Source organism: Cygnus olor, chromosome 11 (assembly GCF_009769625.2).
Source record: "Cygnus olor isolate bCygOlo1 chromosome 11, bCygOlo1.pri.v2, whole genome shotgun sequence".
NCBI classification, from domain to species: Eukaryota; Metazoa; Chordata; class Aves; order Anseriformes; family Anatidae; genus Cygnus; species Cygnus olor.
In genome coordinates this window covers 15,576,296-15,849,080 of record NC_049179.1, presented here as the reverse complement: position 1 = coordinate 15,849,080, position 272,785 = coordinate 15,576,296, and the positions used below count along the sequence as shown (strand labels likewise).

The window sequence follows — 272,785 nt, the reverse complement described above, 5'->3', positions numbered from 1 at the left end:
CCATTAAAGAGAACAAGGACAGAAGAATTGCCCTTTTAGCCTCCTTTGTAACCTTTCTTTGTCTTGCCTCTATCTTCTATTCTTTCCATCCCCTTCATCCCCAAGGGGCAGGAGGAACTGACTCTTCAATTTCCAGCTCCTTCCTGAGCATATCTGCCATTTGTCAAGCACAGGCATTGAAGCATAGCACTCTCGTCTGACTCTAGTGAGCACAGTTTAGAGGCCTTATGTGAAAGGTAAGTACATGTGTGCACAATAATTATTTTTCATAGCCAGACACATCATAATTGATTAACATAAATTGGATGATAATTATACAGACAGATTTCCCCAAACTACTGGCTGAAAGATAGATGAAGGGGAGAAAATAGTTATACCCATAACAGAAATGAGTTAATGTGCATTTCCTTCTTGTAACATTTCAAATCTGAAATTTGTACAGTTACAGGTCAAAGTCAATTCTGAACTGTCCTCAACTTGGTTTTCTGTCCCTAGGAAGTTAAGGGTTCCTCACTGCATCTTCCTTGTATCATGAGAAAGCTAAGAAGCCCTGCTCACCCCAGGACTTCACACATAACAGTACATACACAGAACAAACTGACTATTCCTGCTGCACAGCATGTGATCCAAGAAAATCAAAGTAAAAGAAAGCAATTGTCATTACAATATCTTGCATAAAATGCAGTCTGGAGATGTAATGAGGAGCATAAATTTAAGAGGATCCACTCTCACTAGTGCCATTTTGGTGAATTAACTATTTTAACTATTGAATCATGGCATAAAGTATGCCACACAAGGGAAAATCACCAGCTAAGTGGATAAAGAAAAATAGACTTATATACAGCTCCAAATACTGTGATAAATATTTAGATGAGTAACTACAGTGTTATAGCGTAGTAAGAGCACATATTTCAGGCTGGTGTAAATGCATACATCTCCTCACTGCAGTGCTATTATTTTCAGATCCTTTAGCAGCTAGACTCCATAGGTACATCATGAAAAATGCCTAGGTGGGGGTTTTGGCAAACAGTCAGTGCAGGCAGATTTCTTTGAGTTTTAAAATTCCCCCAACCTGTATTATTTCTACATGTGATTTTTAGTTTTTAGTTTCTCAGCCAGAATAAGACCAGCCAAACATTTGAATGTAAACTCCTCAAGATGCCTTGTCTGTTATTTTCCAGTGAGGTGTAGAAAATAATAAACTGCTGTTTCTACTGGAGCCATACAGAGAGAGAAAGCTTTCATATCCCAGGCCTCAGGCAAAGCCACCAGACTAAACTGGAATTATTAACAAAATCCCTGGGCTAGAAGACAAGATGGAGCAAGAAGATCAGAGCCCTTAATGTTCACTTCGATTTACCCAGTCTAAAGTCAGAATTTATTTCCCCTGCCATGTCGGAATCTTAGGAACCACTTTGGCACTGCTGGGACAAACAGCTTTTTGAGGTCTCTGGGGCTGCAGGAGGCATTCACATAAGTGAATTTATCTCCCAGAGCAACTTTATTGATCTTAATAGGCTTTAGTGCCAAGGACAGATAGGAAGGGATTCTTGACCAGCACACACGGTGTTAGGGAACTTCTGTTAAAAAGATTCATTTAGGAGCAGAACAGGGGATGGTAAATGGCATACATATGATTTCCATACATGATACATGGGTTGAGGATGGAAAATAAGTCTTGTGTTTGTACTTGGCATTTTCCAATGGAGTGATTCTGTTTATTCCCAGGTGATGAATACACACTCTGGGGTGTCTCCATCTTGACTGTCCCAAACCGAGACACTTAGAGGTGGCCAAAGTCTCGCAACAGCATCTGAGGCTGTTTCCTTTAGCTGGGAAAGGAATCACGTGCATGTCCCTGGCCTTCTCATCCCTACACCTCCTATTCTTCCAGTCTCTTCCAGCTCTTAATGAGGACATGGAAAATCCTGTGATGATAGACCCTAGAAGGACATATTTTCTGATTCTCACCCACCCAAAGAGTGAAGCACTGAACAGGAAATTCACATTTCTTCATTTACCAGCAGATGAAACAGGCCAAGTAGAGAAATGATACCCAAGCCATTCATTTGAACAGGAGGGAACGCTGATATTTGCAAAGATCCTTCAGCCCACTCCTATCACAATCCTCCTAAACCATCTGCCATGTTCCCTCCTGCTAAAAGGGCAGTTGCTAATCTATTTATGCAGGGCTGACAATGAAGGCAACCAGACCATGCTCAGAGAGAAAACAGCAACCAGCTCCTGAGCTCGAAGACCCAATATGGCATGTTGGATGCTGTTGGGAGGCATCTGCAGCATTGGTGGTATTTACAGAGCTGCTGAGTGTTGATGGCTGGCTTCCTCCTGAAAACAAGCCAACCATCATGGGTATCTGCTATTAATGAGCAAGCCGAATGTTCTAGCAGGGCTCTTGTCAGGCTCAACAGCGCACAGTTTATTCTCACTGCAGCCTCAGAGTGGTTACTGGATGCTGAAAGACCCTACAGAGCTGAGGGTGCCCACAGAAAAGGGGAAAGGAAGAGAATGAGGCTCTGTTCCCTGTGCTCTGCCTCTTCAGACAGGTTCCTACATCTGTCTGTGCTCAATCAGTATTTATAGTCAGGATGACACTGTGTGTTTCAGAGAGGTGCAAGGAAGCCACCAAGACCTGCAAGCTTAATGAACTCTGACAGCAGGTGCTAAGTGATATAAAGCACCTTATTCTGCAACTGTCTTGAAGCTCTTGCATATACAGTACATTTAATCCTGCTCCATGACATGTTAGTATAAAGGAATGTAGCACTACACAACAGGAAAGTACACTAATGGGTACCCTTGGCTGCCCACCAAGCAAAGTGAACAGCAGCAGGCACCTGGGAAGACCAGAGGGACTTCCATAGTTGGGAACATGAACAGTAACTTCTGCACAAGGCAAGTTGGCCCCTCTGGTCACACCCAGTCAACACCATATGCATATTCATACGTCCAGAGCTATTTCCAAAGAGAAATTACTATATGATGTGCTGCAGCAAAATGAGAAGAACAAATATAGACTCTCTCAAGCTTCCTTTGAGGACAACAGAACAGTTGTTAGCCAGTTGTACAAACACTTGATTCTGAGGGTGTTTTCTTTTTTCCCTTAAAAGCCTGCATTTCACAAGAGTTGGACTTGTAACTCAGTAGTCCAAGCACACAGTTGCACACTGGGCTCACACAGTCATTGCAACAAAGCAAGGAAGCTGCACGCCAGCCAGCAGTTCTGCAGCTAGCCTCCACACTGCAAACCCACATTTGCACACCTCATGCTTTTGGCATGAAGCTGGATTTTTAAGAAAGCAGACTAACATTTCAAACTCCTCCCAAGAAACTGAGAAAATAAGCAAGTTAAAGAAAACAGTGGTGAATGATTATTTTTGCAGGTGTGAAGAAAACATAACACAGAAGAAACCCTTCGTGGTGAATAAACCCCAGGCTGATACAGAGGGAAGCAAAAGGAGGCTCACTACAGTGATGAAAACTTCCCTGCAGCTCCAGGAAAGGGATTCGAGTCTCTTAAGAGGAAGTTCTCCCCAAATTTCTCAGACTACTCAGGTAGTTCTGTTCAACACTTTTAATGCTTCCAAGTCCAACCTCAGGAGGAATTTAACAAAACAGGCATTATTTGAGGAATTAAAAAACTAAAAGGGGAAAAAGCACTGACAGATTTCCAGAGACTGGAAAAACAATGCTGGAAGTGAACTGAACACCCCAATTCCTACTTACTGAAAGTAAGTTTTAAAAGATCTATATGGGGATCATCACTAGTAAAGAATTAAAGACTAAAAAAGACTAAAAAACACCTAGAGTATTTTAAAAATGCTTACTCCATTCAGTGATGTAGAGTATTCTGAGATTCCTGGGTAAGGAAACACATTAAGTAGGTTCATTTTTATCCTAAGGCCAGCAGAGGCACCCTGGTTCTTAGCTAAATGTCATTGAAAGTCACTAGAATTTCTACAGCCACGTATCTAAGTTGCTTTCAGCCCAGTTTTCAGGACTTCTGCTTCAGCACCTCCCCAAAATTCACTTTGGGTTGAAGTCTTTGAATGTTTCGTCAAACATGTGGGAAACAAGTGACTGCAGTTAAAACGAGAGCCCAGCACTGCTTACACTAGCACTGCAGCTAGGAGTGATGAATGGGAAGAGACTGTTGTCTTTGTCTGAAGCCATTCAGCCTTTCCAATTGACAAAGAGGGTCCGGGGAGGGGGAAAAAAACTCAGCCTTTATGAAACATGTTTGAGTGTCCAGATTACATCTAAAGCCAGTCTCACTTGCACTTCCCATCGTGCATTACTGAAACATCCCCAGCTTTATGAGGTATCGACATTTCAGCTCGTTAGTATTATTTACCACTGCAAAGTCAGCAAAGGCTTTAACACTGGCTCAAACCACAGAATATAAATAAGCAACCAGCTGGTCGTCTTAAGGGCTGGGTGGAGTCCTTTCCTTTTCATCCCCAGCACCTCTCCCTATCCACTGCTTCTGTGAACAGGGAAAAGGAGTGCTTGGGATGGGTTGAAGAGCAGGGATTTATGCAACAGGCACCCACAACAGGGAACAATTCTACTAATCTCTCCCTTTGTCCTGCTGATCCTCAAACAAAAGCACCAGGAACCAGAGGCTCCTAGTACGTAAAGGGAAAAATCCCCCTTTTTTAAATCAAGTCAATCCTGACTTGTCATGGCCCTTTTTTTCCTCCCCCCATTGCAGCTTTTTTTTTTTTTTTTTTTTTACAAACTCAACCTTGTGGCTAACCAGAACCAGTCAAGCAATTACACTTCAAATGTCTCTTGAAATCCACGTCCCTGGTAACCCAATAGCTCCCACTACTGACCTTCTCAAAAGGAAATTGATGTACTCATGCTTACCGAAGAAAGTATATTACACAGAAGAGGCAATGGGTCATTTTATCCCACTTCTGTTCTGTTTTTTTCCTCTTTCTGAAGCCAGTTTTCTACTATGCAATTAATACCAGTGGATACTAGGACTTCATTACCACCTTTCTGCACCCAGAGTGTTCTAGTAGGCAATATGTATAAAGTATACAATTTTAATATCACCAGCAACACTGTTAGCCTACAGCATACTTCACCATGTGGTTCCAAGCTCTAGTTATAGTGCTGCTGTTGTCTCAAAAGCTATCTGCTATCATGACTCCTGGACACAGGCATTTGTCTAAACACTGATTTTTATCCAGTTTTCTGAATTTGGACTTAATCCCTTCACTCTTCACAGGGCTCTATGGAGGAATTTAATAAGTAGCAAGCTGTTTGTGGAACAATATACCAGATGAAAGGTTTGACAGATCTGTGCTTAGAGATGTAAACTACTTTCCAGTGATCAGAGCTACCCTACATTTGCATTGTAAACATAAGAAAGAAAGTGTCCATGAAAACCAAAATACAAACAAATAATATCTATAATTCACTAGCTGTATCAAGGACACTTGCAAGAGAAAATCTTAGAAAGTTGTTCATCTCATGTCAGGTTCGTTCTTATCAGAGGACCAAAAAGTAATTAGAATTTTTCCAGCAGCCAAGGGAAACATTAGATTTTTCTCTTTTAGCTTCTAAAAATCAATATTCTTCCACTGATGCTGGAGCTGTTCCACCATGACATGTACCATAGTCAGCCAACATGTCAACAAATGCAACACAGCAGCTGCTAACATAATTTTATCTGTTATCTTTTCCTTCAAAAAAATCTGTCTTTGTTCGCCCATCTGCTTTAAAGCCTTAATTAACACCTGCCACAAGAACATCCCAAATGTTGTTCATTTGCTGCGTTCCTAAATGAAGACCTGCCTGGAATCTGAAGGAAAAGTTTCATCTTTATTCTGCTGCTCCACATTTAACCCTACCACCATCTCTGGCCCACACACAGTGGATGTGAAATACCATGGAAAGTACCTATGAGTGTGGTTCAACATAAAACACTGAACATGTCTTCCACCCTACACAGATTTCATCTCCAACAAGGTTACTTCCACAACAGCAAATAAAACAGGGTTACTATTCCACCTGGTGTGGGAGACAACATGGGTCCTGACACAAATTTGTGTCTGAGAGGATGAATAGGGAATGATCCCAGAACAGCTCTATCAGCTGGTTGCAGCTGTGAGAAGGAAGATTTCATCTAGTCCAGTCTGCACTGTACCCCTCTCAGCTGTGCTTGTTTATATGGGCTCCATTCAGGAATAAGGAGTGAAGTTTAAATGCACATTCACCGTATATAACTAGTGCAAGGGGGCAAGATATTTCCCTATGGCTCAGTCCAGCAGCCAGTTCCTAGCATATATTCCCACCCGTATCCTCCATACATTCTATTGGCTGGTCTATTCCATACTAAAGGAAACGGAAGGGATTGAGAAATATTGTTAAGGAAAGGTGCATGGCCCTGGGTGTATTGGCACCAATTGGAAGCACCCTAAGAAAAGCCCAGGTTCTCTGATGGGACTGAGCTTATAGTGTGGTGTAGTACTGTATAATTCAGAATTGCAAAGGGGCACCTATGGAGCACCATGAAGAAGAGACAGTGGTTGCTTGCTCTGCAAGATATTCAGTTTCATCAGTTTTTTATTAAGGAGGAAATGGAAGTCTTGAGGACAAATCCCTTATGCAAAAAGGCACATTTCTGTCCAAGAGGAGAATATCACCACAGATGCACCTGGCTTCTCAAGGGGAGCCAAACATTATTTCACTTCTTTATGCCTCAACTTAACTCTACAATTGGAGTAGTGGATATACAGGTGCACGTGAGACAGGAAACTATTGCTGTAGATTAATGTTCAAACCCATGTTTCAAGTCCCACAGGAAGGGTGCTCCTGATTTGAAAGACTGTTTGTACCTGAAGACCCAACCACACACAAAAAAACCAGGAACAATATATGAAGAACCACCACCTCAAAATACACCACTTACCATCCACTCCTAAACAGACCCAGAAGAAAAGTGAAAGGTGCTCCAACCAAGCACAAGTTAGAAACTCAGCTTCAGCATAGTTAAGCCATTCTGCCCAGTTTTCACATTTATTGAACAAAAACTTCTTGGATTCAGTTCCAAAAAATATCAAGCCATAATTTCAATGAGCTGCAGTGACCATTTTAAAAGCTTGGTTTTCTATGACAGTGAGGAAATGGATTCAGAAGTGGTCAGATTCCATTGGCCTCCATAGCTTTGATACAATCAGACATCAAGAATCTGATTGTCCCTTTGTTTCCCTTTCTTTTCTCTTTGTAGACTCAGAGAAGCATAATCCTGAATTGATAGCTTCTCCAAATGCTCAGGCTATGATTTATCAGTCCAGGAGGCTGCAGTGGAGAAGTAATTGCATTAGCACCACCACTGATAAATAGTGCTTTCTCCAGACTTATGAGCCGCTGAGGGCTAATTACTCCTCAGATTCCAGATTCCGTTTGGCTTTAATCACAGGGTGAATCATCTCCTTCCAAACATGGCAGATATTAATGGCAGCACATTTGTCCTAATTAATCTTCCATTGGGAAGGCCTTTTCTTTTAATTAAAGACATGAAAATGTGCAAAAATTACAAAATAGCATGTGGTCGAGTAAGGACAAGAGTCAAAGCACCTTAGAGGATGGCAAGGATTGTTTTCATGAGGAGATAATGCGCCATATTCTTCCTTGGCATCTGGATTTTGGCCACATTAGGCTGACCCATCAAGACAAATTCATCTTCAACACTTCATTTAAGGGAAAGTGGTGTTGATGAAAGAAGTGAGGACACTTTTAGTGCCTTTGGCTTTGTGGCTCAGTCTTTAAAATTCAGTCCCCTCTCAACACAGAGCTACAGCTCAGTTGCAATAATATGCAAAAACCAGCAAACCAACAGGTTATTTGGCTGCAGAAGCCTCCTGCTGCCATCTGTCCAAAGACAGAGACAAAGAAACACTAGAGTTCAAAAGACATGGCAGAATCAAAATGCACATCAAATTTAAGTAAAAGTAATGTTTCACCAAGTGCTCACTAGTTCCTGAAAGACATTCTTCAGCCTATCAAACAAACCAATGGCATATATCAGCTCTTACAATGCCTGCTACTGGCAACACTGGCCAAAAATACAGATTCAGATGTCAGTCACTGCTGTGAACTAGAATCTGATAAGTTCCTTTCACAGACGTGTTAGGTGGGTAACATGCAAAATATTTGTGTTTCTCTGAACCACGTAATAAAGAATCTTATCTAGGTTGTTTTGTGCAGTCAAGTTCCTCTAAGTTAGAGGTGAATCTGAGTGAATATAACCTCATGGCACAAAAGTGCTCTTCGGACTGACGTAACTTCTGATTCCCTGTCTCAGAGACAGACTGCGGAGGGGAGAAAAAGTGAAGTCAGGAACAGCAAGAGCAAGTCATCAGTCAGTCTCATTATCTTATTTGGAGTCAGTTGTCAGATAGCTTACCACCCCTGCTTGGTCAGTTGATAAATACACAGCTAGTCTGAACAGTGGGGTTACGAAGAGGCAATTATTCTCATGATGTACACAGATAAGATGGTGGGATAACATTTTGACATTTCTTGTAGCATATTGAACTCAGGAGCCGTTTTGTCCTCAGCATCTCCACCAGTAACCAAGAGACATTTTTACAGTGCTTTTCTTGGGGACTTTACCTACATTTGCAACTTACGGCTTTCTTAACAAAAGGCCATTTGGATTGCAAGTGTATGTACTGCTCTGTTAGTTTAGAAACAGAAGAAATCCCTGTCCAAAGGCCCTTTGAAAAGAGACCAATACGTGAAAGAGTTGTTGCCCTTACTTAGCATATTTTAAATATCCCAGCTTTAGCCTAACCTGATGGTTGCACAGTGTTCCCAGACCCTGAGGAAATGTACCTGGTACATTAAGTGAGGCTGCAGTCGATACTTCTAAAGTGCCTGTTTATGCTGCAGCAGAGAGCTGATAAACAGCCTTGCCTCTAGTTTCTCTTAATTTAGAATTCATTACATCTCTCTTTCCATGAAAGATAAACCAATAGCTGCCCTTGACAGCTGTTTTCTTTGGGGTCATTCTCTCTATCCACCCATCTAGTCTTTCTTCAGGGGGTTTTGCTCACTGTAATGCTAGCTCTATCAATTCCATTCAATTCTTGCAACACAATCTACAGGGACTGAAGAGGACAAAGCCAAATGCATTTAACCATTTGGGTACCAGCCATCAGTGCAAATTATGATACTTAGATCTGTGGGCAACAGCAAGAGCTCTATCACAATAAGGAAGACAAGTAAATGAGAAGATTATGCCAAAAGGTGATACGCTCAGCAAGATGCCAGCTGGATTGACTTGAGATGCTTTCTTTTGGTTCTGCCAGTATTGCATCTGGCTGGAAACCCTGCCAGGGTCTCAGCTGGAGGTTCAGTCATGTTAGCGTGCCAGATACACACACAGGGCACTTCCAACCTTTTACAGCAAAAATTACTTTCCAGAACTTTGATTTACACTCAGAAGTACAGATGACTGCTTGAAGAACATAGGAATCAGTGATTAGAGCAGCGGTTCATTTATCCCAATATCCTTTCTCCAACATCTGTAGGAGACGCTATTTACAGAAAGTATGTGAGCCTGTGTGATCACTTCCTCAACATATTCCCCCAGCACCCATGTGCATGTACAAGGGATGTTGGACAGAACACCCCTCCCTACTCTCTTTAGAATCTATTCAAAGACTACTTATGTGTGAAGTTATCTTTTCCTTTTCAAGCCCGATAATGTTATCCAAGAAGTTCCTCCAGATGTTCCCTGCCCGAGGAAAGCTTATGAAGGAAGGTAAAGATGAGCTGTACAGAGGGCTCCCAGGGGCCTTCATTCCTGTGGAGGCACCACACAGCTAAAACGTTTAGACTAAAAACATCTCAGAGAGGAAGCAGAGGCAGTAAATTTCATATTATCCTGCTAAAAAAAAGTGTTGTCATTAGAAGAACTTTTTAATGGCACTGCAGGAACACTGTCTCCCTTTGAGGAGTACACACCATTCATACACACAGGTTTATCACATTATCCATTCCTCAGCCACCTCTTCAACATCACAAGAGGTGGGATGCAGAGAAAACCAAATTATTTTTTCTGTTCACAGCTGAGCTTGTTTCCTCTCACATGCAGCAATCAGCATTTGCTTACTGAAGCTATACCACCCTATATCTGAAAAGCTTGTGGTTAAAAAGACCTAATCTGCACTAAATTAGTGCAGAATGGCAAGAATAATATTGACAGACCCTTGATGGTCAAATTCCCAAAATGCTGATAGCAACAGTAGACTTTAATTAGGTTTTTAAAGTAATCAGAAAATAGAGTGAACTTAGAAAGGGTTTTAACTTAAAGGGAAGGTGTGGTGGGTCCTGCAGTCAGATTAAAATGAGTTATTTTTCAGGCTGAAGAGACTTCGTACTGTTTTGTCAGGGACATCCCAGAAGCCTCTCCTGTCATTCGCAGGAATGGCTTATCCAAATGTTTGTTCTCCCTGTGGAGGATTTAAACTGATACTGGCTCTGTTCCCAGAGCAGGTGATTTGAAACTTTGTATGGACATGGACTCCAAAAAGCCAGCCCATGCATGGCTTCATACCAACAATCCCACATGCAATCTTCAATCTCAAGGGCTGATAGTTAAAGAAAACTGGGAAAACAAGGTCTGAATTAATGTTGGGAAACTGGCAGCACTCAGATCTACCCTCTGGCACCTCCATGTCCTACCACTCCACACTGGTGCTGTTTTACAGAGGGACAAAGGGCAGAACATCCATGTGCCTGACTTGGGACTGATGACAAATTGTTTGCCCAAGATCAGATGTCAGTGGTACAGGAAACAAGCCTTTGTCCTATCACTGTGTACACCAGTAGATCCACATCTGGCATGACCAAGTTGTAAGTGCTAGTCACAAGAGACCTGTGTCCAATTCCCTCTTCAAATAGAGGCAGTGGGAATGACACCAAATACCAGAACCTGGAACAGTACAACAAACCCACTTCTGCAAAGCAATACACTGTTGCCAAAAAAGCAACATATCAGGGGAAAAAAAATGAACAATTAACTGATCCAAAGTGCCCAGTCTCTCAGTGAAATGGAAAATACTTTTTCTATGGCGTCGTCTGCCTTTGGACAGCACTGGCAGTGAGGCCACATTCCCTGGCAGTGAAACCTTTCCCTCTCCTCAATTGCAATAAAAAGCCACCTCTCCTCACCAACCCTCTCATTAAAAGTTCAACTGATCCCCAAGCAGAGAAACGTAATTAGGCTCTAGCTCCTGGGAATTGCTATCACTTTGCTCACACTGGCTAGTAAATGGCTGAATATCTCCATCCGCCTGCCAGGCCACGATAGGGTTTCCAGCACATTTCACCGCTGCACAGAGCAGTGGCTCCCAGAGCTTGGGAGAAATTCTGTCTGCATGCCCTCAGCACAGCCCAGGCTTCTAGTGTTCTCCTGATAATACAAACTGCCAGCCAGCATTTTTAATTAGAAAAGCAGCTCTGATGCAGGAAAGTAGAGATTAACCCATCAAGTCACCCTGTCCCATTTCCCCACCAAGGAGTAATCTTGTTCAGAAGCTCTTTTCACTGACAAACTCCATCAAGTATCACTCATATGTAGAAAGGGAAAATAAAACTGTTCACACCACTGAAAAGCATTAGACCTCAAAAAACACTGCACTGTGTGATAAACCACCACACTATAAACCACACCTCTTTTAAAGATAAGTAGTACAGAACAGCAAAGGATCTAGGAGACTTCCTCAGTTCTCCTCAATCCCACAATTGGACTCAGCCTGGAAAGTATAATTTTTTTCCTTTACAGCCAGGCTCCGTGTGACCTTGGTCTTCTTGCCCTCTAGACCTCTGTCCCCACCCAAATATTCAGAAATGGCTTTAACAACTCAGATGTTCAGCCAAACGGCCCAGCACAGTACAGAAATACCATAGCAAACATCCAAATCCTTCCAAAAAGTCTATTCATTCACAAAAAGCTCCTGGGTTGTCAGGGACCTAACCACCCTGCAATGTGGTTCTCTTCTGGCCCATTCATCTTTTTCTTCCCATAAAAAAAATGTATCCACCCATGTCTCTAATACAACTCCATTGTTGGTAACTGTGAGCCCTGATATCCTCCAGCTGTGATGTTTTGCTGTCATGGCATGGATTTCATCCTCATTGTTCCCTTCATCTTCAAGTCCTCCTGCCAGCTTTCTTTCTCATGTTGCTCCACTAGTTTGTTATTTATGTTGTGTGATCAACTGCTTTACTACAAGCACTGTAGCATGATGGATAATGGCACTGTATGTATTTTTAAGTGTGCACTGGCTCTTTCCCCAAATGCACATAGTGGGGAATCATCAGAAATAACTATCACCTTTCCCCAAGTTCAGAATACTTTAAAAAAATATTCAATATTTTTAAGCATCAGCATTCAGAACATTTCACACCTTAATCTGAAGTAAAAGCAGGCTGCACCACTCTGCCATGGATCCATTTCTAAGGTAGGGTAGAAAACAGATCTATAGAGGCTGAAGATCTTGTATTTAAGATTCATTTTCTCCCTTAAAAATCTAGAACATCCCCCAGCACTAGTGCGTGAAGAAGTGAGACAAGGATGAAATGAAGGCAGGGAGAAGCTGGGCTGAGGACCTGGACAGAGGTCAGGGTGGGGAGGTCTGTTTGTCTGTGGAGCATGAGAGTCTCCATTGCTATGAACAAACTCAAACAGCATGAGGTACTACAGAAAGCTAGATTAGAAAAAAAATCAGAGGGCAGAGAACTGACCCAATTCATATTTCCCCCTTTGAAAGGCTTGCAATTATGTCCTCCCTTTGCACCCTTATCCTCCATTTCTTTTTATTTTAAACCATCATAGCTACATTCCCCTCAGAGTACAGTTACACTCCACTAAAAGCTCCAGTTTATTTAACAAAAAGCCATTATCTGCACATGTTCCCCTCACTTGTTCCCTGTGCTCCAGCAGGCAGAAAACACCATGTTCAAACTGGCAGCCAAGCTGCTCTCAGCTCTTTTGTGCTGTTTCTTTAATTTCAGCTGCATCTGGGTTCAAAGACACATCAGATTCCAGTCTGCATCTTATATCTCAGGCTCAAACAAGGACCCAGGGTTAAAACAAGTGGATCCTTGCTCTGTCTTTCGCAGGTATTCTTCAGGGCATCAAAGTTTCATTTGAACTGTTACCTTAGAGTCAAGAAATATATTGCTCATGGATCTCCAGGGAACATGACACAAGTGAAAGTTATTAAGTGCACAGCCTCAATATTTGTCCATCCCTGCCCAAAGAGGCACAAGACAAGGCTACTCACTTCCTGGACAATAACCGGTCAATCATTTCAAAGCCTGGGGGGAGTAAAAGCACTAACTGTGGTATTAAAGCAGAGCATCATTAACAGCACTGTGCATTCACTGCAGCAACATAATGAAAAGGGAATATTTATAGCCAACATCCATTTATGCAGTGGACACATCTACCCCTACAAAAACTAATTCTGAGGTTTACGACACCTTGAAGATTATCAGACCTGGTCTCACAAAACCTGAGGCTCTTCATCAGCCAGTGGCTGCAGATGGCATTTCAGCATCACATCCCAGAACAGCCAGACACAACTGGTTTACTGCTTGTACAAGATGGGCAGAAATCCTACCTCACAACATTTTGTTCAGGCAATAAACATGACTTTTTTAAGGTATTATTAAGAGAGATTTGCTGGGTTTCATCAGAGATGGAGGCAGAGACACGCTGATGGCAGAACTGAGACTAAAAGCACAATGCTGGACAGAGCTTGGTTGGGAATTTTATATATTTGGATATTTACCACACCCATGGGTGGTAGCTCGCAAATGGTCAGTAAAATACAGAAGCACACAGAGGATTGTTTTCAAAAAGCTTATTTTTGCAGCCAGGAGAAGACAAGCTCGATAATTAACAGCAGTCATGTTCAGAACAGATACCAGGAAATTAACTCTGCTTATTTTTTTCTCCTCCACATGCAGAGCATCCTAAGGTCTGTGGATACCACCAGAGGATAAAGTGGATGCTGAAGGGAAAAATGCAAGGTGGTCTCATTTACAAAGCAGTCAGGAGAACTGTGGGAAAGGGAGGATAAAATATTACTGCAAGCTAACAACAGTAGGGAAATGGCATGAACTATAGCAATGCTGCTGATAACAAAAGCATTTACCTACAAGTTACAAGAACTGGGAAGTCTGCTTTTTTTCCTTAATGAATTTTTGGGTTCTCAGGCTTTCATTCTGGGTTTAATTTCTTTTTCCCCCCTCTCCTTTCCAGTGTTATTTCACAGGCAGGCCAAGCCAGAGCTATTCTAGCTGATGTGTAGCTATGTTACAGAAGAAAGCCTTCCTTTGGTTTGGGGGTGGGATGAAGGGAGGTGGCGCAGGGGAACAGGACATAGCAGGAACTGAAATCTGTTCTTTACCACTGGGGCTCATGGAAGAGCTTCACAAGCTTTACAGCCAGACAAACCACAGCTGTGCAACATGACAGTACAAGTTTATTTCACTGAGCAACTGTAGCTCAAGTCTTATCAGCTCATGCTAATTAGCTCACCAGCACAGCTTCCTAGCTTCCAACACTTACCTGTCCCAAATACCCCACCACCAAAGCCCTGAAAGTGCAAAGCCTTCAGATGGACAGAGCTAGAAACAACCAGCATTAACACTGCACACACCTAACACCCTCAGGAGGGAGGCAAGTCTTAAAAGCAAGTCAATGGGACACATTTACAGTCTAGAGAAGACTTTTCAATGTAAGTTATCAAATAAGGTATTGCATTTTAACTTGAACTGCAGCTGACAGACCTCCAGGTCTCTGGTCATTTCCCCAGAAAGGACTTCGGACCATCGCAGATAGAATTTCTTTACTTAAGTTTTCAGTCTGCTACTGTAAAGTGCTATTCCTTATTGCCACCAACACCCATTCTTTGCACATAGCACTTCTCCCTACTGTCTTTGGGGAAAAAAAAAGCAAAAAAGGAAAAAAAATTGGGGAAAATGATGAATCTTCTTGTGACCTTTAGTGTAAACTTCCCACAGCAAGAAGAATGCCTGAGCTGCCTTGGCCAGCGTGCACGCTCACAGCCAGCACTGCACCGGCTGAGACACTGCCCTTTGGGCTCACGTCATTTATCAAGATAGGAGGCTGTCAGGCTCCTGCCTGACACGCACTGGCCCAGGAAAGGAAAGCGGTGACAGTTCACCTGAAAAGTAATAGAACACAGCTGGGTGTTTTGGTAGGAGAAAAATTCTACATGGCAAATATATCCCACTGAAAAATTGGAAGCAGACTAATTGAAGACCAGAGAGATCTGGGCAGTGGGGGGAAGCTGATCCTTGTGAGCAGTTTGGTGGGTGGCTGCAAAAGCAAAGAGAACACCTAAGACTTGTGCTTAATGTATTAAGAGAACTCAACCCACCAGCACCTCCTGTCCCCACTTCACGCTCTCTCCCCAAAAACATGATTTATATCAGGAACAGTCAGGAAGGAGGGCAAACATCATTGAAGGACACACTTAAGCAAAAAGCTCTCCTCCATGATTTTTTTTTAATATCCATATGGAAAAACAAGGACTACTTCTCTGTTTTGCTCAGAGTGAAGGCAGCAATCCCTCCCACAGCAAGTAGTATCACCTGGAGCATCTCACACTCTTCAGAAAGGCTGCACCATACACTTAATTGACATTTGCAAAACTTTACAATATGAGACCAGAACTACTTGGCTTAAACTTTTGAGTATAAAGGTTAAATAATTTCCTTTATGAAGGTGTTTGGGATGGAAAGAAAAATGAATTCAATAACAAGTCAGCTCACTCCACTGGTTAGTGCATGTAACCTTGCCTATTGCCTCAAACTCACTCCATCCTTACAAAAGCTTTGGAGAACAGAAGCAAACAAAAAATGACAGTGCAGAGAGCAGAATGGGAGAGCAAAGGAAGGAAAGAACAGTTCTCATCTCAAAACAGATGGAGAGTGGCTGGAGCACAGATTCGGAGTTATTTCTGCAAGAACAATGAACAGATTATTAAAAGCAGCCCATCTTATACTGTCACACTGATCCACAGGAGTCTTTCCTAGAAAATCTAGCAGCTTTCTTCCCCATTCCCAACTCACAGCTTTCTGAAATCAATTCCACAAGTAACCACATCCTTTCCCTTGAGATCTTCTTTCCTTCTGTTCCAGCCTTGCTGTGGACATGGCTGTGATGGTGCACTCAACCTGCCTCACACCACCTTATTACTCTCTAACAGCACAAGCAGTGGTCATCCCAGGACTTCTCCACTCTATTTCAGTGCATTGACTGACAACCTAATGGCAGAAGCACATAGCAAAGCGTTTCCCAGTGCTCAGATGAAGTGTTGGAATAAAGACCATAAACATCAATTGCAAAGTTTCTGCATAACTGAGCACAATAGATTTGACATTTCAATCACATTAACACAAGACAGATCTGCTTGACTGACAGTCTCTGATTTGACTGCTGGATCTCACCTTAACTGCTTCAAGTTCAAGGCAAGTATACATTTTATGTACATGTATTGTCTGTCCTTCCTAAAAGTCGAGTCCAGTTTCTCCTGAATTGAAAGCCAGGGCTTTAATGGACTGCAGAAAAAAATCAGACCCCCTTGATTAGATATGATGGGACTCCGCAGATAAGACCTGCAAGTCACCAGCAAGTCCAAGTAGTCACTTAAGAGAAAGACATTCACCTTGCTTCATAAATCCCTAAGGTGCAGGCTTTGCTCAGACTCCCGATCAACTGCTCCATCAACTGGATTCTATCAAAAAAGGAGGAAATTATGATCCAGGCAAGGAATTTGCTTTTATGCTTGCTATCATCCTGAGGGGAACCCAAGCTGTGCTTACAAGTTGCTAAACTTCTCACCCCCCTGTGCTATATGCTAAATCTACACTTAGCAGAACAAGGCCTTGTATAAGCAGCACAATTTATTAATGAGGGATTTTAAAATGACTTTCACTTCCCATAGTTGGAGGGCTACCTTTCTTAAAAGATTTAAAGCTTTTCAGATAAGATTTTCTTTTTACACAGAGGAGCAGAGCAAAGGACACATTCCCCTTTTTGCTCCCCCAACCACACTGATTATGATATATGGCAGGTGGTGAACAGCAATTTCTAAGAGTAACAAATGTGCTTTTGCTCTGGTCTTCACCTGAGGAAAACTTCATTGCCTGCCTACCACCAATTGATTTTCCAGGTTCCAGTTGAAGCAGTAAATTGCCACAGTTATCCAGGCATTTCTCATGGCTTGCACCCTCATGTATGTCAAAAACACAGCATCTTTTTTGGGGTATTCCAGAATACACCAAAGAGGTAACTGCAGCTTCAGGGCATCTTTGCTTGCCACATCTGAACTTTGCCTTAGGTATTTTCTTAATATCACTTCATAACAATTTCAGGAATGCTCTAAGGGTCTGAATCTTCAAGCTCCCTGAAGAATTTTATCTTTTCAATTGAATAGCAAGGTCTACCAAATATTAGGACTCGAGGTTTGGTGTCATAGATGTCACCCTACCACAATCCTGGCACACAGCTGTGTACTAATTCCAAGAGAAACAAAGGTATAATATGTGCAAGACCAACCTTGGACTTTGCTCCCTAAAATAAAGAGCTTAAATACTACCAAGGTACCTTCATCTGTCAAGAGTGGCCTATGGATCACAAAAGAATTGCCTCAGAGGCATAAATACCATCCGTATTTCTGGCCTCTGTCCAAGCCATTGACCTCTTTACTGCACATGCAGCAGAAGGGATAAATGTAGCCACTGACATGTCCAGGCAAACCCCTCGGGTATCCAAACCCAGGCTGGGACCCTGTAGGGACTATAGACACCTTAGCAGACATACCTCTGGAGACAACACATCAAGAAAAACTTCAAGAGACAGTCTCTGATAACTCAATTTTTTTCTAGAGCTGCCTTACTACAGACCAGGTCCTATCAAGCTGCAAAGCCACGCCATCACCAGCCCTCTTTGTGACGGACAGCATCACACATTGTGCCAGAAGAAAGATCTGATGGTCAACTGACCTGCTGTGATGGCCTCTCTTGCTTGGAAATACAACCTAGCAGTGGTTCTTTGCACTACCTAGCTGCAGCTACGCTCCTGCATCTTGTGACCATCCCTGCCTCATGCCATCCACAGCCTTCATAGCTGTGTATTTTCATACGGAAATGCTTTTGTAGCAACTCCGCAGCTTAGTGCCCATTCTGGGAGGAAGCCACAAAAAAAAAGTTAACAGCTCACAGCCACCTCCCTGCCCTGTGACACACAGGGCCCATCCTAGCAAAGCTCCAATAGCAAAGCTATAACAGCATTTCGTTATCATCCAAGGGGCCCTCTGAGACATCAACATTAGGCTTTTCATCAAGACTCTTTAACATGCAACAAAGGAAAATGTTTCCATTCACAATGGCAAATGTTTACCATACTTGGATGCAGAAAGATACCCCAGCTGTTACCCATAGGCCCAGAGGAAAAAAATATCAATAACCAGCTATTAAATCTTCCACTGATACCTCAGCAATCTCTGGTTATGTTCTCATTCTGCAGGGTAAGTATATGCACAAACAGAAGAATAAAATCCATTGCTCTCCATGGGACTATTCAGACCCTGACTTGGTGCTCTGGAGGAACTGAGGCAATATTTGTGAACCACAGCTGATGAGAGAGGCAGAAGGATGAGATGAAAGAAGGGAAGAACTGGAAGTCCTCTGAAGGGAGCAGTGCTCAACTCCTCAGTCATCAGCTCCCCAGATTTCACTCAAGTAAAAATGAAGAGTGAATATATCCACAAAAAGATTTGTTTCATGCTATTTTTCTTGGCAATTCCTTGGTAAAAGGTGATAGGGCTCGTATGAATGATCCATCCACTCAAAAACTCTTTGAGCCAATATGTTTTCACAAACAGCAGCTTGATCAATTTGCCTGAGGATTTGGGGATTTTCAGGTTAAATGCAATCCTTAAGATATAGCACACCCTGAGAAATTAGCTCTTCTGGAAATTATTGAATCCTTCACTACTTTTCTAAAATCATTCTGTGCTCTAAGTGCCAGCAATGGATTATACAACATCTTGAGAACAGACATGAAAATAAATGGAAAATTCACCTTAAAATTGTTTCTGCCTGCCAGAAAACCTGCTATCTTGCACCGCTCTGCTCAGGTCTTCTTTTGCTTCAAGAGTTGTTCTTTTCGTAGTCACATACATAAAGAGTATTTGCATACGGATAACAAAGCAATACTTTCTCTAGCTTTTTTTTTAATCTTGTTTTATTATTGACCCTGATAAGCCTGAAAAACAAAAGTCACACATTGCTCCAGATACAGCAAGCTATGTAGACATCACTAAAAAAATCTTATAAAGCACTACTAAGTACCTTGGGGTTTTGTCTTTTTTTTTTTTTTAAAAAAAAACACACTACCCATCTCCCCCCTTTGGCAAGGTTCCCTTTCCCTAAGTATTCTGGTTTTCTGCATCTTTGCCTGCCACCAGACTCAGTCCCAACAACTTTTGGAGCCATTTTTACCATGTCATTATGTGACCTTTCCGCAAAGTTTGTACAAATCTGAATCCTTCAGTGTGGGTGCAATTTCCTCTTTTCCCTCTCCAGCATAGGATTTCCAATGCCTCCATCAGTTCTTGAAATGCATAAACAAGGGCATTTTAGCCTCCACTATTTTTTTTTTTTAAATCTTAGTCTCAGAGAACAACCATTTGTCTCCCAACAAAAGAAACTGAAGAATTCCTGTACACTATGGTGGCCAAACAAGAAAGCCACCAGGATGAAAAAAATCACTAAAGCAATCTTTAGCTTTGCTGTGGGCACAGCCTTTCATAGAGCTCGCTGTAGACATGACTATTCCAAGAATCTTGTTTTATGTCGCTAACCACTCCAAACACATGCATGGACAACACATGTTGAATAAAATGGTCCATATGGCATCCCTTATACTCAAGTGGAGATGGCTCTTCAGACACGTGCTGCAACGAGATGAGGAGCTGCTGGGCAGGTCCATTGCTGACCTCTGATGGTCGGACACAGACTTACATGGCCAGGGCCTGCCTCCTGGCCAAGGTGGGAGGATCCCCCAGCTGAGGGGCAGGTCCTGAGCTGCTTGACTAGACATCAAGCAAGGAGTTCAGAGGGAATAAACCACCTTGGAAAGCACTCTTTAACCCGGCTCTCTCTTCTTTGCAGAGACCAGTTTGAACACAATCTTGGATCACAGGATGAGTAGGAAGCTGCAAGTCAGTGGGGTAGGATCATCCTTGAAAATGGAGTTGAGGGTCCCACATTGCATTCAGACCTCACCCAACCACAGCAAATACATTCGCAACCCACTGGTGCCCATTTATAAGGTATGGGGAGACCTTAGCCTCCAGACCTCCGCTCTACTACATCAAGTTCAACAGCAGCACTGAAGGTACTGAAACCTCCTGTCTCAGCACCCACAGTCAGCTCAGCAGCTCCAGACATGAACACAAACCAGGGCCAACACAACTGATAATTAGACCTGGTCATCATCAGTGTTTATTCACTGCAGAACAATGCACCAGAAACAGGAAATATGTGGTGGAGGGAGGCACTGGAGAAAGGGCGAGATGTTTCAGACCAACTGCCTCTGCCCCACCCTACTTTTTTCCCCTCCCCAAAAGTCATGGGAGCTAAAATAACATTTCTTTCAGCAAATGTCAGATGGAGGAACTTTCATGACTCATCAGCTGTTGTTTTAGCCTGCAAGGGACTATAAATTACACTAATTAGAACATGGTATTTTTCTTGCAGTTATACAAAACACTGTCTCTTCCTGTGACATCTAAGAGCAGAGCCATCAAGCAGAAGCGTGCTCAGTACATGTTTTAACTAGAATCCACAATTCACTTGCATGAAAAATCCTCCTAGCAGCAAATTGGTGAGAGCTGGCAGAGTGCATCAAGAAAGCTGTGCTGAATTACGAGAGTAGGGAGAGTAAATTAGCAGCCAATCAAACCCGCCCAACAAGAAATGGAGCCATTCCTTACTGTCAAGGACTACAGCACCAGTATCACTTTCATTCTGAGCAGAAAAAAAAAAAGGTAATTTACAGGGTCTTCAGTCACACACACCACCAGCCCGCACAGGTAAGTTTAGCAGTTGGGATTGCGTGTGTTTTGTGGGAGCAGCTTATTTGCATTTAGCCACATACACATACGCACAATCTTAGACAAGCCAAACAGAAAAGCCTGGATATAAGCTGTCACTTCAGCTTTCAAGCCTGAATTATCCCAGCAAAGTAAGAGCAGGGATTTATTCAGACCCCAACATCCCAAATCTGGCAATTACAACAGCCTCCTGCAGAGCCACTGCCCTGGCTCACCTTCCAGCAAGATTCCTTCAGAGCCAGACACAAAAAGGGATTTTTCTGCAGCACTCCTCAAGTATGGCAGTGCAGTATGGAGCGCCAGCCCATACACCCCCACCTTGGGGTCTGTATGTGAACAATGCACCCACGGGGATGTAGCAGATGAGCCCAGGGCCATGGGGCAGACAGGAGGTGGATGGCAAACAAGGAGGGACCTCTAGCCTTGGCCAACCAGTTGTCAACTAGATCTAGTCACACATTTTTCCACAAAAAAATTGCCTTCTTCCTGCAGAGAGAGAGACTTTTCTCAAAGCAGGACTGTTGTGTTTCATAATGTTTTAAAGAGTTTATCAAGTTCAGCACTAGCTACTTTGATTTTCATAGAAGTCTCATGTGCCACTGTCTAGGCTGGCAAAGACTAGGATATCCCCATTAGGTATTGCCACCAGGCTTTCCAACAATGTGAGGAAAAAAAATGAAGATAAAGCTTTAAAAAAAGAATACTGTCTAAGTAGCAAAACCACTGCACAAGCCATAGCAGAACTGCCTCCAGAAACTCCCAAGGCAAGCAACGAGAGTAGAAGGTGTCTGCCTGTGCTCTGCATGGAGATTGCAGCCCAGGAGTTGGAGGGGAGCAGCAAGGGCCAAAGCCCTGAAGATTATCTCCATGCTGAGAAACACAAGCCTTTGGCACCAGCAAAACCCAAAGGAGCATTTCCCCAGCTGTTGGGAGCGGGGGCCTGCAGAGATCCCTCGCACTGCTCCATGTGAGGCACCGCCACAGCCAAAAGCAGCTGGAGCCCAAGTGCTTGAGGGCAGCTGCTCCAACAGCCCCCCTCCATCCCGAGCTGGGGGGCACAGGGAGATGGGCCCAGCTGCCTGCAGATGTCTCCCCTGGGGCCAGCCCCACAAGCGCTGGCTCCATGCCCTGGCACCCGCAGGGATGCTCACCTGCCCACCACCTTGGGGGGGAAGAAGCGGCCCCCTTCCCCTCGCCCTTCCTGCTGGAGTTAGCAGCTCGAGTGCAGCGGTATCTGGCGGACATCTGGCCACTTGGATTTCCAGACAGTGACTCATGCACACATCCTGGGACAGCAGAACCTGTGGTATATGACCAAAGGTCCCACGCTTTCCCTTGATTGTGCAAGCTTTAATTTGCACCTGAGCCTCTTTCAGGCCAAACGAGCAAGGGGCTGGTTGGGGTATTGCATTCACCCCCCCAAAAAAAACAGCCCTTCTGGCAGGGCAGCAGTGCACCAAGGGGATCACACAAAGGGCCACGGGGGGATTTGAACACACAGCTCTGCAGGCCAGGGCACCACCAAGGGAGCCACATCATATATTAGGAAATGAATTCCTTAAGCAGAATACATGCAGCAGGGGAATGAGTCAGAAAGTTTGTTTCTGCTGTTTGCCATAAACCACCCAGGTGCAACACAGGCAAGTCTCCTGAGTAAACGAGGTCGCCAGCACCTCGGCTGGGGTTAGCAGAGAGCAGATCTTTGCCCCTCACATCCTTCTGACACAGTACAGTTGTCCACCAGCTATCAGAGTCTGAAGTGCCCTAATCTAGGGTAACGCTTCTCAGCTAGGGGATTCTGAAAGGCTGAATAGGACACTGCTAGGTGCTGGAAATATTGTTCCTGTAAGTACAGATGTTGCTACTCCACTGCTAGCCAAGATCTACATCATCCTTTTGAAGCATGTGCAAATGTAAATGGGTCCAGCATTCTCTCACCAGGGCTTTTTAACTCTTAATTTTACAGTAAACAGATTAAAAATAAATAAATAAATAAAAGGAAATCTTCAGACCCTGTTAAGGAATTACCACCCCAAGGAGGCAGAGATACACTGTGCTGGAAGGTCTCTGCATGCTATACACACCACAGCAGGACAGCTAAAGGCACAGCCAGGTAAAACCACCCAAAACCCATGGTATGTTTGTCCTCTCACAAGGCTCCCTCGAAGAGGACAAGAGCCTATAGACCCCCTTGCCACCCCCCAGTCCCACCCCGCTCTTGCAAAAGACCCTAGGTCTCCTCTGCGCAAGGCTCGCTTGGTGAAACAGACAGCATATGGCATCCCACAATCAGCCGTATGATCTCATCTTGTCTGACTGCTATTTTTACAGCTTGTTATTAATAAGCATAAACCAGGAATGTGAGGTGCTGTCACGTTGGGTATTCACACGCTTGCAGCCCAGATGTTGCTTTATCAGGATTACACATTGCGGAGGGGCCACGCGGGGCTGCGTGCAGGTTATACGGCTTGTTCCCAGCTACGAGCAGGACGTTGGTGAGACAGAAACAGAGCAACAGACCCATCCTCAAATTAAAGAAAATGAGCTTTTAACAAAACTAAAGCATTAGGCCTACCTTGGTGAGCTGGGGAAGGACAAACCATGATTTCCAGCACCCACCACAGCCAGCAAGAGACACAAAACTCTGCTAGTGGGACTGGAGGGGTATATCTATCCTGGGTGGGGGCGTCAGCAGAACAGCTGAGCTCCATAACCTTCATGATGTCCCCCACTCCTGCTGGCTATCGCCTCCTTAGTGCACTGGCAGAGGGGAGATAAACTGGGGGCACCTGGGGAGAGGGAGGGGCAGGTCACAGCTGTGGAGCACTCAGCTCTGCTCTCACTTTTGCCAGACCCATCCAAAGTCCTCACTGGCTTCAGGTCCTCACCATCAGTAAACCCCAGAGCTGGGGTCGGATGGTAATTAGTGTGAGCTTCCAGCCTCACAGCATGGATAAGGAGAAGTCTGCTCCTGAGACCACGAGTAGGTCTGACCTACTGTTTCCTGGGCTGCACAGACGCAGTAGAATGAGTGCAGAAACATTCAGATGCCCAACAGGGGCTGCATCCATGCCACTAGCCAGGGTGGTGTCTAGAAGCATTTGCTCAAAGACAGCATCAAGGTCCCATCACTACATGAGTTTGACGTCCGTGTGTCATCCATCAAGTTCTTTTAGCCTGGATGGACACGCAAGTTGCTGGGGGCACTGCAGCCCTACCTTGGCTGGTTTTCCCCAAAAAAAAGAGACATCTTCCTGCAGAGACTGCCCCAAGAGAGGCTGCAACAAGCCCCCTTTGACCAAAGACACACCAGTCGCCTCTCTGACCTCACGACCTGCCGTCATCACAGGGGTCAGCCCTGCCCCATCATGCGCTCAAGTGTTTTGACCTGGAGATATGGAGAACAAAATCTCTTTGAAGTCAGCAATATCCAGAGGAAGAACAAAAGGGGAAAGTGCCCTCCAACACATACAAGGCAGCACGCCAGTGAAGGAGAAGAAGCATCTGGCAGCCTGGCAGGTGTGGAGGGCACACGTATATGACTGAGACATTGAGGTGGTTTCCACCCAAAGCCTTGCAGTCACTCAAGCTGCAGATTAACTCCTGGGTGCAGAAATGTCTGCTCACGTGCTATGTACAACCTTCCAGAGACATATTGCTGGAGACAGGCTCACGAGGAAGGAAGTGAAACACTTCTCACAGATGACGACCAGAAATAAGCATCCAAGGCAGGGGCCTCTGACCCTGCTGCAAAAGGATAGGGAACGAAAAAATGAAAAATGGGTTAGGGAAGGAAAAGTGCTGTGCCTCCTCTTTCTGGTCGATCAGATATCCCTGCATCTTCTCCTGCAAGTCCCTAGGCCTGAGAGCTGAATCCACGTGAAGCTCTCGTTTCAGCCCCTTCTGAGCTGGGGTGAGGTTTGGGACTGATTTCATGGGGCAACCATGCATGGTGTCTCCTGCTCCTGGGATAAGGTAACAGAGGGGAAGACAGAGACATGGCAAAAGCACATCATGCTCCTGGCACCTGGGGAAACTGAGGAAGGAGGAGGATGCAAGGACCTCTTGTCGAGAAGCTCCTGGATGAGTTCCAGCCATGGAGACCAGCTGGGGCAGTCGGTGGGTGTGGAGAGCCAGAATGAAGAGGAACAGGAAAGACGAAAGGCTTGCCAAAACTGGATCCAAAGGATGACTTTCTTCCAGTCACAAGGCCTTGAAGGGAAGAGGGAAACCTCAGAGGTCCCACAGTGCTTCCCTCCTTCCCTCTCCAGCACCTGCCTGTCCCTGCTCCTGCCTGGGAGCTGACCCCAGGAGCCCATCTCCTCCGCTCGCCCAGCTGGAAAACACACTGAAGAGGGATCCTGGTTTTGAGAACAGAATGGGGCTTCTTAATGCACCATTGTTCAGTGCATAATTGCTTCCTTTCTTTCCCTCAATTCTGGTAAAACCAGGGGCAATTCCTTCTAGCTGGAGGCAGCCTCCTCCAGGTTCTTACTTAAGTCCTTAAAGAGAGACTTTGCAAAGAAATAATTGCTGCCTTTATACTTCAGAGTCTTAACAAATATCTTTCGACCTCATTTCAACACTTAGTGGGTTTTATTTAGGTGTTGAAGGGATTGTCTTCTATTTTAACTCCTGCAGTTTTTTCTTTCTATTTTTTCCCCTTTCCTTTCTGTTTCTTTTTCCTGTTTCAATCCTGGAAAGAACATATGCATTTATAAAGTCAATTCAGAACTATTTTTAGGTTCAACATTGTGCAAATTTAAAATTACTTCCAACAGTAATGTTTAACTCTGAAAAATAAGGTGCTTTGGATCAAATTAAATAAGGCTTTTAAGTAAGAAATATTAGTTTATCCCCAATATATTCCTGCTTAATGCAGGCTAAAATTTATATCCTGGCTCCGAAGGACTAAATTGTCCATCAAATTCTTTACTAAACCTATAAATATCTCAGGGGGTGAGGAGGTCTCATCAGCTCAACATAGCCAGCATATGATGGGGAAACTTCAGAGAAAAATGGCCTTAATAAAGCAAATATGTTTTCAGCAGTGGATGGTGAATGGTCTCACAACAGCAGCATTTACACAACCCTCCCTCTCATGCATGAAAAAGAAATAAAAAATGCACATCTGTATTCAGTGCCAAAGGGAAGATGAAGGAAGATGCAGCCCTTACTGACCCAGGAGGAGAAGCCACCATCTGTGTCCTGTGAGACAGGGCTGGAGCCCATCCACCAGGGTCTGGGGTGGACTAAAAGAAGAAAAAAAATATAATCCAGACATATAGTATCACTTTGCTGCACAAGGACGCATGCTTTTACCTTGTATCGAAGTGCATACTTTGGATTGTTCCTTCACCCGAGGAAAGAGACTGGAAATGGCAGTAACGTCATCACAAGGATGCTGAAAAGAGTGACTGGGCTGGCAGTCTCCAGCATGGCTTGGTTTTAGGGCTCTCCTGGACAAACGAGGACAGGCATAGCAACACCCAACATTACAAGATAAAGTATTTGGGAGACCCCATATGACAAAAAATTGAGAAATGCTGAACACACATATTCCATACCATGTAAGCAACCTAAAATCACAGAACAGCACATGTGCTGAAGACTGAGGGGGAGAAAGACCTGTATGAGAGCTGACTCTTGACAACCATAAGCTATCTAGCAGACTAGAAATCTATCCTTTTTTTTTTTTTCTTTTTTTCCACCAAAGAAATCCCAAAGCCTATGGGCTACATGTTGTCATCAGCAAGAGCTGGGGAAGATCACCTGAAGTTTAGGAGCCCATGGGTTTGCTAAAGCCCATGTGAAAAGCAGGAGAATAGTCTGCCATAGAAAAGGGAGATGTGAAAAATCGAGAGGAAACCACACAAAGTTGGAGAAAACAGACTGTCTTTTTCCAGAGCTCCCTTTCCAGCCAATACACAAGTTCAGAGTCAAGCAAATATTTCCCAGCACCTCCGTCTGTCACTTCAGTTTTGCATCCTTATCAGCTGTGGATTGGCCCCGTTGCATTCCTCCTGCTCTCCAAAGGGCCAGGAATAAATCACACAGGAATGGTTTGAATGCCTGAGACTTAAGCTCGTGCTTAAAGTTAAGCTTGTGGTTAAGTGATTTGCTGGTGAATTTAGGCTCTGGAGTATTTGACCGAATTGGGCCTAATGGGTTTGTCCCGGTGGAGTATTCAGATTTGTAGGAAAGCTTAAGAAAATAGTTCTTAAATAAATCACATAATTTCAGAAGTTTGGAAAACTATGGGGATTTTTTTCTGCTTTGGGTATAATTTTGCAGGGAGGGTGGTCTTATTTTATCAGGTGAACATATCTTCATTACTTACATGGAAAATTTATACCTGCGAAGTGCACCAGCTCTTTCTCTCCTCCCTCCCCAGCACACAAGCCCAGATAAGTGTTCCTCACAAATGTATTGGCAGAACAAAAGGTTCTTCATGAACAATATATTTATTGTTCCGGTTTAGAAAAAGAAATACATTTTTTAAACATTCAAATTGAACCAAGGGATTGGGGGGGAGGGGGTGTAAAGAAGGGATTAGTTTTCCTACCATAACACCTTCTTAAATTAACATTATTACTAAACAAAGACACATCAGAAGACACTTTTAATTAAATTGATTTATGGAAGAATTCAATGGATTTCTGCCAGTTTACACCAGGAGAGATTTTGACCCTAGGTGATTCTGTGTGTGGGAGAGATGTGTACCTCTCACGTAGGGGCTTCAGGGGGATCTTTCTGTTTGAATATTAGATAGTCAATCTCTATTTGTGCTTATCATACAGCAAAATCTTGAGGTCCTTGATCATAGATTGTCCTTGCTTGAGATGATTCTTTCTATAAATAACAAAAACCTGAAAAATCCCAAACTTGTATATCTTTGCTTGTTATGTGCATTTTCTAGGGGTTGAGGGTGGGGAAGTGTGTCACCAGATTGAAAACTTTTCCTATGGTGACCAACGTTGAGGAGAAAGCAGTCTGGAGGAGCACATGAATGCATTGCACAGGAATACATCTGCACAGCTTCTCTTAGAAAGTCTAATTCACTCTATGGCCTTTTTTCCTCTGGCTAAACAGCTCTTCCCATCTGGCAGCTTCTGTCACTCAGCCTTCTCCCCAAGACCCCCCTGCTTTTTCCAAATAGGTCCATATAATCCTCAGCAACCCCTTCATCCTCTCCATTTCAAGCTGCTTTAGAAATGTCTGCCCAGAGGCTGTCCCTGGTACCGCAGCCAGCTAAAAACAGACCGTGTGGGTGAGACCAGATGTCCGCTCATCTCTACCTGCAGGCCTCAGATCCTGGAAGCTCCTCTTCTTTGTGCCATTGCGAGGCAGATATTCATCTTGACGCAGGCCTGTGGGTTGAGAAAAAATAAATGAAAATACAACCTGCCAGCACCGACTGGACTGACGGGTTAAGCCAACATAGAAATGTGAAGAATGACTGCAGCAGGTCACGCTGGGTAGGCCAAAAGCCAGCTGATGTCTGGAGTGGGTGTTTTCCTGCAGCTGCCTTTGTTCCTGCTAGTAGACCTGTCCAGCTTCTCCAGGAGAGCACAGAATAATTCCCTGCTGCTCTCCATCCCTTGGCAGCCATCTGAGAGCACAGCAGAGGGTTTAAGCAGGTACCTCGGTCCCTGCTACTTCTCAGGTCTTCTCACGCACGGGATGCAGCTCAGGCTTTATGCCAGGGCCTATGGCAGTTGCTGTAGAGGACATTTTTTTAACGGCCAGTTAAAAGCCTTAGACTAAGGACATGTCTCTCTTCCAATAACCATACAGAAAGTTTGGTCACATAGTGTCTCAGCATGAGGAACACTCTTCATAGTCATCTTCCCTCTAGAGATCTTATTTTGACATGCAATAGCATGGCCCTTAGAAAAAAAAAATATATATATATATATATTTTTACATTATCTGCATCTTCCTAAGGCGGCTAAAAAGTACCCTAATGTTTGCTGGAGATTTGCCTACCTATTTATTACTGCCAGTTATACTAACCGTTCTTCCATTATCAGGAGCCCGCGTGTCTTTTCACCATATTAAAATTGACAAGCCAACACCAATAGCTAGGACAACAGTGGGCCACTTATATACACATCAAGTAAAAAAGATGCGGACTTTCTCCTCCTTACCAGCAGTCTCCTTTCTTCCTTCTCCTTCTTAAATTCCTCTTCCTCTCTTGCTGGAAAAAATGCTGTGTCCGTGCATCACAAACCTCGTCCAGCAGAACATCCAAACAATCCATGAGAAGACGCCTTGGACCCTGTTCTCTCTGCTGCAGCCAAGGTCTCGTTGACTGGTGGAAAAGAGGACTGAAAAGCCTTGCTCTGTTGCTACATGTGATTTGTGTATCACAAAGCAGAGAGCTGCAGGCTTCAGGGCCATTACAAAGTCCCAAGACCTCTTCTGCACCTGTTTATTGGCACCAGCCAAAACGGGCATGCACTACTCCAGGAGGAAGAAGACAACGCTGGATAAGGTCTCTCTCTGCAAATTAAGGTCTTTCTTTTTTTTTGAAGGTGTTTCTTCACTCCATTATCCTGTTAATGTCTCATCCACACAGCGAAGCAGCTTTGCTATTTTCTTGGAGTCCATCCCAGCACACTGGCTGTAACTCTCTGCTCTGTTTTTGTTCCCTCGTTTTGAACTGATGACGTGCCCCACCGTCTTCATCAGATATAACTTTTGTCACCCTGTTTGATGGCGGTCTGAACAACATGATCCCTTCCCTCACTGGAGTTAAAAGACTTTATGACTTGGATCAGTTCCACCCACTGTCCAAGACTGATACAAACAAGGGAGTGCATTGACTTTTGTTAAAATTTTACATTTGTTAAGCTTCTACTGCATGTCCAGCCCATTCACCTTCCTGACATACAATTGAGTTTCCTCTCTGCATACCACAGGAGCAGGTGACACGGTGACAGAAGACATACATCCAAAAATGCAGAAATAATCTATTGATCCTGAGCTTTCAGAAACATGTATGTGCAGAAGCAAGAAAAGATTTCTTCTTTCCAACCTTCTCCTGAGCAAACAGGTTGGGTGCGAAGAAAGTACACACAGAGATTCTCATAACACCATTGCTGTCATCCTGGAGGGGCAGGCGGGAGCAGTAGATTAAAAGTCTTCTTGTTTGTTTTTTCTGAATGCTTTGTTCCCTCCCTAGGCTCTCACCTGCAGCTGGCAACAAGCTGAAAGCAGACCTGCAGGGGCAACCACGGCAAGATTTGCCTTGCGAGCCCAGCCAAGCCTCCAGACAAATTCCCAATACCTTCACTCAGCTGTTCCTCTCTCCACATGACTGGATGTTGCCTCTCAAAAGTGACTCATTACAGAGGCATTTTGCATTTTTGGGGGGTAGATACAGCTACTCGTTATGCGTGTGTAAAACACTTAGCACAATGGACTGTGATCCCTGTGGGTTGGCTGCAGGCTCCGCTCCAAAGCAAACACATAACCCCACCACACAGCCCTGCAACTCACATAAGAACCTGTGAATTTTTTTGGCACCAGAAGGGACCACGTTGAAGTGCAAAGCTCCTGCATTTTAAAATGCCCCTGGATTTGGCCATGCGTCTTTTCAAGACCTCCACATGCACACACGTCAAGTTACACAGCTTGATCAGAGGGCCATACAGTGTGGGGGAAAAGGAGATATCTCAGGGAGAAAAGTGTAACTATTTCCAGAAAATATATATATGTATATGGCATATATATTTATGTAGTGTATATATCTATATATATATAATATGTATGGGGTGTGCAGAAGCTGAAAGACTGTTCTGGGCTTGTGCTAACCCTTCCCAGAGGTCAGGAGCAGGTCCCCAGAGCTCAGCTGCCTCCAGTGAATGCCCTCCTGTCCTGCCCAGAGGGGTCAGGGAGCACTGGGGAACGCTTCCCTCTAGACAAGGCACTGTATGAAACTCTGGGGAGAGCCCTCTGGACTGTCCTCCAGTGCTGCAACTTGCATGGTTCTTCCTAAACCACCTGCTGAGCACAGTTTGCTACCTCGCATACCCCTAGGAGCTCTGGGGAAAAATCATGTTTTTCTTTGGTTCCAACCCAATAAAGTTTGGTACTGAGCAGTGTGAGTGTTGCCTTGAATGCTGTTCATCCTCCACCCCTGACACAGTTGCATTCCCATATTTGCTGCTAAAGGATGATGTATAAGAAGGATTTAGAGGAGATTTGTACTGAAGACACTCAGAAAGAGCGAGACATTGCTTTTGCTGAACCGAGTCAGTTTCAGGTTATCCAGAGGAAACCTATCAACACCACTCTTATCAAGTGCCGAAGGATCACTCCTCTCCTGAAAACAAGATTCTGCTTTACTTAGAGCCTTACAAATTATTTTTTTTCCTTTTTTTTAAGAGCACCATAAGTAACTAAGTATTTTGCAACTACACATTTATTCAAGATAAAGAATTATTTTTATTTATACCGCAATCTGCATGCGGACAAAAATAGCTTTTTCTGAACAACTTTAAGAATGGCACTTCCCTTTCTGCTAGGTTGATGAGACCTAAATACCAGTTCCATCTTCTTGGCTCTTTGGAACAGTACAGAGCAGGGCACTCTAAAAGTTTTGGTTTTATTTTAAAGAGTTTCTTGAAATGAAACATCAGGACATGGAACTCCAAACCCACTGAAGTATTGAGTTATGCAGTAATGCTGTAATGTCTCTCCTCTGCTTCTTCTGAAAAAGCATTGGATGAAATGGGCACTGTCCTGGAGTGCTCTGAGCCCGCGACAAAGCCGCGCTCTCCACCTTTAGCTCCCTGGGCACCATGGACGAAGGGCAACGTGAAGGTGAGGCCACGGAGGGCACAGGCAGAGGAAGGCTGCGGCGCTCAGCACCGAGGCACTGAAACCTCAGGGAAAGCAGAACCATCCTGCACAAAGCAGAATTAGCCAAGACCTTGCCTTAAAAAGCGGGCTGCCTGCTAAAAAAGAGTTAAAGAGTACGAATTTTCATTCGGAGCAAATGATGTTCTTGGAATATATGAAACATCTATTACCAGACATCGATTTCTACCATATGGCAGATGCATTACTTTCTCTTCTAAATACGCTTGCAGCTACAGACTCACACCTTGCCGTCAGCTATTACATTGTGACAGAGAAGTCCACTTTGATGAAACGCATCAGTCTGGCAAGCTGACGGTGTTCAGACGGCGGTACGAACACGGGGACTCGCTGTTCTCATCCAGTCCCTGTCTCCGAATTACACCACGCAGCCTGCAGTGCATCTGTGACGAGGGAACGTCTTCAGCCAAAGTGTCGCTGTGATTAAGCAAGCTAATTCAACTCAGATAAGTTCTTCAAATCATTTCTAAAGTTCCAAGCAGGCTTTCAACGAGGATTTGTTTTGGCAGGTCTCAGTCTTTTCTATCTCATCATCACATGCTGCAATGGAAAAGAAAGATTTCAGGGCTCTCTTTCCTGGCTGTTAAAACAGCAGGGAGGCCTCTCAAATTCATTTGCAGTTCACAGGTTGGAAACATCTGATCTGAGTGGCTCATTTGGTTTACATTTCTTATTCTCAGCAAGAAATGTATCAGGAAAACTGCCCTGCAATATTTTCAGTGTAGCTGGAAGCACAGTCCACTGGATTTCACTTCTTAAGGTACTTCCAGCTTAACCCCTCTGAATGGATAACATTCAGAAGAACAGAAGAGAAGCAGAGGACAAGTCACAGAAATTCTGGACAGCACAGATCCAGCTCCAAACAGGTGTTTTTTTCCTAAGCAAAAATATGACATCCAAATGTGTCTCCTAGTGACTCAATTTGGCCCAACTACACAGAAAAATCTTGTCTGTTTTTCTCTGGCTCGTGCCGCTAAACCTGCTAAATACCTATACCTCGTTATTGCCATCAGCCCTGCCTAGAACTCCACTTACACTGCGATCAGATTCAGAGTTTTGATGTGACCTTCTGAAGTTTAATCGCCTTCCTCCCTGACAGCACAATCATAATTATTGATATTAGCTGACATGCACTTGCTGATTAAATCTAAAATAAATACTAATTGCTGATCCATCATTAAAAAGCAAAGACAGTATCTGACTCCAGGTCTAGTGTGGGCAAAGATCCAGTTGCAATTAAAGACAAACCCTGCCTTGGTGATGAATTTGGTGGGGCTAGCACCTTGCAGGTTGTCTGGGGAGATTTCAGGAATCTCTGTGATGGCAGAAGTCTAAAAGGGTCTATCCCTTTGGGGCAACACACCAAATACGTACACTTTTAGTGCAGCACAGCTGGGTGAACAGCCAAAGGCCAGGATGACATGAAACAAGTCCTCTGCTGCTCAGTTCGACCCTGTGCCCCATCTCTGGTACTGATACCTGGTCTATAAAGACAATATTCACACTAAGGGCTCTGCCTCTGCACCAGGGTGGGCACAGGATGAGAGCTACATGCATAATTTCATGATGCTTTTTGGACCTGTTTGTTCACCACGAGTCGTGCTGCATCCCTATGACATTTTCCATGTAAACATCGAAAGGGCTCAATCAGGAACGAAAAAAATCCTAGCGGCCCTAACAGCTTGCATCTGGATTTGGCTCTTTTTTATTTTCTGAAGCTTTTTCTTGTCTTTTAGTAAGGAGTTCAGGCCCGTATCTCCCTCACCCCAAAGCTGATCCAGCCACTTACGGGATTCTCAGTGAGATCATTCAGGAAATATTTCCAGTTGGAGGTCTTTGCTTGGGGATTTTTTATTTATTTTGTCCTGTGCTTGGCATCAGTTACAGGTGCTTTTCCTATTTTGGATGGAAATGATATTAAGCAGTATTCCTAAAGGTCCTTTTGGACTTTTTTTTTTTTTTTAATTTGCCAAAAAAGCTTTTGAAGGAACATCCTCCCCTGGCCCCCAGTCTGACAGGATTCCCTGACCTGCATAACGCTGTCCAGATTGAAGCATGAGAAACATTTCGAAAATGAACTACGCTGAAGTCTGGGAGTTATTAGCTGCCAAGAAATCCCAAAAGCTTTTAAACCTTGTTTGCAGCTGCAGAGTAGGAAATCTAGGTGCTATTCTTAGAGGAATTGAACAGGAACTGTAAATTCAAGGCAACTCGCTGCTAAAATACAATGGTAAAGAATTAAAACAGACTTCAGAAAAGAGCAACCCAAGCCATAATGATGCCAAAGTGACTGATTGAAAAGGAAGTTAAAAAAAAAATCAGTATACCTAGCTGGGATATAAAATTCAGAGTGAGGTAAAGCAGCACTTTCACTGAAGTCCTGTGTCCTTCGCAGAGGGTTGCAGATCTGGAAGAGGAGGCTGGAGAGCCTGCAAGGGTGGGAGATTTGTGCTGCGCTCCTGGCACAAAGTGGCGAAGACCAGGCTCATACAACCAGCCCATAAACATCTATGTGAGGAAACCAAACATTTCTCCACCTCAGAAAATCAGGTCCTGTCCAGTTGCCTTATGTTCAAGCCCTTCAAGAGAAGCATCCCGAAGGAACTTGTCGCTTGCCACCATCTCTTGCAAGGACTCCAGAAAGGCAAGCTAGACTCTCAAGGCAGGAGAATACTTTTGCACACCTGGCTTGTACTACTTTAAGGAAAATTACTCTCAGGAGCTAATTAAAATGCATGATTTTCCCCCTCTAGCTGTATAGATTAATCTATTTCATTTTCAAAAATCTCTCTTTTTTTTTCCCATCACTTCAAGTATTCAGAAGAGATTACATTATTACAATCACAACTTGGCCTCAGTCCCAGAGTACAGAGATGAAGAGAGAAAAGGCTTTTGTTGAGCGCACACACACACACACTCACTCACACGCACGCACACACCAAGCACTCAGCATAAGGGGTCGCTGCTATAGGGTATGTGAGAGCACGTTAATCAGCTAATAGCTGGGGGGGGGGCTCAATACTTATGGCAGAAGCCATGGAAGTGAAAGATTTCTAGCAGAACATAAAGTCAATACAATAGGAAAAAGAAAAAAAACAGGGAACATGACGGAAAACTATGAGGCAATTTTACATATATATATATTTATGTAATATATTAATATATATATATATAATATATTTTATATATTTATATTTAAGCATGAAAAAGCATATGTCTTGGTCTCTCGGAAGCAATGGAATAGAAGGAACAATTTTTACCAAGTTTTAGTGGTTGCTGCTGGGCACTGCCGGGATGAACTTGATGGCAAGGTTGCATCCAGGTGAAAGCAGGGCCTCTCAGCCAGCCAGATCTTTCTGGCTCGATCCACAGCTAAAAGAGGTTAAAGAGCTACTAATAAATCAGTACAGAGCAGTCCTAATGCAATGAGAGAGTTGCAAGGGGAAAAAAAAAATGAGAAAAACGACATCTTATGTTAAGATGCTTTATTAGAGTGCAGCTATTCAAACTTCCCCTGGAAGGAACTAATCCCTTGAGGTAAAGGGACCAGATTTTCTGTCAGTTATGCCAAAGTGCTTTCTTCAAAATTAATGCAAGGGCTGGGAAGCTCACACAGTTAAACGAGAGCAGAACCGCTGTCCCTGCAGGATTCCTCCTCCCAGCGCCGGCCTCCCCCTCCGCTGCAGATGTTTGGGGAGGGGAGGAGGCCGAGGCCGTGCTTCCACATCTATTAATATCACATCTGTACTCCCAGATTTCATGGCAGGACGAATTTGATCTGGATCAAGCACAAAGGCATTTTTGTTGAATTACCCCGAGCACATGATGTGATGTGCTCCAGTTGTAAGCTGGTTGCCCATCTTATATCGGACTGAAGATGATGGACAGGACTGGCCTCGGCATAGAGGCTGCCAGGATGAGGTTACGTCTCCAAAATACTTGAGTGCATTTGAAGCAGCCTGGGGGTTTGTAAAGGATCAGGACTTTTTATGGCAGGGACCATGCCCTTTCTTTGGACACCTGAAATCCAGATGCAGAAGCTCACGGAATGGAGGCCACAAACGCAGACTCTAAATCCACGCGTGCAAAACAGTCACCATTCTCAAAAAGACCATACCCACAAGAAAAGCAAACAAGCTGAGGTTAGATCCAAGTCTCTTCCTCTTTCTTGCTGAATCAGGGGTCGGTCCCCTGTCGGCACCGCTGCTGGTGCCCGAGATCTCCGCGTGCCCTGGCAGCGCAGCTCCCCGCGAGCCTGTGGCTGAGGGGTCTTCCAAGGGGGGGCAGCAGCTCCGAGCACCAGCACTAACGACCAAAAAAATTCATTTCTATACTTCGTCGGAAGGATTTGGGTTTTTAAATTATATATTTAGTGAAAACACAAATAATTCATGAGTGTTTTCAAATACATGAATAATTCAAGCTGGAACAGAAATAGCTAAATCATCAGGGCCATCATCCTCGTAGAGGCGTATAGCATAGGTTATTTCAAGTACATTTCACTGCAGGCTGGCACGTGCACATATTCTCTAATAAGCAGCTGCACCCATGCCTTTTAGCCTCCACAAAACCCAGCTAGTCACAATATCCCAGACTCGGGATGTCTGCGATGCATCTGAGCCCTAACTGAGCTCTGGGTTTAAGAGCAGGGACAGAACCAGTTTGAAATCCCATTTTATGGCTCCCCAAACCACATCTGAACCATGTGGTACGTGTGTGGCATTTAAGAACAAATTATCTGAACACCACACAACTGTTCGCTAATAGCTGACTCCGAACTCTAGCAACCAGCATTCCTGCATGCATATTTGTGGCCGGCATTGTGTAGACTTTGAGGCATGTATATTTGTTAATTTGAAGTCTGTGTATTTTGTGGGCAGCGAGGGTGTAACACTGAAACCATAACTTCATTGTGAAAAAGTTTGCACTTCATACCTATATATTATGGAAATTTGGAATGAGCTGGATGGTCAGACACATTAGGAGGAATTCTCAGAACAAAAGCTCACATTTTTAAGTCACTTTTAATGACAGTTTCCATTATCTTCATATCAACAGTTTTCTTTTTTCTTTTTTTTTAGTATTATTTCTCTTATTTTGTTTTCAAAGTTTACTTTTAATTTCCAGTTACACTTATGTTAAAGACTGCATTTTACATTTCACTTATCCTATTCCATCCAACAGCATCGCTTAAGGTCACTCTACATCTACTAATATAAACTGAAAACCTATGGATATTTTGTCAGGTAATCAGGGACACGTTCAGCCTCCTGAAAGAGCAGTGGATTATCATTTAGGTTTGAAGCATAAAATGTTTGGAGGAAAAAAAAAAAAAAAACAAAAAAAAAACAAGCCCTCCTTTGACATCTCATTTCTTGCTATTTTAGTGCACAATGCCAAAACTGTATTCCAGTACATGCATCACCCTGCCTCCCCCTTGTTCTGGCCTTCACACCACGCCTGGTCAGCCTCATGCCAGGATGAAATTTAAAACTCAAACCCAGAGAACTGCAAATTCAGCATCACCAAAAAAAGCCTGTAGCTGTTGTCACCTTAAGCTCTGCAAACACTAACGGAGAGGAAACCCAGCCAAGTCTCACAATGAGCTTTATGCAGGAACATGGCTTTTGTTCACCCGGAGAGCTCAGCCAGGCCCAGGATGCTGCTAGCCTCAACACAGAGCAAAAAGACAAAGGAGAATGTCTCAGCCCAGAAAAATGGAGTTAAGCATTCCTGTTTGTGAGCGTTTCCATTAAGGACACTATGCTGCTTACTGAAGTCTCAGCATGTCATCTTCAGGATACCCTTGTCCCACCAGGGACACAGTCCCTCCATGCTCCTGGTAGGAGGTGACGTTGGTGCTTGCAACATCCTCCCACCACCCTCTTGGCTATAGCCAGAGCCCTGAATGACCAGCATAGGGAATATTTAACTTTAAGGAAAAAAAAAATAAATTAGGTAAATCGCTGTCCCATGTACCACACTACAGAAGAAAGCATTCTGGGGTGGATTAAAAGGCTATTTTCTGGCCAGAGATGACACAGGGAAAGGAAAAATATCAGAAGGACAATATGAGTGTAATGTTTCATTAAGAGGAAATTAAGGAGTTATAGTATTGACTTATACAGTTATATCTGATGACATTTTACATTCCCTGCTTATTAGCCCAGCTGTGTCTCTGGTTTGGAAAAACGTGGGTTCAGAACAACTAACAAAAAAATGCTACATGGCAAATGGCTAACACTGAGTGTGCTGGAGCCATGTTCCCTGACGCTCTGATCTTGGGAAATATAATGGCTCATTCATTCTCTTTTTTTTTTTCTTCCCTTCAGTTTTGTAGGAATTCTCCCATTGTAACAAGCCTTTGACCTAACCTCCATTTCTTCTAATACAGCCTGACATCTTCCCATCATATGTTAACAGTGTGTGTCTTCAGTGAAAGGCAAACCAGCGATGGTGCTCGGAGGCCTAAAGAAAAGCAACGTGGAGGAAGAAAGAAAGAGGAACCTCGACCTCGCTGGTCCTTCCCAGCAATCTGTTGCTCCAGCAACTGAAAATCAAACAATGATGTCAAGACGACGCAGCCGGCCACTTTAAACCCCGCATCCAGTTGCTAGAGCAACTAGTTTTTAAAGTAAGTGATGCAGAGAGTTTGTTTCTCGGTAGTTAAAAAAAATAATAAATTTAAAAAAATAAATAAATGAGGGAGTAAATCAAGGCAGAGGATGTGTAGCTGGGGCTGGGGGGTTGGTGGGGGGGGCCTGTGCCGCAGCGTCTGCCGAAGGGTCGGGGCAGAGCAGCCTCCCGGGAGCAAATTGCTCTGCTTTTCCTTTCACCAGAGGAAATGCCAGAGAAGCGAGCGCTGCTGCCAGATGCCACATGGCCACCAAATGTTCCCCACCATCTCGGCAGCGCGGGGAGGGCTGCCCGTCTCGCTTTCATCCCTGCTGCCCTCTGCCCCCCCAGCTGTCGCTGCCCAGCAGCCCCATCTGTCCCGCGGCCGTGGCTGCGCCGGGCAGCTTCCAGGCTTCAAACGAGGAGGACAGGTGCTGGGGCCACCCCTGTGCAGAAAGCCTCTCGCAGCCCCCACTGCCCTCCGGGCTTCTCCCCAGCCTCCTGGAGAGAGCTCTTTTGTCTGGGACCTCGCTTCCTGGCTCCCAGAGAGCTGGAACCCGTGGCAAGAAGGCACAGCTTTGGGATTTCACCCCTAAAACTTCCCCAGCACTCTGCTTCTGCTCCGACAGAAGATGGGAGGTGAGGGACAACCTTCATCCACGTTCCCTGCTTGGAGCGACATCGCTGAGCTCAGCCACGCCGCTGACCTCCTAAGGAGATGCTTCTCCCCACGCGCCTACAGGGAGCGACGTGATTAACTCTTCCACTGATTCATCCTTATCCATTTATCTAATAGAAACCATTTCGTACTCCATTAGGCCCTTGCCCTCACTGAGTAATCCCCGGTTGTATCATGCCTTGGAATTAGTCTGTAAGGTCCTCAGGGCAGGGATCATGCCTTGGAAGGTGCCTCGCAGACTTTAGGCCATTGCTAAATTAATAAGAACGTAATAAAAGTATTAGAGAGCGCTACCGAGGGAGGCATTGTTATGCCCCAGAGGCAGCATATCTGGTTAACAACCCTGAAAAGAAATGCCAACAACATTAGCCTCTGCCCCTACATCCCTCTGCCTAATGTAAAATTAAATAGCTACAAATTACCTATCTATTTTTCTATCTGCCTAGGCAATTAGCCCATGCTCATTACTGGACATATGGGGATACATCCAAGCACTCATCAAGACGGGAGGCACAGCACACAACGTGGCACAAGTGGGTTCTCCCAGGCCTTCAAGCTCCATTATAAAATGTAGCATTAAACCCACAATACATCAGACCATCAGAGGAGGTCAGGAAAGTCCTGCCTCATACTAGGCAAGGGGGAAAACCTGCAAAATCTGGCAAGAAAAGTGTCCAAACAACAAACCAAGAGCCAGCAGTGGCAAACAGGCTGTGAGAGCCCTCTCAAAGTGCACGGAGGATGAGGACAAGCAGCCAGGGATGTTTATTCATATGGGAAAGGCAAATGCCGAACTACAGGCAAATAGGGCTCGGTGCATTTATTTGCAATTAAAGCACGTGCATACATCTCCATGAAGATGAGATGCACCCTACTGATTAGCGAGCCCGCTGCCAATGGTGCCTCGTCAAGGATAAATCCATGGAATTGTAGCAAAAGGATAGTGGAGCATCAAGAGAAATATTCCCTGGGAACACCCAGCCAGAGGCTGCCTGGTCAGCAGCAGGGAACGGGACCCCCCGGATGCTCCGGCGGGGATGACGGCTGCTTCGGGCACTGCAGCAGCAGCCCCACACGCCATGGCTCCATTAAGCAAAGGCTGCTGTCGCGAATGCACTTTAATCCAGTTAAGTTCAAGCTCTCCGTTTTTACAGTTTGACAGTAATGCTATATTTTTATTCAGCGCAGGATCAGAGGTCTGACGAAACCTCGTGTTGCCAACATAAAAGTGGAAGGAGCTTTAGCTAATCCCAATGAAAATGAAGTCCACTTCTTTCTCCCCACACCCCTCCTGTAAAGAAATAAAATGCAAACCCCACGTTTGACTCTTGGAAAGGAAAATTCCCTGCTGTCCTCAGATGGTTAAAACATGCAGCTTTAGCAGGCTGCATAAGGAATAGTAATTACATACCCTTCACCTCTTGCCAGCTTGGTTTTTTTTTTTTTGGTGTTGTTTTCCCCCCCCCCCCCCCCTTTTTTTTTGGTGAGGTTTTGTTCTAAGTCTTTCAACTGTTCAACTGTTCTTCTTTTTTTTTTTTTTTCCAGTTATGTTTCTGAGGGAGCGGATCTCACCCTCCATGGGAAAGGGTGGGTTGGGGAGCAAAAAAACGAGAGAAGGGAGTTCACAGCCTGCATCCATGTCATTAAAAAGAGAGAGAGAGAGAGAGAGAGAGAGAAGGAAAGCCCAGGTCTGCAGTGGAGTCAGCCTGGTCATATTAAAGGAGCAGGTGTTGTACTGAGTTAATTTGTCTGGGAGGAGACCTGAGCAAATCCCAGCAGCCCCACTGAGCAGAAAAGCTTTGCTTGCTAACACAAAGCCCTCCCTGCTGCAGCATCGCTCTTGCTGTCTTCCCTTCCCTCCTCCTCGGCTTCTCCTAATTGCAGGGCTAACGTCCCCTGACAGGGCTGCTGGGGGGCACTTGTCTCCCACCCTCCCTGCTCCAGCCCTGAGTATTATAACCTTCAGAGCACCCTTGTTGCACCAAGAGCGATGTTGCTGGCCATTATGGCATTGCTGTGACGTCTGGTGCAGGGAACAGTGCAAACGGGGCTCCAGAAATTCCCCCTTTCGAGGCTGCAAACCCAGGAGCCACATCAAAGCCAGCTGCGTGTCTGATGTTTGCTGTGAGTGATGGTGTCAGGGAGGGTCCTATCTGCCTGCCACAACGTGAATACCTGCACTGCTGGCACAGCCCCCGGCCACGCCACAGGCTGAGCGTCAATTACAAGGCGGGTCTGGGGAGCAGCAAGCCAAGGCAAGGGAAGGTGGGAAGTGAGCTTATTTATAAAGTTATTAACACAGGGAGATGGTCCTCACGGGGCAGAAGAGAAACTATCTGATAAAGTCTTCTGTTGGCAATGAGAAGGGGTCCAGGCTCAACAAGCATAGTCCCAGCAATTCTCACTCCCAAATAAATGCCCACAGACCAGCACTTCCCCAGGACCCAGGGCTTTTACACACAGATCATCGTTTCCACCTGGACAGCAGCACCTCCTCTTGCTGCTGGTGATTTACAGAAAGCACAAAACATGGAGCAAATGTCCTCAGCAATTCTACTGCTACTAGGACTTTGCTCCAGGAACAGCCCAATGTGGCAACAGGATTGAAGCCAGCACTGCTCATACCATAGCAAGGCAGATTCATTGGGAAGAGAGGGAGCAGACCCTTGTCCTTGCCACCAACAGCTACAGAAGCAGCACACTGGGTTGCTCGAATCCCAACTGTACCCACCAAGGTGCCAGCCAAAGCACAGCGAGCTGCAGCAACCAACAGACTTGTGGAGGGTGTATAGGAGGGGACAAGGCGGAGGTAAGAAGGCTGATCCTGGTCCATCCTCAGCTGCACCAAGCCCTTCACACCACAGGGACAGGAGGTTTGTAAAGGCAGTTTGGGGAGGGAGAGAAGGTGCCCCATAGACAAGAGTTACAAGAATTATTCAGGCCCAAATCGGTTTCTGTAGGAGTGACGACTTCTGTGCACTTAGGAGGCAAAGGAAGATTACAGGGCACCATCAAGCAGCGAGGGGAACCCCATTCAAAAAGTGCCCAGAGATTTCACTGCACAGCAGAGCTGAAACAAAAGGCACCCTTTTAAGACACAGTGAAAGGAAAAGAGCATTGCAAAGGAGAGGGAGGAGCTGTGGGGATGGATGAGAGCAGCTGGAGAGGAATTCCAGGGGGACGTATAGACGGGCAGTCGCAAAGTCTGTTAATTATTTAAAAAATAAACGAACACAGAAGAGGATGTCCTGGTGAGGAGGGGGAGGCAGGACATTGGAGGGCCCATCAATTATACACAAACCAGCACAGGGACACTGCAAATAAAGGCTCGGTGGGCACCCTTGGGGCTCAGGCGATGTCACCAGAAGCGGGCCCTGTCCCATCCCCATGTCACAGCACAGTGCCTTTGTGTCCCCTCCTTACCCCTGCTTTGTGTTGTGCAGCTGGTGCCTGAATCCACGAGGGGAAGCAAAGTGCCAAGCACGGCTCTGTGGTTGTGTGCTAATTGCATTGCAAGCCCTTTTTCACCTGGCACCGCTGCTGCATGCAGAGAACCGGTCAGCTTGGGAGCCTCTATGCTCGTTTTTGGGATGGGGACCACAATAAACTGTTGAGTGTCAGGCAGAAGTCAACTGCATTCAGGTTACTGCTTCTAGACCAAGGGAAGCGAAAAACACACAAGGCAGAAGAATTTTAATGATCCATTTTCCTGACCTGAACTTGAACTGATGTGGAGCAGTATCTCCAGAACTGCAGATCCCCAGAGATTTCAATAGGATCAGGCTGCACACAACACTCCTGAAGACTACGCAACGTGATTCGTCTTGGCTGAGCAGCCACCTACACTGACCCACAGAAATAATAGTCCAGGACCGTACCCTCCTTCTCACTTTGTGGTGTGCTAGCACCTGTCAAATGCACTTTCCACACATGTGGGGTGGTATCAAGACACTTAACACGCAATGAGCACAAGAATACATGGGATTCAATCAAAAGGCAAAATTTCAGCCTGCTGAGCTCTCTAAAACTGACAATAAAATACATCCCTCCCAGGAAAAACAGCTGAATACCCTGCAAATCTCGCCTTTCCCTGGCACAAGAGTCAGATGTTTCTTTCTAAGAGCTCCATTAACAGACAACAATAAAAATACAAAATATAAATAGCAAAAGTATTTCTTCCCATTTTTAATATTTTCTAATAACTTCAGAGTTGAACTGATATCCCAGCATCTTCTTTACAGCACTATCCAGAAAATTTGCAGCTTAAGAGGGGAAGAACCATGTCGGGGCCAGCAGCAGTGCTCCTGCATCCCACACACACTTCTGTTGCTTTTTGTTATGACGAGAATATATAAAATATTCACTAGAAACCAAAAGCACTGACTTTCTTTACGTATACCACCAACTAACCATCCAGCAAAAACCATTTTGGCTTACAAATGGGCGAGGCTGGAATTAAAACTGTCATCCTGAAAGTATGGAGACCCATGGCCCGTTACAAAACCTACACCCACCCAGGGTTTCTTCTCAAGGATGGTCATCCTAATTCCTCCTACTCCTCTGCTCTTATATTTGACATGAACTAACGTCTTTTCTTTGAGCTGAGCTCCTCCTTAAAACACAGAAACATGCAGCTTGCAAGCAAGACGGGTCATGTGTGTTTGATAGAAACCACCCATATAACTGAAACCACAATTTTTATGATAAATCGGCAAATGGGCAAACATGCAAAACTGTATCTGCCATAATGATTTATTTAAAATAAACAAATCCAGCTGTGGTGAAATAACGAGTTCTCTGCAAACACACACACATATTCTGGCTATTTCATTACAAACATATTAAATCTAGTCCCTCAACTCCAGCTCTTGATGATAATTAAATACACATAAATGTACTGCAGTGAATTTGCTCCTGGTAATTTGCATAGCAGAAAATAATTATTCTGGCAATTAGATATGGTGCAACATGCTTTGTCTTTACGTGCACCGCAAATTTCTTCTGATGGTTTTGCATCACCCTTTAAGAGTTTAATTAATTGAGGCCCCCTTCCTATTAACAGCGTGATACAGTGGGTTCATGGTGGCTTGGCCTCCTGTCGTTAGAGCTTTGTTTCATTTACATGTTTGGGACAACTTTCAACACTGCTGCTAGGACTGGTGCTGCAAACCTCTTACTGCCTGTAAAGAGCCAGCTCCTTGCTGAAGTAGTTTTCCGTTTGTTATTTATTATTTTGGTCATTTGTCCAATTGTGCTGGCCTTGTCCAGTCATTACCCAAAGAGTGCCAGGGCATCCTTCACATCAAAGAAACAAATCTGCTCGTTCCCCTCCTGTGCAGTCTGTTTGTCCTGTCGTGCACAGGGACGATGTATGTCTGACCAAGGAGAAGAGACTCAGACCTGCATCATTTAGGTGAGATGCCTCATCCCAGCCTCAGCTTTTTAGTCCCCAGGTTTAGAAAGCAGTCCCCAGACATCAGTAGGAATGAAGGGGAGGATCAAACAGAAGAGGAGCATCAAGGAAAGTAAAGCTGCTGAACAGATTTGCAGGGCTGGGGTTTGTACAGCCAGCATGCCCAGCCTTTTCTTCTCTAAAGGCATTTCTCTTTGAATGTTGGTTGTAAAAGCCTGAGAGAAAGCCTTCTCTCCCTCTTGAGGCTGCTTCCTGAGCTACAGCTGCAGCCTCCCCTGCACTTCAGCCCCCAGCCTGTGCTAAAGGGCACGAGGTGCCCTAGGTTGCTTCCAGCACCCCCGATCTCACGAGGGTCTCATTGCTCCAGCCTTTAAAGATGGGAGGGAGGCATATGTGAGAAATAAGGATTAATTAAATCAAGAATTTTAGTAAAATTTTGAGTGCTGATTTGTTGCAGAACCACACATGGTAATAAAGGAACTGGTGAGGCAGAGCCTAACAGGGCAACAGCTCCTCAGAGAGCCCAGAGAAACAAAGACAAAATGGACAGCAAGAAATGTTTGAGAGGTGAGACCATCACTAAGAGGAGCTTCTTCCCCTTGGGCAAGCTACTTCATCTCTGTCCACCACTGCCTTCTTCAAAATATTGCCCAGAGAAATTTTTTGGGACAAATTGGACAGTCCACCCTCCAGACCCACTGCAGCCCCCCTACAAGTAGTCCCGAGCCCACCTGAAGGTCAGACAGGGCGGGGGGGGGGGACATGGCCACCCAATGCTCCCCCAGCGCTGAGACCCGCTGCTGGGGTGTGAAAAGGAAGGGGAAAAATATGACAAAAGGCAAGAACAAAAAAACTTCCAGCCCAGAGCATGGTTGGGAAGAGTGTACCCCTTTTTCTCAGGGTTACTCTTTTCTCTTTCTCTCTTTTTGGCCTGGCTCGCAGCTGCCTGCAGCTCCCTCCGCTCGTTGCCTAGCACGGGCAGCATTCATGGCAAGCTGAGGTACACCATGGATGCTCCTTGGAAGCAGCCTGCTATTTCCTACTCAGATGTCCTTTATTTCGGTCAGTGTCACTGCTTGGAGAAGGACAATAGCACTTTATTTCCATGGCACTCATCTTCAGCTAGTCTAGCGACAGCCTTGCCTTACCTTCAGCTATGCTGTGCTTCAGACGAATATGGTGTAGAGAATAATTCAAAACAAATCAAGAAGGCTAAACTTGTTAATCCTTCCATTCTGCAGGGCCGAGGGGTTATTTTACAAAGCACAAATGCTCGGGCTGCACAGTTCTGCTCAAGTGCCCTGTAACAGTCAAGAACAGCTGAAGCAATTAGCAATGCCCCATCTCCTCCAAAAGGCATAAACTCCAGGGAAGAAATCAATAGGAAAACTTTACAATACAGAGCCCTTAGCTCAAGACACGTTTTAGGGATAAAGCTTTTAAAAGACAGGGGATAAGATGCTAGACTAAGACTTAGGAAAGGGCCGAACCCTATCCTTGTGTATTTGGCCCTGCTAGAGAGCCTCAGGTTCCCATCTGAGATGTAAGATAGCGATATTTGCTTCCTTCATGAAGTCATTTGGAACCCACTGACAGAGCAGGCTACATAAGCTCTGTACCTCCGAGTTACTTACACCATCCTATTATTTAACAGAGTAACAGATCAGACATGCCAGAACAGACAGAGAAAAATGTTTCTACAAACTTCTAACCCCAAGCACAGCAGGATTTCTGGCTGGGGGTGAACCATCTCCTCCTGGTTAGATTTTACAGGAGATCTGTGACATGTTCACTTGTCCAGGCAGGAGGTTCAATTCTAGACTCCTCCAGTCCCGCATCTCCAAAAACTGCACTTTTTACAAAAAGCAAAGGTGAAATGCTCTCAAATGCTTGCTGGATACATGATGGATGGAGAGTCAGGTCAACCTCTCAAACACACCGAGTGTATTTTTTGTTGGCAGAACTTGAGTCCAGGTTTCCAAAATATTGTCTGAATAGTGAGGCTTCCCAACAGCTTTCAGATTTATAAATTTTCCTTTTATGAATCCGTATTTCACCTGAGATGTTTGTGGTTTGTTTATGCCCTTCTTTGTCACATGAGCACCAAACACCTCAGTCAGATAAAGTACAAAGACCAAGACTTAGAAAGATATCCTGATCGTAAAAATGATTAATTTTTTACTCTCACAGGCCTTACTTGTTACTTCCACTGAAGTAAATGGGAGTTTTGCCATTGCCTTCAATAGGGTGGAGCAGAGCCAGGGACTTTTGTCTGTTAATTCCTTGTGGATCATTTACAGCCTTCCAAGCACCACTGTAAAAATAAACTTCAGATTTTTAAAAAACCACACATCACAACAAAAAAACAACTGGAGTTAAAATGTGTATAAATACCCAGAGAGAAGCACTGGCATAACATCAGTATTTTCAGAATAGCTCATTATTTACTCATTAAATCAGTAAACGACAACCCCATTCTTCAGGACCAGCAGCATGTGCATTTGTCTCCTCGGGGCAGGAAGAGACCAAATGATCCATGATCCCAGGTATGGAGTTTGCTCCTGAATATCCACCAAGCCTGAGTAGAAAGAGCTGGGCTCTGAGCAAATAAACACAGCCAAACATGGGCCAAAAACCTCTGCACAGGGGAGCCGAGCATCTCTTCTCCATAACCTCTCTGCTGCAGTGCAGTTGACCAACCCTAGATGCTTAAACTCATGATGAAGGGAGAAAAAGCAGGCTACAGAGGACAATGAGCAACATTAAGTATTTAGGAAGCTAAAATAGGGACAAAGTGTGAAAGCTCACCCACCCTCTATTTCTTCCACTTTCAATGTGCTCCTCCTATCTCAAATATTTGAGTGACACAAAAACCAACATTGGGATAGAGTTTGAGCATTTTTGCACCACACTGTTACATATTTTCAGGCAGAACCCTTCTAAAAGTAAATATTTTTTCCCCGCAGAAAGCATGTGAAATGTCACACGCTTGCAAACTTCCACAAATCAGCTACTGAGAGAGTCAAAAACTGCAGCCCTGGACGAAACGAGGGGCAATGCTCCTGGGTGAACCTCCACCATCTTGCTGCAGCCATTCTCATGTCAACTGCTTGGGAAAAGAGGGGCTAAGACAAAAGGGGAGCTGAAAGCCCGGCGGCTTGAATCGGAGCTATAAAAGGAACAAAAGTAGCAGCAACAAAACTCTAAGGGCTCCTTTGGCACCCAAGGAGGAAGCTTAAAATACAGCCAGTTTCTCTCTCTCCGCCTTTTTTCTCCCTATCTTCTTTAAAAAAAAAAAAAAAAAAAAAAAAAAAAAAAAAAAAAAAGGAAAGGAAAGAAAGAAAGAAAGAAAAAAGAAAAAAAAAAAAGACTGCTCTTAGAAACAATCTCTTTCTGTTGCCAGAGTCTGAGAGAATAAGTTTCTGTGCCAGCCCATTCACATGGCCAGGTGAAAAGAAATTCATTCCTTTACAGCCACACAACATCTGCTGAGAAAGTGGGATGGGAAACACCAAAAAGGGAGAAGAGAAGAGCCGAGGCCTCCAGGTTAGAAGGGCAGCCCGTTCCCACCAGGGAGCCCCCTCTTTCACTTGCAGACAACTGCTGCATTTGACATTTCAATGGGAACTGAGGCAGAGCAGGAGGGAGGGAGGTGGAGGGGGCTGGGAGGGCGCACATAAAGGGAGCCGGGGGAGAAAAGCGAGGGGACAACAATTCTGCACCTCTTTCATTTCTGCTTTCATGTTTTCCCCCATAATATGACAGTCAGGAGAAAGCGGAGAGTTTCTTTTTAAAATCAGACGGACAGGCAGAGGGTTGGCACTGTTAAAAACTCCGTCAGGATGAATCGATTTTATGGGGCTTACAGAGAAAAATTCTTTTTTTTTTTTTTGTCCTCCCCTTTTTTGTTTGTGTTTTCAATGAGAAGGAAAAAGGATTTACATAAAATAAACAAAAAGAATGAATAGCAGCAAGCCCTGCCATGGGCACCAACAGTGGATGCTTTTAGAAAAGTTACACGAATATTGCTGCAGTGTTCAGCATTGTCTGAGTGCTCGACACAGACACATTCATCCCAGAGAGGAATTCAACAGTCCCCATCACTTCATACAAGCCCCTGAATGAGAGCTGCATGCTTTTTTAATCTGCTTTATAGAAACGTTCATCCAAACACATCAGATTAGTTTGTAAGGGCATCAAAGCAGCCCTGGGCTGTAAACGGGTATTATCTCCATTTTACAGAACAGGAAACTGAGGCCCACGGGGAATCTCTCAGGCAGCGTCCAGAAATGAATCACTGGCAAAGCCTGGAATAAAACTGGCTCCCAGGAGCACCATGCTCATCTGCAATGAATGCAGAAACGGCCTTGACTAAATGAGAGCCTCTCCGCTGGGTTTTATGCCAAGCCCAAACGTACAAACCAAAAATAATGCAAACAAGGCCAAAAAAGTGAAATAGCGCCTTCATATCTAGCACCACTACGGATATGTCGTCATTGAAGCCCACGTACTGGGAAGCATGAAGGAATCTTCCAGCCTTCGGTGAGGAGATAAGCAAATAGCCAAGGTGAGAAGATTGCAGAAGAGCAGAGCAGGAAGGTTACGGGGTCTCCTTGGAAGGGTGAGGTGCAAATTGGGTTCAGCTTCACCAAATCAAAGTGGGAAATGAGATTTTACATCCACAATCACTTTGGGTTTGCTTCTTTACCAGTGAGAATTCCCCTCATGGTCAGCAAGGGAGGCAAGCAACCAAAGAGCCAGCAAGATGAACGTTGTGCTCAACATTCAACACACACTGTGCAGTAGTCAGAGGTGCCTCGCTATATGCTTGAGACCAGGGGAGAACCTCCAAAAAAGCCACAAAGCCCTGAATGTCTAAGCTATAATTCAGAAGCTAGGATTAAAAAGGTTTAAATGTTTTATGTTCAGCTGGAATCAGTCTAGAAAGACTTCAGCATCGCTCACCCTTTTGTGCAATGAAAACTGCTGATCTTTGATCCTTCTTGACTGCTGTGCAGGAACACTACTCCCTTTCTGTCCCTGCTCCCCTCTACATGTGCACACACAAACCAGTGGATTCCCGCTAGGAGGACACTTTGCACCGGGACAGATTTAAGGGTGATCAAAGGAAGTAGCAGCCACTTCCCAGTAACAGCAGTCAATGTGTCCAGCATCATAACGAGCAAGTGCAACCTCCTGAACCCCCTCCTACCAAGCCAACCTCATGGCTCTACCCACAGCTCTTCAAGTTTTCTTACTTCCACAGCACCTTTGCAGGTTAAAGCAGGAATTCTGCTGCAAGTTGATCCAAGAGCTTCTATGCAATGTGTTCTCTGCATTTGTCACACCATCAACAAGCCCAGTACCAGGTATCAAAGTCCTGGGCAACCTTAAGTCCTCTTTGTCACTTCCCACCCCATCTTTTATTTTCCTCACCACCCCAGTGACAACAAAAGGAAGCTTACCTTTGCTGTCCTGTGCGTCCTCCAGAACCACAGTGAAAGCTTCAGCCCATCTTCTGCAAACTCTTGCTTTTACCCTGGAAGAACAGTCAAGAGCAAGATCTCAGGCTTAATCCAGCACCAAAACAGCAAGCTATCCCAAGAAGAGAAAGAATTGCTGCTTGCCCATGCTCACAACTGAAGTCTATCACATGTGAACACATGGAGGGGTGAATCCAGATTAGTGCAGGGTGGGCTAGGCTGCGCCCCACACTGCGTCACTGCTCAGGGAGGATGGATTTTCAGGAGAAAGCTGTAGGCACCTCTGAACTATATGGCTCTCTTTTCCATCTGCAAAATGGGAATGAACTCCACACACAGGCACTGAAACCCTATGTGGAAGAGAAAGCTGCAAAGTGCCAGTAGGAGGTTAAATCCCTTCCCCGTACCTGGCTGTCAGGGGGAAGGAAGCAACAGATTTTTTTTATTTTTATTTTATTTACGTTTCCTAACTATAGTAAAGTTCCCCTTATTATTTTTGGGCAAGTTAGGGGAGTTATCTGCAGCACAGCTTATCCTCTCCCCACCCTTTAATCCCCAGGAGAAGTGGCTAATTGAGTGCCAACGGGGCAGAGCCGCCAAGGCGCGCTCAGCCTCCAGGACAGGTGACAAGGACAAGTCCATCCCCAGCCAGCCAGCCAGAGGTGGCTCCAGCCAGCGCTGAGAGGCTTCACGGCTTCGGCTGCCCCTTTTTATAACACATACTCAGAAAAAGAGATATCCGTGGGGTAACGGTGAGTAATGCGCTGGCTGCTATCTGCCTTGCTGAAAGGGCGATAAGAGCGAGTCTGTGATAGTCCCACTTCCCAAATTAGGCAGCCAAATGATCAGGCCTTTGGAAAAACACCACAAAACCCCTCCCTGCCACCACCTCACCACTCACAGATAAGCACCAAGCATTGCTAACAGCCTCAGCATCAGTCCCCAGCCTTTAAAAAGCCGTGACTCACACGAGATTGGTTTAGATCTAACGTGATTTATTTTTTTTTCCATCAACAAGTGTGAATCAGCTTCGGATTTTCTCCTCGTTGATGGACTACAAATGGGTTTTAAACCCAAAAATGTGATCAAGAGACAACTTGCTGTTCCTACAGCAGGATTTCAGTGATTTTTTTTCCATTTGCAAGAAAGGTACAACTTTTTTTCCAGCCAAGCCATGTGGCAACAACGTGTCTGTCAAAAGCATTCCTCAGGCTAAGTGAGGCATCTTCCACCTCTGCCCTCGGCTCAAGCCAAGTTTTTGAGCTCTAGTTCATACATATTCCACCACAAATAGCTGCCTCCCAGTCACAGTAGTGTCTTAGATGAAACCACTGCTGGAAGATGGGTTTGTTTTCACATTGCCAGCAGCTATGTGCCAATAACTGCTGGCACAGCAGGCACCTAGGTGGGCGATGGAAGCGACCACGCCTGGTCCCATCACCACTGGTTGTCTCAGGGCACCAGAGCCACGTTCCAGGGATGTTTGGCTCCTGCTTTGAAATTGTCTCCAGTGCCTGTGGTAGGAGTTTGGGTGGCACAGGCAAGGTTACAATTTTGGTTGTGCCTGAGCAAGGATCACCCTGCAAATGTCCCTAGCAGAAAATGGAACACCGTTAAGAACTTGACGCTGAAACAACTCTTTGGAGGGGGCATTTTGCTGCTCTGGCTCTCTTTTCATCAGCTTTATCTGCCCTGGGTGTGAAACCCTGTAATCCACACCTCCCAAAACCAGAGATGAAAGATCTGGGGCTCAGCACTAGCTGAAGACCAGGGTGACCACAAGGCTGGGATCAGACTTCAGCCAAATCTTCCTGCATGTGCAGGAGTGCTTTGCACTGCAGTTCTGGTGTTTGCAAGCTCCTGGAGCAAGGACCATTTGCGTCCTTTTTTTTTTTTTTGTACGGCTTAGCACCATTTAATTTATGTCCCAAAAGTTCCCATTTGCCAGGTTAACTCTGGACAAAACTACACCGTTCTTTGTACTGTGCTGTATCTCAGTGCTGACCTAAATTAACCTGAGACCCACGAGCTGCACGCATTGAATTTGGAACCTCCTCCACCTACCACTCCCCAGTCACATTCTAAGAAATCAGGAAAATAAAATAAAATAAAAAAATTCAGAACTTTAAATACAAATACAATGAAATCATCCGTAAGACATATGTGGTAACTTACCTGCTCGCTGTCACAATTAGCTTTTTTTTTTTTTTTAAACTGAATTTAAAGCAGATGAAAGCCCTGAAGGCTAAAGTCTGCTAACTTCACCCCCCACCAGCTCCACAAATAAATCTTGTGGGTTTGGAAATAGCTGCTTCCCCACCTCTAACCACAGGCTTGACAGTCCCCGCCAAGCCTCTCCGTTTCATTACTTTCTGGATCTTTCACACACATACAAATATGCTTACATACGCGCGCACACACACACACAAAAAGCTGCCCACTTATAAACCTGACAGGTAAAATTATTCCCTCCTCCTGCAGCCCTCCTAATTGCCTCCCATGGGCTCTCGTGAAGCACAGACGTCACTGGCTAAACACGAAGTTCACGCGGTGTCACTGCTATGCCTTTCATTAAGGCAATATCTGTCTCGTAGCCCAGCGTGTGTGTTACTTCTGATTTCACTGTTTGGACCCACAAGTGGTGTGCGACTTTCCAGGCTGACTTTAAATCATTACGCCAATTTCCCACAGTCATTTAAAGACAATTTCTAAAGAACCGCTTGAAAGATGTTGTGTTTTTTTAAAGCCCAAAACTATATTTTTTTCTAATGTGTTTGTCCCAGCATACAAGGGTGCTCTTCCTCCTAACAATTTCCTCAGAAACTGATGGTAATTCAAGGCCTCATTCAGGCAGTATCATTAAAACTGAGTTATGATATAAGAGTTATTACAAGGTTTTACAATATTTACCATCTTAAATCTCCACTGCTCGAGGCCTGTGAGTCTCTGCTTTTTTTCTTTTTTTTTTTTTTTTCAAACAGAAGTGAATTTCCAAGTTGAATTTTCCGAAGAGAATTTCCCCATCGCAAAAGCAGGATCTCCCACACAAGTTGCTGGTGGTGTTTACACCTCCCGAAATCCAAAGGAGGAAGCATGCCACCTACAAGTAACGGCAGTGATTTTAATTGGATTACGGCAGTCATCAAGACATAAATAAGCAACCAAAATAATTAGCGTCGTGGTTCCTTGTTTGCAAATTGGGGCCTGTAACACTTGCTCCCAAGTTCAGGATGCAAACCTGCTCTTCCCAAAGCCCTTTTGAACCCTGTGCCCAGAAGCGACAGGACCTTAAAAATTCAAGAGCCAGACAGAAGAAACTGTGCAAGAATTGGACTTAACCAAAAAAAACTTTAAAATGGAAAAATAAACAAATCTGACTGCTGCTAGCTGTGGGGCATTCAGAAAATAGCAGTGCCAAAGAAAGTTTTGCTCTGTTAACGTACAGAAAAATCGCACAGCTTTATAATTTATAACAAAGTGAAATAAATAGAATTAACTTAATGACTGATTTATAACAAAACAAACTGCCTCCAAAGAGCTTGGATTAATGAATAGCAGTGATCAACATAGTAGTTTTCCACTTTCTGAGGCTGTAGGTAGTAAAAACAAAGTATGCAAACCCAGATGCTTAAATCTGGGCTCCTGCTATAGGTTTGCACATTTAAAATCCTTGTTCTAATTTTTCAAAAGATTCGTAACGGCTCTGCCGCTTTGAACACCAGACTGTGTTGTTAGTACCCAACCAAGGATTTTTTGAAGCTTGAGATTTGAAAGGCTGTGACTAGAAATACTGGAAACGAACCACTAAAATATCAGAAAGTACCCACCAACTTCCCAACTGATTTCTTTCAGCAGGTGAATCTGCTGATTACAGATTGAACAGGGAGTCAATAATTCCCATTTCTATTTCCACCTCTGTCAATAAAACTATTCGGGAGCATTTCTTCCAGGAAAGATCGCCTTCATATCCTTCCATACAGGATATCAATTTGTCAATGTTGGCTTAGGACAGAGATCTGTGCATTAATCAGAGATAGGCAGGCGCCCCAGCTGCTCGGTGCACGAGCTGGGTGTCAGGGAAGTTATCTCAGCACCCGCCACCACCGTGGGCAATCCACACAGCTCCTGTGCTCCACAGGCCAGACTCTTTCAGACTATAAAGCCACATTTTGATTGCAACAGCTCGTTCAGGATACAAGCAAGTCTAATAAGACCAGCTGCTACATCTGTAATAGATAGCTATGAAACTATGTTCCTCCTTTGCATAAAACGTGAGACCCTTATCCAAGCCCACAGAAACATTTTTGCCCCCCCCGACAAATACCTAACCCCATTCAAAGGTGCAGGTATGCATACATTTATTCCATCTGTGCACTCGAGCTGCAGATTAAATACCATTTTTCTGGGCTTGACAGAAAAGAGACCTGGAGAAAAATGTGAAGAAAAAACCGCCAGGGAATGGCTAGGATCTAAAAGCTGCTCCCACCACAGGTGTCCTGTTTCCCCTGAGGGCCACTTTTGGCTGTTTGTACCCCCTCGCCCCCACCCCAGAAGTTACAACCCAAAAAGCAGAGGGATGGGTTAATGCACTGAGTGGAACAAGTCACGCTCTCCATCCCATATTGCCTTCCACCTGCTAACAGAGGCAGGCCAGGCACCCCAGCGTGGTGCCCACATCTACCACAAGGTTCACAAAGCCAGTTCTACCCAGCACACCTTCCTCCTTTCTGCCACTCCAGCAAGGAGAGCAAGCGTGGAAAAAACTGATGAGGGCAGGGTGGGTGCACAGACCCCGTCCCCAGCCATACAACGTGCACAGCAATGTTTGGAATACCCCAGAGGATGGTTTTCATCGGACAAAATTATGGACGCCGGAGGTAGTAGCTTCTCACCCCAAGGATGATGACTGAAGGAGACACCCAGAAGTCCTACCTGGGTTTATGGGGACTGGCACGTTCCCTACAGAAGAGCCCGACCCCGGCCAGCAGGTCGGTCCCTGACCAGGGCAGTGCGTGGGCAGGACCCAGTGTGGTCCCTTCAAAGGAACCTCGCCACCACATCTAGACGCCAGCTGCTCCCAGGAATCCCGAGATGCCTGCAAGCACAGCGCTACAGGAACAAGAAGGGGAGGCTGAGGTGAGAACAGGATTTTCAGCCTCAGGTGTTCAGGCACTTCAGGGGAAAAAAAATTTAAAAAATATCCTTGCTGTAAGCATCGGGAGGGTTGGAGAAGGTAAGATTTGCACAGAGACAAAAGGGAGAGACGGAGCTAGATCCCACGTGTCCATACTTGCTCCTGTCTTGTAAACACTGGGGGAGCAGAAGCCTTTTGGAGCTGGTCCCCATCCCCCAGCAGGGCTTTTCCAGCTCCTTACCACTATGGTCACACAAGGTCCATGCTGTCCCTCAGTGCCCAGCCCACCAGGACAAACATCTGCCTCGTATCCCCGAGGGGCTCCTTGTGCCAAGGGCTCTGCAGCACGTCCTTCCTTCCCCCAGCTCCTCACCCTGCTAAAGGAAGAGAGAGAGCGGTGCACTCTGCTTCAGAAAAACGGAGCCCCCCCCCCCCAAAAAAAAAGCAGCTAACTGCTTTTGGTTAGCAATGTGGAAACGGGAGCCCGGCCAGCTATTACAAAATACACTTTTGACACTGATCTCCCCAACAGGAACAGACTTGCTGGGACCGTATGGACACGTACGCACACCCACACGAGGGGAAAGCTCCAAGCTGGGCTCCAGCCACCAGCAGCAACCCCAGCCTCCATCACCGAGAGAGGAGACCAGCTGGTGGTGCCACCAGCCTCGAAGGGGACCCCGTGGGTTGCCAATGCTGCAAACACCTAGAAAAGTAAGAAGGAAAAGATCAGTCTTCATCCATCAAACGAGGCAGCTAAATGAATTGCCCTTTACGAGAGCTGCGAGCGCTCCGATGGCAAATCTTTCAGAGTTTGTGACAATAAATCCCACCCCCCACCCTATTAATAAAATATAATAGCGATTCTGAGAAGAATGGCCTATTATCCAAAGTCTTAAAATGACAGAGCAATCAAAAGGAAGGTGATATATAGGGCTGGGAGAAGCAGTTCTGGGGAGTTTGCAACCTCCCCTCATGGTGCACGAGCAGATTGCAAAAGATTTAGTGGTTTCTAAGATAGAAAACCACCACAAAACAAGTTTCATATCCTAAAAAAAAAAAAAAACTAAAAATAATCCATCGAATGCACATTTTTAAGCCCTTCTCGGCGCACATATGTCAATTGTTTGCAGAGCTCAGAGGCACTGCCGGGATCTGCCACCAGAGCCTGCAGAAGATGCAAGCCCCTGCCCTCCCACGCTGCAGCTGTCACGGGGTGACAAGCAAACAGGTGGCAGCGGGGACAGCCAGGGTGACGTTAGCACGTGTCCGGTGCTGCCACTATGAGTGTGGGCCTGGAGCACCATTTTGAATATTTTGTCCCATGGGAAATGTACAGAAAAAAGGAATTTAAAGTCTACAAAATAATTTGAGATCAAAAGTTGTGTCTGATGTCTTCTTTATTTTTGTTTCCTGGAAAAGCATGGCCAAGACTACAGTTTGTTTTCAACTCCTTGCTACTTTTGTAGGGATATGAAATCTAAGAAAATTGTCAAAAACATTAATATTTTTTCCCATTTCTTATTATTACGCCATTATTCTTTCTTCCTCCCTTATTTTTTTTCTCTCCTCCTCATCATCCAAGGGCCAAATTCTCCAGAACACTGCCTTACTCAAAAAAAAAAAAAAAAAAACACTGATCCCCCTCCTTGCATCCAGCCACTAATGCAAAAACTGCTTATGACTTAATGATGTTCCTCCACGCTTCGTTAGCTTTTATCAGGACCAAAATCAAGATTCGTTGCGAGTCCTGCAGACCTGTCATTCAAGATGGACGTGGGGGAATGGGATAACTTTCTGGCTTTCTCAGCACCGTTGGGCTTGTTGCCATCAATTTCAGTGGTGTCAGAAATGTCACCCATGGAGATTATCAGCAATAGGCTGCTGATTCTGATCCAGCCCCAATTAGCAGCTGCCTGATAATTGTTGACATTGGAGAGCTATGAAGTAAATGGGGGCCTTGATCCAATGAACCATAAAAATAAATAACCATAAAACTACGTCTGCACTATAAAATCTCACGCAACGATTGCCAGTAATGATTCCTGCTATTTATACGCGCTACCTGGCTGGGGAGGGCTCAGTGCTTAGACTCATAACAGAATCTGCCCTAGCCATCTTTATGAGAAGGTGAAGGGTTGAGCAGGCAGTGAACCTGCCCCATTATCCTGCCTTGCCCCTAGTAAAACCCAAATCAGGGCTGCAATGTCGCGGGGAGATCAATCATTGTATCTCTGCCCATGGGGTCTTTCAAAAAGGCAGGTTTCGAGCACTTCTACAAAGTTCTGGGTCTCAGAGTCAGCCCCTTCTCAAGCCCTAAATGACCCATTAAATGTGGTGGCAAGTACAGGGAACAGCCTCAAATTTGCTTTGAGCACATCTGAAACAAAACATGACCCCGCTCAAACAGACACCGCCTTGAGTTCACCTTTCCGGTCACCTTACCTTCGGTATTGCTTTAGCATGTGTGAGCATATTAAAAAGAACATGTCTGCCAAAAGCATTTTCATATCAAAACCTACCGAGTTATAATTGACTTTCCCCAGAGAACATTATGTGACAACTCACTTGTGAATCAACTTGGGCTTGTAAAATGATCTTGATCTTTGCCAAAGCCCAGCTGTGGCTGGCTCTTAATGAGCCACCAGCAGGGACACAACTTCGTACTCATTTAAAAACTCCAGCACTAAAAACCATGGAAACCTGGTCTGCTCTTAGCAGGTCTTCTGACAGTCCTGTACAACCCAGTTAGTAGCACAGAGGCAACAGAAAGGCTTTAATGGCTTGTTTAGGGTCCAGTCCGACACAACTCTGTGTATCAAACTCCCATTGCCTTTGAACTGCAGAGGAAAAGCCTTAAAGCTTTCTTAGTGCTATTCTAGCCCTTACAAAAGGGAGATTTTAATACTTTGGTGCCTCTACCAAGCTTAATACATCATCGTTGGCCAAGAGCTCAGAGATCCCTTCGTGGAAGATGAGAGTATAAAGTTATCATTCACAAACAGCCTATTGATGTTTTCTCCAAAGCAGCCAAATTAATACGATACCAATTCCTTGCCCACGTTCCACGTAATTAATTCAACACTCAGATGACATTTCATTTAATCAAGACGTATCATATCTTCTCTTTCAGATGAAAGAAACACTGAAGTTATAATGAAAACAGGTCAATATATCAACTACCAACTATTTTTCTCTGTATTTCTGCTGTACTCTGAAAGCCAAAAAAGAGCTGACTCCTTCCCTTCTTGATCTGTTCCTTGTTTGATGTGCCAGTGATATGAGAGTCACTCTCAGGCAGTGAACTTCTCAGAATAAAGACTACATTTTCATTATGTTTGTTCGCAGCAGAGTTGGGAACAATTCTTTTTTCCCCCCAAACAAAAGTGTATTTTCATTTAAATAATAAACATATATATATATATGTAATTATCAAACCAGACCTGACCACCTGGCCCTGCATCCTGACTCCGATGGGGATCGGCTCCAGCTGTTCCAAGGGAGTTTCTTCCCCAAATCCTCTGTAACAAGCCAGCTTGCATCCTGAAACAAGAGGGCTTCGATCTGATCCAAGCTCTTAAGAGAGAATTTGCAGCTTCCCAATTTCCACCCCCACCCCTGAATTTTTTACATTGTGCTTTCAGACGGGTAGTGCAGTTAAGAGTCAGCTAGTGAAAGAACTTGATTTTTGCACCCCTAAAGTATTTGCAACCTTCTTTGACATGTTTAACAGAGAAAGCCTTTTGCCATACCAGGTATTTCCATATTCTCCATATTTTGGCCAAGATTTCATGAGATAGGTTCAGCTGCCTTCGTATTGTACTCAGAGTGTTGCAGCCCCTTTCCCGAGGGACTGTTGGAATTGCCTTTCTGGGTTCCTAATGAGGGAAGGAACTGGAATGCTGTAAACTCACAACTTTGTCCGCTTCATGTAAATCAAAGCACAGCTGCAAAATTTGGGAACAGAAAAAAGTGAGGGAAAAAAAAAATCTCCAACCACACACATCCAAAATATAAATACTCCTGGCTAGTAAATGTCACTTGACACTCTCACATCAAACCTGTCATCAGCTCCAGCATTTCAAGGGAAAACACTGTTGGGGTTGAGTTCACAAATCTGTCCCTAGTTCTAATTTACAAGTTACCCTTTTATATTAATTATTCCTAAGTATGCCATAATGACACATTAAATTTGCATGCAAAATCCTAGTTAAAGCCTGAACGAGCCAAGACCTCTGAGAAGGCGCTGCACATAAGAGAAATGTATTGTTTTAAATAACTACCTACTGCTGAGCTGGGGCACAGAACATATTTGGTAGCAGTAAAACTGCTGGAGAGAGGCAAGAATATTTTGAAAACAATACATTTGGGTCCTGCTAACGTAGGAACAAATGAATAAACATATATCAGGGTAGGTACAGGGGGTTCAGGTCTGTGTTTTTTTTCAAGCAAATAAATGCAAGCACATATTTGCATAGGATGCTTATCCTTGGAAGTGGGAGTTAGCCTGTCACGGTCACAGCTGTAGCAAATGCATGGAAAATGCAGGTAGCAGAAACCATGCTAATTCCCAGAGGCCAAGCAGTTGCAGGGACTACCTGTAGTTCAGTGAAGCTTTAAATCAAGTTAGCGAGCACTGGCCCTGTTGTGATTTGCATGGACCTTCCCACAGTGCACCAGGATCTTTTTACCTCATAGCTGATACCATCAATGCTAAGCAAATTGCTTGCATAATTATGCATATTTGCACGGTGCCGTCAGCTGCAGCTGATGTCACTTGCTGATTATCTTTCTCCTAAATTTTTAGTCAATGGAAGCCTGTGGGTGGTTTGCTTTTTATTTATTTATTTTCTTGCTTTTTTTTTTTTCGGTGTGTGTTTGAGATTCACTGTGCCATGCCAGGCATACTTTAACACTGTTGCTCTATTGCCACAGATGTGTTGTTTCAGATGGGGACAGGGTGGGAAAGGCATCTGGCTGAATTCCCCCTTCCCACCCCATGGAATGTCATTATTAATTATAATTTACCTTTCATATTAATCACATGATCTTCATAAAGCAATCAGTCATCCCACATACCACAGTCATAAAAGGATCACATCTTATCTTGCCCTGATGAATCAGTGCTCAGTACATTTTAGGTTTCCCATAATCATCTGGCGAAAGCATTCTTTCAAGCCCTTTATTTTAGATTAATAATGGACATCAGGACCCCATAAGAGAAATAAAGGGAGAGCCAATTCTCCAGCAAATGGAATGATCCCAGAAAAAGAAGTCTGCCCTTAGCGGGGACGGTTACAGAAAAAGCAGTGCAGAGACAACACCTCACTGCTCATTACACATCATGCCACCCATCCAAAAAAAAAGGTATAACATACAAGTTTGGCCCCATTAGAGCATCCTGCTGTGCCCATGTTATCACAGATACTTCCCCAGAACATAAATTCACAGGCTGACATATAGAGCTGATCAATGGGTTGGCAGGGGGTTGGGAAGGCTGGTGGCACACATTTAGTGAGATGATGTCCAAGAGAGGCTCCAGGAGATGGTGGGCTGATCAGATCCACCACCAAGTAGAGCTTTACCCAAGCCTTGACAATTTGGAAAGAAGGTAAAGGATGAAGGAGCTGGAGCATCGTGAGGTGCGTGGCTTTCTGGTTCCACTTTGTTAGCTTTAGAAAATGAAAATCTAGTATAAAAGCCAAAGTGTGACAATGAGGTGACACTCAGGAGCTGCTTGCTCGGCTCCAAAAGCAAACAGCCACTGAAAGCCAGGCCTCAGCAAGGCTGTACCTGTGGTTTGCAGACAACAGTAGGCTTTATTCTCTGGGGACCAAGCAGGGCACGGAGCCTTTGACCTGGAGGTCACTGGTTCAAAACGCAGACAGATTTTGTGAGCGATCAGAAGTGGGCAGCGCCCGATGGCTGCTTGCTTCTTCAAGTGAAAGACAGGGGAAAGGCCCGCTCCAGCTGCCCGCAGCCCGACAGCTGCCTCTCAGCACTCAGCAGCAAGATTGCCAGGGCTGCCCCGTGGCCTTGGAGAGAACAAATCCTACAGGGAGAACAAATCCTACAGTCCAAGGAGAGGCACGCATGGGTCACCAGCGCAACCGCAGCCACAAAATGCTTCACCCAAACCAGCTTAATATCTACAGTAAGAGACCAAAGGGCAATGTTATAATCCTAAATGAAGTATAATCCAGGGAAAGGCCCCATCCAGGCAACGTGGAGCAGCACTGGGAACATGGTCCCAGCCTTGACAGCTCCTAAGCCTTCATCCTTCATCATCAGATTGGTTCCTCCAGCATTGGCTGAAATGGGAGATGTAAGGTGCTGGCTATGTCCTGGGAGCCTGGCTACCCCTTCATCACCACAAATCTGGAGCTTCTCGCAATAACCGTAAATATCTACAGCTCATTTATTCAGAAACCCAAAGAAGAAAGGAAAACCCTTGCTGCTCTCCCACCTCCTTCAGAAAAAGGCATGGACAATCAGGAGTATCTGTCAGTAAGGCCAGCAACAAATGGCTCTTGTGGCTCTGAACACACATACTTTGGCAACTCTGGAGTGTTTGGGGAATATATTACTCCACAGCAGGCTCGCCCCTATTTGTTTACCCAGCAAGCACACTTAATAAGGAGCCTGCTCAGGTGGCCATGGTTATAGCGCAGTGCTGCTCTGTCGAGCAACCAGGCTGGGTTATGTTGTTGATCATCAATTATTGGGGGGGGGGGGGGGGAGAAAAAGCAGGCTTAAATTAAAAGCAAACCCAGAGTTTATTAGGCACGTAGTAAACCAGGCATAAAGACGAAGACACTCAGCTCCTCCTACCCTAGAGCAAGGCTCTCCTGCTCGTTCCTGGTGCTGCTCTCCATCGGCAGGCAGCTGCGCCTTTCTGCTCCGTGCCCACAGCATCCGGGCAGCCCATGGCACCCCAAAACTGCAGCCACTCAGGGAGGATGAGGCACTGATGTTCCCGTGTAGTTAAATGAGGGCAGCAGTTGTGGGGACTGGAGTGGCAGGACACATGAGGGGTACTGACACAAAGAGGAAGGCATGGGGAGATGAAAAAAAGGAGACAGAAGAGGAGAATGGAGTACAAAAGGAGAAATGTGAAGAGGTGTAGTTGGGTAAGAGAGGAGGAATGGGGAAATATGGGAAGAGGACAAAGCTGGGGACACAGCTGGAGATACAGGCTTGGAAGAGCATCTCCATGCCCAGGGGAAGAGCTTGCCATGGGTCAGCACACCAGAGCAGGAAACCCCGTAAGGGACCGAGCCCATCAAGGACCTCATGTCAAAACAGAGGGGCAGCAAGAAGCTAAGGAGCAGAGGAGAAGGAACAAGCAGCACGGAGGAACATCAGAAAGACAATGTTATGTGCTGACCTTCACCTCGCTGAAGGAGCAGCATCACAACAGTGGCACCGAGTTTGCAGACACTGCACAGATGTTACAGCATCCCAAACACAGGGCATGTGGGGTTTGACCAGTCAAAAACACGAGTACTTGGCTGTACATTGTGCAGCATAAAGTGTGCTAGCGAAGCTCTGACCTCTCCCTGGGTAACAACTCAGATTCATTTGCTTGAAAAATTTATCAAGCACTTTTTGCCATCCTTGATGCTGCCTTCAAGATTCCTTGACTTCAGAGACTTAGTTTGGGTTAGCCAAACTCTGGGGAGAATCCTGCAAGCATACAGACCCAGTCTCTACAGCCTCAGTCAAGTGGACCTCATCCCATTTCCATGCCCATTCCAGTGGCCTACCAGCCAAACAAATTTGCCACCACCACATATGTTTTCAGCATACGCAGGTGCAGCACAGGAAAGAGACTGGTAATCAAAAATAAAACTTAAAAATCAAACTATTTTTGTCCAAAACCTTCCAAGAGGAGGCTCTGCAGAGCTCTTTGGGCACACCCAGGTCTTTCACAAGCAGCCAGTCCAGCAAGGACATCTGGCTGATGAACAACTCAGGTCACCTCTGGCCAACCCTCACAGCGAGGGAAGCCACTGACTCAAATCCGGGTTTCCTGACTGCTCTCCCCACCCATCCAAGGAACCCAGCCACTTTGTCATCCCTCTGGAGCTCTCTTGTACTCAGATCAAGCCTCCCACCCTGTTTTCCAGACCAAACTGGTCTCTTCCTGGCTTCTTCCAACGATAAGAAAAAAAAAAAAAATATATATATATATATATATATATATATATATATACATATATATATTCTTCAGCAGAAGTCCCAATATCCTAAAATTTGAAATCAAATTTGCCTGCCTCAGAAGAGGACCCTCAGTCTCTGTAGACCTCATGCAAGATCTTTGCTGTCAAACCCCAAGAGAAGCTGCAGAAATCCTCATTTCAATAGAATGCCATTCTCAGGCATCACCTTTTCCTAGGACTAAGGGGGGAAATACGGAGCAAAACCACAGGCAGATTTTTGCCTCTCAGCTGCCAGGTGTGAAGGGTTTAAAGGGAAGGATTTACACAACTGCCTTGCCAGACCAAGCTCAGATAAGACATATGCAAGATCCCTGTACCTCAGTTTCCCTGCTTGCTTTAATTGACGGATGGAAAAGCTGTTGACTAATTAATCTCGCCTGTAAATGAGCTGCACTCCCAGCATAAGGAGGCTCCGGAACTGAAGGTGGGGTATTAACCCAGAACAAAGGCAAACTGACAGTAAGTCAGATAAGACAGAGCTGACTCCATTGTTTCTCATGGAGTCTCTTACTTGCAAAATAACCGTAATTCACTGCACGTGTTAAGCTTGGAGGGGCCACTTTCCTCCTAGATACAGTCATGCAACTGCCTCATGCCCTGCCCATAAACGAGTGGCAGTAGAGACAAATTTGAACTGGAATTTAATGAATCTGGCTAATTCATTATTTGAAAGACTCTTATAATGTTTTTCAGTTTTATTTCATCTCTTTTTTTTTTTTTTCCTCTGAGCCAGGAGCACCAGATGGCCAATACCAGTCTCATTGCTAGGTACTAATCAGCCACTTCCATATGATATTTGCCATGAAGAATTAATACAATTAGGTCAGGATGTAAAGACATCGTATTATTCATGGCAATAAGCCCAGATTACTTTTTATTCCTCCTGCAACTGCCTGCAGCCTGAGTGAGGTCAGCATCCAGGTCCCTCTTCATTGCAGTAAGCTGAGCTGCTCCACATCTCGTTGCACAGCATTTCTCTTTGCAGCCCTGATCCCTGTTCCCTTTCCAGAAATTCAGTCAATCTCAGCTTCAGAAAGAAACCTTCCTGAGAGCTCTCCAAGTGCACGCTTAACAAAAGGATGATGCCCTTATAATATCTCTCAGCTTTATATATATATTATTTTTTAAAGTTTCATTTTCCTTTCTTTTTCAGTCACTAAAAAGGATGCAAGCAATGTGAATTGAGAGCTGGTGACAAAGCTGGGCAGCCAGCACAGGAGGGAGGAGGACTACCGCCATTTTCTTATACACCCCATCACGGTGCTGCTTCCTGACTGCTCACCCAGAAGGAATTAAACAGTGACTTCATTATTAAATCATTGTGGGGTCTTGCCTTCCTTTTATTTTTATTTAAGTCACTGAAATATAAGCAATTCATCCCATGGCAGAGGCTAGCCTGATAGGATGTAGGTTTGCCTGGGAAGGACATTTCCTATCTGCTCCCTTCTCAGCACTTGCTCCCAGTTCTCACCCACACTGGATTTCATTTACTTTAGTCCTTTTTCCTCAAAGTCTAAGGCTGTGAGCATAGATGGGACTGTCCAGTAGCATATGGCAGATCAAGGCTTAATTCTTCTGTCCAATAAATACATGAGACTTGCTTTTGGCCAAGTTGATTTTTTTCCCCCGTGCCATAGTCTCCCTGTCTATCAAAAGCTCCAGCCAAAATCACAAGCATTCACTGTGGCAGCGAATGGGGAGGCAACTGTGGAGCAGAAAGCTCCCAGGCTGCAGAACAAAGCCAGCCTGGACAGCTGAGGTGCCACAACAAGCAGCCAGTCCCACGCAGGGATGCCTGGCCGTCCCCAGAGCTCCTTCCCATGCCAGGCTCCACTGCCCCTCACTGCAACCAGCATCCCGGCGGGGCTACCCGCAAGGCAAACCCTCTCCTGCATCCTACATGACAGCTCAGCTCTGCTTCCTCTGGCTACTTACAATTCAAGACATCTGTGTTTGCTCCGTGACCCCTAACGAAGGGTTGTTTTCCCTGGAAAGGCTCCATCACTGCCTCTTTCCTGGTGCCTACCATGTGTCCATTGATTTCCCCCCCCCCCCGGAAGATCTGCATGCTGCTATTTCCAGCACCCTCCCCATGTGCTAGAGGCAATTCATACTTTGGGACACATGGCAAGGGCTGCAGAAGTATTTCCTGTTGTTGCAAGGAGCAGCTTTTCTCACTAACAAAAATACATTACCATGCTTCAAAGACCCGCACTGCGACATGGCTGGATGTCCCCTTGCATGGAAGGGTTATTCTTTCCTCTAAAATCTTACCAACTGATATCACCTCTCCCAGCCTGAACCCCACTCTCACCCTTCTGGAATCACATTTGGGTAGAGAAGTAGGATGCCAGGGACACCTGAAATCCAGCAGGAGAATATTGTGGGAATGGCAGGAGATTCCCCATGCACAGCATGGTGCCCTAGGCAGAGAACAATCAAAAACAATTTTTTTATTCCTTCATTGACAACACACAAAGTGAACAAAGTACTAAGAGACAAAAAGCTTAGCACGTGGGTTACCCCATTTATCTCAATACAATTTCTAAGGCAAAATATATTCTTTATTACTGCACTTTTCTTACATGAGGGAACATGACCCATCTCTGGGTGGAAGACTACCCAAATTTCTCTGGACATGGACCTAACCCCCCAAACAGCTCAGCCAGCCTTCATAGCCAGTCCCACCTCCTACTGTCATACAAGGTAGGGAAGGCACAGCCCCTCTTAGGACGGCCAGCCCTCACTCCTGCAGCTGAACACCCCTTCATTTTTCTCCTGTATGACAGCAGGATGACTGAATTGTCATCTCGTCACCTCCTGGTGGCAGGACACCAAGGGACACTAACTCACTGACCGGGCCCAACCTCCTGAACTAACGTCCTTCACGTTCACATAAATCCTTTCTCACTCTTCCATTCCACTTTGTGACCCCAAGGGGGGATTAAAAAACACAAGGCCAAAGCGTTCCTTGTTATTGATACTATTATGGTATGGTAGGGGAGATGAAAAGGCACAGGTAGGAATGGGGGCTCAGTGGAGCAGGCAGGTTTGGTGGGTAGGAGTAGAGCTTGCAGGGCCGAGCAGCTCAGGGAGGACAGGGACCGATGAACCAGGGGTGGGACTGAAGCCTGCCAACCCTCACTGCCTGGCAGGGGAGGTTTGTTCCCTTCCTATCCCTTTGGCCCTGCGCTGACATTCCTCACCGCTGACAGCGGGGAGGTGCTGGGCTGGGGCTCCGCACAGGGCCAGATCCCCAAAGCGGCACGTGTGCGTGGGGAGGGAGGGCTTTGTAGGCCGACAGCCTCAGGTGTGAGCGCTGACTGCAGACATTCCTGCGGAGCAGGGGCAAGAGATTTGTTACCTGGAGAGGGCTGACGCCTGATGAGTGATGTCTTCATTGAGCTGTCCAAGTGGGGGTTGCTCTGCCTGCAGGCAGCTTCTGCTTCACCAGGGCCGGGAGCCCACACGCTCCTAAGAGGCTCTGTAAGGTCCTTAGGATGTCTGTGAAAGAGGTGGGGGAAGAATTTGATTGGGAAAGGGTGCCTTCCCTGTTCCCATATCAGCTGGGTGCTGCTGGGGGTTCACAGCAGGCGCTCGGCCTCCCGCCTGCTTGCACACTCCCAGCACGGGGCCTGCAGGAACGTGTTCCCCCTAACGAGCTCATGTCACTAATTTGGCAGCCTGCCCGCCTCAGGGGAGCGCCACAGCTCTGGAGAGCAGTGGGACACATGGAGTTTTCAGTGCTCACCTGATTTCCAGACCTTTTTTTTCCCCATGGAGCTGTGTTCCTTCACACAGAGAATGCTTGGCTAATGACGATAAGCCTTGTTTTCTGTGGAACTCCTCAAAGACAACTTACAAAAAGCAGAAGGAGGTTTATTGGGAGAGAATATTTGGGTACGTTGTGGAAAGGAGCAGGAGACTGAAGCTCATCCCACCACCCAGGACAGCCAGGCTCCTACATTTCATACCACTTGTACTGTCAGATGGTCCTGTGACTTCTGAAAGTGAGCATGTTACTCCGTGCTTCACTCCTGTTATCTTTAAATTCAGAATTCAGGCTGGCTCATTACTACTGCATTGCAGAGTGAGCGCACACGGTTTAATTTATTAGAGTCCATAAAATACTTCACACTGCAGTGTGGGAGTCTTCTGCAGCCCAGACCTCACTGCTCACTGCCTCCTTCTGCTGCCAGAGCACACGCATCACTTCTTAGTCTTCACCAGACCACAGCAATTGCCACCATGGGCCAAAGCAGGGCACTATGAGGGCAGGCTGAAGACTGGATGAGAATCAGATAAATAATATACATTACCTGACACTGGGAGGAACCAGAGAGGGCCTCATGCTCCTCAAATGGATTCCAGCTACAGGCTTGATCAAGTCCCATGTCTATTCCAGCAAATACATCTCCACCTGATGCGATCCCCTCAGCAACCAGAGGACCCCTGGGACTCACACAACTCACCCCAGGCCATCTCGAGGGGTTAAAAGGCTCCACAGACAGCCCATTGCTCTTCCTTTTATCCCCATCATGCCCAGCAGACAAAAGGAGATCTGGAGGAGGTGGGGAGAGGGTTAAACTTGAGGGAGGCAGGGAAAGAGGCTGGCGGTGGCTTTTAGCACAGCCAGCAAAGAGGCTGGCTGCCTGCCTCCAGGGACTATTAAGGGACTATGGTGACTTTCATCTCCAGGTCACCAGTTCAAATCTGGTCTAAGGCAGGGACAACAAAGGTATTATGTGAAATTAATTGCCAGTCTCAAGTCCAATTCCTAGTACATGTGTGTCCACCTCAGTAAAACTTGAAGCAGCCAAAGGCCACTCGAGCACAGGAGCAGAGCAGCAAAGAGCGACGAAGCTCCTGCCTCATCCCCAGACGGAAACCTGCCTTTGGCAAAGCTCAGCATGAGCAAGCAGCACTTGTTGTCCTGCTCTCTCCCTTTCCAGAGGTATTCATCTCACACCACATACGCTTTTGTAGAGAAATAATTTCAAGATGTGTCTCAGATTCACATACCCTAGATCAATAATTCAGAGTAAGAAGTAATCCCTAATGGGATGCTGGAATTCTGCTTTCCAGAAGAAAAATAGCTGAGATAACAGGATGGAGTTAGACGGGGAGATGTAGAGGACAAGGGCAGTCTTTTGGTTCTGATTTTGCACAGCCAGCAGCATAGCAGCCCCTGACCCATATGTGCAGACTGAAGACCCCACTCACTGCTTTGAGCCATAACAGGGCAACACTGCTTCAGGCTCTCATGGGGGAACATCAGTGCTCTCACTTCAGTTTTCTCTCATTTCAATTTCCGATTGAATAAAAACACTTGAGAGAAATCCAGGTGTTTAAAAAATAAAGTTAAACATCAAAATATTTTTAAACTAATTTTCATGGAAAACTGCCTGAGCTGCTTTAACAGAGCAGGAAACTACTGGACACAAACAAGAGGGTCCACAGCAAACTGGAGAAAAAAAAAAAAGCCCAAATAGCAGACCTCACCCTTTGGGCACCAGATGGTACCTCCATACCACCACATGGGTCAAGGGAAAAAAACATGAGCCTGCCTTAGTTGTTCCTGAGGCATCTTTAGGGCTGCCAGAAAGCAGTGGTTCTGATACAAAAGGACTTTTTGTAGTCTTCCTGGACAGAATGCTCCCAGACAAGGGCCAAGCAACAACTTCAAGAGCTCACAGCTTTTATTTTCCACCTTTAAACTGGGCCACCCAGGGCTCTGGCCAGGATCCTTGCTGGTGCAGGCGGTGGAAGGACTGCTCTCCAGCCTGGAGGATGGACTCATCCCCCACCACGCTCACCCACAACGAGCACCAGCTCCCTCACACTAACCAGAAGCATTACCTTGTTTAATTTCTCAGTCCAAAATGACAGCAGATGGTCTCAGCTGGGAAATGCTGCTTGCCCCTGGAGTTACAGCTGCATCTCTCCTCTCCCAATTAGAAGCAAATCTGCCTCCTGTCAGGCAGGGGTTCATTTTGCACATACAGCCCACCCCATATTGGCTTCCATTTAAAAATAAAAGATTGCCTTTTCTGAGCTGCTTATTGCTGCTTGCACTGACAATAATTCTGTGGAAATTGGTCGTTGCCACTGCTGATGACCATTAGCATGCTGACCTGCTTTGACTTTGCCATCAGCTTTGAATATCAAATCAGTGATTAATGACCCCCAGAAATGACCCTGCCAGGAGGATCCCTGTGTTTCTCCAGGAAGGTACTCTCTGAACTGGATCATTACAGGAGCTTGTCATTTGTCAGCAATTTAAAAGCTGATAAGTCAGCAGCACACGCTCAGGGATGAGACTCTGCTGGTTTCCTTGATGTGCCTGCTGTACTTTGCTTTTTTCACCAGCAGAGGCACATACAATTAGCATGGTTATGGCCCATCTTGTTTGGTTAACAGCATCTGAGAGAATACTGTGAGAAGAATAACTCCTTGCTTGCCCCCTTCTTATCCTTTTTTTTTCCCAGAGCATCTATTATTTACAGCCTAAGGCTGTGACTCAAAACATTTCTTGCCACAGTTATAGCTCAAAGACATGACAAAAAGCAGCGTGGAGTCTAATAAAAACTCATTTTTCCAGTTCCAAAAATGGTGACTAATTCTAATAATAAAGCATCTGTGTTGCCTCTGACTTCCTAGGCACTGAAGCGTAAAACCAGGTTCTATACACACCAACAGATGATCCAGATCAGACTTGTCACTGACCGGTCCAACACACAAAGCCAGCACAAACGATTGTGACATTACATCCTCAGAGGCATGCTGCTGGGCAAGGCAGGCCTTTGGTCTGCCCAGCTACCTTAGCTGCTCTTAGAAAAATAAAGCCTTAACAGTGCAACAAAGGCCAGACCAGAAAAGAGCATCAGAGGCAATATATCCACCTAACAAAAATATCCAGTCAGCCCTTTGATACTTTTACAAGGGTTTCCTAAAAAGCTCCCTGGAGTTGCATCAAGACCAAGTGCTACAGAGAGCAGGTGAGCCATGCTTGGAGGCTGCCTTCACATCTGCAAGTGCTTTATGGTCCTGGTGAGAAAAAGAGAAAGGAAGAGGGGGATCCTCTGTAACAAGATTGTTACCCACACCTGGCACCGCAGCAAGGCTGTATAATGCCTGCTGCATGCCTTCCTCCCACAGGAAAGGAAAACTTTGGGTGGGGACGACTGAAAGGGCTCTGGCTGGGACACTGAAGATACAAGCTCTCAACAGAGTTGGGAGCCATGGATCAATTTGGCAAACAAAGGAAAACGACCAGGATTTTTAGCAAAATGAACAGCAAAGCCTCACCAGTAGATGCACTTGCATGGCTGGAGACTTGATTTATCTGGCAGAGAAGAGGCTAAATTTACATTTGTTGGACTGTGTTTGGTGCATGACTTCTCTGTGACTCAGTTTCCTTTTTACTTGCAAAGGGTTGACTCTGACGGACTCAAGGACAAGCAGAAGACCAACCCTATTTCCTTTGGTCCCATCTATCGCTACCATGAGCACGAGCTGTAACAACCAGGCTCCAGGAGGAGGGAAGCCACCTCATTTTGAGCCAGACCCACCACCCACACCAGCATCACCAGCGTGCTCAGAGCCCACAGAAGGAAGCTGCTCTCCCGCTGACCCCATTTCTCCATGCAATGCTGACCCAGAGCCCCATGCTTCACACAGCAGCAGTCCCAGAGCCATCCCAAGCTCAGACAGACATCCTCACCCTAACGTACTGATGAACTGCATCTACGACAGCACCTTCCCTACCTCCTGCAGTTTCCCCAGCCAGCACCACTCACTGTGGGAGCAGCACAGCAGAAGCAGAGGTGGATCTCCAGCTGCTCCTTGCCAGCAGCTGAACCAGGTGGCACCTGCCAGCAAACCCTGTCAAGACCCCTTTTCCTACCTGCACCGGACAGCTTCCCTCCATGCTGAGGATATTTCTTCTAAGCAGTTTTGTGTGCTCCACTGCAGGCCCATTCCCCACCCCTCACAGGGCTATCTTTTGTTTTTCAATCCTTCCACTTGCTTTGCAGCACATTTCTAAATCATAACAGGGAAAAAAATAATCAATAACTAAAACCTTCCCCCCTTTTAAACAACATCTATTTCCTTTTCCAGCCTCCTCCATGAGGAACAAGCACCCTCCAAGGGCCCAACCAGAGCTTCTTCTCAATTAGGGTAATTGTCACCCAGCTGAGCCTGTCTCCCAATTGGGACCCATTAACACTCAATTAGGACAACCCCAGGCACTGCCATCCTCCCTGGTAGAGCTCTTCTGTCTATGTGCATGGGCCTGAACACAAAACCCTCTCAAGGCGGTGCAGAATTGCCCTGTAGTTGGCCATCCATGGGATGTCTGGAAAGGCATGGACGATGATAATGAGTGTAACGAGCAGGCTGTGTTCTCAGCACATAGCTGCTCTCCTAGAGCCTGAGTGATGCAGTCAGCCTTGTCCCCATGTCCCCTCCCATTTTCTGAGGAAAAGGCAGAGATCTGGAAAGTGTCACCATGCAGAGCTAGCTTGTTCTTGGTGACATCAGGCTGGGGAGCAGTCCCTGGTGCCTTCTGCTATCTGCTAAGTCCGATATCTCACTGACTGAGATAACAGCACCTTGATTTCTCATGGCCCAAAGTGGACTGAAATCACCTTTTCAAGGGCTTTTTTTGTTGTATGTAATCGTAAAGGTCAGAAAGCAAACGATAGCAACCCAGCGCACAGGAAACAAAAGTTCTTGATAATATTCCTTAACCTTGTGCTTTCTTTAAAGTCTTGATACACTCCGGCTGGCTGTTTGAAGCTGATGTGTTGAAACACCTTCACACGGCCCATCGAGGCAGGGAGCTGAACTGGTTGTCCTCTGTGTCCTCTCCTCCACTGCTTCCAGAGCAGCCTCCTCCATCCACGGGCACCTTCGAGGATGCAGCCCCTGTTCAGCCACATAACCCCAGGGAGAGGAGAAATCAGCCCTCTCCCCACTTGAAGCTGTCAGCATTTTGCTGCTCCCCCTCAAGCTACTCCCTAAATACACCTTAAAAACGCTGTCAAACCCCCAGAAAAATTATGGATGGTCATTTTGCCCATTGGGTTTGACCCACATCCACCTGCCTGCCTGTTCAGGCTGTGGGGCAGGAGCTGTGCCTCGCTCTGTTGTGCAGCCCCAAGCAAACCAAGGCTGCCAGGGAACGGCACTTGTGCCTTCCTTTCTCCCCGCTGTGATTTATTTCTGTGCCACACATCTCCAAACAGCACGTGAACTTTCGGTCTACTTTTAATATATACATTAAAATACCCATGTCTGCATTTCCATGTGTATATAAAAGCAGGGGGACAGGGAAAGGGAAATTTGTCAGATGACCTAGCAACTCCAAGCCAGCCAGAAGGCATTACTTCTCCCATGTTTCTGAAAATAGCTGGTGCACATTTGACTTCAAAGTAATAAACAGTACAGACATTTTCCAGCCATATTTATATCACCGTAGGAGGACTTAGCAGGAGACTGGGTTAGTGAACAAGTTTTTCTCTTTGCTGCTTGTGCTCTGGATGAAGCTGAAAGAGTAGGTCCAGAGAAATCGTCCGTTCTCAGGCACAAATTACTTTCTCTTCCCCCTCTCTCTTCTGTTGCTTGGGGAGGTTCAGGGAATACACATCAGCACCAAGCCCACCATGTCACTGCTGGGATCCAGCTCACAGGAGAGGGAGGGTCTGGCGATGCTCTGACAGCTGGGTTTTCTGGCTCTGCCTGGTGTGCGGATGCCATCTGTCCCAAGTGTCTGAAGTAATTTACTTCTAATTTTCGAGATGTTTGAACTGATGATACTAATTTATGCCCAGGGTATTCGACACCTAGTGATTCTTGTTGGGACTGACCTTCTCATCACTCTGCTATTTAAGCCTGAAAATATTCTGCTCGTGTATTGAGATCAACCACGGTATGCCTGAAGCCTACCACTGCCTTTATGAGCAGTCTCCCAACTGGTACTTTGTCCTGTGGCTCCAGATGCCAGACGTCCCACCAGCATGGGCATCACACTGCCACTGATCAGTCACACACGACCCACTTGTGTCCTGCCTGGGGATGCTGCGACGGTGATGTGGAAGTGTCCTGGGGATCCCCAGGCCTCCTAAACACAAGCGATGGTGAACAAGAGAGCTTGTTCACAGGGAACATACACTCTCAGATAAAACCCCTCTTGGGAATTTTGCACCAAACTGTGGCTCTGAGAGCACTAACTCGGGCATACAGCGCCTTGTAAACAGACCTGTGATCATCACTCATCTTCGTGTGCTCTGCTTTGTTCATCCTGTACAAAGAACAAGAAAAGATGACTCAGGATATGTTCATGCTGGCCTGGAAATCAGAATCTCCTGAGATCTATAGCCACCCTCAACACTTACTCTTTCAGCAATCTCAGGAAAGCCATTTAACCATCCTGCCCCCGGTTCCTCTCCTGTAACAGAGCCCATCTATCACACCAACGGCAGCAATTCAGGCCGTTCTGCAGCTGACTGAAGGATGCACCCCACTTTGCCCTCTGCTGAGGCTGCCTATATCGGCTGCAGGGTGATCAGCATGGGAGGCTGAACCCCCCGGGTAGCACGGCTGAACTTTAGCTTCTTTTTTATTATGAAGAAGCAGCAGCTTCTAAAAGGCATGTCGTAAAAGCCAGCCAAATTGTCAGCCAACCCAGCCACCAGAAAACAGAATTTTTGCCTAAGCTTTCCTTCCATATGTATAGGTGGGAGGAGGAATAGTTCTGCCCTTCCTGGATGGGAGGTAGAAAATCATTTATATTATTTAATTAAAGACTTTACAGCTGTTGCTGAATGGCAGCTATTTCTAGGGAGAACTTGGCCAAAGAGCCGGATGAGGACGCATCGCGCTGTTCCTCTGCAGGGCAGAAACAGGTGGAGGGGCCATCGGTCACCACATCAAAGCGGGGCTGGCCCCTTTGTAGTGCCCGTGAATGAGACTTATTTTATCGTCCTAACAAGTGGGCTCTGGGCAGAAGGTGGTCGCATCGGTTCCCCAGCCTCTACTTTTAACGGAGGCGGCAAAACCAATCAACTTGGTGTCATCGACGGCTTTTGAGAGGTTGGCCAAGAATCTCCGGAGGGCACAGGGGACAATACAACCTGGAAAGTCCTCCTTCCTTTCAGCCTGCCCTGCACTTCCCCTTGCCTTGTTCTCCCTCTCCTCTTTATTAAGCTGCTTTTGTGGGCTTTCACCCATTCTCTCCAATAGTGAAAAAGTCCTAGCGAGCGAATCGCCTCCTCCTCCTTTTTTTTTTTTTTTTTTCCTTTTTCTGGCATCCTTTTTCAAAGAGGTGCTTTCAGGGGATCGCAGGGCTTTCAGCGTGCCGGGTCCCCGCCACGCCGCTTTGTTGGCTGCCCCAGCATTGTGCTTCCCAGGGCAGTGCAGGTGCAGCGGGGTTTTGTCTGGGTGTTAAACGCGGGCTAATTAGCCAGAGGGAGGGGAAGGGAGATTGCAGCATTCCTTGCACAGAGGCATTCAGGTTGCGCAGGCCCTGGGATTTGCCCGGTTAGCATGATTTCTGTCCCCACTGTAAGAAGGGAGAGCTTTCGGGAGGCAGGATCACACCCTGCGTGGGCTCGCTCGCCTCCTCCATGCTCCGCTATCAGGGATGGGGAGAATAAATTGCAATCGGCTCTCCGCAGCACTTCCACGCCCCAGGAATTGCAAAACAACACATCAGCTCAGGCAGCTGGGGAAAGGCAAACGCAGAGCCAAAGCAACCTAAATAATCCCCGCGTAAAAACACCGTGTGCAGCCCTGGTAGTGGGGGCTCGGAAGTGAGGGTCTGCCCGGACTGCAACAGGTTTTCTTCACAAGATGTCACAGAAATAAATCTGTAATGTACACCATGCGCATTCACTCCGGGTATTTGTTTTAAAAGACACGAGCCCTACCTTGGTTTCATTCGTCACTATAAAAGGAAAAAAATAAAGGGATTGAAGTAAGCAAAAATAGAAGCAGTTCAACCCAGACCAAGAACACCAGTGGCAGCAATTTCACCAAATAACAAGCAGGATTTTCATCCCAGGTGCCAGCCTGTGCTAGCTCGGAGGCTCAGGGCAGCACGTGAGCTTGCACCGAGCAAACCACATCGACAGCCCGGGAGCCAGGGTACAAACCTCCGAGGGCTGGTAGAAAAAAAATGAGGAGCTGGGAGAGGAGGATCAGCCATCCCCTTGGGTCCTCTGACCTTGCATTTCCAGTGTGAGGGTTTCTCCATATTCACGTCTCCAGGTTGTGAGCCCAGCCAGGTCAGAGCAGATTCCATGTTGACTTAGCAGCATTTTACATTTATTTTGGACTCACTTGGTGCTGGTGCGAGTAACTGCGTCAGTATCAGAGAATCAGGGGAGCAAAGATGTGCAAGTGAAGCAAAATAAGCCATACCAAATCTGTAAGGGAGCAGCTCCAAAAAGTCGGTCAAGTATTTTTGATCTATAGAAATCATGCATCTGCATCAAGTCTTGGTCTAGGTAAAAGTTGCTAGATAACTCTGCCACAGGTCAGGTCAAAAATTAAAAATCTCCTATTAGGTTTCCCCCGTCAAACGAAGGACAAGTTTGCAGAGATCATGTTTGTGGGAGTTTTCCACAAAGGGTTTCAGGCAACATAAAATGTTCCTGGCAGCACTTTCAGCTGTGTGTCCCAGAGACACTTAACTCTGTACTTAATTCAGGTTTAATAGGCTGCGATTATATTAAATAAATACCAGCTGAACTGATTATTTAATACCCAGTTATAGCTCTTTAACAGCCGTGTGATTGACTGTTACATCTCAATAAATGTACATTTTTCATCGATTGCCTGGCATTTTATTTAACATCCCATAATTGGCCTCCGCAAGCCTCGGACCTTCGAAGCCCTGCTGGGGGTCACCGCAGCCTGCTGCACGCTCCCCATGGTGGCAGCAGGAACGGACCCAGTAACTTCCGAGCGACTCCTGGCAGGCAAATGTGCTTCCCCCTTCCTCTCCTGTGTGTTTTTTTTGGGATGCAGGAGGTTTCTTCGCATCTCTCCCGAACTCATAGAGCTGCTCGGTGCCGGCGAGGCAGCTGCGTTCTTCCACCCCAGCACTGGCCTCCCCTCAGGAAGTCGGAGATCATCCTGCTCTCAACAGGCTGTAAAGAGTTTAAAGCTTTGAGAGGCTCTAGAAATGGATAATCCGCATTTTTATACTTTAAAATTCATAGTCCCGTGCCCATTGGTGCTTTCAGTTCCCCAGCAGATATTTTTGTTTTCCCCTTCCCTATCCTGCAGCTCCTTTGAAGACGCTTACCCAGCTAGGAAGCATCTTTATTGCAGCGCTGTCAGGCATCTGAGATGATCAGAAGATGTCTAAATAAGAAGTTGCTTCTAAAACCTGCCTCCATTCGCTACCCAGCGAAGTGAATAACAAGCTGTTATTAAAAGCACATTTGCTGAGATCTGACAACTGCACAACAGATACACGCCGCTTCTGCTGCGGAGCTGTTTAACCCAACTAATCACTTCACATCTCAAAAGGCAGTGTCAAAATACAAATGATACGTACCAGTATCTAATTACTTTCTGGTGTTGCTACAAAAAAAATGGGGTTTTAAGGGATGCATTTTGCAGAGGCTTTTATCTGAGCATCCCCAGGAACTGCAAGCAGCGCCATTTCCAAATAGTAGAACCACCAAATTTCCGTGCTTTGTCAGAAATTCCAGGGTGCACAGTAAATAATGGGTTATTTGTTTGATTTGTGTGTGTCAGTGTAAGGTCAGGGAGCCTGAAAATATAGATGTCATTTGAAAAATGGAAAAAAAAAATAGTGTTTTGTTTTTTTTTCCCCACTATTTAGTGCTGCCTACCCTTCCAGAATAACAAAGACAAACCCCTCCACATTGCTGGCTGGTGGGAGCTGCACTTCCCTATTCAGACGGCAGTGCTGAAGCTGGTAGTTATAAATGCTCAGGAGCTAATAAACACTTCTCGGGATTTAGCACTGGAGAACCGCATGGTAAGGAATAGACAATTCGTTATTATCATCGTATGCAACCCCTTCCTTAAAATGCTCTGACGTGACTTCTCAGGCAATAAATCAGCTTTCTTTTGCCAACGTGCTAAAGCCCATCTCTGTACCATAAAAGCATTTTTTTTCCATATTCTATCTCCATGTAAAGGCTCCATGTGCAAGCAGGCACACGTACATGCAAAAAGAAAACACAGATCTTGCATCTCTGATAAATAGCTCATTTTGTGAGCTAATACTCCTCAGAGCAAGTGGAGAAGTCTTGTCCTCACCCAGCCAGCATGGTCTTCATTTGCTCTATATTTTCCTGACCCTGTCACAGCTCTGCACCATTCCATCGTATGGTCGAGGTATTAATTCACTATTTCCTGCATTATACAATCCCCACTTCCTTTCCAGTTTTCTCACTCTAATGATGCTATAATAAAAAACAGAGGTAATAATGAAATTGGAAAATAGTGTAATTTCTAGCTGGCAAAGGGAGTTGCTGGAATAGAGTGCGGCTCTGGAAGCTGCTTTACTACTAGCTTATTAGATGAGGGGATTGAACAGTGTTTGAATGAGTACTTGTGAGCTGCCTCAATGATCTGCCAGAGCAGCATGCTGGATCCCAAAACCAGCAGGCACAGAGCTGATGGCCAGGTAGAGCAAAGAATCAACACGGCAGATGGAGTTATATTCAATTTTAACAGAGAAAATCCCTCAAATTGTTTTGTTTTTTTAATGAGGTTAAGCTAAAAGTGTTGTGTGCTCCCAAATAAAGGGCTTCAAGATGCAGGGCACTGCTGTATCAGGCACGGGTTTTCTTCAGGGGAGCCACTCTTGATTGCACTTGAATAAACAGGATCTGAATCAGGACATTAAAATGAAGTTTTAATGAGCAATTTGGAGATAACATTTCAGCACACCCAGAGACACACCTTCCCCTTACGCTCTACCCCTCAGCTGGTTTTTAACACTTCGTTCATGCGCCTACGACAATCCCTCGTATGGATGCCTTTTCCCAAACGGAGTCCTCATGATGCAGTTAGAGATACCTGTCAGCTGGCTGGCTTCAACTTCCAGAACTCCTAATACCAGGCAAAATGACATTTCAAAAGCTGCGTGCTCTTAGGAAATGCAGTAATATGCTTCAAACCGTATTTGTGGGCTGTGTTTGTCATTGGAGAAGTCCAGGCAATGTGAAATGCAAGGGGATTGTTTGAGCTCTGGACAGAGGATGTCTGAAAGCTGCACAGATTGTTGCTGCACTGTTATGAGGATGTTAGAGGGCAAAGAATTTGCTGCTTTAAAGAAAAACCAGGCATTTCCCACACCCGTGAGCTCTCCTGCAAGCCCTGAGAGCTCACATTGAGCATCCAGACTCATGTCGTGTCTCAGACAAGAAATCCTTGTTGGAAAGACAGAGGGAGAGAGCAAATGTCATCTGTCCCAGTGAAACAGGAGTCTGCAGCCAAGCCCTCGGTCAGCACTGGCCAGCCAAAGCCCTGCAATCAGGGCACATTTGGGGGCAATAAACAGCACCCAGCCGGCTGCAGCACAGCCCCCAGCACTTGGGTGTTGGGATCTGGAGGCTTTTAAAGTCCAGCAAGAGCCTACTTAATGGGAGCAGCATTTACACAGGTGACAGTAGGGTGCAGCTGGGCATGGAGGAGGGGACAGCTGGGCAGGTGATGGAGCAGAGGTGGGGACACCAGACCCCACTGTCCATCTCTCCATGCTCACAGCACTCTCCAGCAGCAGCAGGAGAGGACGTCCCCTGCAAGCGGAAGCAGATCCCAGGCTGCAGCAGGTACTGGGCAGAGCGAACAGAAACATGCATTGCTTGTTTTTCCTCTGAAAGGAATTTCGTGCTGTCGCTTCTGCATTTTGATCCAATAGCTGTCACCTGAGACTGACAGTTTCCAAGCCTGTTACAGCCCCGTTCAAGACCTGCCAAAATGCCTGATGGATACAGGATCTGAGTGACCCGACCTTCCGACTCACCTCAGCTTTTCCATAGTCTGCGTTCAGATGTGGTGGTGGTTTCATTTGTTCAGGGTATGTGGGCAGAGATAGATGGCTGTCAGCTGATGATATCAGGTCACATAATTTGCGTTTAATTTATCTCTATCCTCACAAAGAATGTCTGGTGGGGGAATGCAAAGAGATCTGAGAACAAAACAATGGCTGCAGGTGAGAGGGATGTACAGAATATGCAGTCCTCTCCCTGCAGTACAAATCAGCCTCTGCTAAATCCCTCGGCAGACATCAGCAGCTCCTGTGGGCTTCAGACCATCAGATAAGCTAGAAGAGGATGTAGGTAGCCTGAGTGGTTAGAGCCAAACTAGAACCGGTTTGGGAGCAGGTATCTGGAGACAGAGAAAGCCAGGGTTGTGATAAAGCACAAGGCTGGGCTGCAGGGATGCTCAGGGGACAAGGACAAAGTGACTGGGGGCAAGACCCAGGGAAGAGCTACAGCAAATGGCACATCACAAAGGCAAGAGCAACTGGTGGAGGTGCCCAATTACCTCTGCCAGTGCTGGGGAACGGCTAGTCCCAGTCCTGCCAGACTGATCCAAAACTGGTTTGCCCAATGGTCTTCCCCAGACACAGATTAATAAACAGTCTCTCCTCAGGATGCTTGTTAACTGCAGCTTGCTGTGTTTCATCTACAGCTCCTTCTACTCTGCAAATGCAAGAGCAGCCTGTGTTAATTAATCCTGAGATGCTACGAGTTTCCTCTGCCTCTGCACAGCCACACTTGACCTCTGCATCCACAGAAAGGCTACCACCTTGTAATGTATTTATCTCTAGATTTCATCCCAGCCGTGTTCAGCCAGCCTGTCTGTGCAGGACGGGCCCTCTGGAAGCAGCACAAGCTGTTTCCTTCCTCTGAACTTATCCCTGCACCCACACCAGCAGCTCCCCTTCCTCCGCATGGGGGAAAGGGTTCAGTCCTGCGCCTTTGCCTGTGCGGCCACCAGTTTGCACGGGCATACGAGTAATATCAAATTCAGTCACAACAGTCAATGATCCTGTGCCGCTGTCCTTCCAGCATCCCTGCCTACTCACCAGAGCACTGGCTGCAAACAAATATCTGCATCTTCTCCGTTCTGACATCCAGTTATTCCAGTATAGGAAGGGTCAGCTGGCTGTGTGCTTCCTCTATAGCTGCTTTTTAACAACAGTGATTCAATCTCAGCTACAAACTTTGTGTTCAGTTGTCACTGTGCACAAAACCCACTTGCATCTCCTGCTTTGCCATGCAAGGCTTCCCTGGGCTTGAGATTCAGTTTACAACTGGCAAGAGCATTGTACTGTTTTGGGTGGCAGGAATGTACCAGATTCTCATTCACACATTGAATTAACTGGTCTGAATCCCAGTACAGACAGGGAGCCAGCATGGGAAAAGCACCAAGTAAAGCAAATGCTCATCCAGATTGATCTCATTGCAATGCCTCCATTCATATCAAGGCTTAGCTGGGATCTGCATGCTTATTTCCACTGCAATAACAACTAGAGTAAACCTCACTATCTCAAAGAGTCAGGGTGAAATATTTAAAGCCATCTGATAGCACCAGTGCTCACTCCCAGCTCCATCCCCTGCAGCAGGAGGAGGACAGAGCCCTTTGCCTCGCTTGTCCCCACACGGTCTGGGGGCACAGCCAGGTCCTGCCAGCAAACCCTGGCCAGCAAGGAGAAAACCCATCACCAAACCATGCCATTCCTTCAATAAGAGATTTAACTCACCACCTTATTGCCAAGGGCACTAAGGACATAGAGCTGAAGGTGAGACCAGCAGAGAATTTGTGCTCCAGAAAGCGAAAGCTGCTTTGAAATGCTGTAGATGTGCAAAGCACAGAAGACCTTTCAGTCCTGAGCACCAAGGTCTTGCCCTTAAGTACCAAGATCTCAACCTGATAAAGAAACAGCGAGATCCAGAGCAAGACTGGTACCTGATGACCACCCATCGGGCTCTGCGTCCCTGTTCAGCAGGTGGAGATGGGCTCTGCAAGAGGACAGGACACTTGGACATAAAGAGCAAAACTGGGATGTAAGCAAGGATAGCTAGGCGATTGGACTGGATCATATAACCACGGTCCCTCCTGGTCTTGTGGGTGGTGAATATTGGATCCCAAGAATGCATCTCCCAAAGTGAAGGACCCCCACACCTTCAGGTTTGTTTCCAATATGAACAAGCCTCAGGAGAGGTGGTGTGGGGGAAGCTGCTCCCTGTGTAAGGTGAGGCCAATACTCAGCATTGCCATTCAGTTATTCAAATCTGCTAACAGTGGGAAACCTTTACAAACCTCTCCCTGGGGTATCTCCACTAGTTACCTAGAAACCCAGAGTGAGTTTTATGAGCAGAAAATATGTTGGGAGGCATGTTTGCCTCATCTGCTTTAAAAAGGAGCTATTTTCCCCTTTTCCCCACCCAGCAATTTCATTAGCTGAGAACTATTTATGGGCTTTAACCCTCCCTCTCTTCTTTGCAGCCCACATTTCCAAGCCTCAAGAGCATCCTGGCCCCTTTCACTTCCAGGTTTATAGCTTCGCTCAGAAGCAATCTCTACAAGCTCCTGTGGTATCTACAGGGCTTTCTGCGAATAAGGAGCCATTTAGAAGCTTAATACCTCTGCAGCTACCCGGAGCCCTCCAAGAAACCAACCTGAGGGATGGACTTTGCCTGGGGCTGAATGGCTTTTAGGGTAGGGGAGCCCTACCAAGCCCACAGGAATTAAATTTCAGACCATAATTGAGTCCAGCGAGTTTTTCAGCCGATTGTCTCCTCCTTTTGTCCGCAACCTTGCTGAGTTTCTTTGCAGCGTGTTTGCTGAATATCGCAGAGCAAACAGTCCAGGAGCCGGCACATTGTCCCCGCACAACAAGCCGGGCTTTCATGTTTCATTCATCATTTATGGCTTGCAGGAGCCATTCCCCAAAGTTTGCACATCGCCCTAACAAAGCAGAGGGGGCTTGGTGGCACGCACGAAGACGAGGGCATTAGCCTTTCACCTTCCCAGGCCTTGGCTCAAATCCTGGCTCAGGTTACCAAAGAAAGTGAGTCTGATGGGCTCCGACCACCATCTGCAGGGCTGAGCAAGGGCTGCCTCCCCGAAAGAGGCAGGCAGCAAATGGGAGCATCACATCACTCCCAGCCCCAGCACAGGGATGGAGACAGGGCTCATACCTTCACAAACCGCCCCCATCTCTTGGGAGCATCGCACAGGCAAGCAGTGGTGGGAAGATGAAGGCAGGATGGGGAAGGATTGACTCAGTCAAATTAGGCTGGAAAAAACCAGTCAGCCCATCTTAAAATTGGTCCTTTCTCTCTTTGCCATTTTGCCTCTCTCTGTGACACATGATGCAGCTAGAAGTAGAGGGAAAAAAAATAAAATGATAATTTAACTACACTACAAAATAGCTAGGATCATCACTTTGCTTCGGGGGGGGGCTCTGCTCTGTGTGGAGCTGTGTTGCTGAGGGATTTATTTCTTTAATTACACGAGGAGGAAGCAAAAAGAATTGATTCTGGAGAGAACCCAGGACCCAAAAAAATCATCTCAAGCACTTCATACTGTTCCTGGAGATAAGGCTGAGCTTGGCACTCAGAGGCATATTTTTAGAGAAGTTTTGACTATTCCTCCTTATATTTAACCGTAACCACCAGCTGAGAGTTTCTGCAGCAGCCTTCCAGGAAGAGTACTGGGGACAAAAAACACAGCTTTAACGATGAAGGCATAGCAGTTTATGAAAGTTTAGGGTGTGCCTGCCAACAGGAGAGCAGAGTTTTTAAATTCATCTAAGATGTGGCCTATTTAGGGATCTGAAGTACACTTAAATTGCTCATGTTTACAAACCAGTAACATTCTGCTTCAGCTCAGACAGAAATGAAGCCGAGATCCCCAGGAGCTCTCAAAGAGGACATCATTGAGGGCAAGCAGACCTTCTAGCACTTCTGCAAGAAAAGTGGGGTGCCCAGGCATGGTGCACAACGAGGGCAAGCGTTCAGAGGCAAGCAGCCTTACCAGTGAGGGACAGGGTTGGGCCACCAGCTGGGTGAGAAGACAAACCCATTCTCAAGGCCAGACTCAACCACCAGGCACAAAATCAGCTCCCACAGTTGTGTGTTAGAAGGAGACAGCCTCAGGTGGATCAAGAACCTGTACGCCGGAGGCTTGGTCCCCCTCCAGCACGTAGCTCCAGGCCCTCAGCAGCTCCCCTTGCTCAGCCCTTACTCAACCCGCTGTGGGCACCACCCAACAAACATTGGATACAGACAACCCAGAGCCAAATAGCATGAACAGGACACCTCTGGTTTGGGGGATCCAGATTTTTAAGCCCACTTACCTTGGCCATGAAGGCACCCCACTGGGGCTGAGCACAGGCCCATGCTTTCCCCACCCATCTCACCTCACTGCTGCTTTTTTCCAGGAGGCAGAGACCACCACAGCTGCCGGGCAGCCCCGGTCCGCTGGTGCTATTTTCCCTTTAGGTATTTCTTTTCCCTTTGTGGGGTTAAAAAACAAATAGAAGGCCCTTTGCACCTGGTGAGGAACGGCTGTTTGTTTAGACAGCCAAATGAAGTCATCGCTGAGAAACGATGCCCTCACACCCCCTTTAATGCTCGCTTGCCAGAGACCATAATGGAGTGAAGTGACCCATTGCCACCCACAGCTGTCCGATACACCCCGCAACGCCACTGCTGCTTCCATCCCCTCCAGCCAGACAAAAGCCACATTGTCCTTATCGCTGTCGTTTCATAAAAAAATAATAATCTCCCTAGGATGAAAGGGAGGTGGAAATTGCTGCCCAATTTCCCTTGCAGTTTGCCCTGAGAGCCTTCTGGTGCAGCACCAGGACCACAGCCCCAGCACCACGCCGACCCTCAGCCCGAGCAAAGTTGCCCTAAAGGAGCTCCGTGCTGTAACACTGCTCTGCTCCTCGAGACGAATGGAAAACAAAGCATTTTTAATTTGCATTTTAAAACAAAGGCTTCTAATATCCAGACCGTTAACTTGGCTACGAGGCTCTCACAGCAAAACTTGTTACACACTATGTTTTCTGGTGTCATTAAGGTATATTAAATGCTATTAATTGCGATGCCTTGCTATTATGCTATTTGGAGACTCGCCACAAGCCCACTTCCACCTAAACCTGTATTATGCTGTGAACCTCGGAGGCATTTTAAACATCTCGTACAAAATTCATGAAGGTGAAAAGGAGCCTGCCTTTATTTCCACCAACTTGAGTGGCCAGGGAGCCTGCCCAAAATCCAGCTCAGTCCAGGGTTGATCCTCAGCACCAACAACATCTCAATCCAACCAGCCAAGCCCCCCCTCGAGCCCAGACAATTACCATGCTTTATATGCACCTTCCTTCTAATGAATATAGGCTTACGGACACCTCATGCATTATTTACCAAGGTGTGCTTATTATGATTGCAATGATTTAAGGCAGTTTGTTACAGGCACAGCTCTGAGTGATTGCGATCGATGGAAGAAACAAGAAGAAGCCAATCTGCATGGAACAACAGTCCTGGTCCTCAGGGGCTGTGCTTCCCTGCTTAACCCTTCCCAAGCAGGCAGCAAGAGAGGAGAGCACTCCTCTGACTGATGCACATGGCTGGTGATCCTCCCTCTTGTCCTCCCTGCTGCAGTCTAGAGTGAAGATGCTTTTGAATGGGTGATGCAGCTCCTCCAGCTGCTTTTTGGGGGGCAGGATCCCTCCTGCTGGCACAACATTCCTACCAGTATTTAACATGTACATTGAATGTGGCTATAATCTGCTCACTAGCGTGTGCCATGCCACCTCCAGACATTCAAAAGCCTCCATCTCTTCTTCAGGATGGAGTTCAGAAACAGAGCAGCTTCTGCTGCTTGCTGTGGGGATCCAGGTTCAGTCTGTGGGGATGAGCATGGCAGCAGAGACGAAGCAGTTCATGCAGACAAGTAGCTGGACACTGATCCCTGCTGCTGAAAGACAGAGAGCTTACTCCATAAAAACAAGAAGGAGGAAGGGGGAGGGATGTGGAGCAGCCTTGCTGCCTCCCAGGTTTAAGGATGGAGCAACCCCAACTCTTTGCACCTGCTACCTCTTCACATACCTAATTCATAAAATGAATTGCAGTTCAGCATTTACTCTGTGTACCCCAGGAGCTGCACCAGATCTCTGAACCAGCCAGGATGACATGCTGATGTTGCTGTAATGTCCTCCCAAAACAGTGTGAAGTCCCAAATGCCAGAAACTCTCCCCGTACCCTGAGGAGCTAACAGCTGTGCCCCCTTCCCCTCCTTGGGATGGCACAGCCCAAGGAGGGTGCCTTAAGGGCAGCTGGCAAACACTGCTCTGGATTTATCCCACAACTCCTCACACGAGGCATGTCCACAGATGTCTTTCCCCACCAAGGACACAACCGACCGCAGCCTGGTGCTTAGCTTTTGCACGGGAGCTTCGGACGGGACCCGGCGCACAGGAAACATATTCATTACTTCAAAGGGGAAGCAAACAGGATGTCTGGACAAAGCACCAAATAAAAGGCTAATGACACAAATGGATATTTAATACAATGACTTCCTCCGATTATCCTATAAGGAAACACTTCAAATGCTGCCCATTTTGTACATCCTGCATCACTGCAATACGCTCCAGAGTCTTGGGGGGAATTTTCCACACCATGCCCTGGCGAGGTGGGGCTGTGCTCTTACCTGCCTGATGCAGACAGGAGGGCAAGGAACACAGAGCCTGTGCAAACTGCTTCCAGACCTGGGATGCTCGGCCACAAAGCAGGGCCCTTCCTCCTCCTCCTCATCATCATCATTTTTCCCCCCCTTACTCTGTCCCCATCACAGCCAGTGGAGCAGCAGGAGCTGGGGATGCCACCACTAGGGTGAAACCCCAACACTCAACCTCTCCAGGACCATCCTGCTGAGCCATCCCCAGGGTGGTTCTGTGCTGTGGACACTGCCCAGAGGTTAGCTGAAATCTCAGCTTAGCTTAAGCCAAGACAGGACTTCATTAGCACAGCGCTTGTTCCGCATGCTGCTGTTGATCTCTCTGGAGAAAAAGCCAACTGAAGCCTTTTGCTTTATGACAAGAGGGGAGGGGAAAAAAGAGACGAGAAAAAAATAGTTCGGTTTAAAAAAAATTGTTTCCAGAGTCACCGTGACCTGATGATTGCTTTGGGTTAAATTAATCCAACCCAGCATAATTGGCCAAGAGGCCAGTGAGAGCAATACGTAGGAGAACTGAGATTAGGTTCTTTGTTGCTGGAGAGAGAAGCCTGAAAACTCTTAGAAAATGACTTCTCATTTCTCTTTGATTTTTTGATGCTAAAAAAATATATAATCAAGTGACAATTGAGATCTATACAGTTACTGAATAGCAAAATTACAATCCCATTAGGAACACAAAGCTGAATGATTGAGAAAAGTTCCTTTCTAGTTTAAACTCATAGGTTTTGCTAACAGATATTTCACTCCAGTGCCTAGCCAGCACTTTGTTTAAAGGAGGTCTTTGTTAATATTTTGATTAAGTTCATAAACATTATTAGGCAAACCTACCTCTTCCCAGCCAAGGAAGACCTCCTAGGAAAAATCAGAGAGAAAGTTTGACAGTCCTAGAAATTCTCAGATAAAGAAATAAGCAGAAGAAAAACAATGGAAATTCCCTCAACCTAAACAGTCTTTAACTATTTCAATGAAATTAAATACATAAATAAAATAAAGACTGATTAAACAACAAATTCCATTACAGGCTGTTTTCAAGACACTGTCCTTCCATTAAAGGAAAGCTATAGTCTGGGGAGGAAGAGAAATATTTCCTAATGCCTTTTGAAATCCGACTTTCTTCCAGCAATTTATATACTGCTTGTCAGGATGATTCCACCAGGAAAAAAAAAAAAAGCTCCTATTCTTCATTTCTTAGCAGCATCCCTGGAATGAGGCTTCTTTTCCTGATGCAAAAAAGATAGCTTTGACCAGTCCAGCCATCCCTGCTAGTCATTAAACTCTGGTATCTTTGAACACGGTGTGAATTATTGTTATTTCTGTATTGGTGATGCAATAGCAGCTTTCTACCCATCTCGAGTTGTGCCTAAGCTCGAGGGAAAGGGGCTCATTCAATCCCATCTTTGCTGTACAGCTGCTTTAGGAAAGAAGCCAGTTAATGTTCATTTCCAGGCCAAGAAAAATAATTTTTAGGGATGAGATAAGACAGAATCTGATCCTGTGTTTACAGCTCCCATCGCAACCGAAGCCAAGCTCACAGACCTGTGGGAAAGCCTCGCTGTCTCCCAGAGCATAGGTGTCACCACGAAGACAGCTTGCCCCAAAGGGCTAACGCTGCTCCCCTCCAACCGCCTTCCCTGGGGCAACGCAGGGGATTAGCTGGTCTCATTATTCCATAGCTCAGAGCTCCCCATTGATTTCCCCGTACTGCTGATGCTCAAAAATTACAATTAGTTGCAACCTGTGTTCACAGTGGGATGAGACCCCTGGCAGCATCCTTAGCAGGCAGAGGGGCAGCCTGGGGACCCATTACCTGCTCAGGAGCACCAATGCAGAAACCACGATGCAAAATCAAAGACCACCTTCACTGATATTCAAGGTCACCTCCTCTCATGAGAGCCCTAGCCTCTACTACCTCCTCCAGCCGAATAAATAAGCTCTGCTCCCTTCGCTAACAATTCGGCAGGCTGATGCTCATCAGCCTCGTCAGCATCCACCTCCAGCTGCAAGCAGATCACCCAGCAGAGGAGGTTAAGTGTCACTGGAGCTCGGCAGCAAGATTGGACCTGCCCTTCTCCAGCTGCATCCGTTGTGCTCTTGGGGCCAGGCCAGGCTCAAGACAGAGGATCTGATGGGGTGGAAAAGGAAATTCTGTGCATTCCTCGTCCATAGCCTACATGCCAAGTGAAATGCAGCGATGAGCAGCCAGACCAGAGTGCTTGTCTGAGCCTTCGTTCAAGCTGTATGAATTGCAACGGGTGTGAAGCAAAGCTGTCAAGTTGGGTCCAGAGAAGCCAGGCCGCCCAGGGCTGTGAAATCCTTGCCCTCCAGTGATAGTGCAACAGGTGAAACATTAGGGAGATTGTAAATCCTGGGGTACAACCTCCCAGGACTGAGTTCTGGCTTAGGAAAAGCACCTGCCCTGAAATGTTCTGAACATGTGAATTTAATTTTCTTTGACCTTTTCATCTCTCCTTAGCCAGGCACAAAAATATCCTCCTCAGAGAAAAATTCCTGCCTGGAAATGATGGCCCTTTTTTTCCCAAGGCATTTAAAAAAAAAAAAAAAAAAAGTTGCTTGTCTTCCAGAAGTCTGCTGCAAGCAAGCAATGCACCAGCTGCCTATTCAAAAAAGAAAAAGTTCTTTTTTTGTCTATCAGTCCTCCTCCATGCTCATACTAGCTATATGTCTAAAAACATGACTGTAATGATATTTAAACACAACAAGAAAATCCAGTATGATTTGATGATCAACAATGGAAAAAATCAGCTTTATGTCCCCTGCTCCCTCCTGGTGGTGCATTATTAACTGTGCAAATGGCAGTGTCCCACAAGCAGAGTTGAGGCTGCAAATCACAGTGTCCTAACAAATATTGGTGTGCATGGCTTCCCTGCATAAACACATCTACTTTCAGGGTTTTGGTTTGGTCTTTATTTTTATTTTGTGAGGGATGGGGATGCTCATCCCTCACAAAACATTACCTGTGCCTTCCCACCCGAACCCAGCAGTTGAGGCACCGAGGCCCTGGGGCACCTCATCCATCGTCACCCTCCTTCCACCCAGGGTCAGCGACTTGCACAGGGCATCAGCTCTGCTCCAGGACAGGCCGGAAAGAGCTCACAGTCAGGGTTGTGCTCAGAGACTTCTGGTAATTTCACCTCTGATTCAGCGACAGCACTGGGATCGGAGGCCTGGCATTTGAAAACTTACCAGCTGACCTAAAATCCCTCGGGAACATAATATGGCTGGGAGATGGTGCCAGCAGCAAATGTGAAACAAGTTGCTCAAAGGAGTCTTTCAGGAATTTGGTTGAGTTTTATTGGCATCACCCACACCATGTTTTCTTCACCACAAAAACAATGTTTCTGCCACCGCTACCACTAATTTCACTCCATGGCTTGTAAGACAGCTCCTGTCTTTGGAAATCTGTTTCCTGAAAGGGTTCAAAACCCTCCTGTTTGCACCCTTCAATGTGGGACCTGCCTCAAGCCACGGGGCAGGTGAGGGACCCGGGTGACTTTGTGGTCACCTCTGGGTGATGCTGAAGTGTCCTATCCGTGCAGAGGAAGGGGCGACCCTACTAGCCCTGCTGCAAGCCAGGAGGAAAGGAAGATGAATGTGAGGGTGGAAAACGCAAAGTCAGCAATATGTGAGGCACTATTATAGGACTTCTTCAGAGGTTGGTGAACTCTAAGTACCAAAGTACTGGAGCATAAATTATCCCCGAGCAGTGGACCTAAGAATACTTCTGTGCTCTCAAGAGGAACAGTTTCAGGCCGAGATGTCTCTGAGCTCCAGCCAGTCGGGCTGGGGGCATCATTCCTCTTAGAGAAATGGGTCACAGGGTGCTGATAAATCCCAAGGAGCAGGAGGTAGTTGGTAGAGATGTCATACAGGGACATCTGTCTACTGAAGGGCTTAGTTAACAACTGCATCTGGTGACAGTGACCATGTGCTTCATATATTTGTGCAGCATAAATGGCTTTTGGTGTTTAAACTTGCCTGCCCGAACACTTTTTTTCAGCTGGATACAATTCTCTCAGCATCCTTCCCAAACCATCCCTCAGTTCAGGCTGATACACACTGAAGTTGGTGTCCATTAGTGCTGTTTTCTGCTGAAACTCAAGGTCACATTCTCCGGGCCTAAACAGACAATGTAATACCCTGGGATAAACATCACCAACAGTTTTTGTTTCTTGGGTAGAGCGGAAAATTCCCCGGAGAAGTTTCCAGCCCATGGGAACAGGAGGCATTGCTCTCGCCGGGTTGGTGCAGGGGCTGGTCTTCTGTTAGGGGACAAGTGGTCCCCAGACCCACAGCTTCTCTTCCACATTTCTTCCCAGAAAACATCTGTGGTCAGGAAGAGACTTGCAGCACATGTGCTGAGGGTAAACAACTGCACTTCTTTTAAAGCAGTTTGAAAATGGGACTACAACAGCATGGACTGAACTTAGTGTCCTAAAGGAGTTATTCCAGCCCCGTGTCCCCTGCTCCTGTTCCTTTGACCTTGCCTTTCTAACGTTAACACATACCACACATTTTTCAAAAAGCAACCAGCAGAATGGGACGTTTCACTGCATTTGATCCTCCCTGGGAGAGAGGAGAACAGAAACTCCTAATGCACGCTAATCCCATCACCAGAGCGCTGCTGAAAGATGGTTGATACTTGGGATCAGAGCACCTGCAAGGGGAAGGGAAACCTATGGACCCGTCCAGGCTCCCACATCCCACCCCAGCAGTGACTGCCTGTCAGCAGGTAGTGAAGACACTCTGGAATATAATTTATCCACCATAAATAAGCCCATAGCAAGGCTTATTCGTGGCCACAAAGGAAGCAGCATCCAAGGGAACTTCATCAGCCTCTTGTTAAGGGAGAAGAAACCCTCTAAAAAAAGGAACGGATCATTTCTTTAGCCCAAATAGGTGACGTCTAGATGTGGGGTGACACCTTTAATGGGAGGAAGGGAGAGTCAGGCAGCGATTTCCATCCTGGGGCTGGGGCAGGTGGCAGCAGCCGCCGTGGGGCTGTGTGCAGACTTGTCCTCATTTTTGTCCTTTGACCTGCTCCCCCCAGCTGCCCGGCCTCATTTACCGGCATTTGTCAGCCCATCTCCTGTTTCCATTAACCCTCGGAGGAGGTGAGGGGGAGATCAGGATGGGTTTGTTGCGTGGGGCAGTGAGATCCTCTGCCAGGACGTATTGGTGGGGGCGGCATGATGAAAGCTTCCTGGCATGGCCTTGATGCTCTGCCTTGTGCTTAGTCTCTGTAGCTCTTACTAGCCGGGGTGGCACTGAAAAATAAATGCCCTGGAGCTCTGCAGAGGACCCAAAGCAAAGCAAAACAGAGGGAGAAGTGTTTGTCTGGGTGGAGAGATGACAGCCCCGGGGCTGCATTGCTGAGCAAAGCCCGTTGGCATGGGAAGCGAGGTCACTACGAGCTCAGGGTAGCTCCCTGCAGGTGGGGGCAAGCAGTCACGGTGCCCATAGGGTGCTCCCCAAAACCCTTTGTCCCCTCCTTCCCTCTCCAGCCGCTGTCCATGGGCACTAGTCCCGCTCTGCCCCCGGGCTGTGTTTGTTCAGCGCAGACAGACATTTTCAGAATTCCTCCACCCAAGTCGAACTTTCAGAAAAAAAAATAAAATAAAACCCAAGGGAGCTGCCCCCGCTGGAGACCTCGCTGCCCATGGACAACCACACCCCAGAGCTTAAATCCAAGAGTTCAGCACGAAACCAAAAGGAAAATGTCCTCCTGTTGTCAGTCACTCCAACTAATCTGTGCCACTGCTGGCCAAAGAGAGCAGATGAATGATACCTGCTGCACGCAGGGGCACTTGCACTCTGCCCCTTCTGGCTCCCCCTGACAACCCTACAGTCACTGCAGCTGTGGCTGGGACCTGGGCTGTAGTGTGCGGCTGTCTGTGCTGGGACAGTCCCAAAGAAGCCCAGCTAGGTCCAGGCCAGTAAAGCATCGTGAATGTCCAAATAAATCCTGCTCTGGGGGGCAGAAGTCTAAGGAAAGCCCCCCCAAGTCTTCTTGTTTTCAATCCCTAATGGGAAATGATCTCTATTTACCTGCGAGATGATCAGGTTTTAGATACGGGGCGTATATATTATTGAGTTTGAGTTTTATCTTCTCTCATTTCTCCTTATGGAATTTACCACTGGCAACAAAGCAGAAACTTGCTCTTTGCAATACAGCTAACTGCTAGGCATCAGCCCTTGGCTTGGAGAAATCCCATATTTATAAGATAAATGCTGACATTGAACCTATTGTCGAGTTGCTGCACGGCTGTTCAGGATGGATAGATGGACAGACTGTACCTCCCTGCACGTTTCAGTGCAGCTGCAGTCAGCCAGCCAGGTGTATGTGTCATTAAAGGCACCTGAATGATAGCGAAGGGCACAGATTTATCATTACTCCTGCAAGCACGGGTTCATTCCCCACCCTGCGCCTGGGAATTACTGAATGCCACAAAGGACAAATTGAGGATTAAAAGGACCCCACGGCTCTGCTTTGCTGCTAGCCCTGGGGACAGAGCTGTCCCCTTCTTTTTGTCTCTGATCTGGACTTGGGCAGGTGGCAAGCCCCTTGCTGGACCGGAGCACAGCCACCCCTGCCTCCCCACCAGGATCGAGCTGCTGATGAATATACATCTAATTGGAACCACGGCTTCTCCGGGTTAGCCCTCCAACTGGAGAAATTAGCTGATTTATTCCAATAAAGATGCTAATACGGGAGGCTTTGTGAAGGGCGAGAAACTCCCATTGTCATTCAGAAGCAATTTGTAGCGGATTTGAAGCCTTTGAAAAGGTGACGTGCCGGTGGCTGGGTTTGTATAATTCCCATCCCGAAACTCACAGCTGAGCGTTCTCCCGCTCCATCTGGCTCAGTGCTGCCCCGTCTATATTTCCCCAGCGAGGAGGTGCCAATTTGCTGGAGCTCCTCCATGCACCTCCTTTGGTTTTGGGAGCTCTCATCTCTCTTTGGTTGGTCTTCTGAACCAAAGGCTCCGCGTGCTGATGTCGTGCACGATGCACGCAGCGGGACTGAGTTATTCGGGGAGGGTTCAGCTCTCCAACCCGCCTGGCAGCTGATGCTTTTTGGACCTTTTGGCCAGGCTTGCCTCTAATGCACCAGCCTCTGAAGGAAACCTAATCAACGTGATTGCAACGAAACCCTTCTGCAAACCGCAGCCTAAATTCACATAAAACCCAAATGCCTCCCCAGGCTGCTCTTTGCAGATTGCTGGAGGAAACACAACGCTATCACAAAGTTTCTCTAATCTAGCAGCTGCTTGGAGATGGAGGCAGAGCTCCGCACCACGCTGAGGGACCACTTCTCTGAAGGGGGCATCCCCTGGCCCCCGACCTTATATCCTCTGCTCTTCCATCGTGAGATGTGACGTCGAGGAATGACAGCAGAAGGAATGACAGCCCGGGCTGCTCCCCAGAAGCCCAGAAGCACTCAACTCCTGTCCGTCTCCCTGCATCTACAGCTTTACGCACAGCCTGGCACTGAATTTAACAGATCCTGCAGTTCACATCGCTTCAGTGGGTCCATGTAACTGCCTGGGGGTGGCTCAACCTTAAATGCCGCTCTGAGGCCCCCACTCAGCCAGATACTTCTACACATCCCTAAATCTGAACACGGGTTGAACCCGAGGAACAACGCCCCTGCCTACTGCAAATACCCGGAGGCCAGATGGCGAAGATGGCCATCGTAAGAGCTCATGGAGGAGGATTCCTTGTTGCGGATGTAGCTGGGCTCGTTCCTATCGATGCGAAGACCACCAGCCCTTTGCGCAGCATCACCTCTAGCAGCAGACAGTCACTGTGTGATGGCCGGACCCTTGCCTCCCGTTGGCACCAGCACTTTCCTCACCAGGGATGCTGGCGGAGGAGCCTCGTGCCCACGGCAGTGAGCTCCTGACATGGCAGAATTATAAATTCAGCGTTGGACCACGGCCTAAATATTTTCTCTGGGAATACCTGGCAACAGAAATGACTTCTGGCGTTTCTCAGTTGCCGTGCTGTGCATTTACTGCTGGGGCTGCAGTTGCACCGCTATCGTTTTCTTCAGGCTTAAAGCAAACATCAGATTAAAATAAGAGAAGAGTCTTAATAAATGCCTTCATAGGAAAAAAAAAAAAAAAAAAGGAGTTTTGGTCCCCAGCCAGGGCAGCTGATGCATCTGTGAGGTTTTGCTTGGCCGTGCAGCCTGTCCTGCCGCGGGTCTCCCGTGTGAGCGGCGCAGACGAGCGGCGTCCGGAGTGGGAGCGCGGTGCTGAAACGAGCCCGGCTGAACCCTAAGCCCCCGAGCAGGGATTACAGAACCTGTGAGTGATCACAGAGCGCTGCAGAACTGTAACTGTACGCTTCTTTTCTTATCTCACTTGTAATGTTGATCTGAATTTTAATGAAAATGGGGAGGGGGGAATGTTCCTCAGACATTTTGGCCAGCTCCAAAGCAATGCTTTGCATTATCTACCCAGAAAGAGTAGCTCTGTTAGCACAATAGGTTTTTTTGTTTGTTTGTTTGTTTTTTAACCTCTTGAAAAACTGGAGTGAAGATGCTGTTGTATTTTCTTTTTTGCAGTTGCCTTCTTTTCCTTCTTGGGGCTCAGAACTGGGGAGTTTTCCCTTTTCCCTGGCCCTTGGCTGGGACGGAGCCATGGTGCCTTCCTCCCAAGTGCAGCAGGTGAAGGAGCTGGGAGAAACCAACATCACCACAACGTGACCACCAAACCTGTACCACTTCGCTGCTGGGCTCCAGCCTGGACATGTCCGTGGCCTCCCTGCAGTGAAGAAACCCCACAGAGAGCTCGAAGCACCCCACAAAACGCAGGCTCCACCACCTGCCAGGCGTCAGGTCTCACCTCCTTGCATGGGGAATACAGCGTAGATGCTGGCAGCTTCGAGGCGCTTGGGGAATAAAAGCATTTCTTTGTTCCCCAGCCCTTTCCTTGGTGGTGAGACTCTCTCCTCCATGCTCTTGGGGATCCCATTTTGGTGTCCATGATGCACCAAAGGGGCTGGAAGGAAGGATGTCCTCCCCCCGACAGACAGACGTTCCCCACGGAGAGGTTCTCAGTGCCACCATCAGCCCTACAGCACCACTCGGTCACCTTCTTCCTGGCCTTTGTCCCAAATGGTGCCATTGTTCCAAAACAAAATGGGCACGGGGATGTTTCCACCCCAAGGAAACCCATCAGCATCGGTCACTTCTCTCCCCTTCCCCTCCCTCCCTTCCAGGGCCCCTGAAGCTTTCCTCTGTGCCTCTTCTAGGATGAAAAGAAGCGGCCATTGATTGTATTAATAATTCAGAGCTCCATCTCGTGGACGGGTGTTCACGGCCCGTGAGGTGTCAATCTTTCACCTCCAGATTGGGATCAGCCAGGTCCTGCTAAGGTCAGGGAAGAGAGCTGCAGCACGGAAAACGCCTTCAAAATAACAGCTTGAGGTGACTCCTGCAGAAATGGGAAGGAAAAGGAGCAATCTGTGTGTCCCACAGTCTCCAGTGTCCCCGCAGCTTGCATCCTGTGATGCCCACGAACCCTTGAAGATGATTTCCACTGACTTCACTGTGCTGTGAGTGGTGTCACACACCCCAACCCACCACCGTGCCCCAGGTGGCCTGCGCCCTCCTGCTCCTGGGGCCAGCCACCTGCCTGCTGATGGTGGCTCTTGCCCCAGCATCCTGCTTCTCCCCCCGGCCAAGCTCCTCCTTTAACGGCCGCCCCAGCCGTGCCGGTGCAATTGGCTCTGGAAGGACAAAGTTTACTGGCGCTGCTCGTTTGGTTTGGTTCCTGGCCAAGCAGGTCCTCGTGCAGGGAGAAGGGCAAATTCGCGTTCGGTACGACTGGGTGAAACTGGTCACCGGCACTAAATCGGGGACAAGCAAAGAAAAAGGAGGCCTGAATATCCCGGCTTTAATTTCCACCTGGCTTTTTTCTTCACTCACCAGGAGCAAATTTACACCAGCGTTGTCGCGGCCTATCAATACCGACAGTCCCTTCCCACCGAGTCCTTCTCTTCTCCCACGATGTGCAGCACCCGGGGTCCCACGATCCTGTGACCTGCCCGGGGCGAAGCTCTCACGGCCGGAGCCTTTCCCCCTGCACCTCGCTCAGCACCGCGCCGGCCGCTCGTGGCGCAGAAGGCAAGGTCGAAGGCACGCACCTTGCACTTGGAACTGAAGGTGCCAGCTCCTGCTGCGATGCCAAAGATTAACGGCACGCTGATAAGGGCTGGGGGAAGTGCCCGGCGGGGACTTCTGAGAGCCCTCGCGAGTGAGGCTGTGCCTGGCTGGGAGCCTCTCGTGCTTCCCAGCCCGAACCCAGCTCAGCACCAGTTCCCTGCTGCTGGGATGCTCTGCCCCTGTCACCAAGGCTCTTCTAACGTCCTGGGCATTAGCATTTCTTGGTCTTGGCCTTTGTCTTCTCAGCAAAGCACTGCTGCAGGACAGCCAAGACACGGATTGGTGGCAGCAAACCCTGCGCCGTGGTAGTACCATGCCCGGGGACTGCACCAGCAGCCTTTCGTGGTGCAGGGCTCCAGCCCGACCCGCTGCGTGCACCCACAGGAGGGCATGGGCTCACGGTCACTTGTCCCCCATCCTCTTGGTGGCCACGCTCACTTGGGGTCCCCTGAAGAAGCTGTTTGCCTTCCCCAAGGTGGGGTCTGTGCCTGATTCCCTTCCTGTGCCATGCCCCAGGCCTGGCAGGAGCAGCTCTGCTGTGCTGCAGCACCCACACACCACGGCATCCGGAACAGCAAACGGCTCCGCACGTCAGTGTTGTGGAAGGAAACGGCTCTTTCTGTGGCTGATAACTCAGGTGGTATGCATCGGACTTCCCCCCAGCCTTTTCTCTGTTCTCGCTTTAACCATTCATCCTCGCAGGCGCTGTTCCTTTGTCAGGACTACGCACCCATCGTACCCACGTGGAGGAAAAAGACCTCTTGGACGGCGGGGTTACCACGGCAGGGCTGGTTAGGTTCGTTGTGATTAAATCCCATCCATTTTCTAATTTGTACCTAACACACACCCGGCTCCCTCCTCAAGCCTGAGCTGTACGGGCACATTTTGCCTTCGCTGCTGACTTAATCAAGCAGCGGAGAGCTGCTGTGTGCTCTGCAATTGTTGTCTCTTGCGCTGGGAAAAAAAATAGAGAGAAAAGGGAGAAAGAAACACTTTGCAAAGGGCTGCTATTATCCACGCATGACGGCGACAGCACATTTAGCACGTTTGTGGCTCTGGGGCTGCAGTAATTAACTGCACGTCTGACACTCTGGCTGGCACAGCCTTGCACCCGGAGCTTTCCCAGAAATGAAGGCACCCTGGCACCCATGCGGGCCAAACCCAGCCCCCCCAGACTTCTGTCAGAGCAGGGTGCCCACCCCAGGCTCACCCTGATGGGTTGTGGGGGGCTGCAGGGGCTGGCTGGGTGCTGGGGCTGGCTGGGATGGGGGCTACATGGGGCGCTGTCAGGGCAGCTGACAGAGTCTCCAGCCCTTCCCCAGTGCCTGAAAGATCCCTGCAGAGCATCCTCTTCCCTGCCCAGACCCCAGCCCTCCCCTCAACCCCCCATTAACAGAAAGATGCCCTCAGTCACCATCGAGGGGTATCCCCCCCCCAGCCCCCCCACATCCCCCCTTCCCCTCCACAGCCCCCGCTGCAGGTGGAGCATCCCCCCCTCTCCAAGGCGGGGGAACCATACAACCCCCCCTGTTCCTCCCCCAGCCCCTCTGCCTGCCCAGGGGGTGCCAGAGGGGGTGGATTCAGCGGGGACCCCCTCATCTCCCCCTCCTCTCCACCCTGGGGGGGGGGGGGGGGGGGCAGCTCCTGCCCTCCCTCCCCGGCTGCCTGCTGCCGAGATGCTGCTCCTAGTGCAGAGGGAAGGAGGGAGGAGGGAAGAAGGGAGGGAGGGAAAGAAGGAGGGAGGGAGGAGACCTCCCTATCTGGTTCTATCTCCTCCGCTGCCTCTCACATTCTCCGGGAGGGCGATGCGGCTCCCCGCGTCCCGCTGAGCGAGGCCCCGCTGCACCCCACCGGGGCTGCGCTGCCCAGGGCAGGGGGGGCCGCCCCCCCCCCCCCCCCCGGCTTCCCCTTCCACCTCTGCTCTTTGGGCTTTTTTTTTTTATTATTTTATTTTTATTTATTTATTTTTATTGTATTTTATCCCCACCCCCCCCCCGTCTTCCTGGAGAAATATTAGTAATAATAATTAATAACAAGAATAAGCCACCACTCCCTGCGCCAACCCCGCGGCGGGCTGGAGAGGCTGATGCGGCCGCTAAGGTAAGGGGGGGGGGTCTTTGGGGGGCTGTGTGGGGCCCCCCCCGGCCGCATGATGTCCCCGGCTCCCTGCATGGCCCTGGCTCCCACGGTGGGACCCGGCGAGGCCGCCGGCCTCCAGCTGCCTCCTCCTGCTGCCTCCGGTTTTATCCCAAAACCTGGCTCTTCTTCTTGCTCCGAGCGTGCGGCTCTGCATTTACCCGCCCCGCTGATGGTTACCACCCAAACTGCTCCCTCCTGGGCTAAGCCCGGCGAATAACCCCTTGCCGACCACCGCTGCTAATTGGAAATATTTCCCCTTCCCGCAAAACTCCCCCCAGATATTTTCCCCTTCCCGTTATAACGGGGCTGATCGCCGGCAGCAGGACGGGAGCGCTTCGTTTGCTGAGGTCTCCCCAAAGCCGTGGGGTCTCAAAGCTTCAGGGTGTGGGTTGGAAGGGGGTGACAGCTGGCCAGATGTGGCCACGTCCGTGCGCAGGGGCAGTTGGAGCCCGGTTGGCCTTGCCCCTGCTGAACCGGCCCCGTAAAAAGCCCCAAATCCCAGCTGGGAGCGGCGTAAAGCGGCAGCATGTAGCCCCGAGGCAGGACACTCCGGAGGCACCAGCCCGAGCGGCCCCTGTCGAGGCTTGCTTCCACCCCGGGACCTGCACGCTGCTCTTCCTAACCATTATGTACGTTTCAGGCGAGCGGGCTGCGTTTGCAAGACAGGTGCTTTTTGTTGTGGTGGTGGTTGTGAGGCAGGAGATGAAAGTTTGGTGTTGTTTTGATGTGATCCTTGATTGCTGCCTGTTGGAGTAATTGCATCGCAATTGCTCAGAGGTAGAATCAATTTCCCCAAATTGAGATTTTAATGGGAGCTCGCGAGCTGCTGTTATGTCATGTGGTTTAAGGCGGCGTTGGGTTGCATTTATTTTATAAACTGGATACTTTTGCAGGCGGCGCAGGGCTAACAGCACCACCCAGTGGGGCCCCAGCCCCAGCCGCCCCCAGCTGCTCCCCCGCCACAAAAGCTACCGCCCGGCCCAGCTTCATTTCTTCAAATACCTACAGAAGAGATGGATTCATTTTTTTTTGCCGTTTCCCCACAAGGAGCGTGCCTTTAACAGCTATTCAGGGAAATATTAAAAATCAGGCGGTGCCACTGTCACTTAGCATCTCATAGCCAAGAGGCATCCCATGGGGGGCTGGATTGCTGGCCAGGAATCAGCAGAGGGGGACCTGGGCAAGGTGCTTGGGTTTCACATGGGACCCTTCGAGCGCCCCTTTCTCAGCAGGCTGAAGGTGCAGATTTGCAGACGCTCGATGCTGTGCCCCACCTTTAATGGGGAGCCCCGGGAGATGTCCTCAGCTGACCTGTCAGGTAGCGGGGAGGAATTAGGGAGCTGTGTTTGCGCTTTCTCAAGACTCCAGTAGCTATTAAAAGCAGCAGAGAAAGACAAGGTTGCCTCGCTGTCCTGTTACACAGCCTGTTTCTGTCTCCGCTGCTGAACTCCCAGATCTGGGTGCGAATCCTTCCCTGCTGTTTATTTTGGGGCGCCTGAGGTTTGCCCACCTTTCCTGCTGAGCTGACACATGGCCATCCGAACTTGCTCTCGGGCACCTCCCAGCCCATTTTTTTGTTAGAGAGGAGCCCAGACGTGCAGGAGATACACTAGAGAGATAGCGCTGGATATATTTACCCCAAAGTGGAGGCCAGGCCAGCAAGAGAACTACATCCGCAGGAGGTGAAGGCCAGGCAGCACCCCAAACACTGCCGAACACGGGAGGGCTGCTCCGTGGAGGAGTCCGACCCCACCAGGCTTTTGCAATGAGAAGAAACGAAGGAACGCCACCAGCCAAAAAAAAATGGACGTGATGACCTCGATCACACTGAAAATATCCCCGCACCTTCCACTTTCTGTCGGGGTGAGACGAGAAGCTTTCCTCCAGCCCATCTTCCCCTCGCCTTGTGCAGCCTGGTGACTTCGAGGTGACTTTGTGGCGCTTGGCGGAGCGAACCCAAAGCAGGATAAGCCCCGGCGACTTCAATTGGGGCCGCTGTTAATTAGTCACTCTCAGCAGATGCGAAGTTGCAAGTCAACAGCGCGCTGTTTCTCCTTTATTTATTGGTGCTACAAAGCCACATTTAATTCCACCTTCGACCCGCCGGCCTCTCTTTGCATAGGCAGATCGGCGAGTCTAATGTTCACAGAGGCAGCTGCGGGCCAGTGGATTATCTCAGCCGGGCAACTCTTTTCTGCACTTTGCCACGCAGGAGCCGGGCAACCTGCAAAGCCCAGCCCATGCCACCTCCTTCGCCTGCCCCGTGAAGTCCCTGGGTGCTGGGGCAGGGTTTTGGTGAGACCTCGGGGGGACACCGGGCTCCTGGCTCTGCAGGCGTCACAGAGCAGGGGCAGGTTGGGAGGGCACCGGGTTTTGACACTTGGTTGGCAGCTTCGAGGTGCCCAGCTCAGGGAGAGTGTCTGTTCTTGCCATCAGCCAGGAAAACTATAAAATAATAAAAGAAATTGGAAAAATTACTAAAGGGAAGGTCTTTAAAATGAGCTGCAGCATTGCCCAGCATCCCAAACACAAAAGACGTGGAAAGATGAAGGGTGGGTTTTTCATTATTCTTGTTCTGAGGTTTTTTTCTCTAATAAGGGAATCTTTCAGAACACAGGTGTTTGCTTTTACTTCCACGAGCATTTTGGAATCGGTTCTCAAACCTCCCCAGATAATCATTTGGGGGTTTCCACTACAAACTTCCCTTCCTCCTTTAGGGAGTGATTAGCTTTTTGCTGCTTAACCCAAGCACGTATCAACACCGAACATTTCAGGATAAGCCTCCTGCCCTGCTGATCACAGCTCACCCCAGCCAGGACACGAACAGCACCCGCTGGACACCTTGTCCCGGGGCAGACAAGGCAAAGGCACACATGCTGCAGCTGTGCAGGGATCACTGCATGAAGGGAAGTTCACCGGAGAGTCAGGAGCAGACCAGGAGTCCTCTAACTACTAGTTACACTCCTCAGAAATACCCATATTTACTATTTTAGCCATATAATTACAGGTGTTGAATAATTCCATTAGGAAGGCAGCAAGGGGAGGCATCGCCTATAAACCTTGGGGTTCAAATTAGGCACATTCCTTCAGCCCCGCTGAAGCCCACAAACACGCACGGTGTGGCACGGGGCAGAGTGCCCTGGGAAAGGGTCAGAAAAGCCAAGTTCAGACCAGCGGTGCCGGCTGGGCATCCCTTGGGATCTGTGATCTCCCTGCAAATAGCAGGCAGGATGCTACGGGCTCACACTGGCCATGATTCCTCCGTGCGTGGCACATGGATGCTCAGAAGCTCGCACCCCTCCGTAACGAGGTTAAACGTGGGAACCGAGGTGTGGATGCTCACGGATGTGCCTTTGCCCCCGAGCCGAGCCTCAGAGGTGTTTGCATTTTAGCGGCGGGTGGTTGCCCACATGCTGTTTGCAAGGAGCACGGAACCTCAACATCGAGCCCTGTCCAGGCTCCACGAAGGAAAGAAGCAAGGGAAAACGGGATCAGCGCTCCCCAATTCTCCAATTCCAAGCTGAGACAGCCCCGTCAGGCAAGGCGGAGATCCGAATTTCGCCCAGCCTGCATTTCAGTGGGCGATTTTCAGCCCGGGTCTTTGGTTCAGCTATCAGAAAGGTGAAGGTTGTTTGAAAAACGTGGAACAGGGAGCGGGAGCTGTAAAAGCGCACCTTATTTGGGGCCTTTTCCTGCTCTGCAGTTACGGCTTGGACGCATCTGTTGTTTTCTCCAGTGAAATCCGCTGCTTTGATCAGTGCCAAAAACAGCAAACCCATTTGCAATGCATGATGCAGCTGAGCAAAATCAGGGAGCAATTGCTTTACGAACTGGAGCCAGGGGCACCAGCGCACGGCTGTGCAGCAGCACACTTTTCCCTAAGCCAAAGGCAGAAGCTCCAACAAGGATCTTATTTTAAAAATAACACCTCAAACTGGATCCCAGTCCATCATTTCAATGCCTCGGCTTGCCACAAGACAGCAATACCAAAGGGGGGGCCGTAGGTCAAACAACCCAACCAGCCTCGCGGCAGCTATTTAGCAGCTGGATTTGAAAAGTTGGCCATTCAGCCGGCTTGCGCCTTAAAAACAAATAGATCACGCTGTATGTCATCGGCCTGGGTAAGAGCAGGAGGGGTATTTTCACAGATCGAACCAAAAGCAAGGCTTGCATTGCGGGAGGGCAGGGTGAGAGCAAGGGGAAGGGATTTGGGGTCTAAAGCCCCTTCCCCTTGCTTCCTCGCGGGCCCCCTCCAGCTCCAGCTGCCCACACATCCCCTCGGCAGGCATTTCTTCTTGGGTGGTAGCAGCAGCTGGCAGGGCTTGGACATATTTGCCCCTGTTTGACATCCCCCACAAAGAGGTGCTTGGGGTAGGCGTTCCTCCCACACTGCCTCTGCTACAGGTCTGGATGCGGCCTGCCAGCTTTCATCTCCTGCCCGGCTCTGGCAGCGGTCCCGCACACAGAGCTCCCCCTGACTCCGGTGGACATCACCCGAGCGCAGCTGTAGGAGGATCAGGACCAAGATGGCTCTCCCGTCAAGCAGGCAAGGCCCCAGGAGTTTTGGATCCCATCTGGGTCCCAGATGGAAAAGCTTCAGCAGTTTTAATTCTGGACAAAGCCCCAGCGAAGCACCTCCTTCATCTGCAGCACTGGGGCTAGACACATGGCGATGCTCCTTGGGCACCGACCTCCGTCTCCTCTTCCTCAGCTCCCTTTGCAGGGATACTTCTTGTGGCTGAATCACAGGGAGGAAAGAACAAACTCCTCTTGGAGCTGTGAAGCTGCTGTCACGCCACGAAGCGTCCTTGAGGCAGAGGAGAAGGGGATTTCCAAGGACAGCTGGAAGCAAGTCAAGGAGCACCCCTGGCCTCTTGACACCCGCGGGAGGAAGGCCCGTTGTCAGAGGGGTGGCGGAGAGCAGCCGGCATCCTTTCCTCTTTGTATAACACCCCCGAGAGAAAGGAGATAAAACATGGAGATGGCGAGGGGGCACTCCATCAAAGGAGGGCTAATGATCTAAAACAAGGAAGTTAAAGCGCATTAATTAAAGCGTATTACACCCGTGGGCACTCTCGTTCAGAAGTGAAGTTGTCTTAGCTCGCTGCGGCTAAAGCATCCTTCAAGGGGAATTTTAAGCAGACCCAAGTGGGCTGCTCGGGGGGTGCTTCCCTCCTGCCTTCGCCTTTTGCTGGGTGGATCAGAGCCCAGGGATGGCTGCAGGTCCGACCTGCTCGCCTCGTCCCGCTGCGGCATCGCAGGGGGTGGAAGAGGGCAGGATTTTGCAGCCCGGCAGGCAAACACCCCTGTGCTCCCAGCTGCCGCTCCATCCATGCGGCTGGGGAGCAAGGAGGGGGCTCCTGGCACTGCCACCTGCCCCCCACTGCCACGGCGAGACCCCCGGGACCACCGTACGTGTGCAGCCGGTGGGATTTGTCCCCCCCAGCAGCAAAAGGGCGGGCTGCACACCCAGGGCACAGCTCTGCGTGACCCTCTGCATCGGCCAGCGGCAGGCTGGCGGCTGGACGGGGGGATCCCACCAGCCGTCCTCCCGCAGGGCTCCCAGATTTGCTGTTTCTGACCCATTTGGGGTTTTAAGTCAGCTGGAAGGGTCGCGAAACGCTCGCACCCACCGTGCAGGGCGGCACGGAGGGGCTGCGTGTGCCAGGGGAGAGGACACGGCCTCACCTTCCCCACCCCAGCCTCGCACCAGCCCCCTGCCCTCTCCCTGCCTCAGTTTCCCTCCCCGCCCCACGCCGTAGAGCCAACGGTCACTTAAGGGGGAGTGGGGGGAAAAAAAAAAAAAAAAAAAAAAAAAAAAAGTACTCCCGCGGGCACTGGGGGGGTGGGGGGGTTCTCCCCCAAAACGGCTCTCCCCGGGGGGGGGGGGGGGGGCGGTCTCCCGGGCCTCCTCCCCTCCCGGCCTCCCTCCCCGCGCTGCCTCCCATGGCCGCGGCGCGGAGCCCGCCCCTTCCCCGCGGCCGGCGGCGCGCATTGGCAGGCGGCGGGGCTGCTGGATGCTCGGGGAGGGGACGGGAGGAGGAGGAGGAGGAGGAGGAGGAGGAGGAGGAGGAAAAGGCTGGGGAATCTCGCAGTGCAGAGGCCACCGGAGCTGGGGCCGCCCGTCCCTGCATCGCTCCGCGGAGCCATGTGGGGCTTTTGATTTTTTTTTTTTTTCTTCCCCGTTCCTTTCTTTCGACTGATTTATTCCCCCCCCCCCCCCCTTTTTTTTTTCTTTTCCTCTCTTCCCTTCTCCTTTTTTTTTTTTTTCCTTTTTCTTCTTTTTTTTTTTAAACTCTTCTTCCAGGGAGAGGATAGTGGTTAAAGCTCGAGCTGGATGGATGGGTATGGGGAGAGGGGCAGGATCCACAGCCCTGGGACTTTTCCAAATCCTCCCTGTCTTTCTCTGCATCTTCCCTTCAGGTAAGGAACAGCCTCGTTTTCAAGATTATTTCCCCGTATTTCTCGCAGCCCTCGGACCTCCGGCTCAGTTCCCCTGCCCGTGGGCCTCTTTTCTCCCTCCCTCTCTTTGCAGCAGTTTGCCACATGTTGAAAATAAGCCGGGAGAGAGGGGAGGGGGGGGGGGGGGGGGGGCACGGATTTTGGTGCTCCCCCTGCCTCCTCCCCAAGCCTTGGCGGAGGCTGCTGCTCCCTGCCCTCACCTTCTTTGTCTCCCCGCTGCCTCCTCTCACGGGAAAGGAGACGGTCGGAAAAAGAAAAAATAAAATTTAAAAAAAAAAAAAAAAAGGAAAGAAAAAAAGAGAAACAGGAAGAAAAAGGAAAAAAGAAAAAGGAAAAAAAAAAGGAAAAAGGGAAAAAAAAAAAAAAGGAAGAAAGAAAAAGGGGGAAAAAAAAGCCCCAGCCGAGGGGCTGGAGGTGACAGCGGCCGCCAGGCAGGTTCCGCCGTGCCCATCCCGGGGGGGCGACGAAATTTGGGGGTTGGGGGGGGCAGATGAACGCCCCCGGTGCCAGATCTGTGCCTGTGCGCGCACCGCCGGGGGCTCGGAGCGGAGCCCCCCCGCTTTGCGCTCTGAAAGGGGCAAAGCAGAGAGGGGTTGGGGAGGAAAAGGGGGGCGCTGCTTCGGGGGTCTGGGGCAGGATCGGGCCCGGAGGAGGGGGGGGCACAGCCCTGAGACCCCCCCCCGTGGGGCCGCGCTGCGCACCTGGGGCCGGGCGGCGAAGGATGCGCGGGGGGCGCGGAGCGCGGTGTGTCCCCCCCCCAGGCTCCTTCCCCGGCCTCTCTTGGGTTTTGCAGGCTTCGCACCGTGTTTTGGCTGGGAAAAAAATAAAATTAAAAATCCCCCCTCCCTTGCCCTGGCCGAGGGGGGTGCAAGCAAATGGCTGGGGGGCACCCAAGGGCACCCCCCCCCAGCCCGCGCCTTGCGCCTCTCGCTCGGCCCCCGGCCCGCATCCCCCGGTTGTTTGCATTGTGTCAGAAAAGGAGAGAATTTCAGAATTACAGCTGAAAACGCCATCTGTTTCCAATGAATCCCCCATAGTTTTTCACAATGTTTTTGGCAGATCTCTGCCTGCAAATTCCTTCAAGCCCTGAGTGCTTGTTTTTGTTGGGGGAGGGGAAGCCGAGTCCACAGAGGCGGATTTGTTCCTTCCCAAACTCTCCAGTTTCTTTACCTCCCTTTTTTTTTTTTTTTCCTTTTTTTTTTTTTTTTTCATCTGCAAAGAAGGGGGGAAAAAAGACCCGAGCGAAAGCAGGAGGGAGAAAGAAAAACCCTGGCGCTTCACCCTCCCGGTTTGTTTATCTTCTCGTTTTAGCCAAACTTTCCCTTTTTACATTTTTAACTCGCCCCTGCCTTTCTTTTGCATAACCGTAGGTGCAGCAGTCTTGCACACACATGCAGCAAATAAATAAAGAGCTGCTCTACGCCCTTCCTCCCCCTTCTCCCTCGTAGCCCAGATGCAGGAAAGCAAACCCGGCCCGTGCTGTGCTTAGCGCGGAGCTGCTCCCGGGCCCGACCCTGCTGAAACCCCAGTTTTTTGGGGAAAAAACCCTCTTAGTGCACCCATAATGCCCTTTCCCGAGCGGTTGGGGCTGGGAGATTTACGGTGCAAGAAAGAACTTGATAGGCGATCTGGCTGCCTGCTTTGTTTGATTCTCCCTTCAACAGTCAAATAAGGTGCAAAGAACTGGCAAAACGGGGCGATCCGGAGCCGGCGGGAGCGGGGCGCAGACGGAGCCGGGGCTGCCCGTGCGCGCTGCTGGGGGGCTCGCTGCCAGTTTTGGGGCTGGGAAGATAGGGAAAGGGGGATGCTTCCCTGAAGCTTCCTTCACCCCTTTTTTTTTTTTTTTTTTTTTTTTTTTGCCCCAGTGTGGGGGTTTGCAGGGTTTCAGCAGCACCCCAAAGAGGCGGCGTGGCCCCAGTGAAGCTTTGTGGCCCCCTCCAACCCCAAGCTGACGGGGGCTGCTTGAGGCAGCCCACGCGGGGCCCGGCGTGTCGGATCAGTGCCTCGCCGAGTCCTGCCCTATTTATTTATTTGCTTAACCCCCCCCCACGCGCACAGCCCGGGCCGTATTCCCGCTTGTGCTGCTTTCACACCAACAGCTTGGCCCCGGTCTTGGCGCCGAGCACCCTTGGGTGCTGCACCCCTGGGGTCGGGGCGAGCGGTGGGCACCTGGGGGTGTCCCAGGGTGGTTGGCTACCCACTGCCAGTGCCTCTCAGCTGGGGCTGCACCAAGTTTTCTTGCAAATCCTTTTGTACCCTTTTGAAATAGCCCTTCTGAAAACCAGGCTTCAGGCTTTGCTCTCCCCCTCGTCCTCTGGCTCGCTTCAGCTTTCCCGGGTTGTGGCTCTCCTCGGCTGATTTGCCTGCAATACGCCGCTGCCACCAAAAAAACCTGGGATTTTCTGCCCTTGGTCCATCCAGGCGAGGTGGCCGATTCCCAGTAAGGACCCGGCCGTACTGGAGGTGTGCAGGATGGGTTATAAACGCCTTTTGTCTTGGCGGCAGGGAGGGATGGGATCGCAGCGTTAAGCCGAAATCGAGGAGGGGGGCTCGGAGGCGGCTGAGAGCAGCTCCCCTCCAACGGGGCCAGGAGGATGGCGCCTGTGTGGGACGTTGTCAGGGCAGGGAAAGGAGGGAGGGATTCGAACGTAAACCTGGAAATATTTTGGCTTCCCTGTTTTGCTGCTCGCTGCTCTCGTACTTGGAACAGGGAGTCCTCTGCGACTGCCAGCCAGGCTCGGCGTGGGGCTGAGCGGAGGCGCCGGGCTTTTAACACGGATGGGGTGGACGCCTTGCTTTTTGTCCCCAGAAATCGCTTTCCTGAGATCCCAGGCCCTTGCTTGCTGGGAACGGGGAGATATCAGGCGTGACTTCGGGTTTACAGTGGCAGCAGCCAAGGTTTCTCCTTCTTTGCGGCCTAAGCAGCTGCGCCGAGATGGGTGTGCGCGTGAAAGCGCTTGCAGAGCTGTGCAGCCCTAAAAACTTCCTGACCCCGGGCTTCGCTGGGGCTCTGCACCAACCTGCTGTCCCCAGAGAGCTGGGCCACAGTGACAACGAGCTCTGTGGGCTCCCCTCGGGCTCAGCTCATGAACCACCCAAGGCTGTGGTAGGGCTGTGGGCCCCCCCCAGCTCCCTGGGGGTGAGCAAAAAATAAATAAATCCAAAATGAGGGTGTTTGGCTCGGTTGGATGGGTGTCGTGGGGTGCTGCTGGGTTTGGTTTGCTTTGCCCATCACAGCAGGTGCCAAATGTGGAATGAGGGGCAGCAACGGGGAGTGTGGGAACCCAGGACCCAAAGAGCAATTGGGGTCCCGGGTGGTTTGAAGGAGGCTCGGTGGCCTCAGGGTGGATGCAAACCCAGAGGGACATGGGGAAGGGTGGAGGATGCTCGGAGATGCAGCTGTGATGGGGCAGGTGAAGGGGAGCCCCATCCTTTTCCTGGCTGTCCTGGCAAATCCTGTCCCCATGCTGCGGGTCAGGAGGGAGCTGTTGGGGGCACGGCCCTGCGTGGCACCAGGAGCACGCTTCCAAGGGGAGAGCCCCTAAATGCCTTTAAAAAGCTTTGCAACCAGCACTTGGCAACTGCTCGGATTAAAAGAGCTCCCATCACCACCAAGACATTTATTCCCTTGTCCGTGAGCTCTCGAAATAACAGGGCGTTCGATTGCAGCCTGGAGATTGCTTTGCACTCAAGTGCAGCCGGGCTGAGTAAATCACTGCTTCACCAGCTGAAATTCCTGCAGCAAGGGGGAGAATTGAATTATGTCCAACTGCAAAACCAGATGCCATCCCCTTGATGAAGTCATAGGGCTCTCGCTGCGGAGAACAAGCTGGCTCCTACACACACGCACCCTCTCAGGCACAGACTGAGCAGCTCTGTGCAATGTCCCGGCCGTGGTGCGCGGGGCCCGGAGCCGCTGGAGGCGCGAGGACAGCGAGTCCTTCGGGGTGCTCTGCCAGCGGGGCGTTCAGGCCCCCTTTCCACTTCTTGAGCACCGAGGAGAGCTTGGATGTTGAGTTCCCAGCAAGCAGAGCTAGCCCTGAATATAAGGGGGATTTTGTGGGTCAGGCAGAGAGCAAGCTTTGCTCGAGCCCAAAGTATTTTCTGCTCCCTGGGTTTTGTCTCCTTCCCAGACACCTGTTGACTTTGGTCCCCAAAGCTCTAACAGCGGCCTGTGGCAGTTTGGTTTCCTGACAAGCTACCTTTTTTCTTGCTGTGTGATGCTCCAGCCAGCCCTTTCTGAGATGAAAAGGACGTGTGGCAGGGACAGATCCTGGTGCTGGGCTTTGCAGCCCACGGGGATGCGAGAGCACATCTCCGGCCTCCCAGGGATGGAGGGTGAGACTGGGCAGCGGGGAGCAGCAGGACGGGAAGGGATTAGGCCGAAAGTTATTCCAAGTTACTTTTTCTCATAAAAGATCCACATGGGCAGCTCGGTCCCTTTGCATCCCAAGCATAGCCACAGCGTTTGTTTGGGTGCCCACCTGGGTTTTGGGTAGACTTGCGGGGCCGTCACAGCTGCCGTGCCACCCCACGCCCTGCGCGCAAATCAATGCCTCCGACGGAGATGCCGCAATTTTTTTGGCAGGCGTTTAATTGTATAAATTTGCCTCATCCAGATTTATGTGCTCCGGGCTTTTCTCCATCTCCTCATTTTGTGTCTCATTTACCTCTGCGTTTGAAGGGTTGAAATTTCACAAGAGCACGGCGGGGATGATTATTCCTAGAGGGAATCCACACCTGTAAGCATAAAGCGCTTCCCTGCCAGCCCTGCCGTGGCCCGGGCGAGGAGGAGGAGGGCGAGGGACCCGCTGCCACACCTGGGGGGCCCGCGGGCGCTGGTGGGTGGCAGCTGTGCCTTCAAACGCTTCTCAAAGGCACCCTGGGAAAACGGCTTCAGCGCAAGGTGCTGGAAACCCAAACCAGCCCCGGCTCTGGGGCCGCCAGCCCCGTGGGAGCCATGCTGGAGGGCTGCCCCACCGCGGGGCTGGTGGCCGGTGGAGGTGGCCACTGCGCCTTGTGCAGTGTCTGGGTACCGATGTCCCTTTTCTGGAGGGATGGGGACAGGTGGCGGTGGAGGAGGAAGCTGAGGGTGATGCTTCGTGCAGGGGAGGAGAAAAACACCTCACTCCCCACTGGGCTCGTGTTGAGTGAATCCCTGCATGGCCTCAGTGTCCTCACCTGTAAAATGGAGCACTGCCGAGGAGGTTTACACGCTCCCAGGAATGGTTGGTGTTGGGAGAGCAGCTGGGTCCTCCCAGGGAAGGCCCAGGTGGGCAGTCCTGGCACAACTGAGCACCACTTCCCATCCCGTGGTGAGCCGTGGTGTTCATTGGCATCCTTCTGCAGACGAAGACTCAAAGAAGGTCGCTTCCCTCCCTCCTCTTCCTCCATCCGCCAGCTCTCAGTCTGCATCCGTGGAGCAAAACCTCCCAACCCGCCACCACGACACCAGGCTGCTTCTTCAACAGCTGTGCCAGGGGCACTGCTGAAGCCTGAATCCCACCGTGAAGCTGAAGAGTAAAATGAGCCAACACACAACTCTGTTGCTGCAAATGCTTGTTCTTCCTTCCAGTCCATCGTGCCTCCTGAACTCCTCAAGATTTGCCGATACCTCTCAGGACAGCGCCTTCAGGTGCCCACGGCCCCGGCTGTGAACTCCAAGACTCATGGTGGCTGCCCCCTCCAGTGGTGCCAGCGGTCCCATCTCCCTGCGAGGGGATGCTGGGGTGGGCCTGGAGGAGCAATGCTGGCCGGGCATCACCAGCATGGCCAGCAGGCTGGGGGGAGATGTATTTGTCCCTAAGCACGCCGTGTCTGCAGTAAGAAGACTCTGGGAGCCAAAAGAGCTGACTAAGTGACAGGAGCGTCACGGGCTCCTTCGTCAGCATCCACCACTTCGTGCCGTGGCCAGCGAAGGCACTGACTCTGCAGTTTTCCTGCCCGTGTTTGCCCTGTGTCTGCGATGCCAGGAGAGGAGAGATGGGGGGGCCATGAACTCGGCACCAAGGACACGAGGGAGATGCTGCAGTGACAGAGACCAGGAAACTCTTCCTGCGTCCTCCTTTTGACATTACCTGGCGAGGCCTTTCCCCAGCATCTTCTTGAGCAAGACAAGGACTGGACTGAAAAAGAGACACTTCAGATGCACCCAGAGGAGCTCCGAGCACGCCCTTCACCTGCCCCTAGCACATCCTCAGCCTCTGCCAGCGGGCAGCGGGCGCACAGAGCACAAGCCCTGGCGTGGAAGGTGCCCGCGCCGGGCCAACCTCCCCATGCCCAACGCCCTGCCAAATGGCAGCTCCAGCCCTTGGAGAGAGGCAGGTTTCTTTTTCTCCTGCAGCTCCCTCCTCCTGGTCCTCCTCCCCCGCTCCAGTGCAGCTGAAACCTGAGCTGATCCCTTTGCACATGGGTAATTTATTGGTCTATTGGGCTTTTCTTGATGGCAAATTGCATTGTCTTTCTTCCTGGATTGAGGCTTTGGAGCAGTTTGCTGCATTCCTGCAGCTCTTTTCTCAGGGCTGATCTTTCACACCCCCTCTGAGCACAGTCAAATCAGTTTTATTGGGCCTCTTTGTTATGCAAACGAGGCAATAATAACCAGGCTATTATTCGGCAAGATTGGGTCTGATTAGCAGTTCAAAGGAGGTCGCTGGAAGAGCCCGGCACGGCCAGCGAGGCTGGGGACGGGTCGTGGGGCTGGATGCGAGGGTGATGCCACTCATCCCCTTGGGTCTTACTTCAGGCTCCCGAAATCTTGCAGGAAGAGGTCCCCTCAGCAGCGTTTTGAGGAGCAATCTGGTTTTTTAACTCTTTTTCCCATCATTCTTTTGCGAGCGGTGGCCGGCCAGGAGCTGGAGCTGGTAGAAGTCGCTGGTATTTAACACCTCCGAGAATCATGCCTTTCCTATTGAGGTGTCAGCATAAATATGTTTATTTAGATTACTTAAATAAATATGTGTTTAGGAGCCTAAGTCTACGTGCTCAGATGTGAGGCCAAAGGTAATTACGTTTTACTGTGTTCTCCGAAAAAAACCTTTTACTGCATATGTGAGGCTTGCACATCTACACCTCAATCCACGGATTTGGAAAAACGCAGGATGATGTATTTGCATCACATGTGGGTGATGAAATACTTTCCAGCCCGTTAGTAACCAGGAGGATATTAAACAACATCTCTTAGCAGTGAACACTTTAAAATTAACAGGTCTGGTTAACATGCACCCAAGAGTCTTAAAAGGATTGGCTTTTGCTTACTGAAACTAATTTCCAGTAATTCTCATTGCTAGAGAAATTACAGGGGAAGAGACGAATTGTTGGTTTTGTGCTGGTTTTCTGAACGAGCATGATTTGGGTAAATGAAATCCCAGTAACCTGACACCAGCCAAAGGGAAAATAGGGGGCACTGATAATTAGAAGGCTGTTAAAGTTTGGCTGTTAAAGTTGGATGCGGGCGCGTAGTCGGTCTGAACGCTTAATTTAATAGCGTGCAATCTAGCGGAGATGTGCTGTAGGGGAGCACAGCGTGGCTCTGACCGGCACCTCCAGACGTGGCCGCGTGCTGGGGCTGCCTGAAGGCTGGTTTCTTGGAGCAGGGAAGCGAGCTTTATGCGATGCGGAGAGAGAAAACTGCGATTTTTGTGTGCCCGGGCAGGGGCGAGCGCACGTCCCACGTCCGCAGTGCCCGTCGGGGCGGTGAATTTTGCAGAGAAACCTCCTGCCGTGGGGAAGGGAGGCAGCAGGCTGATTGTAGGGCTGGGCAAACACCTTCCAGTGGGAACTTAAAAGTGCAAACCGTTTAGCTTATCTGGAGGATTGACAAGTGACTTGATTGCAGTGTGTAAATATCTTTGCGGGAAACACGCTGGGTACTAACGGACTTTTTACTGCTTTGGAGAAAATTGCTGGTTCTTTTTATGTCCTTACAATGAAGTCAGATAAAATCCACTTAGGACCAAGACCTGCGTTTTGTAGAGGTGATAAACTCCTGAAACAGGGGCAGCTTTTCAGCCCGCGGTCACCTCGGGCTGCAGAAGTCCTCGGGGAGGTGCACTTGAACAAACACAGGCACCAGGCTACGTGCAGGCCGACTGTCGTGGGCCGGGCGATTCAATGCTTTTTTTTTCTAACTCTAAACCTTCCCAAACTTCCAGCCTCCAGGTACTGAAGGAAATGTTGTCCCTTGTTTGAGTGGCACTGAGTCCCCGCCTGGGGAGGCGGCTGGGCTACCAGGGGTTGAAGCCACACGGCGGAGGCACTGCTCGGTCCCTGGGACAAAGGTCCCTTTGCCACAGACCGGGGTGGCAGTGTCACCCAGCCACGAGAGCGTCACGCAGGTCCTGCAGAGCCTCGCTGGGTTCCTGGTTGAGAGGGGTTCGTTTCCGTGCTAAGTCATCTGTGGTTGAAAAACAGATCCATTGTGAGTAGATGGAAAATAGATTACGTGAAATTGAATAAACATCGCTCCTTGGCCCGGGTACAAATGAGCCTGCGCGGCTGTGCCAAAGCTGCTGCCAGGGGACAAGGCACGGCGGGGAGCGGGGAGCAGGGCACGTTTGCTTTCCTCTGTGGTGGCTTTTTGCTGCGTCTCCAGCACGGTGGCGTTGGTGGCAGCCACGTGGCTTAACCCGGGGCTGAGTCACGCAGGTGCCTGCGGGCCCGAGGTGCCGCACAATCGCCACATCGAGCAGGCAGGCGCAGGAAGATCGAGGCCGTGCCAGCCGGTGACGGGAGCAAAGCCATGCTGAGCCCTGCCTGCAAACCCCCGGCCACCCGACCCCCAGTCCCCATTCCCACCCCACCCTGGTGAGACGAGGGAGCGGTGCCCCTTGTGCAGCCCCCCAAGGCTTTGCCAAACCACCGGGGCGATGGGAGAAGCATCCACGGGAAAGCACAGGCGTGCACGGCCCCGCTCGCACACCGCCCCTGCGCGCTGCCGCCAAGGCACCTGGCTTGGAAATCTGGCCTTATATGGGGCCATGAGTGAAACAGCAAAAAGGGGACCGGTGCCAAAACCGGAGCGATAACATCTTAAAGAAAAACGCTCCCCCTTCAGGCCCAGGGAGGAAAGAGAGAGGCTTCCCTGCCCTCATGTTTTTTTTTTTTTTTTTTTTTTAAATCAGGACCTTATAAAGTCAGGAGTGACCCTTGGTGGTGTGGCAGCGTTGGATGCTTGGCGTGGGGATGTGTTTGGCGCTGGGTATCAGAGGCAGTTTTGCAGCAGGGGCTGCCCAAGGGCTCACTGCCTGCTACAGCCCCAGCTTCCTCCGTGGTGGTTTTGCAAAGACACATAGCTTGATGTCCCACCGGGAAGGTCATCATCACTTGGAGACAGGAGGAAAACCTCCCTCCCCTGCAGCTCAGCCAGCCTGCTCTCTGCGTAGGCTGCCGCAGGTCATGGCTGCATCTCTCAATCCAAGTAAATGAAGCGTGCCCTTAAAGAGCAACAGGCTGTGGCTTTATTCCCGCTACAAATCCCATCAGAAGGGCTGGAGCATCCCACAGGCTGGGCTGGCTCCGGGCTGCCCTGCACAGCGTGTCCTGGTGCTTTGCTGAGAGTAGGGGCTGGTGGTCCTGCCCGTCCAGGGACACGTCCTCCTGCTCCTCTTGGGGCCATGCTGCTGCCACGTCTGTCTGCAGGGGAGGGGCGTTGGGTTTTGTGGAGCCTCAGGGCACCCCCAAGCATTGCATTAGGTGTAACTGCTGGGAGAGCAAGGCTCCTTGGCCACAGGTAGATGGGGCAGCCGGCAGTAGTGGCACGAGTCGTGCTTCTCCATGCTCCTTTAGCTTGTACCTTCCACCTGGAGGGTCCTGGAGGATCTGCAAAGCCGTGCTGCGAGTCTCTCAGCAGAGATGCAATTTCCTTATTTCACACCCCAGTAAACCCACATCCATCCTGCTTGCACTCCCCATGCCAGCAAACTGACTTGTTGCCATCGCTCCAATGGCTTCACCAAAACTGTGGCATGCGTGAGATCGCCTGCATTAACGCCGCCGTTCCTCAGAGAGCTGCCTTGAATACCCTCCTTTCCTTCTCCTGCTGCATTTAGGCACTGTGCTAGCTATAGCAGCCACGTGCGGATGTATATCCTTTGGAACCAAGGTGCTTAGCACTGAGGATCCAGGCTTTTGTGTCTGTGGGTAACAAGCCGTTCCCAACCATCTCTCATCCAGGAAAAACACCGAGCGATGCACTGCACTGCAAGTCAGCTGGCAGTGATGGCCCACTGATAAGCAAAGTGTCCTTGGTGGAAATCCAAACGCTCAGGGCTCAGAAGGGAGGGACATGAAATTATAAATTCTTCTAAATCCAGCCCATAAATGCAGAAGGCTTAGCAGAAATGCCGACCCCTGTCCGAGGTCAAAGGCTTGTTATCAGGTCACCTCCGGCTGATGGCAAGTGAAAGCAGGACGCAAAGGTTTAAATTCTTGCAGGTTTAAATTGGACTCTGCCAAGATGAAACTGCTCCTGGGTTCTCGGAGCTGTTGCTAGCATCTGCGTTTATTAAGCACGTATTTTGAAACTGTGAGGAACCTGTCACCGTTTCCTATTTGCACTTCACTCTTCATGGAAGGAAAGAGGAGACAGGCTTCCTTAAAGCTGGACTGCTGAGCATTTTACAGCCTTGGTCTGCCCTCCTGATTTTCCAGCACCAGCTATGTTTAGGTTTCCAGCACTGCAATGTTTGAAACTAAAACACCGTTTTCCCTGCAACAATGCTGGGTTCTGTAACTTTCTCTTTAAAGAAATCTGAAATTATTTTGGCACAGATACATTGCCAGCCTCCTTCTAAACAAATGCCGAGACAGGAATATACGTGTATGCCTGCACAAGGCACCGCAAAAGCATCTGGAAATGGTGGGGCTTTTTCTCTTGTTGCTCCGCTGCCTTTTGTGCCTGATCCCATCCAGTCTCCAAGCCTTCTGAAGGGGTTGATTAAGAGGAGAGGAAGGAAAACACCATGAATTTTAAGTGGTGTGAGCCCGGGTTCACCCAGCAGGGCTCCAAATTGGCACAGGCAGAGAGCAGTGTCTGTGCGACGTTCAATGGAGGCCATGTGCTTCTGCACAGCTGCTTTCAACTCTACTCCAGGGAAGCCACACAGCCCTGGGGAATAGGCACTGGGGAGGGAAAAAGGCAAAAAAATAAAAACTCAGGATCCAAATTTCCTTTGCTTTCCTCCGGCTTGCCAGCAAGTACTGAGCCCAGCAGAGCTCTGCTGCCTTTGGCTTCTCCATCTGGAGAAAGGCAGGCAGGCGAGCGGGGAGGCTGGCACCCTGCACCCTGCTGTGCCGGTTTTTCTCCTCTGCGTCAGCCTCTTGTTCTCTCCCCACGGGCCATGGCAGGGAACGAGCCTCCCGCCTCGTCCCTGGGCTCCCCAAGCACCCATGGGGTGCAGCGCGCGGTGTCGTGTGGGATACTCCAGGAGAGGGGCTCCCAGGGGTCTCCCCAAGCTCCCGGAGGAGAAATAGGAAGGCACACAGATATTTGCCACGGTGGAAATAAAGCTAAACACACAGTAATTCACAGTTTTCAGTGTCAAGCCCTAAAAAGGCATAAAAAAATGCCATTGCATCTCCCACCACATTAATAACCCCATTCCATATCCCACCACATTAATGACCCGGCCTTATCTCATTAATGAATACATCCCTTTCTTCCCCACCCTGGTTTTCCCCTGAGGAGCATTCATCTAAAGGCTGGTTGCTCTTTCCCTTCTTGCCTTAAATTGGGGCAGATCCTGTTGGTTTCCTTGGCTTTGAGAGCCTCACGTAAGAGCCGGGTCATGTGAGAGGGTCACATCTGGTGAGCGAGGTCGCATCATGCACTGCGGCCAACGTCAGGAGGTCGGGCTGCGGGAGGGGGACACCAGCTTTTTGGTGGGGATAGAGTTGGTAACTCAAGCATTGACCACTTCGTGTTTTCCTCCCGCCCCGCTTCCCCCTTCCCCGCAGTGACGTCTCCATGCAAGATCCTCAAGTGCAACTCTGAGTTCTGGGCGGCCACGTCGGGCTCCCACCACCTGGGCGCGGAGGAGGCCCCCGAGTTCTGCACGGCGCTGCGCGCCTACGCGCACTGCACCCGCCGCACCGCCCGCACCTGCAGGGGCGACCTGGCCTACCACTCGGCCGTGCATGGCATAGACGATCTCATGGTGCAGCACAACTGCTCCAAGGATGGCCCCACGTCCCAACCCCGCCTCCGGACATTGCCCCCCGGGGACAGCCAGGAGCGCTCCGACAGCCCCGAAATCTGCCACTATGAGAAGAGCTTTCACAAGCACTCGGCCGCCCCCAACTATACTCACTGCGGGCTCTTCGGGGACCCCCACCTCAGGACTTTCACGGACACCTTCCAGACCTGCAAGGTGCAAGGGGCCTGGCCGCTCATAGACAATAACTACCTGAACGTCCAGGTCACCAATACGCCGGTGCTGCCTGGCTCCTCGGCCACCGCCACCAGCAAGGTGAGCCTTGGGCACAGCCTTGTGAGCAGGGGTGGGGGTGCTTTTGCATGCCCCTTCTTTCCACCATCAGTCTCTTCCACCATCTGCACATCTCCCTGAGGAGGATGAGAGTGGATAGAAGCCCCTCTGAACATGAGCATTTAGCTATAAAATCTGTCCCCACTTGTATTTAAATGCCCACGGTTTCTTCCTGGGCATGCCCAGCCCCATCATGGTTATCAGGCTCAGATGCTGCAGTTCAGAAGGCAATCATGGCCAAAAGAGGGGGGTAGCAAATTAAGAGGGCTCCCACCTGGGCAACTCCAGGTGCACAGACAGACCAGGAATGATGGCAGCACTTACGGAGGACATCTGAGATCCAAGCAGGGAGCTGAGCTCCTCCAGCTGCCTTCCCGCTGCCTAGGCTTGTAATTGTCTCTCTGGTTTGCAGCCAGATTGTGGCATTTTGCGGGGTACAGTCTGCTCTGGCAGTGCTGTGACAGCCTGAGTAAACATCCCAGAGGAACAGAGTGAACACTGAGAAAACCCAAGGGCAAACACGCTGTTGTGACACAGCAGGACTTGTGTGACACAGCCTCGGGGTCAAGAGAGACCTGCAGCTGACATGCTGTCACGTTGCCCTGTGGTGCATGTGCTCTAAAGCTGAAGCCACTTCTTGTGCCAAACTATGGGAGGCTCAGGAGGAAGCGTCTAGCTCTTGGAAGGTGTCCTGTCCCACAGTGCCTGGGAGACCTGCCGGTCCCTGAGCTAGGAGAGAGCTGAGTAGCATGAGCATGACAGGCCATGCAGTTCCCAGGGCCACCGCTTCTCGGCTCTGGCCGTGACCATTTCAGCCTGAGCTGGAGCTGACATTTTGCTTTTGACATATCCCTAATAAACTTCCTTAGATAAACCTGATGCTCTAAACTCCTTACCTACCAAAGTGCATTCAAAACCTGCCAATGCCTTGCAAATAAGTCTGACTTGAGGGAGGCGGTCCCTTAAGGACACAGGGACCTACGATTCCTAGGCTGGAACCCAAGATCGCCACTTTAATTGAGCCCTTTTTCTGCCTCACAGGCTTGTGGTGAGGAGAGATTAGTCACGAGATCTGCAGCACGAGCTATGGGAAGCATTACTGGGTTGCTGCTAGAGGACCATGTGCTGCTGGAAAGGACAGGAGCCTCTTGGTCCAAGGGGCTCTTTGTGTTTCTGCTTGAGAGTCTCTGACCTTACCCTTATTCCTTCAGGCAGATACAGGGCCGAAACTGGAGAAGGTCTCTGGGAGGAGTAGTGCAACCTGAAGGCCAGGGCAAGGTGGTGCCTCAGGACATGGCTGAGGAGGCGACAGCAGGGCTGCCGTGGGGCTGGGAGTGTCTGTGTGCTCAGTGGAGGAGTGCTGGGAGAGAGGGACATTGCCAGGCCTCTGGGTTCCTGTTGGGAGCAGTTCTGGAGCCACCACCGTGCTCAGCCCAGGCCTTGGGGTGCCTCCATTTTCCCCTTTGTACCCTGTCCTCAGCCTGTCTGCCACGCGGCTGCGGGAGCTGCCTCTCCTCCGGCCCTGCCCCGTTCCCCACACAGCAGCTGGGTCTCAGTCTGCTCCTTCATGGGGGGTGTCCCCCTTCCCACTCCTCCCTCATGGAAAGAGGTGCAAACTCTGCTTTTCCTCCTCCGTGTCAGGCCTTCCCCCCAACACCAGGTTGGCAAGGGAGGAGGAAGGGCTGTGAGGTGGTTTCTTCAGCAAGGGACCCAGGTTTGAACCGGTTGATGGTGGGGAGGATGTTGGGCTCAGTCTGCACCTGCATCGCTTCCAGGAGAGCCTGCCCACTTGAACATCCTGAATGCACGTGGGTCTGCGTGGTTGAGATGGAGCACAACATGGCCCGGGGGGCAGAGGAGAAGACCCTGTTGGTTCACAAACAGCCAGGGAGGGGAGGAGGCTGGGCCTGTGGGATGTAAATACCATGGGAGCCAGAGAAGCTCCACCACCTACAGGAGTCAGGGCTCGTCCCCCTCCGCTGGCTGCCAGGCCCTGGAGGCAAGACGGCGCTGCGTGCACCAGCATGCCACCACAAGCCTGCGACTAGCGATAATCCAACCAGCCCCAGCTGCATGGGAGCTGCTGTGTTGGGCCTGCTGATAACAGCACAGATCCAAGTGGGACATCACGTCCAGCCTCTGGGTCTTGCCTCCACGCATGGTGTCCTCAGCTTTGAAGCAGGATGACCATGTCTAAGTGCCTAAGAGCTGGGGCAGCCAGCAGTATGGGTGTATAAAATTTGGAGCAGCTTCTTAGGAAGAAGTGTTTACCCATGAGCTAGGCCATGCTCCTAGCTGGGTTGAGCAGACAGCTCTTCCACCGCCCACATTGATCCTGCTGTTGTCTGTATGCTTTTGGGTGGTCAGCACTGGTTGTAACCCTCTGCCTTTTTTTCCTCCATTCCTCCCCCCGCCAGCTCACCATCATTTTCAAGAGCTTCCAGGAGTGCGTGGACCAGAAAGTGTACCAGGCGGAGATGGACGAGCTCCCCGCTGCCTTTGCTGATGGCTCCAAGAACGGTGGGGACAAGCACGGAGCCAACAGCCTCAAGATCACCGAGAAGGTGTCGGGGCAGCACATCGAGATCCAGGCAAAGTACATCGGCACCACCATCGTGGTGAGGCAGGTGGGCCGCTACCTCACCTTCGCCGTGCGCATGCCAGAGGAGGTGGTCAACGCCGTGGAGGACCGGGACAGTCAGGGCCTCTACCTGTGCCTCCGCGGTTGTCCGCTCAACCAACAGATTGACTTCCAGACCTTCCGCTCGGCTCAGGCTGCCGAGGGCCGCACTCGCAGGAAGGGGCCCAGCCTGCAGGCCCCCCCCGAGGCTTTCACGTACGAATCGGCCACAGCCAAGTGCAGGGAAAAGCTGCCCGTAGAGGACCTCTACTTCCAGTCCTGCGTCTTCGACCTCCTGACCACGGGGGACGTCAACTTCATGCTGGCTGCTTATTACGCCTTTGAGGACGTGAAGATGCTTCACTCCAACAAAGACAAATTGCACCTCTATGAAAGGACACGGGACCTAGCCCCGGGCAACGCGGCTCCCTCGGGGCTCCCCCGGGCCCCTCCTGCCCTCTGGGTTGCACTGCTGTGTTTGAGTCAGTGTTGGCTGGGTTTGTTATAGAGGTTTGCTCCCTCGCACTGTGGGGAAAGGGGAGCAGGAGGGGATGAGGGACAAGACAGCAGCGCCGGATGAGGAGAGGTTGGAAAGGGGATCCGGTGAGGAGCGAGAGGATCGTCCTCAGATCTCAGCCCCTCTCTCCAGCACCTGGTCCTCCCCAGCTCTTGTTCTTGGAGGAACGTGATGCTCCCAGGACCAGTTGGGAGATTTTGCTGGACTGCACCTCGAGTGGTCCTTCCTCACCTCCCATCATCCTCATCCTCCTCCTCCCCGTAGTGTGGGTGCTGGGGATCCCCCACCTTGCACAGCACCCCTATGGTCCCGAGAATGCTCGTGGTGACTGTGATGTTGGCATGTGTGAACGTGGCTTTGTGTTAGGGAGCCGTGAGCATGACGGGGCTGGGCTCCGTTTTTTGGGCTGTGCATAGTCACACAGCCCCATCGCTGCAGGAGGCGATGCAAAGCAGCAGGTAGGGGCTGAAACAGTGGGGCTGGCCACAGAGAGGAACGAGGCACCTTCTGGGTGGAAGGAGGACATGTTCCTCAAGCTTCGGCTTGTGTTCTCTGTGGTTCAAAGGGCATCTCCAATTTTAGCCACTTCTTTCAGCTGATTCACTCCATAGTTCTATTTCTGGCTCCCTTGTCTCTGCCCAGACCCACTGAGGACTCTTGATTGCGACAGGAGAAACCTGGCCAGTATTCAAGTGATTTCTTAACTTCTGCCTGGCGACGGACGAGCTCCTTGTGCCACTTACTCCCCTAAACTGGCAGTGGGGAGGCTGCTCAGTGGGAGACCCCCTCTGTACCCCCTCAAGCCCCACAACCCCTTGCCTGCCCACGGATCAGCCAGGTCCTGGAGCAGGACCGTCCCTCTCTGTTTGTTTGCTGCTAGGTCTCTGCTTTGCTCCTCATCCTGGGGCCGTGACTCGCAACCCCATTGCAGACCCGTTGCACCTTAAGCCCTTCTGGGCTTGACTCTGGAATGGGGCAATGTTAGAAATCCAGCCAGGAGACAGGATGCAGCAGAGGCCCCCCACCCCCCCCCACCCCACCCCCGACAACCCCCACATAGCTGTTCCCTGCCTCAAAATCATTGATAATCTCCCTTCCCTACCATGTTGTGCTGCCCAACCTCTTCCTCTCCGTGTTCCTCTGTGGTTCACCTCATTGCTCACTGAACAAACAGCGAGACCACCTTTGGTCTGCATCTTGGAGACCTCTTTATGGATTTCCCCTCCTTTCCTCAGGGGGACTTTCCCAGAACTCAACCCCAAAACATGTGTCACCCTTGGGGGAACCTCCTGCTCAAGGGAGGTCTCTGGGCATGACAAGACAAGCTAGCACCAAAAGAGGTGGGAATAGGCTACATTTGGCAGTCTGAACTGGTGCCAAGAGGCAGCCTGGTGTAAATACTCAATGTGACTATTCATTGTGTCCTAACAGCTCTAGAGCTCCATTTGTAAAGCAGCAGAGAAATGCAAAATTGTGTCAATGGATGTAATTTATATTGTCTCTTTAATATATAGAGCCCTGGCATTGATCTCGTGTGACTGTACAGATGAAGAGATGTAATTGGTTTTTAAGTGTTTAAGGAAAGAAAAGAAACAAACATACAAACAAAACAAACAAAAAAAATATGTGTTTACTACTTTGCTCCTTGCTTTGTTTGCTGGTGCCCCAGGTATTCTGTTTAGGCAGATTTTAAAATAAGGATATCACAGTTTGGCAGCACTGAGGAGACCAACCACTGGACCGCGGCATGGGACAGCTTGGCTTCCCAATGCACTAATTGCTCAGCCAGGCTGATTTGGACTTCTTGTTTCCCATATTAAAGAAAGATCCAAATATTTGTCTGTAGAAATTCAAAGCCCAAGTTTTGAAAGCCAAAATTTCTCACTGGCTATGGGGAAACATTTGTTTCTTGCCATATTACCCCATAGATAACAGCGACTGTGCAAAGCATCCCCTCTGAAGACATGCTGCTTCGCAAAAGTGGTCTCAGCTGGCCAAGCCACAGCATGCCAACAAGGCCATTCTTCCCATAAGACCTTCCTTTCCCATAAAGCAATCACACTCTTACACATTTGCTGTGGCTCAGGAGTAATTTAAAGCCAAGGAAATTATATTTGATTACCATGTGGCTCAGTCCCACTGCCAGGTGAGTGCTCCAGTGGTGGTCAGCTGTCCTAGGGTGGTTGGGGTATCCCTATTTTAGAAGCAAACAGTGAAGCACTTTATTTTGGTTGTGTTTGACCCAGTTCTGGTTAAAGGTGAAGTGTGGCCAAGAAAGACCCGATACTTGGAAACAAAAGAAATACATAGGTAAAGGGAGGACATTATGAGAATGTCCCCCACCTCCTCCCTGTGTTCAGACCCACGGGAGTGTCACCACATGTATATACTGTAAATTATTTATTGAGAGAAATGCAAGTAAAGTTTGAGTTTTTTTTGACAATAAATTAGTGGGTCTCGTTTTGTTCCCGGTGTGTTGTATGGTGCTGTTCACCACTCGCTGTTGCTATCCTATTTGTGCATTCCCTCTGAAGCAGCTTGCTTTAGTCCAAAGACACTTTGACAGCTCATCTCTGTCCAAAAATTCTCATAATTTTGCTCTGGGGTTTTATTTATTTACCGCCAAATGAGAAAAGGGGATGGTGTGGAACAACTATAGCTAATAAACCATCTGAGCTTGCCTCTCTGGGCAATGAAAGGAGCCAAGCCAAGCAGGGTGCCATGGCCCTGCCCCTCCCTCATGCATCACTCTTGGCGCCAGTCGGGTTTGTTAGTGCCCTCTGATGAGGGAAACCAAAACTGCACTTCTTTGGTTCATTTTCCTCCTTGAAAAACTGACCTGCTCCCTGCTCTAGCAGCAGGGGCCAGGAGGCTGCAAAAGCTGGGTGGGACATGGGCACGGGCTGAAGACACTCGCTATTTGGGTAAATTCACACAAAGACATCCAGCACCAGAGATCTGAGATAGAAACCCAACCTCGCCCTCTGTCAGAGCCCTGAACAGCTGGCGGGGGTTGGAAAGGGCATGGGAGGCAAAACCACCCACTCAGCCACCACTTGCACCAGCTCCCAAGAGCTCAGCAGGTGGGACAAGGGGCCGATGCCAGGAGCCAGTGCCCCCCGAGTGGCCGGGATGCTCCCATCCTTTCTACTCCCGTGTGGCACTGAAGCTTCCCCAGGAGGTGAGCAGCAGCAGGAGGCACAGGCCGTGCAGTGACACCACGCACAGGGGCAGCAGTGACCCTGCCAAGGGTTTATACTAGCTCTAGGTGAAGCTTGCAGGCTGATGCTCTGCAGCCAGGGAGGACACGGCCCTAACCCCTGTGTACAGCTCCTTCATGCTCCAAGCGAGGCTGGGGCCATTCCTAGAGGAGGGTCGTGCCAGCTCAGCTCCAGGCCCGTCCCATCCTACTCTTCTCCCGTCCAAAGCACATCGTCTCATGGGGAAAAGCTGCTCAATTCCCACAGCCTGCTGTCTCAGGCATGGTGTCAAGCCCCGTTTCAGCTGTGCCTGCCCATCCCCAGGCCTCAGGCAGGGGCCTGGGCTGCTCCGAGCTTCACGTCCCGCTGCTGGGGGTGAGCAGGACCACCACGGCCACCCACGGGCCTGGCAGCCCTTCGCACGCAGGTGGCTGCGATGAACCACAAGCACAAATATTGTTCGGCGAAATACGGCTTTTCTCTGGGAACCGGCTGCCCTCTAGAGGGTCGGCTCTGGCATGGCGTGAAGCGAACCCGGGGCCTTCTCGGCCTCCCCGCCGCCGTGAGGCAGGGCTGGGGGTCCTGCTCCCACAGCGGTGCGATGGCTTCGCTGGCCACCCTGGGCGATGGGCCCCCTTGACGAGAAAGCCAAGCGAGCTGGCAGGAGACTAAAGACCAAGTTTTAGCCTGCATAATGCAGACACAGCCCAGCCCCGGCCCTGTCCTGCCCAGCACCCTGGGATGGCCAAGGTCTGTGTCCTCGTGGAGGAGATGCTCCTGTGGGACTAACCACAGGACTTGGTGATCCTTGTGGGTGTCCCTTCCAGTTCAGGTTATCCTATTACCAGACCTGCCTGACTGGGAGACACAGGGGGTTGCATCATGTCAAGGGGTCATTTCTCCTTCAGCTTGCACAGGTGCTCAGGATTTAAGTGTTTGCAGCATGGTGCTGATGTCCCCAGCATACAAGTGCTACGCGCATGCCCCTCATGCCCATATCCTTACCTGCCCTGTTGCTCTGGCTTGCCAGGCCCGTGCTTCTCCACCTTTCCCATGGGCACCCCTGTGTAAGAGATGAGTCAACACTGAATTAAAAAGATCCCTGTCTTGGGTGCACTCACACTGCTGTGCTCCAGGCAGGGACACCAGGACCAGCTCCCCATAGCCCCCCACACCGAGCCCCCTCTCCCTGCCACAGCTGACAGCCCTCACTCTTTCCACTTGGAAACCCATTTTTCAGGGGCACATAACTCAGCTGTGAAATTTCACTCCCGGCTAAAACTTGGCTCGGTTCAGCAGCAGAGAGGCTGGAGAGGGCTGGATGTCGTGGCTACAGGTGTGAAAAGCAAAAGCCCTTTTTACAATGAGCTCTTATAACTTGGGAGAAATGGCTTCAATCCCTGCACTGTGCCTTGCCAGGGGCCAGGTTACGTGTGGGCTCAGAATGAATGGGTGAAGGGGGAAAAAAACAAACCGAAGCAGCCTGTGGGATGCCACTGCAACCCACCTGGGGAGAGGTGCATCCTGACCAGGAGGCGTGGGGAGGGAACGGAGAACTCCACCGATGCACTGGGAACAGGGAAGGGGGAATTCTCCCGAGAAAGGGTCAAAAAGAAGCTCACACACCCGCAGAGATCCAGAAGAGCTGGAGGTTGGATAAACACCGCTACCATCCGGGGTGGAAATCAGTGAGGAAATGCTCAATTTCTTCTGATCAGGTGGAAATTCCCATCCGAAGGTGGTTCCAAGTCTGGATCAGCCTTCTATCACCGCAGACTGCAAAATTATGTAAAACAGCTGAGAAGAACATGCTTATTCCTGCACGGTGAAAATACCCATCCTGGCATGCCCAGGGCTTGCAGGAAAGGGCCCCGCGATCCTGTGACAACCCCGGTTTTTGGCACCCACCCCATCATAGCCATGGGCCGTGGGACACCCCCAGACACACCACGCTGGCACAGTTCTGAAAATCTCAGGAACACTTTTTAATATACAAGAATCAAAAGTACAGCAGTTTTACAATGTAGGAAAATTTAATACATACTATATAAACAACATATTTACATCAGAAATCACTAGGACAGTGGCATTTTTTCACAAATATAAATTAATATTAATTACTGTTTTTTTAGTCAACAGGTTTAAAAGTCCACATTTTTACAGTAAGAGTCCTTCTCTCCCCGGAGGGGAGGTGGAGGTCGGGAGGAAATGAGTGAAAGCAGAATAGTATTTGTGTGTGGATCACTTAAACTGTTCACGTAGGGGCTTCAAAGAGCTGTTAAGTACCCACCCTGCTTGGGCACCGCATCGCCTGTCTGCAGCAGGTTTTGGACTGCAGGATTTCCATCATCTGAATTCAAAACTTTACACCATTTCCAAAGGGGTCAGGCTGAAAAATTCTTTTAAACAAAGAAACAAACAAAAAACCTACAGCATTTTGCTACTTTCTCCTGCAAAGAGGCTAGAGGGAACCCCGCAGCTGGCTCAGAAGGAAGAGCTGTACCAGATGCTGACACAGACACTGCAGTAACATTTTTGGCTGTGGACCTGTCCCCTGCGATCCCATTCACACCCAAGTGACTATGTCTGGTTGTGGTCCCTATTCTGATGGGACATAAAATGCGTGTGCACGCGTGCGTGTGCTTGGGGAGGAACTTTCCCCCAAATCAAGTTCTCCAGCTTTATTAAAGTCCAACCCAGCGAAGACCCACCCCCGTGAGCAAACCAAACTAGGTGACTGTTCAGTATCAGGCCAATGTGACAGTGGGGACCACTCTTTGCTGGATATAGACAAAGTTTTTGCTGTTGCACTGGTTTCAAGAAGGAAACCCCAAACCACCTCACCCCTGCAACACAGGACAAGCAGAACTCCTCGTGTATGGACACAGAAAATGCCTCCCACTGGGGTTCAGTTTTCCTGCACCAACCATAACACTGGTCTGGCCAGTACTGCCTCTTGCTACGACTTGTATGGCACAAACTTTCCATCACGATAGCACCACGTTGTGAACGAAAAGAGCAATTTCTCTTCGCCCCTCTGAGGTTTCTTCCATTTTCACATTAAAAGCTAATACCTCTGAAAAGAAAGGACCTCTGTTGAATACCACAGCAAGCGCGCCTGCAATCACAGCTTAGTGAAATACACGGCGTTAACATGCTATCTCAACACCTCCTCCCCCCAGCCAGCCCCAGGGGCCCTGTGGAAGACTTGCCCTCGCCTCCTGCGCAGATGAGCACAAGCATAACACTTACTCGGGGCAGCGCAGCGCTGCCCATGCTGGTTCCCCCTCTACAGAAGCAAAACTGCTTCTGGTGAGTTTGGTGAAGTCTTGCAAAAGAAGAATAAAATACAAACTCTGGCATCCCAGAGCCATGACTTGATGTCTATATCCACGCTGAGCTTGGCCCCAAGAGGCCTGGTGCTTGCCCAGCACGCAGCAGCACGGGGTTGTGGCCTCCTGCTAAAGCATCACGGTGGTGCTGGGCGCTCTTCTGAAGGCGCAGTGGGACACAGCAGCGGGCTCTGAGCAGGGTGTGCACGCTGTGACTTCAAGGGACCCAACTCCTTCAGCTCCGGGCAGAGGGGAGAGGCAGGGGATTAGTGTCAATTTGTGTGCGCCTTCCAAAGTACTGGTTGGAGTGGGGAAGCCAGCCCTCGACACCCCTCAGTCTTTCAGGGAAAGGACATCACAGCTTATTAGGGTCATATACTGGCATCTTAACAGGATCCCCAACTTCTGCCCCCCATCAAGAAGAGCGGTCAGGAACAGCCTGATCTTTAATACTGAGCTCCAGGAGATGACGCATCCCCAGACACCGTGCTCTGGGCAGCCCAGCTGTTGGGAGAGCTTTGTAGTCTGCAGAGACGTGACTCTAGTACCCAAGGCCTCGAACCTAAAAAGAAATCACCCACTCGACTTCTGGCCAGCAACCTGTGTGTAACCACTCACACCATGCCACCAGCCGGGCACTGTTCTGCATCATATGCAGTGACTCGAACACTTGGAGGAATGTTTGCTCTGAAGCCCACCGAGCTGGGCTGCAAACCCCTCTTCTCCCTCTGCTATGCTGGGCTTCTAAGACGTGCTCCAGGGATTTTTAAGTACCTAGTCCTGAATTTCTCATTTTCTCCCTGCTCACTTAAGTGCTAAGCTCCCAGGTACATTTCCAATTCAGGCAGACAGCAGTAGCAGTGCTGTTACTCTCAGCAATTCAGAGCTACTGCTGAACGGTGGCAGGAAGGTGACTGGTGACAATTCCCTGGACAGAGATTAGTCTCTGGATTCCCATTTAACTCTGCTCTACCACCCCTTACCTTTCAGTTGTACTACAGGTTTGTGATCACTGTTTTGTGAAGCACAGAGAGAAATGCCCAGAAACCAGAGTACTTCAGTGGCAGGGAGGTTAGGAGCTTCAAGGTCCCCGGATGCCTAGAGCCATCTTTTGTCCTGGTACCTTGCAGCTCCCAGCCAGCATCTGTGTTAATTCCTGGACATCCAAGCCGCCCATGTCAGAAGAGAAGAGGAGTTTTGTTATCAATTCCTGAGCCCTGTCCACTGGTAAATACTGCTCTCACCCCAGTTTCTTTCCTAGTCATTATAAGTGAGCTTAGCTTTTGCTAAGGAAGTCTGTCTTTCTTCACATATCCCAAAGACTCCCAGAGTCAAGACTTGACAGTTCCAGCCCTGGATCCCCCACCCCACGTCTGCTGCAGGGGACACAATGGCAGTCAGAGCAGTTTCTTGAAATGGTTAAAGACATAAGAAATGACAATGTGGACAGAAAAGTGATGGATTGTCACCAGCAAGGCTCCTACTCCTTTGGAGTCACTCTGAAGTGACATTGAGCCCCTCTTTCAACCAAGCCCTGTGACAGCAACAGCTTGGCTGCTGAGGGACCCTCCTGGAATATGTCCTCCCAGTGGCCTATGCTGGTTACACACAAAGCCCAGCCCAACCAGGTTATCCCCAATCCCAAAGCAGCATCTGTCATGTAACATCAAGTCAGCGCAGGCACACGGCCTTCTGCACAATCCTAAGCAGCAGCAATCCGCCTTCTTGGTTTTGGGGAAACACTGTGGTTGGGGAAAATTCCCTTGCGCCCATTGGACTGGAGGAAACAAAACCAAAGCAAAGAATGAGGCAGTAAGTCTGGTTCCAACGTTCAATGGGAGAAAGGGGGGAAAAGAAATGGGAATCCAGAACAGAACTGAGAGTGAGGGAGAGTCTTCTACCTGCTCCCCCAAAGTCCTCCTTGACCCAGCAAAGATGATAGCAGCATGTTCAGAGTTTCTGGCTGTTGCATCAAACCAAGTATTTCAAGATGTGCGCTTCCCCCCCTTGGTCACTTTATGTTTTCCGAATATTCCAGTTATAATCTGGATTGTTTTTCTGTTCTAACGACCTATCCAGAGGTGACCTGTGATCGAGGGGCGACTTGGAGTCGTGAGGAGATTTCTGAGACGGGGGTGAGCGAGGGTCCGACACTGCGGGGTGAGGTGGAGGGAGAGGCTGTTTGTAATCTCCCGATTTGTCTGCGTGAAAGGACCGGTAGTGGTCCGAAGGTCCTTGGCCATGGTATCCCATGGGTGGCCTGTGATCAGACATCCGTCGGAAATCCTGCTGGTGGTAATTCTGAGGCCTGAACTCATCGGATCGTCGGCGCTTGGAGTCGTGGTGGTGCCTGCAGAGAGAAAATGGATGGATATGAGGGAATGGATTGGACGGATGGACGGAGATCAGCTCCCCAAGGAAAGCCTGTCCACCACCGCTGGGTGTATCGATGTGAACTCCTCCCACCCTTCCCGAGAGGAATGAGAATTACCTGTCATAATAATCTCGGTGGCCTCTGTGGTCTCGGTCACTGTTGTACTGTTCATAGGGCCTCTTGCGGGAGAGGTTATTTGGTCTGTAGTTCCCAGAGCTTCGGTGGGGGTCTCCACGAGATCGCCGGTCCCCATAGTGGTGGTCCTTGTACCAGTGCTGCTCGTATTGGTGGTGCCGCTCCCCACCCCACACCTGGTTGCTGTTGCCGCCGTAGTTGAACTTTCGATCTCTCTGCCAGTCTCCCCTGTCTGCAATGAGGAAAGCATTAATTAAATGTCATTTATACTTTAGGTTAAGCCCATTACTTCCTTGTTGAATCCTCAGAGAAATTAGAACTATTACCATTGGAACTTTCTCCTCCCTAAGCTATGTGGACCCCATTTTATTCTTTTAATTCCTTTACCATTATTCTATCAAATCTTACTCTGTCCAATTCTTAAACTTTTGACCACTCCATCATCACGTTTTCTAGTCCAGCAATAAGTACAGTGAAAAAACGTGTTCCATCTCCTCACCTTTAAACCTGACCAGCCACAAATCCTGGAATTATTTGTGTCCAAGAGCAAACAGCCTGTAGGTTAAGAGGGATGGTTTCCTCTGGTTCCCCAGGGCTCACCTGTGTTGCTGAAATGCCTCTTGTTGGGATGGCCGTAGTTGTCACGGGGGTGCCCGTGCATCTGCTGCGGGGCGTGGGAAGGGGGCAGGTGGAGCTTCTGGGAATGAGGATTGTGAGGCACGTGGGACTGGGACATCACAGAATCGCGGCTGGAGCCTGAAGGCTCTGGGCGGAACGGCTTCTTCATGCTGGACATGTCCTCCTTCTTCTTCTGCTCCTGCAAGGGGCGAGAGAGGGTTACAGCTCAGCTGCTCTTCCACCAGAAGACTCAGACTACATGAGCGATGGCCCAATCTGTCGGGCTCTGGGTTGGTCTGGAGATTCCCCAGGCTGTAGGCCACCACCTCGTCCTGAGGGCTTTGTCAATCAGCTGTGCCCAAGCGTGGGCAAGAGCAACAAATTTTAAAGAGAGCAACCAAACTAGAGGAAAGGCACTTGAGATCTCACCTCCTCTTCCTGTGATCTTTTCTTATGAGCCATCTTGTAGAGTTTGTGCAGTTTTCTGGCATCAAATTCTGTGAACTTTGACACAAATATCCATAGGTTCCTGGAAGGACATAAATTTTTTCTGTCAGTTGCTACATGAGCTGTTCAACTGCTATCTGCTCTCAAACCAACATTAAATCAGTTCTACCCTCCCTGGAAAAAAGAGTTTCATTCCAGCTCAGGACAGGGTGTTTCAGGAGAGTTAGAACCAAGCCCTTAGAAGTAAAATAAAGGATTTTGCACTGGTTTCTCTAAACTAGCTCTGAAATTAGTTTAAATGAAACCGCACAACTTGCGGACAAAACCCTCACCTGAGACTGGTCAAGGACCGAGTGGGCTACAAAACATGAGATTTCTCTTTTAAAAGCATGTTAAATAAGAGGCAATTGGCACGCTCATCCACATAAAACACAGCAGCCTCCAACTGTCATTTTTAAATATCACAGATCAGCCAGAGAAAACAAAACGATCCCTCACCTTCTCCATAGCTTGATAAGATCCTGGTCAGTGTAGGCTTTAAGGCACTCAGAGATGCGGTCCCCAATTTTTAGGAGGCAGTTGCGTGTGTGCTCCAGCTGTTCTTGAACCGTCAGTCCCTTATCAGGCTTATCTAGTTGCTTCAGAGCTTTTTTCACTGGTCTCATCCTTTCCTTGCACTTGTAAAAGCAACAGAAAGCAGAAAGTGATTCACTTGGCACAGTGCTCTGCACTGCTCCCTTGTTAATCAGACAGAGCTGAAAGAAGTTTAATAGCATGAGATATTAGCTTTATCTGGCCATTAGGCAAGGAGAAATCAGCTATGAAAACAGCAATTTGTTAGACATGCTGCAGAACATAATCAGGAAAAGATGAGTCTTTCCATCTCCGCTCTTCCCCCAGCCTTTTAGAAGCAAAGGATTTGGTTTGCAAACAGTAAACGCACGCAGGCTGCTCTTGCACTGAGTCTAGGGCAGGCAGGGAAGCAAAACCAAGCATCGACATGCTGAACGAACAGCCCCAGCTGAAGGAGTGCTCTCAGGAGCACTGTCCACCCTGGTCTGTGTTCGCTTCCATCTATTGCTTTTACTAGAACTGGGAGACGTGAGGTGAAAGCACCTCCTTTTTCTGCTGCGTGCATCAGCACTTTGCACAGACAGTAAATCAGATAGGTTTCTACTGCCTGACTGGACCTTTCATGCACCGTGGAGGGAAAATAAAATAAAACAAATAAATAAAGATAACACAGGACCTACAGGGAATACACACATTTGAAATTACAGAACTGTTTTCTTAAATATGATATTTCAGCATTTCCCTATGCAAGTCAGGCGAAGGAGCATCTGCCATGACAACTTTCACTAAAAGGCTATTTTTACAACAAGCCTTGCAGGCACGTTTGCTGCGAGAGCATTTACACAGCTAGGGAAGAGCTCACAGCTCAGACAACTCCGTACCAACTACACCATACAAGGTCACCCTCAAAACCCTCCTGTGTTTCGCTGCCTAGAACAGTTCCAGTGGCTCCTTGGCTCCTATGGCAGAGAGACCGCCACATAAGGCTGCAAGATCATCTGTAACCCGGGGCTGTCAAACGACTGGTGGCAACTTGCCAGCTGAAGAAGAGAGCCCTTCTGCATGCTTTGTTGACGTGGTGCCCTCCTGTGCCCTGGTTGGCATCCCTTGGCAGAGAGAGAGGGGACAAACGTGTGTGCAAACACCAAGCTGAATGTTGAAGAGAGCTATCTGAACCCTTTAGCAGCGCAATTGTGTGGTGAGAATTGGGAGTTGAAGAGCTTTGAAATTTCTTCCAGCTGATGTGCTATGTACAGCAGCCAGCTGGTGGGCAAGTGGACAACTCCAGGACAGGGTTGTTCTGCCATGCTGTCAGACCAGCCAGAGGAAATTGCTGTGGGGCACTATGAAGAGGTTCTCTCCCTGCCAAAGTGGGACATGGATCAGTGCTGTGCAGACACCTCGACACCTAAAACGCATCCTCGCAAGCACAAGCAAACCCTGGCTGCCTTAGCAGGGGCCTCTGCAACCGCCATCCAGATTCCCAAGGAAAATACTCACTATGCTGAATGTTTCTTGGTCCAGATCGTCGTCCTCGTCTTCTCCAATGGGGACTGGTTCACTCCCCGCTGTAATGTGGACGGGACCTTGCGATCTCTTCCCTTTACTTCCAGATTTGGCTTCACCACCTTTAGGCTTTACAAGGAGAAATTATGCACATCACATGATGAGCCAGACTGACGGATCCCCAGCGATCCAACTAACAACCTCCACACTATTGATACTGGCAGTTATTAAACCCTGGGCACCGCTCCTACAACTTTCCTCCCAAGATCTCCAACTGTTTTGCTGTAATGCCTCTGTTTAGCTTTATGTCATCCCTGAGGGAGCAGAGGGAAGTCAGAGAGCCAACGTTTTGGACATGGTTATACTCATGGAGAGAAAAAACAGCACTGAAGACTTGGAAGAGAGGTTAAGCTGAAGAATATAAGCCCCTTGCAGAGGACAGAGCTCAGAGAAGTCTCATGTCTATGAAAACTTGCAACTTCATGAAATTCAGGAGGGCTGGAAAAGGAATAAGGTCTTGCCCCACAGTGCTTCGCTGACATCTCTTCACACAGGCCCTTTAACGAATCACAGGACTTACAGCTTGCCCTTCTGCTCAGAGACTTTCCTATGTCTTAAACTGCTCCTGAGAATACTTCTTACCTTCTCTTTCTTGTCTTTTGTCTTCTTCTTCTCTTTATCACTTTCCTTTTCTTTCTTAGTGCTTGTCTGTTTTTCTTTGTTCTCCTTGTTCTCTTTCTTCTTCTGTTTCTTTTTCACTGGGCTCTTTTCCAAGCCGTCCTCCTAGAAAATCAGACCACAGTCTAAGTTGGAGTCCCTCAACCTCACATAAATGCTCTTCCCCAAAACATGCATCCTTCAAAAGCAATCGTTTGTTGAGGCTCATCCAAATTTGCCCTCACACCTCTTTAACCAGACAGCAAGACTGGCACTGCAGTCCACCCAACTTTGAACAAAAGGGCATAAAAATTATACAAGCCCCAGTCTGTAACTATCTGGCAAACTGCAGATAAGCACTGCTTTCCTCTGCCAGTTGTGCTGGAGAACGCTCAGTCCATAAGGTAGATACTGATCAGAACACGAACAAAAAGCTTCAGACTACCAGCCAAACCACTCAATGACAGAAGGCTTTCTAAGCAACAGCATGACCTTGGTAGACTCCAGCTTCACCACTGGCTGATGTACTGAAAAGCAGAGGGAAACAATTCTTCTTTCTCTCCTTTATAAGGGCAACAGACTTTGTCCTGAGACAACCTTTCCTCCAAGTCAGTATGTGGATGTGTGTGGCCGTTCTAGCATCCTCCCAAAACATTTACGGCACTAACCTAGAAGAGTGGGTGGGAAAGGTCCTTCTTTCACCCCACAGCTGTATATATGTTTTTGTAAGTTTGCCAGCCTCCTGTGGGAACGCATTCTATAGCTCCCCTTAACTCCACAGGGCATTTGCCAGGGGTGCTTCTCAAGTTGAGTCTCTGTAGTGGCAATATAGCTCAAGGAAACCTGGAAAAGCCACTATCCACCTTGACTCACCTTGACTTCACCCTCTTCTGACTGGTTGTCTGAGTGCCGAGGAGAGGAGAGTTCGTTCCCATGCTCATCCTTGACTTTGGGAGCCTTGTTCTCTTTCTTTACTCGTGGTTTCCTCTTCTTTAGCTTGCCCTGGAGGAAAGACAGAACAAGTCAGAGCAAGCAAATAACTACAGGTGCTTGCTCGAGGCGTCCTCCTTCTCCTGAACATCTCGCAAACAGCTGCAGGTCCTGCAGGGTGCCAGGAAGCCTGAAGAGCCGCAGGAAAGCCTGGTGGGCCCCATATGAAATTAGATAATCAAATTGCAGCCAGCTAGAGGAATTGCCTGTGAGATTTGAGAGGTCAAGGGGGCATCTCAAGCATCTACAGACTGGTGCATACGGAACAATGACAATGAGGTGACAGGGCCAAAGCTCCCTGATTCCCCCTGTCAACACATATGTCATGGATATTTAACAGAGCGCATCACGGTGCAACTTCCAGGTGGGAGAAAAGGAAGGCCAAATATATTTTAAGACAATTTATTCTAAGTTAATTTATGTCCTGTCTGAATAGCTTGAAGCGCTTCTTGCTGGGAATTGAGGGAGTTTTCAGCACCCAGCCTTGTCTATTCCATCATTTTTCAAAAAAACTTTCATAAATTGTAGCAGTTTTCCCCTCTCAGAAATTGCGTAAAGAAAAGAGCATGAGGTCCCCTGCTTTCCCTCAGTGGCTTGCACACTCAACTTGCACAGTCTGTTTGTAAGTGACCAAGTTGAAAATTCAACATGTGAATAAAGTCATACTGGAGACCTTCAGCAAGTATAATAATTAATAACTTGTCCCCCATTGATTATCATTTCAGTATCACAGTGCAATCAGACAACAGACAAGTCCACATTCTCTCACCTAGAAGACACTCAGTGACCTGGCATCACAGGCTGTCTCGCCTCCCACCACCAACCAAGCACTCGTCCTGAAAACCCCAGAATCAAGCAGCCTTATCTCACCTCTTCCCCATCTTTCATGTTTTCTTTCTTGTCCAGGTCCTTCTTCAGCAGTTTCAGTAGATAATCAACTCGGGTCTGGAGCTGTTTTCCCTGAGGTTTCTTATCTGTCTCAACAGGTAGGATCTTTGATAAAGAAGAAAAAAAAATACACCCACATGCACCTATCAAACCTTGGTAGAAGAGAGACACTATCAGCAGTCCCTCCAGATCCAGCAAATGGTTGGAGATGCTGCACCTCCTGGGGTGCACAGGAAGGTTCACGCATTTCTTCCAACCTGTGCACCCACACAGACTCTCCCTCTCTAGCCATACGCAAAGCTCCAAGCAAGAATCCCTCCCCCTTGACCTTTTGCAAGGTAAAAGGACCACTGCTCTCTAAATTCTCTAGGATCTTTCTTAAATTAGGTGGAGGGAGCAAAATATATTTGGGATCTTGCATTGCGACATTGAGTCCATTCTCCTTGATGCACCAGATTTGCTTGTGACAGCCTTGTCACAGCAGCCTTGTACCCTCTGGTAGCTTGAGACATTGGTACAGCGATGGTAGAGAAGAATTTTTATTGGAAAACGAGGCTGCAAGGTACGACTTTGTGGAGGAAGCATAGCAGCTTGCCAGCTAAGGTTACCTTTTTATTTCATTGGAACTTGGGTGGCGTGTCTCAGGCAATGAGAAAATTGCCTTTCTGAACTTCATGTAGGAGGGCTCCCAACCACAGTCTGATCTTTGCTAAAAGCACTCGGGGGAATGTCATGGGAATGCAGCATATTGGCAGCCAAGCAGATGTACAGTCCCAGTGTTCCTCAGCCTGATGCTGCAGTCCACCCTCCTTCCACTGTGCTGACACAATGGATAGCGGCTTATTTTTAACCTGGATCATTTCAGCATGGCCCCCATAAACAGCTCTTATGGGAATGACTGAGGAACAGAGGAACTAAATGGAGGCTTTCCAGCTGGCTTTGCTGCCAGAGCCAGTCGTGTAACTATACCCTCAAAGCTAACACAGACCAGTCTTGACATAAGCAGCGTCAAATCTGTGAAAAATTATTTCCACACAGAACTCAAGCTCAGCTTCTTGTGAGATGCTCAAGGAAATATCAAGTCACGATTATGCAATGCACCCTCTATACCGTGCATGTAACCACATATGTCAGCATTACTGTTTTCTTCCTGCGGCACTTCAGTGTGGTGCATATGGTACCGTTCAGAGAAAATTTACTGCCAATCAAATGAGACAACTCTGCTTTCCATCAAGCATGCAGCATTCCGCGGAGGTCAGTGTTTTCCTCATTATTATTTATTATTATTTTTGGAGTGGTTACAAACATAAACATCTGTTTCTGGAGCAAATCAAACATGTTCTCTATGAAGACCGTAATGGACCCAATGCAAGTAACATGTAAAGCAACCTACCTTATCAGATAACTTCAACTCCGGATCTGTTTTAATTAGTTCCCAGTTTCCATAACCATGCTCGTAAATTCCCACTAACAAGCGAGAATCCTCTTCCACTCCCCAGTCTACATCAAAATGGGCAGCTTTGACACGGCACGTCAGGCGGTACCTGAAGGCATTTCAAACATGAGCTACTTTTAATGCTGCAGGGAGGTAAAGCAAATCCACATATCTAGGCTAGTCTCTTTTCACCACAAAATCCAAATTCCCTGAGCCTCTTTCTGCCACTGCCTGCTTAACTATTCAAACTCACTTCTTTCTTTCCTCTGGGTCTGCGGGGATGGATTTGTGCAGCATTTCAAACTCCTCTTCATGCTGGATGATGGATTTCACATTGACTTGGACACCAGAGATCTTGATAGTAGGACCTCTTCTTTTCCCAGGTCCTTTCCCTGCTCAATAATAAAACACAACAACTAAGAGAACTCTTACAGGAAGAATGTTTAGGTAAAGAAAAAAAATGTCAGACATGCAGAGATCAACACCTTGCTCCAGATTCCTAAGGCCATCTGCTGAGGTAGGCCCCCAAAATTAGTTAACTTTCACTAATTCACTTAGATCTGCAACCCAAACATCTCCCAGTACATCATCATGATCTTAAAAATACATCTAAGTACACTGAAGCAGTTGCTTCAGTAGTTCTGTTCACCTAGAGCAGGCAGATACCCCCTGCTTCAAGTACCAATGGCACAGAACAGCCACACATCAAGCGTGACACCAGCTCCAGATCCAGCTCCACCATGGAGTACACAGCACATGTTTGATTCCCAGTCCCTGAAGCAGTTAAAATACGATCCATCTGCATTGGGACCCAGCATTAAATAAGCTGATGACTTCAGCTTCGCCCCAGGAAAACTCATGTTCAGCAGAAGCTAACAGACCCAAATTGCACTTTCCAGATTGAGCAGAAGGTTCATGGATTTCTCTCTGCTGGTAAAAACTGCCTGGCAGAGATGGGATGACTTGAGACCTTGCTTATTTTTCTTGCCTTTGCAATGTGGCACACCACCCCATCCAGCAAGGGAGTGCCTTGCTTTCATCAGCTCCACAAAGCACCACCAAAAACATTATAACAGCAGCAAACGACTCTCTTACCTTCACTTGGATTTTCTTTCAGCTGCTCCTCGTATTCTTGCATTGCTGACACACAGCTGTTGTGGATGAGCTCCCCTAACCGCTTCAGGTCAGCTACAGACTTATCCACCAGCTCCGCATCCCGGGCGATGCACTCCAGCCTGGAAAAAGGGAAAAAAAATTGTAAGTTTTGTATCTGATGCAGCATTTCTCCTCCCGGTCATTCTCTGAGCAATTGTTTCACAGCTTTCAATAGTCAATGAGCGCCGTGTATGTGCAGAGCTGGTGCAGGTAATGCAGTTTTAGTCTTTTTTTGGGTCTGATAACTGCACCACAGTGCAGATGCAGTATAACTGACCCAATCCTTTGGATTTTTTAGTCTTAAAGCAAAAGTGAGAACTTCTCAGGCACAACTGACTGTCCGGCGTGCTTTACGCCCTCTCAGTGCTGTCTCAGTGACATTCAGTGCTCAGGAGCTGCCATCTGCTGTCCCTCTTGCCTGGCTGAGGTTCATAACGCCAAGGCCCATACGCAAGCCTTGTGTTTCCCAACCAAAGAGTACAACCAGCTGAAAAAACAGTCATTTCTCAGACAACACACGCAGGGATTCCTGCCTCAGCTCCGAGCCCTCAGTGAGGGCTCCAGCTTTCCAGATCCACCACACACGCTTGTCTCCCTTTTCCCCTCACTTGTGCTGGGGCACAGCACCAGGGCTCTGCAGACCCAGGCTTGGGGATAGCGTGTGCCTCTCTCCCTTCAAGAGGCATGCAGCAGTGAGAGAAACATCCTCCAAATTCAAACTTGAAACCAATATGCATGGAGAAGCTCAAGAAGCATTTTGGGTAGTGTTTGCTGTTCAGAGAGCTGCTCCCTTTCCTCTCAAGGCAGAGCAGAAATTCCCCGAGGGCCAGGATCTGCCAGCAGGATGATGCTGTGCACAGCCCAGCACCACCACCGCTGCCCCAGCTGCTTTTTGGCCAATGTTTATCAGTGCCCACCAACTGAGCCATGAAGGACCGTACGGCAGTGTTTGGGTTGCGGAGCACATGACAGCAAACTTATCAGGATTGGTGCTGTGCGGGGAGGTTTTGTCAAACACCAACAGCAGCGGGTGCATGGCAGTGCTTACAAACACAACGTTGCCCCCAGGGTAACTCTCTGAAGCAAATCCAGGCTGGGACTTACCGTTCAAGAGGCAGTCCAAACTTCTTGTAAGCCTTGATAAACCTAAGCAAAAAAAAAAAAAAAAAAGAAAAAGAAAAGAGGAACTAAAGCAACTGCCATAAAAATGGGTCCAATATCACAAATACACTTGAACATATTAATTACAGCCTGCCACATTATCAACCTCACATTCCACTCTGATTAGCTAAGCATCACTCAGGACTGGGAAGCTTCATCCATTAACCCTCACAAAGAGTTTTGTGACCTCGGCTGGAGAAGAACACGACGTTATTATGAATGTTGGATGTTTGACAGATGAGGAAAAAAAAAAAGAGGAGAAACATAACTGTAGCGTAAAGAAAAATTAGAAGAAAGCATTGGCTCACACCATATTGGTAATTATTAACTTCATTTTCCAAGGAGAAAAGAGGCATTAAATCAATGTCATTAGTAATTTCAAGCTCAGGCTATAAGTAACAACCTGTCACAGAAGAGCCAAATGTAGTGCAATGCGTCACAGAGCCTTGCAGACAAGGATTGTTATTTATTTTTATTTCTTATTTTTTATTGTGAAAATCGCTGCCATTACTAACACACAACTTCAAGGCAAGAGTCAGACATCACTGCTGCAACTGAACAGGGATTTGTGCTGGAGTAGACCCAAAGGCTTCAACTACAGAATATTTTAAAATGAGTTAATTTTTTCCCTTCTCTTTTTCGTTGTGCACTCTTTCAGCCTCTTTCTGCTACAGCACTTTAACCTAAATGGCTGCTACAGTCACGTTGCAACACCTTCTTCTTCTTCTATGGTTTCAGGGCTGGATATGGGGCAGCTACCACAATGCAAAAAGTTTGACCATCTCCTATATAAAAACGCATTTCTCAGAGACAGAGGCAAGGAAAACTCACAAACCCTTTTCCATCTTTGGCTGAACCTCTGGGCAGAGCCTTAAGACAAAAGCCTGAGGGAAAGGCTCAAAAATGAGAAGAAAATACAAGAAGAAAAGAATACTTTGGAATTCAGCCCCCAGCTGACTTCTGGAACACAGTGCAGAGAGGATATACTACTGCTCTGATTGACTGGACCACTGCTTCTCATGGGGTTATTTTGCCAGACAGAGCTTGCCTTTAACTTCAACTTAAATTGTCAAGACTACAGCCAGAAAAATATCGGGAAGGCCAGAGCCTTTGGCTTCTCCAGCTCCATCTCATGGCACCTAAAATCTCATGTGTAATATGGAATTAGCTCAATCCACTCAGCCCTGCTGCGCAGTTACAAGGATTAATTTTAGGAAGGTACCAGTTTCACTGCTGATAATCTAGCCTATTTTGGCCAGACGTGAATGTTAAAGTCAGCAGCAAACTGAATTATACAAAAGTGCAGAAGCTGTCCCAAAGAGACAGCTTCACCTAAACCACCTATGTGCTTATAGCTGAATATCTCCTGGATTAACTTGGGCTTTTCTACACCTGCATGGGGTTTCTGTATTTTTGTAAGCTGTCTCTTGTGCTCACACTGACCTCCGGATTTCAGCATCAGTAAATCCTTCCACGGTATCTTTTCTAACACTCCGAGGACGTCCCCTGCGCTTTGGTCTCTTCTCGTCATCGGTGTCATCAGTCTCGCTTTCTGATCCAGATGATCTCTGAAGCCTTCTCTTAGTTTCCGCATCTGATTCACTGTCATTCGTTTGTGCCTGCATGCAGCAGAAAGACAGCACTACAGTTAACAACTGCTAATCTGCTAATCTTTTCCATCCCTCTCCTGCACTGGCACTATTTCTTGTTGAGACTGAAACACCTCAGCATCTCTTCCTGAAGATGCAGAAGCCCATGTAATCAAACCAGACTGGGTACACACACTCTTGCAGTTTCTGGCTAGCTAAGTCTCCAGTGCTCATCCTCTCTTTACAGTCTTTACAGTTTCACAACTGCATTTTGATTTACTGAAGCATAAGACACGCTAAAACACATTGATTTTCTGTGGTTTTTTGCCACAGTTCCTAAGGCTCCTTTATAGCTGGGGTGTTTTAAAGACAAGGAGACCTCAGAAGTAATCTGCAATCATCAGATACGAATTATCCTTCTGTTTAATTTTCACTTAAAAACTTCCCCAGCTTATCCCAGAGAACAGTTAATAACACTCAAAGTCCCAAATCCCAACAGAGTTTCTTTGCACAACCTGCTCCCTGTTGGATTTGGGTAGATCGCATCACCTAAAAACGAACTTGGGATGACAGTATCTCTTTTTGCCTGCAAGAGCCACATTTAGGCAAGAATAGTGCAGGGAGCTCTGGAGCCCAAGGGAAAGCAGCAGCCTGGAAATGACGTAAACCACAGAAGATCTGCATTATACAGTTGGTTATTTTTCCCTATGCTCACTACAGGTTCTCTTTGCTTACACAGCATGAGTTGTACCAAACCCAATATAGGCTTTCAGACTGCATTATGAACCGTGGGCCCAATGCATGATGCCAACACGAAACCAACGTGCTGTCTCTGTGGGTTGCTCCTAACCAGCTTCAGAGAAGGGGAAGAAGCACTCAGATGGCAGGAAAGCTTCCTCTTGAGCACTGCCTTTGCCAGCTCTGGCCTCCAGCCTCTCGGCTCCTCGAGATGTGCTGTACCTTTTTAGTCGAGCTACGGATGCGAGGCAGCATGTAGATTTCCTCCAATTCTTTCTGCCTTTCTTCCTCCTCCACCTTTTTCCTCTGCTCCTCTGGAATGATATCGTCCCAGTCCTTCTGGGACCGCTCGTCCAGCTCCATCTCTTCCTCCTCCATGGTTGCAAAGTTGGCCACCTTTTATAAGCAAAGGAACACTTTTAGAAATTCCCACCCCTGGCAGGAATACCCCAGAGCTGTCTGCTAAGGCTCAGCTTCTTCTCCATAGGAATTTTGCCAACATTTCCATGATTACTATATAATTGATCCCTATGTCACTACATTCCTGGTTCTTTGCCATGTGTTTGGGCTAACAGCTCTTGAGGAAGTACGTGCAGCTTAAAAAGTACTGCTGAGCCTCACAAAGTTATCGGGTTTGTTTCCAAATTTGGTAAGTTCTGCATTTTATTCACAGCCTTCATGACCACTTAAAAGGAAACGAATACCTACACATCTGCCCAGCTACCAAACCCAGACAGCCCCTCAGAAAAGTGCTTTTTACAGGTCACTTCTCACCGGGCCTGATTTGTCCTGTCCACCACTGACCTCATCTCCGTGGCAAGACGTGGGGACTCACGTTTTGGCACCCCACTGCAGAGCCCAGGGTCTGTACCTTGAACTGCGAGAGAAGCTCGTCGGTGGCACTGGTGGACACTTCGTTCTCTCGTGTTTCAGCCAAACGCAAAATCTCGTCGATGTCCATCTCCTACCAGTCAGAAAGAAACAGCGATAAAGCGGAGGGGGCCGAGCGCAGGAAGAAACGAGAGGCTTTGAGAATAGACTGTGGGGTGCAAGAGCTAAATAGGGATTGTGCTGATACGAGCTAAATGAAGTGCAAATATCTGCAAGGTGTCATCACCCAGGGCAGGGATGAACTATCTCAAGTGGTACAAGAGAGTATAAATGCAGGTGATAGAATAAAAGGAACATCAAGGCTGAGCAGCAGGGGAAATTTCCAGGCAGTGAGATGTATCAGCTGTTTCCCTCAGGGGAAGCTCTGCTACTTGGGCCGTTAAGAGAATTGGTCAGAGCACTCAGTAAGAAACTGCCAAGCAACGCCACGCTGAGAAGGGAGGGAGTGACCTATTCGACTTCATTGCTGACTCCAGCATCTCTATGCGAACAAACCAAAAAAAGCAGGCTGGAGAGATGCTCAGAGGAGGCAGGGAGAGAAGCCCTCATTAGGCCGTGCTATAGCCAGCTCGTGAATCCCAGGGAGCTGAGGGGCTCTCTTGGTGACCATTCCTCCAGCAAGGAGGCCCTTCTCAGCCCTCATCCCCATCCCAGAGCTCTCTTCCTTCAGTTTCCTGGGACTCACAGGCTCCCTATTCACCAACCTGCTCTCGTGCACAGGGCAAGTACGAAGAGGGAGCAGTCAGAGAGGGATTACCAACAGCGATGTTATTTCAATTTCAAACTACCTGAGGCTCTGACTCTTCCCCTTCAAGCTCCTTGAAGAGATCTTCAGCTCCAAATTTCAGAATAGCCGTCAGCTCTTCTTTGTTGAACGGATTTGAACTGCAAGCAGAAAAGAGAATGCAGAAGGGTTTGGAGCTGTTAACTCAGCTTTGTCACAGCACAAAACCATACCAAAGTTACTCCTAATTAAAGCAAGAAGCAAGCTTTCTCCCCAGCACTAAAAAGAAGCCTTTTTATTCATCTTTTCTGCTCTGGCATGGACATCTACTGTTAGAGGAAAAACCTCCGTCTATTGAGGGGAATTGGGAAGAGTCTGAGGTCGCTGCAGCTGTTCCCTGATACCACCAACAGCTTTTCTCAGACCAGGAAGATCTCCGGTAGAAAAACTGAAGGAAAAAGAGGCAATGCCTTTCAATCTCTGATTATCTTTATCCTATGTGTCCAAATTAATGACTGCATGAGCCAAATTAGTAGAAGGTGCCTTAATTTGTTAGTGGAAGGTGCCTTTATTTATTAGTGGAAGCTCTCTTCTCCCCCATACCCTATCAAACAAATATTGGCAGGTATCAGAAGGTGAAGCTGGTTATGCCACGTGCTGTGTCAGATCTCTCTGCCTCCCGACACAATCGCTTACTTGGATCGCCCAGAGTTGTTGTCCAGAACAGTCCGGCCAGTGGTGTCCATACGCTGGATCACCAAATGATCCAGCACCATTTTCTTCTTGGCCCTCTCAATGATCTCCTCCTCTACCGTACCCTTTGTGACCAGCCGGTAAATATTCACCTGAAGGGTAGGAGAAGAACAAAGCTATTTCCAGGACCTGAATGTGCTCTGCTGACACAGGAATGCATCCCTGAGTTGTTTCAGAGGAGACTCCCCTGCTGACATGGTCCTTTCATGTACAGATGTGTCTTTTTAGAATAAAACCAAGCACATTCTTATATATTTCAGGGGGACCGCTTAATATCAGGCAGGTTAACACAGAGCTTGTAGGGTATGTAAGATAAAAATCTTCTGAAAAAAAATCACTCTAAATCCAAATTAGCATCAAACTTTTCATGTATCTAATAAAACCCTAAAAAATAAAGATATTCTACTTTGTAGAGCAGAGTGAGGCTGAGAAGTGTGATGCCCCCAGCTGGGTTCTCAGTTTTGAACCATACCAGGACTAAAAGCCAACAGTTTGGGCTGATTTTCGGTTTCCTTGGCTTTAAATGAGTTTCTCTTGGGTTGATGGTACTGGAGTGAGGTTTGGGGGCAAAAAGGCCGTGTTTTCAGCAGCTCTGGCGAGGGGGGAGCCCATTTACAGGTACTTGCTGAAGCCACAGAGCAAATGAGCCAGCTAACTCTCCTGACCTGCTTCTTTTGTCCAATGCGGTGAGCCCGGGCCTGAGCCTGAAGATCATTTTGGGGGTTCCAGTCCGAGTCAAAGATAACGACAGTGTCAGCAGAGGCCAAATTAATTCCTAGCCCTCCAGCTCGTGTTGACAACAAGAAACAGAAGTCCTAGGGGGAAAAAAAAAACACACAAGTTAGCCGGCCTCTAACTGTGGATATAAAACAGTAACGGTGACTACAGAGTTGTGCAAGGAAATGGATGTAGGCTCTGGTGTATTTGTACTTCCTTCCAAAGCAGGAAAAGGCTCAAAGCCAAGGCAGAAGGGAGAGGTGTGCTGCTCCAGGAAGGGCCAGCATGCGTCCTTGTGGGAGGGCAACGCAAACAGCTCAGGGCAAGGGCACCTTGGAGTCACCTCCGAAGGTTGGACCACGCTGCCCACCAGACCCCCACGAAGGCAGCAGGCAGACACATGCTTTTTGTTGTCTGAAGCCCGCTGGGGGTGAGATCAGCTCTGAACACGGACCGTCTGAGTCACTGCCCAGGGTACAGGCTGCCAGGACAGAGCCAGGATGTCTGAGCCCTGGTGGATGCCCCCAGCAGAGGGGAAAGGGCAGCTTCTACGGGCATTCCTGCTCCCTCCTCTCCCACCTGCACTGCTGCTTCCTCCTGGCTTTTATTTATTACCTTCCCCAGTACCACAAAGAACCTTCTGCATCGCCTGTGTCAGCCCCCAGTCCAGGCTTCTGGAGCAAGGCTGGACACTTCTTGTGGCTGGGAGATGGCCGAAAGCGAGCGCCCTGCACCCTCACTGTGAGTCAGCACACCCCACAAGAGGCACGGGATGCCCTCTCCTATTACACCGGAGACTCACCTCCAACACCAGACCCCACTGCCTGCCTGCACCTCAAACCTCCCCTTTGCCATTTCATATTCAAAACCAGCTGCAGACTGGAGGATTTATTTAGCAACCGTCTCATTCCCCAGACCATAAGGAGAGAATTGCTAAATTCGGGCTCTTCCCGGCCTCTTGGGGACTACGTGGAGCTGTGCCTTGCAGCCCCATTCTTCGGGTGTGGGAGGTTTAAAACAAGCAGTATGGGCAGGTGCAAAACAAGCTATAGCTACTTCTTTAAAAGTGACGGGGGTCCAGTAAAAAGAAACAAACTGAGCTTAATCCCCTCCTGGCAGTCAGGACCTGCAGCCCACCCTGACCCCTCAGGAGGCCAGGACGCCCCCGCCGCCGTACCTCGGAGCCGTCAGCGTTGAAGTGGTCCAGCGCCTGCTTTCGGATCTCCCCTTTGATCGAGCCGTCCAAGCGCTGGAAAAATCGACAACAATGATAAAAGAAAGAAGGTAAAGGAGCCCTGAGGAACCGTGGCACCCAAGTTCTGGGAGGCTGACAGCCCCTTCCCCTGCCCGTAGCATTTAGTCCTTAAAAATAGCTGCCAATTAAAAGGAACTGGGCTGCCTTAACCTGCTGCGTGCGAGGGCAGGAGGGGGGCATGCTCGGGCAGCAGTCACGCAGCGGGTGACACTGCAGCTCCCATTACAGGCTCCCAGCCAGGATCTCTGTGTTTGCTATCCTCTCCTCGGGGTTTATCACGGGACGAAGGCCAAAGCAGGGGCCTGGCAGAGGAGGTGTTGTGCAGAGACGGAGCTTAATTTATTGAGGTCTCATATGCTGGGAACGTGTCCCTCGCAGCAACCTTCAGGAAGTGGTACAAGTCCAGAAAAACAGCAAGAGGGCTGGCTAGCCAGCATCAGTCGGATGGAAACAAACTGCCCAGGACCCATTAGCCACCTCAGGTAGAAGAAATACGGATATCAGCATCCCTAAATAGCTTCAGAGAGCCAGCAAGGGAAGCAAGCTCCAGGGCTGAGAGCCCTCTGCACAAAACTGCCTGCTGGTAGATGTAGGGACGCCTGCATGCAAGGGCTTTTAGCACGAGCACATCAGTTATCTCAGCTAGAGAAATGGATCACGGAGTACAAGGGGTTTCTGTTATGCAGGCTGTCCAATCCACAAGATGGTTTAGTGATTAACACCCACCAACAAGTGTTTGAATCCGTTGTACAGGATTCTCCCCATCATTTAGACTCTCACTTCATGAACAGCACTATCAAGCTGTCATAAGAGCAGTCCTCATCTATAGCTCTCAAAGGATACATCATTATCCTCACTTATAGAAAGCAAAACATCCACAAAAAGAGAAGTGCCATGTCCAAGGGGCAGCATCAGACAGTGCGTGAGGCATCCCACGCTCTCAGCTGGTTTCTGCCTCTCCATATGTTCCCTTCCTGGAGTGCCACAGTGAAATGAAGGGACTTCCCTGTTCCCTCCAGTGTATTTCAGTGCAACCTGTAATCCCAGCCACCCCAGCCTCTGGGAACCCGAGTGCCTCTCATTGCCCAGGCTCCCTCCTTATTTTCAGGTGAAGCCTGCTGTTTGCCATGCTGATGTTTCTCACCTGAAAAGGGTAGTGTTTGATAGTCAGGTACTCCGCCAAGATGTCCAGCATCCTCACCATCTGGGAGAAGATCAGCACTCGGTTGCCTCTGTCTCGCAGCCTGGTCAGCAGCTTGTCCAAGAGAATTAGCTTTCCACTGCTCCTGATCAGAGACTGAAGAAGTAACCGTCATTCCAGCTGATGTTTTCCAACCTTACGCTTGTGTATACTACACAGAGACATGCAGAGACCTGCTTCTTTGGGGACCATGCTTCTCCCACACCTCTCTAATCAAATCACCTGGATTCACACAGCAGAAGGCACACACACAGTAAATTACCCAATATAAGTCTCATACTGCATGCACCTCCTGCACAAGATCCCACAATATGTTGCCTATGGTGGAAGGGAAGGGCAGGAGATTCAGTGGCTCAGCTGTGAGGACTATTTCCAATGGATAGAGGCAGCTGAAGCTAAAGCCTCACCTGATTTATCTTGGTGAGAGAATGGGAGGAAGAGGAAAGTTAAGGAAAAGCCATAACCAAGGGCGCTGCCCACCTGCAGGGTCTCAACACCATTCTCTCTCTCGTTTTCCTCAGGAGGTTTGATAAGGTAGCAGTGGTTGCAGCACTTCTTCAACTCCATCACAATGTTCAGGAAACCAGATGTGCTCCCCCGTGTTCCCTTTGAAAGAGCTTTGTAGTTTCTTGTCAAAATCCACCTGCAGGCAGGAAAATAAATCCAGATCATTCCACAGTGCAAAGAAGGCATGCTGGAGCCTGAGAGGACCAAAACCTTCAGGGACATCCTAGTTCAGGCATCAGTCTACTCTCTTCCCTCCATCTCTCCTCGCTTCCTCCAGAGGATTCTGCTTTTTCCTCCTCACTAGAACTCCTGATCTTACTTTCCTCTTGACAGTATTACAGTTAAATATTAAACAGCACCACAATTCTGTGGGGAGCTTTACTCCCCCAAAATGTATTCCACGAAACATGTTCCCAAGTCACACAGAAAGCTGCTCCCACTTCTGCCGGTACTCCCAGTAACTTAATAAGCAACTCACTTGTAATACTGCTTCTGCAGAGCAGACATTTCCACCCGGAGGATCTGCTCCACTTTGGCTGGCAAAGATTTCTCCACATCCTTCTTCACTCTGCGCAGGAGAAAGGGCTCCAGGACTTTGTGAAGGCTCTGGTAGCCATTCTCTCTACCTTTCCCGTGATCTTCTTCAAAATCTTCCCAGAACTCAAACCTAGCAACAGAAATCAGTAGTAGAAAGTAGAAAGTAGTAGAAAGAACACTTTGTATTATGGTACCAAACAGCACATACCAGATATGCTCACACTGCATGATGAGACAAGAGACCACGAGTTTGATGGAGACACAGAGGAGGATAAAAGGTTCACTCTACTCTGGCTAACTGAACAGAGTGGTGGCAAAGCTAGAAGCTCTCTGGGTTTAGGTACCTTCCAAATATTTTATCTTTGAGCTCCATTGCTCCTCATTGACTCCCAGGACCAGAAATCCCAGGTTTTCCAACATTCTGCTCCGATGTCTCCTGCTAGCATTTACCTAGCTGTAGTTTCTGAAAGTCCCACATCAACCACCCCTTAGGCAGGGCTTTGACAACTAGATTCTGTTTTACACTGCTCTGATGGCTTTTTTGGACTGCTGCTTCCTCTAACAGCTCCTTTGAAATTTGACAAACTGCTCTTCTCTGTTTGTGAGACCTTAAATCTCTCCCTTCAATCTTTCTGTGTTCCAACTAAAAGAATTTGGGGGATAGCTCTTTGTATAGTCAAACATCATTTGGGTGAGTTTGGGGGCATGCTCATCCTAGCCTTAGCAATGCACATAGCCCATTTCGTTTTAAGAAAACAAAACATTTGTTATAATGTGGACATGCAAACAATCAGCTAGACACCACTGTCCTCGAGCAATACTCCCAGGGACCGCCATAAAAATGTTTGGCAAGGATGGCTGAACCGCATTGTACCGGAAACCTCAAAAATGGTTGAGATGATTGCTTAAAACAAGTTTAGCTTTTTAGAGATGGCGCTAAGACAGCAAACAGATTTGAAAGATGTGTATTAGGTTTCCCCATTCAATTTGGTGCCAGAAATACTCTTTGTATTAGTCATTTAACCTCTCATTTTCCCTACAAGTGTTTGTTCCCTTTTCACTGGTCTAATGCCACTGAGTTTAATTCAGGGTTTCTGTCTTTCTGCTCTCCCTCAGTCTATTTGATGGACAAGAAAAGACACACAAAGGTATTTTCTGAAGCACCAAAAGGAGACTTACTTCTCCGGCATGATGAAATGAAGCAGGGACCAGAGCTCTTTGAGTGAATTTTGAAGTGGGGTGCCGGTGATCAGCAGCCTGTGGTTGGACTTGAAGTCAATCAATGTTTTGTACAGCAAAGAGTCATCATTTTTCAACCGATGGGCTTCATCCACGCCTAGAAAGGCCCAGTTAATACTTCCCAAAACAGCCTGAAGGAAAAGAATTTAAATATATATATATATATACACATGCTGGGTCAGATGAGTCCCCCCACGTTGCTCATGCCTCTCTCTCCGTGGCCAGAAACCACTGTCATGTTTGCTTTCCAGGGAGTCCTCCCCCAGGCCCCAGTTCCTCTCTTTCTCCATGGCCATGGAGCCCTACTATGGCACTGGCCTCACTGACATGATCAGAGCAGCAGCAGTAGCATATAGCACTTTTATTTATAGCTACATATAAAACTACGTAAGTTATGACAACCTGAGAGTTTTGGTTATTTTTTTTTCACTAGTATTAAGTTTCTTGTTTTCTCCTAGGACTCAGTGATGCATTGACTGGGCTGACGTGCATTTCCTAAGCAGACAGATTTTGCTTAAGCGTGAAAATCCAGATACTGGGAGCCCTGTGTCAGAAGTTTAGTGTAATGTTTTGCCCTCTTAATTAGTCTAAACTAAACCAGGTAAAATCCCACTACAGCTCTGCTCGGTGTCTTATAAGTATAAAAATTAACACAACTGCCACAGTACTAGAGTGAAGACGCAGTGAGCGTCCAACAAACCCTCTGCCCACTTCCACCATACCCTCTACCCTCTGTCCAACCCACTCAGAGGCTGGTTTCCCCAGTTACAAGCAAGAGGTGACCTAAATAAAACATCCTTGGCCCATTACTCACCTTGTCTTTGAGGAGGATCTCATATGTTGTAATAAGTGCATTGAACTTCAACCTTTTAGACTGAGAGTGGATCCACTCATATTCACGTATCTGCAAGAGGAGACAACCAACATTATTGAAGGGAAAGAGTTAACAGGTCTTATTTGAGTGTAGCTATAGCTGGAGACTCCAGCCAAGTCCAAGCCCTGCTGCTGAACATGACATTTGACGAGCAAAGGGTGTCCAAGGAGCAGCTTGTTTTACTGCACGCATGGCTCTTACACAAGCACCAAAATAAGGTCAAACAACTTGCTGTTGTGACATTCCCCCACCATGTCACTACTGCCACCACTAGACTCACAACATTTGCGTGCCGCCTTGTCTGAATAATTCAGACCAGACAGACAAGGCTAGCAGTGGTGCCCTGCAGCACGTTTCAGCCTAGTGGTCTCCAGACCCTCTAGGGGAGGCCAGTACTCCTGTGCTCACTCTAAGCGGGAAATAAGGTAGAAAAGTCCCTACAGCAGGGAATTACACCCAAGTGCTCAGCTACAACCAGCTCTAAGTGCCCACAGGACTGTCGGTACTCTCCAGCAGATGGCATGTCACACACATACATGCTACACAGAAGCTGCTGCATTGCACCCAGCGTTTCCATCCAACCCCACACCCTCCGCTTTCTGATTACCCACCATGTTCCTGCTCATGAGGTCTCCGATGTAAACGACCACGTTTATCTCAGGTGCCCACACTTCAAACTCTCTCTGCCACGAGGTGAGAGTCGACAGAGGTACCACCACCAGGAAAGGGCCGTACAGCTGGTGCTGGTGGAAGAGGTACGACAGGAACGATATTGTCTGAATCGTCTTCCCCAGGCCCATTTCATCAGCCAGGATCACGCTGTTGTTCCTGTGCAGGAAGAGAACACACACAAATACTGTTTGACTACATGTTTGTGCTGCTGCTAACGTACTGTGCGTTAGCACAAATAGCAACCCACAACAGAGACAGAAAGGGAGCAGTGCAAAAACATTTGTATGAACGCTTGTGAGTGGATCCCAGAGAAATCCAGACAGCAGCTTGCAAAAAGGAGCAGATTACGACCATTCCAAACTGGCACGCAAGGATGAAGGCGCAGGGAGAAGGAAATCAGTGGCCGAATTTTAGAAGGACATTTCTCAAAGACTTCAACAAAGACTTCAAGTGTGCAAGCATGCTGAGCCTGAAACCAGTTATTTTCTGCTTTCTTTGTTCCATCTACAATGCAACTGGGTGTGAAAACACTTGAAATCCTTCAAGCTGCAGAAGCAGGCTCGGTAAAGACCTCCCTTGAGAACAAGAGGGACAGATCCCACTGGGATAAAAATCAGGAGACCCAAAACAAATGTGGCTCGTTTGCGGTGCTGACCAGAGCTTCAGACAGCATCCGTACGTACTTGCACCATGAGTGAGCGAGCCAGTTGAGGCCCTCCAGCTGGTAGTCTCTCAGCTCCAGGTTCTCACCACCAATGTAAGAAGGCTGTTTCTTCAAGGCAACAAACCTTGGTCTCTGCTTCAATACCTGAAAAAGATGACACCATAAGCCCGCTGGAGAAAAAGATCAGGTAAGGCTGAAAATTCAGCAATGAAATCTGTGGGTTCAGTGAGGAATGTAGATTGGCTCATCAGTTAATGCCCATTTTTGTCTTCCTAGCTACTTCTTGTGTCTGCAGTTCAGACACCACTCAGCAGTGTTCTGTTTTCCTGCCTTCCTCCAGTTCTGATGATCAGAGCTGTGAGTCCTCCCAAGAGTGCAATAAGCTGTACATAATGCACACTGGATGGAACAAATTCCACTTTCCTTTTTGGCCTTTTCTGTTTTTTTTTCTCCCACTGTCTCCATCCCTCTCCTCCACTGTATCAGCGTCTTGCAGACTTCCTCTTTTCCCAGCTGCGCTGTTTTTCCATTCAACTGATATTAAAACTTTGCCTTGCTGCAGCAGCTCCTCCTGAGGAGGAAGCACTTTGCAAGGATTAATTAAGCCTCCCACTCCGCAGGGGGACATAACATGCTCATTGTGCAGAGTAACTGAAACCAAAAGGGGTTCACATCTCTGTCTAAAGTATAGGAACAGCAAACAGCCGTTCAAACACTGGTGAGAAGATGGGGAAATGGTCTCTGACATTTATCCTGACAAAACTTTATGTTCCCACTGTTTGTGTCATCACCCAGCCTGGAGAAACAGAGCAACAGGAGAGAAGAGAAGCAAGCAAACCTTGCAGTCCCGGGTAGGAATTGTTTTGGAGTTGTTACGGTTGTTGAAGCTGTCAATGCAGTGCTGGAATTTCTTGCTTATCAGAGCCTCATCTTCCCAGCTGCATTCCGCGTAGGGCAGCCCCATCCACTTGCACAGGTATTCAGGGTCATTTGAGGATGTTTTGCGACTGTTTGCTGCAAAATATGAAAAAAAAAAAAAAAAAAAAAAGCCCAAACATCATCAACTGCGGTTCTGTGGCTGAACCACAAGCGTGGTTCACAAGGGCAGTCTGAACCACCCCTACAACTGCAAGACAGGTCTTGGCTAATGGGAAAAGCGTAGAGAGGCCAAAGAGTGCTCCTTTACCTGGGAAGTCAGCGTGCCCCGTCGCAGACTTGCTGGTCTTCACGGCTGTGGTTGGAGACACAAGGGAAGCAAGGGTTTATGTGCTGGCAGCCAGCAGGGGGAGCAGGACAGACAGAGGACCACATGCATTTTTGAGAGGAATTATGTGGAAATAGGTTAAACAACTCTCCAGGCCAATTGCTAAAGCAACTGGATGCCGGCACCTCTGACTGATATTGCTATAATAATAGTGAAGTGCTAAGCCCCGTTTTTATTTTTAATAAGTAAGTAATCATGAAAATCTAACCCCTGAGCTGCCTTGCAGCCTAACCACATCCTTAACCACAATGTCACGGAAAGTAGTCCTGACACTACCAGGCCTGTGCTTCTGCAAACACCTTGACTGAAGTCAAAGGACTTCACCAAGAGCAGCAACTTCAGCGAGCCCCTGGAAGCTGGGTGTATCATCCCATGCTCCAGGCAACGAAAGGGCAAGTGACCAGCATTGCTTGTAGATAAAAAATTGAAAACATGTATAGCTACTGTTCAATCCCTACATTTCACACACCGTTCTCCAGTGATATGGGGATGCAAGGAGAAAAAGGGAGCCTTATGCTCATTTTGCTGTCAGTAGTGATTAAGGTTCCCAAGTCTTACTTCACCCCTTTACAAAAGTATTGGGTTCGCTTACCAATTACTCTCTCCACTATTTGATACTGTTTGTTCAGCTCTGAAGCCAGCTCCTGTTGGCAGTTGAAATATTCCACATCTTCAGGGGATACCTTGGCCAGCCTATATACAAAAAGAAAAAAAAAAAGACATTATAATGCTTCTGTAACGTCATAATGCTCATTGAGGCAATGTATAGAAATTTTATTTTCTTATATGGTTATGGAATTAAGTCACTGAAGCAGACTACTGCTTATTTGACATATATGTTTCTTAAAGTTTCCTATAATTATAAAATATTACTGGGAAACGGATGTCATAGAGGCTCATATTGTCTCCCTGGTAAATGACTCCTTATCCTGCTGCAAGAATCAGCCACAAAAATCCAAATCAAACAGTCAGGGATGGAAGCTGCTACTCCAGCTTTATCACTTTGGAAACACACAGTAGCCCCCTTTATATTTCTTGGGGAGGTCAGACAAAAACGTACATATAGACAAGCCCATAATTAACAAGGGTTAACAAGGCTGCCTTGAAGCAGCCTGCAAAGCAAAACTCAACAGCCTGCCCTGTGATGAGCCCTGTTTTCCAGCACAGCTGCTTGGTTTATCACGCAAGGTCTCACTGCTATCCATGAGCCCTTATGTCACCTCCTGGGCCAGGTGCACCTTTTATTTGTTGTCAGCTACCCAACTTATAAGCCTGGGAACTGGCAATATGTGAAGTTCTGTCTCCTCTCTCTTTTAATACCACAGCCACAGACATCATTTCTATGATGGGGATGTTCATCAGCAAGCAAAGTGTTGTGCACTGAAAACAGTTGCTTTGGATGGAATATGCTTTGTGAGAAGAAATCAAATGTTTTCAGCCTTGATGGTGCAAACCTCTGGCTAAAAAATATTCTCCCAGGGCGAAATCACTGGTTGAAGTAAAGCATACCATTGCTTGATCTCCTCCTCTTTTTTCTTGAAGTTCTCTAGCTTTTTCAGGCCCTTCACTTTCTGCTGCTGCAGGGACTCTTCACTCTCCCATGTGCTATGGATGTATGACCAGCCTTTCCATTTGATCAGGTACTGAACTTCTCCCTCATCCTTTTCAGGGTCAAAGTCAGCACTTGGGTTGCCATTGGCTTCAGTTGCATACACTGTGGTGGAAGCACCAGTGGCTGCAAAAGAAATCAGGCTGCAGTTGGTACCTTTGTTAAAAAGCACTGGACATGAACTGCGTTAGAGCAGGAAGTTATTTTTTCTAATGCATCCTTTGTGACAGCACAAAGAATATCCTACAGACTCTTCCACCCAATGAGACAGGCATACAAAAGTTTTCCATACAACAGGATCTTTTTAAATCTCTCTATCATAAATGCCTTTTCTTTAAATATAATTCAAAGGTCTCTTGAAAATACCCAAGACCATTCAGTTTTACAAAAACACTTTTGTGAGGCTATGAGAACAAAACATCGGCTTTATTTCCATTGTGGCTTTGTCAATGCAGCTATGAAAACTGACTACTGGAAGAGCTATTTTATCTTTTAAAGAAGAGAAAAGCAAGAACTTGCAGAACAATGACTGCATCTTTAAAATGCGTGCACACTAAAAGAAAGCTGCCAAGCACATAAACTTGACATTTTAGGTTTTTCAATGGTAGATTTTTTACAAAAGCTGCTAGAAGGAAGAAATAAGAGGCACAGACGAAAGCGTGAAGAGCACTGAAATAACCCTGAGCCCCACTGGAAGGCTTCAAAGTTGCAAAAGCATTGGACCAGTTGAAGAGAAACAGAGAGTGCATGACTGAAATCAGAAATAAAGTCTTTTTCCAGAGCTACGCACCTCCTTTTTTTCCAAGCCTGATGTCCAAGACTTTCTCAATAGTTTCACTGTTGTCTTGCTGTTCATCAGCTCCTTCCCCAGTCATCTCTATCAGGTCATCAGAATCCGTCTCAAAATCATCATCTTCTTTGTAACTGAACAAGATCAAAACCAAACTGATAAAAAAGCCTTTGACTCTTCCCAGTCCAGAAACACAGAGTGGCACGGAGTGGAGCAAGCCTTTTCCAGCATTTATTCTGGGGCTCAGTGCTTGTTCAGCACACGCGTCTCTTAAATTAGCCATTCAGTATTTTTCCCTGAGACACACAGATAGTACCTACGCTTTATCAGAGCAATAGTGCATCATGTCCATATAACGTTTTTGATCATGGCCAACGCCAGATGCTTCATGAGGAAGTGGAACAATCCCTGCAGCAGAAGCAACGTAAGACCACCAACAAAGTCTCTTCCATCCAGTGACAGATTATTTTACGTTTAATAACAGAGGTTGCAGGGCACTGAAAGGCTGCTCAGGTGATACACTGCCCTAGGAATTACACATCTCATCTTCGATGAATAGTGAACAACCCAAAAATATTCTTGGGCTGGCTCTTTGCAAGTCCCTTATGAGGTGACTGCCAGAAGGCAAGAAGGTGTACTGGGGAATGGATAATGCTTTGCCTCCACCATGTCTCAATACTCTGTCCTAAGGAATTACTTATCAGCCATCTCAGACAATTGCCCCAGTCTAACACAGCTGCTCCCTCCTACTCATTTTAACCTATTAATTGCAATTCTTAATCTCATTTGAGAGTGTTTTAGAAACATTAAGCAAACCTCCTCGTGCTTCTCTAAGAGAAACTGGTAAATATTTCCTGCCATACAGATGGCAAACCAAGGTAAAGAGAAGTCAGATGCTTGCAGCGTGAACCTGTTCAAAGAGCCACATCTCAGACAACAGATATATCTACAGGGTCTCTCTGCGGGGTCACACAGGGAGTCAGTGCCAGGGGCAGGGAATTTGGGGTGCCCTCTTCCCCAGCCCACCAGCTCTCATCAGCAAGCCACCTCACACTCCTTGATACCTGACATTTTTGGCTGCTCTTCGTCGAGTTTGTCTCTTGGGGGTCTCATCATCTTCATCGTCATCGTCGTCTTCAGATGAGTCCGGTTTCTTTCTCTTCTTCCCACGCTGGGGTTTGTGAGGCTTTTTAACATTGGTTTTCGCCACTGTTCTAAAATAAGTATTAGCAGAAAGCTATAATACAGTGGGTTTTACATAAACGTCCATGTTAGTAAGCCTTTAAAAAAGCACAAATTTCAAATATGAGAATCCTAAAGACTTAGCCTGCTCTAACTACCATGGCAACCACTGCATCACTCATGGAATAACTAGGTCCACAGGCTCACAATTGAGGGTAATATTGAAGAAAACAAACATTCTTTAGCAACAAATAGAAACTGCCTCTCCACCCCAGCACAGGCAGGAAAGACATGCAGAAAAAGAGATACAGACTGAACCAACCACTCCTTACCTCCTCTGGGCAGGTCTTCTTGCTTTAACTTTCTTCGGTTCAGGCTCACTCTCTGCACTGGTACCCTGCTCCCCTCCATCTTCATCCTCTTCTTCACCAGAGACCTCTCTTTTCCATTTATTTCTGTGGTCAGAAATGTAGGTCATCAAGGGCCATCATATTTCAACACAAATGCTTGGCTAAGCAGGCATCCGAGCCATCTAGGTTAATACTAGCAGGCCATAATTATGAGAAAAAAAAATACTGTGATGCATGGCGGAACTGATGCTGCAACTCTCTGCTTTTAGGAATAGGTCTCGTCACCCAGATCTTAGTTACACAGTGGCATTATACCGTGAGCACGAGTGGCTCTCACCACGTGCTACAGCGGTGCATGTGGCAGGGCTGTGCTTCAAACAACGGGGTGGCAAAGCGCTTCCATTTATTTATTTTTCACTTCCACATATGCATTTCTGAAACGAGGTGGAAAAACCTTCAAGGTGGTTTCAAACAAACAGACATTTCTCAGAAGTGCTCGCTTTCACTTACAGTTTACGAGCCACAGGGTGCACAGATACACTTTCCCCTCGTAGCCCAGCAAACAGAGCAGGAAGTCTCATACCAGTTAGCTTTAAGTAAAGTTTCCAAGGTTGAAGCCAAATCCCACTGATGCTATTTGTGAAAGCAAGCAGGTTCTTCACGGGTAACTCAGAGCAAGATTCAGCTCTGAGCTCCCCTCCTCTCTCCACGGGGTACGTGGGGAGTCCACGGGGATTATTCCCCTTGCTCCCTGCCCCTTATTCCCCTTCATCTTGTTCTGCACTACTGTATACAGCTGAATGAGAAATTAAAAGACAAGAAAGAGGAGACAGGGATCTGGGACCACGTGGCATCCTGCTGTGTTTAAGTTTTCTCCAGCAGGCAGCTTGGTAGCTCTCTTCAGTACTCTCGGTGTTTAGAAAAACTCAGAGGTGCTTATTAGATGGAAACAGCACCAAAACATAATTAAATGAACTTGGATATTTTGATGGGACATCCAAAATGTCCTTTCTGGAAGGTCTTGCATCTTATCAGAAGGTTATAAAAGATAAAAAAGATAATGATTTGGCATTTTATTCTCCGTTCATTAAAAATGGGGAAAAAGTGAGGATTACAGTATTTGAAGTACCCCTGAATGAGAAAAAGTAACACAATGAAGTGAAAGACTGACAACAAAAAATGAACCCGATTTGTTCAGTTTCCCTGGCATAGGCAAAGTGGGAAAACAACAGAGAAGCTGGGAAACTGCAACCATCCATAGGTTTACATTCAAACTTCAATTTTAATCATCCGAAGTATTACTACTGAAAATATTAATTAATTTTACAAGCTTTCCATGTTGACAGTGCCTGTCAAACAATTACTACTATTCTGAAAAATAAAATAAAACAATAGAACGAAAGAAAATAAAACAAAGTGCCACTACTCAAAACCTCTCTCCCAGAAACTTACGTTTTTTTCATTTGCTTCTGGCCTCTTCGTTTTGGGCTCTCATTTTCAGATTCGCTACTTGCCTTTAATTGAAAAGAGAGAAAATCAGGTTGTAGGCTTCGCCCCGGACTGTCTCCTCAAGGACACAACTGAAATGCATGCACGTGTCCCGAGCCTGGATGCAGCCCGAGTGCTTTCACGGCGGCATTAGGGGATGTTTTGGTGCGACAGGGCTGCAGAAGAGCTGCCAGCAGCCCCACACTGGTCCCCCCAGCGCTGCCTCGGCTGCAGGGTTGGAGCCCCTGCTCCCAGCATGGAGCAGCAAAAGGCTGAGAGCCCCACTGCAGCATCAGCAGCGGGGTCGCTGGGGCTGGGATGTGCAAGGCCACCCCCCCAGCGTCCACCTCCGGCACCTGCCAGGCGCCATCCTGGCGGTGGCAGCGGGCAGCGGCCCTGCAGCATGCGGTGCCCCGGGGATCACACAGCGACGGGCGCGTTTGACCCTCCAAACCTTGCCCTGCTCGGGTCCTGGAGACAAAGCCACGGAGAGGGAGGGCTGCTCAGCTAGGACGCGAGGCGAGCATCAGGTCTGCTCCGTGCCCTGTAATGTCTGGGGAAGGAGGGCTTTCTGTGCTTGCACAGACCTACCTATTGCACTCACACAAAAGCGTTACGACCCCTGCTTTCATTACAGAAACTTCCTATAAGGAAGGAAGTTCTCATTAAAAAGACACGGTTCTTATCACAAGTGTCCTCCTTACTCTCCTGGGTTTTTCTCCCGTAGCAAAAGCAGCCGAGGAAGCGGCTGGGTCAGACCCTGCCCTGCTGTTTTCCTTCCTGCTCATTTCCCCAGCCTCCACCAGTGAAGTCTTTCTGGCTAAATATATCTCGAGATATTCTACCTCCTCGCTGAACTATTTTAAATGTGGGTGTCATCAACTCCTACGGGCTGAGATAGCTAAAAATCTTTGTTGTATGCAGCCCTATTTTTGTAAAAACTGGTCAACCGTAAAAACAGATCCCCACACAATTAACCCCCCGAAACGAACAGATGACTTCGCCCGAGCTACTTGCCACGGAACACACAAAGCACCAGGGAGAAAACTGAAGAAGCCAACGGGAGATTTTCCTAAGGGTATTAAAACGATAGAAAAGGCCTCAAAGACTGCTTGCTCTATGCATCTTGCTCCTTTGAAATCTTCCGTTTAATAGTGCTTTTGGCTGCAATATTGAAGAATTGACCAGAGGGACCCCAGCCTCAACTCTGGGTGAGCTCTGGCCATAGCTGTGCCTCCCGTTCACCCGCCACGTTCCTGGGACAGCGGCAAGGCTCCGAACCCAGAGGTGCTCGTACAAAGATCACCTGAAATGGCCTGAGCTGCAGTGTTAAGAAGCCGAGGCAGGGAAGAGACATGCCCTGCAATTCTGCAGCCTTTATTTCCACTTTCCAGCTTCCCTTTCCCCAGCAGAAACTGCCCTTTGGCTTGTGCCTGGGTTTCCATTGAAATGAACGGGAATACTAGATGGCACATCAGACCACGAGCTGCATCTCCCGGTGGTTTTGTGCCGGATTTAGGTGACACACGAACACCTCCAGCACTGTGTCCCAACACGAACACGTTCGCCACCTGTTGCACTGCACGGGATCCCCGTTTCATAGTCCGAGCATCCAGGAAGCAAGCGGCCGGCTAACAGCACGGGCAGCCCTGCCCTCGCATCGCGCACAAACACTCCCACAGATTGCAGCTTCAGCACAGCACAGTTCAAAAGTCCTCACTTTTCTTTTTTAATCTTTTTCCTCCTTTAATCTCTTTTCTCCTCTCTGACACGTGCGGCTTTGCCATTCCGGCTGTGGGATGTTTTTCAGTAGCCGTCCCTCAATGCGTGTTTACTTTCTGCTGTCTCTTGGCAAACCACGAGCAGAGAGCAGTTGATTTTTCTCCTGCTCTGCGTCAGAGAAGACCAGATTTGGAGAAAACCAAACACGACCTTTGCCGCTTTCTGAAACTAACTCCACTCATTTGCCAAAATCCCACGTTTCAAGATTTTAGCGTTCGCTTTCCTAACGCCTCTGCTCTCCTGCTCTGCCGCCGTTTCCGCATAGCTGATGCTCATCTCAAGAACTCATCTTTCCCTCTTTGCCTTCAGAAATCTAACTTGTGGCTCTAGCTCGGCTGCCTTCGGCTGTGTTTCTCAAAGTCCCCGCTGTCTCCTCCGGAGCTGTCTCTGCTGCAGCCTGGCCCCAGCCTGAGTCACCGTGGCCTGCCCGGTGCTCCCACCCCGTGTGCCCGTGACTCAGCCGCTCCTCGCCCACCCCAGCATCACTTCTCGCTCCTCACCCGGCTCCGTCTGCCTTCCTGACCCCGGGCTGCCCGGCTCCAGCTGTGGCTGAAAGCTGCCTCCTACCATTTCATATAAAATCATTAAAAAAAAAAAAGAATTAGCAATGTCTTAATTCTGAAATCCCCGTTTCGAGACCTGGATGCAAAACTCGACGCTGACTTGCTGAGATCAGCCCACGGGTGAGATCGGCACCTCCGCAGCACAGCCGGAGCCGGTGCTGTTAGCAGCCCTTTGTCGAGGCAGGCCCACGGGCTCTGGCCAGTGGTGACCTGCGGGGTGAAGGGAGGCAGGGCGACAACCACGGAGCTGGGAGCACCTCCCGGAGGTCTTGTCTGCCTGCAGCCACGCTCAGGAGGAAGCAGACGGGTTGGGAAATCGCGTGCAACTCGTATGTTAATAACGTCACCTCCCTGAGCAGCATGAGCTAAGCTGACAACGTCCGCCCCCAGTCGCCACCGGGGTTTTTGGCAGCTCAGCAGGAGATAGCAGGTGTGCACTGCTTGCTCTCGGAGCCTGCGGTGCCAGCGCTGCCCCAACACCGCGGCGCGGAGCAGGGCTTGGCCTGCCCCTTCCTCAATGGCCAAGGAGGAAGGAGATTTGCACAGACCGAACACCGCGGCGCGGAGCAGGGCTTGGCCTGCCCCTTCCTCAATGGCCAAGGAGGAAGGAGATTTGCACAAAGACCGGCCTGCCCTAGCTCCCCTTCCCTACCAAAGGCTGCTGATGTGCCCAGAGTTTCCCAATGCCGCTCTTACAACTCGACTAGGGACCGGCCTCTTCCTGCCTGCACTCCCCACCTCCAGCCGAAGGGATCAGCCCTCCCTCTCCACGCCTCGCCAGCTCCTCCCGTCTAACTTATTCTTTCTTCTCTCCTAGCTCTTACAACGCACACAGCTTTACTAGATTAACTGTGCTGTATTTCACCATGGAGAAGTGCCATACAAGACATAATGCTGCTGCATACGTTGCACCAAGACGGCAGCAGCTTTAAAGAGCTGGTCCTGCAGATTTTCCAAGGGTGTCCTCCCCACCAGCCCCTTGGCATGGCCCAGGGGGGCCTCTGGGGCTCACCCCGCCTGCTAGGAGACACGAGGGCCCCAGATGGTGGCTCACACTGAAGTCAAAGCAAGGATTTGGCTCATGTCAGGCTTAACAGAGCCCGAGGTCTGCAGAAAAGCTGGAGCCTCTCAGCTCGCCAGCTTAGTTTTCTGATGTGTGCTGAACTTCTCTTTCCTGGCGATACCGGTAACGTCTGAACTTTCAGCAAAGATGCGAGGCAGGGCATTAATCACAATGCAAATGAGCAGGACATTTTCTATTTTCAACAGTAAGAAAAGAAGTATTGGGGAATGGCTGGGCCCCTCTTTCACGCACCAGATGCACCATGCCATTTACTACGAATTCTAATTACAAACCATCCTTATAGCCAAAAGTTTGTGTCCATTTTGGGCACATTTGTTTCTTGATGGCCCCGGAGCACTCTGCAAGGCACCTGCGCTGCATGTCTCACTTCCCCTTGCTGAAACCTGAGGCTGATTTATTAACTGCAAAGAAACCGTACAGGCAAGTACAGTTTTTACTGAAAACTCACGTGTGTTCTTATTCCTGGAGACAGCCCTAGTGCCCCGAGCAGCTCCGTGCCCCTATGCAAAGCAGCACTTTCGCTTCCTGCTCTTTCGCAGCCCACGCCTGGGTATTGATCAGAAGTTGCCACCACCTCTGACTACACCTCAGAGACCTCCATGACGTGCCCAATGCCTTCAGGGCAGTTCCCAGAAGGCAGGGAAATAACCCTGCCCTAACGGGTGGGCTCAGCAGAGACAAGTGGTGAGCAGTGTGGAGAAGCGATAGGGAAGAAGGCGATTAAAAGCTCCCAGACACTGTGCTGGAAGTCCCAAGCAGCAAGCGACAAGAGCAGGTCACTGGCGACAGGCTTAACCCTGAAAGGCAGAAGGTGATCTTAGGAGGTGCCGAGCACCTCGGGCTCCTGCCAGCTGCAGCAGCACTCAGCACCAGGCAGGATCGAGCTATGCTACCTCCTCCCTCGTGGCGTTTGGGTCTTCCAGCATCAAGGCTTTCCGTCTCCTGCTCTCTGCGAGGCCCCAGCACTGTGCTCCTGACACGTCACACCCGCCACCAGACTGCTGCAGATAGGAGTTGCCCTACAGGGACCAGTCAGCACTGCTTTGGGGAAAGAGGGGGGAATGGGGTGGTCCAATTTTGTTAATTCTTGCTTTCCTTTTCACGAAGATGGCAGTGGGCTCATTGGGAGGATTGTTTTTTTTGTTTTTTACAATATTTTGTGGTATAGCAAAGTTTTTGCATCTCAGATTTTTTTTTTTTAACTTTATCGTACCTTAAGTAGTAAGAAATAAAGATATCGAAAAAGAAAACAACATTTGCAAAACCACGTAATATTGTAAAACAAAAAAAGACGGGACTTACCTGAGCCCCTACAGGGCACTGGGGGCTGCAGCCGAGGTCTGTGGCGGGTGTGACATCGCCAGCACAGTGCGTGCCGCCGGGGCATCGCACAGAGAGGCGGCCAGCGAGCCTGGGCTTTGCCGAACTTGAAAAGGAAAACAAAAGCTAAGTCAATGACGTGCCGCAAGCCCCTTCCTAACCTGCTGCCGTGCGGGATGTCCAGCACAGGAGGCGGGCGGTGGCGGAGACCTGCGTCACACTCGCACCTCTCGGGTGTCCAAATGCAAACTGCGGCGCCGAAGCGCAAAGAGCCTGGTCTGCATGCTTTTGGACCGAACTCTAAGCCCTGAGCTTTAGTTTCAGTCTGGCTTTCTTTCCCTTCCTCAATAACCACTCAATCTTCCCGAAGATCTGCGGATGAGAAGTTCTGCGCGCAAGGTCTGTTAGATGTAAACGAAGGCAGCAGCTAATTCCTACATCTTCAGGGAAAAGGAAGCTCTGAGAAAGCACCAACTGGAAGGTTTGTCTGCCAGGCTCTATCGACTGTCACCTTCAAGCGAAGCCTAAAACACTTCCAATATTCAACCAAAGAAAAGTGATGGCTCACAAAGCTGAACACACACAAACGCATCTATCAGCACGATCCGTCCCGGGATGGGCAGCAACGCCTGCTTTATTGCTGTGAGTTGTTTCGGGGCACTTTCCTTTATTCCCGGTTGGAAGTACGTTGTGGTTTTGTGTTTTCCAGTACGTTTCTACGGCAGAGCACGACTCACGTTACGCCCCATGCCAGCACCCAGAGCGGTGCCTGCAGAGCTCAGCCCAGGTAGCGCCGCACTGATTTCGGAGCCCTGGGGCCACACGCATCCACGTGCAGGACCAGGACCTTAGCTGTGCACTCCAAATCCGCAAACCAGGCTAGGACTCAGTGTTTACGAGACAATGCAGACATGGTTTGGTTGTTTTTAAGTGTTCAATAGTCCCTCACCTTTTCTTTTTTTTTTCTTACCTCATCTTTTATATTAAATCGCGATGGTTCTTGTCTGCTTCGGTTTGACCTCCTAACCCCATAAACATCAGGATATTCTTCCCACATCTGCAAAATAAACAGACCATCAGAAGGCCTGCTTCACCCCAGTTATTTCTGACATTTCAGAGAGGTTTGATGGTCATTGTTAAAAAAAAAAAATCAACATAGAACCATTAGGGAATTTTGATAGCAGTAACCAGCAGAAGGACACTTAAAAAACCTGACTGAAACAGATCATGGTTATTTGGGGCTATTTAGCAATACTTTAAAGCACATGATTTATCACAGCATTATCTTTATAGTGGTCCTTCTTTCCCACAAGATAGAAAACACTTTCCAACATGGTTAGGCTGAAGGACAGAGCATTGAGGCTCTGCAAGCAACAGGAGGCAACTCCTTGCAGGTGGAATGAACGAACCTACACAAAAGGTTGAGTCGCTCTCACAAACAGCCCTCCCGATTCCTTTCTGTAGAGAAAACCTCACCAGCTGCCTGAAGGGCCCAGTGGCAAGAAGTCCCCAGCAGCAACTTCACATGTGAAGCCTGTGACCCATCCTGGATGGCAAAGGGACCAGACCACCCTGTTCTTCTCCTGAATGCACTGATGCAAACGCCGTTTGGCAGCGCGGGACACACGGGTTACTGGGAATGGTTGTGCTCTATTTGCTATAACCAGGCCCTGTAGCAGTTTAATAAGCTATGTCCAAAAGCATGCCTTTGTTCTCTCTGGATAGACAGGAGGAGTAGGGGGGGGACCAGAACTGATGGGCTGATGGATTTAAATGTGCCTGTGCTGGTGACACAGAACATCAGAAGCTTTACAGGGCAGATGCAAATCCCTGCCATGCCTCCCAGACACCTACAACAGTCCCTCTGCCTCGTCCCTCAGCACAGTTTATCCTTTCAGAGTTTTCTAAACCTATTTACTGTCCTTCTGCTTCTCCTCCCTCCAGTCCTCAAGCATCTCTGCAAGCCACTGGCAGGAAAAAGAAATCAAAATGGGCTGCCAGATGCAGCAGTGACTTGGGACTGAGCATGATGAACGCAAGGCTGCAGTCTGGCACTTTCTCTGCTTCTCTTGAAGGAGTAATGGGCTAACATTGCAATGGCCAGATAGCTAAGGTGTTTATCTGTCAGGCATGAAAGCAGAGAGAGAGAGAAATTCAGAGGTTTTTTTATTACCCCACATCAAAGAAAAATTCCAAATACTCCCCCAAACATTTGAAGAATCTGTCTTTTCATCTTTTAAATGGCACAGGTTTTGGACGGAGGACAGACTCCCATGACAAATCGGAATAGCACCTAAAACAAATGAACCTCACCTTCATGGGCGTATCTAGACAGCAACACAATATAAACAATAATATAATTAATTGCATTGGCTATTCAAGGGGAACAGGTACCAACACGCCTAGGTTAGACCCAGCTAAGGAAAACGCCCATTAGCATCAGAATTAAGGGAGGGAGAGGCTTTCCTTATTAGAGGGTGTCCTGACCTTTCCATGTTTCATCCACACTAATTATCCTCTTGCGTATGGATGCGCTCCCTCGTGGGGTAATTGTAATGTTTATTGTCAGGGCCATGCTCTTAGCAGCCCACTGAAGAAAAGGCAGCTTCCTTCAGTCCACACTTACCAACAATAAAACAGAAATGTGAATGTTGTGTTACCACAGCTGCCTTACAAAGGCATCCTGCCTTGCCAGTATGAACACAGGAGGTTTACCACGACCTGAGCAGGCAGCCTAGAGACTGGTGAGAGGGAGAAGTGCGAGCACTGTAACCAAATCCTTCACCTCTCCCTCGCAGGTATGTGGGGAACAGGCTGAAAGCAGTGCCCTTCCTGCTCTTTACGTAGATAGCAATTTTCTCCATTAAATCCCTCTCGTGAAAGAGCTGCACAAGGTGCAAACCACAGCTATGAAGAATAGGTCAGTCACAGACCACAACACAAAGTATCACTGACCTAACCTGACTTTCCTCCCTCCAATAAACTCAGTTCACCCAGTCCCTATCTCCAAATGGGCATTTGGGCTTTTTTTTTTCTCACCCCACACCCCAGTCTCTTATTCAGGTGCCTCTTGGGTAAAGCAGGCAGCCAAGGCACAACTCCCGCGCTGGGAAGGTGCAGCACAAACCAGTGGCAAACTGCACACATCAGACACCTGCAAACCCTTTTCCTCCTGTGAACCAGAAGTGGAAGGCAAACCTGCCTATGTAGGGCAGGGATTGCCAGGGGAGCTGTGGAAAAAAAAAACACAGCAGAGAACAGCTGTCCTGGACATAAGAAAGCTAAATAATTTTTTTTGTCCTCTTTTTCCTTCCCCTTTTTTTCCAAAGAGGCAGGCAGTGATGGAAACAAACCAAAGTGGCCCAGATCCTAGACATTCTCCTGGCTATGTCCCATGGGAAGCTTTACTGCTTCTAAAGGGAGAAGAGACAGAAGAGAGGAGTGGAAGGATGGAGGGAAAGGATGAAACGAGAGGGTCACTTATTGACGACAGGCATTTGCCCCTCATTTTCTACCTGTCTAGTGCCCAAAGGGTTGTCACAGCAAGTGCACAATCTCCTGCTCACCAGGATGACACAGGGCCATGCACACATACCAAATGGCCAGCGATGGGCTTGGGGACACCAGAGGGGGGAGGCTGCTTGGGCAATGTGCAACTGAGGCTGGCCAAGTGGCAGGGAAGGCAAAGAGCTTGGTTAAACATCCTGTGTCCTGCCCGTTCGTGGTGGGTACAGGGGTAACACGGCTCTGCAGAGCACCAGGGGCAATACCTTTTTAACATCTGCTATCCTTTCCTTCTTAGAGGCCGGTTTTTCTTTGGTTTCAGGAGGGGTCTGCTGGGATTTCGAACCCGTTGATTCACTTTCGGATTCAGACTGACTCTCAGAGGACTCCGAGCTGCTGTTTGACTCGCTGCCCTGCTCGCTGCCCTGCTCGCTGCCCTGCTCGCTTTCAGACTGGCTTGCAGAGTCAGAGCCAGAGGCTTCTTCGGATGCCGAGTGACTGATGGTAGAGAGAGAAGAGATTACATTTTAACTGTACTGTCACAGCTTCAAAATACGCAGCGAGCAAACCTGAGCCCCATCCAAGCCACAACGGTAGGCTTGGAATAGCCTAAACACCAGTGTGAACTGCATGGCCAGCTGTTGAATGCCCAGGTGACAGTACAAGCTCCAAACCACTGCCCTGCTCAAAACCACCGGTCCTCTGGGGACGATCTGGCTTGCTCAGAGCGAGCAAGAACAAATTCGGAGGCCACCTGCTAGCACTGAAGACGAGCAGTAGCGCTGGCGTGGCTCTCCTCTACAGCCTGGTACACCCAGGGGTTCAAAAATCCAACATCCAATTTCTGAAAGAGGCCAGCACCAAACATTGTATGCATTATATTGTGTATTGGTAAATGTCACATTCCTTCAAAAAGAGTAAATTTAGCAGTGGAGAAGCACTTTTACAGCACGTGGCTGGGCGAGCTCTGTTTACAGGATTACATCAATGCTGTGGAGACTGCACTGCTCAGAGCACCCAGTAAGAGGAGAGCAGAACGTTAAATAGGTGCTTTTTTCCTTTTGGTTTACATCAAAATGGGTTAATACACAGAACATCCACTTAAATGCAGGCTCCTTAACAAAACAAACAAAAAAACAGAGAGGCCAAGTTTTTTCAGGTGGCCCAATTTCTCAAATACCTTTGTCCAATCTCTCCCAAATCACAATCTTTTTTCTTTTTTTTTAATTTAAAATCCAATTTAAGAAAATAGAAAATTCCTTACAACATATAACACACTTGCTAGTAAGGCAGTGTTACACAAGCTAAAAGGCAGTGCAACAATAATAAGACTGCAAACTTCTTGAACAAGGAGCATCTCTTTCCAAGTCAGCTCTTATCTGCAGCTAAATGCTTTCATTACGTTTAAGAGTTTGTTGCAAATATAACATCATGAAAAAAGAGTCAGAAAAACTTTGGAGAGAGAAAGCGGGTTTTTTAATGTGTCTCCTTTTGTACAGCTACAGAAGTAATGAGATACATTGAAAGCTCTGCTTGGATTTCATGATTCAGGAAAAAAAATACAAGGACAAAAAATATATATCATAAAGCACAGATATCATTCAATAAAGACGAAACAAGCAGAAATCAATGTATGCTTTAGAGGCATATATAGACACAACCAGCTAGCGTCCGTACACACATCCACGTGCAAACAGGACTCATTCCCAGCGCGGAAAGAAGCTCCCCGCCGTCGGCTGGGAATGATGAGAGTTGCTGGGAGATGCAGCGGGGCCTCCCTGCCGCCCCGGCAGAGCTGCGGCTGCTTTCTCCGACGGAGCGGGCAGAGGGCAGCAGCCGAGCGCGGCGGGAGCCTCCTGCAGAAATCCCTCCAGCGCAGGGCGCGCGGCCAAGCTCCCAGCCGCCATTTCACAGCCATCCCTCTTCCACCATCTTAGGGTTTCATCACTCTGGTGGCTGTTCGCTCTGGTTTTGCTCGCGTGCCCTGGAATGGAAGAGCTCAGCATTTGCAGAAAGGAGAGGGGAAGGAAAATATAAAAGAGCTGTGGGCAAAAACGTCAAAAGGGAGAGAAACGGAGACTTTTCAGCAGAGACGAGGATGTATAGTCACTGATGATCGCTGGTTTCATTGTCCCGGTTCAATTTTGACAGGGATGGGGGTGTCGCATGGCTCCTTCCCAGCAGGACGGGACCATCGAGCAGGTCCACGAGCAGCCACCACAGCCCTGTACCACCCAACTCCCATCCTTTCCTCGCCATTTGCCTCGCCATTTGCCCCTGCCCGCTGCCAGGGCCTCACGGCTCCCCGCCTGCCCTCCTGCAGCTCGCCCTGGCCCTCACAAACGCAGCCACGAATCTCCCAACATCTGCTCAGCCACAGCCCTGGAACGCGGCCCGCTTCCAAGAAGTGTTGAAACTTCTTCGCTGGAAATTTTTCGAAGATCCAGTGGTGATTTTTTCAAGAAAAGCGAGGGATTTTTGTTAGGAAACATCACAGCATTCAAGGAAACAATACGCCAGGGACAGGCGGTTTCCATGGGCAGGGCTCAGCAGGACACATCCCACAGAGCCACCCACAGGGCCCTGACCTCCTGAGAGGGCACCCGGAGGCAGCCAAAGCTCCAGTGTCACGGCACCAAGAGACAACACCAGGCTTGGGACAAATTAGTGTTGGCATCTGATGTCCCACGGGGACACAGGAAAGGAAAATACTTTTCTTCAGTCACATTTATGGGCAAGAGGTGAAAGGAATTACATCAGGGCCTAGGCAGTACTTATGTGAAGGCAGAGCAGTGAGCGCTGGCCTCTGGAGCAACTTCTTTCTCAAGGCCCTAAACTTTATGACAAAGAAACATGGACAACCTTTGTGCACATGACTAGCCATTATTCCTGCGTGTTAGCCATGTTATCTGGACACCATTATTTTTTTCTTGATGTGAACAGTGTTGTCTGACGAGGAAGGCACAGATGAGGTCCACAGCCGGTGCCCAGGTATGCACGTGCCTGCCCTAGTGCAAACGAGAAACGCTATTTCCTTTCCAAGGCTCTTGCAAATAATTTTTAAAAAGACTTTGAAATCCCTTTATCAAGGCAAAAGGATACATCCTTGCCCTTATTTCTATATTAAAGTGCTAGAATAAAAGAAAAAGCCAATTCTGTAAAATAATCCTTTCTAAATACCACCGAGACAATCAGGAGGTGCTTCCACATGCCAATAAGGTGTAAGGGCTTTGCAACGTGACGTGTCAAATCAGGCCTTGCCTTTGTACATACCTGGAGATTTAGGCCTCTTTTCACACACTAGTTTTGGGATATGCCCTGCTTTAATATCCCTAAGTTAACATCCAAAAGAGGCCTACTCACAATTAAACTATAACTGGGGGATAAGCTATAATTGTCTCAAAATCCCTCTTCAGGCAGTCCAACACCCTTCCGATTCAGTAGAGAAAAACACCCACGAACATCAAAACTACAGCTGGATCGTTGGTAACTCCCATAAAGCGAGAAACTCCCATAAAAACTGAGATCTGCTAATGCTCAGCAAAACACGCTCCCATGGTTTCCAGGAACTACTTTAGGCTGTAATTCTGTTGTTAATTAAGAATCTGCTCCTGACTTGATGGAAGAAGAAAAAGAAAAAAAAAAAAAAAAGAAAAAAAATCATCCCTTACCAAGGACACATTCCTTCCAAGAAATAAGTAGCTGAACAGCAATGATAAGACCTTTTACAATCAGGCATCTAAGTTTACAAGGCAATTACAGCATGCCTCAAGCCTCCTATGTTAGCGTTTAATATTTCACATCTGAGCACCATGACTTCATTTTACAGGGGATCATCTTTGCTAACAGCAACAAAATGTTTTATAAGCTCTCAAGGAGAACAAACAGTGGATACTTTCAGAAGGCACAAGGCAAGCTGACGTCTCTCAGCAGTGACCCTACACGTTTCTGGAGTCAAGAGTTGCCACGGGAAGGGCTCTCACTGGCACCATTCTGCCCTGACTTCAAAATTCAGCTTTCGACGGACAGAGCTCGAATTCAGACAGGGGCAGAAAGGAGAATTAATGGCTGCAGGTCCTCCCACAAGGCGAGCACCTCCTAACTTTAAGGATTGGTACGGACGCGCCACATCACCGGTTTGATTCTAAACAAGTTTGAATCCAAACAGCAAAGTTCCGCTGGGCTTTGCTCTGCGAGCTGAGCTGGAACCCAGCGCAGGCCAAATAACCCCAGCGCAGGCTCAAAATGGTCTTTGGCACGGGCTCCCAGAGCCGGATAATGTCAGAAGCAAAGTTTATCGTTCCTCGCAGGCAAACATTCGCTTAACCCTGGTGCTGAGCGGAGCTTCGCGTGCCCCACAGACAGCGGAGGCCCAGCTCCGTGTCAGGTTGCTGCCACCAACGCAGGGACCCGGGGGCATCTGCTCCCCTCTCCCACCCCACACCCTGCAGCCCATGTCCCCACTCACCTTGTGCCTGCGACAGCAAAAGCCGGGCCACTGGGCGCCTCCATGAGCCACCTGAACTTAGCAGCACACAAGAGGACGAGCCCAGAAAACGATGAACGAAGTCTGTGCCGGCTCGGGGAGCAAAGGCAGAGCCAAGCCCTTACAGACCAGCGGCACTACACCGTGTTTGGTAGCACCGCGGAGAAAGGGGCCAGCGAGACCCTGGTTTTGGGCAGCAATGAGCCAGATGAGCAGTTTGGCTACGCCTGGCTCCTCACCACCTGCGTCCGGCAGAGCCGAGCGGTCCTACCGGTGGCATTCCAGCCCCGCAGCAACCCCTGCTGCCAACACAGCCGTTGGGCCCGGGTTCTGGAACTGCGGGTCAGACCACCTCTGCGGGTGAGCCCACCGGCCCCACTGCTGCGTGACCTAGCGGTGGAGCTGGCCCCGAAGCCAGCAGGACGTCTTCTCCACACCAGGCGCATCCGTCAGGTCCAGTGCTACCACCAGGAGCGGTTTTCTCACCCCCCGTACATCTCCAGCGAGGGCTGCCAGCATCACCTGCCCACCAGTGGTACCCGGTCATGGAAGCGACCCTGGATTTACTCCAAAGCACGCAGCAGCAAAGACCGTGCAGGCCACCGACTCAAAACTGTTTAAATAGGTGTGTCTTGCAAAAGTGACCTACACACAAGTGGCTGTGAAGGCAAAGGGACATGACAAATCATATACGGTGCACTGACTGAACTGGATCCCGTGTTGCTGTTTTCTTTTTAACGTTTCCCCTGAACATTTGGTCTATAAATATGATGTTCCCTATTATATACAAACATACACACTACGCCTACAGATCCTGAAAATAAAAACAAGCATCATCAGTTCACGCTGATGCATGCATCCAAGACACACAGTAGCTGTAAAAAAATACATATATATCAAACCATGTCGATCTCACCTCTAGCCATGGAGAGCAACACAAGACTGACTGTGGCTGTAAGTCACTTGATGAAAGTGATGAAGGATAAGGGATAAAGCATGCAGCACAGGAACAACGCGATCTCCATGGGATCTATCCCTTGTCTTGGGGAAGAAAACAAAAAACAGAAACACGAGCAAATGCTTCAGTAAGCACAGCCATGAACACAGAGACAGTGCATGGAGCTCATAGGAGAGCTAAGTGAATGACACTGTACCTGTGACACTTCAGAAAAAACACTTTTTGAGCTCCCTTCAGACTCTGAAGGTCTATTAAGAGTGATGGGTGCTTGCCTGCCTCCTAAGGCACAGATTTTCTTGGTGATGAGTTGAGATGGGTTAGTCAATGAGGAGTTTTTCCTAACTTGGGTTAGTCAATGATGAGCTTTTCTCAACTCATTTCCTGCAGGCAAAAATAGAAATGGGGGAAGGGAGAGAAGAAAAAAATTCCCATGACTCTGCTACCAGTACGCTGTTTCCAGCTCCACGAATGATCTTGCTCCAAGGCAGGAATTTAAACTAGAATATAGTAAACACAGAGAGGCTCTTCACAGGGCTTAGAAGAAAGTCTCGAACACCCCTGAATATTCACAATATATTTCAGCAAAATCTGGACAGGCTTTCATGGGGCAGAACAAACTGTCCCAGGAATATATATATATATATATATATATAAAATATATATTATATATAGGGTTACCCCTGCCAGATGACCAATGCATCCTTCAAAACACAGATGAAAAGGGGAGGGAGTTGGGGGTAGAAAACTATTTCCTCAACCTTTCAGTGACGAGCAACTTTTGTTCTTAAATTGGCAAGTGAAAAGAGTTACCATGGGAAATACACACATTTTCCACATGTGACTGCAAACCCTGCTTGCAGAAGGTGGGCGTTAATTACATTTACGCAGCACTAGGCACAATAGGCCACGTAGCTACTGTAACAACCAGGGGATTATGCACCCAGCAGGTATCCTATCTAAATATCCATCTGAATTGGGCCGTGCCCCTTGCCAGCCTGGCTCAAAGGACAGGAAGGGGAGGAGGCAGAGGGAACTCGCTCACATTCTGGCCACCGCTATTTGCTCCAGCACAGGACTCCCAAATGCCAAAGGCAAAGCAATCCTGAGCACATAGCGAGCTAAATATATCCATCCCGGCTCTGGTGCAGCTCCCTGTAAAGCACACGGGGCTATCTTGAATGCCAAGTATTTTCCAAAAGTTTTTTTCTTCCCCACACTACAAAGACACCACATTATGCTTGCATAATAAAGCAAAAGTAGCAGTTCATTCACGAGCGGGAGAGCAGGCTCTCTTGCTCTCTGATCTTTGAGCCAGAGGCTGAAAATGCCTGGGATGTGTAGTGGGAAAAGAAAAAAAACCTCAGCACAGCGACAAAAGGAGTCAAAACCTGTCTGCTTGATTAAGGAGTGCCATTGAGAAGTTCCAAAGGCAGCATCCTTCCCCTTCCCAGCACCGAAAGGGAAGCACAATTGCAGTTCTCAAGGTTTTGAAAAGGAGGACTCCCCCTCCCCAGGAAGGCGGAGGGGCATCGTAATGCTCCGAGCTGCCTCCAAACCGCACTGAGCACCTCTGCTCCAGGGCCAAAAGGCGCCCACGTTTTTCGGTAAGGCTGAGCTAAGGAGCAGGGGTGAACTCACCGAGCCCCTCTGCCACTCCAGCTTCTGCTTTGTCACGCCAGGGGTGGGCTAGCACAAAGGGAACTGCACACAGCCACATGTAAAAAACATCTAGATATACTGCAGGGAGGCTGCAGTGCACACACGAGTTACGTTTAAATTAGTACAGTACGGGTTTTGCATTTTTTTTTCTTCTTGCTTCCCCCCTCCTTTTATCAATCACAAATTTAATTTGAGAAATCACAGAGTACAGAAATGCAATAATACGGAAATTTGGAACCCCAAAATCAGTAACAAAGACACAGAGGCACAAATTCCTTTCTGATTCCAGATGAAAGGAACTTGACCCAGCCTGAGAGCTGCATTCCAAGGGACTGCTAAAAGCTGCCTTTAGCCAACAGATGTAAGGCTCGGCATTAAGCCTCCTTTCCACAGAGAGCAGGCACATGGCATTCAAAGCTCTCCTGTCAGTGGCAACTCCAGTTGAGAGCAGAGGCTCCTCCCCATGAAAGAGACATAAATGACCCCTGTAATTATCAGGGATTACACTGAATCATCTACACCTAGGAACAAAACTTGCAAGAAACAGCAATAGTTACAACATAACTTTTTTCTAAGGAGCTCGGTGTCCTAGAGTTGGGATTCTTGACATTGCAACACACTTGTTCATAGCTGGGGTAGAGGTTCACGAGCAACGAAGCGTTGAGCAGCGCTGCAAGCTGCGAAGCTCCCAGTGCTTGGCAAACACACTCCTCAGGAGCCCTGCCAAGGCGAAACGCCATGTGAGCAGTTACCAGCACAATACCAGGCGAGAAGCCGAGATAGACTGTTTCAAACATTTTTTTAACCTTCGAAGCCAAGGTCAGACAAATACATACACCGCAGCAAAGACGATTCTCAGCCCACATGTAAATATAAAGCAAACCATATATTGAAAATTATAATTTTGTAGCAGCGCTGCACAAGCCGTGATGTAGTAAAAGCTACTGCACATTTGGAAAGACTCATCAACATTTTGCTTCTTCTTATACCCAAAATACACTCCCTGCTTCAAGAAAAGGAGGCATTAGCAGCGTGACAGACTTACAGAAGCTTCATTGCAAGCCACTAGACATGAATTTTTCATCTAGTCGTTTTTGCTTTCCTTTCAAGGATCCTTTGCAGGATATAAAGGCAGTCTTTACAAGTTCTCCAGCGCCTGTTGGAAGATGCTCTTCAAATGGCATTTCAGCTCACATCTTTTCATAAAAATACACCAGAAGAATTTATGTAAGACACCATGTCAGTAGGGCAGTACATCCTTTGCTAGAAGGCTGCTTATATCTAATTACTGTAATCCAGGCTATCCCCTCCCCCAGTGCTGTGCTGTTTGTATTTATTTTCCTTGAAGGAGAGGGGAGATAATGCAGAACAGAGCCTTTCTCCATCCATTATCATCTTTCTGAACTGGATTTTAGCTATGGGCAACAAGAGATTGAGGAGTGTTTCTTGGTCTTCAGAACTCAACAGCCTGATTTAGCTGTGCAATTCCTACTGGAACCGATGCCTGCGACACAGAACAAGGCACAGTGGACATACACACCTCCAGGGTACGTATCAGATGCAATTTCAGCCTAAGATGCCAAAGCCACCCAAAGAGGGCTTACTGTCAATGTCTGGAGTTCAAAAACAGCAAGGCCATGGCATCAGAAGTGTCAGTTCAGGGACTACCTGCCTGCTCGCAGTGCCAGGTACGTAATTGGAACTCACTTTAACTTTTAAAAAAACATTTGTGCTCTGAATTTAATGTAAAATCCAAGTGTGGCTATTCTAGGCGAAATGCCGAAAGCCACACTGCTCCCAAGGCACACACGGGAGACACCACGTTGTCCTCGTGCCACCCCTACACGCTCTCCGGGTGTGACCCCGTGGCGCTGCAACGTGAAATTATTCCTCCCCGAGCCGTGGGAGAGTTCAGGGTCAGCCCGTGTAGGAAATGGGGGAAGGTGCAGATGAGCAACTGCTGCCCTCAGGGTGCAGCAGGTGAAACATCAACCCAAAGGAGAGCAGAACAGGCACCGACCACAATCTCAGCTGGGGAGGCTCTGGAGGCTGAAGGCATGGGGCAGTGCAGGTGGGAGGACGCGTGCCTGCACGTGTGCCCCAGCACAGCAGCGCTCTGGCAGAAGCGCACACTGCGTGCTACAGGAGTGTTTTTGTAGGGCTGTGGAATTACCCAAGTGAATTCTTTAATCCTGGTTTTCCGCTTTTATTCAGAAAAATAGTCGTGCGTTTAGAAAATACATAAAATTTGATTAATTAGCTCAGGATAGTTAACTGACGGACACAACGCAGAAGAGATGAGAATCCAGCTAAGTGCAGCTCCTTGCAGTTGGTGAGCTTTTTTTATAGCACCGCATACAGCATCCATTGCTGGCAGCAATCACAGAACAGGAAACAGAAGTTTTAAGTCTGGGACTCGTGCGTTTGTAATTGGATGAGCCATTTCCTTTGAGAGGGTAATGTGAAGCAGAAGTCACAAAGCAAAACAAGAAGAACAATCTCTTTTGTGCGCCACACGGCTTACATCGCCATTCGGATGAATTCCTCGCACATTACTCCTTTTGTCCCCTCCACTGATCAAGCATTTTCCCTTTTCAAAAAAGCCTCCTGACAGCTTCATAAAGGGTTAAAGCTCGAACAGGAAAGGGGGGAGGGAAAAAAAAAAAAACTCATTAAAGAATGCACCAGTGCAAGTGAAACTGAAAGGCAGGGTGCAGCAGGGCGGCCACAGCAGCTACCCAGCAACTTAGCAGAGGAGGAAGAGCTGAAAGCCCCATTTAGAGATATTTTAATAAACACAGTTAATGTTTCCACTCAGCGTGCATAAAATCAGTTGCAAAATGCGTGCTGAAAGAAGAATTTTGGTGATTTAAGGATGCTGAAAGCCGTAATGGTATATATAAAAAAAGAGGGCCAGATGTTTCAGGAATGTTACATTCTGTAATTCCTTTCAAGTTAAATGTTATATTCTGTAATCACTTTCAAGTTAAAAAGGAAAAAAAAAAAGCGACACCAAAAATAGCCCCGCTCGTTTTCAAGTCACCCGCTCGCTTCCGAAAATAGCCGTTAGTCTATTAAAGAATTAAAAACTAAAGGAAAAAAAAAAAAAAGAAAAATCTAAAAGCCCGCCAGACAAGGGGAAGCAAGGGAAGCCGGCTGCCGCGCACCCCACACCTCACAGACAACGCACTCTGCGTACGCCACGCAGTTTGCGCAGCCGGCGCGCGGCGCGCCCCCGGCGGGCTCAACGCTAACAGCGCAGGCGGCGCACTCGGCGTACCCAGCATGCGCAGCGCGGGGCGCAGCCTCCACACGGGGCCGCCGGCGGCGGCTGAGCGCGCAGCCAATGGCGGCCGCCGCGGCGCAGCAGCCGGCCTTTGAACCCCCCTCCCCCCCCCGCCTCCCCTCAGCAGCTTCCTGCTGGCGGCGGAGCGCGCGGAGCGCCGCAGTGTGCCTGCCTGTCAGCGCTGCGGCACAAAGAACAGCCATTTTGTGACTCGCCTGGCCCCGCACCAAGGCGCTGCCTTGCCCCGAGCCCCCCGCTCCGTGAAAGCGGCGGGGATGTTCCCGAGGGGGCAGCGGGGCAGCGCCGAGCCCCTCCCGTCCCCCCGGGCAGCGGGGAGCCGAGGGGGGTCGGTGCCCGGCGGCGTTGTTGGCGCTCGCAGCCCGCTCCGCGCCGTGTGGCCGCACCGCCATAAAATGGCTGCCGCGCGCACGGGGAGCGGGCGGCGGGGAGAAGCCCGAGGCACTCGCTGAGGAGCGCCCGAGCCTTGTCAGTCGAAGGTACCCCTTCGACCCGACGCTTGGCCCTCTGTAATATTTTGTTCGTTTTCTGCCCCAAAATGGTGAAAGAAGCCCAAGCGCGGCCCCGCGCCTTGTGGCAAGCTGTTGCTGCAGCTCTGCCACCTCAACAAGGGCAGGCTGGGGGGGAGCAGCACGCCGGGCAGCTGCTGCCTGCTGTGCACATCAGTGCTCACGCCTGGCTGGCTTCACGGGACCCCTGCCCGCCTTCCGCTTCTGCAGCTCCCATCAGGGGTGTGCTGGGAGCATGTCCTCTCAAAGAGCCTGCCATTTAGGAAAAGCAACGCAGAAGATGCTAGAAAACACACCAAGGTTGTGTTCGGTGCTGTTTCACGCATGTCCCAGACACACGGGCAGTGGACACTGAAGTGCTGCATCCCAACTTTTAGCCTAGGTGGAGAAAGTCCCACGAGATAAAGCACTTCCCCCGGGGCAGACCAGTGCTGTGGGCAGTGCCAGAACACAAAGGGCAGGTGCTGCTATTCTCCCCCGAGAGGCACCAGAAAGCTCACTCCTCAGCTTACAGGCTGAAGAGTTCACATCAGCTGTCCCCCAGGAACAATCACCTGCTCCAGGACAATTCTCAGAGGCATTCTGATTTATTCAGCACATCCTTTCACTTTCTTAGGACTGGCAACGCAGGAGTCAATTTCAAACACTCCCCAGGCAGTGTACTAAGGTAGAGTACAGGTATTATGTTTTCTTCTCCCTGAACGCCTTCTCCTAGTGCTGTATGTTGGCATCTCCAGCTCAGGTAAGTGGCACACCGGTCATATCTACCTTTTCCACCCACTGCCACCACTCAGGCCTCCAACCAAGGATTATGTAACAAGACTTCACAAATTTACACGCGTTCTGAGCTAGTCTCACAACTGAGGAGAAAACTGGCTAGCAGCATGTGAAGCGCAGACATCAATGCATTTCAGGGCTACAGTAAAGCAAACTGGTGGCTTTACTTCCTAGAAATCATTTCCCCTACAACTTAAAAGTCAACCTCAGGAAGTAAAGCACATTTTACGACATTCAGCTGACTCACAGCTCAGAAGCAAGCTCGACAGGGCTCACTCACAAATATCCTGTGTTCAATTGTTCCCACACTTCAGGTGAGTGGATGTTACCCACAGCAAGTTTATTTTGAGGAAAAAAACTGTAAGGGGGACAGCAACCTCACACAACAGGTGTTACACATAAATCAATCGAGATAAACAACCTTTCAAAGAAAACAGCAAAATCACACATGTGAGACTATGCAAATATAATAACCCTAAGGACAAAAAAACACAAAGGTCTTTTTGCTGTGGAGCTACTGCTGGATGTCTCCGATTTCATCTCATACTCAGCATTCTTCTAACACCAATAAACTACCTTAATTCAGATTTCCTGCACAATTTACATCTATTATTACTTTGCTAATAATCCACATTTTAAAAGATGCATAAAGACTTAAAGAAGGTGAATACCATTGAACTTCTTTTTTAAAACTGACTTTTTAAGCAATATTTGAAGTTCTTCTAATAATAAGAACAGCAAGGTTTGAAAATCTGATGTGTTCTTAAACTGCGTTGTAAAAGCACTGTATAGGTGCTACATGCAATGCTAACAGTCCCTGAGGCTAATTTGATTAATACTCATTTAAAATTAAACAAACTTACCTACATCCATTTTAGGATTTAAAATCTGACTGCAGAGTTAATACATCCAAAATACCATAAAAATTTACGTTAGGTTACAGTAATTCAATAATATATTCCCACCGTATTTCAAGTTTGTGTTTGAGGAAGGTTAAATATTGGATATCAAAAATACTATTCAAACACCTGCAAACATCACACAGAGCACATGTGATACAACAAACAGTTCAGAATTTTTTTTTTTATTAATGTTACTTAAAAATTACTTAACACCAGAGGGAAAAAATAAACAGGCCACAAGTCAATCAAAATTAACAAAATGCAAAACTCAGTGTATTTACAAACTAGAGAACAAAAATGCATATAGTTTAATTTCCAATATTCGAAAAAGCCGACTCATTAAATACAAAATGAGCAATCCACTAATTGTACTTCAGCATTCCTAGCAAAGAAACATTTTCAATATTTCATACTTCTCCCACATCAAGGTTAAATTTATGAAAATCTGTGAAGAATCTCATTACTTGACAAAAGTAAATAAAAACACCGAGCAAAAACACCTTAAACAAACAGGCAAAGCATTTGCACAGCCTCTTGTTAACAGTCCCGGTTTATATTTTATAATACAAAATGCTATGACCAGCAGGGGAAAGTCTGGTTTAAATTGTATCAAAATATTCGAAAAATATCGAAACAATATCAAAGTTCTACAAGCTCAAATAAAATTTGAAGTAAGAGGTATCGGACAGAAAGGCACTTTCCAGTTTTTATTTTAAAATGAGCTTTTTTTCATTCATGTAACTTTTTCTTGTGCCTATTTACTATAATTTACTACTACACCAGGCTTCTGTATGGCCCTCAGTTAAAGTTTAGACTTCTGAGATTCTTCAAAGAAAAATTTGCCTTGTATGTAAAATGGTGCAATGCAGCAATGGCTAAACCGACAAGGTCATTTTTCACAGCACAAAAAACCTAAAAACTGAAATTCAAAAGGTGGAAAAACATAATACAGAGAAAAGGGCTCCCCTGAATAAAGGTACAGTACCTTTTGACTATGACATGGGCCCTTAAGTCACAACACAACTTTCAGAAATTGCTACCAAAAAAATTAGGGTGTGGCACGCTAACAATCTCAAGGTCATTCCTTAAAAAGGAAACAAAATCAGTAAAATGTTTTGTATTAAGCACTGACAGTAACCTAAGGCTGTCAAAGTAAACAGGGTATTCACAGGTTTAACAAAAAAAAAGAAAGTTGATAGATCATACCTCGATGCATTGCTGTGGACTGAACCCTCCTCTCCTTGGCTTTTGTCCTTATTTCTCATCATCTTTTTATTCTTAAATACTAAGAGGGGGCCAGGGGTGTCTGTTTGCTTTGAAGTCCTGTGCCCAGGTATTTACTGTCAAAAGTTGAAAGAAAGGTAAGGTCCCAGTTCGTTTCACTGGCTTTCATTATCAGGAACAAAGTCCTGACGCTGCAATGATATTGTTATAACAATACACAACACTGATCAACACGGCAAACCGGAGATTTAAAACAAATAATCGTTTTTAGAAGAAAAATCCGAGAATAAACACAGTAGAGGAGCATCCTGCAAACTTTCCCAAAGTAACACTGGATGCAAATAATCTCTGAATCTTATTGCGTCATCCCAATACAGCTCAAATCGGTCGAAAATCAAAGTACTCAAAACGGCAGAAATCTAAAAATTATTATTATTAATTGCTCACCTACCTGATCCATGCACCGCCGCCAGGACCAAGTCGATATTAGTTTCGGGTCGTGGAAAAACATTAGATCCAAAATATTTAGAGTTCAAATGATAAAATACGAATTTCAAAGAATGAAAAAAAATATATATTCTAATTCCAAAAATATGCTGCCGATAAAGCAAAAGAAGCGATAATTAGTACAAAAATGTCCGGGGGAAAAAGCTCATTAGGAGAGCGCACAAAAATGGAGGTACGCCATGGCTTCTAAGCTGGAAAAACAACGACCTGGGCTCTCTCCACGGCTTCTTCTTTCCAGCAAGGCACGAAAAGGGAGCCCTCAAAAGCTGCTTTTCTGCCCGAAAAAGGTCCACTCGGCCCCCAATTAGTGCCTAGGAGAGGCAAGGGGCTGTGGGGGCCCCCTGAGGCTGCCCGAAAGTTAGGGAAAGTTGCGTAAAGTGTTGGGGAAGGCACGGAGCTGAGCGCGCTCTCTCTAAGGCACAGCCGCCATCTAGAGCTCCTTCCCAGCTCTGAGCTCTGCCTTTGATTGACACTCTCTACATTTACCCCACAACTCAGGTGATGTACCATAGACCCACCCCTTCATTTCTACCAAAAAAAGAGAGAGCCTCCACCTAAAGGGTGCCTGCTACCCCCCACAGCCCTGGCTTCTTCCAACTACCCCAGCTGAAGGGGCACCTTAACCCCATGTGGCTCAGGCACCCTTTTGAAACCAGAAAGGAATGTAATTTGTGCCTTTTGTTTTAAAGATTTGCTAAATATTTCACTGCTTGGGCTAAAATTACTTCCTCCCTGGACAGGAAGTGGTGCTGTTACAAGCCATTTTGAAAGAATGGAAGTGGAGCTCACAGCCATGCAGCCAGCAACAGCCCACCTTGGGGGTCACCCCACCCAAGGGGCAGCTTTTTTTAAGTTAAGTAATAGTATCCCCAGATAATAGCTCTTCCTTTTGTCACCCAATACTTGCATGCAGAGCTTGGGACAGGAGCCTCACATGCTCCTAAGAAAGCCCCACAGCACTAACAACCCCTTCCAGCTCGACAGCGCCTCCCTAGTGGTTCTGCCCAACAACAAAAATCCAACAGCTACGCAATTTTCATCAGATATGCGAAGGCACTGCTGTAAAATAAGTCTGGCACCATTAAAAGGGCGATTTCCAATTTCCATTCTTAACCCATTAATGTTCATTGAGAGATTTTTAACAAGACAAACGATTTTTAAAACCACATAATAGCCAAGATGGAGACGTAGAAATCCAAGCCATATCCCATGTTCATCATCCCAGTACTGAGAGGAGCAATCATGGAGGAAGTCCAAGCATCCCCTGACCTCCTGCGTTCTGACCACCATTTGTGTTCCCTCAAGCAACTACCTAAAGCACGAGGACATCCTGCGTACTCGTAGGCATCACACCACGACAATGAGATCAGCCACCGGGGGACTGCTGGGGGGAAGAGGGTCATGGGCTAGCTCAGACTTCTATGAGGTCCATCCACCGCACAGCATCCCAACAGCTTGGAACCATTGGCTTCTACCAGCTGAACCAAGATCCTTTCAACTCCTCTACACGCTTGCCATCCACGTCTCCCAACAACCTATCACGTCTCCATTCCAAGAGGTTCGAGAAGGCACGCTCCGTCATCACAGTCCATTTTACACAATTTCCGTTTAGCAATTATTTACAGGAAGACCCCTAGGCCTAAACTGCAAGAACCAAAAAATACAACATCAAATTCCAAGCAATTTTGGCTAACACTAAAGAAATCCGTTCCTCTGAACATGGCTCCCTTTAGGTTGGTCCCAATATCCAACACCACCATAGAACGCATAGCAAAGAAATTTCAGCAATCATCAAAATAGCTGGATTAAACAAATACGAACAATTCATTATGGTTAAGGTCGGTTATTTACAAAGACAACTGAGGAAACCAAAGGGCTAAACACACAACATTTGGGGATTTTTTTTGCCTTTTTTAAAGAACAGAAACAACCTTGCCTAGGTTCTCAGCACCAGCTTTGTCTTTTGCTAGAAAACCAAAATGACAAAGACAACCATAAATTTCAGGTAAAATGTACTTAGGAAGGTGGTTATGTTTCAACTATTTCATCCACAAGAAAGTTAAAAATATCTATTTTTAAACATAACCATTTTAAAATTCATTTGTAAAGGTGACCATCATCTGTAGCAATAAGAAAATTACCTCAATTTTTCTCATCGAATACACGCTATGGTACCAGGCAGCTAAGCCTACATTAAATAGCGGTGAAGGAGATTAGACACTTGTACAGAACAAATTTAAGACAGAACAGACTGCTTAGGAAGTATGTTGCCCAGGAAATCTGGTGAAAGTTTCTGTACATACACGACTGAATCAGCATACCTAAAAAACTTACACAAAATATTTAAGTACTCCTTTATTATATCATATTTGCTACGCCTTCAAATAATATTGATTCCACCTTAAAATAACTTCAGAAAGTTTAGCAGAAGTACCCTGACAACACACCAAGTACTGAAAAACGCCTAACATTAAGCACCTGAATGAACAAACCAGAGAATAAAAATTCATTAGAAGTCACGGCAAAGTGAAGATAATTTGTAAATGAAAACCACATTTTTAAAAAATCAAGAATATAAAAGAAAATTACCTTGCCTTTAGTGCTTGGCAGCTAAAGTATTTCTTACTTTCATACCAACCAAAAGTGTAAGACACTTAAATATCAACACAATAAAAAAAAGATTCAGCCAGAAAGGACAAACACGAAGCATGGAAGAAACCAAAGCCTTTTATTAAATCACTTTTAAAAAAAATACATTTTCTCCAAATAGGTAGCAGCAGATCTCTTACCAAATTCATTTCCCTCTTATGCATACATAACCTGGGAATAAATTTTTGCCACCCGATCCTCAAACAGATCCATCACTGGATTGTCACTGATACAGTCCCCTGATTAATTCAAGTGCAAAGTCCATTTTGATCGGATGATCACAACCCAGATCTTCTCTGGTTTAATAACACGGGAGTCCATGTTTTAACGTCCTTTTCTTAGACAGATATATCACAGCACTCATGCATTAGTCCATTTCCTCAACCTCTCAATCAACAGTGGAAATGCCATCTTGGTCTCATTCGCAGACTCCTTTTGACACTCTTCATCTGATTGGATTCTTTATGGAAAATTAAAAGAAAAATGCTGTTGGAATACAGATCATCTTATCTTTAAACTAGAGACATTCAACTACTGCACCTTCAAATAATTTAAGCATAAATGATGCTGCTTTCATTCCGTATTATGCATCTGAGAACATCTACTTTTATCATGAACTAACAAGGTCAATTCAGCAGTTCAAGAGTCAAAAATACATACTGTAACCCAAACTATAAAGAAGCACGGGACAATTGATTAGAAGCTCAAGAGCCCTTTCAGGCTCCATAAACTCCATTTAATTTGTTTTCCCCACACCAAAGAAATCACCAGGGGGAAAATACAAGATTTGCTTTGGCAGCCATCTTTATTGGACTGACCCATTGACTAAGGCTTACACTGCTGAGTGGAAAACCAAATTTATTATAATTGAGCCAAAGCTTTTAACTGCTGTCCATTCTCCTTTCTTCAAACACGGATATCCATCAAAACCAATGCGAAGACATGAAAACTGGTTTCTTGTATAAAGATGGTGACTGGAGACAAGACATTCCTAGAAGTCCACCATCTTAACGCAGTTTTCCAGCTCGTGGAAGACATACAAGGCAACAAAAAACAGATGCGTATGAACAAGCAGAACGGCTGATCTAGTTACTGGTGGGAAAGGACACATCAGAAGGCACATGAAAATGGTCACAAGTTACACTAGTTGCTTCAGTAAGGCCACCATACTACTACTCCTGACCAATATTCCAACTTTACTCTTCGTGTAACAACAATCAACCCCACAGGTGAGTGACAGAAACCAAACTGATCAAATGACTTCCACATGGATGAAAACAAACCACATATTCCCATCTTTATATTTTCTTTCAAGAAAAATAAGCTGATGTACCTCAAGATAACTAGTCGTCCTCCTAACATGCAAAAATCAAGTACAGGAAATTCCGAAATGGTAAGAACATTATTTTAAAACAAGTGATGACCGTAGGAGATGAGAGTGATATACAAGAAAGGTTTTAAAATGTCTTCATGATTTTTGAGTATCTGCACTCTAACATTACTTTCTTCTTTTGACCATGTACATCTTTAACCTCATTTTTAGTCTGAAAGCCAACTCCACCATTATGTTGTTCCCATGATAATTCCGGGCATATTCTCAGAAGTGACAGAGAAATTACCCAGAGTACAGCAAAAAACAGTGGAGCCATCTAGTGGTCTCTCCACCATTCAAGTTTCTCCATTCTCATCTCAAAATAACCAGTAACAGCAAGGCAAACAGCAATGGAACCAGTGCAACAAGCCTTCCTTCATCTGACTTTGACATCTGCCCATGTGTCTCACATTTAATATTCCCCCATATGCAGTCTTCTTACTTGCTTTAAGCACAGTGGAAGACCAGCACAACACACAGAAGAGAATGCAAGATCTCGTAATTCACTTTGCTTTACATTGTGCAACATGTATAGCACTAACTTTATCCAGCCCATGGAATCTACATTTTCAAAGGCAAAAATCAAACATTTCGGTTTGCTGTATTTCTGTTTCTAGCATTCAACTCATCCTCAGTTAAGGCATAAATATTTGGAAGAGTTTCTTTTCCATGCTAAACTAAAGAAACAGCCTGGGATTTTGGTTTGTTGTTTTTGTTTGTATGTTTGTTTTTGCATTCTTACTGGTGTACTACCCTAATTTCAAACTCGGACGTTTAAAGATATTTTGCATATTTTTTACACTGATGTTTTGACTAAAGTACCAAACCACGAAAATTATACCACCACGAAGTTGTCCATTGTTACAATCAAATATTCAGAGGTACTAACAGGAGTGCAGTGCAAACCCTATAACATATTTAAAATAATTCAGTTATTTTAAGAAGTAAATTTAATTACTGATATGAGCTTTCCCTGCCTCTCAAAAATGTGATTCAGTTACACATTACTCAACCTTGAAAGGCCCTTTGCAGTTGGGTTAGCCTTCTGCCTTAGACACTAATGAGATCTGCCAAAAGCAATTTAAGGGCAAGTTTCTCTACTAGGTTCACCTACATTTGATTGTAGCAAAAACTTTGTGAGTAACCCTGTCACATTCACTTTAAACTCTTCTTTTGACCTTGTAAAATAATTAGCAGTAAACAGAACTGGTAATATAATTAAGAATGTGCTACAACAGCCCTTGGTCTAAAAGTTGTTCACATATTGAAGACACCACAATAATGACCAAGTTTCTTCATGTGAAATCTACACTTGCATTAAAAGATTTCACAGGCCTTGTTTACTCACATTGTCTTTAAGGAACATTCTGCTAAAAAATTCAATGATGTTGCTAAAACACACTCCTCCACTAAGACATATGCAGTGATCCTACATTTAACGTAAACCATTGAATAGCCTTTTTTTTCCCCAAATGACATTGAATACTTCATTCCTTCCCTAGCATCAGTTGGGCAACATTCAATTTTTCAAACTTCTATTATTTACTGTTTACTGTATTTGTTTCCAAACACAGCATTTTGGCCGTGATAAATAGCGAGCCTTGGTAGTCTATGCAACAGTGCCAGTTTCCTTCAGATCCCTGGTAACCATTTGACAAGTCTGTAATAACAGACAGAAACCATTCACTGCCACTCCTAAAGGTGTATGGCAACAGCTTTTGAAACATCTAAGATAAAAAGCTTTTGCTTCAAGTTTCTGTAATTACTTCTGTGTAGCTCTACCTAGTAAGAGCTCACAGCAATAGAAGACATTCCTTATGGCCTAAGCCAGGGCCTCAATCCTTTTGTGTCTGTTGAAACTCTGTATTTCTGAAGTACAATATTGAAGGCCAATAACAAAACAATCATGTGTCAATGCAAGTGCATAAGACACCCGCACAGTTACCAAATGTTCAGATTGAAGTTTCTCATGCTGGAAGGTTTATACAACAAAATGACAAATTGCTAGTAAAGGGAATTCACTCCAACAGAGGGAGCTGAATGGACAGAGTGAGGTTCCGACAAAGAAAACCTCAAGTTCTACACTCCAAAGTACATTAGAGATTTTGCTCCTGAAGGCACCTCTCTGGTAACTTTCATACTAGAAGGAAAGGCAGATACGCCCTTTATTGACGTCTAGAGCCTATAATGAGTAAGTAACTAAGTACGTACTCTGGGCAGTCCTAAGTCCTCTTCTACATTATTACGTGTGCAGTAAGCACAGCAGTGAAAGCACACCTCCTCGTGTAGGATCAGGTGTTTTTAGTTGAAAAAGGCTGTTTTCCAGTTTTCTCAGATTTAGAGATTAATCTCCAGTAAGATGTGACCGAGGACTTGATGCAGAGGTGCACTCTTTGGATGTATTATTTTTAAAACCAACCAATTTTTTTTTTTTTAAAAGAGCAAATATCCTGAAGATTTGGGCCTAAATTAAGATAAACCACGTAAATGTTATTGTACTAAGCAAAGCGTGCCAATTTCAATAAAGCTCCTGGTGTCTTCAAGTATTTTCCCCCTTCTAATTCAAATAAAAATGTATTTAAAAATTAGTGTTTCAACTAAGCATGATTATGTTGGCAAACAGAGAAGGGAATACTAGGCTCTCTCAAGATCCATACATTTCTATGTTCTTTTACAAATGCACTTTGAAGCAACCCATTCTGAGGACAACTATTTCTCTAGTTCAGTTTCACATTCATCCCCTCCTCTAGGTAAAGATTGCAAAACAGACAAAGATGGAATAATTACTCAGTGTGTAACTTTGAAGCCAAATTCCTACACAAGACACCAAATCTGACACAGCCTATTTACAATTCAATGATAGAAAACAAAAATGCACACAGAAAGATGCAGGAAACAGAGATAAGGATTTAATATTGAGGTGGAACATCATAATGACTCACATGTTTAAAGATTATAGCAGATGACCTGGGAAGAAAGGCAACAGGGGACAGCACAGCAAGAGTTTCAAGGAATAGTTGGAAGGAGCAACATTTACTTGTAACATAGTAAGAAACATGCCTTTATACATGTATCTGCACTGTGAGAAATAGCTTAAAATTTTGTAAAAAGCAGCATAATAAAATTCACAGAACAGTAGAAGAGACTAAGCAAAGATCACCAAAACAGGCACACACAATAGGAACTGAATTCCTCAAGGTTCATCTGTTTCTATTGTTTTGCTTCAGGATTGAAAATTCAGTGATAAATTGGTTCAAAATGAAGCGTAACAAAAAGCAGCACAAGGCCACAATAACATGTTCACGAGTGGTATCCCCACACACTTTTTTTCCTTCAGAAGAGCTCTACATTAGTCTTCACATCATGTGAGTAGATGAGAAGAAAGCTAGGGACTTCGGAGTACAAGCAGGGAGTGGCTGCTTTTCTAGCACCTAAGGTAGCATAGATGGCAGCTTGTACCAGTTAAGAATGGTTGCTGGAGGTCTCTGCTAACATACGTAACCATTGGACAGTTAAAAATTACCAGCTATCATCTATCCACTGAAACGAGAGTATTTGCATCTTGGAACATTTTTTTTTTCAAGCCATCTGTAGTCTAAGGAAGCCATTACTGAATCAGGTACCCTTTCAAAGGGAAAGCTGTCTCCAAGAAACTGTCTCTTTTAAAGAAACATTGTGAAGCACAGTTCTAGAGGAATACAGAGCCTCCCACTAAAAAGTCACTTCATGTACACAAAATCCAATGGATGCCCTAATTGAAAATGTACAATCAAGGAGTGTGAATTTTAAGCAGAGAGGACAACAAAAGGACTTGAGCATTTCCAGAGACTACTCCCTAGAGAGTCACAGAACATGCTAGAGACAGCAAAAGGTCATCAAGACCAAATTTCTTTTAGTAAAGGGAACTGGAGGCAGACCTACCCCCATATTCATCCTGTACAGAACTGAATGAGTTTTTCTATTCAAGCCTGTCAGTTCTGCATTTGACTGTATGGGGAATGATTCTTAAGTGAAATGTATCAGCTGGCAGTTTAATATAGCCAACTGTATCAACATTACATATGGTTTTCTCTGCAAAGCTGAAACACTGACAAACAGAAAGAGAACAATCATAGAAAAAGAAATATATATGGAGACAATTACTATCTGTTCAAAGACCCTCACTTGATGGCGACAAGCGTAAAAGTACAACATGAGGTGTTTAAGGCAAATTAATCCTTCTATGATACTTTCCCCACAATTTGTTACCTCTACTTTAAGGTGTGTAGTATTTCTCTATGGTGACAGACATCGGCATATCAAACCCTTCTGAACAAGCATATCTATGATTTAAAGAGTTCTCCAAGAAACATGGAGTTAACTTCGAAGCAGAAGGCCAAAGTACCACAATTATGTATGAAAGCTGCTCTCCAGCAAGACAGGTTGAGAGTGCCACCCAAGCATAGCTTTGATTCCTGAGCAGCCCAGCAAGAATGCTGCTGTGCCCTTCTCAGCGAGCCTTCCAGAAACACACACACAAGCACGCTTTAAGGAACTTCAGGATGTATTCACCCAAAAATTTCAGCAAGTTAAACATTATGGCCATGTGTGGTTTTTTGCCTTTTTTAGTTGTTATTAAAGCTAAAAAGTAAATGTTATTAGGAATAACAACTTACCAGTGCTTCAACCAAGAGCAGTTATTTTGCTTACAGTAAATTCCTCAACACATCTGTAGGGAAAACAATATGTTAAACACTAAAATTTAACACAAAAAATCTAGAAAACCTGAACACTAGCCTAAGTCTATTACAGAAGTCCTATCCCTCAATGAAAACATTCCCAGCAGACCACAGTATGCGGTGTAAGAGACATTTTTATCAAAAATTTGAACATGAGGTATAACTAGACAACCTGCTATCAGGTAACTTCTGCAATCCCCCCTCCCCCCCCCCCAAAAAAAAAATCAGACCTAAACCTGCATACAAATCGCCTGGAAAGAAAAAAAAGACATACAAAGCGTACGTATGCTGAAACTGATCTGTCCTCCACATAAAAATAATTAGAATACTCATTTCGCTAAGCGCTTAGAGGCGGTATCAGTTAGGTATAGTAGAATTGTTTAACCCACTGACGTGGAATAAGTTATCTGATCTTTATCCTATAAAGTTATTATGTTCAAGTCCCAAATTTCAAAATTCCACTTGGAAAATGCTTACTGGCAATCCACATCAAACATCTAATCTACATCACCTTAAAGAGAGCTAACAGGATTAAAATAAAACCTGAAACCTAAGCAACTCACCAAACCCCACTTTTCTGACTGTGAATTTCATTTGTATTAAGTAACCCACTACCATAAGCTATACAAGTTATCCTCCTCCTAACATGGAAAAACAAACTGCTTCTCTTGTGATCTCAATCTACTTAGAACATAGCCTCCAATAATGTAAAAAATAACCTATTTGGTGATATCATACTGTGCTTCATTTTCTACAATGTTCTAAACTTCCATCTTCCAACTGATGTCTACTCAGATGTGTAGGAAGAAACAAACAGATCAACAGAACGAATTTATGTGTTGATAATAATTTACTTGAAAGAATTAATACAGGAAAAGATCCCTTCAAGGAAGGGAAAATAAAAATCCAGAGTCCTGAACTGTCACTAACATGCAGGATATCAAAATGAGTATGAAATTTGCATGTTTAAAACATGCATTTAAAAATGTGATCCAACTGCAGTTAACAAATGGAAGCACGAAGCTGAGGTACTTGTAAAATGGTGGATGAGCACTTCATAGAACAAACACAACATGGTTGCTGGACTCTGATCATCCAAACGGCATCTATCAGTCATTTACTCAGAGCACATTTACAAAGCTTAAGACGTGAACTAGGTAAAGAGGCTTACTTACGCCCTTTAAGCCTCCTTTTCTCCTGTATCGAATGCTTCACTCAATAAAACACTTAGAAGATGATTTCATATATAAAGACAAGGTAAAGCTGACAGTTGAAAGATCTTCAACTTACAGCTCTCAGTCACTTCTAATAATTTATAGCACAGCCAAAGAGAAATTGTCCGCATTTAATTTATATTTTCTTTAAAACTAGCATTAGCATCCAGTTATAGTAATTCCTCAGGAACTGTACGAAGCACACAGAATCTGGCTTTGTATCAGCACAGAGGAACAGCTTCCTCTACTAAAACAGTTAAGTTCAGACTTAACCAGAGAGCATTCTTCTCAGCTCAGAAAAATTTTGGAAAACTAATTTAGTATTTTTCAGAGTGGCATCACTAACAACTATTAGAACTTCTCTACTTTAAAGTGAATATTTGAACCAAGCAATGAGTTTTATAAATCAGCACCAAGATATACATAAATGCATATAAATGAGTGATCATTTTTCCACCATTTTCAAATATGCCTTTGCAATCTGAGTTTTGAAATCTTAATTCCCCAATCACATTCACTCCCAAACTATAAAATGCATGACAAAAGCTCAAGGCTTATGCCAAGGACAAACTAGAGAGCTATTAAACTTATGCTTCAGCTGAAAAAAATATTTTTTCTAACACCTAGATTTTCTATTTAGCACTTTTTTATAAATGTCAATTTGAAAATCTTTTAAACAGACCAGTCACATAATCGCTGTAGTTCCTGCGTCATTAAAAAAGCTATCCCAGTTTTAAAAATAAACATGGACTTTTTAGGTAGTTCTACAGTTGTCTTGTATTTATTTTGGAATTACAGAAGAGATGCCATAGGTACAGCACAGCCTACTCCACAGAAAACATGCCTTGCATCACAGGTCTGCTCCCCAAGAGACCAGCACTACTAGCCCTATGAATCAGGCAAGCACATCTCCTTTTCGTAGCAGGAGGTGAGGCCAGCTGCTCTAGAGCTATTGACTTGGCATCAGTTTCTTTCTTGGGATAAATTAAGTAGTTTTGCAAGGAAGATACAACACATCACCATACCAATGACTTTCCACATAAGCTGTCAATCCTATAAATGTTATGCCTCATTAATATGCTGTAGTGTGGTCATGAACTTAAACCTTTGCTTGAATCCCCAGTAACATACATCTAGTCTACTGAAGCCTATCTACCTAAAGAGCAAGCTGCCACTTACTAGATGAGAACATGTTGTTCATACAAGAGAAGAAGGCTCCAAAGAGCTCACAAAAGCAGCAACATATTTAAAACTGTACTATAATATCTATTCAGCACGAACAGCACCATGATGATATAGCAAATACATAAGACAACTAAGATCGAAGTGCTCCATTTCATATACATTATAAAACGCACAGGTCACTCAAGATGGCTCAACTCATGGACACCCTTTTTTTTTTTTTTTTTTAAGAGCAAGTCAATTAAAAGTGATAACTTCAGAAGTTTAAGAATATAACATTAGGAATACAAATCTTAAGTTTGATGAGTTTGTTGACAAGACCCATTATTATGGTGAGGGTTTGAGCATATGCTTTTATCTGAATCACAGTCCAGTCTTGGCTTTATTGTAATAGACTGTGTAACGTGTCTGGCAATTCTGACCCTCTAAATTAAAGAGCCACATAGGATTTCAAGTATGTTCTGCTGGTCCTCCCAAGGTGTCAGATCATTTCTAGCCAGACTTCTGTTCACGAACTTCTTGTCAGACAGTCGCACAATGAAGGTCCAGGACATACCTAACGACCTTGTTCATTTCTTACTAGCTATTTTGTGTCTACTGTATGTCTAATGTATACAAACATAATTCATTTTTATCTTGCATATTAGCAGTAACTCACTGCACATAAAAGTTTATTAAAATCCTATCAGACAGTTTTAAAATGCTTAATCAAAATTGGTATACAACTCCTCTTATACGAGCAGGCTGAAGCCTTCATCCAAGTCAAAGAGAATAGCTGCACTCACGTAGGAGTTCATACGATCAGTATTCGTAACTTATCATGATAAATTGTGTATTTTTAAAAAGCAAATTATCAGGAGTGTTTTTGGGAATTCTGATACATGTCTCCACGAAGATGAATTGAAGCTTTGAGGTCCTGAATTTACACAGAAGTACATTAGCATGGTAAGCTGTGAAAAGGAACCAGTTAAGACAGACAGACAAGATTCCCAACTTCTAATTACACAGTGGTGAGAGCATGGCCCAAGTATAACATGTTACTCTGTCACTAAATGTAGAACCCTGAAGTAAGCGTAAAATAAAATTAAAAAAACACATTAGAAAGCTGACTGATTTCTACTGCAATAAGGACAGACCTTTTAATTCAGACTGAGTGTGGGTTTAGGCTTTTAAGAGTAAATTTAAGTTGAAAAGAGAATTTCTAAGTTTATTGTATAAAAAATCAAAAGTTAAAGCTAACAAACGTTAGTTGCAAACAAATCAATACCTTGAACTTAAATAATCAAACTCGAGAAATAAACTGGATGTCATTAGTAGCAATGGCAACCCTCACAAGTAAAGCTTCATTCTACAATATGTTATGGTCATTTCAGAATCTTAAAAAACCGTCTTATGGCTGACCATAAAAATCTTAGGAAACGTGTTAAGAGACGTTAACGTTACATTGCTTAGTACATAGTGCACTTGAAAACTGTCGTTAAGACTCGAAAGGAAATTCAACGTGGTCTTAGCTAAAGCATTTAACGTCCATTTTGCTTACCAAAATTTACTTCTGGAGTTTAAAAAAACAAAAACAAAAACCAACACAGTGTAACATACCTGGTGTGCACAGTACTGAATTTTGATCAAGGTCTTTTACTTGACCAGCCATCTGAATCTTTGGAAGTAACAAAAATATCCAGTACTACCCTTTAAAGAAAAAAGCAACAAAACAAACAGGTTTGTCTGAAAACAAAGATACGTACAGATTTTACCTACAGTTCTAATGTTCTTAACCAATGCAAACTTTTTGAAAATACAGAACGTGTCTTTCAATTGATAAAAATTGTACCTAGAGTACTACAAGGTAATATACTATCTTTATTTGCTAAGGGTTAACATTCAAGTCTCCAAATAGGAGAAAGAGGCCTCAAAATATTCTTCTGCACAAATACCTGAAGTCTAGAGTTATTTGGCATATACAGATTTTACAATATGCCCAAGCATTAATGCTACGAACTCATTATGTACAAAAAACAGGCGTTTTTTAAAATTGAATGCATGTTTCCACAGGTGAAAAAGGGCAAATGGAACATTTGGGTTCATATGAACATATTGTCATTTCCCACCAAATACAACGCATGTGTGTGTGTATACGTATATACACATGATCTCCTTTTTAAAAAAGCCTTAGAAAAGCTAAAAACAATACAGAAGCAACATATTAAAAATAAAAATAAAAAAAATGATGTACAAGTCTAAAAAGCCTTCTTTCTACACTTACGGTAGAAGTCCAGGTAATTTATAAAGTGTACTCTTTCCAATTTAAAAATAAGATTTTTTCCCTCCCATCCGCACATTAGTGAAAAAGCAAAACCCAAGATAAAAAAATAAGTAAATAAACATACAAACAGAAGTTGTAGCCACTCTTACCTAAGAAAATAAGGTACGAACGATTCTTCTGGAAGCCACTCAGGAACTAAGGTATTGTTCATGGAATTCTACCTAAGAGAAAAAAGAAAGTATGCGAATTTTCAGCATTTTGCTTCATAAAAGGAGAACAAGTAAGATGCTTGAAATGTATTGATCTTTATATAATTAAGTTAGAAAAAAATACTTACGATAGCAGTAACTGTATCTTTAGAACTCAACTCTAAAAATAAAAGTACGGGTGGCTGTACATACTTGGCTAAGAAAAACATTGGAGATGAAGAGTGACTGACATACAACATGCATGATCTGTGTTTTTGCATGAATAGCTCTGATCTGCTCTCCTGTCTCCCATCACTTTGGGCACACGATTAAATACCTAGCCAATTTAATTTTTCCTTAGAAGGAATTTATTGCACAATGCCTCTCAGTCCCTCTACTTCTTTCACATTAAAGTCTCAAGAAGTAGCCTATGCAAAATTAAATGAAATTATTTTGCTATTGCTGGAGATTTTAAAATGGCTTCTGTCATCAGCTTCTGTGAATTTTAAGTCACAAGTTACTCGATCTCCCCAAATAAGGTATCTTTTATTGCCCTTTCAAATAGTTTAAAACCTTCAGGTCCTTTGACCTTTAATGAGATCCCAAAGCTATGCTCTTCAAGACAAGGAACACCGTATTTGCATTACCTTTAGTCAACTTCTCTCGCTTTTGTGAAAAGGCTTAACCTTGAATTTTGCAGCGGTTATATTTACCACCATTACTTCATACTCGAGAGTAAGTTCAAAAATCATTCTGTTAATATGCAGGTAATTTTAATACTATGTCAATGTTACAGGATAAAATATCCAAATTAAAACTCCAGCACCCTATATATATATATATATATAAAAATGCAGAATCACTAAATATACGAAAAATTAAAACGAATTCTTTCCAAAGACAACTGCCATATTGATTTCAGTAGCTAAAAAACAACTCAAAACTACCTCAAAAAAGTCCCCTAATATATTGAAAAATAAAAAATAAAAATACAGGAGCCCCCCACCTAAAGCTAGAACTTTCTTTTCAGCAAAGTGTGCATGTCAGAACCTGTTCTACACTACAGAACTGTTGCTGGGGTTATAAAACCACTATAATCCGAATCTAAAATAAAGACACCAAACACTTTGCATAAAGGTGATAGAACTCCAATGGCTGCTCAAACTTCTATTTCTACCTCAAAAAAAGAGAACTTAATTGTTGAAATGATAGATTCGTATTTTCAGTGAAGAACCGAAAATGTAGATTTACCTCAAACCGCAGTATTTAAAACCTGCACGGAGTTTTATAACCTTGTACAACTATACAAGAAATAAGTCCTTTAAATACAGCTATACACAATCACCAATTAAAATTGAAGTTCCCTATTTAATATTTACCTCCTGCTTTACTGGAGCGACTTTCTATGCATTTGGAATTACAATTTTGCCCCTAAATAGGTAATTGTTGAATGCGAGCCAATGCAAAACAAAACATTCCATTTAAACTCGCATTTTTAGAAAGTCTCGCAATAGGTGTTGTACAACTTCTAAATTATTAACCGACTAAACAACGATAAAAATGCCATATAAACAGAAACGACTGCAAGATCTCTGAAAAACGCATAAACTGAATACTAAAAACAAAACTGTCACCTAATAAACGCTTTTTAAAAGCTTTCACTGTCACAGACAAACCCCTATCGTGTAATTCATATTTAACCAACTACCTTTGCTTCTCCTGCTATAGTCTAAATCACAACTGTAGTATTTTGCTAACTTTAAACTGTAGACTTGGCATGACTTTTGCTTTTTTTCTTATGCTTCTAAGTTTTTGCATTGCCACTTTAACTGCGAAATTATATTGGATTCAATTCTTCGGAGTTTTCTTTAAAGTTTAGCACCTGAACTACTGTTTTTCAAGTGAAGTAAATTTCTATCTATTGTTTCAGTAAGTAATAAGCTGTCTCATCCGCAGCCTATTTTTTTCTTACTGGCTTATAAGGAGTTAAAAGCCAACACCCCACAAAAAAAAAACACCAAGTTTTATTTTTAAGAGAAAAGGACATGGCGTCTTTGTTCCTACAAACTCCGCCGACAGAGCCCGGTTCGTGCAGCACCGGGCACCGAGCGCTCTTTAAAGACCTACGGGGCTAAACATTTCTCCGGTGATGCAGTCCAGCCCTCGGCCCCCCCACCCCCCTCGCCGCTGCTGCATTGGAGTTGGAAGCTGCTGTGCAGCTGCCCCCGAGGGGCTCAGGTCCGCAGCCCCCCCTGCCCGTGTCCCCGTGCCCGTCCCCTCGGGGTGCAGCCCGCAGCCGCCCCCATCCCCTCGCCGCACCGGGCTGCCCGGAGCCCCTCGGTGCTACACGGGGGGGGGGGGGGGGGGGGGGGGGGCTCGGAGAGCGCCCTGCGGTGCGGGAGCCCCTCGGCGGCAGCGGGGAGGTCTCGGAGCGGGGCTCCCCTCACGGCACCCCCAACCCCGACCCCCTCCAGAGCCCCTCAGAGGGGTGGCGGAGCCGAACGAGGGACCCCGGGGAGCGGCGGCGGCGGGAGCGGCGGCGGCCCCCTCCCCCCGCGGGCTCCAAGGACATTTTGTTTTTCCTCTCAAGGACAAAGGACAATGAGGAGCGAGGGGCCCCGCGCACTTACCGGCTCCGCGCAGCCCGCTGCCTGCCAACGGGGGCCCGGGGCGCCGCTGCCCTCCTCGCCCTGCCCGCGGCGGGGCCCCGGCTCGGCGCCCGCCCGCCCGGCCGCTCGGGGCGAGGCGCGGGCAGAGCGAGGCGGCCCCGCCGCCATGGCGCTCCGCTGCGAGGCAGCCCGCTGCCCGCCCGCCCGCGCTCCGTCTCCCCTCCAGCCCCGCAGCGCCGGGCCCGGAGCGAGCCCCGGAGAGCGGCGGCGGAGGCCGTTGGCCGGCCCGGGCGGCTCGGAGCGGCGGGGGCGAAGCGGCCGGGAGCCGGGCGGCGGCGGCGGCTGCTCCCCCGGCCATCTTGTGCCGTGTGTGCGAGCGGCTCTCGCCCGTCTCCTCTCAGCGCCTCGCTCCCCTCCCCCCGCACAACATGGCGGCCCGCTCGCTACTCACTGCGGCGAGGAAGGGGCGGGACCGGGCCCCTGCCCCCTACCCGCGCCGCGCGGCGGCTCCCCCCTCCCCTCGCGCCCCCCCCCTCCTTCATGCCCCGCCCTCGGCTGCGCGCGCGCCGCTCCCCGCTCCCCATTGGCCGCGCCGCGCCCTCCCCGCCAGGCCCGAGGGCGCGCAGCGCTCCCATTGGCCGCGCCGCGCCCTCCTCAGACCTCCCCCTCCCGGCACACACACGGCCCGGGGCCCCCCTCGCGCGCGCGGTGGCCGCCGCCCGCCATTGGCCGCCCGCCCTGCCTCTCAGCGGCCGCCGACGAATCCGAGCGAGCCGTGAGCGGCGCAGGCCGCTCCCCATTGGCTCCCGCCCGCCTCCCCGCTCCCGCCCAGGCCGCCCCTCAGGGGGCGGCGGGAACTGGCTCCGAGCTAGCTCCGAGCGCCCGCCCCGGGCCCCACCTGGCCGGGGCATCCCCAGCCCCGCCCCGCCCCCGCCGGGGCTCCGCGAACCCCGCTCCGAGACCGGGCCCGGCGTCAGCGGCCCGGTCCTGTCACAGCCCCGCCGCCGTCCCTCACAAAGCCGCCTCTGTTCTCTCTCAGCCCTGACAGGGCGTTATACGTCTTATATACACATATATATACGTGTTATATACATGTATACACATATATATACATGTTATATACATATATACACACATATACACACATATATGTACATATATACACAAATATATGTACATATATATACTATATATTAAATATGTGACGTGACATATATACACACGACATGACACACACACCAGGCGCCGGCCAGGCCCAGCCCCATCACCTGCCTGCCACCAGCCACCACCTCGTCAGCACCTCCGCCAAACGCCTCAGACACCAGACACAACACGGTTATCGCGCTTTTTTTAGCCAACGCCATAGAAACTGGCTCCGATGCCAACCTCGCCAGGACACGCGCTCCTATTTTGACTACTGCCATGGAAACCAGATAGCTGCACGATGGGGGCATTCCGCGTGTTCTGGGCTAGTGACAGATGCCCATCCACAGTGGCTCTGTGAGGATGTTCCTCTGCAAGAGGCACACCCAGCTAACATGACTGGATGACACAATTAGTATTTACATGCTTCAGCAGTCACTTTGAGTGATAAGCATGCATTTCTCCTCTCATTTGCACAGCTTACTCCATTAAAAGCAGAGAGGACGATGGCCCATTCTTCCTTTTTTATCTAATAATGTGGGTTGGTACGGCAGCAATTCAATCAACAGTCTTTAAAAAGATTGGGAGAAGTCTCAGGAGCTAGTCTGGGCACTTGAAATCGTGCAACTGGACTTCAGCAGCAATCTCCTGAACCAGGGTCCTGGAAAAGCCAGAAGTATCTGGTCAGCTGGAAAGAATCATTTAGTAATGTTCCTGAGGATAAATGACTTTGAGCTGAGACGTATTTCTCCACAAAATACAGAGAAAAGCAGACCTCTCAGTGTAGGATAGCTGGGGACACACTGTATGGTAGGAATGCACAAAGCTGCTGGCTTACAGACAGTGGTGATACAGCGGTGGCAGTCTTCAAGAAGTGATGTTGGTGGCCTGCACAGTGATATGGGTACCACAGTCTGGAAGCCTCCAGCCAAGGAGGTAATGGTGGGGCAAACCAGCAGATATGCCTCTCATTGGAAGAGAGCAAAAGGCCTTTTACATTTTTTCCACAACAAGAAGAATTGAAGTTCTGGTCTATGGAGAATACTAAGCGCAGGGAGCCTGTTCTGCAACTTCATCTCTATTCAGACTCTTGCAAACTAAAAGCTAATCCTCTTGCTCTCAGTGGAACTACCCATGTGTAACTGTATGCAAAGGTGTTGGCACACACAAAACACAGGTGCTGCTTGTGCTCCTTAGAAAAACGCTAACAATGAAGAGAGGGGAAGGGCAACCAAGATGAGGCTAGATAAAAGTAGGGCACAGCAAAAGCACTGCTACTTATGCAGGCATTTTCACCCAACATTGAAGGTATGACTTCACAGCAAAGATAAAGACTTGAAGTTCAATGCACTACTCTCAGTCTTTCTGTTGTTTCTTCCCCAGAATACATTTCTAGAAAAACATAAAGTTTGATCACTTGCGATAGGCACATGAAAGGATAAAAGAGATCAAACACTCAAGACATAATTGCGCTTTGTAAGAATAGCGTGGTTCTAGCCAGAATAGTTTAAGGTTATAACTGAACAAGACCTAACCTGTAGGCTCAAACCCTTATCTGATCTTCTCTAACACCACCAGACTAATAGATCATTTCTATTTATACTTCATGTACCTTTACCGACAGAAATGTTTTTAAAGTGACTTACTGCATTGCTATTACATGTAACAAAAAAATTACTGGAAGTCTAATATCCTAATTAAATATAGTCCATGCTGCTCTTTTGCTTCCTGGCCACCGAGGCCTAAGTTTCAAAAGAGCTTTCAAAAGAGCTATCCATCACCTCTTCTATTTCTTGGCTTCAAGTGAGTTACATGTACGTGAATGTGAGTATGGTCACTCTCACCAGTCACAACACTCATCAGACAAATTTGCCGTTCACACACCAGTGATGGTCTATCTGTTTGCATTCTTTTTTTTCCTAATGAAATAGGAGAGTGCTAGTCTCCTTTTTCACACTTTTATCTCCCATGGTCAGCTATGTATAAACACCGAATTCTTGCTCCTACGGCCTTTGTGGTTACACCAGTTTTTTCCCTCCAAATCCAGAATTTCTGTGCAAATGCAATTTCCTCCATACAGAGTATTCTTTCTGTTTTAAACAACGCTTTCTTTTTTTTCTTGCTTTGTGTATCATTAAACCTAAATACTTCAGCCATGTTTTATGAACCACTTGTCAGATAATGAGACAACTTAATGTTTCCATTACTAATTCGGGAAATGTTCTCTGAGACTGCATCAGAACTGCTAGAATTCCCAATATAGGCACACAACTTCACTTTCTAGTACCCACCCAAACTGTTTTCTTCTACAACCTTTCTTCCTCCTCCCCAGCTTCCACGAGGACTGTTATTATCCCTTTGGGACAATATGCAAATACACACTGTAATTTCTCAGGGCAGTGTCCCTGCCTGCCCCAACATGCCCCCTGAAACAGAGGATACCAAGAGGTCGGTGAGAAAGCTGGTTCTTTAAGATACGTTACATGTTCTTTGGAGCCACAAACATAATGGAAAGGCCAGAGATTTGACAGCAATATTCAACTAAAAGATTAAGCGTTGTATCTGCCTTTTGAAGTGGAGAACAGGAGTCTGAACAAGACTGGGAGATGCGCCGTTTCACAAAACTTTCCTTCAACCAAAATTAACATTTTCCAGGAGAAATCAGTAACAATTTTCTAGGCCCCAAACCAAACAGAATAGTTTGGATTATTTTAACAGAGAATATGCAAACAGGATAACAAATGTCCTTTGAATACAGCAAGATATTTTGTGGTAGGCATTTCAATTCTTCCAGGCAGGGCGTTCACAGAAATTGTTGCTTTGTCCCAAATTAAGTCTATTGCTATGTATTATTTTTGTATTTTTGTACGTAACATGAAATATGTACTAAAGCAAACAAATAAACAATCTGCTTTTTTTTTCTTCTGTTTCCTTCCTCAATAATTCACTACTAAAATCACAGTAATTGTCCAAGCAGATACAAATTACCCTCTATCACACTTCTGAAAACCTGTGATTTCGGAGCAGCGTGCACAAAGAGGCTGTGCAACTATAGCTATGCCCCTGCTGCTTTCTTTTGTGGACTTTCCATAGCGGCTAATATTGATTTGACTAAACTTTGACACAGAGTGATGTCAACAGACAGAAATGTAAATAAAGACAAAGTTCTTCCAGGCATGGAACCAACTTCTCTATGTGACTGTAAAGATTATTATGTTACATTGATCCTAGCTAAAGATTTTTGCTACTGTCACAAGGCAATCAGTAACAACAGCACCAAGAATGGTAACAATTCTAGAAATCAGCTCATGCTATTCATTTTCTCTGGGTCTGGAACTGGAATTCAAGCCCAGACTTTTGTTCCAGCCTGTAATGAATAATTGCAAACACATCTACACACAGAGAACTTTTGCATACGCCCTTTTTGTTTCTATGATTTAACACTGAAAACCAAGATTATGTTAATATGGCCGTTTTGCCAGCACTTTTATGGTGCACATATTTAGAATGATGAACCCTGTGAGCAGCAAGAAAAAGACTTATTACCAGGAATAATTAGAAACAAATTCTCATCAGTGTCATAAGCATATGGTAAAGAAAAAAATCTTTCAGTCTGCTAAGCCAAACTCCAGTGTTTTTGCAGTTTATCCCAAATCCAAGCTATTTTAACCAAGATCCAGCTTTTCTTACTCATGTTTTCAAAGAAAAGCAAGTTATCAATAAAAGTATAAGTCATAAGGGAAGTAAGAAATGGAACCCATATATTTTGAGGGATTTAGTCTTCTTTCCTAAGCAAATTTTTAACTTGTTGGTCATAATGCCTCAGACAAATGGTATTGTTTCTGCACACATGATCTAGTGGCCTGGGCTCAGATTTTAGATCCAGGACCTCCTGAACAACCTACCCAGCTCATTACTTCAGTTTTGCATAAATTCGTGTATACAATAAGGCAAAAAAAAAAAAAAAAAAAAAAAAAAAAGGACAGGACTCATTATTATGCTTTATACTAACAAAGGAATATACATACATTTTTCTTGAGAAATCAAGACCACTTTTTTAAGGACCACTTTTTTAAGGAGCTCTGAAATTTCAAGTTTGTTGCTTTTATTACAGATCATCTTCAAGTTAGCCCCTGTTGCCATCTTAACCATAAGAAATAGTAACCACCTCAGTCAAGGTACTTTTGCTGTATTTTGTCAACATCTAACATTTAACTATTGCTTTAAATGGCAGTTGTAGAGGTATAAGAAAAGTGTGAATGATACATCAGCCCTTATTTTGATTTTGATATTTTAAACCTCTAGACTGATTAAAACAGAGAATTTGGGTAACTGTGTAGTATGTTTAACTGCCTCTTAAAATAAGACACTGGAGCTTGGAACAACAAATCTATTTCTTTACACCTTTTTTAACCTTGGCTACCTACATAGAATGATCTAGTTTGTCAAGTTCAGTTCCTAGGGTAACTATTAAACTATTCTTCTTGGCTTGGGAAAGTTTTAGAAGAAGACTGGGACATGTTAGAAAAAAAGAAAAACTGATTGGCCATTTTGCCTGTACCTAGTCAGACACTAGAATTTATAGAAGTGCTAACAATAGTCTTTACATGAAAAAAACTGATGCAACTTTGCTTATTAGTGACATCACCTTTGAAAGCAAACAAGAAAACAACATGGACCTTCCCAGGAACTTTAATACCAATAGCTACCACACGGAAGGCAAGTTGTATAATTTGAGTTACGTACTCTAACTTCTCTGTACTAATGCAGTTTGTGGGTTTGGAAACTTGCAGGACTGGAAACATGCAAAGATTAGACATATTGATAGGGTTTAAAATATGTTTAAAAGTTGGAAACTACAAGCAGTGTTCTTTTTCTTACCATTCTGGCTGTGTGTATGGTCTGTGGAGTGATAGAAGTGTTCTGCTGAGCTGGGAAATGGTCATCATTTTATCTAGAGTCTGAAAAAAAACATTGGCAAGATTAAGAGAGCCATGCCCAACCTCACGCTTCAAAATAAAGATATCATTCTCTATTTTTCAAGATATTATACAATTGGTATGAGAAGAAAACATTTTATAGTTTTTAAGCGAACTCTTCAGAAAATTTGGAATTTAAATGTTGCTGGGAAAAATACATTTCAGAAATTCTAGACAGTAAAAGTAGAAATGTATTTTAAAACTCAAAAAAAATGAAACTCTAGGATGATTCATTCCCTGTGCAGATTTAAAGCTCACTTTCCAAAATCGTTCATCTGTCCGTCCTTCAAATTTATTTTCTTCAAATGTGAGCCAGTAATGCTTGATTGCTTAAGTGTTTAAGAAATATGATGAGAAAAGGGAAAATAGACTTAGCACAAATATGTGTTTACACGTCAAAGTCAAGGGGAAAAACAATTATAAGCTGTAATTTTTATCTTCCATTAAATCTCAATTTGGATTCTAGTGAAGCGAGACTTAGGAAAGTTTAGATGACAAACATAATGAAAAAGCAAGCATTCCTTCTTAGTAAATCTCTTTGGAGCTCTGGAGGCATTGGGGCTTCATGCTAGCCTTGCAAACGTGATAAATTTCACTCAAATTGAACAAGATGAATTACAACTACACTAGAATGAAGAGAGAAACAACCCAGGCCTCTGAAAATGAAATACAGAACTGGAATTTTTATTTCAAGCAAGTTGAACAATTTAGTAATGGCCTGTTTCCATAACAATCTTCATTCTCTTCTGTTGTGTACAGGTAGCTCCATAGGGCACTTTATTGATTGCTGTATAATAGTTGACAAAATGATGCATTATTCAGAAAATTGCCACATGCAGTGAAAAAGAACTGTGCTTTTCGCTGAAAGCTTACAACAAGCATATACTTTTTTAATTGTATAGACAGCCAGCGTGACAAAGTACTGAATCACCCTTCTGTAATGGACTGTATACATAAAAGAGAAGAACTCTTATATTTGTAGCTCCAAACAAACTTCTTTATATCTGTCAACACTTGTTAGATGTGGAATCAAATCAATTTTTGATGTAGCGATACTATAGCAGAGACATGCTTGGATTAGAATGTCACCTTCCCAGAAATAGCTTCTGTGTCAGACTGATCTTACCAATGAGGTTTATTTTCTTCCTAAAGTCGATTCACTATACACTGGCTCCTGCCAGCGCTTTATCCAGCCAGGAGCACTCATCAGGCTGGGGACTCGAGAAGTTTTTTGCATGTCAGGCATGTCGTCCATTGAGAATTAGCAGCTTTAATTATTGCAGGCAACAGATTTGCATGCTGAAACAAATACTCTCTCTGACCGAGCCATCAATGGTGATAATCTTGTCTCAGCTTTCATTCACATTCATTCACAGTTTTGTTGTTGTTGTTGTTGTTGTTTTTTAATATTTACTCAAAGATGAGTATTAGAAGGCTAACTGGTGATAGAACATGATCAGCCCAAAAACATGATTGGTGATAGAACATGATCAGCCCAAGAAAACACTGTCAGTACAATACTGCTGCAGAATGGGGCCAGTGCCTTTTTGAATAATTAGGGCAGAAGCGTGAACACAAATATCTTGGGTCAGACATCCACAGTGCTTGGTCACTGTCTGAAAAACCTGATCACAACTTTCATTGTGATTTCACCCAGCAGAAGACCTGGATCAGACTTTCCATGCCCAAAAGATCACTTATTTTCTTCAAGATTTAATTGTAGATTCAACAAGAAGTTATTAAGTCTCTCTACAAGCATGTCTCATTTTAGAAACACTTAATTTAATAATAAAAGCTAAGATACTCCAAATATACAGGCCTTAAGTTATGCATCTGTGCCTTTAATTCAGCTCTGAGTCATTAAGGTCAGTAAAATCACTCCAGTTTTTTCTTGGTGTGTCTAAATGGAATGTTGTCCTAAGGATCTGGAAGCATATGAAGTGAATTTAGGAATGAAATCTGTGAATTTTGCGTAAGAGTGAGCATATCCTTTCACACATGTACGTACAACTGCATCATTATTCTTTGTGTTCTCCTCAGCGTTTATTTTTCTTACCTATTTTTATTAATAATGGAAAAAGGAATACTAAAAACTAAATTATGCTAGCTGTTTCACCTTTTATTCATCTCCTTTAGCATACTTCTAAAACCTTCTCATGAAACCGAATATTGATTATCCAGAGACCAAACGTCAGACTGTTAAGTAGAAGTGAATTGGTCCAAATAAAATGCGTTTAATTAGGAAAACTATCTACAGTTTTCTTGTAACACAAGCCATTCACGTTACTGGTATTAAACAGTACATTTGAACACTCTGACCTAGTACATAAGATAAACAAGTCTCCACAACACTTTGGGGAGAAAATGTATGGGGAACATGAGTCCATATGTGTAGGAAATAAAGTAAAATGCTTGAAAAATTTAGAATCATAACACAAGCAAAACTGAAATACTGAGTTTAATAACTGACTTTTTTCTTAAACTCAATTATTAAAATATTTCACTGCTAGCTAGCATATCAGGTGCTGATAAGGAATATTCAGAGACGGTACTTTCGCTGCATGAATGAAATCTGTTCTGTTTAAAAGATTAATAAAGGATTATCTTTATTTTTCTATATACACACAAAGATAATGAGAATTGGAACCAAAAATGAAGTTGAAGATCAATTATTTATATGCAGAAAGTCTACTCAATTGATGTTAAAATGTAATTAAGATCAGGAGAAAATGCAACCTAACTGAGAGGTTCAGAAAGGCATATTACTATGTGCTGGAAAAGTAATTTTTATAGATGAATACTATTTTATGCTTTATATTATTATTAAAATGCAGAGTCTTACAAAAACAAACCAAAGATGTACATGAACTTTGTACTAGAGCTCCATACTGTATTCACTCCTGGCGATCAGTGTACACTGCATTCAGGGTATGCTTGACCTGTGGATTTAATGTATACCCAGCAGAGTATAAAAGTGTAATCAAGAAAATAATGATCTTGAGGTGGCAAAAAGGCCTCTTTCCATTGTTCTTCTGATATGAAGGAACCACTGCCTCAGAGAATTCTTCACGGATGACTGGCTTGAAAGGAGACACTCCTTTAGAGCCAGAGAGGGGATCGGACACCTTGAAAAACTAAACTGCAGTTAACATGGAGAAATCTGACTGAATCCTGCTTTTCTTTGTGACTAAAGCTTTCTGAAATCCTGGCACTGTATTTGGGTCCTTTCCCCTCCCTGGCAGCCCCAGCTCTCCACCCCATCTCCTGAGCAGGGCTGGATGAAATGTGCCATGGGCTGGGGTATTTCTGGGCTATGCATCACTGACCTGACAACCGGCACATCGATACTGACAGCCTGGTCAGCAAGAACGGCACACAAGTGAGCCCTTGCACTCATTTTGTACTTCTTCATTGGAAGCACTTGTTTGTCTCTATAACCCACAGCTTCCCCCAAACTGAACTGAAATTTGTTGGAAACCGAGCATCAGATCAAAAGCTGAAGGCCTCCAACAGCAGTTTCATGAGCCCTGCCTCCTTAGGAAGCCAAGATAAAAATACAGCTGCATGAAAAATAAATGAGCAGCTTTTCCTGACTCTGAAACCAGAAAACAATGACACAAAACCAAAAATCAAATGCAACAATCTCTCCTGTATTCCCAAATGCCAGCATTAATGCTCTCTCTCCCAGAGCCTCATTAAACAAACAAGCCATATAATGCACTTTGAAAGGGAAAGATCCAGGAGTGGAGAAAGTAAACTCCAACACTGAGGACTCATGACAGAAATGCTGTTTTTGCTCTAAGGATTGTATACTGAGAGAGATTCAGTCTGGCTGCATTCCTCGCAAAATCAGTATATTTATTCTCTTGATCAAATGAGCAGTTCTGCAGCACTAGAGCTAGTCTTTTAGATCAAAACTTAATACCTGGAAGCCATGACAAAAAGCACCAACATTTTGTATGCATCAGCTATCCTCTCCTACCACAGCCCAATACTCTGCTTAAAAACACACCTCAGTTTCAACTAAAATACTTCATTTTCCCTGGACACGTCTGCTACGGCCCCACCATACTGGGTGCACAGATGCCCCGTCACTCTGGTTGTTGTAACTATGAACTTGGTGACATTTTCAGCACATTACAGTTTTTGCAGCCTCCTCGAGAGACTCGGTTTCAGTTGCACACTGATTCCCCCCGGGGAGTACTCTGCACTCTAACCGCTTTTTTTTTCTTCTTCTTCTTTTTAATTATCTGAAGTTTAAAACTGAAAGCCTCTAGACTGAGGGAGGGTGAAGGAGGAGTGAATCTCTTGTTTAAAACCAAGACGACAACCAGCTCCCGCAGCCACAACATGGCTCCTCCTGCCGCACCACTGCCGCTTCACAAAATGGCGGCGGCTCTGCTGATAGACGCCTAGAAAGGCGCTCAGCATCCCCCCCAGGAAGCCACACACACCCCTTTTTTTTTTTTTCTTCGTTTTTCTATCATTTTTCTCTCTTTACACTCAGTCCCTCAGGGGCTGCAGATGCTGTCAGAACGCTCCACAAATCCCTCATGCGACCCACAGAGCCGCTTTGCTTCTGGTGGAGGGGGCAGCCTTCCACACCCTCCTGCAGCGGCTCAGGCTGTCGGGGGACACCCCAAATCCTCCGTCGCCCCAGCATTTCCAACCACGGCGCGATGCCGGGGCTGCAGAGCCGATAAATCCGCGGCCTATGCCCAGCGCCCTCCCCTCCTCCCCGGCACAGAAGGCGAAGGCAGGCGCTCGGCCGGCAAGCCCCGCGCCGCGGCACCGCCGTGCGGTGTTGGGTTTCTCGCTGTAGTGCGTGTTTTTGCGATGATGGGGGAAGGGAGCTGCTCCCCCCGGCCTGACAGTAATCTGTTGTAAAAAAAACTGGAGCTCTCGGAGCCAATTAGTCCTGGGGTTAACTGCTTCGCTGCTGCGAAACTCGAGCCTCTCAGGCGCGGGCTCGGTGAGGTGAGAGACCCCCAGCGTCCCGCTCAGCTCTTCACAGACGGATTTTTCTGCGCTTTGTTAAATACCTCCAGGGTACAGACTGACCGCTGAAACTCCCTCGGGATGTATCAGAGTAGGGCAGAGAGTACAGAGCTGGGACAGCAGCATCCACAGCTTGTGTGCGGCCCAGTTCTGGTAAAGGCTGGGTGCATTTTCAGATCTGTGCCGTCCCATGGTGGAAGCAGTGCTTTTCCTATGCAGCCTCCCCAGGCAGAAAAACACCTCTGTACACTCAAAAAACTAGGAGAGTGATAGCACAACCCGTTCCCCCCTTAACATAAGTGTTTTCATAATCCCCAGGCTGTGCCCAGACACAGAGACATGCTTGAGACCTCCCTGCAACCATCTTATTTTCTCACCCCTTAACTGCATTAGGGAAAAAAAAAAAAAAAAGTTATTTCTCTATTCTGCAGACTGTCATAAATTTAACGCCTGAGGCAAAGTGGCTCATGGCTTGCTGCGAGCTGCTGCATGAGGTGGGGAAATAGGATGCAGGGGGAATTCCCAGCCTCAGCCCTTTCTTCCAGGGGCAAGCTTGAACACAACTCAGAGCAACAGCAGCAGGCTCCCACTTGACCCGCCGGGTCAGCAGACCTATTTTTGTGCTCTCTTTGTATTCCATGACGTACAAAAGAATATCGGATCAGACTGTCAGGGAAGCCAGGAAGACCAGCAGTGTTTATACGGCATGCTGAAGTGCTCTAAGGTATGGAAAGCAGGCTCCTGGAGAGGCCATCCTAGCGCTGCAGGGCTGCTTCCAGCCCAAGCAAGAGGTACAGCGTACAGACCTATTCCTACAACACCAGCCTCTCTCATGGAGAAAATGAGGTCAAATCTCACTCCTTGCCCCTCCCAGGAAAGGGTACAAGTGCACGGGGAAGGAGCTTGCAGGGTTGGCACCGTGATATCTCATTTCTAAGCTCTGGGGAGATTTCTGGCTACATTAAAGTGCAAATCTACATTCAAATAAACACGGGGGGGGGGGGGGGGGGGGGGAATATATTGCAAAGCAAATAGCAGATTTAGGCTTGTGAGCTGTCAGAGCCCTGGCAGTACAAGAGCTCTCTTGTTCCTGTTGCCTCCTACAGCTGCATTCACTAAATATATCCTGTGCAGAGAACTGCATTTCTCCACCCCTTTTGCAGCCCAATCACATTTGCACAAACACCACCAGGCTCCCCCGGGACATGCAGTCAGGCAGCAGTGATGCCCTAGTTACAGGCATCATGAAGAATGGGAGAGACTAATAATGTCTCCAGCAGGATGAAACTGTTACGGCCACAGGTTATTTCCAAGAGGGAATGTGTGCAGCTGATTGATATTTAACTAATAAAGACATGATGGCTTGCTCTCCAAAAGGATATGCCCCATTTGTATGCCAAAATCAGTTACTTGAAAGTCACCCAGTGGGAATGACTTCTATGGCTTATCAGAACAAGAACTGGTGATCTTAGAGCAGCTTCAAGCAGAAAATACATGGTCACCTCTTTAAAAAAAAAAAAAAAAAAAGAGAGAGAAATTCAGCTCCTGGCAGATTCAGAGATGAGCAGGAGTGTTCAGTGCCTTGGGCACTGGCTGGCCCACAGAGAGGAATCCCAATTTTACCTTACAACAAGCCAGGGCTTTGCGGCATCTTGTCTCAAGATGTAAGAGGAGGCAAGCAAGCACAGCAGCACATGGTGCACTGCAAATCGCCTCTTTGGGCCACCATGCAAAATCTACAAGCTAGAGGGATATTAATTTGGCACCTTTCAAAGGTGTTACATTTACATGCCAAAAGGAAAAATACTTTCTCTAAGTTTATGAGCCCAGTGCTACCCTCTGCTGCATGGACTGGAGGGAAACATCCAAATGTTGGCCAAATGTAGATAAAAGCAAACTGGGGGAGAAAAGCACATGCTGCACTATTACACAGCTGCTGCCACCTTCCTCCATGCAGCTGTGGACCGATAGTATCTCTGTCTCTGGTGGAGAAGACTACAACTGAATTTCCACAGGACCAAGGTGCTTCCCCCATCGCCCACATTTGGCTCTTCACATTTCCTGTTCTCACATCGCACCTCTTACTTGCAAGGATGCAGATTCTGGCACTATGGAGCCTCAGTCCTGGCCCCAAAAACACTGCCACGAGCACAGTAACAAAGACGAAGAAGAGCTACACCTTCTGATATAGTTAATTCTACAGTGGATCAAATTCTTCAGGGGGGAGGAACAGGAGAAAAAAAAAAAAAAAAAGAGGCATCTTGGTGATTTCCCTCACTGTCAAGCTGCTAGCCAGCAGGGATTTTGACCCTCCTGGTCCCTGCTTCTTCCTTTCCTCACAGTTTCTTATTTCTTCAACACCTCCAGCCCTTCTAGCAGTAAAGCAAATTTGACAGAATCTGGTCAATTTTTCAAGCTATCTCATTTCAAGAAGTCAGTGGGAGCTGACTATATCTTGCAAACAAACCTCACAGGAGGGAGAATTAAATATCTCATACATGACCTTAATCTGTAGGATTTTGCAGATAGTTTTTCTTGTAATCTCAATGCTCAGAGCTTGTCATGCATTCAAACCGTAACTGTAGCCCTACAACATTTTGCAACAAAAGGACACGAATTCATTTTGATATAATTACACAGTCACATGAGTCCATGCTTGCTGTTGAATAAATGTAAATACTGAGTATTTGGAAATAACTGGTAGACTAGAATCATAAAGTATAAATAACAAATCAACAACAACAAAAAATAGGTTAAGTACCTATTATATAAATAGGAATGGTCAGTTTTAGATATCAAATTCCCACAAAGGAAAATGACACAAGTTATGTATGAAGAATTTTTTTTAATATCGCCATTTTTCAATTTGCAAACAAAGAATAAGAGCCTAAATTCATACTGAACCATCCACATAAAGTAAGAGCCTTAATTTCAAAGGCAATAGTATCTTTTGAGGTATTAAAAACCTTTGAAATCAGATAGTTCATTTACAAGATGGCCATAGGTCCCTAAGCTTAATTAAACAGTTGAAAGCTAGAAAAGTTGGAAAACTGCTGTTTAGTTGTGCCTCTTTCCTACACATTTTCTCCTCCTTTGCTTTGCTTGCCTTCCTGAAACAAATCACCCTCAAATACCATTCTAATTTTATATGTGGAAATTGCCACTATTTGAATTAGTGACATTGCTGTAGAAGAATCCTGAACAGTTTTTGCTGCAGTAGCTGTACAGAAAACGAGCCTTGACTGCTGGGGACAGAAGTTAGCAGGACTGACAGCACCCAGGCTCTGCTTCAGAGAAGGGTGGGCAGAGCTGAGTGGTTTTGTATGCTCTGACCTTGTCAGCTTACTGGATCCTCTGGATTTCTGAGCACATGAAGAAATGGGTATTCCCATCTATGTAAGGTAAGGAAATACAAAATATGAAGGCTGATGTTACGACTAAGATGCAGAGAAGCCTCAGCAGCGTGAGCTACTCTGAAAATCACTACAGTTCTGAAAGCAAACAAAGTCTTAAGAAACCAGGATCTAAGGTTTCATTCCTCAGACAACGCAGTGACTCACCCACATTCCTAACTGCTCCAACAACAGAGGCGAACCCTGCTCCTGGCAGACCTGATCCTCCACATTTTATTGTGCCGAGCAAATCCAGAGCAAAGTCCAGCAGAGGTTGGCGGTGCACTGGAGCAGAGAGAACAGGGCCAAACCTGCTTCAGAAAGGGGCCCTCCTGCATTAGTTCGCCTTCTTGGAAAATTCAAGAGTTCAGACCTCCTGCTTTTCATGTCTGAAAATACAATGAAAAGGAAAAGAGCTGCCATTAACAATTACTTTACAAAAGCCAAACACGTCTTTTGTTAGATACCAAGGTTTTATAAAAGTGCTAAAAGGCAGTAGTTAATGCTTTTCATAATCTAAAGACAGATGAGACGTGTCAAAAAGTTAACTGAGCAAAGGGAGCCAAGCAGCACAGAAGGATAAGGTGCTGTTTCTAGCCATCACGTTACCCATAGGGGAAAGATTGACCTAGGGATATGGAAACTCACTGTCCTGACCATCTATCTGCTCGGTCATTCCCCACATACAAGGCAGACATCACTGATGAAAGACAAGCATGTTCCAGGTTGGAGATAGCATGCTGATAAACATGCCCCGCTCCAATCTTCCTTCCCCCTGGGGATGCAGGGAGGGCTATGGAGGTACCCAAATGGCAAGGTTAGTTGGCCGTGCTTCTGGGTGGCTGCAGGGATGAAGAGGAGGAAGAAGACAGGCTGAAAGTAGGGAAATATTCCTGGGGCCACCTCCCAAGCGCAGCTGGAGGTGCTGCAGAAAGAAAATGGCAGCGTTAACTAATGGGGAAGGCTTGCTTGCTCAGCAGTGTGGGTTTGGCTGCTGGTGTAGCGAGAGACCTTGGCAACACAGGCAGCTAATGGAGGAACAGAGCTGTGCTATTAATGGAAGGATCAGTGCTCACACCAAATTATCCCTAAGACATCATGACAATGCCTGTCGCACTAACACTGTGTGCTGTACTTGGAGCCTCACGTCAGCAAGCAGAGAAAGCATGCAAACCCCATCCTCCATGCTGCTGCAGATTTTGCCAGCAGCATTTCAAATATTTCAAGCATTTCCCACAACCCTCCACAGACTGCAGCAGGGACTCGCCTAGCAGCACTCCAGAGGCTGCCCAGCAAATCTGTTTAGCAGGCTGCAAAACAGCAAATACCCATTTCATTTATTAAATGGAAACAACAGAAGTGCACGGGGGGGAGGGAGGGGGGTTAGAAGGTTTTGCTGGCACTATTTCTCCATGATTCAACGTGCTGCCTTGAAGAAGGAACTATTGCAATGGCAAACAAACAATAGGACCTCATTTTAATAAAACATTTCCTTCTGCAAAGTCAGAGAAGTCATCGCAGGTGATAACTACAAACATATTAAGTTTTGGGGAGGCTCATGACGTTTTGAAATCCCAATTCTGCAAGGCTGCTTCAGGAAGGCAGTGTTTGTTGCCTGCCCACAGCACGAGGACAGAATCCCAATCCCGTCCGGGGAACAAAGGTGCTCCCGGGAGGCTGCCGGCACCCAGGCAACGGCAGCAGGATCGGTGCTTGCGCCTCGCCCGTGACGCTCCGGCCTCCGCAAACAATTCTTGCCACGTAGGCAAGAGCGAGCAGGGCGATGGAAAATTACTGCGGGCTTTTTCTTAAAGGGCGAGAATCTCCTTTCGCAGGGAAGGCTGCTCTGCAGTGCGTCAGCGGCACGCTGGGGTGTTAATAAAGGCGGATGGCGCTCGCATGATATTTCTACAAGCCGCGGTGGTAGAAATGTAAAGCAGAGAGCTGAACAGCAGCAGGGGGGCCGAGCAGCCAGAGGCAGGGGGTGGACGCTGTAAAGCTGCTTTCAGCACAGCCTTAGAGATGGCGACCTGAGCACGGTGCATTTAACAGTGGTCAGGAGCTGAAGCCAAAATAACCCCTTTCGTTCTTGGCAGGCAGAGTGTTTTAACAACTGCCCGCCTGGGAAACCTGCCTGCAAGGCTGCAGGAAGAAAAGATGCCTTTACAGAAAGAGCAGGCTTACTTCACCAGTCGTGAGGCTTTTATCAGGGGCAACAGCTAGTTTTAAAAATCACGGCCGCCTTTACCTCCAGTTTCAAGTGAAAAAGAGCTGATTCCTTAAGACAGCAACATGTCTGCCTACCTTAAAACGCCAAACCCAAGAGCCATGCAAATAGCTGTAACAGCACTGCACGCCCCATTTCAGCTAGCGCACTGTTGCTGCACGAGTATCTGCAGACTTCCAGCGTCTGACTTACCACTGGAACAGGACAGCACTTGCCTACCAGGAGGGTCACGGTGCTGTCAGGCAGCCAGTACTCTTTCCGCATTTCAAAATTAGCTCCTGTACCCATGACAAGTTTCATTTCACAAGGAACAGAGCACACTGCCTGCTTGCTGGGGGCACCTACAGGGAACCAACCACAGGGAATTCCCTGTTATCTATAGGGAAACGAAGCAAACCTGCTTCTCATGCTATAACCTTTTTTATTATTTTTTTTATTTTTTATTTTTTTTTCCTCACTGCATGCAGCTGCAGCTCATGAGGGCCCTGGTTTTGTTCAAAGATGCAGGTGGTCTTTCTGCTCCTCTGGAGCTGCCTGCAGTTTAAGGTGTTGTGTGCCAGACCTGCAGCACCCTGTATTTTGGTCTTCTGCTGTTCCTAGTCTTCATGTTTTAATTTGTTTTCTCCTATCTGTTTTGCTCTGACTAAAGTCTGTCTAAATCTTTGCATTTTGTTGCAACCAACACGTGAAAAATGAAGCCGCTGCACAGAGTTAGGGGACTCTTGTAACAGAAACTTCCCTCCCCCAAATGGAAACCTTCGCTGTGAAGCTGCTTTCATCGCAAACTCCACAGGGAAAGTCATTACATTTAATAGAGGTTGACCTCATTTTGTAGTCCTTGATATTAATGCTTATAAGGAGAGAACATAATTAGAAGCGGTGACTTCTAAACAAGGATAGAGAGTACTTGTATGTTGCTGCCTCCTTCTTACCTCAGGATTCATTTAATATGGCTTGGAAAGAGTAACTTGAAACAGCCTCTGGCAGATAAGCGAACTCAAGTAAAATGCAAAGATCTCTCGTTTCCAAGAAGCCTTTTACAAGCTGTACAGAGAAATGAAATGAAACCCTTCAGCAGTGTATAATGCTACTGCAAAGTCCTCCTGGAAGAACCACAAATGTGCACTGCAGGCGAAAGCTCATTTTGGGTTCAGAAGGGACCTACATGCAGGCATCCGAGGCTGGAGCAAGCCGGTAGCCATGTGAACCAGTCTCCGTAGCAGCCTCTGCTTGGGAGAAACTGGCTGGAGGGAGCTGCTGGCGCTTTCTGCTGGGCTCCTGAAGCTGTTGTCTGAGGGAAAAAAAGCCAAAGGGTGTGAGTCCAGTAACCACACATGATGGAGCTGAATGCAGATGTGTCACAGCTTTATTATTGTTTTTTTAACTTTGCTGATCAATTTGGGTTTCCACATAGTGGGCGCTTGTCACAGGGGAAAGGGTAAGTGCAGGCAGTGATCTCCCCTAGATAACCACATCTCCTGCAGCCAGGCTGCGCGTCGCTCCAGGGGATGGGCCGCACGTGCCAGGGCCTTGGTGCTACCTGCGGGCACAGCTACCTGCGGGCTTTCACCTTATTGTGTTTTGAGTTTAAAGCATCTCATGGTCATGGACTGCTTTTCAAGTAACCCCTGCACTCTTCCAAACTGTAGAAATCCATTTAAATATGTATTTTGAATTCATTTTCCCAGCTCTTGGGAAGCCCACAATGCTCTCCCATGAGGCTCTGCCTCCCACATGGAGAATGCCATCCCTTGCGTTTCCAGTGTTCTGGGGCCCTCTCACACCTCCCTCATTATGTAAAAGATCAAATTCTTGTAAAAAGCCCCAGGCTCCCTTAAATTCCCCTTTAGGTGTTGCGGTTTGAACAAGAGCTTCTGCTTCAGCAAGCCTCAGCACTTCCTGATTTCTGCAATTTTCCCAGCCGCAAACAACCAGGTTCAGCTTTGCTCAAAGGTCAGGTTTGGACTCGGTTTCTTCAAAAATCAAGATAATGCTGTTGCCCCCAGCTGAAGGAGGGCTTTTCACTTGTTGTTAAATGCAGGCTTATTTTCTGCAGTGCCACCCGTCCTGGATCCGGGCACCCCGGGTGCCCTTTGCCGAGCAGAACGGTTGCAGCCCACACCTGCAGCGGGTTTGCTCCGCCAACAGCTCGCCGTGCGGTTTGTGGCACAACGAGCAACTCAACGGGAGGCGAGGGAAGGGCAGCGCCCTCGGAGAGCACAGCCAGAGACTCCCGGGGATCAGCACAGGGACAGAAGGACACGGCGCAGATCAGACGGATTTGGTCTCTGCGCTCTGATCCACTCCACCCTTGGCCAAGCTGCGCTGTTCGGGCTTAGCTGGTTTTTCCTTTCTCTTTCATGTGCCTCATGCATCAGATAAAGGCGTTACTAAATCACACCCAGCAATTCCCACCACATCTCGAGCCATTAACCCTGTCCCACGGCAGCGATGCTGGAGAAGCCCTGGACGGTATCCTGGGACTCCAGCAGAGCCGGCAGAAATTCTGCCAGCCGCTCGGTGCGAAGCAGCTTGCTCTCCTTGAGCTTATTTTTAGAGCAGTCAGTTATTTCCAAAGAGGCTTTCTGTAGAGCCCCTGGGTAAGCCGCCAAGGCCAGATCCCTGTTCGTCCGCAGCAGCGATGCTGTGGGGGTGAAGCCATGTCAGCGCTTCCACTTCCCCCCCGCCATTGTAAATGGGATGTAAAAATTCAGTTCTGGCAGGAATACAAGAACCAGTATGGAAAACTATCCCAACTAAACCTGATCCTCGCCAAAATTCATCTGGCTGGGGAGAGAAAGCGGGGAGCTAAAATATATTTTGTCTCTCCCATGCCTAAATCTTGAATTTTAAAATCCAGCTGCACTGCACTCAACTCAAATTACTCACAGGGAATTTTTTTAGTTGCTTTTTCAAATGCATATCCGTGGTAAATGGAGAAGTGAGCCTTTCCCTCCTCCACCTCTTCCGCAAGCCAAGCGCGTGATTAAAAGTTGCTGTTGTCAATCTTACTAATAAGAGCCATAGTTAATAGTCACTTTAATTGGGTACAGACCCGTGAGGCTGCTGAGAGGGAGCTGGCACTGGAGTTTGTGTGGCCACGTGGGGTGCTGGGCCAGGGGACAGATCTGGGTGGCAATGACACCAAGGGTTTTCAGCCAGGTCAGGTGCTGGCCCCAGGCAGGCAGGCAGGGTGCTGGAGGATGGCAGGGCTGCTCCTGGCGCCAGCACCCACGTGAGATGTTTGTCTGGCTGCAGCTTCAGGCTGGCTCTTTGTAATATGCTGCCAGGCAGCCCTGCGGTGCCACGGCTCCTGTTCCAGCTCTCTCCTAAGCCTGCAAAATCAGCAGGGGAGGAGAAAGTGCCCACAGCCCGTTCTGTATTTCCTTAATGCCAGAGTAAACTTTGACCACCTAGGAGGGCACAAAGACATACAGAAACTGCAAGAGGAACTTTAGGAGGGATCCTCACAGCTCTTTCGCTCAAAGAGATTTCCCCATTTCTGGCTTCCGTATTTATACGTTTTCTATCTCCAGCCTGTATTTCTGTGTTAGCCCAGAAAAGGCCAAAAACGGAGAGTGCTGCAGCCTGCAGTCACCAGGAGCTTGTTTGCTGTGCCGACACCTGCAGCTGCAGACTTGGGGAGGATGTTTGGGAGATGCAGAAGGTGGAGATTTTATGAAATCACATGAGACAGCAAGCGGCTCGGCTCAGCTCAGCCCTGCCGTCCTGCTTTCCCATGGAGACGCTGTGCCGCACCATCTGGCAGTGCCTCCCTGCAACGCTTTGAGTTCCGACCCCAACCCCATCCGAAGGGTGCGTGAACCCAACAGAAGTTTCTGCCCGTCTCCCCCAAACCCCTTCCCCCCGACCTCCATGCACTCGAGCTGTGGGTGGGGAGGCTGCGAGCGTGCCATCTGCCGTCCCGCTGCCCCCCCAGCATGCACATGCGCTTTCATCGCCAATTAGTGCGCGCTTAATCGCGGCACGTACCGCCTGCCTAGCGTGGGTGTGAGGCGTGGGGAGGGAGCTGGGATTATTGCGGTGGAGTCCAGTAACATAGGATACGGATTTGCAGGAAACTGGGCTTTACTTCCTGCTCGTGGAGAAAACAACGTCCCGGTTGTCTGCTTTATGTGTAAATGTGGGGGAATGTGCTAGAATATGCATGTTGCCTTCCAGAGCACGTGTAATGCCAATCTAGCAGCCCTGAGAGCACTCGGAAGGGGGTAACTGGTATTTTGGCTGTTGCTCTTCATCCCATGGGCATTAGAAGCTGGGGAGGTCCCTCAGCAGGCCGGCTCAGACGTTGCCACCGCAGCCTTCGCCCTGTGTCCTTCTGTTGGCACAGCTGTGCCGATAAATGCCAGCAGCGGTGGCACCGGGGCTGCCTCTGCTCGGCACAGCCCTTCCACCCTGGGCACATTGCACCGACACATTACACTGGGTAAATGCAAAATCTTTCATGAAGAAATGAATGTAAATACCAAGGGTAGGCTAAAGATTAAAACACTGCTCTGAGAACACTGGGTTTCTGGGGGACTTTAATGCTATGGAGCGGCTCAGCACTAGAATTTATTCCTGTTAAATATGCACCTGATGAGCCCACTCACCAGCTGTGAGAGTTGAATCAACTGTAATCCCTGCTGTTCTAGCTTCTGTTAAAGCTACCATTAAAGAGAAAGGCAGTCACTTGGTGCAGTGATACCCGACATATGTTTGGGGCCTGGTCCATGAGAACACTTTTGGTGTCTCCTGACCATCCCACCTTTGTATGTAAACACCGGTTTTGCACATGCATGTTTAGAAACTGGATCTGAAGTGGTTGTACTGACCTCTCCTGGGAGGGGTTTGCCAAGAACTGGTGAATATGTGGTCCTGGCACCATTTCCTTCTTCATGGTGGGTCCGGGGCCTCTCTGTTCCATCCCTAGATCCCTCATCGGCCCAGGGAGGTTTGCACAAGTGGGTCCACATCTCAGTCCTGTTGTCAGGGTGAAATACTGAGATCCTCTGGGTGCCTCATGGAAGTAACTGAAATACACAGAGATTAAATTAGTCTTAAAATGTCACTACTCCAGTAGGAATTTGTGTGGTCAAAGCTGAGAGCTGAACATGGCTCTCCTAGGCTAAGAAACAAACCTTGTGGTTTCCTTTATCTGTTCATCACACTAAGCATACATCTTAGCTTTCTATCACAGTATTTCTTGTTTAAATACAGAAATATTCTATCATCAGTGAGTAAAAGTATTTTAGCAGGCAGTCACAAGACGACTCCAAAGGTTGTTGCAATCATGAGTTGTTTAATTATGTGTTAAAGTCATCTGGGTTGCACAATTTCCTAATGCCTGAGAATATCCCAACAGAGAGAAGAAACAACAGTAACAAAAAATGAAATAATGAAAACTGTTTTGTATTCTTAATCAGATTGATACCAACAGACCTAAATCCCTCCTGTTCTGATCCAAAGATCTAGCCCTTGCAGAAGAGAAAAAAAGAACTGCTTGTCTGGCTGCGATTCCTGTCTAGTGCCTACCACAATAGGGCAAAATATCTAATATCTAGAATCATAGAATCATTAGGGTTGGAAAAGACCTCCAAGATCAGCTGGTCTAACCGTCCCCCTACCACCAACATTACCCACTAAACCATTTCCCTAAGCACCATGTCCAACCTTTCCTTGAACACCCCCAGGGACGGTGTATATAGAGCTACAGGTCACAGCTGTAACCCGACCAAACCCAACACAGCGTGCAAAGAGAAAACACGTCTGTGCCAGCACTGCTTTGTCCACTGCAGGAAATCGGAAAGTAATTCTCCGGTATGAGTTAAGAGAGGACTTTTGCAGAGAGGGGAAGAAAAAAAAAAGTGATTGGGAAGTCAAATGAAAGGGCTGCTAATCATAGAGTCATTGAGGTTGGAAAAGACCCCCAAGGTCATCTGGTCCAACCATCCCCCTACCACCACTGTCACTAAGCCATGTCCCCAAGCACCAGGCCCAACCCTTCCTTGAACACCCCCAGGGACGGTGACTCCACCGCCTCCCTGGGCATCCCGTCCCAATGCCTGACCGCTCTTTCTGAGAAGAAATGTCTCCTCATTTCCAACCTGAACCTCCCCTGGTGCAACTTGAGGCCATTCCCTCAGTCCTATCACTGGTTACCTGCGAGAAGAGGCTGACCCCAGCTCCCCACACCTTCCTTTCAGGGAGTTGCAGAGAGCAACGAGGTCTGCCCTGAGCCTTCTCTTCTCCAGAATAAACACCCCCAGCTCCCTCAGACGCTCCTCACAGGACTTGTGCTCCAGGCCCTTCACCAGCTTCGTAGGCTTTCTCTGGACACGGTCCAGGGCCTCCATGCCCTTCTTGAACTGAGGGGCCCAGAACCCCACACAGCACTTGCTCGGTGCTTTACCGGCCAGGAGAGTTAAACCACGCCTGCTATCCAAGCAGACAGCGTGAAAACAGCGCAAAATTTCCCAGCAAATAAAACGAAAAACCTGCCTTGGCCGGGCAGCGGCGGGGAGGCCGCAGGCCTGGGGCAGGCCCCAGCACCCCGCGGAGGCCGCCCCGAGCCACGGCCTTGCCCCGAGCCCTGCCCCGGTCCCGGGCCCCGAGCCCCGGCCCCAGCCCCGGCCCCAGCCCCGGCCCCGGCGCCGCTGGCAACGAGCGGCTGCCACCTGCCGGCCGCACGGCCCCGGCCCTGCTTGGGGCCCACTGCAAAACCCTGGGCATCAGGGAGTAATAACAACGACAGTAATAATAACAATAATCTAGAAATTCAATAGAAGTTGCCAGAGAAAGAAGGAATCCCTTTGCTTCTCCTTTGATTCATGCCCCTCGAGCGGTGGGGGCTTTGCTGGGGCGCTGGTGTGTGTGTCTGGGCGGATGGTGTTTTGTTTTAGGTCAAAAGGGAGTGAAAGTAAGAAGCAATACTGCTTCAAGTGAGAAATCAGGGTGCTCCAGCGCAGCCTGAACAAGTTATGGGGCGCAGTGCTGAGAAACTCAGCAAGGCCCTTGCTCCGAGCAAGGAAATTGCCCCGAATTTCTGAGTCCTTGTGTTCAGAAAAAGAAGGCCTTAATTTGTATGTATACAAACCTAAGTCAAAGAAACAAATCCTACAGCTTCTCTTCTCATTAGATTCATATAGCACTGATATATTTATATAATATATATATATAAAGCTAAATCACTGCAGTTAAATAGCCCGTGAAATTCTTGCAAACACGTGAGAACACAGACAAAGGAACAAAATGGTGAGCATCGCTTTTTCCCCGACGTTGTGCCTGAAGCAAGCAGTGTTTCCCCAACAGTTGGTGCAGAGAGAGCTCCCCCTCCTGTTAAAAATTGTCTTTAGCCCCTATCCACCCCTGAGAGACTTGTTGCTAAAAGCCATCATTTGTGGGGATTAGGCCACTGGTAGCATGAGACGTTATAAATTCAAAATTATAAATGGATATAGATATGGAGCATCGATATTTTGTTCCCATCATATTATTCGCAGTGGCTTTACAAAACAAAAGCTCATTTTTTGATTTTTTTTTTTTTTATCACAGCAGGATTATTCCTGTCAATAGAAATCATCTGGCATACGAACAATTCATCTGAGCATCTGTCACTTCACTAAAAAAGCCCCTCCAAAGCCCTAGAATCATTTTATTGTCTGCTGCAAGGTAATCGGTATTCTGACAGCTTTTAGCAGGGTGAGATCCTCCCTTCTGGCAGGCAGATGCTCCAGTGCTGTGCTACAGCACCATGTTTGCACTGTAAACTGCAGCAGCTGGCCCAGGGAGGACTTTCCAAAAGCATTAGGTGTGCAGGAGGCTGCCACACTGAATCTCACCCAGCACTTGCACTATGTAGGAGTGTCTCTTATAAATAAGGTAAATGCTCATTACAGGTAAAGCCAGTGGACTTCTCAAAACAGTTTGAGAAATAATTGAGCCTACACCTAACAGCTGTATCATAACAAGTAGCATGCAGCAGAGATTGGCTGCACCCGAAATTTCAACTGGCTATTTATACTTTTTGAGGACTTTGCTATTTTTCACTTCCTTTCATTCTGAGGGGAGGATGCTCCAGGGCAGGACTCTCTGGATGCCTCTGGGCTCCAGGCTGCAGCTCAGTGCTCTGGTCTGCAACGTGCAGTGAAACCGAGAGATTTGGGAGTCAGCCTTGGGAGCTCACTGGCAGACCCGAATGCTCCGGGTTTACAAGCAATGAGTAACACCTTGCTGTAGTGCAGAGAGAGACATAATCCTCCACTTCCCAGCAGGGTTCCTGCCCCTGCTCATCTGAACCTCATCCAAAACCACAAAGCTCTTGACTCACTCAAAGCCTTTTCCTTACTGCTCCGTGACCACAACCAGCTTCCCTCTGGGGAAATCCATGCCATAGGAAGTATTTTCTAGGCATTTTACAGTTGGGTGAACTGAGAAGGGATGAAGCGAGTTGTTTGGGGCAGAGGTGGAAAGGGAGGTGTGTCTTCTCACTCCTCCATCACGACCATCAGCTCCATCTGTCAACCCATCAGCTCACAATGTCAGGCTCCAGTGTGATTCCTATTAGTCTGCAAAGTGCTGCGTGTTGATGTTTTGGTTTGATATTTGGAGAGCTCTATGGAGATATTTAATTAGACAAAATTAATTCCTTTGAGAACAACCTTCTGGCAGCACTTTGGAGAGTGCTAGGAAGCTTGTGTTGTTCTGACACTTAAAAATTGGCATTAGCCGCTTCCTAATTTATTTCTAAAAGGACAATCAAATCACATCATCCCCCAGGTCAAACAATAGCTGCGTCTTGCCTGCCAGACACGCAATCAGAAGATGAGGTGCCAGACCTCCTCCTTAGAAGCCACTTCCCACAGCTGCCAAGCCCTTTACTCACCGTTGTCACCCTGAAAGGCTTCCCTTCTGCTCGAGCTGCTGCTGTCCTCTGGCCACGTCACTCTCCGTCCCTTTTTGCTGCAGCACCTTCTCCACAAAGGTGTCATGGTGCTGATCGGAGGCGACAAGCAAATGTCTCTGCTGTGCAGAACGGCATCAGTCGATCTGTGGCATTTGAATGTTGGCGATCCCCCCACATCCGATTCAAACACGGATGGAGAGAAAGGAGACACACGAGTCAAAGCACCCGGGGGCAGGGAAGTGTGAGCGCAAGCTGTGGGCAGACACACGTGGAGGCCACGTCTCACCAGCAGCTCTGTCACCTTCTCAGTGATTGTGGGCTCTGGTGACAACCAGAGGGGTATGGCAGGGTGGGAGCACTAGCGGTGACCTACATGCCCTGGCTGCTTGGGCTCAGTTACATCTGGGAAGAGCCCGCTGGGGTCAGTGGCTGGCAGAAGGGCCATGTGAAACCATGCATCCTCCCACCATAGACCACTTCTTTTAAAACAGGTCCCAGCCTTCTTCTTCTCCCTTGGAGTTTTCCGCACTTCACGTGCTTCGCTGTAGGAAGCAAGGGGTTGAAGCAGCGCCAAAAGCTACAGTGGTTAGCCCTCTTCTGGCATAGTCTGAGCAATGCAGCGGTAACAAAGGGATGCATGCCATGGTATCTGTTTCATTCAGTCTCCTCAGTTCCTTTCATTTTCTCCAAAATTAAATTAGGATTTATGTGAACCTTAAACAAAAATCCACTCGTATCAAGCCATAAAGCAAAAAGGAAACTATACTTAAACACTTAATTAGGGAATGTCTGAAGAGTGCTCTGCAAAGGGTACGGTGCTGGAGCACGCCACACATTTGGTATTTAAATATAGCTGTATACACTCCCTCGGCCTCCTGAACTGCCGAAAATCTCCTAGCAGGTGATCACAAGCCTTTCTATAATTGAAATGAACTTAATCCTGACAAAAACGTAGCAGCAGCTGCTGTGAAAGCTGTGGCTGCTTTCCAAGTATTTCTTACGTTACTCTGGTTTGTATATTAAAAAGAGCCTGATTGCTGCGTTGCAGATTCCTGCCACGGAGTGTCTCTTACAAGAAAGCTGTTGTGTTTTAGATTTAAGGGCTTTGTTGTATTTTTCATAAGAACAGTTTTCTCTCGTGTGATGATTGCCATGCAAGGATCTGAGTTGCTCAGATATTAATTACTTATGGCCTGCAACAATACTCTAAAGTAGAAGTAAAATATGGATATTCTCTCTCTCACAAACACACATGCTGTAGTGACACATGTAGGCAGCTGTATACTTACACACGAATATGGTGCAATATCAAGCTTGATATTGCAAAGGCAAACCCAACAGAGCTTTTAAATTCCTGGACCACACTGATGGACCACACACTACCCTGGAGTCCTCCTACAAAACAGGTCTGGGTCTGCACAAAGTATCTTTCATTTCAAAGCTTCCTCAAGCACTCCAGTGTGCCTCCCCTGGGTGAGCGCTGGGGGCCCACATAAAAGGCTGTTCTAAATTTAGGGGGAGAGACATTTTGAGCCTAAGACTGCCAGAGAGGTTGGCTGAAGCAATGAAGGAAATGTTCCTCGCTGCCTGAGCCCCAGTCACAAAGTTAGATTTTGGACAGAAACGGGGTATTTGGCTGAAGAAGGAAGGGCAGGGCTCCATTTGGAGGTGGAAGAGGTGAGCTGCTACCTCAGACAGAGGGACATCGAGAGGAGGCAGCAGTCAGCCAGAAGGAGACACAAGAAACACCTGAAGCTGTCCTCCAAATCTAACCTCTGTGCCATGAATCTCTGCCTGGATCCCGATGTGCTGTGAAGAGCTGGGACAAGCAGCAGCTCCTCACCTCGTTCCTGACTGCTGGCTGTTGTGTGAGACCTCACCAGCCCGGCGTGGCTCCTCCAAGGCCGCTGGTACAGCCCAACCTCCCCTCCGCCATCTCCCTTCCTCCTCTCATTTCCTGGGGTCTCTCCTGGTTTGCTGGGCCGTGGTGGCACCTGGCATTTATGCACCACCACAGATCAACGTGTCCAGCAACTTTTCTGGCAAGAAGAATCATATTCCCCTTTAACCTAGCAAATTATCCCCCCTGGGCATCTGGGAAGAGCGGGGCTCACAACTTTCACAACAGCTTTTCCAGAGCAAGCACCAAGCTCCTGCTCCCCCAAAGTCACCGCAGGAACGGGGAGGGGACAGAACTTGAGAAATGGGGGCTCCTGCAAGCAGGAGTGCCACCACCCAAGTGAAGGGCTGGGGAACCGCTCTGCTGCCAGTGCTTTGCCCCAGTGCTTTTGCACGGTGCAGCTCCCTGCTGCCAGCCCCGCTCTGCAGAGCCGCATCTGCTCCTCTCGTGTCTGCTTTATGGCTCAGGCTCCCAGCGTGGAAAACATTGACTCAATCTTATTCAAACTCTTTTTTTGCCCTGAGCAAGCCAAGACACACACGCTCATTTTTAAAGTGCGACATCTAAGGCTGTTTAAAGGGCAGAACAGAAGATGGTGCTGCTGAGCCAACATATTTTAGCAAGAAAACTTCCTTGGAGTTGCTGTCTTTTGACAGCTCCTGTTCCAAAATAACCTTTGTTTAAACCGAAGAGCTGTCAAGGAGGTAAGTTTGAGCAGCACAAGAGCTACAGAGAAACATCCCACAGCCACTTCCCTCGTGGAGCAGAGATGTGGTGAAATATTGATGGACCAGCCTCCCTAATTGTGTCTCCTACTGAGGGGCTAGCTTGAAATCCAGAGCTCTCCTGCTTTGTATGCGGCACTGTTGGGATGAAGCAATGGGATCTCTTGCAGAGCTACATGGGCAATTGGTTTGGGATGTATGTGGCTAATGAACAGGCGTCAGCCAGGCAGCTTTGTGGGAGCTAATGAAATGTTCAGTACAAAACGCATCACCTCCAGGTATCATCTGTGCCTCACTCCTGGAGCTTAATCCTCTTCTCTGCAGCTGCCTGAGCAGCCCCACTCTCTGTTTACTGAAGTCTTCTCCATGTAAAACAACAGGAGCAGTGGAAAGAACAAAAGAACTTTTGATCATCAAACTGGGCAAAATGATGTCAAGCTCTTAGGCTGTATTTTTTTTTTCTTATTAGGACATGTTATTCAAAATGCAAGCATGCAAAAGAAAGGCAAATAATTTCCACCCACAGTGCTGGCAGCTACATATTTTCTATAGAGAAATTTTAGCTCAGACTGAGAACAGCAATAGGAACCTTCTTAAGCTTCTTTGTCTTCCAGTTCCAGGGTACCCTCATGCCTCCACAGTTCACCTTCCCTCCAACCAGATTTCAGATGATAACATACAAACCTGCCCAGGGTACCAGTGGGAAGGCTGCTTATTAGGCTCGCTGGTTCTGGGAAGTTTGGTGGTTTGATGGAAAGAAACATCCTAAATTCAGATGGCTCTTCAAAATCCAATTTACTCGGCAGCTGTAAATGAAGTGGCTGTAAAAGAAGAGGCTGTCTCACAGTATTTCATTTTCTAACTCTTGTGGCACCTGTAAACGCAGCTGAGCATCTAACATAAAGTGATGCTGAGCATGGGGATCACATTCCACGTTGTCCCTTCTGGCAGCTCCATGCTTGGCGAAGTCCATGTGGATTGCAGGGCTAGAAATTAGAATTCATGCTGCATCTCAGCATATCACCACGATGACAAATGAGGTCTCTACCGCTAATTCTTCTAGAAAAGGACACCGCACGTACATATGCCTGTGGCAGCACAGATGATGACTGCCATCAACAGTCGGAATTCTTCACTACTTCTGGCCTTAGCAGAATTTTCCAGGCTTGATGGAGCCGCTGTATCTTCTTGTTTTCACTTCTCTGGCTACAGAGCAAGAATAATATTTACCTATTTTACAGGCCACGCTAGAAAGATTAATTAGCTAATGCTTGTTGAGTACTCTGAAGACATAAAGCAACAAAAGCATTTTAGGGGCTGTGCTCAGTGTGCCTGGAATCAATATATACTTGGCGAAGGAACTAATGAAGGGACCCAGACCATGTGGGGGCACAGAGGGCCTTGGATACCCATGCTAGCTGTCCTGGTCCCAACCCACAGGGCAGAGCACACGTGTCCACACACACCCCTGTGCGAATGTGCCCACTGCTCCCTACGGCAGGGTGAAATGCTGTGCCTTCAGTCTTCTGCTACACAGTTCATGAATTCAAAAGCACCAGCAGTTCTCACAGAGAAGGGAAGAAGCCCATCGGCCTGTTCATGCCCAGAAGCTCTTTGGCCATGGATAAGGTCCCTTCAGGCCAAGGCTGAGGGATCCAAGCACAGCTCGATCGGTAAGGCACATTCTCAAACTGCTGACTAGCACTGTCTTGAGCACACCATGAGAAGAGCCTTTGCCTGAGAAGAAGCCAGCGAGCGGCAGTGCCCTGGTGCGGCTCTGCAGCTTTGGAAGCTCAGAACAAGTTACCAGACCCAACCTGAAACAGCTGCTTTTCAGGCATGCCATTCGCCACCGGGGGGGGGTATCACAGATCAAGGTTTGGTTCTTGACGCGCATTTCCCCCAAGTAGAAATACTGAAGCAAAGGTTGTGAAAAATATTTTTGCTCCACTGATTGAGATTCAAGGCAGATTCAAAAGGTTCCCAGGTTAGAAATGTAAGGACTAGGAGCAATGAAGTTCTCGGAATCTTCCTTCAAGAAATGTTTATCTGGGCCTAAATCCTACATCTTCTGGCAATCAAGAGAGTCCAGCAGGCTGAACAGAGAATCGTCTGAAACACCAGCTTATCACCTCAGTTCCCCAGTCTGTGTAATTTACTCACTGTGTCTCCGTATCTGCATTAACAGATACTCATAGGCTTTCATTTTTTATTTTTATCCCTGTATTTATGAAATGTATGGGAACAGTACACGGATCAAACACAGAGAAACCAGGCAGAGAGACTGGCCCGTGCACCTGTAACCCAAAACCACTTAGCGGGAGCCTACATCTGCTAAATGAGACCGTCAGGCTTCAATTATTCCTAGAAAAGCTGCAAGGACAGGAAGAGGCAGTGCATGTTCCAAGACCATTACAGCTTGGAGAGGCCACCTCTTCCTAAAGCTGCGGCAGTTCTCGCACCATTTTCTGTGCAGCGGGTCACTGTGAATTACTAATTAACAAAGCAGGTTAGTCAGGTCCATTGCTGGCCTACTGTGTGAGCTGGGCAAAAAAATGAATCTGTCCCCGCTGCACTGATTCAAGCTGTAAAATGATATAAATGTAAAATATGTGCACTGAAGAGACTTGAGGCTTAATATAGGTCTTGTTAAATGTTCATAAAGAATACCGAAGCCCTTAGATTAAGAGGTACACCAGAGGAGAATGATAGGGTTATAAAATCCAATTTTACAAATAACTCATATTTATATAGTGCCTTTCAACCTAACAGATCCCAAAGCTTTTTTTCAACATAACACCCTGATATACTGTGTTTGCTTTACCTACCAGTTCAAGGCAAACTCTCCTGAAGTGAAATGTGGCAGCTGTGTAACAGCCCTGAGTAGTAGTAACTTTAATAATAGCAAGGCATTTATATGGTCTTACAAACTTCAAAGAGTTAATTCCCTGCCCCTTCAGGAGCAGACAAGGTTTATTATTCCCATTTCACAAAGGCAATATAACCAGAGTGGACAAGAGTGGAGAAAATCTGCACTCCCACAGATTTATAAAGTGAAATTCTGTGCATGAGCCTAAAGTGTTTTTAATCCCACATAGAGAAAACATATCAACGTGTCTTATTAAAAAAAGTCCTTTACTAAAAATAATGATGTGGAGAGAGCTCTGGTCTGGATTCTAACACCTGCCACTTCTGCTGACAAAATTGCCTCCTCAAGCACGTGTTGACATAGAAACATCATGGTCCGCAAATGCTTCTGTGCCATGAAACAAATTGGGCGCTCAAAATATACTGCCAAGAATCAGACAATCTGTTTTAAGAGGACCCAAGAGTTAGTAAAAACCTCTTGAAATACAGCAGGAGAGAAAGCTGCAGCAACACCAATCTCCGAGGCAGACCGGCATTGTTCTCTCAGCCCTAGGGTTCTTTCTAGTCCACCTGCAATGCACTGCAATGATACTTTCAACGAGGACGAAAATTTCTTTTCTCTTACCCCAAAAAGGTCCGCAAAATGTTCCTGAACTTGGAATCCCTCTTTGTATGTCTGGGAAAAGAAAGATACCAAATTGCCTGAATTTAACCTCTTCTTCACTTAGAACTGGAGCCTGTCCTCAGGTCATATCTCCGTTCACATACTGTTTCTTTACTGCACCATGATGCAGAGGAAAAAAGAAGTTTGAAAAGACTTTTTTATCCCCTATTTTTTCCATCACTGTAGCAGGTTTGCTACAGGAATCACTTCCCATTCATCACTGCAGCTCTCTGGATGTAACTCTGCCAGCCAGGGCCTGGCCTCTCTTTCCAGAACAACCCCCCGTGCTATATAGCATCTTTACGATGCGGAACATGGACCGGTGCTCCTGCCTGGCTCACTGACCTCCATCACTCCACAGAAGCTGCTTCCTTTCATCTCTCTGGCTTCGTTTCCCCTGGAGAAGCCTGTGTCCCACTGCAGCCTCCACTGGGAAGGACGTCCAGGGAAGAAACGACGTCTTTAATGCTCTCCTCACCACGCTTCAGGCAGGCCCGCTGCCCTCCAGCACCTAAACGCCTACAAAGCAGTGTCATGCATGGGAAGCACTCAGTTGGGAAGCTTTACAAAAAGCTGCTGCAGGTCAACATGAGCCCTGGCAAACACACCGTGGCCTGAGCTCATGGCCTGACCCTCAGTTAGGCCCACAGACAAGGATGCAGGGCCTAGCGTTGGTGTTCAGACATCAAACAGAAGCCTTTCTGACACTGTCGTGTTCAAAACCAAAAGCAAAATGATTTCCTGGCACTGGGCTCACAGCTAAGAGCTTTCAACCTTCTCCGTTTTGTAATTATTTAACTTTGTGGCATTTCACTACCACACAAGTCAAACACACCGGCGAGCGTCTAAATCAAGGCCTGGGGGAGAAACCTCCCTGGCACATCGGGTGCGTTACGAAACAACGCAGATGGTGGTGGAGGAGAGCCCGTGACTTTGCTTCCTTGGCAACCTGGATGCCAGGAAACCGAACGCACGGCTCGCAGGCAGCTCCCTGGCACGTGCAGCCGCTGCTCCAGTCCAGGAGAGGAATTATCCCAGCTCCGCTGGCTGCCCCGGCGGTGACACTGGTGCTGCCAGCTCCTTGCTGGTGCCGCTTGCTCTCTGCCTTGTCTGCTCACAGAGGGCCAACCTCTGTGGGCTGTGCTGGAGTTCACTTTGGACCCTGAGCAATCAGTGTATTTGGACCCTGAGTAATGAAGTGTGTCCTCACAGGACTGTGTTACTGCGTCAGTTGATTTCTCAGGATGATGGGTAGATTTACAAGCTTAAGAAAGCTTACAGGTCCATCCTTACAGCTCTCAGGCTTAAGCCCAGACCCAGAGACCCATATATTTGGGCTTAGAGGTATGTTGATGAAGAAAATGTTTATATATCTCTACCTCCTCTCAGTTCTTGCCTGTGGGATTACCATCCGTCACAAGTGTAAGAACAATGAGGGAGCTGCCTGCCTGTCCTCCACGATGGCTCTGGGGAATCCTTGAGCCCTCATCATGGCAGGTGAGTCACTGACCTCCCCACTGAGAAGGGCACGACACAGCCCTTGTTGGCTGGAAGGAAGGGAAAAAGTGAAGACTTGGTCATCCTGGCCACAATTTATGGGGTGAGGCAACGGAGCACAGACACAGAGTGCTCCCAGTCTTCAAATGGTGTAATTCAGCAGAGCTACCCTGAACGGTGCTGATTATACCACCTGAAATACAAGCTTCCCCACTAAATAAATCCTGCAGCTCTTTCTTTCCTCCCCCGTCCCCCATCATCTCTAACTCCAAAAGAATTCCATTTAATATCTACAGAGCTTTTCCTGAACATAAAAAAAATAAATAAATAAAAAATACACCACCAGGTTTGACCCTGACCTTTGCAAATGGAAATATGATGTAGTGAGAATTGAGACCTGAGAGTCAACTAGCATCTTTGGTTTCACTGTTGAAATACAGCAGGTCATTTCACATTTCTATTATGAGCCTCAGATAATGGAGAAGAAAATTAGGTAATTCCATTTTTGGATTAGTTGGGTTTCTTGTCAGCTGGGAGATGGGTTCTGAGGTATGCGGAGAATGACTGGAGGCATGGGATGAACAGCTGAGCATAGATATTGTTTGGGATGCTATTTCTGCATGGCCTGCTCCGGAGATATTAAAAGCGGTGTCTGTCTCCCCTGACATTTATATCTGTTTTCCATCGCTGACTTCAAAGGTATTACTCTGCATTTGACCACATTTGAGTGAGTAGGAAATCGGGACCATTGTTTATGTGTTTCATTGTCTTGAATGTTACCTGAGCTCCTAGATGATCAAAAATGGGTTCTGTATGTAGAGAAAAATATTAAAATGAACCGGGGAACACACAGGCAATAGTAAGAATTGCAGAAAAAGGAGTCTTGACAGAGTTGATTTATCTGTTTATAGGAAGAATTAGAAACTTTATTTCAAAGTCTGCAAATTGCCCTATGAAAGCAGATCCTCCTCATCACAGAGACTGATTGATTTCTCCAGGTGTGTATGAAAAGAAGGGTTTGCAGAATCAAGAGCAATGTTAGTGAGGAAAAGAAAAAACAAAACCAGAAGATCACTGCATGAAATATCAATAGCATAGCTAGGAACAGTTGGATACTAGACGATCTTTAACCTAGAAAAAAAAAAAAGACAAAAACAATGTCTGGAAGGTAAAGCCTGATTAAATTTAACAATAAGTTTTTGAAACAAAAAAGCAATATGTGTGATTAATGAAGCAAAGTATTTGATTTCCCATCTCATGAGGTCTTCAACTCAAGTCACACTAGAAGTGATACACATTAGCATGCTCAACCAAGGATTGAAAAGAGCAGATTTGATGCTCTCATGCTTTTTTCTGATCTTAAAAATCTGTGAGCATGTTTGGATTTGGTAAAGCATTTGATACCAGATCATAAAATTTAGCTCTTTGGATGATCTGAATGCAATAGTCCATGGACTGAATCACAGCTGAGTAGCTGCAGACAAAAAAGAATACTAAACAGGGAGTTATTGTGTTATAGAATTATGTTTATTAGGGCATCAGAGAGATCAGGTCTTTGGTCTTTTCTGACATTTTTATTGATGACTTTAAAGAAGGATTGAACAAAAGGATGACAGGCATTCACAGAAGTGACATGAAGTTGAAAGGGATCACAAACACTAGGGAAACCAGAAAGATAATGCAAAGGAATCTGGATAGACTGGAAGCTCAGACTGAAAATATCTCAGTGCAATGAATCTCAGAGCCAAGCAGATTGGAAGTCTTGTATCTCTTGATGCCTATAGGCTTTAAAGGCGATGCTCATTAAGATCGTGCCAAGGGGAAAAAAAAAAAACAAACATAAAAAGGTGCAGCGTATGGGGACACACTCCATCTGAAGCCCTAGAGATTTGTGTTACAGCAAGCCACAAAGAAAATAACAGAGAAGTCCTTTAGTGCTTTTGGCAGGCAAGACATTTAATAAACATGTCTACCAAGAAGCTTCTATAATAAAACCCGATGTATCATTTCCGTTCACTGAGCTAGTGTCATGTCTGCAAACTGCACAAGGCTTTGTATCCTCGATGCATTAATTTCCATCCAAATGCCCAGGCAGAGCCTCTATTAGCAACCTCTGTTGACACGAGTAGATTATTCAGGGAAGCATAACTAAATCTCTCTTATTTCTCTGAAATCTACACTTGCTCCTCTGCTGGCAGATGAAAATTCACAAGAGAAAACGTCTACTGTCTTTCTTTTAAGTGTTTGGGGCTGGATTTAAACCTACAACCTCTGTTTAAGGAAGGATTCTAGAGGTCAGCATCTCTCCCAGATAGGGTTTAGGAACCAGGATCTGCTGTGGCCTGCAGGTAGCCCGCAGTTCCCTTAACCCCCTGGACCCAGCATCTCCTGGCTGGAGGAGAATGGGACTAGGAGCAGGTGACTTTTAGGGACACTCATCTGCACATGGTCATTTATCTGTAAGCCCTTAGAGAAATGGGGCAAATATAGCCAGTCTAGAGCAACTCTTCTGTACGTGCTTCCCTGCCAGGCTGTAGTACCTGTCCCTTTGAAGGTACACGCCAGCAACAAGAGAAGGATATTCCAGAGAAAGAGTGGGACAGAGCATTGCAGCTGGGGAACCGGGACAAGACAACTCAGTGCCAGATTGCTGTAGGTAGCCCCAGAACACCCAATGCTAAAGGATTTGTACTACATGGGAATAGAGGAATGATATTTTCTGTAGGTCCCCCCGCACCCTGTCTGGCATTAGCTAATGCCCTCTAGCCTGTTTGTCTGAGAAGCAGGGCATGATTTCATTTCTCTGTGACCTAGAAGTACTTTCCAATTTACCACTCACATCGCTCAGCTGAAGTGATATATACAGATCTGCATGCAGAACATACTGTGGTGCTGAGCCTTACTGAGCTGGCCTACACTGCTTCCTAGCACGGCTTTATCGCTCTGTAAAATAAAGGTCATTACGGTGTTATTCAGGTAGCAACAGCTTTGAAGAAACACTTTCAAATACACTACACAAGTAGACATTATTACCCCCTGCCCAGGGATTTGGAGAAGGTTTCCTCCAATAAAAGGCTTTGCATTCTGCTTGCAGGAAGCACTACATGTAAGGTGGAAATTTTTCCAAGCTGAATTCAGATGAGCTGATTTTTTTAATCAGACCTTCTTCTAGAGAATGGCCATGCCACTCCCTGGGCTGTGTGAGGGGTTAATGCTCTAATAACCAGTCTGGATTCACAGAGTAGAGCTATGTGCAAAGCTTAAGACCGAGATTTTACGGGGCTTGATTTAGACGAAGTCTAATGTTCACTGGCAGATGACATCTGGCTCAGGACACGTGCCTGTGGAAGTCTTGGTGCTCAGCATTTAGAGGCACAGCAGATTTGGCATGGCACAGGAGCTGGAGCAGAGGCTGGATCAGTCAGTCCTCATAGCTGGGACCGTGGAGGATTAGCCTCCCTAGAGAGGACTGTGGGTTACGCCTGGCTCCAAGCAGTGCTATTAGACTCCTACTTCATAAACACTACACTCCTTCTTGGGTGTTTGGACTGGGGGAAGAAAAGGGAGAGACACAGACCAGGCTTACGGTGCAGACATCTTTCATCTCCACCGCAATAAACCAATTAGTATCGCGCAGGTGAGGAAGGGTTTGTGGCACGGTGCTGATAACAGCACTGACAGCAGATGTTCGATGCCAGGCAAATTCTTTAGAAGCAACCTTATTTGAAGTGCTTACTTCCAAAAATCGTCAGCTGTATTTGGGCTGATGCTGAAAATATTTTAAATGGTGTTTCAGACAGCAAAAACAAGGGAGGAAACTACAGCTCACAAAGGCTAACTTAAGTGACAATTTGTGTGGCGAAAAGCTACATTTATTTAGTTGATTTAAATGTGCTCTGTAATGGAAACATATATTTTACACCTACTCTTCGTGTGTAATGGAGGCTTAAAAATTAGTTGGAAAAATGTGTTTGTGATTTGAGAACTATCAAGGCATTTTGCCTTTCTTCTTTGGTCTTCACTTTTTCAGAGAGAAAAGTAGGTATGAGTTTTTTTCTTTTTTAAGTGATGAGATACATGAATCTTACAAATATCTAGATTCTCACCCCAGGTATCTTTCCAATATTTGAATTAAAGAGATAAGAAGCAACAGTGAGTTTCTAGCAATTTAAGAATTAATCCTTCCTTTCCTGATCACTTATCTTTTGATCTACCAAGGTCATAATCCTGCTATGTCTCCACTCATCCTTAGAGACCCTCCAGCCAAACAAAGATAAGTTTTCCAATTTCTAAAGTGAAAACAGAAATCCCTTCCTATAAATTATAGCAAAACCAGCCAAACAAAAGCTGCACTAACAAACCACAGCATTGAGGCCTTTTTGGAAAAAAAAAAAAAAAACAATACAAAAAACAAACTGAAGCAAGAGCTCATTCATTTTCCTCTGTCAGTACACCTTTCAGGACGTCCCCCTTCTGGTATGTGTCTTGCCATAAAATATTAGGTCTGGTTCACACTGGGGATTTTGCAGTCCAGCTCCAGATGTTAATAGATGTTTCCCTACCTTCCCCAGAGAGTGGATGCCACTTGCACATCTATAGGGTGCTGTCCACCGATTCCTGGGTCTGTAACTAGATGTCAGAGGGTTTAATCTAACAGCTTCCAGACCCCAGCCAGGGAAGCTGCTCCACCCAGAGTTATTCTAGGCAGCACAAGACTGCTGTCGCTCCAGGGGAACACAAGCACGGCAGGGAAAGGCCGGTGCTTTACAGTCATAAGCATGGCTCTGCTAAACCAGAATTAAACCTGCTGTTGTTTAAAGGGAATGTTTCAGTACAGCCAGGAAGCAGTTTGTCTCATCCCATACCTGCTTAATCGGGTGTTAGGATTCCTTGCCATTCCTGCAAGGAGATGTTTTGGCAAGATGTTTGTATCAACAACTAGCTCTTCCCTAGCGCTTTTACAGAAGAGCACCCAGGATCTGTGGGGTCACTCCATTTCACAAACGGGTGAGCTGGTGAAATGTGTAACATGTCCAAAGGTGCTTGTCAGGGTGAGATGCTCCACCATGGGACAGGCAAGTCACAGAGCAACTCCACGAGCATCAGGCTTTCTGGAGATCGACTACACACTCCAGGAGGATGTCTATGTGACAAATGGCGTGCAGATGTCCCTGAGCTGCTTTCACGGTGGTAATGATGAAGATGTGTTAGCGCAGCATCCTACGTGGGCTCAGATGGATTCTCTGCTTCTTATAGCTGTGCAGGACTTAAGATGTATATATGTAAGCAGGTACTGAAGAGTGAGAAACACTATTACAGCATACATATAGAAATCCCTCATAGAAATACCACTTTGACCTGATCTGTCTTATCTTCTGCAATGAAAAAGTAAATGCCATGTCCAAGGGTGACACCAGTTCAGCTGGACCAAGAGACGGTACAGATAGGGCTGTTTTTTTCTGTTTCCTGTCCAGGTCACTTGTAATTCTGTATGGCACCCTGCTACTTGGCAGTCACTATAACAACATCAATAAACCTCCAAGGCCATCTGAGGCTGCAAGATTAACAGCTACCACCCCAATGAGTTTATTTTATGTGGCTAAGATGAAGAAAAACACTCTAACGACGCGATCTGCAAATTATCTACAAAATGACTTGAATAATTTGCCCGTTTCCTTCAGACTGCACTTTAGCAGGCCAGCCAGGACTTACTGCATGAATAGCCAGCGAAGCAGTGGGAGGCAAAGTCATAATCGGCTTTTGTGTTCTTTGATTATTGTTATCCAAACTAAACAAAGACTTGTGGTTTACTGGTGTCCTTCCTTTCCCTGTTTTTTTCAGATTAACTGTGACACTGATATTGCGTATATTACCGATGTTGTAGGAACTTGTTCAGGAGATAATCTCTGTACCCCAGCTTAATGATTGCACCAACCTTTATTTAAAAGAAATCTGCTGCTTATCCTAGACTGAAATTGCAAGCCTTTTGCAGCAGTAACATTGGCTTTTAAGTGTCTGTAAAAAGCCGTAAATGTTTTACAGGGCTATAGAAATAACAGTAATATGATGTGCTAACTAGGAATGTGCAAAGGAGTCAGACTTGTCCAAGCATATCTGAAGACACTGCTCGCTCTAGATCACCGGTCTTTAATTAGCAATAGGACTTCACAGTAGCCCTCAGATCGCCATTGATAGATGAGGCACTGCAGTTTTCCTGCTCTGCTGGCTGAGGTTATCTATCGATAGTCACCGGAAAAAGGATTTAACCTTTACAATTACCATGTGCTCTCTTTTCTGACATACAAGCTGAAAGACTCTCTGATCATATTTGACCTGGTCACTCCTTGAATTTATACCTCTGCCAGTAGCCTGGGCTTTTAGTTTTGAGGGATGAGAAAAGGTGTGCTCATACAGCACTGATCCTTTAGAAATTACACTCTATTTCCTTCCTTACTGGAACTCTGGTCTTTGTTCAGAATGCATATTACTTCTGCAGAAAATCTTTGGGAAGGTAGTTTGCCTCATTTTGTATACATTTCATTTCTTGCACAGAAACATGTATTCATTCCCGCAAATCCAACTCGCCTAAATCCAACGATTTAGCCAGATTCAACTTTGCTTATTTCTTTTCTGCACAATTTCTTGCAATTTCTCCCCTATTCTGCATACTAAAAATACATCTGGGTGCTGCCTGGAGGCCATCCGAAAGCACAAAAAAAAGGGCAGCCTGAGTTTCATATGCACTGCTAAGCAATGCATAAAGAGCGTTCCCCACAAACGGGGATGTTCTTGTAATAGGAATCCATAAATATAGAAATCTGTCATTCACAGAAGCAGTCGTATATAGAAACACTCTTAGTAGCTCTATTTAGCCAGCACCAGGCTCTTCTACCAAAAGCGCAATTGCTAGTGAGAGCTCAAATTTCTAATGATACTGAACAGGTGTAAACTGGAAGAAAGCTCAGCGGGGGGAAAAGCTAAAGCAGCTCCCACTCCTGCAATCAGCAAAGCCTTCTCCTCGAGGTTCACGTTTGTAACAGGATAGAAAAGCAAGCTCTCATCAGAAAGGAAACCAAATGCTTTCTGCATTTTTCACTGTCTGAATTTCCTCTCTACTTCTCCAAGTCTTGCTCTTCTACCAAAGCTCTCGGGAGCGCAGGCCTTCGCATTAACCACTGCTAAGGGGGAGATGAAAGAAAGATAAAGTTTTCTTGTTATCCAGGTGGGACCCTCTGTCCTATTTACATGGAAAACGTGACGTACTAGGCAAAATCTAAAACCCACAAATTAGTTCGAACCTTGGAAAGATGCCTGTTCCACTAGAATGCGTATTGCAGGAGGGCTGGTAAACTCCCCCTGCTCATATTTATTACTGCTCTGTTCAGAACAAACCACATGATGTCATTGAAGAACAGAGTTGTGAAATCCCACATTCCAGACTAGAAACCAGGAATGATTCCCAAATTAGGCAAATGACAAGAAAAAATATCAGTAAAGCATCCATGAGGCCAAAAAAAAAAAAAAGACTAAACCGTAAAAAAACCCTGAAGCCACATGAAACAAATGACGTTTTCCAAAGCTGTCATGTTAATGACTCTTCACTACAAATATATTTACTCAAAAAGTCTTCATTATCTTGAGAATATGGAGCTAGAATTGCAAAGTTAATTTACTATTCATGAGCAATATTTATAGATTATTTATATGGCAACAATCCGCAAATATTTCCTTTGGATACTGCCATTTGAAAGGGATTTTGGATGTCTTGCTTCCTACTTCCCACTGGCATTTTTAGGGATAGGCCTGTAAAAAAAGCTTCCAAGCTTCCTCTGCTCTAGCATCCTATTTAGTTGTTTCAATGATAATCTGAAGAGCAAGTATAATGTTATTCTGAAAGTCGAGTCTTTTGAATGGCTGCAGTTATTGTGAAGTTAAAAAAAAAAAAAAAGCAAGATCCTACTATATTACCTTTGTTGAAATGAGGGTCCTTTGCCCCCTGTGTCACAGTTTTGTGACTCATTTCCAAGATACTGTTTCTTCACACTGGTTTAGTATTATCACTTTTGGGGTAAACTTTCCCTCTTCTGGCTCCAAAGAAAAATAAATTGCCTGAGAAGTTAAGGCAGCAAGGACAGCTGGATCAGTTTATGTTGTCTAACGTTAGCTGAGATGCTGGGAAGTCCTCAGGAGATACACTTCCTCCTGGGGCTTTCTGCCTCATTCTCAAGCAAGTCAAGCTATTTTCCACTGGTTTGGCCTTTTAACATCTGAAGCGGAAGAGACTACACGAGATACCTTGTATAGCTCATAAAGAAACGGTGATATTATTTTCCTAAGAATCAGTCGTTTGAGATTTCTGTTGAACAGCTGGGAACAAATCCCAATCTGTCCTAATTAAAGAACAAAATGAAATTAAATTGTAATTGAACAGTACCTCAGCATCACATACAATGTGGCAGAATAGAATGTCCCATCGCATTGCAGGAAGGAGATTCAAGGGAAGAAATGTAGGGCCTCCGGGCTCCAAGTACAATGCTTAAAGGCAGCCGTGGAAGAAGGCTGTCCTTTGCCTCCTTTTGCCAAATGGAGCAGCAGAATTACTGGGTACTTCACACCTACCCATGCTGTGCAGGGGACATTCTCTACAGTTTATCTGGAGAGCCACACGACTAATGCTGCAGAGCACTACCCAGAAGCTCTGCTCCACCTGAGCACCTCCTCACAGCAAGTCACAGACACTTCCAGACACCTGCTGAGCCCCTCAAAGCAATTCAGGTGAGCCTTGTATCAAACACTTAGTCAAGAGAAAGATTTCTGTCTCATTCAGAGAGCTTCTGACATGGCTCCAGGCACCACTGAAGTATGATCTCAGCACCAGCTTCATGAAACGCTCCAAGTTTGGTCACATCTGTGTTTTCTCTGACACTCCTCCACTCCTTCCAGGGGAAGAGACATGTGGGATTCATGCAGGAGGTACAGAAAGGTAACTTGTTACGGGGCTCCCACTCGGTAGGTCCCATTTCTAAACGCAGTCATGCCTCTACCCCCACATACGTCTAGACATTGCTGATCAGAATTTAACTGGATGTAAGGAGTGCAATAAAAAGTATCCAAATCATTAATCGCCGTCACAGAGTATATTGTTAAACCCAATTATCTTCAGAACCAAATTACTGAGGGCAGAAGTGGGCAGAAAGAAGATCCTCAGAAGGCAGATGACAAAGATACAAATGGAAGTAATTGCACTTTGTACATGGATAACACCTTTCTTTGCTTCCTCCTGCTGTGCTGCTTCTCTTCTGAGCACCAAAAAAAAAAAAAATCCAACAGCATAAACCTACTTCTTAGTGGGATCAGAAACAAGCCTGAAGAATCCTGAGCTTTATCATTTCTAGACTGTTTGGAATATCTTTGACACCACACATACTGATACAATTGCACCTTGTCAAATAGAGGAACTCTGTAGTGACAATAAATATTAATTCTCTGTGCTGGCTTTCAGCCTAAATCTTAGTAGATTGAAATATCTGCCACAGGAACATCAAAAAAAGCCAAAGTAGCAATAAAAGTCAAACAAGAGCGCCAGATCTAGCAACCACCACTGCCTGGTTTATGCTAGTCAAGTAACAGATATTTCAGGCTGAGCATTTTAGAGGAAATTAGTCCGATGCACTCATACAATACAGCAAATCCTGTTGCAAATTTACAGAATATTTCAGGAGTAAGTCTGGTTCTATTAGAAAACGGATCTAAAACAAACTGACTTGGGTTACAAAGCTTGCAGAGCTCCTTTGCCAGTCCTGCACCAGAGCAGCAATGCTAAGAGAAGATAAAAGATGATCACAGGAAAAATGTAGGTCCACAAATGCCAATTTTTTACACTCAAAAAGGATTTTGCACCGCCCACCCATCCTGCCTCACCTCACCACAAAGCTGGCAGTAGTCACCTCTGCACAAGCTTAGTAGGAATCCTTGTGGTTCATCTCTCCTTGCCCAAGAAACACAAAAGGAAAGGACCTAAGGATCAATGCAGTTCATCATCTGTTTTTTTACAGCTGGGCACTTAAGGCAGAACCTTGAGTGCGAATTCACACACTGCGATTATAGATATTAATTTGTAAGGATAAAGAGTGTTTTTTACTAGATAGGTACCTGGTACATGGCAATGCAAAGCTGTGATTTCACATACCCAAGGAATAGCATGGTAGATGCATATACGGCATATTTGAAGCTCTGTGACCAGCTAGGGGAGATTCTCACTTTGGAAGCCCCTACACCTTTTTCTTTATCCTATGGCAAAGCACCGAGATGTAAGAGGAATGGCAGTGCAAGACGAAGTGAAATCTGATAGAGGCAAGGCAGCAGCTGGCAAACATCTCAGAACAGGCAGGGCCAACATCAGGGTCAGTGTTTACAAATAATAAATCATGTGAGCAGCACTCACACCAATGTTTGGGAAAGAGTCTGTATCACCAGTTTGACCTCCTGCCCAGCTGGACTTTTTTTTTTTTTTTTTTTTTTAACTGAACAGAAATAAACTGGGGCCCCATGTTGGAAACTGGGAAACTACACAAAAGTAGGCAATGAAATAAAGCTGGAACAATGACCAATTCAGACAGTGTAGAGGCAAAGCCTCCACATTGTACATGTCAAAATTTCCTCATCCCAAAGAATTTCCTGCAAAAAACACAGGATGCCTTTATCATAGAGTGGGTGGCATTTTATACAGGACCCCAACTGGCTGGGAAATTCTATGAACCATGCATTATTTTACTGCTACCTTTCCTGTGGGATATTGCCAGCAGAACCACTTCTTTGTAATCTTTGTCAAAGTTTAGTAACGCATTCATATAGATTATACCCAGCCATGTTAACCCTGAAGTATGGGCAGAATTTAATAGGACAGAAATTATCTTTTTCTTCTCTCCTTTATCTGTTTCACTTCATTTCAGTGGCAACATGCCTTTCTCCCCAGATACAATTATTTTGCAGTGGTGAAACCCATGTTACTTTAATACAAAACATAGAGAGCAAAACTAAGTTATATCTTACAAGTATGCTAGCATGAACTCCCCTGCTGATTCTTGCTATCTTGCTTATTGGCACCGTTCACATGCTCAGCACACCTGGAATGATTTGCACAACCATGACCATGATTTCCATAAATCTTTACAAAAGGACTACTGTAATTTTAAAGATGTCAAGTATTGCTACATAAATTAACCCAGAACCAAAGTCTAGGTGACTAGTGTATTTTTGTTGCTGAAGGAAAAAAAAATAAAAATGTAAATCTGTTCTAGTAATTCTTCTAGTTAAACAGATATAAAATGCTGAATCAGCAGCACAAGGAGGTTCATTCCATGAGAATGCCCATTTAAATGGATCGCAGCTTGAACTCTGTGATCATTTCATTTTATATTTGGACAGATGTTGTATGTTGTAATTAAAAACAGTTGTTATTGGCAAGGAAATAGTATTGGAATAAGGAGCAGATGAGTTCTTAAGAAACCCATTGGGCCACATTCAGCCCTGGTGTTACCCCACTGATTTAATAGGCATTCAAAAATAAAATGAATCCAATCTGTTTCTTAGATGGATATCTCTAGGGGAAAAGACAGTGAAACAAGATAATTGAACCCCTTTCCCTAAACACTGGCGGCACGTATAGAAAACAGGCGGGTTTTCAAACAAAATGTTTTTCAAGTTTACTCTAGCTTTTGTGAAGGCTTCCCAGCTGCTGTGAATTACTACACATTTGAGAGAGTAAGAGCAGTTGCAGGGACAAGTCCCACTTGCGAACTTCCTGGACAGCAGCCCCACACACCAAGGGGACTGTCGCAGGCTTGATTCTCGGGGAGCAGCCATGCGTGGACTCTCAAAACACCATTGTACACCAAGGGATGGGTATTTAACATCGTATCTCCGCTGCTGGCTTAAGTCAACAACTACAGTGACTGCTGAGGAAACATGAACACTGTGACCTCCTGGCTGGACAAGTAACAAGACCCAAGTCTGTATTTATAAAGCAGTCAGCATAGATTAGCACACCCTTTAACCAGATAGATCCTTACCGGCTGGCAAGCACACCTGGTACCCTTTAAAGAACTGGGCGCAGGAGCAGTTTGACTTACACAAAGCAGGCCAGGCTAGGAGCCATGTCCATCAGTCAGTGTAACACTACTCACAAAACTCAGCCCTTCTGCTTAGCTCCCAGCTGGCGGTCGTTGCTTTTATCCTTCCCGTTCCTGCCTCATCCTCCCCTCCACAGCTGCGGGAGGAAGGCTGTCAGCCTTTCTTCTCAGCGTCCCTCCTTTCCACTTCCTGCAGCTTTTCCCTACATTAAGAGAGAAAAGCCCATATGAGTCCTTGCTTGCGACTTGTTCAGTTTGGAGCATGAAAGAGAGCTGTCAATTTAGGGCAGCTTAGGAAGGCGATACTGGGGAAAAAATGGTGTGTTCACCCACAACTGTGGTGACTGAAAAGCGAGGCAAGTGGGCTACTGCGGGGCTGACCATTCTGCCCAGAGCACCGCTGGATGCCCACGGGCCCCACAGCCCAACCCAGCACCACCAAAGGGGTCAGAGCCCCTCCTACAGCCACCCCAAACCCTGAAAGCAGGGGTTCCCCACCTACAGCTGCCTCCAACCGCACACACTTGGGCAGGGGGTGCTTTGGACCCCCTCCTCCTGCACAGGACCCCCTGCGGTTGGGGTGGGGGGACACAACGTGTGCGGGCTCCTCACGTGGGTTTGGGGGGGGACACGGGCAGCCGGGGGAGGATGTGGGGAACAGAGGCAGCCGGGGACACGGGCAGCCGGGGCAGGCCGGCAACGGGAGGCTGCGGCCACCTGAGGCCGGGGGAGGCCGGGCAGGACCCGGCGCCTCCCCGCACTGGAGGCGGCGCCTCTCGGGGAGGCAGGGCCGGGACCGGGGCCGGGGCTGCCGAAACCTTCCGGGGCTCGGCGCTGTGGCGGTCGGAGCCGGGCGGGATGCGCTCCCCGGGGCTGCCGCTGCTGCTCTCGGCCTCCCTCCCTCTCCTCCTCCTGCTCCTGCCTCCGGCCTCCCGAGGCAGCCAGGAGCCTCCAGCAGCAGCAGCAGCAGAAGCGGCAGGGCCGGTGAACGGCAGCCGTGTGCCCGCCGAGCCCCCCCCCGTTGCCGCCGGTAACCACAGCGGGGCCCTGCTCAGCCCCGTGCCCGCGCTGCTCCGAGACCTCTCGGCGCTGAAAGCCGCCGTCATCGGGGCCTGCGGCCTCACCGCCGCCCTCATCGCCTGCCTCCTGCTCCGCGTCTTCAGGTAGGGCCGGCAGGTGCCTCCCGGGGCCCCTGGGCTCCCGCTGCCCACCCCCAGGTTTTTTGCGGGGCTGCTCGGTGATTAAGAAGCTCGCTAAAGGCTGGTCTTAGCTAAAAGATGAGGCTTACGCATCTTCCGAGGAGCTGCGGTCCTCAAAATGCCTCCCCGGTCCTCAAAGTTATGAATTTCCCAGCGATTTCCACCACTCTGCTGTAGAATAAACGAAATACTGTGGCAGGAATGAGGGTTTTTCAGGCTAGGGCCCCCACGGTGGGTGAGGGATGGCAGGAGGAGAGCCCAAGTGCTGGAGTTGTGTAGCCTGAACAAGCAGAGGTTGGGTTTTTTTAGCATTTAGATACCTGGAACAGAGGAGAAATAACCAGGCTCATCCCAGCGGTGCCTGCAGATCGGACAGGACACAGACCGAGCGCAAGCATAAACACAGGAAATTCCACCCGAACGTAAGGAAACATTTTCCCCGGTTGTGAAAGTGGTCGCTCGCTGGAGGAGCGACCAGGGAGGCTGCGGAGTCCCCGTCCCTGGAGGTGGTCGTGGTGACCCTGCTTGGGCAGGGGTGGCACAAGGTGACCTGGAGGGTGGCTTCCAGCCTCAACTACTGCATCTTGTGCACACAGATGGGGTAATGCAGGTGTTGCTGGTCTTGAACCCATGCTGGGTATAGAAGACAGCCTTTTTTTTCCCTTTAAGTTAAGCTTAAGCAGATAGACTTGGTTTGTGGAGGACCAACATAACCAAAAGTATATGATTCAGAAGATAAAAGCGCTTTGACAGGAATGATGCTCAGCGCTCTGTAACCAAACTCGTTGGTCTTTGGTTAGGTCGCTGATGGAGGCCAGCTCCCACTCCCATTGCAAAAGGGGAGAAAATTCGAGCAGCTCGCAGAGCTGAGAGAAGTGCGGGTGAGCAGCAGGAAGCTTGGCAGAGCTTTGCATCTGCTTGGTGCTCGTATCTTGTCCTCTTAGCGTGGCGTAACCAGAGCAGTCCAGTTCAGCCGCGCTGCTCAAGTGGGTTGGTGCTGGTGTGCGCCTGAGTTATGCTGGCAGCCCTTGAAACTTGTGGAACACCTCCCGCTGCGAGGAACATGAACAAATTAAACTCAATTACTTCAAAAAAACAGTCTTCCTGTTGGCTTGTTGCTGAAGCAGAAGAAAAACGTATATTAAAGCTCCATTTGGCACTGTTAGTGTTAATTATTATTTATCTCAGGGTAGTGGTGAGAGTCCCCATGCTGTGCTAAAAGCTGTTCCCGTTTTGCAGTTTACAAACAAAGTTGTTGCCTGTTTGTGCCTAACTTTGCCGTGGAAGATTACACACTTTCAGAAGTTAACAGCGATCTGACTTCTAGGTATGGGCAGCAGGAAGGAGCCTGGAAAGCTGGAGCAGCTCGCTCTCCAGGAAGCAGGGCTGGGAGGAGGTGTGCGCCACGTTGCAGGTGACAGAAGTGGTTGAACAAGTGGAGTTTGCAAATTCTTCCTTGTTCTGTTTTCCAGCACCTCCTTTGTATTTACCTGGTGGCTGCAGCTGAATTCTCTGCTTCTTCTGTTCCTGAATTAATTCCGTGTTAGGAATGGCAGTGTTCATAACAGTAGTATTATAAAATGCAGACTTAGAGACTGAAATGATGAGAACGGATATTTTTTCTAAAGAAATTGACATTTAACTAAATTCCTTTTATGTATTTCAGTAGCTGGCAAAAGACTATGCAAGTAAATTTGCTCATTAAAGCGAGGCGGTTCAGGAGTAGCAAGTAAAATATTGAAGAGAATTATTTTAATCGGTATCAACCACTTTCCAGACTCATCCAGTTGTCACAGACAAACATTAGAATTAGCAAGTCTATAGGTAAGTGCAGAAAGAAAGGCATAAGTTTCTAGCCCCAGTTCTTTCTGATCTTGGAGACTATACCCTCTGCCTCAGTTTCTTCTGGATGTAAAGCAAGACCTTGTATCAAGGACCTGGCATAAACCTGATTATTTCTAGCCAAAGAATGCAAACTGATAGCCTTTAAAGACCTTTCATATACCCTAATCAGCAAAAATAGGTCCATGTTAAAGTCACCTTGGGAATGATAGATGAATTATCCTATGCCAAAGTTGTTGTTATACAACTAGTCAGAATTAATGCAGCATTTTAGATACGTTAAAAAAAATCCCTCTGAGATCTCTCCTATATCTTTAGTACAACCTGCAAGAAATGAAGCTTTCGGCTTCAGAGAACATTTCTTTATCTGTCAGAGCATTTGTTTGTAAACAATTATCCCAATTGGGAAATGAGACAAAAATACCAACAGGTATGTTTGTACCATGTCACACTTGTAGCTGACAAAACAGATTGGAGGAGATTCTGTTGCAGAAGAGATAAAGGATTTACCCTCGGTACATGTAAAGCTTTTCTCCATCAGAATCAGAGCTTTGTTCATATTTAGTGAAAAACATTGCTTTTTTTCTTTTTTTTTTTTTTTTGAAGTGTCATGGATTCCTATTAAAGAGATTATGCTAGAATCCAATCTTTGATGAAACCTTCACTGTGAAATTGCTTTTGATTGCTGGAAGTGAATTATCCTTTTAGATATGGATTGTAGAGATGAAATGAACTATTGAGTGGCCAGATATTTGTCACTGGTATTGGATTTGCTTTTTATACATTTCATTTTTATATATTTATATGTGTATATTACTTACTTTTTGTTGTTGTTAGCGCAGGGACAGGTTTATTTCTCTAGCTTTCCAGCTCTGTTGGTAAGACAATGTTTCAGGGATTCCTGGTTGCTCCATTTGGGAGCGTTATGCCCTGAATCCAGCCGATGGTCCTGTGACTCAGAATGTGGTATTACCCAAAATGATCTGAATTTCCTTTCTGTCTGTGGCTACGAGGGACCAGAAAGGCCAGCTACTTGTCTGTATGTGGCAAGGCCTGATTAGCTACAGTAATTATACGTTACTTTTTTTCTTGCAAAATCAGTTCAGGACATTCTTCCTATATCCCTTGGTACTGCATGCTCTCCAACCAAAACGCTTTCAACAACAGACCAAATTTCATGTTATCCTCAGTCAAATAGAGTTGAGTAAGTTGCATTACCAAGAAACACAGTTTATTGAAACAGCTTATGAGTAGTTCCTGTGGTTAAATCGGACTCTTTGATGTGTGTTTTTGATTCTTGGCTTTCCAACCCCATATTCTGCCATATTTTTCTATCATGGTGCAGCTCAGTTCATTTCATTGTAATACAATTCTTGGGATCAGCTCCCAGAAAACATAATTTTTCAGATGTGGCTATATGTGCTGTCGACCATATGCCTTCTGGGAAACTGGAGAAGTTAGGTCTGCTCAAATGTGCCAGCTGAAAGCAACCCAAAGCTTTATTGCAGAAAACTGTCTGTGATAGTGTTTGCTATGTGTCTTGACCTGCCCTTGAATGAACAAAACCCGTGTTTGAAATGGGTGCTACTTACCTGTAATTTTAGAGAAAAGCTACCTGTACGTTTTGTTACTCGCTGCTTTGTTACATGGCTCCTTGTTTCATTTGGATTCCTTCCGCACATACCACTTTGAGCTTGGTTTTCCAGTAATTGGAAAACTGGTATAAATTACGGAGATTGAGGAGAGAGGTTCAGGCATATGATCGTAGGATACAAGACCCATTGTTCTAAAAGCTGGGCAATTGCTCTGGGCTGTCCAAGGCTTAACCCCAACGAGTTTGACTGATATAAAACTAATTGTATTATAACCAGTTAGAGTACTCCAGCAAGGAAGAGACCTCTGTCAGGGACAGGAAAGAAATCTACACCATTAAAATGACTGTAAATGGAGGAAAAAGGAAAACCCCAAACACAGACTTGTGACCCCACACTGAAAGCTTTGTTTAAGCTGCGTGGAGTTTAGTGAGGGCCACAGGGAGAAGAATGACAAATGGGACACTTGTCCTGGGTGTCAGGGGTCCTGTCTCTGGCAAGACTTGATCTAAGTGTGACAGCAAATTGGCAGAAGGAAGGAAGAGGGGGTTCTACTTAACACTCTCTTGGGCTCTTCACAGCTCTGATGTGTGCAGTTGCAACAGAATGAGTTCTGTTTCTTGTTCGAGGATTCACTGGCTTAAAGAGTTTAGGTGGATCATACAGTTTCTGTAGCTCCGTCCTGTAAAACAAGGCTAGTTCTCGAGCATATCTCAGCAGGCTGTACTGTAGTGTTTGCAAGTGCACACGGACACGAGCACTGACCAGCTGATGGGAGTGACTGTATTTTAAGCACTTTCAGGCATCGGTGCTTCATCAAACCACAACAATATCTCATTTAGATGTTCCTGAAGTTATTCCCAGCAGCTGATTCCTCTTATGGGCCATGCAGTTAAGCAAGTGGGTTCCTCTGCTTTTGGGGCCACGTATATTCCATCTCAAGGACTTTGCTAGAAAAAATTGTCTTCAGTTTGCTACAGCAAAAACGTGTATCCTGAAGGCATGTGAGGACTTACCTTCGTGGTTTAACTTCAATAAGTGCAGCACCACCCAGAGAGCAGAGGTACCCAGACAGATCAAAGTAATGAAATACCACCGATCTCATTCATCAGCCAGTAATAAGCCTGAAGTTTCCCCAGGTTTGTATTTCCATACATATATATATATATATATTTTTTTTTAAACTGCTAAGGGAGCCCATTCACAGCAAATAAACTGTCCCCAATTCCATTCCCAATACAACATTGCTGCAATTCTAGGAGGAGGGTTGGAGCTGGCTTAATTGGACTTCCAATAAACATCTTATAAGAAGGGATAGCTGTGTTTCCCCCAGGAACAGTCCCGTACCTCTGCAGCTGTTGACAGGAAGCATAAGGCCAGATGAAGAGCACAGAGACCTCTCTCTGTGTCAAGAAAAGCATTATCTTTGAAAATTGGGGTCGTCGACTAAAATAGACCAGAGGCGTAAATAACACAACGAACTAGTGAATTGGCTTGGGCGCTTACCCTAGCACATGATGCCTCGGAAAGGAGGCTGGAGGTCTGCATGTGACTGGTGCTTGACCAAAACAGCCCCAAGACAAAATAGAGGCACAAAGTCAGCGTTCTGCCCCAGCCCATCCTTGCCTGCCAGCCTTCCCCTCGCTGCACAGAGAGGGAATACAGCTCTTACAGGGCAGATGCTGGCATGGTGCGCAGTGCCGGAGGCGGTCAGGCCTAGGGGGAGTGCGAATGCACAAGGACAACGGCTCGGGGACACCTGGAAGCAGGCCCCCGCCTCGAGTCCGACCAGTTACCTGTCATTCCCTCCCCGTTAAGCTTTGTGCTCAGTAAGTCTGCGGTCTGTTGGTCTTGGTGGGAGCAGTATCTTACCTGAGGTAAAAGGCTGACATTGCTGGCTACAGCTAACTTCTCCCCCCGTTTTTAAGTGGAAGACAGCTTTCGTGCTGCAACACCCACTGTCGTTCCTACCCAAGCTAAATCAGTCAGGGCGTTTCAGCTGGTCATTATGCAAGGGGCATCCTCTGACCACGGCTTCCAGCACTTCTTGTTTGCCTAAAAAAACCTGACCCCACCAAACAGACGTGGCTGGGACGTAGATCCTCGCGATACCCGCGAGGCCTAACGCGGCCTGCTCCTGCCCGAGAGGTCTGGCGGTTCACCAGCCATTTGTATGCCAGGGTTCCTGCGCTCTGCCGACTCTGCTGTCTGCTGCAAATAAAGCCACCGTCTGCTCCCAGCCGCTGGACGAAGTGCTGGTCCTCTTGCCTTGCCGTCGCCGATGATTAAAGGGCTCCTGCGGAGGGTCGGCAGCTTTAACGCGCGACGGGTTCGTGGCAGGCAGGCTTATTTTGCGCGCGGACGGGGAGGCTCCCGAGGCCTTCCTTTAAAGTAAGCTTGGGTAATGATTCGAGTATTTATGAAGCCTAGGGGAGTTGTTTGAGTGAGCAAGTGAGAGAAAACTGACCTCTAAAAAGTGCAGATTAATGATAAATTAGCTAGGTAAAATGGTGTAGAGCTAATGGAGGAAGAAAAGGCAAGGAAAAACCCTTTTGCCCTGCCTATCACAAGGAAGCGATTGTAGCAGCTTAGCCAAAAAACAGCCAAACAAGCTCCTTGCCTTTTCTAAGTGAGTGCTACGGTTAAGTGAGGGCTGTGGGGGATTAATAGATCACTGTGCAGCGAGTTCTGCTCCAGGTCCTCTTTAAAATGTAGCCCAAATAGACTAATTAATTGCTGGAGGCTGAAGGGCTCTAGCTTGCCATTTCTAAAGATAGCAATTCTGCAGTAATCGCCTCAAACACTGCAGTATAAAGGTTGTAAGACGAACTCTGTAGAATAAAGTTGTTTTTATTAATGAAGGGAATGAGGGAGGATGTCTCTCGGCCTGATGCAGGTAGGCTCTTAAATAGGGGAACCTATGGAAACCCACTGCAGACCATAGATACAAGGCAAAACGCTAGAACTGTGCTTTGTTTGTTCTGACAGGTAGACACCGGTTGGTTTTAGCGTATGTTTATGCTTCGCAGCATGAGTAAATGTTTCTTGTAAAAGCAACGCATTACTTGTAAGATGGAGACCTTCTTGCATCATTTTGCTGCTAGGTCTTGGCTGAGAAGCAGAATAATATAGACAAGTGTTTTCAAAAGGATTTTCAAGTGTTTAGGTTAAGAGTCCTGCTGTATTGGATATAAAATTGCTTGTTTCAACAACAGCAGTAATGGCACAAACCACCCTGTGCTCTATGTGATACAGCAGCACAGATTGTTGTAAAGATTAGGTGACAGGGGACGTCTGTCTTCATGCTTTTAAAGTAACTATCATCTTCAGAACAGGGAGAAAATGCAAACTGCTCCTTCTGAAGGGCTGGGACCAGTTTGTTCAGCCTTGGACTGGCAGCCAAAATCAGAGGCAGTGAGACTCATATCAGAGCTCTTGGCATTCACAGATTTAAACCTCCTTTACCATAAGCCCAGAAGAGGACATTGTGGTCAGCTCTGGTGGATGTAGGACCAGGTGCAAACACAGGTCTTGAGTTCCAGTCTCTTTGTAATTCCTACATCTTGGGTCTTGCTGCTAACTCGTTACAACGCATCTGTTCTTGGTGCAAAAGTGGCAGTGCTGAATCCAACGCGCCTCGCGTGACGTGCCAGGGCAAGACTTTTTGACAGTGAAAGTGCACTCATGACGTGCTGTCTGCTCTGAGCGGTAGCTGTGATTACCAGAAATTAGGGGTTGCTTGCTTGTACCTGCAACAGCTCCCTTTCCATGCTTGGCAGTTGCCAGTTCTGTTTTATGAAAGGTTAAAGGGGAATTCTGCAGCTTGTGAACCAAAAACATCCTCTTTCCTCCCCAAAGGCTAGCTGTACACATCAACACCTTCTTTAATGTATAATCATGAAACTGGATTCCTGCGTAAGCAGTGTGACCCACCTAATATGCATTAAAGGAGGAGGGGAAGTAGAAAGGACTTGCACAATTCAAGTCAGAGGCGGAGAATTAGTGGAAAAGGCACGCACCGAGTGTTTGTTAATTTAAAGTAAGTATTAGAAAATAGATCTCACAAAACCCTGAGACATGCAGCCACTTGAGTATCTCCATTTCCAAAGGAACGCAAGGCTGTTGTGTACAGGAGGCGAGGTGATAGGTACAGTTAGCTTCAGATCATAGCTGATTATTTTTCATAGCGCTTGCACAGCACTGAGCACGAAACTTCTCAGACAAGGCTAAAGGTTTTTGCTGTGGGAGCCTTGAGCTTGGCTTGATACCAAGAAAGGAAAAGAGCAGGCTGTCTGTACCCAAATATCACCACCACTTTGCTCCTTATAATCCTGCCTAGAACATTCCCTCATCTCAGTAGGGTTTAACCTGAGCATTCTCATTTAAACGTGCTCACTAAACCATTGGCTGCTGATTAAGCCCGTCTCTCGCTTCCTGAGCATGGCAGCAGGAGGACGCAGTGGGCTGCTGCTCTGTGCTGGCCCTGGATGCCAAAGGATCTCTGAATTGTCAGCAGCTAAAAGACTGACGTTGATCTGGATTGCACTTGACAAGAAACTGTTCTGTACGCTGACAGGCACAAATTGGGGCCCTGGAAAGGCAGCGGGAGGGGACGCAGGCTGGTTCCACAGCCTTCGTGTCTGGGGAGGTCTTAAACAGGCCAGTGATTCGTTGTCAGTGGGTCGCGTCTGTAGGGGACAGCTTTAGCTTCTTTAAGGAATACAGTATAAACATGATCCTTCCCTCCCCGTCTTTGTGTTTCAGGTCTGGCAAGAGGATTAAGAAGACCAGGAAGTATGACATTATCACCACTCCAGCTGAGCGGGTAGAAATGGCTCCTCTGAACGAAGAAGACGATGAGGACGAAGACTCAACAGTCTTTGATGTGAAATACAGGTACTGCTGCGAGCCTGTCCAGTTAGGCTTGCTCACTGAGCTCTTATTAGGAAAGACAGCTTTCTTCTCTGCTGGGCCTACTTGACAGAGACGAGGCAGTCAGTGTCTCCCTTTCACTTTGCCCAAGCCTCATCACTCTCCTTTACAGCTCCTGTGCCTGGTTTCTCAGCACACATCTGCTCTGTACTCTCCTGCTCTTATAATAACCATATCACTCCCCCTAGGCTCACCGTGCCCTCTTCTTTGCTTTGCAGAGCAGCACAATAGGATACACGTGCCCCAGATAGCTAACAGGGTTTAACAGACTGAACTTCCCCTCTTAGGCAGTTGTTGGCAATCATTCCTCAGTGCCTACACATGCTCTAGACAGAGAACTCTGTGTCAGGGGCTGCTTTGCCAGGTGCTGCCATTGCAGTGAGCTGGAGAGGGAAGTAGTGGTAAATCTGCACTGACCTCTGGGTTTGGATGTGCTGTCGTGTTCTGTAACAAAGAAAGGATTATAGGCCCTCGCTAATATTAGCTGTTATCTCTTAGTAACGAACTTTCACTAAATGTGTTTGCTCTTTTAAGACAGAAGTGGTGTGACAACCCAAACTTTTGGGTGCCTATTCTGGGCCGGAGATTTATAGCAACCATTCAGCACATGGAGATGCTGCACGTTGATTTATGGCACGAGGGTATCTGCACCTCTTACTTTTATTTGCATCAAACCATCTACAGCACTCGAGTTGCATTCTCATCCAAATATGGCCTACTCTAAAAATCTGTCTCTCTTTGGCTGAAATAAGCTCTTCTAATTATAAAAATGCAGATCTTGACAAGTCCTAACTGGAGAGTTTACAGGCTTTACTCATGTTGCCCATCTCAACTTTGGAAGGGGGGAACGACATAATGTGTTCTAAACCCTTACATGCCAGCATCTAAAACACATACTGGCACATGCTCTGCTGGTCATCTTCAAAATAACTGCATTATTTCTATAAAAAATAGTTGGAAGCTGTGAAACAAAGAAGGGTGTGAGTTGTGCCATTATGTGTAGATAATTAATTCCTGAATTAGAAGGCGCCTGTCAGTCCTTGCCTACCTGTTGCCGTTCTCTGTAGCTGTCCTGTATTTACACTAATAATTTCAGGTTGTGCCATTTCAAGGCAGCTTGTTGGGCCTGGGCTTCGTTAAACCTGAATAGATCTGTCTCACCATGACCTACTTTACCAGCCTGTTTCTCCAGCCCCTCTTTCTCTTAGCTAAGTGGAAATAACTCAGTACTTTCTCTATGAACTTCTGGTAGCGAGATCAGAGGGATTTCCAAAGACAGAGAACAGAAGGCTATCAGTCATGGCACTGCTTCGGGATAAGATATCCAATAGTAAAATAGTGGATGAACAAAGGAGAGCTTGCTGGAAACCGTCTGACTCATGAGAGCTGAAGTCATATTATCTGCCTGCTCCCCTGGAGCACGTGCTGTACTGATGCTCTCCCAAAAAGCTATTCAGTCTTCGTGGGTTCCTTAGCTGTACAAATGGCTCTTCACCTCGTGTGATGCTCTGTTCAGAAACAATAGGGGGGTTTGATTTTTAGCCAGCCTGTCCTCTCTTCATCTGTGGGAGTTCCTCCTTTCCACCACCGTACGACAGCTATTAAATTCCACGTTTTCTGAAGTCCTTGCTGTAATAGGCGTAGAGTTTTTAGCTCAAACAGAGCTACCTCAGTGTAGAGGGGAATATTATTTTACAGACATCCCCTTTGCAGAACTGAGCATGGGAAAGCTTCTTTGAGGATATGTTTGCCGTAAAAGGTACCAAGCTACCTGCTCCCTCTGTGCCTCTCAGAGGGTGCATCACTAAACGGCTCCTGTCACCAGTAAAGGCTCTTCTCTGCAAATTTGAATTGCTGAGTTTGACCACTGACATCCCCAGTAAACCAGTCAAGAGGTTCTTCGTAGGCACTTGTGTTGAGATGGGAAGCAAGCATCTCACATGTGCCCTCAGTATGTTGGTGAATTAACAGAAGACATAGTAGAAAGTGGGATCCCCTCACCCCCTCGAAGAAAAATAGCTACCCTGTGCCACCTAAGGCTTCCTTTGTTTTTTGCAGCTGGAGGCAGATTCCAGCAAGACAGCGTAAGGAGAGGTATCTTTATTTCTCTGTTGTTAATACGAGTTGTAAATGCGTGCAGGCAGCCACACGACTAGAGTGATAGGGTTGTTTTGGATGTTCAGCAAGAGCCTACAGTTTTAAGGGAGCCTTTGCTAATTGCTGCATCAGGAAAACTGCTTCCTCTCTATTATCTCAAAGAAAAAAAACGCAGATGCATCAGGTGAGCTTGCAGAGGTGTCACTAGGGCTGATGCATAAGGAATAGGATGATACTGCTGTTTCAGCTTGTTAGCTAAACTAAAGCGGCGTGTAATGAGCTGCAGCAACCTGGAAGCAGTTGTGAAGGGGACAGAGGAGTGACAAGTGCCTCCTGGAAGGTACCCACAGGCTAGAAAATACCGTGGTGTTTTTTTTGTGTGTGTTCAGTTTTGTATTCAGATGAAGGTGCCTCCCTGCCAGCAGTCAGTGTCAGCAGCTGTTTGGGTTTATTCGATCAGCCTCCTAGCAGCAGTGCTCACTTCGTCTGTGGTACGACAGACTTCTGGCCCCTGTCTGTGTTACTAACCCTTGGCATGGGGATTTTGGCAAGGTGCCGCTTCATATACAGTGCTTCGGTGACTGTACTGTTACTGGGGTTGCTTTCAGAGAGGCCAGACCTCGTGCAGCCCTGTGCTAAGGTAAGGATCCACTGGTGCAGTGCCGTGGCTGACCAAGAGTTGTCATTCTGATTTTTTTTTAATTATTTCTTTGTGACACACTGGTAGTGAGAGATAAGCCTATTGGCTGGAGTCCGCTTCATTCAATCCTGTAGCATACGTGCTGTCATACCTACGGCAGAAGCCAACTTTCTGTAGACTGAGACCTATAATTTTCAGTCTCCCTGGCTCCAGAATATCATATGAAATTAGCTGTAGTCTTTTTGAGCTGTTCATTGTTGATTTAAGGCTGTGAAACTGTGGGAAAAATCATCCATTCTCCAGAAAGCTGAGACTTGCAATTGTCTTTGCACAGTGCTTTCCACTAAGAAAGCACCAAAAGTATTTTTGAAATACACACTTCTGAGAAAACTTGAGAGTTCAGTGGAAGGGGAATGAATTTGCCAAAACCCGATGCAGTAGGGCCGCATTGGCTGTGACACTACGAGCATTATTCAGCTGAAGTGTTACTCACGTGGGCTGTAAGACAGCTACGTGCTTTCAGATCCACAGGATTGCCACCAGCAGGGCAAGAAAAATAATATATCTGAAAGAGCTGGCAATCTGAAGAGCTGACCTCAGAGTACCATGCCATTAGGTGCCTTCTGTACAAATACTAAGTATGTTACCCCAGTATTAGCACAGTGCTCTGACTGATACACAGCTCGGAGAGAGTCTTTGAGTTTGTAGCACCAGTCTTTGCTGAGGATTACGTGGGTGGACGCCGGGCTGGTTTTTCTGGGGTCCCTCGCCTTGTTGAAAGGTCTGCACTGATGCTAGCATTTGTGTTTGGGGGAGTAATTAAGATTCTGTGCCATCTCCCCCACACGATGCAAACAGCACTAATTAAAAGGCAGTTGGCGTCTAGCAGCACCAGGGGAGAAGCCGCACATATACCTCTCCAATTGTTCTCGTGCAGTTAATTTTGTTTCCTTGCATGTATTTGTTTCCAGCCTTACGTGAGGCATCAGAGAACAGCAGGCAGCGTAAAGTGGGCTGCTGGATGGAGGTTGTCACATTTAATTCGGGAGACTTTAAGGTTTTGGGCTCCCACTAGATCCCACCCCCCTCGGTTTGTGGAGCAACGAGGAATAACCATTTCCCTCCATAAAGCTGGCTAACGAGTCACTTCAAGATCTTAACCAAACACAGTCCTTTCTGGGGATGCAAAAGACACCCTCTGCCTGTCTCTGACGAACAGAGGAGCTCGCGTGTGCCGGGTTAGATGCCCCTTTTGCAATCTCACTGCAGTCGCAGGGAAACGGTTCTGTCAATGGCTTTTCTAATCCCGAGAGCACAATTTCTGTGTGACAAGAGGCTGAAAGTGTAAATCAGAGATTGTCACAGAGCAAAGGTGCCAAATCGCTTTGATATTAACACCTCCTTGAAAAGCTTCATGGGAATAGTTTCTCAATATGGAGGTTGGTTTTCTATGTATTTGCTCTGGTTTCGGAAGAGGCATTAGGATAAAAAGTTGAGGAATTATTCTAAAGTTATTATAGAGCTATACTAAGAAAGCAAATTGAATACGGATTGTTTGTTTCTTGATCACCAATTCAGTCTGTGCTGAAGGACAAAAGGTATCCCTGTCCGACTGATTTTGGACAATATCCCTGTCTGATTGATTTTGGACAATGTGAACTAGCCACCACTCTCCAGCTGTCAGGTATTTTTTCATGTTTTATGATGGGATTACACTTGCTGTGCATCTTGAAAAATGAGTTAGATGGAAAGCTAAATCCCATCCTCCAAGTGTGCTCTCTGTCATCCCACCAATAGATCTTGATTTTAAAACTCCCCTCTCCCGTTTTCTACTTTAGCACTTTTCCCTCACCTTCCTGAAAGAAGGTTGCACAGGTTTCATGGTCTGCTACCTGCTGGTGCTAAACCAGTGATTGATCAGATAGCTGGCACCGCATGGTACTCAGGAAGTGAAGGGAAGGCAAACACCCCCAGCAAACTGGTGCTAGCATCCATCCCCCATCACAATATAAGCAGAGTCCACATAATACGAGAAAAAGAAATTAAAACAGTTGCAGAAATAAGCAGTTTCTGAAAAGGTGACTACAATTGTTAGGTTATTAAGCTTATTAACTCTACTGTAGCTCATTGGGGGATTTCTTGTCAGCTTCAATAGAAAATGAAAAACAAGCCCTGAATAAATTCTGTGGTGCCTTGTACATGAGAGGCTTTGAAAGCACTTCAGTTATCTGGGCTCCCGGTGTCTCTTGTCCCTGCTGAAGCACGGCTGGTTGGGGCAGTGCATTCTGCTCTCACTACACTCGTTGGGCCAATTTCACAACTGTCCCTGCAGAGCATTGAGTCCAGGGTGAGCTGCGCCACGTGAGTTGAGGAAGAGCTCGGAATTTAAATACCAGAGCTGGAATTTTCCCAACCCAGATGTCAGACTCCTAAATAAGAACTGAAAGAAAGCCACAAGTTTTTCTTGGGGCGGATTGAGGCCTCTGTCCTTCCTGTCAGCTAAGTGAAATTCCTCAGCTTGTTTTCCATATGGATTGTCATGTTGCCTTCCAGCAGCAGCACCACCAGCAAAACACAGAAGCATTTTAGGAATGTATCTTCCAAAGATCTCTTAAAAGCCAAGAGATTTATGGGGAAGGAGTGGTGGCAGGCAGAGGGAAGAGGACAATAGCATTTACTCAGCCATCATTGGAATAAAGGGCTTTTGAGAGCTTGCAGAACGTTGTAGAGTAAAGTAGTACCACATCTAAGGGCTGGTGCAATGCATTTTGGATTCCCTCCTTTTCAGGCACCGATAGCACTGAACCCTGTGACTACATCTTCATCACAGTTGCAGGGCTCAGCCTTTGATGTGCAGGAGTCTTTTGGGAGACTCTGTGAAATACGAGTTACAATATTGGCGTCTTCTCTTTGAATATGTGCTTTCCAGCTCCTAACTGCATGTGCAGCTCTGAATGGAGCAGGGCATTGTCTGCTTGTTAAAGCAAGGTGTATACTCCCGAGGGAGCAGCTGTAATGGATTTTTGGCAAGTGGAAGCCGCAGGCCTTTCTGGATGATGCTAGGTGAATTGCGCTGGGGTTTGTAGCAGCTTAATTTTTTTTTCTCCCAGCCGCCAGCAGTGACAGGTTGTGTATAAATGGAGGGGTATCATTTATCCTCATCTGAAGGGGGTGCAAATCACTAACTCAGTCAGCCGCTCGCTATAAATACAGCAAATTGCCAAAGCTTTGGTGTTGCTGTTTATGATTTCCCAGGGATCTGCAGCAGGGGAGAAAAGACGTGGTCAAAAAGTAGTTTGTGTCGTTTTTTGAAGGGCAGTTTCTTTCTTCATTCTGCCATACCGGTTGTTACAGAGCACACCACGTCCTGGTGGCTAGTTCGGACTATACACAGGCAGTGCGGTCCGACGCAAGGATGTTTGCCACATTCACAAGTGTATAAGAAGTTCCTATTAAGACTTTTTTTTTTTTAAACTCTGAAGCAATCAAAGCAATAGTGTGTCAGGAAGAGAAGCCATTGCAAGGAAGACAGTCCACATGCCTTGGTTAGTAAGGGGCTGAATTGTTGTGGGACCTGAGATGCGATGTCCCTGCAGTGCCCCCCTCCTGTGTGCACACTCCCTTCTCTAGTCTGTACAGTGGCTGGCCACAGGACCTCTCAGCATCTGGGCTTTGTCTGATTTAACTACTTTTTTCTTTGCTTGGTCTAGCTTCTCCTGGCATAGCAATAACCTCATCTCTGTGTCCAGTGTCACCATGGAAATCAACTGCTGGAGGGAACTGATAGCAATCGGAGCAAATAACACTGCCTTTGTGACTTTGTTTTTTTTTCCCCACTGTGCACATCAGTTCTCATCTCTGTCTGTCAGCTATTTAATTGCCAGTCTTCTGCAACCGTACTAATTCTTCCTGCTTTCCAGGTAGAGCAGTTGTGTGGAGCACTGGTGCCCTGCCAGATGTCATTCTGCTCTCGAGGGACCTGCTGAAGCCATAACTGTGAAAGGGGAGGCTTTCATCTCTGCAGCGTTAAAACCAAACCAAGCCTCACCTCCTCGAGGTGCTGTTCATACAGCAGGCTATGGATCTTCTGACCAAAACATTGCCATTTGGTTTCCTGGTTTCTCAGCTACTATGTTGGAATGACTGGAGTTCCTCCTTGCAAACTCATCTGTCTCTTGCTTAAGAGGACTGCTGTGTCACTAAGGCATGACAAGGTGCAGCCCCGTGTACTGACTTGCAGCTCATTATGGTCTAAATAAATTTTGCAGAAGAAAGAAAAGGAAGATTGAATCAAGCTGCCCCAAGGACTTATGTTCTAAAACCCCAGTTCAGTACTTCAGTCACTGTTAAACTTTGGTCGCTGTAAAACAGGTCATGTGTTTAAAAATTAGGAAGGATATATTTTTTTTCTGGGCCTTACAGAAGTGTCTTATGGCTTGAGGTGATAAAAATGTAAGTAAGCCATGGTGAAATACCACACTATGTTTAGTGTAGGATTTTTGGGGGAAGGGGGTGAAAGGTTGACTTATGCAGAACATTTTCTTGACTTGCTACTGATTTTTTTAAAAAAACAAAAAAAACCTATTGCACTAAGCTTTCATAATGACATTCTCATTGTCCCAAGGAGCTCTGACCAGACCAACTCCAATAAATGAGACCACATGGAAATAGGAAGAATCAGGCATGCCCTAAACCACAACAGTCTTGGATTAAAGAAGATATATTTTTGTAATTTTCTGCCCTTCCACAGGGACTAAAGGCGTTTTGTACTGCTCTGTGTCCTGTGCTTACCGTAACTTGTCTACCCATCATCTATATTACTTTTTTTCTAAGCAAAGTAAGTCCTTGTGTGAAATGATTAGATTGCAGAAAGAACACTACTTAGTCTTCATGGAAGCTTTGTGTAAGTGATCTTAATCTGTATCAAACTGGAAGTTTTCCCCTACCACCTGCTTGACAAATCCCATTAAACTCAAGGATGCATTTTTAACCATTACTCCCTGCTATGCTTCATGCTGCAGAGGTCAGAGCTGTGGGATGGCATTACGAGAATTAGATAGCTGCATCTGGATGGATTGGGTTTAGGAAACCGCAAGCATGTATACTTTTCAGGCTGTCATTAGAAAGGGCAGACCTAACTGGTTTAGTTTCTTTACTTTGCGGTTTTCCTTTAAAGTAACCACAGATGCAGCTCAGACTCCTCTTTGGCATGTTTACTCTCCGTTTGCTGCACCCCTTAACACCTTTTTACTTTGGGTTTGAAGCTGGCTGAAGCTTTTTGTCGGGGCTGTGCATTTTCTAACTGTTTTAGGATTGTCCCACTGTTTGCTTGACCTCCTACAGTTACAACCCTTCAGGGAGACTGCAGTGAGTCGCCTTTTTTTTTTTTTTCCCCTTTTTGCAATCTGAGTATTGCTGAGAACACTAAACTGCTTCGTCATGATACCACAACCTACGCTAGTTCTGCACGGTTCCCTTGGGCCCTGCAGTCAGTAAAAGGAGGTGAAGGGAATTTTTTTTTTTCCCAGCAACCTTGTGCTTTCCTCAGAGCAGCTCCCAAAACGTCACTTGCTTTCCCTAACTGTGACTCAGCAAAGGCTTTGCAAACAGCTCTCTCAGCCAGGATGGAAAAATCCCACAGCAGACTGTTGTGTTAATGTTAGTCATCAAGACAATGTAAAAATGCTTTGTTATTTTCATTCATGGAATGAATTTGAGTCATTCCACATTACTGTTTCTAAGCAATATTTAACATGTCAACTATTACAGTGAGAGTGGAAGAACTGATGTTGGGGCCGAGCAGGTTGTCTCCTGGCTGGTAGAAGTTGCAGGGACCAGTAGGTTGAACGATGCTGCAGGTTGAGATGAAAGCTGGGGATCTTTTCCCCACCTTGGTAAAACAGGTTTCAGATTTAGGCTGGATGATTCTGTAGGAAATACTGCATTCCTTCAGGACCGAAGTACTTTGAAGATCAGGAACTGATCTGAAGACAGTCCTTTTGAAGTCAAAGAAGTGGCAATGCTGAGAGGGAGGCTGGGTTAGAAGCTCCTGTTTGCATTTGCAGGTGATGGAGTGAGGTGGCTGTGCTGCCTGAGCAGACACCACAGCAACATGTTCATGCCCACGCTTCTGCCAAAGGCATTCAGCTGAGCACCAGGCATTCCAGAAGAGGTGGGGGGAGAGGGAATAAAGCCTCTTTGCAGGAGAGGCAAGACCAAGTTATGTAGGAGAGAACTGAGAGGTAAAGATGCATAGAAGGGTACTTCTTTCCAAGGGTAAGCCAGTTCTTAAAATGAGATTTTCCACCAACTTCAGGTTACCTGCTGAGTTACACGGGCAAAGAACATCTGCTCTGCTTGCTTGTGGCTGAAAATCCCTGATTCTGTAACGTGGCCGAGTCTCACTGGTGGATGGGGATCAAGTACGTAAGCTGTTGGAGGATGGAGCTGCCCAACTGGCTCCTCGGGGGTCCCAACCCCTGTGCCATAAGCTATCGAGTGCTTGGGAGGAAGCAGCAGCTGCCTGGTGGAAGTAAAACCTCACCAGTTGCTCATGGTCATGAACATAACCTGAATGCTTTGTTTGATACTCAATTGCTGTTGCAAATGTGAGGCAATGTTTACCTCTACAAAAGTTGCTGTATGTGATTTAAAGTGTCTAGTTAAATATTCTATAGTTATATTTAGTTAAGATTTTAAGAGCACTTGATGTGACTCGTCTAATAGTATATATAATGAATATTTTTTTAATGGTAGGAATTAGTTTAAAACATAATTTTAATAATTTGGACTGTTTTGTTCAGGTAGGTCTAGGAGTTCAGAGAAGAAATAGCCATTAACCACTACATGAATGTTTTACCTTAACGTTTGTGTATTTTACACTGCAGATTTAATCTGATTGTGATTGTAATGTCTTAGTATTTGCTGCTATTTTGTGTTGCTTAGCCAAGCTTTCTTTGTTCAAGTGCATTTTTAAAGGCATTTTTTTTGTTACAGAAAATGAAAAGAGAACCGTTATTATAGATGTCCGCCTGCAGCTCGCTCGCTGCTTACAAAATCCACTGACTAGTAGCAGAGGCAAACAGAGCAAGCAAATTAGAAGCTTTCCTCTTTGTGCATGCTGTGCTGTGGAGAAAAGCCCTGCGCAGAATCGCAGCTTCTTTACTCCAACAGCCCTGGCAGTGGAGGTTACATTTGAGAAGCCAGAAGTTAGCGTGCCGTGCTTGCCTGCAGAATTAAGGCAGAAGTGCACATGTAGCTTTGTGCTTTTTTTTCCCCCCCTTGATGGTATAGAGATGACTGCAAGCACTTGTTCAGCACACTAACTTGTATACAGGTCAATGCTTATCATAAGCCCAAAATGACTTGTGGAAGTCTAATGAACACACAAGAGCTAATGCATTTGAATGTTTTGTTCCAAACTGTTCCCTCTAAATCACTGTACATGGTATAATCTCTGCAGGGTGGCATGTTATAGTTGTTAAGGTTTTATTTCTTTTGTTAGATGAGTTTCTGCTGCTGCAGGTTTTGTGTGAGGAGTTATCAGGACCATGTGTTTTGTTTGTGTAATTGCTTGAACTTTGTTTTAAAATATGTATAGGATAATTTGTCATTGTGACCAAAGCTTTTTTTTTTTCTCCTTTTTTTTTTAAGAAAAAATGGTCGGACAAGTTTGAATGGACATCTCATGTTTCAGTAGAAACTGCCATCATTAAACATGTTCTTGAAAGCCCTCCTTGTGCTGTGTGTTGCTTGTAGAGAGGGAACGGGAAAGGGCTTGCTGTTTGATGGAGTTTGGTGATTTTAAGAGTGCCTTGCATGATGCCTCATTGCAAAGAGCTGAGAGTCCCTTTGTCCAGTGAGCCCGAACCAGGCCATGACAAGAGAAACTGGTTTTGGCAGCATGGAAGAGAACTGTGTTCAGTCCTGCAAAGTTCCCATCAATAAGCTACGCTGACACACAAATTCAAAAGACAAAACCTCTGCACTAGGAAGCCTATCTGTACGGCCAGTTACAGCCACATTAAGTACCGTCGAGCCCACAAACTGCAGCCCTGCTGTCCCAGACCACGAGCCAGGCAGAGCGAACCGAGTGTCCCTTCCCCGGGGTGGCCAGACCGCAGGGCAGCGGTGAGCAGAGTTCCTCCAGCTCCATCATGTGCCCAAGCTCCCAGGCTCTGAAACAGTCCTGCCTTGGGGCTCTTAGGGCATGGTAAGCTGAAGAGCTAGGGAACGATTAGGGCAAAGTGAGGCACGGGGGGGTTGTTACACTCATAGCACTATGCCCAAGTCCTCTGAAGACCATTTTTCTCCTGCCCTATTTTTGTGTGACATGAGGAAGGACAGACTGATCCAGTGCCCCTTGCATCAGTCAGCTCTGCCTCTCTCCTCTCCCCTGTTCCACGTGATTGCTCCTGCCGTGGTGTCTTCGTGTCTCGTTTGACGGGTCAGAGTAAGGCAGCGTTTTTTCAGCAGACAAAGGGCAGCTGCTGTCCAGCCAGTGCCTTTTCAGTTACGTCCTGCCAAAGCAAAGCTAAATCGAATATCTCAAAATGCAATTGGGCCTCAGCCAGCTGTTGTGCAAAGCTGGTCTTTGTAGGAGGTTCAAGACCCACCAAGATAGCACCAACCTAACCCAGCTGTGGCTGGATAGGACCAGAGCCCTTCCTTAGGAGGCTGCAGCAGTGAAGATACCACAGACTGAAAAGCAGCAGCTGCAGTCTGTGTGTGCTTGCCTTTCTGATGAGAGCTCAAGTGGAAGATGAGCAAATGACCAAAATTCTGGTATAATTTATTAGATAAGAGCTGAAAAGCTGGAGCTTGATGAAGACGATTGCAGCTGGGGCTCTGGGAAGAGAAGGAGGACTGATTTTAACCCCCTCTGAATTCTGAGGCAGGAGAAACCGGGAGCTATAACTTAAGTCCTTGCACAAAAAAGATTATCTCAGACAAGTCCTCAGATACTTTTTTTTTAAATGGATCATATTGCAGAGTTATTTCTTTGATTTCTACAAGAGTCTGCATGGGCCAGGGTATAACATGACCTTCCCTCTCACGTACATGGCTGTTGCCACCTTCATACAAGCTGTTGCTGCACAGACAGGGGTTGCTAGTAAGAGCAGTGTGAGGTTAACTGAACAAATCTGTCAAATACACACTTTAACTCTGGAAAAGGGAGGGGTTGCCTCTCTCGTGTCTGTTAGTGACAGTGATCTTTGGATGCCTTGATACCGATAACTACAAAATTGTCAGTGATGTTTGGCAAGTGCTATCAAAGAGGCATTAGCTTAGCTCTGAGATGAGCTGAATTATGCCTGACAATGAGCTCTATTAGAGAAGGAAACAGGAATAGCTCTAATTGCTTAAGACCAAGTAGTCTGTAACTAGGCTGCACAAAAACATCGCTGAAGACAGTTCATCTCCCTATCAGCTGGTAATTACCAATTTCTAAGAGACCAGAAACTAGCTCTGGTTTCCAGCAGACATTCGCTCCTCTGAGCTCAACCAACCAAGTTCCCACTTGGGTTGCTTTTCTAGTGACTGTTTGCTCAGGGCATGTTCAATGAGCTGAGTTTAATTCAAAGAAGCACTTCCATCTCATGAAAAACAACTCTTCCAATTAAGAAAACAGTATGGAAGGAGTGACCATTGCTTTTATAGCTAAAAAGCAAACAGCCTTAAAAATCCAGATGTATTTCTTGATGTCTTATGAGGCATAAAGTTGGTTTTGAGGCTTTTCGCTCCCCTCCTGCTCCTTTCACATAAGCCATAGTGTTCACCTGTTCCCCTGCTTGCTGGGTGCCCACAGCCTTTGATGCAGAGACCCTCCAGCCAACCCTGGGGTAAATGTGCTTTGGCTGTGAGAAGGCAGGTCCTGGGGCTTGGGCAAGGGTGCTGGAGGTGGTGCATGGGCAGCTCACAAAGCAAACACCCAGTCTCCCAGCCCTGGAGCAGGAGCCTTTGCTCCCCAGCTTCTACCAGCATGCTTAACCTCTAGTCTGGAACAGCTCTCAGCCTTCAAAGGCTGCCCTGAGTATTCACTTCCACTTACTCCATCCTTCCCCGTGATGGAGGGGACCCGTGGGTGTGCATGTGAAGCAAGAACAAGGTTTCCCTGGCCGGGGTTTGAGCTCTGCAGCCTGCAGAAGGGGGACTGTGGATTTGAAAGATGAGGAGGGATAAAGATTAGATAACCTGCTGCAACAGTCCAGCCAGTACGATTCATTTTAAAGCTGTTATATGAAGGGTAATGCATATCATCTACTTAAAGCTCATCCTGACTCCTCTGGGTTTCTTACACCGGCTCTTCCTAAATAATTCAGCGCAAGGTACATATTGTTATTCTGGCCTAGCAACAGTTCAGCAGGTACCTGCTCAGCACCATTTCCTCCTTTATAAATTCCAGAAGCCAAATGAGCCAGTCCGTCCGTCTTCTCTGACCTGCATTAGGCAGCACAGAGCATCTCTGGGGACTCCTCCACCACATCTGAAAACCAGTAAAACAACTGGGGCAGCATTTCCATTTACATACAGATGGGAGAGCAACTCGCTGTGGGCTATAAGAGGGCAGAAGTGGGACTCTCTCCTCCAGACTCCCTGGCCCTGCTCACATTACGTCTTCAGCTGGGAATTTCAGGGCTGTGTTTCTCACCAGGTAATGTGTATTTTTGCTGCCCTGAGTCTGTTAGAAGAGATACGAGGGGGCCTGGGGTTGATGTAGCTGTTCCTCATCAGCCCTGATGCCAGCCCAGAATAATCACAGTGCTGCTGATAAGCTGAGATAAATAAAATGCTTCAAATCGTCCTCAGTTCCTTGAGGCATCACTTCTAAAGCCTTCACCCTCAAGCTGCTCCCCTCCCCTGCTGCCATCAGTTTCCAGACTACCTCTGCCCTGGTACAAATATATTTAGCTGAAAAGAAGCTCTTTACAGACACTTTTCTCTTCTCCTGCCCTCAATTCATAAAGGTTTAGCTCAGGTCAAGAACATTTGACATTTCCCCACTTCATTTCTGTTTGGTTGTCAGCAGTTGTCTCAGCAGTGCCTTCTGGACAGCGTCTGAAATCACCCAGCTCCATCCCTTTCCTTGCTTAAGGACTGCTAAGGTGCAGATCCCAGGGGTGTTAAGTAGTTTCTCAGGTACATAGGAAAAAGGCTACTTCAGCAATTTCCCATTTTCAATTCTTGATCTGATAGATTTTTTTCAGGGGAGGAGGGGATCAGACCAGGCTAGCAAGGCCCTGCTGGATAAAGCAACAGCAAAAGAGAGACCAGGCTGGTTCTTTTGGAGTAAGGAGTCAAAATACAGCTGCAACAACCAACTGACAAGGCTGGGGCTCAACAGGAAAGCTTCTGAGGCCCTCAGGACCATGTAAGGCCCAGGGCTGGCCCAAGGGCACAAACCCAGCAGCCAACAAAAGCTGCAGGCCCAGCCTGTGCAACAGGAGACAGCAAACATCCAACCCATGACATAGGCCAGCCATTTAATATCCCAGCCCCAAACTGCCACAGGATTTGGGTACAGAGCTGGCAGGCACTGGGTGCAGAGGCTGTGCTAAACCAAGAGGCCCAGAGGTGCCCAAGAGGCCCGGACTCATCCCGGTCTGTGCCCTCCATGTTTCTGGCCTGCGTTGCACAGAGGTGTCACCCACACATGCTCCTGGATTACCCTTTGTCTTGATAATGAGCAAAATCAAAAACAGACTTAAACCAACCCTCCAGCCTGAGCTCCTGTAGTTAAAAGTCAGGTCTATTTATGCAGGATTAGCATTTCCGAAGCCTGCTAAGCTTAAATAAAATGATAGCACCATTCAGGGTACCTATGGACCGGGCGAGGCTTGTGCTGAAGAGCTGCTATTTAATGAGCTGTTCAAATGTACAACTTGCTTTGTCCCTCTGTGTATATGTAATATGTTTAAAATCACATATTTACAGCACATTGTTTGCTACTGTTCAAGGAAACAAATGATTTGCTTTTAACATAATCGCTATCAGAAGTAAATTATTCAGCACTCACTGCTTAGAAGTTAAAAAGGAAGCCTGAATTTCTTTATAGTTTCTTTCTTTTTTATAATAGATATACAAGCTGCAGGGCACACTTTTATGCTCCTGTAGCCAAGATTTTGTAGAATTGACTAATAATCTATTTTGCATATTTATAAACACTTTATCATTTATTAATGGGACATTTCAGGAGTAAATTTATAATCCTGCCACATGATCTCAGCCTTTCATAGAAAAATGGTTGCTCATGTCAAAGAGTTTGAAATTAGAGCTGGCGTAACAAAGAAATGAGTGAGAATATCTCATTAGCGAGAAAGCAAACAGGCAAGAGCCTTTTGTGAGAATGAATGCCCACATGCACACAAGACAGCTCAAAAAAACCACGTTAGATGTCAAATACAGAGCACAACGCTCAAGATATATCAATTCCCTGCTTTGCTTGCAATAAGGCCCACTTCAACATAGTGCATGCCTACAGCCATATAAATTCTGGCTCAACACACCCTGTGCTCACTCCCCAAATTGCCATTGCTACGCTCAGCCACACAATACCCAAGTATTTCAAACTTAGGGAGTTCAAAAGGAGCACTGATGCCCCTAACAGCAGATTCAAGCCCAAAGACCAGGCACAGAGCTCCTGTTGCCCTCTCACATCCCACTCTGCTGACATTGGAAGGCACAAACCACTCACCCATTGCCATACCAAAGCTGAATCTTTCAGACATTCCCCGCTATCCAGGTACTTAGAAAAAAACAACTGTAAGCTCTTTTTTACCTTACCTGTCCCTAGGAAGCCCCTAGAGATCCATCCTCGCTGTGAGTGCTGAGTTTCTCTGAGCCCCACAAGCTCTTTGCTACTAAAAAAAATTCCCAACCACCTTGTACCATCTGCAGTGATTACTGCACTTGTGCCCTTTATAATTTTCTGAGCAGCATCAACCCAATGCCTGCCAGCTGCCTTCCTTGCTCAGGACCCTCCTCCCACCCCAGTCCTCCTCGTTCAGAGCCAGGTGGAGGAGGAATCTGAGTGAAGAAGACACAAGGTTGTGGGTCCAAAACAGAGCTGGCAGCTTGCACAAAGATGCAGTTGCAGGCTGAGGGTTTCCAAGTTTTGCAGATTCACCAAATCACAGACCCTTTAAGTGCAAGGCTGCTGAAGCTATCCCCGTGCTCACACTGCTTCCCCTGGTGTGCAGGTAGAACATGCGGTTTTTGGAAATAGTGTGTCTAGAACTTCACAGTGTAAGGTAAAACCCTCTGACAGCTTCAGAGGCATTGCATGTCTTTCCTAGCCCAAGAAGATGCTTTCTCCTGGCTGCTTCCAGCCTTAACATGAGTGCCACTTGCTGATCCTGGTGCCAAGGCAGTGTTACCTGGACATTTCGCTGTGTGTTTGAGCTCAGCATCCCTACATGTTGCACAGCTGGCTGCAAGGCTGAGCCTGCTGCTCGTGCCAAGCCGTGCAGCCCAAGCCCCAGGAAAGTCCTCATGGAGCTCCATCTCATAAACAGGGCTTCACAGAGCAGGACAGCACCATCCTGTGCCAATCCAGAGGGCTGCAAAACCTTGGGTCAGAAGCTCGGGAACCACACACGGCTCTTTTTGATAGAAGTCTGGCAAGCAGGGAGTGCGGAGCGAGGGCTCTCTCTCGGTAAGGGAGAGGTGATTGAAGAGTGTGGCTCACAAAGGCTGGGATGGAGAACTGAGGAGACCTGCTGGGCACTTCAGCAGCAGGGCAGGCAGCTGGGTGCAGAGTGAGTCCCTTCCCAGCCCGGGGAGGTGCTGTGCAGTTTGCCCTGCACCGGAGGCATCAAGGGGCTGCTGCTGCTAAGGGGCAAAAGCTTCTGGAAGCTGACGTTTTTGGCACTCGTTTTATTTTATTTTTCTGAAAGGAGCTTGGAACATTTGGAGTTTTCTTTAATTTGAATTTCACAGGAAGCCGAGCAAACTGGCTGTGCCTTGCCTGCTGACAGGAAGAGCAGAAGGAGAGGAGAGAAGGTGAATCGAGCCGCAGTTTGGCGGTGTACCCAAGTGTAGCAGCACGTCATTTATGTCATTTAATTGTTCCCTGCAACTCAGATAATGTGGAAGACATTAGTAATAATAGCAGCTTCATTATGTTCCTTTTTGATGTGCCATCTAAAAAGCTGAAATCTGAACAAGGACATTACGAACCCAGCATTTTAGGCTTCCTTTGGCATTTTGTTTTCCTGTAGAACCTGAAAATACTTCAGTGAAGCCTATTAAAGCCTAATATAAATGTGTGCAAACAGAGAAAATGCAGAGTACACGCAGAATACACACAGAACACAAATAAAGAGGTTTTAGCAGGGGGGGTTTTGCAGCACTGAAATTTTTCACCCCGTCTCTCCAACTCCCCCCCAAAAAATGTGAGGTCCAAGAGCCCTGCTTTGCACTACCCGTATTTAACACGGAGCAAAACACGTCCTTGGCATCCTGTTGGGATGGAGGCAGGGAAGTGCAGGGAACAAACTCATTTCTGCAGCGCTGGCCATTGTGGAGGTCAGCTCAGACCCTGCCGCTAGACATTTAGTGCGGGCAATACATTAAATCTCCTCACCCTATGGATCCAGCCAGCTCTTTGTCATGTTTTGTTGGCCAGCTCTCATCAGCGGGTGCTGGGAAATGCAGCGTGGCACTTCTGAGCGCCCAGAGGGGTTTCCAGCCCTGTGTCGAGCAGCCTGCATTAGGCTTCAGTCAAGTGTGTGCTGACCGCTAGCAAAGGGAGGAGGAAGGGTTCCTGCCAAAAACACAGCTGGCTTAGCTGAGGTGCTGCTGAAGGCCAGGGGAGGCTGGAGTGGACTTAGTGCGATGCCAGCACCTGGGCATTGAGCCCTTGTTTTGTTCTCGCTATGTGGACGCTTTGTTTTGCTTCTTTCTTTTGCCCCCTGCAGCAATAAAAGGCCAGAACGATTGGATCGCCACCAATACAATGTGCAGTTATTCCACTGATTTTAAGAATATCAATGCCTTGTGTACACAAGACATTGATTTTCTTGTCACCCCAGCACACCGAAGGGAGACCCACTAAAGAGGCACTTGAATGGCATCGGGGATGGCGGATGGGAGATCCCATGGGGGTGCTGACACGAGATGCTGGGATTTGCGACCTTCCTTTCTCCCTGGGGATGTCTGCAGCCTGCAGTCACTGCTGCTATGAGTTTTGCTGACACTTGCTGGGAGCACAGGCTTGCTGCAGTGGAAGAACTCAAAGCAGCAGCAGCCCGGAGCAATGGGAGGTGAGAAAATCCTCTCGCACATAAGACAAGAGGCTCGGCTGAGATTTCACAGTTCACCGAGACACGGTGTAAGCAATGACCTACATTCATGTACAAGGCATGGGACCCAAAATTAAACAAGGTGTGATGGAGCAGAAGTGGTGCGTGGTGCCCAGCCGGGTTCTGCAGCTGGGTCTGAGCCTGGCCCTTGGTGCTGGATCAGTCCTCCATGATGGGTGCTGATCCTAAATCAAACTGAGGTGCCCGACCTGTCTCTCACCAGCTGATAATGAGAGGAAACCAGCCACAAACACATCTCCCCCTGGGCAGCCCCTGCAAGCTGTTGATGGCAAGTGTCACCAGGAGTGGTGGCTTTTCCATATCTTGTCCATACAAAAATTTCCCTTTCCTTTTTCCCCCCACTTTTCACCTTATTCCTCTTCCTTCAGACTATTTTATCTCTTTCCTCTTGTTTTACTTCTAGAAGGGGTTACTTACCAATTGTCTGGCAGCGTTTTAAATGTCCTCCCAAGCCTGGGGAACGTAGCAGGCATGCGAAGGCTTTTCCCTTTTCCCTACGGGCAAAATCCAGCTGCTATTATTCATATTTTCTCAAGACTAAAGATATTCTGGGTATTGAGGTAACATGATGGATGGAGTGAAGATAAAGACTGAAGGGATCAGTGGAAATGGCACTTTGATAAAAAAAAAAAAGAAAAGGATAAAGCATATGAAACACTGCATATTCCTTTATTCACGAAAAGCACCTGCCAGAGGGTTTTTTTTTTTTTTCCCGCCCTGTTCAACATACTAGAAAGATAGAAAGAATAGAGAGATAGTAGAAATGTTAAAATTCCTTTTGTTATCTATCCTTCTCCGTGCAGCATGGGGCTGACTGTGCAGCACCTGCCTGTGCACGGCCGTGCCCTCCCTCCCCAAACAGCCCAGCAAAGCAGGGCATCCATCCACCTGTGTGTATTCTAGGTTCAACCTGAAGCTAGGAAACATCAGCACTGGCAAAGGGGGCTTGCTTGGAGCTGTGAATCTGGGTCACACCGAAGATTAGTGACCTACATTTCCCAGGTTCAGAACTGCAGGCTGAAGTCGGAGTCGCCAAGCCCTGCGAGCGTCCCCGAGATGGGGGAGCCAGCCCTGAGGGTGCGGGGTGGGGATGGAGATGGCCTGAGGCAGCTCCTGCACACCCAGAGACCCAAACCTGGTCATAAAAGGATTTGAAAAGACCCCAAATTCAGCTTGCTTGCCTCTTTGTTGGTTCTTTATGTTTCATATAAGGTCATCCTCTAGTTAATTTGCGTGTTTCAGCGGGCACTTCCTTGCACACCCCTCCACCTCTTACAGCCTTGAAATGAGACCTGGCACAGGCCCAGGAGCTGCGGCTGAGACCCTCGGAGGCACGGCGAGGAGGCTCTCGAGCACCCGGAGCTGCCTGCTCGTGTCCTCCCGGGTGCCTTTGCTGCTGGAGAGGCTGAGCACTGGATTCCAGGCCGAGGAGGACATGTGCTAACTGCACAAACACTTCGGCAGCAGGTTTGTGCAGTTTTAGCCCTTTCTGTTCAGCAACACAAAGCCTGCTGCTTCCTCTGTGCAAGCTGCATCTTCTCATCAGTCTTTTTGGCATGTGGAATTGCCAAAGCATTAGCAGGGGAGCAAGCGTTGGACACCCTCTTCACCTGTCTTGACATTAACTAAAGAATTATTAGTATAATAAACATTTTACTTTGCTTTCTTTCTAAGCCTCAGTGCAGAACGTTTTGCAGAGCTCGAGTGCAAATCTGGACCCTGTGGCTTTTGTCAAAATACCGAATGCTGAGTTCCCGCTCGCCTCCCTCCCGACGTCGTTAATGATAATAATCATCCCCCCACAGCTCCTAATCCTCTTTGCAAAATGCTCTGTGAGTGCTGGGCTGAGTCTCCTCTGCCCTGCGCGTTCTGCAAGCGTTTGTGTTAACACAACACAGCCACAGAAAACACCTGATGGGACTTGTAACTCTGCCTGCAGCCTGTATGCAATGGGATATCCCATGCAAAGATCAGTGTGACCTGCAGGAGGAAAGTCCCAGAGCAGGGACATCTCCTCAGTCCCTATCTCAAAGACTTATATTTTATGTTAACACGTGCAAAGTCTAGCCCAGTTGCTGTGTTAAAAACCCACCCGAGCAAACGGACCCTGCTGGGGATTAGCCTGCCCCCCTGCCTGAGATACCGGTTTAGTTTTTACATCTATCTTCTCTAGATGTGCAGGTGTTAAGTCTCAGCTCATTTCAGGTTCCTCTTTAAAACCACCTCTGAAGTGATGGGTCCCCTCAGACCAATACTGAAGTAATGATTGCAGCGTCCCTGGGACAGCCTCTGTGATGGGCACAGATTAATCAAGCATCAGTTATAGAGCACATCCAACCTCACAGGAGAATGGCAAGACCTCGAATACTCCCTGGTATAACAGCGAGCTCTTATTTAATGTTCTCCAGTAATTTATCTCCAAGATCTTTAACAAGGTGGGCTATTGTTGTTCTCCTCCTTTGGAAAATGAAGAACTGCAGCAGAGATGTGAAATTACCCTCAAGTTCACACGAGTTTTAAGGCCTGCCTAGGAGAACCAGGAAAAAAAATATCCCATTAAGTATATATTTTTGATGAAATTTTCAGTTTCAAAAATACTTCAGATTTGCCATAGGAGCAGTGAGGTTTTGGCAGATGTTTTT

The 272,785-nt window shown here is 47.1% G+C and overlaps 3 protein-coding genes and 3 long non-coding RNA genes across 25 annotated transcripts; 2 read left to right on the top strand and 4 right to left on the bottom strand.

Moving 5' to 3' along the window:
* Window positions 1-40,532: 40,532 nt before the first annotated feature.
* On the bottom strand, window positions 40,533-72,634 carry LOC121076146. 2 transcript variants are annotated; one of them, XR_005823357.1, is made up of 5 exons: window positions 67,388-69,031; window positions 67,001-67,140; window positions 50,263-50,336; window positions 42,808-43,036; window positions 40,533-40,675 (listed from the first exon to the last, which is right to left on the bottom strand). It is a non-coding gene; the product is annotated as an uncharacterized LOC121076146 (long non-coding RNA). The 2 variants fall into 2 exon arrangements; XR_005823356.1 differs by lacking the exons at window positions 67,001-67,140; window positions 67,388-69,031 and adding an exon at window positions 71,543-72,634.
* A 13-nt stretch (window positions 72,635-72,647) lies between these two features.
* On the bottom strand, window positions 72,648-88,827 carry LOC121076147. The gene is made up of 3 exons (XR_005823358.1): window positions 88,193-88,827; window positions 75,866-76,793; window positions 72,648-73,942 (listed from the first exon to the last, which is right to left on the bottom strand). It is a non-coding gene; the product is annotated as an uncharacterized LOC121076147 (long non-coding RNA).
* A 9,552-nt stretch (window positions 88,828-98,379) lies between these two features.
* Window positions 98,380-123,243, top strand: RGMA (repulsive guidance molecule BMP co-receptor a). The gene is made up of 4 exons (XM_040569976.1): window positions 98,380-98,677; window positions 105,024-105,139; window positions 117,134-117,645; window positions 120,081-123,243. The coding sequence occupies exons 1-4, from the start codon at window positions 98,664-98,666 to the stop codon at window positions 120,789-120,791; spliced, it is 1,353 nt and encodes a 450-aa protein (XP_040425910.1). The 5' UTR covers window positions 98,380-98,663; the 3' UTR covers window positions 120,792-123,243.
* Window positions 123,244-125,975: 2,732 nt separating this feature from the next.
* CHD2 (chromodomain helicase DNA binding protein 2) lies at window positions 125,976-222,891 on the bottom strand. 17 transcript variants are annotated; one of them, XM_040569965.1, is made up of 48 exons: window positions 222,713-222,891; window positions 218,664-218,861; window positions 214,994-215,119; window positions 214,761-214,872; window positions 211,770-211,990; window positions 203,114-203,193; window positions 194,442-194,513; window positions 193,629-193,718; window positions 189,571-189,623; window positions 180,839-184,003; window positions 180,370-180,503; window positions 166,835-167,066; window positions 164,035-164,121; window positions 158,280-158,341; window positions 156,810-156,932; window positions 156,360-156,509; window positions 155,296-155,429; window positions 154,406-154,631; window positions 153,489-153,589; window positions 152,819-152,863; window positions 152,471-152,646; window positions 151,652-151,776; window positions 150,908-151,124; window positions 150,237-150,326; window positions 149,363-149,553; window positions 148,125-148,313; window positions 147,620-147,782; window positions 147,083-147,235; window positions 145,861-145,932; window positions 144,632-144,781; window positions 143,910-144,058; window positions 143,278-143,374; window positions 142,470-142,562; window positions 141,821-141,994; window positions 140,715-140,890; window positions 139,215-139,256; window positions 138,051-138,190; window positions 137,209-137,347; window positions 136,914-137,064; window positions 135,503-135,625; window positions 134,516-134,644; window positions 133,628-133,768; window positions 132,980-133,114; window positions 131,405-131,583; window positions 130,889-130,988; window positions 130,442-130,658; window positions 129,824-130,073; window positions 125,976-129,682 (listed from the first exon to the last, which is right to left on the bottom strand). In XM_040569965.1, exons 11-48 carry the CDS (start codon window positions 180,429-180,431, stop codon window positions 129,349-129,351), a joined length of 5,517 nt encoding a protein of 1,838 aa, XP_040425899.1. In that variant the 5' UTR covers window positions 180,432-180,503; window positions 180,839-184,003; window positions 189,571-189,623; window positions 193,629-193,718; window positions 194,442-194,513; window positions 203,114-203,193; window positions 211,770-211,990; window positions 214,761-214,872; window positions 214,994-215,119; window positions 218,664-218,861; window positions 222,713-222,891; the 3' UTR covers window positions 125,976-129,348. The 17 variants fall into 17 exon arrangements, with proteins under 17 accessions (XP_040425899.1, XP_040425896.1, XP_040425898.1 ...); XM_040569962.1 differs by lacking the exons at window positions 214,761-214,872; window positions 222,713-222,891 and adding exons at window positions 206,054-206,336; window positions 219,991-220,389; XM_040569964.1 differs by having other exon boundaries at window positions 214,761-215,119.
* A 20,394-nt stretch (window positions 222,892-243,285) lies between these two features.
* Window positions 243,286-262,552, top strand: FAM174B (family with sequence similarity 174 member B). Of its 3 annotated transcripts, none has more exons than XM_040569977.1 (3): window positions 243,286-243,681; window positions 251,916-252,047; window positions 261,137-262,552. In XM_040569977.1, the coding sequence occupies exons 1-3, from the start codon at window positions 243,377-243,379 to the stop codon at window positions 261,189-261,191; spliced, it is 492 nt and encodes a 163-aa protein (XP_040425911.1). In that variant the 5' UTR covers window positions 243,286-243,376; the 3' UTR covers window positions 261,192-262,552. The 3 variants fall into 3 exon arrangements, with proteins under 3 accessions (XP_040425911.1, XP_040425912.1, XP_040425913.1); XM_040569978.1 differs by having other exon boundaries at window positions 243,287-243,681; window positions 261,817-262,552; XM_040569979.1 differs by having other exon boundaries at window positions 243,290-243,681; window positions 258,741-262,552.
* Window positions 259,394-267,782, bottom strand: LOC121076032. The gene is made up of 2 exons (XR_005823306.1): window positions 267,604-267,782; window positions 259,394-265,306 (listed from the first exon to the last, which is right to left on the bottom strand). It is a non-coding gene; the product is annotated as an uncharacterized LOC121076032 (long non-coding RNA).
* Window positions 267,783-272,785: the final 5,003 nt, after the last annotated feature.

Excerpts from the sequence above, each read along its gene's own strand:
- RGMA (XM_040569976.1), top strand. Across the intron at positions 105,140-117,133 it reads TCTCTGCATCTTCCCTTCAG|TGACGTCTCCATGCAAGATC; the intron begins GTAAGGAACAGC and ends CCTTCCCCGCAG. Across the intron at positions 117,646-120,080 it reads CGGCCACCGCCACCAGCAAG|CTCACCATCATTTTCAAGAG; the intron begins GTGAGCCTTGGG and ends TCCCCCCGCCAG.
- CHD2 (XM_040569964.1), bottom strand. The coding sequence starts at position 180,431 with ATGATGAGAAATAAGGACAAAAGCCAAGGAGAGGAGGGTTCAGTCCAC. Across the intron at positions 167,067-180,369 it reads GTCCACAGCAATGCATCGAG|TCACTCGGCATCCGAAGAAG; the intron begins GTATGATCTATC and ends CTCTACCATCAG. Across the intron at positions 151,777-152,470 it reads TTCCTACCCGGGACTGCAAG|GTATTGAAGCAGAGACCAAG; the intron begins GTTTGCTTGCTT and ends CATCTTTTTCAG.
- FAM174B (XM_040569977.1), top strand. The coding sequence starts at position 243,377 with ATGCGCTCCCCGGGGCTGCCGCTGCTGCTCTCGGCCTCCCTCCCTCTC. Across the intron at positions 243,682-251,915 it reads CTCCTGCTCCGCGTCTTCAG|GTCTGGCAAGAGGATTAAGA; the intron begins GTAGGGCCGGCA and ends TTTGTGTTTCAG. Across the intron at positions 252,048-261,136 it reads GTCTTTGATGTGAAATACAG|GTTACCTGCTGAGTTACACG; the intron begins GTACTGCTGCGA and ends CACCAACTTCAG.